General features: G+C 40.7%; 5 protein-coding genes, 2 long non-coding RNA genes, 1 other non-coding gene and 2 pseudogenes across 10 annotated transcripts; 4 read left to right on the forward strand and 6 right to left on the reverse strand.

Moving 5' to 3' along the window:
* Window positions 1–13,563: 13,563 nt before the first annotated feature.
* Window positions 13,564–43,072, reverse strand: LOC122682820 (annotated as a pseudogene).
* Window positions 43,073–51,413: 8,341 nt separating this feature from the next.
* On the reverse strand, window positions 51,414–76,248 carry IL18 (interleukin 18). Of its 2 annotated transcripts, none has more exons than XM_043899223.1 (6): window positions 76,069–76,248; window positions 60,410–60,496; window positions 59,497–59,508; window positions 55,487–55,618; window positions 54,543–54,676; window positions 51,414–51,946 (listed from the first exon to the last, which is right to left on the reverse strand). In XM_043899223.1, the coding sequence occupies exons 2-6, from the start codon at window positions 60,486–60,488 to the stop codon at window positions 51,725–51,727; spliced, it is 579 nt and encodes a 192-aa protein (XP_043755158.1). In that variant the 5' UTR covers window positions 60,489–60,496; window positions 76,069–76,248; the 3' UTR covers window positions 51,414–51,724. The 2 variants fall into 2 exon arrangements, with proteins under 2 accessions (XP_043755158.1, XP_043755150.1); XM_043899215.1 differs by having other exon boundaries at window positions 55,487–55,621; window positions 76,069–76,247.
* Window positions 76,249–79,095: 2,847 nt separating this feature from the next.
* On the forward strand, window positions 79,096–84,045 carry TEX12 (testis expressed 12). Its single transcript, XM_043925390.1, has 5 exons — window positions 79,096–79,433; window positions 81,454–81,532; window positions 82,249–82,360; window positions 82,451–82,502; window positions 83,270–84,045. Exons 2-5 carry the CDS (start codon window positions 81,470–81,472, stop codon window positions 83,412–83,414), a joined length of 372 nt encoding a protein of 123 aa, XP_043781325.1. The 5' UTR covers window positions 79,096–79,433; window positions 81,454–81,469; the 3' UTR covers window positions 83,415–84,045.
* Window positions 84,046–87,694: 3,649 nt separating this feature from the next.
* BCO2 (beta-carotene oxygenase 2) lies at window positions 87,695–159,527 on the forward strand. 2 transcript variants are annotated; one of them, XM_043899229.1, is made up of 12 exons: window positions 87,695–87,850; window positions 100,270–100,474; window positions 134,094–134,305; window positions 134,516–134,631; window positions 135,452–135,554; window positions 141,587–141,715; window positions 142,973–143,133; window positions 144,058–144,225; window positions 156,223–156,360; window positions 156,949–157,131; window positions 158,047–158,157; window positions 159,276–159,527. In XM_043899229.1, the coding sequence occupies exons 1-12, from the start codon at window positions 87,763–87,765 to the stop codon at window positions 159,387–159,389; spliced, it is 1,728 nt and encodes a 575-aa protein (XP_043755164.1). In that variant the 5' UTR covers window positions 87,695–87,762; the 3' UTR covers window positions 159,390–159,527. The 2 variants fall into 2 exon arrangements, with proteins under 2 accessions (XP_043755164.1, XP_043755173.1); XM_043899238.1 differs by having other exon boundaries at window positions 156,949–157,083.
* On the reverse strand, window positions 91,458–93,124 carry LOC122692061 (annotated as a pseudogene).
* TRNAC-GCA lies at window positions 123,145–123,216 on the reverse strand. The gene has a single exon. It is a non-coding gene; the product is annotated as a tRNA-Cys (tRNA).
* Window positions 159,528–164,771: 5,244 nt separating the features above from the next.
* On the forward strand, window positions 164,772–172,473 carry PTS (6-pyruvoyltetrahydropterin synthase). The gene is made up of 6 exons (XM_043899259.1): window positions 164,772–164,916; window positions 167,470–167,549; window positions 168,809–168,831; window positions 169,200–169,256; window positions 171,873–171,943; window positions 172,133–172,473. The coding sequence occupies exons 1-6, from the start codon at window positions 164,834–164,836 to the stop codon at window positions 172,254–172,256; spliced, it is 438 nt and encodes a 145-aa protein (XP_043755194.1). The 5' UTR covers window positions 164,772–164,833; the 3' UTR covers window positions 172,257–172,473.
* A 1,761-nt stretch (window positions 172,474–174,234) lies between these two features.
* Window positions 174,235–175,158, reverse strand: LOC122692073. The gene is made up of 2 exons (XR_006340583.1): window positions 175,074–175,158; window positions 174,235–174,347 (listed from the first exon to the last, which is right to left on the reverse strand). It is a non-coding gene; the product is annotated as an uncharacterized LOC122692073 (long non-coding RNA).
* Window positions 175,159–199,537: 24,379 nt separating this feature from the next.
* Window positions 199,538–211,266, reverse strand: LOC122692076 (placenta-expressed transcript 1 protein-like). Its single transcript, XM_043899271.1, has 5 exons — window positions 211,054–211,266; window positions 206,376–206,577; window positions 202,235–202,296; window positions 199,771–199,953; window positions 199,538–199,698 (listed from the first exon to the last, which is right to left on the reverse strand). The coding sequence occupies exons 1-5, from the start codon at window positions 211,235–211,237 to the stop codon at window positions 199,538–199,540; spliced, it is 792 nt and encodes a 263-aa protein (XP_043755206.1). The 5' UTR covers window positions 211,238–211,266.
* LOC122692086 lies at window positions 199,559–226,231 on the forward strand. Its single transcript, XR_006340595.1, has 6 exons — window positions 199,559–199,642; window positions 206,207–206,299; window positions 206,410–206,549; window positions 221,291–221,554; window positions 225,652–225,887; window positions 225,992–226,231. It is a non-coding gene; the product is annotated as an uncharacterized LOC122692086 (long non-coding RNA).
* The last annotated feature ends 62,127 nt before the right edge of the window (window positions 226,232–288,358 follow it).

A 288,358-nucleotide genomic window follows, 5' to 3' on the forward strand; every position in this document is an offset into this window, starting at 1 on the left:
TCATATATTATGATTATATATACAAATATATGATATATTTAAAGCTTTAGCCTTTAGCTTTAAATTTTAATTTGAGCATGTTAGGCAAACATTATTTTGTTAAATTTTCTACCTTCATGAACTGTAAGAATTCCCTTGAGAAATAGACAAATAATTTTTTCAAATATATGTATATTTTTATTGCACCTACTATATCTAGTGTGTGTATATATATATATATATATATATCTGCTTCATCTTTTTATTTTTAGTGGAGGGTATGCCACAGTTGTAAAGCAATAAAATTTGAGGTAAACACTGAAAATTTTGCTTTTTGCTAAATGGTAGCAGGTTGAACAGCAATCAAAAAATGTAGAAGATTTTAGTTAAAAGTTTTTGCTGCTTTCTCTACTTGAATTAAAAATCAGTTGTCATCTAATACAATTTTATATTCTATATGCAGAAATATGGATGTCTGAAAAAGTCATGACTTTAAACTTCCACCGAGGGGGCAGGTAGGAGATAAAGATCAATTCTGAACTGCTACTAAAAGTATTCCTGTTTTTTTACCATGGGGCAGGGCAGGGAACTGAGGTTACCTGACCTTGTTTGGGGATGTGAGTTGGTTGGTTTGTTTTTAGTTTTACCACTTGTTATCTCTAAGAGATTGGGAGCCAGTGATCCTTTTATTCTGCTACAGTCTTTAAAGAACAAAAAGCAAGGGCTGCCAAAACTTAAATCTTCCTTGATTTCCTATTTTATTCTCTAATGGTTCATGTTTTTAAATATCTATATGTATCTATTCTGTTTCTTGGATAAAAAATTTTACCAAGGATCAAAAGAAGAAACCCTAGAATTTAAATGAGGAGTGCTATATATCACAGTGGATTTCTTCCCAAACTGACAATGTTTAGGTTTGAAGCAAAATAAAGTGCCAGTTAATGTGAAATTCACTCACAAAGACTTGAGATTTTTGCTTTATGAAAACAGAATTAAAATTCTTTTATGCCGTAAATGTGCATTCAGAGTCCATGAAGCATGCTCTGTTTTTATTTAGGGATAGACTGTTCTCCTGTCAGACCCCGTTCTTCGCATTTCTTGGCAGAAGCGTGGTGTGGAGTGCATCTCCTGGCTTCCTGCTAGTGCATGCTACTGCACAGCCCGCTCGCAGTGCCTCCCAGCCCTCTCGAGGGTGTGATTTCTCCTGGTTCTGTTCTACACTTCATATCCTGAGCTTGATGGGAGGATGTGACATGCTGCTCTGATACTATTCAATTAGTGTTTGTCTTTATACCAGTGCCCTTGCTTACCGCATATGTCGCTTACAGCAGAAGTTTAAGGGGCTCTGCAGGGCTAGAGAAACCATGCATTCAGGAGGCCTGTGTGCAGGTGATAACGGACCAGTTACATGCCTTATGAAGGTGGTCAGGAGACAGATCTGTAGGCTTGCTTCTTCACATTCTGATACCATGAACTAATGGGAACAAGGTTTAGGGGGTCTTGGTGTGCTAATGGGCTTCCCAGGTGGCTCAGTGGGTAAAGAAACTGCCTACAGTGCAGGAGATGCCAGAGATATGGGTTCGATTCCTGGGATGGGAAGTTCCCCTGGAGGAGGGCATGGCAACCCACTCCAGTATTCTTGCCTAGAGAATCCCATGGACAGAGGAGCCTGGCGGGCTACAGTCCATAGGTCTCAGAGTCAGACATGACTGAAACAACTGAGTTCAGCACAATATTAGTTTAGTCTTAATTATCCATCTAGTTATAACCTTAAACCATAGTAATAAATTTTGTGCTGTTACAGATAGAAGGTGACTTAAGTGACCATAGAAGGCAGGTGACCTAAGAACTGATGTACATCAGTAAACACTCATGTTACAAGGACATAGGAACATTCTACTAAACACTTTAATTGATGGTCAGTTTATAATGTATAAAAATACTTTGAAGTATTTTTGATTGGTGACCAATGTTTTGTATTCTCTGTCTTACTTAGAAATTGTCCAGGTATCCAAGGATGTTGTACTATTTACCTTAAAGAATTGTTGTTCTGTTGCTATGTTGTGTCTGGCTCTTTGCAACCCCATGGACTGATGCATGCCAGCATCCTCTGTCCTCCACTGTCTCCTGGAATTTGCTCAAATTCATGTCCATTGTGGAGAAGGCAATGGCAACCCACTCCAGTACTCTTGCCTGGAAATTCCCATGGATAGAGGAGCCTGGTAGGCTGCAGTCCATGGGGTCGCGAAGAGTCAGACATGACTGAGCGACTTCACTTTCACTTTTCACTTCCATGCATTGGAGAAGGAAATGGCAACCTACTCCAGTGTTCTTGCCTGGAGAATCCCAGGGACGGCGGAGCCTGGTGGGCTGCCGTCTATGGGGTCGCACAGAGTCGGATATGACTGAAGCGACTCAGCAGCAGCAGCATGTCCATTGAGTCAGTGATGCTATCTAACCATCTCATCCTTTGCCACACCCTTCTCTTTTTGCTTCAGTCTTTCCCAGCATCAGTCTTTTCTGCTGAGTCAGCTCTTTGCATTAGGCGGCCAGGGTATTGGAACTTGAGCTTCAGCATCAGTCCTTCCAATGAATATTCAGGGCTGATTTCTTTAAGGATCGATTGGTTTGATCTCCTTGCTGTCCAAGGGACTCTAAAGAATCTTCTCAAGCACCACAATTTGAAAGCATTAATTCTTTGGCACTCAGCCTTGTTTACGATCCAACTCACACAGTATATGACTACTGAAAAAACCATAACTTGGACTATATGGACTTTTGTTGGCAAAGTGATGTCTCTGCTTTTTAATATGCTGTCTAGGTTTGTCATAGCTTTTCTTTCAAGGAGCAAGCCTCTTTTAATTTCACCATCCACAGTGATTTTGGAGTCCCCCAAAATAAAGTCTGTCACTGTTTCCATTCCCCCCCTCCCCCATCTATTTGCCTTGAAGGGATGGGAACAGATCTTCATTTTTTGAATGTTGAGTTTTAAGCCAGCTTTTTCACTCCTCTTTCACCCTCATCAAGAAGCTCTTTAGTTCCTCTTCACTTTCTGCCATTAGGGTGGTATTATCTGCATATCTGAGGTTGTTGATATTTCTCCTGGCAATCTTGAGTCAGGCTTAAGCTTCATCCAGCCCAGCATTTCGCATGATGTACTCTGAATAGAGATTAAATAAGCAGGGTGACATTATACAGCCTGGACGTACTCCTTTCCCAATTTGAAACCTGGCCATTTTTCCGTATCTGGTTCTAACTGTTGCTTCTTGACCTGCATACAGGTTTCTCAGGAGGCAGGTAAGATGGTCTGGTATTCCCATCTCTTTCAGAATTTTCCACAGTTTGTTGTGATCCACACAGTCAAAGGCATTAGCATAGTCAATGAAGCAGAAGTAGATGTTTTTCTGGAACCCACTTGCTTTTTCTATGATCCATCAGATGTTGGCAATTTGATCTCTGGCTTCTCTGCCTTTTCTGAATCCAGCTTGTACAGCGGGAAGTTCTCCGTTCACCTACTGTTGAAGCCTCGCTTGAAGGATTTTGAGCGTTACATTGCTAGCATGTGAAATGAGGGCAATTGTGCAGTAATTTGAACATTCTTTGGCATTGCCTTTCTTTGGGATTGGAATGAATACTGACCTTTTCCAGTCCTGTGGCCACTGCTGAGTTTTTCAAATTTGCTGACATAATGTGTGCAGCACTTTAACAACATCATCTTTTAGGATGTGAAATAGCTCACCTGGAATTCCATCACCTCCATTAGCTTTGTTCGTCATGATGCTTCCTAAGGCCCACTTGACTTCACATTCCAGGATGTCTGGCTCTAGGTGAGTGATCACACCATTGTGATTATCCAGGTCATTAAGGTCTTTTTTGTATAGTTCTTCTGTGTATTCTTGCCACCTCTTCTTAATATTTTCTGCTTCTGTTAGGTCTATATTGTCTCTATCCTTTATGTGTCCATCTTTGCATGAAATATGCCCTTGGTATCTCTCATTTTCCTGAAGAGATCTCTAGTATTTCCCATTCTGCTTGCTTTCCTCTATTTCTTTGCACTGATCACTGAGGAAGGCTTTCTTATCCCTCCTTGCTTTTCTCTGGAAGTCTGCATTCCGATGGGTGTATCCTCCCTTGCTCCTTTGCCTTTTGCTTCCCTTCTTTTCTCAGCTATTTGTAAGGCCTCCTCAGACAACCATTTTGCCTTTTTTCATTTCCTCTTCTTGGGGATGGTTTTGATCACTGCCTCTTATACAGTGTTACAAACCTCCATCCGTAGTTCTTCAGGCACTCTGTATATCAGATCTAATCCCTTGAATCTATGTCACTTCCACTGAACAATCATAACGGATTTGCTTTAGGTCATACCTGAATGGTCTAGTGGTTTTCCCTACTTTCTTAGATTTGAGACTGAATTTTGCAATAAGGAGCTGATATTATGAGTCACAGTAAGCTTGGTCTTGTTTTTTCTGACTGTGTAGAGCTTCTCCATCTTTGGCTGAAAAGAATATAATCAGTCTGATTTCAGTACTGCTCAGCTGGTGATGTCCATGTGTAGAGTTGTCTCTTGTGTTGTTGGAAGAGAGTGTTTGCTCTGACCAGCACATTCTCTTGGCAAAACTCTTTGCCTTGCTTCATTTTGTAGTCCAAGGTCAAACTTGCCTGTTATTCCAGGTATCTCTTGACTTCTTACTTTTTCATTCCAGTCCCCTCTGATGAAAAGAACATCTTTTTTTGGTGTTACTTCTAGAAGGTCTTGCTGGTCTTCATAGAACCATTCACCTTCATCTTCTGTGGCATCAGTGGTTGGGGCATAGACTTAGATTACTATGATATTGAATGTTTTGCATTGGAAGTGAACCGAGATCATTCTGTCATTTTTGAGACTGCACCCAAGTACTGCATTTTGGACTCTTTTGTTGACTATGAGAGCTACTCCATTTCTTCTAAGGGATTCTTGCCCACAGTAGTAGATATAATGGTCATCTGAATTAAATTTGCCCATTCCTGTCTATTTCAGTTTACTGATTCCTAAAATGTTACTGTTCACTCTTGCCATCTCTGTTTAATGGCACTTCCAATTACCTTGATTCATGGACCGAACATTCCAGGTTCCTATGCAATATTGTTCTTTACAGCATTAGACTTTGCTTTCACCACCAGAAACATCCACAACTGAGCATTGTTTCTGCTTTGGCTCAGCCTTTTCATTCCTTCTGGAGTTTCTCTGCTATTTCTCTGCTCTTCTCAGTAGCATATTGGACATCTACAGACCTGGGGGGTTCATCTTTCAGTGTCATATCTTTTTGACTTTTCTGTTCATGGGGTTTTCAAGGCAAGAATGCTGGCATGGTTTGCCATTCCCTTCTCCAGTGGACCACATGTTGTCAAAACTCTCCACCCTGACCCATCGGTCTTGTTTTTATTTGGCTCATCATTTTTATTTGGAAAATAAAAACTATAAGCCAAAAGTTTTTATTTGGAAATTTGTGTGTATATACATATTTGCCTATTTGGTCTACTCCAAATTTTGGAAAAGACCCTGATGCTGGGAAAGATTGAAGGCAAAATGAGGAGAGGATGACAGCATCAGTTTCAGTTCAGTCACTCAGTCACGTCCGACGCTTTGCAACACCATGAACCGTAGCATGCCAGGCCTCCCTGTCCATCACCAACTCCTGGAGTCCACCCAAACCCATGTCCATTGAGTCGGTGATGCCATCCAACCATCTCATCCTCTGTTGTCCCCTTCTCCTCCTGACCTCAATCTTTCCCAGCATCAGGGTCTTTTCAAATGAGTCAGCTCTTTGCATCAGGTGGCCAAAATATTGGAGTTTCAGGTTCAGCATGAGTCCTTCCAATGAACACCCAGGACTGACTTCCTTTAGGATGGACCGGTTGGATCTCCTCACAGTCCAAGGGACTCTCGAGAGTCTTCTCTAACACCACAGTTCAAAAACATCAATCCTTCTGCACTCAGCTTTCTTTATAGTCCAACTCTCACATCCATACATGACCACTGGAAAAACTATAACCTTGACTAGACGACCCTTTGTTGACAAAGTAGTGTCTTTGCTTTTCAATATGCTGTCTAGGTTGGTCATAACTTTCCTTCCAAGGAGTAAGTGTCTTTTAATTTGGCTGTAATCACCATCCGCAGTGATTCTGGAGCCGAGAAAAATAAAGTCAGCCACTGTTTCCCCATCTATTTGCCATGAAGTGATGGGACCGGATGCCATGATCTTAGTTTTCTGAATGTTGAGCTTTAAGCCAACTTCTTCACTCTCCTCTTTCACATTCATCAAGAGACTCTTTAGTTTTTCTTTACTTTCTGCCATAAGGGTGGTGTCAAGATGGCTAAATAGCATCATTGACTCAATGGACATAAATTTGAGCAAACTCTGGGATATAGTGAAGACAGGGAAGCTGGCATGCTGCAGTCCATGGGATTGCAAAGAGTCAAACACGATTTAGTGACTGAACAACAACAACATGTGCATTCTATTGACAGTGATTAATTGTATATTTTTGTAATGTTTATTATTTTGGCAATGAATATATATTCCAGTTAGAACAATAGCTTAACAAAATAAAACAACAATACATAGGTAGTATGTCCTCTATCATCCTACTGGGGTTTGGCCTCTTCCTATTCTTCATTCTTTGATGAAACTAGATAGTGGTTTCAATAGTGTGTGAACGTAGGCTGATGATCTTAATCTTTTGTTTTTAGGCTAAAGAGTGTTGGTATCTGGAGCCTCCTCCTTTACTCTCCAGAAAGTGTGTTCACTTATTCATTTGAGCACTGGGGATAGACATTGAGACAAATATGTTGGTATTGTGTAAAATTTTTTTTAAGTTATTTATTATCTGTTTATTTTTGGCTGCACTGGGTATTCATTGCTGCATGAGAGCTTGCTCTAGTTGCAGCAAGCAGGGCTACTCTTTGTTGCAGCGTGCAGGCTTCTCATCGTGGTGGCTTCTCATGTTGCAGAGCGCTGGCTCTAGGCTCACGGGCTCAGTAGTTGTGGCGCATGGGCTTAATTGCCCCATGGCATGTGGGATCTTCTGGACCAGGGATTGAACCCATGTCCCCTGCATTGGCAGGCAGATTCTTGACCACTGGACCACCAGGGAAGTTGGTATCATTTGACATTTTAAGTGATGGTGTAATGGAAGAAAAAAAAAAACAGCATTGTATAACCACAACTGAGAACATGGGGCCAACACACAAACAAGTCTTCTGAAAACATTGGTTACATGAAAATCCCTTTTGTTCTGCTGAGCATGTAATAATTGGGAAATATAGATGTTAGCCCAAGTTTGGGAGCAAAGATTGAGGGGAATCAAAAATTGTTCCACAAAATAAAATGAGAATTTGAAGTTTCTAGAACTTATCCAGAAGAGACTTGGGAAAGAGGAGAGACTAGAGGGACAGATGAGAAAAGAGGTGGTGTGAGGCTGGGATCTGGGGACAAGAGGGTTACAGTAGCCAGAGGAAAAAAGAAGTCCTGATTGTGAAGTGACCAGCAGATGGACAAGGTTATCCATGTGCAATGTGCTTTTTTTTTTCATTTGACAGCATGATTCATTCTTTTGTCCCTCACACTTTTTTTTGGTAATATTGATATAGACATAGAGACTATGTCTTGAAAAAATATTAGTGGTTTGTTTTATTTTACTTTGGATATTTTATATCAGAAGTGAATTTCTTTCAGGATCAAAGCAATGTCCTTATTCCAGAGCATATGCTAGATGCCAAGATGATCCACAAACTGTACCAATTCACTGGAAGAAGGCATCTGGAGCCAGAAATGACTGAGAATATAAACCTCCTAGGAATTTGCAGAACGCTTTGGAGTAGATGCAGAGATGTAATATTCTATGCAATGGAATTCCACAATGTGGAATACTAGATCTCAGGAAAACTTCAGGTGACATCTAGGTTACACTATGCAAAACCCCTGTTCAGTGTTTCTTCATGTTTGTGAAATTCAGGTTCAGCCTTATGCATTGAGCTTGCTCATTACTTACAAGGTATGATTTGAATGAGCTCCTAGACCTAGCTTACCTGGACTATCTTCTCTCTGACCTCAAAGCCTTACCTGCAACTTTCTTCACTCTTCTAGTCTAGAAAGCACAAATGAGGCATTGTTTCAGCAAAGTCCTACCTACTTTACAGGATTACCATAAAGATTTTAAAAGATGTGAAAATACTTAGGGTATTTAAAAATGCTATACCAATATGGACATTCATTACTGTGTTATTGTTTTTATTTCTAATAAAGATGATAGTAAACATTAAAAAATTGTACCTATAATTATATACCAGGTACACTATGAATGTTCTCATTTAATACTCATAACATTTCTATGAGTGTCTCTATGAGACAGAAGGTATTATTTTTCTTCTCATTTTAGGGATGACAATAATTACCTAGAGTCAAGAATTGAACACAGTTCTACAGGACTAAAATATTGTCCTTTTAAAGAGCTAAATAACAAATACAGATTAATAACTGGTGTTTTAGAAACTAAATCAGTGATGATACTTCCCTGATGGTCCAATAGCTGAGACTCCATGCTCCCAGTGCTGGGGGCCTGGGTTTGATCTGTGTTCATCGAACTTGATCCCACATTTTAAGCTGCAACTAAAGATACCACATGCTTCAATGAAGATGGAATATCATGCATGCCATGACTAAGTTCCGGCACAGCCAAATAAATAAATTTTTAAAAAAGAAAATAAATCGGTAAGAAATACAAACAACTCTACAAAAAATGAGCAATGGTTAAAGATAGACAAATAGTTTTTAAATATATGAAAATAGCAACACCTTAATAACAAAACCATAATTAAATACCATAGCACTTATGTGATTACCAAAAAAGAGAAAGCTTAATAACAACTGGTGAAGTTCATAGTAGCAGGCAGAAAAGCAGAAAAGGTGAAGGAAACCAATCAGCTTGATGAGGATCTTGTGAGAAAGAGGAGCTAGAGTCATTTCTGTCAGGTTCTGTTTGACATGTAAGTTCACAGAAAAAAAGAGAGATCCTGCCGCCCCAGGGGCTCATAGTCTGGTGGGAGGACACAGATACATAAGTGAAACTGCATGATACAGACTGTAAAAAGAATACGTTCACAAGGTAAGTCTGAGGAGAAAGAATAGAGACTGGGATTCCCACAGCATTTAGTTTTCCCACACGGCATTTTAAAGTTATGGTGTGGGAAAGCATTAAGAGCAAAGCTCCCAGACCAGCCTGCTGAAAGACCCCTCAGGATTTCCTTGGTGGTCCAGGGGCTAGAATGTCTTGCTTCCACTGCAGGGCATGTGGGTTCCATTGTGCTCAGGGAACAAGATTTGACATGCTTTGTGGCCAAAAGTAAATAAATATATAAGTTGTTGTCGTTGCTGTTCAGTTGCTCAGCTGTGTCCGACTCTTTGCTACCCCACGGACTGCAGCATGCCAGGTTTCCCAGTCCTCTACCATCTCCCGGAGCTAGAAGTTAACCCAGCTCTAAAGTTAAGGTTGATCCTATATGAATTTAATTGTACTTATATATATCCTTGGTGGGTAAAAGTTTTGTTATTGGCATGTAATCTAAAGCTTTCCTGACAAAAATGTATATGTTTTTGTATTTTCCCTCTGCTTTTCCAGCCATGCTTCCTAGTTTACAAGGGAAAAAAGTGCGGACTTCCCTGGTGATCCAGTGGTTGGAGAACCCCCTTGCAGTTTCATTCCTTGGTCCAGGAAGATCCCACATACTGCAACCAAGTCTGTGGCCACAACTACTGAGTCTGTGCTCTCTAGGACCCATGGTCCACAACAGAAGAAACCACTGAAGTGAGAAGCCAGCGCACTGCAATGAAGAGTAGCCGCAGCTCTTTGCAGTTAGAGAAAGCCACGTGCAGCAATGAAGACCTAGCACCGCCATAAATAAATAAGTATTAAAAACAGAAAAAATGCAACTATTCTTAAAAGCCAAGTGAAATGCAGTAGAGTCATATTTTCCTTTCAAGAGTGGCAAAACAGAACAATCTCCGCAAGTCTTGAGATTTGACTCAATCTTGCATAGTTTTTTCCTTTTTTTTTTTATTCCCAGAAAATACCTACTAATCAGTTTTCCCTCTTCTGCAAAAATAAGTAAGCACTTTTATTGACTTTAGTATCAGCATTATGTCTGTGAAACAGCTCTCTGGGAGAACCTTAAAAAGGATGTGAAAGCAAAAAAGCTGTCTCTAAGTTAAATTTACATTTTATGACAATTTAGGAATTTTCTGTTCGTGTTTCAATTACCCAGCTGGATTTTGACACTTTTCGGGCTGGGATCACATGTCAGATACCTTTGTATCCCCATTCCTCACTCAGCACACTGCCCAGCACATGCTAAAGTAGTCAGAGAAAAGGTGTGGAATGAATGAACAAGTTGGCTTCTGTAGCTTCTCTCTTCGTTTTAAATCAACAATTGAGCAGTGCACGCCTGTGCGGAAGGAGTTTATAAGCAGAACTCATGCATTGTGTAGCTACTGAATGATCAACAGATGCTCAACAATACTGTGACATTGTAAATATATTTTTTGCAGTGGCAGCTGCTTCTGACAAAAAAAAAAAAAAAAAAACCTAGACATAAAAAAAAAGCTAGATGTGATAGACAAAGAATGCAGGAAATTAAGATAAGTTGTGCCCAGCAGTTAATTTATAAAAACGACTGAGTGAAAACACCAGGTCAAGGCCATTGTAAAAAAAGTTGTCTTCGAAATGAAAGGCATGTCATGCCATGCGTGGCCACAAGGGGCGCACCAGAGTCAGTCTGAAGGAAGAGAAAAGTGTTCTTTGCTCTGTCCTATCTGACTCTTTGTGACCCCATGGACTGTAACCCGCCAGGCTCCTCCCTGTCCATGGAATTCTCCAGGCAAGAATACTGGTGAGGGTAGCCAGCCATTCCCTTCTCAGGGGATCTTCCCCGACCCAGGGATACGAACCCAAGTCTTTTGCGTTGCAGGCAGATTCTTTACCATCTGAGCCACCAGGGAAGCCTGAAGGAAGAGAGGAGGGGAGGCAAAGTGCAGGTCACAGTCTTTGTTATGTTTTCTGTGGGAAAAGCAAGGCAGAGAAAGGCAAACATTCGGATATCTGAGTAATTCCAGCGAACTTTGGGGGACAGGGCTGTCCCTGTTGTCTGGTATCTGATCTTGGGATGATTTAGGGCAGGGGAAATACTGGCTATGTATGTATGTGACTGCTACCTAAAGGAGGTGGTTGATGGTGCGGAGTTTGAATTGGTTGGTTTGTATAGGAAGGCTGGGTTCATCAACCAACATACTGTTTCCTATCTCAGAAATTAGCCAGCCCTAAAGGGCAGTCCCTTCCCCAGCCAGCAAAGCCCCCAAAGATGTCAAAACCTCATAAGATATAGAACATAGGTATAATTAATGCATAAAATCCCAGAGCTTAAATGTTATGACAAGAAGTATATGAATGAGAAATTTTTACCTATACCCGTTAATGTGGTACTGCTTTAGGCGTCTGTTAAATCTGTATGCTAACTTGAAAAGCAATGCCATCTTCACTACAGTTACTCTTCTTGTCCATGAGTATTTCTCTGTTTCAGGGTTCCTTTATTTCTTTTTATTTCTTTTAATAAGTTTTATAAATTTTCTCTGAGTAGCTTTTATTATCTAAGTTATATTATTCCCAATATACTCCTTCTTACTATTATAAATAGGATTAAAAAATAAGAGAAAATTTTTCTTACTTATATCACTTGTATATTGAAGTGAAATTATTTTTTGTGGCTGTATGTATTGTAATATCTTGCAAATTTGCAGAGTTAATTTATTGGGATGGCCAAAATGTTCATTCAGTTTTTCTCTAAGATATCAAAAACCTAAATGAAACTTTAGGCCAAGCCAATATTATCTTTAATAAATCTTTAGTTTAAAAAAAATTTTGCTATTAAAAACTTGAAAATTTATATAAGTACCCATCACCCAGGCTCAACAGTTGCTGAAATGTTACCTTATTTCTTCTATTTCCCCTCTCCCATACATTCAGGTCCTTCAGTTCTGCTTAAGATGCCCAATAACGTCCTGTAATATTTCTCTGGCTCCAGCAGAGTTATTCACATGTCTGGAAAGTTTCTGAATCTCTGTACTTTTTTCCTTTCTCATGTTTGATTGTGCTGTTTTGTTTTTTACTACTTTTCATGCTGACTTTTTGTCTCTGTTCTCAACTTTGAATATAGTTGTATCTATTTAAATTCAGAGTCAACAAAAGAAGGGAGATAATCCTAAAACTGGAGAAGGAAATGGCAGCCCATTCCAGTATTCTTGCCTGGAGAATCTCATGGACAAAAGAGCCTGGTGGGCTATAGTCCATGGGGTTGCGAGAGTCGGACATGGCTTAGCAACTAAACCAAACCAACCCGTGTGAGTGAGGACTTCCTTTTGTTCTGATTTCTGTCCGATGGCATGGTAATGGAATCTTCCTTTAAAATCTGTGTTTAGAGGGAAGATTGATATGACAGCCTCTTTCTCAGTTTCCAGCAACTTTTCACTTAGTATACTCCTGCTCTGTTGAAGTTGCCTCTCTCCCTTACTCCTTTTGCTGGCTCTTCTATGAGTCTCTAGTACATGAGGAGTTGTGGTTTTTAAAAAGTGCTGCCACAGTAAGGTTTTTCCCTGTTTCCTCTTCTAACTCTGAGTCACGTACAGCAAAACAAGAAGCCCCAGCTATAGGTATGATTATTTTTTCTTTTTAGAATTATTTGTTTATTATTGGCTGCACTGGGACTTCGTTGCTGCATGCACGTTTTCTCTTGTCACAGTGCACCAGCTTCTCACTGCAGTGGCTTCTCTCGTGGGGCACGTGCTGTAGGTGCTTCAGTTGCTTTGCAGCATGTGGGAGCTTCCTAGACAAGGGCTCGAACCAATTCCCCTGCATTGACAGGTGGATTCTTAACCCCTGGACCACAGGGAAAACCTGGATTTTTTAGTGGGGGAGGTTGGTGGGGATGTGGAGAATGGTGCTCTTTTAAAAAATTTATTTATTTTAGTTGGATAATAATTACTTTACAATATTGTTAAGGTTTTTGCCATAGTTCAACATGAATCAGCCTCAGGTACATGAGTGCCCCATTCTGAAACCACTCCCACCTCCTTCTTGACCCCATCGCTCTGGGTGGTCCCAGAGTACCTGCTTTGGGTGCCCTGCTTCATGCTTCACTTGCATTGGTCATCTGTTTTACATATGGTAATGTACATGTTTCAATGCTATTCTCTCAAATCATCCCACCTTTGCCTTCTCCCACAGAGTCTAAAAGTCTGTTCTTTTTTTTTTTTTTCAGATCAACATCTTACACCTCATAATACATTCACAAATTTTTCCACAAATTTCATGTTTACAAGTACAAAAAGGCAAAGAACCTCAAAGAATCGAAGTAACTGTATCATCGACTACATTCAGTAGAGTTAGTACTGTTGTCCCCTTTCTTCATCTTCTAAATCCAGATTCTGGGTTGGGCCGGATGGGAGCTGGGTGTCAGGTCTAGTATTTGTGAATCCATCCCCCATGTGGACTCCGCTTTCAGAAGTTGGAGACTGGGTGTAGTTCTGCACACGATTGGGTTTCAACAGAGCTGAACTGAGATGCCATCGTGTTCCAGGCCAGATCGGCCAGAAGAAAGTCATCATTGCTGTCTGAGTTTCATTGCTGGTGAAGAATAAGCTCCCCAAAGTTTTGAAGCCAGAATTCATGGTGTGTGTTTCAGCTCTGTTCAACTGAACTTTGCTTTCCAGGGCAGGCGGGTTTTTAGCAGTGGAGATTCTGTCAGTCTGGGTCTGTGTGTCAGGTGAATCAGTACTCAGGGAAAGCTGGAGTGTTTCAGGATACTTCCCAGTGGCAGATGAGGGCTACGGTCTAAAAAGAAGTTCAGGTCCGTCTGTGTCTGCATGTCAAACATCTCAAGGCCTAAGAAGCTAGAATTTCCCCTACAACTTAGGCCTGGGCAGAAGGGTCTGCAAGGAAGAAGTCAGTTTGGGTTTCTGTGTCCAGCGATTCTAAGACTGGCTGAATGGTCATGGTGCTAAGCTCACTATCCTTGGTTTGCATCTGTATATTTGAGGCTGAAAAGAATGCTTCAATATCAAAATCAATTGCAGGATTCTGGGTTGGGCCAGATGGGAGCTGGGTGTCAGGTCCAGTATTTGTGTCAGACAAAAGACTATGATTGTCCGGCGTCTGACCAGGTAGGTTACTTGACAAGGTGTTTTCTAGATCACTTAATAAATCCATGGTCGGGGTCTGATTATCTGTCATGTTCTGTGACAAAAGCATACTATTTGGTGCACTGAAATGTATAATTGGTGCGGATTTCTCAATACCTGAGTTAAAGTTTTAGGGTGGTTCTGAGATAACAAGTCATAAGTTACAGTCTCTGCTACTAAGCTGCTGCTTATAATATTGTCTGTAGACACACCATATGATGAATGGACATGCTCAAAAATGTCTCCACACATTACAGCTTGGTCCATCTGTACTCGGTCATCTGCTGGACTTTGCATTCTGCTGGTCTGAGTTTCTCTGAAGATGCCACCTGGCTGGAAACTGGCATCTATAAATGCATCAGTCTGAGCAATGATAGATGAGGTTACCTTAGAAGTAGGGCAAAAAAGTCTGACTTTGAACACTAATGGGAAGGGAAACCTGGCAACCAAACGTCAAATCAGTTTGTGAACAGGATGACACAGAGGAGTCTAGACTGGCCCACTGTGCAGGCGGCATGAATTGTGGTCTGGTGTAGGACAGGTCTGTCTGTACATTGATTAAAAAAATGCTGTTTTTCTGACATGTGTTCCCAAGTTCTTGTAATGGGCTATGGATGCATGCATCGCCTCAGTCATGTCCGTCTCTGTGCAACCCCAGGGACAGCAGCCCACCAGGCCCCCCTGTCCACGGGATTCCCCAGGCAAGAACACTGGAGTGGGTTGCCATTTCCTTCTCCAGTAATGGGCTAAATGAACTTTCACCCAGGTTCACTTGAACACCTGTACTAATCGGCTCAACAGCAACAGGATTTACAACTTTTGAAAGAGGGAGGCTCTCCTTGAGACAGCAGGCCTCCGAATCTAGGCTGAGGATCAGGGTTCCAATGGACAAGGGCCGTAAGTACATGGCACCGAGGGCAGAGCCCTGATGGTTGACACCCAGCACCACAGGCTGGGCCGAGGAGTCGGCTGTAGGCATAGAGACAGGCACAGGAGAAAAGTGCATGACGGGTGGTTTAACCAAAGCCACTTCGGGCTTTGGTAAAAGCAACTTCTGAGGGTACCTTGGAGCTGCTGGAAGAGTCTGTTGTTTGGCATTAGAGCTGCAAGAGTCTTCAAAGGAAGCCACCGGCTTTATTTCTGAAGTTTCTAGTTCTGGAGCGTCTGGTCGTGAAATTGGTTGGTTGCTTGGTGATTCAACGGTCTTCCTGGACAGCTTCTGGCTTGCAGGCAGTTTTCCATTTTCCTTTCCTTACTAGGTGGATCCCTGTGTTCTGCAGGGATCTTATGGCCAGTTCGGTAGATGTGGGGCTGTAACGCAGTTCCTGCTGGCATAGGGACAGCCACATGTGCACTGGAAGGTCTTGCCACAATCCTCTGCATGTCTTTTCAAGTCCCACTTGGTGCCATACGAATTGCTGCACTTACTACATTTATGCTTCTTTTCAGCATGCATTTTCAAACAGTGCTGTTTTGCGAGAGAAAATTGAGAAAATGATCTGTCAGGGCCTCCAGGGCACGCTTCAGCTGGACAACAGCAGAATTTTGGTACAGTTTTCAAATCTTTTCTTATTGTTGGATTTACTGTACCATCATGCAGATTACGTCATGCAAAACGCTGGGCTGGATGAATCACAAGTTGGAATCAAGATTGCTGGGAGAAATATCAACAACCCAAGATATGCAGATGATACCACTTTAGTGGCAGAAAGTGAAGAGGAACTAGATGAAGGTGATGAGAAGAATGAAAAAGCTGGCTTAAAACTCAACATTCAAAAAATAAAGATCATGGCATCCAGTCCCATCACTTCGTGGCAAATAGATGGGAAACAATGGCAATAGCATCAGATTTCATTTTCTTGGGCTCCAGAATCACTGAAGATGGTGACTGCAGCCACAAAATTCAAAGACATTTGCTCCTTGGAAGAATAGCTAGGACAAACCTAGACAGTGTATTGAAAAGCAGAGACATCACTTTTCTGACAAAGGTCCATCTAGTCAAAGCTATTGTTTTTCCAGTGGTCATGTAGGGATGTGAGAATTGGTCCATAAAGGAAGCTGAGCACCGAAGAATTGATGCTTTTAAACTGTAGTGTTGGAGAAGACTCTTGAGAGTCCCTTGCACACAAGGAGATCAAACCAGTCAATCCAAAAGGAAATCAATCCTGAATATTCATTGGAAGGGCTGGTGCTGAAGCTGAAGTTCCAGAACTTCAGCCATCTGATGCGAAGAGCCAACTAATTGGAAAAGACTTTGATGCTGGGAAAGATTGAGGGCTAGAGGAGAAGGGGGTGACATAGGATGAGATGGTTGAATGGCATCACTGACTCAGTGGACATGAGTTTGAGCAAACTCAGGAAGGTAAGGAAGGTCAGTGAAGCCTGGAGTGCGGCAGTTCATGGGGTTGCAAAAAGTCAGACACGACAAAGCAACTGAACAACAATTGTATACTATCCAACCAGTCCCGAGAGGTATTGATAAATGGTATCTTTTGCTTAACGGATGCTTCACAAGGTTTGGAGAAATATAGCTCCTGATAGCAGTTCCACAAAAAACAACAATATAAAGTGTTTAAAAGGGCTTGCGAGAATGACGTTCAGGCCAACAACGTTGAGAGCCCTCGGCAGACTGGCCGCTTCCTTTGTGCTTAGAGATTTAATGTCTGCCTTGATAATCAGTGAGGGGATGATCTGAAGGTGAGGGGTGGCTGTTACATAAGCTGCAGGCGGGGGCTCTTGACCGGGTGCATGTGGAGCGCGGGGCTGCTGGGCAGGATCTTGCGGAACACCCGGTGCACGGTGCGCGGCGGGCCGAGCTCCCGGGCGGGCGGCACGGACCCCGCGGGCTGCTGCCTCGCCGCCGTGGCTCGCGGCCGGCTGCCTCTCAGCAGCCCGGGGGACCCCACCGGCCCGAGGAGGCGGCGGCGGCGGCGGCTCCCCTCGCGGCCGCCGGGACGGCCGGGGCGCCCGAGGCGAAAGCCGCGGAATCCGCCGCCGCCGCCCCAGAGGCCTCCGTGGCTCTCGCACCGCGGCCGGATCAGGCTCCAAAAATTGTTCTTTATGTCTGTGTCTCCTTTGCTGCTGGATCTTTGAGAGAGAAACTGTGGACAAGAAATAAGAAGACTGCTCTTTCTAGTAGAAAGAAAGGGATATTTTTTGCTAAGGGACCTGAGATTAGCTTATGTAAATCTTTCCTGACCTATCTCAATATCTTCCAAATATAAAGATTATAAGAGAAAAGCAGCCCTGCACTTAAAAAGAAACTAGGGTATTATGAATAAAGAAGGAAGCGGCACTGTCCTTTGTCCACCAGCTCTCCTGCTTGTGGTCTACATAGTCTTCCACTAAGCAGATGCATGTGGCGGATGGCTGATACTGAATGAATGGTGTCTCCTGAACAATGACTCAACCGTCTAGTGGCTCTGCCAAGTTTGTGACCAGGGCACCTTCTTCTCCTTCCCAAACTATGACCATTACTCATTCTCCCTCAAGGCTGTTACAGCAAAATTAGAGGCTTATTTTGTCACTGATTTATTTTTTCTCTATGACTTAGAAGCTTAGGGAATTCAGTAACTTTTTATTTTTCTTCTTTGTCTTGCCTAATACATTTACTAATTCTAAATATTCTTTTGGCCAGATCAGGGCCTAACCACTACTGATTATCTCTGACTCAGTGTTCGTTTTAACCCAACTATGCTCAACATCTCACTTAAAGACAAGTCAATCTGACCTCTTACCTTTTCCTAAGGTAAGTTGATCCTGACAATATTCTCTTAAAATTTGTCACCCGTTGACTGACCCACATTTTTGTTTTTCCTTATTCATACCCTTCAAGGTAAAAGAAATGCAAACAGAAAATTTTAAACAATCTCCTTTGAGGACATTGCCCAGTTTCCTATTAGGTACAGAACAAGTTTCCTGACTTGGTAGACCCGTGATGTGGAGGTTTGAAGTTTTAGTTCTAGGGTTTCCCTTCTCTCTTAACATCAGTTCATTTTTATTTATTATTGTTCAGTCCCTAAGTCATGTCTGACTCTTTGCGACCCTATCAGCTGCAGCATGCCAGGCTCCTCTGTCCTTCACTGTCTCTTGGAATTTGCTCAAATTCATGTCCACTGAGTCAGTGATGCCACCCAACCATCTTGTCTTCTGTCCTCCCCTTCTCCTCCTGCCTTCAATCTTTCCCAGCATCAGGGTATTTTCCAATGATTCAGCTCTTTGCATCAGGTGGCCAGAAGTTTGGAGCCTCAGCACCAGTCCTTCCAATGAATATTCAGGGTTGATTTCCTTTTGGATCATTTTTATATTTTTGTCATCTAAAGTGCTTTTAGGGACTTCCCTGGGGGTCCTGTGGTTTAGAATCCACCTTCCAACACAGAGGGCATGGGTTCGATCCCTGGAGGGGAAACTAAGATCCCATATGCCGCAGAGGAGCTAAAGCCCATGCACCATAGCTTGAGAGCTGGAGTGTTGCAACTAGACAAGCCCTCGCACTGCAACTCCTGAGACCCCATACTCTGAAGCCTGCAACCCACAACTGGGGCGCCTGAATACTGCAGCAAAGACCCAACACAGCCAAGAAAAAAAAAAAGCTTTTAAAACCTAATGTTCTGTACTTCGTATCTCTTAGATGTTATCTAAAAACATTGATTGGCATTATTACATTAATTTTGCTTTTATATGTATACATCTTCACTTGCTTCCCAGTGTTTGCTTTCACACTTCATTGCTCCTACTGTGAAGATGGGCACATTAGTCTATTGTAGCTTAATGATTGTAAGTCCTTATTCATAGTCATCATTCTGTTTGGGTAGTGCCTTAAATTTGCAGAGAGATTTCACACAAATCATTATTATTCACTTGCTCATATGTAAAAAAACATATGTCAATGTCAACTGTGTACCAGGCAGTGTGCTGGGCCCTGAGATTATAAAGACCAAAGAAACACAGCTCCTGATCTCCAGCAGCTCACAGGCTAAACTGGGAGACAAGTAAGACAATAGACAGGATACTGTAGTCAAAAGTAAACTTCTGATAACGGTTTGGCTTTTAAATAGATCTTTTTAAAACTGAGAAGTGAATATATTGACTAATGGACACTTGGCACTTTTCCCATTCGACAGTTTTATTTTGTGTCTGTGTGTGTGTGTGATAACTGAATACAGTGGCATTTTAGCTTATAAATTAGTCTCTTAAGAGCATGGCCGAAACTTAACCTCTGCTGGGTAACTGGACAAATATAAGGACCTGATCCTTGAATTTGAAGCCTATAATCTGTGACCCTTGGTGATCTATCAAGGCTTACACAAACAGGGGAGCCCAGTCTGGTCAGTCCCCTGTTCCTGCTTTACTTCTCAACATTGGCCAATAACGCCAATAAACAAAAGATTCCTGTAAAAGGTAAAACTTTCTTCTCATTGCTGGCACTTGTGTTGTAACTCACACATAAGGAGTTGAGCCTTTTCCCCTGCTGCTTTGTAACATTGGCATCATTCAAAGTGGAAATGGATTGTGGTGGCGTAAGTGTTATTTCCTGGGCAATAAACATCTTGAATAGAGAAGTGAGTCAGCAGAGCCTGTGAAACTGATGAACAAAGATTAGTCACAAGGGCAGTGGAGCTGCTTCATCTGAATATAACTTTCTCTGCAGATGCCCTTGAGACTGGATGGAAGTCCCCACACCTCTTGCTCAATTCAGCAGCTGCAAGGGAGCGGTAACGCGGCAGTGATAGCTGTAGCTACTTGGATAATCAGTAGTTAATCCATTTTAATTTGAACTTTTTCTTTATAAGCTTTTAAAATTATGAGTTATTAGGAATATTGTAATATCCAATTATGGGCTTCCCAGGTGGTGCTAGTGGTTAAAAAAAAAACCCTTCTTGCCAATGCAGGAGATGTAAGAGAAGCAGGTTTGTCCCTGGGTCAGGAAGATCTCCTGGAGGAGGGCATGGCAACCCACTCCAGTATTCTTGCCTGGAGAATTCATGAGGAACCTGGCAGGCTACAGTCCCTGGGGCTGCAAAGAGTTGGACATGACTGAACAGAGAGCATCCAATTATAAACAGAGATGATGAAGAAAAGGACTCAGAATCATACCAAAAACTAAATGCTGTTTCATTCTAATTTGGGGGTGCTTTGAAATGAAGCAGTCCTGTACTCTCAGAAAAAATATGAGGATCTGATAGGATTCGGCGTGACTGCTTTGAATGTCAGTAGGACTAGTTTGGAATCTGATTACCTATCTCAAGGTCTCAAAAAAGTTAAAAGCTACCTCATTTCTTTTCTTCATTGCAAAGGAAAAGTAAACTTTACTTTCAAACCTGAATTTTTGCACTGGGGACACAGAAATGTTATTTCTCAAGTTCTAAGGGCAGACCTTTGAGATTCTCTGCTGCTTCTGGACTCTAATGGAGGCAGTAAATCACTTACAGCAGAAATTACCCAAAGAAATCACTTGATTGGCCTTTCCTGACTATGGAATTGTGACTTCTTTCTCCATTGCTCAAGGGGGAGAGTATAACAAATCTTCCCTCCCCTCTTCCAATTTCCTTAGTATGCCTGGTTCTGGGGTAGGGGTGGGGTGGAACTCAGGATAAGCACCAAGAGTCCAAATTTTGCCCCAACGTTCAAGGTTAGGGAGTGCAGTGGGAGAGAAACGGCATGGCTGGCTTTAAGACTTGGTGGCCGCTAAGGCCAACATTTCCAGTTCCCTGCTGTAAAATAACCATGATGGCTGGAGACGGAACTAGTGAGCTGGCCTCAGTGCTGGTGGAGTGAGGAGGTGAAGTGCTGGAAACTGGCCTCATCGAGCTTTTCTGGGGGCAGATGTGCCTCCCGGAAAGTAGTTGCCGCAAAACAGCTGTCATCTGGAGAAACTCTGACTGAACTGCACAAGGAGGCATGAGCTTGCCCTCTCTCGAGGAACTCCAGTCTAGACTGCAGCAGCAGATGGAAAGTCCCTCAGGCCTTCTTCACGGCATCAGTGTGACTAGCTCCCAGAGGAACCCTTCCAGAGTCAGCTGATCTGGTGGTGACAGAGGAACCCTTCCGCTGCTAATATCAAGAGAGTTTCGGCCTCTCGTTCCCTTTCTTCGTACACTGTCTTTGCACAGGGTTCCTGAGCCTTATGGGAAGCAGAAGGTGTTGGGGAGACTGAACTAGGCTTGCATTTGGGAGGGCGAGAATTGCATTTTAAGGAGAGGGCATTATTCACTCCAACTGTGCAGCTGGATAGGATTTACACATGTAAGGACAAATAAACATTTTAAATGATGCTTCATTCTCCTTGTGAAAAATAAGGGAAGATATCCCTCCCCTCTTTTCTTAGAGTTAGAAAACTGGTAAGTTCTTTCTCTGTCTCTCTGAAATATATGCAAACACTTTTAAAAGTTACATAAGACTTTTGCCATGTTTATGACCCAGGGGTGTCTTTCTCAAGGGCTCAGGACCATGCCTTTGAAATGTAAACATCCACGTTTACATTTCCCTATTCCAGTTTCTGTGGGCAGTAAGAGCCTGACTTCTGTGGGCACCTACCTCCCAGTTGCAAAACTACATCCTGTCATAAAGAAAGAGGTTTATTTTTCTTTATGTAAAACCAATTAGCTAATATAGATGGTCACCCCAATTATCAGGTGAATTGAAGATGAACTATGTGTAGCAAAGGGTGCTCTCTTTGAGTCCTTTTACTCAAAGACTGGTTATTGCTTATTTTTTAAAAATTATTAACACTATTGCTTATCCTGAGAACATGTATGTGATGGTGAGATTTCTTTCTGTCTTCATAATCTTTTAGCAGATTTCCTAGGGTGTGCATCACATTTTTGTTTAATGCTTATTCAATAATGAAAATATTTTCTTTTTCTTCCTTTGTGGAGAGGTTTTCTGGGTTAGGAGAAAATTCTGTTTTAATTATACTTTGCCAACAAAAACTAATGCCACAACTCAAAGGAACAACAGATGTGAAGAAAGAAAAATTTACATCTTCTGGACTCCCTCTTCCAGAAGGACTGACTTCTAATTAATTCGTCTCAGACTTTACAAGAGAGCTGCTGCCTTATCTTCTTTTCCCACTTTGTCTCTTCTTTTCCCCCTCAGTTTTTTTCACTTTCTTATTTTGCCTGTCTTTCTTTCATCCTGTTAAAAGATAACTTTCAACATAAGGTAAAATTGGGACTTCCCTGGTAGTCCAGGGATTAAGAATCTGCCTTCCAATGCGGGTTTGATCGCTGGTGGGGCAACTAAAAGCCTGTGCACGGGAACTATATAGCCTGCACGTGCTAGACCCGGTACCACAACTAGATAGAAGCCCACACACTGCAGCAAAAGATCCCTCATGTCTCAGGAAAAGTCCTACATGCTTCAGCTAAGACCTGACATGCTTAAATAAATAGCTAAATATTATATGGCTCATGCAGCTATAAAAATGAATACATTATCCTCTTCATTAATCAGGGAGGGAACCAGAAAGAGGTAGCAACTGGCTCAAAGGACAAACCATTTTTATTTTTAAAAAATTTTTAAAAACTTTTTATTTTGTATTGGGGTATAGTTGATTAACCATGTTGTGACAGTTTCAGGTAAAGACCAAAGGGCCTCAGCCATACACAGACGTGTATCCATTCTCCCTCAAACTCCACTCCCAACCAGGCTTCTACGTGACATTGATCAGAGTTCCCTGTGCTGTGTGGTAGCTCCTTCTTGGTTATCCATTTTAAATAGAGCAGTGTGTACATGCCCATCCCAAACTCCCAAACTATCCCTACCCCTCATTTTCCCCCATCCCAACTGACAACCATAGGCCATTTTTAGATCAAGAATATTGAAATAAATGTGCAGGTGGTAGCAAAGTTGGTTTTCTGGAAGGGAGGAGGGAAGTAAATTGCTCTTCCACTAGACAGGACAGAACTTGTGTGTTCAAAGACAAGAATTATTTTGTGTTGCCATCAGTCATGAACAGATGACAAAGCGGCAAAATAGCTCCCATAGAACTGGAATCAGATAACTAGAGATGTCTCCTTAAGGCAATGCAGTTTGCTATGAAAGCAACCTAAGTGTCCATCAGGGGAGGAATGGATAAAGAAGACATGGAAAATATATTACAATGGGATATTATTTGGCCATAAAAAAGAATGAAATCTTGCATTTGGGGCAACATGGATGGACCTTGATGGCATTATGCTAAATTAAGTAAGTCAGACAGGGAAAGACAAATACTGTATGACCTCTTTATATGTGGAGTCTAAAAACAAACAATGAGAAAATCCAAGTTCATAGATACAGGGAACAGATTGGTGGTTGCCAGAGATGGAGGTGGAGTGGGCAAAATAGGTAAAGGGGGTCAAAAGATACAAATGTCCAGTTACAAGCTAAATAACTCATGGGGGTATAATGTATAGCACAGTAACTGTAATTAATAACAACTGTATCACATATTTGAAAGTTGCTAAGAGAAATCTTAAAAGTTCTCACCACAAGAAAAAAATTCTGTAACTCTGTGTGGTGACAGATGTTATGTAGCTTTATTGTGTGATCACTTCTCAATATATACAAGTATTGAATCACTGTGGTTTATATCTGAAACTAATATAATGTTCTATATCAATTAAGCCTCAATAAAACAAGACAGTGCAGTTTTCTACTAAACACAATTTCCCCCCCATGGTCTTATTCTTCTTACTGTAAGAAAATAAAACAAAGCACATGTGATGGCATTTTTGAGAAGCTGACAGTGTGTAACAATTGTTTCCTCTTTTTCTCTACTAAAACAAGTATTTTACTTTAAGTCTAATTAAAAATCATCTATTCCAGGAAGAGCTCTGATTAATCTTACCTAACTTGACTTCCCTGTTTCTGCCATCATCACTGGTAAACATTTGTGTGTGTGTTATTGTACTGTTGTTGCATCTGACACTTACTGTCAGCATAAATATCTGAAACTCTCTAAGAGCATGAATAACAGCAATAGTTATTGACTGATTACCAGCTAAGGTAAAAAAAAAGTGAAACAATTGCTTTTCTTCAGTTTCAAAAAATAGTCTGCCTAATTAAAACAAACAAGCATAACAATTTAAAAAGCTAAATGTACTAAATTAATGAATGATATTGGCTTATTTAGATCCAGTTTATATTGTTTTTACTTCTTTGCTTTTAACATTCTTCAACTATATATATTTCTCTTAGAGACAGGTTTCTTAAAAGCAGGTTCTGTGTCTACTTCCTCTATGTATTCCAAGCACCTAGTACAATGCATGTTGTGGTGCTTATTAATATCCAGCAAATGACTAATTCCCTGACTCAATTTCTTGAGGGCAGAGATCTCACCCGCTTGTCTCTCTGACACGCTCAGTGGAGGCTGACTTGCATTCCCCTACTAATCTCAGTTAATCTCTTTATTTCAGATTTTTTTCTTCTCTCCTTGGGGCCATGGGATGTCCAATAAATAACGTAGTGGTTTATGGGAACAGGTGTGATGACCTCTCAGCTACTTTCTGCTGAATGGGAGCAAAGTCAATTTTTTAGTATTAGAGGAGAAAATGTCATTGATTTTCATTTTAAAGAATTCTTGAGTCCAGGCCTTGCCTTAGTATTCTGTATTATGAAAACAGAACCTTAATCTCTGATTGTTTTGTCACAGCACTTGGACAAACATTTGAAAATTAATACATGTGGCATAGGACAGGGAACTCTGCAACCTTACGTGGCAGCCCGCATGGGCGGGGAGTTTAGGGGAGAGCTGTACCGGTACGTGTTGGGTTGAGTCCCTTTGCTATCCACCTGAACTATCACGACACTGTTAATCCGCTATACTCCAACAGAAAATAAAAAGTTTTTTTTTTTTTTTAAAAGACAAGCTACAAGGATGTATTATGCTATATGGGGAATATAGACAATATTTTGTAACAACTGTAAATGGAACATGACCTTTAAAAATTGTGTAAAAATAAAAATGTTTAAAAAAGAAAATTAGTAGATATACTGCAATGAGGATAATGATGAAAATTTGCCATTGTAATGTTCCTTGAAAGAGACCTCCTGTTCCAGATGGCAACCAGGAAAATAAATTCTTGAGTGGGTTCTCTTTATGTACATTTTGTAACCAAGTAGTCTTTTGAATTATTCTAATCACTTGGGTTTCTACAGGGGTATTAATATATACATAACAGAAACTATTGGCTACTATACATATGTCTTTTGGTTTCATCATTTATTTCTTTTGCTAAAATATAATTTAAAGCAATTTTATTATATAATATTATTCTGGCAAAAAGAAAAAAAAATCTAGTGCCTTCTGCTGGAAGACTACTGCTTGAACTATCTCATTTGTTTTACCATTCCTAAAGAGTTTCACAGTTGTTATAAGAGAAGACCTTGAGACCATAACAATGCATTTGGCAACTGTTTGAAAGTACTGTTTTGAAAATAGGTTGTGGTATCCTTGAGTCTGGTACAGTTCAGAAAATTCAGTTTCTCAGTAATAAAGTATCTGAAACTATGTCCATAATAGCCACTCAGCTCTATTTTGGATGCCTGAACCACAGTTATTCCTTTTTGATTCTAAAAAATACATTTTTTCTTTGATGGTTAAAGCAAATGTACAATGCATGTTTAATAGGCCACAAAACATGCTGTCTGTTTAGCATAAATGTTAAGTTAAATAATGTATAAGCCAAAATGACTTACACATATCTCAATATGTGAAAATTTCCTCTACCGTTTTCCTTTTGATTGCAAATCTTTCAATAGAGAGCACTAATGATCAAAGTAATTGTCCCTCAATGCCAGGGTGGGTGTTACCTGCTTTGGGTCCTTAATGTCTCTTGGTGTTAAGCCTTGTTTTTTGTTTATAAATATTTGCCTAGTCACCTATGTTGGGGGAAATCTAATCCAGACACAGTGAACAAACTCAGAGGTATGCTAGTAGGGAAACATTTTAGAGGCTATATGTTTTATCAGTTATACCAAATTGTGACACAAACACTGTACATATGCTTTTAACAGTAGACTTAAAGTAAGCAGTGATACATGTCATAAGTAGTCAAAGTCTGTAAAAACTTCACTAGAGGATTTTTTTCCACCCTGAACATTGGATAAAAAATTTGGTTAGAAAAAAACTTTTTTTTTGGTTAGAAGTAAGAGGACATGGAACAACAGACTGGTTCCTAATAAGAAAAGGAGTACGTCAAGGCTGTATATTGTCACCCTGCTTATTTAATTTATATGCAGAGTACATCATGAGAAACGCTGGGCTGGAAGAAGCACAAGCTGGAATCAAGATTGCTGGGAGAAATATCAATAACCTCAGATATGCAGATGACACCACCCTTATGGCAGAAAGTGAAGAGGAACTAAAAAGCCTCTTGATGAAAGTGAAAGAGGAGAGTGAAAAAGTTGGCTTAAAGCTTAACATTCAGAAAACTAAGATCATGGCATCTGGTCCCATCACTTCATGGGAAATAGACGGGGAAACAGTGGAAACAGTATCAGATTTTATTTTGGGGGGCTCCAAAATCACTGCCGATGGTGATTGCAGCCATGAAATTAAAAGATGCTTACTCCTTGGAAGGAAAGTTATGACCAACCTAGATAGCATATTAAAAAGCAGAGACATTGCTTTGCCAACAAAGGTCTGTCCAGTCAAGGTTATATTTTTCCAGTAGTCATGTATGGATGTGAGAGTTGGACTGTGAAGAAAGCTGAGCGCTGAAGAATTGATACTTTTGAACTGTGGTGTTGGAGAAGACTCTTGAGAGTCCCTTGGACTGCAAGGAGATCCAACCAGTCCATCCTAAAAGAGATCAGTCCTGGGTGTTCATTGGAAGGACTGATGCTGAAGCTGAAACTCCAATACTTTGGCCACCTCATGTGAAGAACTGACTCCTTGGAAAAGACCTTGATGCTGGGAGGGATTGGGGGCAGGAGGAGAAGGGGACGATAGAGAATGAGATGGCTGGATGGCATCACCAACTCGATGGACATGAGTTTGAGTAAATTTAAATTCCAGGAGTTGGTGATGGATAGGGAGGCCTGGCTTGCTGTGATTCATGGGGTCACAAAGAGTCAGACATGATTGAGCAACTGAACTGAACTGAACTGAAGAGTGCCTGAAGAACTATGGACAGAGGTTCATGACACTGTACAGAAGGCAGTGATCAAGACCATCCCCAAGAAAAAATGCAAAAAGGCAAAATGGTTGTCTGAGCAAGCTTTACAAATAGCTGAGAAAAGAAGAGAAGCTAAAGACAAAGGAGAAAAGGAAAGCTATCCCCATCTGAATGCAGAGTTTCAAAGAACATCAAGGAGAAGTAATAAAGCCTTCCTCAGTGATCATTGCAAAGAAATAGAGGAAAACAATGGAATGGGAAAGACTAGAGATCTCTTCATGAAAATCAGAGATATCAAGTGAACATTTCATGCAAAGATGGGCACAATAACAGAAACAGTATGGACCTAATAGAAGCAGAAGATATTAAGAAGAGGTGGCAAGAATACATAGAAGAACTATACAAAAAAGATCTTCATGACCCAGATAACCATGATGGTGTGATCACTCACCTAGAGCCAGACATTCTGGAGGGCAAAGTCAAGTGGACCTTAGGAATCATCATTACAAACGAAGTTAGTGGAAGTGATGGAATTCAAGTTGAGCTATTTCAAATCCTAAAAGATGATGCTGTAAAAGGGCTGCACTCAATATGCCAGCAAATTTGGAAAACTCAGCAGTGGCCACAGGACTGGAAAAGGTCAGTTTTTATTCCAATCCTGAAGAAAGGCAATGCCAAAGAATGTTCAAACTATTGCACAATTGTACTCATTTCACACGCTGGCAAAGTAATGCTCAAAATTCTCCAAGCCAGGCTTCAACAGTAAGTGAAACGTGAACTTCCAGATGTTCAAGCTGGATTTAGAAAAGGCAGAGGAATCAGAGATCAAATTACCAACATCTGTTGGATCATAGAAAAAGCAAGAGAATTCCAGAAAAACATGTACTTCTGCTTTATTGACTTTGCCAAAGCCTTTGACTGTGTGGATCATGACAAGCTGTGGAAAACTCTGAAAGAGATGGGAATAGCAGACAAACTTACCTGCCTCCTGAGAAACTGTATGCAGGTCAAGAAGCAACAGTTAGAACTGGACATGGAACAACATACTGGTTCCAAACTGGGAAAGGAGTACTTCAAGGCTGTATGTTGTCACCCTGCTTTTTTAACTTATATGCAGATTACATCATGCAAAATGCCAGGCTGGATGAAGCCCAAGCTGAAATCAAGATTGCCAGGAAAAATATCAATAATCTGAGATATACAGATGATACCACCCTAATGGCAGAAAGCGAAGAGGAAAGTGAAAGAGGAGAGTGAAAAAGCTGGCTTAAAACTCAACATTCAAAAAAACAAAGATCATGGCATCCAGTCCCATCACTTCATGGCAAATAGGTGGGGAAACAATGGAAACAGTGACAGACTTTATTTTTTTGGGCTCCAAAATCACTGCAGATTGTGACAGCAACCATGAAACTAAAAGATGCTTGCTCCTTGGAAGAAAAGTTATGACAAACCTAGACAGCATATTAAAAAGTAGAGACATTACTTTCCCGACAAAGGTCCATCTATTCAAAGCTATGGCTGTAGTTTTTCCAGTAGTCATGTATGGATGTGAGAATTGGACCATAAAGATAGCTGAACACCTAAGAATTGATGCTTTTGAACTGGGGTGTTTGAGAAGACTCTTGAGTCCCTTGGACTGCAAGGAGATCAAACCAATCGATCCTAAAGGAAATCAGTCTTGAATATTCATAGGAAGGACTCATGCTGAAGACATGGGGTCACAAACAGTAGGACATGACTCAGTGACTGAACTGAACTGAATACAATAACTTTACATTTTGATAAGGAGATAAAAATTTGGTAAACAATTCATTCAATTGAATTAGTAAGATAGGTCTTACAGGCCTGGTCTGGATTCTTGGGTCAGCTGCCCACATTGCTCTCATCTTCTTCTTGTCCTGATTTGGGTGTAGTTTGAGGTCAGCAGTCCTTTCAATAGACCAGTCCTGTTTAGAAGCCCTTCTTAAGTGGGAAATATGAATTCAAGAGTCAGTTCTCTTCAGTTTTATTGTGTATGAGTTAGTTAAGAGTACCAGACAAGAGTCTTTTCATCTAGGTTGGAGAGAGAGTCTTTTAAATTATGTTTGTTTTCTAGTATGCATGATCCCCTGGTTGCAGGTCATGGGGCATCTGAACTTTATTTGAAGATTACTGTGATCAGCTTCAGAAATAAGCTTAGAACATCATTTTAATAATAATAATTCAGTTAAACTTTACAATGATGTGGTATAGCAACAAAAAATTATCTTGGATATAGACAATAGATAAAAAACCTCAATATATATGAAACTTCAATATCAACAAAAGTATATTATTGAAACATAGCTTTTCTGCTTGAGTTATCCTCATTTTTAACAAGTCTAGCCAAATTAAGACTTATTTGTTTTCAAAATAAGTCTGGTTGCAATAAAGTTGGCCTGATAAGGCTGATGGTAACTTAAAGCATTTCCAATTTCTGGAGGGATCAGGTAGAGACAAAAGATAAATATTTCAATTCTATTTACAAACATATAATTTATCAAGTTTCTATGAACCATAATGAGCTTGAGGGGAACAGTTTCTTCATATCTGGATAATACAATAAAAACTCATAATATTTCAGATAAAAATCTTAAAAATTATAACTATATTCATCAGTTTACTCAGTCCTATGTAACTAATCCTTGACCTTAACCTTTTTTTTTAACAGTAACACAAAATCATTATTGTTTCCATTAGAATTATCTAATTTCTCACCCAGATCTGAAAGTTATCAGAAATCTGTATATGTCAAAAAGCCCTTTCTAGGAATCTTGAAGATGAAGCATTTTCTTTTGCAAAAGCATTGGAGTGAAACAATAACTAGTTATGAATGATAAAAAACTTAAAAGACATGTTTAAAGATTGAATTACAGTTCAATTGATAAAGCTTAACCAAGTTGCTGTGACATGCAACATTTTGAGATAAGTAAAATTATGACTGATAACATTATTCCAGGACATATTCAAATTTTAGAAATTTTATATAATTTCTAGAACTTCTATATTAATGACATTTACTCATACAGCAAAACCTAAGAATGTTTGTCACCATGCATTTGACGTTGCTTCCCACGGAATTTAACATACTAAATAATCCCAATTAATTTAATATTTTTCTCTCTCTCTCTGTGATACTTCAGTGGCCCTGTGAAGCAAACTAGAGTCAACTAGAGGTCAAAAGAACTTAAGAATTTGGTTTGAGGAAGTTGACAAAAAATAAAAAAGGAAAAAACAAAAAAACCCCAAAACCCAAAAAACTGGTCAAATATGATCATAGGTCACTGTGAAATAGTACTTAGTCACTTAACCATAAAGTGACAGTAAAAGATTTTAAAGGTAAATATCAGCATTACCTGATTGGAAAATTTATGACCATATTCTGATTATGAGACTGACACGCTGCCTACTGCGCTAAGAGGGCAGATTATGACCATATTCTATAACCTCTAAAAATATACATTTTTCCCCTCAGTGTGGTACAAAACATGTGTCTAATAAACCCAAACATCTTTAGTATTTTAATAACAATACAGAAGAATGTAAACTTAGGCTTGCCTAGTAAGCAGTGTTATAGTATTTTATCTTAATTTAAAATTATATATACTTCAATGAATTTTCATCATTTAACTTAATTTAGCAAAACTGTAAAGTTTCAAGTTACCAAAAAACTGGAAAAACTAAGCCATAATTATTTCTAAGGTTCACTAAAAAGCTTTTCTCTTGTTTACATTTAATTTTTTGTCATTTGAGTAATTTTTCTTGCTGAAAAATTTGTGACAGATATAAGATTTTATTTGACTTCCAGTAACTTTAGGTACATTAGAAGTATTATACATAATGTTGACGACTCTAAAGACATGTCTATGTTAATTAAACCAACAAGCTTAAACTAACTTTAATATCAGACGTTAATTTAATGCTGAATATTCCCCAGATCATGTGAATCTGAAATTCATTTGGCTTAGTTTCTATTTCTTAGAATTTATGTAAGTGCTTGATTTCCTTTAAGCCAATTGAATAAAGCTCATTTATAAATTGATTTTTAAAGAAAGACACAACTAGAGATCTCATAGCTTTCTTTCCCCCACCTACAATGTGAGGCTTGCAGGATTTCAGTTTCTTGACCAGGGGTTGAACCCAGACCATGGCAGTGAAAGCCCAGAATCCTAACCACTATGCCCTCAGGGAACTTCCTCATAACTTCATTTTTGAAACTTAGTCATGAATCAGGTATTTCAACATAAGACTTATTACTTTATGAATAACAGTTGGAATAAGTTAAATTTACTCACTTGAGTTTAAAAGTTTTCTTCGCCCTATTTCTTTTTTCATTCAGCCTTGTGTGAAAATGTTAGTTGCTCAGTCGTGTCTGATTCTTTGTGACCCATGGACTGTAGCCTGCCAGACACCGCTGCCCATGGAATTCTCCAGGCAAGAATATTCAGTGGGTAGCCATATCCTTCTCCAGGGGATCTTCCCAACTCAGGGACTGAACTCAGGTCTTCTGCATTATAGGTGGATTCTTTATCATCTGAGCCTTCCAAGGCCATAGTCTCAGGAAATGTGGGTTGTGTTTGCATTCCAAGAACATGATAAGACTTTTAACTTCGATTTCTTCGAGGAATACTTTTGTTCTCTTGGGGTCAGAGTTTTGAAAAAATATTTTATCAAGCCATTTTTTCTCTGAAATCTTAAGAATACTGTAGCCACATGGTGTTAAAAGGAAATCATATTCTTTCTTTTCATATGAGTATAGCTGAAAATTTCCCGATTTTGTAAAATACATCCTAGGGGTCTACAAGATGGAATAGAGATCTAATTTCCCATTTGTTTCTTTCATATGGCTTGTATTACCAGAAATAGACCAGAATGAGGCAACCCAATGCACAGTAGCCTTTAAAAGTCACAGTTCCCTAGCATGAGAATGGAGGATTTCCTACCTACTATTTCAGATGGGGTTGCAGGTGAGTTTAGATCTAACAGGGGCTTTCAAAATTACTTCTCAGGTGGTAATGGATGACCAAGAAGCTCCCTGGCACAGAGGGAAAAGTTAAAATGCTGTTCCACTTGGAGATCAGACCCAGATGACTAAGTCTTATGATTTTTCTTCCTCAAAAGGAAAAGTTCCAATCAAGGAAACCCAATAGGGAGAATACTCTAATGTCATCAGATGTGAGGTTCCATCACTTAGCAGAGACATCTTATAAACCAGGAACAGAGCTTTGCTTCCTTCAACCCAAAATTGAAAGTGATATGGGCCAGCAATGCCTGGTTAGAAGCAAGCACTCAGGGCTATCCGTGAGACAAAGTATTCAGGGAGCTGCTGGACAGGATCTGAGAGCTGCCACTGTCCAGACACCTACCTGGGGTGGGAGTCCCTTCATGGCTGCCAAAATTGTTACTTCACTGAACTTGGGTCTGTGCCTAATGCACAGCAATCTACTGACACTGGGTTGTGGTAAAGCAAAGTACAGCATTTATTGCAGGGTGCAAAGCAGTAAGAATGAGCAATTCATGCCCAAGAGACCTAAACTCCCTGATGACTTCTAAGGAAAGGTTTTTCAAGGCAATATTGGGGGTGTCAGTTGCAAAGTGCCTTTTTAGCTTGTGCATAATTCTCTGATTGGTTGATGGTGAGGTCAAAGGGTGAAGTTTTAGGAATCTCATTCATCAACCCTCTGGTTCCAATTGGTTTGGGTTCTGCTGGTGGTCAGCATGCAGTTAACCTCCTTCACCTGGGGGAGATTTTGGTATTTGCAGAACAACTCAAGGATATGGCTCAGGATATAATCTATAGACCTTGAGGAGGAACTAAAGGTCTTTGACTGTTTTATGGCTGAACTATTATTATTTTATTTTGCTTGACTCTTTTCCTTTGTTTCTGTATTTTCTTACTTCTCTGATTAAATTTGCTCTTTGGAACTTAGAAGGTATAGTAGGCTAAAAATTTTCTACAAGTAAGAGGTGAGGGGCAGAGGAGATTTCTCCCTAAGAAGGCCTGAGACCTACTCAGTTTCATTAGCACTTATATAAAATCCACACTCTTTACTTTAGTCCACAAAACCTCTGACCAAGCCCCAATCACCTCTCCCACTCCATCCATGGCCATTCTCCCTTCTGCCAACCCTCTTTCAGCCACAGTAGTCTCTTTCCCTGCCTCACACTCCCCAAGCTGTTCCAACCTCAAGACTTCTGTACTAGCTGTTTCCTTTGCCTAGAATGTACTTCCTCATAATCTTGGCATGGGAACTTCTGTCTTGGTCTACAGACCTTACTTTAATGGTCACTTCTTCATAAATGTTCTTGATTGTTCACATTGCATTTTTCACTATCTGATATTTTTGATTTTTAAAAAAATTGTCTAGTCTCATTTCCCTTCTACTAGAATGTAATCTCCTTGGGAACAGGGATCTGTGTCTCCTATTTGCAGAGTCATTAATACCTATAGAAGAGCTTGGCTTATAGTGGGTGTTCAATAAATATTTGTCAGATGCATGGAATTTAGTCAAATAATTTTTAAGTTGGTCTTCCTTGGTAGGTGGGTGAAACTAACGTGTGAGATTTGGGGATGCAATATATAGCTTCCAGGTACTTCCCTGGTGGCTCAGATGATAAAGAATCTGCCTGTAAAGTGGAAGACCTGGGTTGGATCCCTGGGTTTGGGAAGACCCCCTGGAGAAGGGAATGGCAATCACTTTAGTATTCTTGCCTGGGAAATCCCATGGACAGAGGAGCCTTGCAGGCTACAGTCCATGGGATCGCAAAGAATCAGATACAACTGAGCAACTAACTAACATATGTAGCTTCCAACCTTGATCAGTTGGCTGAAGAGCAATGAGGCAAGGCAGTAAGGAAGCAGAGGAAAGACTGATAGAAGATGGTAACGGACCAGGAAACCGGGCTTATATCTTTATGGAACCAGCAACTGATAAAGCTTTGCCAGGCAGCCCATGCTTGATCATTTTGTAAAGGAGTAGGGGTACTCTGCCCTACTCTTCAATACTTCAGGTTGTTATTGCTTCCTTAAATAATTTGCAAGCATTTGTCATAGACTACATTAGCCTTTGGAGCCTCTGCATTGGGAACTTCATTCATGGATATCTGTATAGTTAAGTGAAATAATACCTAGCATATAATAGGCATTCAATAAGGGGGAACTAACTGGGGTCCTTGAGACTTAAGAGAACTTAGAAGTTTGTGCATTTAATTGACTGACTTGCTCTGTCTGTAAGGAACTATCAAGCCCCAATATTTATATTTTCCCTCCTTTTTAAAAAATATTTTTTGATGTGGATCATTTTTAAAGTCTTTATTGAATTTGTCACAATATCGCTTCTGTTCCATGCTTTGCTTTTTGGCCATGAGGCATGTGAGATCCCATCTCCCTGACCAGGGCTGAACATAAACTTCCTACATTGGAAGGTGAAATCCCAACCACTGGATTGCATGGAAGTCCCTTTATTTTCCCTTCTTATTTAACTCACATATGGAGTGCTTCCTGTGTTTCAGGTTCTGCACTAGGTGCTTGGGATACATTCATGAATAAAATGAACAAAGATCCCTGCCTTCATGGAGCCAGTACTCCATTGAGGAATCTCACAGTAAATAATAGCATAATGTGTAAGTTAATTACATAGTATATTAGAAGGTAATGGGCCTATGATGAAAATTAACTCAGTGTAAGAGGGATCAATAGTGCCTGGAGGTGAGCTGGCTATTAAATTCAGTACTCAGTGTTAGGCTCATCAAAAAAGGAAGATTTCATCAAATCCTTAAAAGAGGTGGGGAATTAGACAATGGACATTTGGGGGCATGGAAAGAATTTTAAGCAGAGAAAATAGGTAGATTCTACCTGTGGAATCATGCTTGGTGTGTTTGAGAAGCAGAAGACCAATGTGGCTGGAGTGGAATGAATGAGGAGGAGAAAAGTAGGAGGCAGACTTGAAAGGTAAGAGGGAACCAGATGATGTAGGACCTTTGTAAGCCATTAGAGGGACCTTGGCTTTCACTCTGATGGAAAGGAGAGTCTGTGCGGAATTCTGAGCAGAAATGTCTCATGATTTGACTTATGTTTCCAAAAGGACCACTGCTGCTGCTATATTGAAAATAGATAATAGGGGAGCCAAGGGCAGGAGCCCAGGGACCAGACTGGAGGTTGTTGTAGTTTCCAACTACAACCCGCTATACTCCAAAACAAAATAAACAAAATAAAAAAGTTAAAAAATAAAATAAAATGTAGAAGGTAAGGTTCCTGGAATTCCCTGGAGTCCAGTGGTTAGGATTTGGCACTTTTGTGCAACAAAATCAAGAATTTAAAATTTGGAAGATAAGCAAACAAAACAAAGTAGGCTTCTATGTCCTGGCATTTTCTCTTTCAGTTATAAAGTACATATGTTGAAAGAAGATAGGGAATATGCAACATATGTCTAAGAGCCAGAAAGAATGGTAGGGAAAACCGTGATGTTTTTATTCCTTTGGAGTGAGCAATGAGTTTATACACTGTAGGAAAAGAACTGACCTAAAGCAAGATGGGGTTATTTCTTTTTCAAATATTTATTTATTCATTTGGTTGCACCAGGTCTTCCTTGAGACATGTGGAATGTTTTTTTTTAATTGTGAATGTGGGATATTTTAGTTGTGGAATATGGGATCTAGTTCCCTGACCAGGGATTGAACCCAGGCCCCCTGCATTGGGTGTGTGGAATCTTAGCCACTGGAGCACCAAAGAAATTCCAGGTTTATCTCTTATAGGAAGAAAAGGCCCTGTTTCTGTCTGAGAGGTGTGTATGTGTGTGTGTGTGTGTGTGTGTGTGTGTGTGGTGTGTATGAGCTCAGGTGGAAGTGGATGGTGAGTACATGGAGAAATGTAAGAAGGGAAATAAAGTTTATTAGCTGTCATGGTCCAGTGCCAGATACTACTGCGAGTATATTATCTTATTTATTCTGTAAACTACCCTGTGAAGAGGGCGTTTCCCGCCATTACCATTTTATATGCGAGGAAACTGAGCCTCAGAGAGATGCGTCCAAAGTACACATCTCCCGTGTACTTTGGTCATGGGACAAGATTCTAAACAAGGTTGCATGTCTCCGAAAGTCAGTCTCCTCATATCATCTCTGCATACTGCCTCTTTAAATATCCACATTTTCGGGAGTCAAATATAAGGAAGTTATACCAAAAGAATTTAGAAAACTAAAGGGCATATTTGAAAGTTGCTAAGAGACTAGATCTTAAAACTTAACATCATAAGAAAAAAATGTTTTGTAACTATGTGTGGTGACAGATGCTAACTAGACTTATTGTGGTGATAATTTCACAATATAAACAAATATCAGATCATTATGCCATACATTTTATTAAGAAGAAATAACAGGTCCCAGATACAGTCACTGCTTTAAGACCCTGTGTCAGCAAAACAAACTTAATACCTAAACTAACTGCAGTGATAGCCTCTCCCAGGAAAGTAACCTTTAACCAGTCAATATGGAATTACCTAATCAGCACTAATCAGATATTCCACCCTTTCCTAAAGGGCCCCTTCTGTTACCTTTAGGAGAACTGTGCCTAAAACAATGCTAATTATTTTGCTTTATAATTTGCTAATAATTTCTTTTTCTTCTGGTCCCTTTCCTTTTCTTCAGCTTGACAGAGCCTCTTTCTATTTTCTAGGTGGGATACTGCCCAATTCATGATTAAATTAATAAAGTCAATTAGATCTTTGTTAGGGAAATTAAATAAATAGTCTTGTTTAGGCTTCAGAGACAAAGCAGAGCAGGCCCCTGACCTAGCTTCTAACCCGCTCTGACTACTTGCTGTGATTGCAAGACTTGCAGCACCATAGATAAGACTGGGGACAAATCCTGAAATTGTTGAGCCCTTGAAGGGTCCCTTGCCAACCAAGGCCCACGCTTAACAACAGTCCAAGTTTTACAAGACAAAACAAATAGTATTAACATGAAACCAGAGCTGCTATTTGCTCACAGATTGATGATGATATCAGTTTGCGTCCTGGGATTATAAATAGGAGCCCCAAACTGCAATCAACTGCAACCTTTGAAGTCTCACCCCTGGAGTAGATCCACCACCTGGGACCTTTTCCCAATTGGGACTCTACACGTGCTATGTCACGGGACTGCCCAGCGCTGCTTGAGTCTGGATGTTGGTCAAAACCCAGTTTGGTGATGTTTCTCCTTCTCTGCTCTTTCTCTGCTGTTTTCTGTTTCTCTGCTGTTTCTCTTTCTCTTTTCTTTTAATGTTAGTATATTGAAATTAAACTAGATAATTCTTTAATAAATACTGCTATTATTAATTTTATAGAACGAATGGCTTATTTTGTTAATAAATCCTTTGAACCTGAGATGAAAGTGAAGACTTTCAGCACAAAAATTTTCAAATTTATTCTGATGAATTTTTTTTGATGAATTTTTATTTATCAAATTTGGGGGCAGCAGTGGGATTAGAAGTGAACTTGACAGCATTTGGGGACAATGAGAAACACAAGACATGTTACTCTTTAATTAACTATCTTTCTTGCCATTCTCAAGGGCCATGAGTAAGTTCTGAGCTCTGCTCTCTTTGCACTGAACTCCTGATTGAATAGGCTTTTCTTCACAGGGCAGATCAGTTTGGTGCCCCGTTGAGCTAGTAGATGGGTCTACCTAAACACCAGCCCCTAACGTTTTAGCCTGCAATTCCCAGCCTTTGATTCTGCCCAAAGATCCATGTGACAGTAGTTGGTGCATTGTGCATTTCCTCATCCATGCAGAGCCCCCAGCCTGCAGTCCTCAATTATTGAGTTCTGCTGGTTCAACCTTTTCCCTTAGTCCAGAGTTCCACGGGAATTGTTGGTAGTTATCAGCTGGAGTTGAACAAGATCCAATTTAAAAACCAGGCTTTGTCTTGGATTGAACTGGATTGGATATGAGTGGACTGGTCCAGTGCTGCAAGATCTTAGGTGAATGAAATTTTGTTTTGAGTGAAAAATGGGATTCTTAAAATCCAAAGAGTTATTTAACTCTTTGCCATCTTTCAGCACATCTGCGTATTTTATGTCTAAGAACTGTGGTTCTGGAAGATACTGAATATCTACAAAACCTTTCAAAACTTGCCTTGTGTTCTGAGAGCTTGGCTTGGTAGCCTTTAGGGTGTATGTGTGTGTGTTAGTTGCTCAGTTGTGTATGACTCTGAGATCCCACGGACTGTAGCCCACCAGGCTCCTCTGTCCATGGAATATATCAGGCAAGAACACTGGAGTGGGTAGCTATTTCCTTCTCCAGGGAATCTTCCCAATCCGGGGATCAAACCCAGGTCTCCCCCACTGCTGGCAGATTCTTTACCATCTGAGCCACCAGGGAAACCTCCAGGGTAGGGACCCCAGAATGTGGCCAGACAGAAATGAGAATTACACTCCATTTGTGGCTAGACATAGCTGGACATAAATGTGGATTGTGAAATAAAATTAATATTTTACAGCAAGACAAGAAAGCCTTAAACAAAAATTTCTCTGCCTTTAGCTTCCTCTGTCCCCACACCATGCATTGTATTTCTACATTATGCATGGACCAAATCTCCCCCCTTGGCAGAAAAAGCTGCTCACCCTGAAGAGTGACAGTTTCCTAGCATCAGCAAGACAACTCCTTAAAAGATAACCTTCCATCTTGATCTTGTCAACTACAAATTGGCACTTGCCGTGGGAACTTTGCCATAGACCTCTACAAGGATGAAATCATGTGCTGCGGCAGCTGCTGATTTTCAACACCCCCTGAATGGAGTTCAGGGTGGAGAGCAGAAATGAGGCACTCTGTGCTCCGGGAAAACTGGCAAGACAGGTCTTCAGAGAGTTAGATATTTTTAGGAGCCAATATTATGAGCCTAGTTCTTGTTTCTCCTCATGTCTAGAAAAATACTAAAATCCTTCATGGTGATGACTATTTCTCGTGACTAGCAAAAACTTCACGAAACTAGCAGAAAGTTTCTGGAGAAATCTGTACTTCATTGCCTGCATTCTCCCTTCACCAAAATCACCGTTCTCCCCCACTGGATTTTTGGAGCAGTTTCTCAGAGCTATCTGAGGTGCTATCTCCTGGGCTGCAGTTCTCATTTTGGCCCCAATAAAATGTAACTTGCAACTCTCACCATGTTGTGCATTTTTTTAAGTCAATGTCAACGGAAAATTGGCACTTGCCAAGAGCATTTGCCAGCGAGTGAAGAACAACAAGGACATTTGCCATCTGCCTGTGCTGCTGAAACTGCTGACCTTGAATACTCTCCGAAGGGAATTCAGATTGGAGAGTGCCGCACTCTGTGCTCTAGGGAAACTGGTGGAACAGGTCTTCAGATACTTAGATATTTTCAGGACCTAATTTCATCCGAATGCTTGCATCTCCTCATATCTAGAAAAGCACTAAATTCCTTCACAGTGACATCAGTTCCTTGTTGACTGGCAAAAACCCTTTTGTAAAATGAGTGCTTTTTTACATTGAACTCCCTCATCACCAAAATCTTATACATTGACCTTCTCCCGTTGCCTCTTTGGAGAAGTCTCTCAGAGCTGAGGTGCTGTCTCCCAGGTTGCAGTCCTCATTTTCCCTCCAAATAAAACTTAACTCACAACTCTCACGTTCTGTGTCTTTTTAGTTGACATCAACAATGTTGTCAGGGGTCACATGCTGCTTAGATTTGAACTATGTAAACTGTCAATAACACATCATTTGATGCATAGTCTCAAAAGACTTACATAACTGTGCCTTGACTTCTAACAGGTGAGACAGTTCTCAGAGCTTTCTGAGGTGCTCGTCCCAGGTTATAATCCTCAAATTTGGCTCTAAAAAAGATTTCCATTTCTTAGATTGACTGATTAATTTTCCATTGACAGGATTAAACTGCTACAGCTAGGGTCCTTCTAAACTGTTGCCAGCACTTGGAAATCACAAACTAGAATTACAGTGGTCATTAGGAGGGACACTCTAATTGGATAAGATCATTTAAAGAAGAGGTTTTGTTGTTTAGTTGCTAAGTTATGTTTGACTCTTGTGTGACCCCATGGACTGTAGCCCACCAGGCTCCGCTGTCCATGCAATTTCCCAGGCAAGAATACTGGAGTGGGTTGCCATTTCCTTCTCCAGGGGATCTTCCTAACCCAGATATTTATTTTAATTGACGTGCTGAAGCTTCCACAAAGCTTCAAAGTTCCAAATTAGTTTCTTTGAAAATTTTGCTGCAAAAGGCTAATGAAAAATTCTAAAATGTACTAGGACTTCCCTGGTGGTACAGTGGATGAAAATCTACCTGCCAATGCAGGGGACATGAGTTCTATCCCTGGTCTGGGAAGATCCCACATGCTGCAGAGCCACTAAACCCGTGTGCACAACACTAAGCCTGTCTTCTAGAGCTTGGGAGCTGCAGCTACTGATCCCACTTGGGCAACTAGTGAAGATCGAACGCCTAGAGTCTGTGCTCCTCAGCAAGAGAAGTCACTACGATGATAGGCCCCTGCTTCAAAACTAAAGAGTAGCCCTTGCTCACTGCAACTAGAGAAAAGCCAGTGCAGTAACAAAGAAGCCCAGTGCAATATAAAATAAATAAATATACAAAAGAATGATGAAAAAAAAGAGCAGTGTCTTAATAAATATGCATATCTTAAAAGGTATGGAAAACAAAAGCCTATAGGACTGATGTAATTCCTATTGTTCCACTTTAGCTTCCTGTATTTGAGTATTAATTCTAGTCATCTTCCATGTAAATTGCCTTTCCACTGTGAAGAGACTGTTAAGTGGTTACCTTTTTAAAAACAAAAGCTTGGTTTGGCTTTCTGCCTGCCTGGGACATGCAGGCTGGCAGTGCTTTCTTTTGGCTATCTTTGGGAGTGACTCTGAATCTTGGGAATGTAGGAACCTTTGAACCTTCTTTGAGAATGAATGCCTTTTGGATCCATGAAGTTATTAAATACTCCCAGGAATATTTACTGTTTGTCCTGCCTGAATCCTGATAAGATACTGGAAGAACATATTGGAGCCTGATAAGAACTTTTTCCTTTTAAGGACTCTTCTTCAAAGATAAAAATGTATGCCTTTGAGATGTACATATTCTACAGACTTCAGGGAGATAATTCTTTTCTTTTTTTTCCATTTATTTTTATTAGTTGGAGGCTAATTACTTTACAATATTGTAGTGGCTTTTGCCATACATTGACATGAATCAGCCATGGATTTACATGTGTTCCCCATCCTGATCCCCCCTCCTGCCTTCCTCCCCATCCCATCCCTCTGGGTCTTCCCAGTGCACCAGCCCTGAGCACTTGTCTCATGCATCCAACCTGGACTGGCGATCTGTTTCACACTTGATAATATACATGTTTCAATGCTATTCTCTCAGATCATCCCACCCTCGCCTTCTCCCACAGAGTCCAAAAGTCTGTTCTATACATCTGTGTCTCTTTTTCTGTCCTGCATGTAGGGTTATCATTACCATCTTTTTAAATTCCATATATATGCATTAGTATACTGTATTGGTGTTTATCTTTCTGGCTTACTTCACTCTGTATAATGGGCTCCAGTTTCATCCATCTCATTAGAACTGATTCAAATGAATTCTTTTTAATGGCTTAGTAATATTCCATTGTGTATATGTACCATAGCTTTCTTATCCATTTGTCTGCTGATGGGCATCTAGGTTGCTTCCGTGTCCTGGCTATTATAAACAGTGCTGTGATGAACATTGGGGTACACGTGTCTCTTTCAGATCTGGTTTCCTCTGTGTGTATGCCCAGGAGTGGGATTGCTGGGTCATATGGCAGTTCTATTTCCAGTTTTTTAAGGAAAGGGAGATAATTCTTATCAGAAGAACAAAATGGTGAAAGGTCATTTGAAATTTGAGTGAATGAAAAATCTTACGTCTTCTCCACAAATATTAGTACAAAAAGATGTAGTCATCTGAGCATAAAAACTTAACTTATTCCAACTGTTTCTTTTGTAACTAGTGAATTTTACATTACATACCTGTCTTATGGTTAAAATTTAAAAACTAAACTATCAGTTTGTGCCTGTCTGTATATTTATGTGTATCTGTACATAGTGTATGTTGTAGCTGTGTGGTATGTTCAAACCTCAGATAATATTACCAAAATTAATCTCTACAAGATCTCTGTTTAATTGGCTTAAACAAATAAGCACTTATATAAATTTATTATTCATAAAAATTCTCAGAAATATAGTGAAAACTAACCCAAGTGCTTTTCAGGTTCACTGTGATCTGGAAAAATATTTGGTACTAAACTTATAACAAGTATCACCAAAGGATAACATGGTGGCGGCCTGAAGAGGCATTGGTGGCCTGGGAGGTGGCTTTGCAAAGATCAACCCAGAGATGAAGGTGGAAGCAGCGTAGTGACAAGCACCCCCAGTTCCCAGGGCGACCGTGGCAGCAGAGAGGTCGGGGTACCAACTGCTCCTGAGCGGCTGATTGGCTCTGAGACTCCTGGGCAGCGGGTGGGTTCCAGGGCGGCCAGTGGCAGTGATGAGGTCGGTGTGCCTCCCATCCTGGGTGTCCTCTAACATCAGCTCCAACTTTCCCCAGACCCTCTTCCCAGCCACTCCAGCAGGGCCTTTGCCTCCATCCCTGGCTACACGTTGACCGACACCCAGTGGCCAGTGAAGGTTCAAATGCTCAAGGAGGAAGAGCAGTGAGACAACCAGGGTGCCCGGCATATCATCCAACTACACTGAACGGCTGAAGGTCATGTCCCTGATAGTTAGAGCCTGACAAAAGGTGGTCCACTGGAGAAGGGAATCGCAAACCACACCATTATTCTTGCCTTGAAAACCCCATGAACAGTATGAAAAGGCAAAAAGATAATGACATTGAAAGATGAATCCCCCAGTTCACTAGGTGTCCAATATACCACTGCAGAAGAGCAGAGAAATAGCTACAGAAAGAACGAAGAGGCTGAGTCAAAGCTGAAACAACACCCAGTTGTGGTTGTATCTGATGGTGAAAGTAAAGTCCCATGCTATAAAGAACAATATTGCGTAAGAATCTGGAATGTTAGGTCCATGAATCAAGGTAAATTAGTGCGGTCAAACAGGAGATGGCAAGAGTGAACATTGGCATTTTAGGAATCAATGAACTAAAATGGATGGGTATGGGTGAATTTAATTCAGGTTACCATTATATCTACCACTGCCGGCAAGAATCTCTTAGAAGAAATGGAGTAGCTCTCGCAGTCAACAAGAGAGTCTGAAATGCAGTACTTGGGTGCAATCTCAAAAATGATTTCAGTTTGTTTCCATGACAAACCATTAAATAAAACCACAGCAATCCAAGTCCATGCCCCAACCACTAATGTTGAAGAAACTGAAGCTGAACGATTCTATGAAGACCTAAAGACCTTCTGGAACTAGCACCAAAAAAAGATGTCCTTTCCATCATAGGGAATTGGAATGCAAAAGTAGGAAGTCAAGAGATACCTGGAGTAACAGGCAAGTTTGGCCTTAGAGTACAAAATGAAGCAGAGCAAAGACTAACAGAGTTTTGCCAAGAGAATACACTAGTCATAGCAAACACTCTCTTCCAACAACACAAGAGACAACTCTACACATGGACATCACCAGATTATCAATACCAAAATCAGATTGATTATATTTGCAGTTGAAGATGGAGAGGCTCTATACAGACAGCAAAAACAACACTGGGAGCTGACTGTGGCTCAGATCATTGGCTTCTTATTGCAAATTCAGGCTCAAATTGAAGAAAGTGTGGAAAACCACTAGGCCATCCAGGTATTGCTTAAATAAAATCCCTTATGATTATACAGTGGAGGTGATGAATAGATTCAAGGGGCTAGATCTGGTAGAGAGAGTGCCTGAATAACTATGGACAGAGGTTCATAACATTGTACAGGAGGTGGTGACCAAAACCATCCCCAACAAAAAGAAATGCAAGAAGGAAAAGTGGTTTCTGAAGAGACCTTACAAATATCTGAGAAAAGAAGAGAGGTGAAAGGCAAAGGAGAAAGAGAAAGATATACCCAACTGAATGCAGAGTTCCAGAGACAAGCAATGAAAGACAAGAAAGCCTTCTTAAGTGAAAAATGCAAAGAAATAGAGGAAAACAATAGAATGGAAAAGACTAGAGATTTCTTTAAGAAAATTGGAGATACCAAGGGAATATTTCATGCAAAGAAAGGCACAATAAAGGATAAAAATGGCAAGGACCTAACAGAAGCAGAAGAGATTGAGAAAAGGTGGCAAGAATACACAGGAGAACTCTACAAAAAAGCTTTTAATGACCCAGATACCCATGATGGTGTGGTCACTCACCTAGAGCCAGACATCCTGGAGTGTGAAGTCAAGTGGGCCTTAGGAAGCATTACTCTAAACAAAGCTAGAGGAGATGATGGAATTCCAGCTGAGTTATTTCAAATCCTCAAAGATGATGTTGTTAAAGTGCTGCACTCATTATGCCAGCAAATTTGAAAAACTCATCAGTGGCCACAGGACTGGAAAAGGTCAGTTTTCATTCCAATCCCAAAGAAAGGCAATGACAAAGAATGCTCAGACTACCACACAATTGCACTCATTTCACATGCCAGCAAGATTATGCTCAAAATCCTTCAAACTAGTCTTCAGCAGTACATGAATCAAGAAATTCCAGATATACAAATTGCATTTAGAAAAGGCAGAGGAATCAGAGATCAAATTGCCAACATCTGTTGGCTCATAGGAAAAGCAAGAGAGTTCCAGAAAAAACATCTAATTCTGCTTCATTGATTATACTGAAGCCTTTGACTGTGTAGATAAAGTAAGGTCACTCAGTTGTGTCCAACTCTTTGTGACCCCATGGACTGTAGCCTACCAGGCTCCTTTGTACATGGGATTTTCCAGGCAAGAGTACTGGAGTGGGTTGCCATTTCCTTCTCCAGGGTATATTCCCGACCCAGGGACTGAACTCGGATCTCCTGCATTGCAGGCAGACGCTTTACCGTCTGAGCCACCAGGGAAGTTTTGACTGTGTTGGATCACAACAAATTGTGGAATATTGTTAATAAGATGGGAATACAAGACCACATAACCTACCTCTTGAGAAACCTGTATGCAGGACAAGAAGCAACAGTTAGAACTGGACATGGAACAATAGACTGGGTCAAAATTGGAAAGTAGTATGTCAAGGCTGTATATTGTCACCCTGCCTTTTTAACTTATATGCAGAGTATATATCATGTGAAATGCCAGGCTGGATGAATCACAAACTGGAATCAAGTTTGCCGGGAGAAATATCAGCAGCTTCAGATATGCAGATGATACCACCCTTATGGCAGAAAGTGAAGAGAAATTAAAGAACCTCTTGATGAAGGTAAAAGAGGAGAGTGAAAAAGCTGTCTTAAAACTCAATTGAAAAAAGGAAAATCATGGTATCTGGTCCTATCACTTCATGGCAAATAAATGGGGAAAATGTGGAAACTGATTTCATTTTCTTGGGCTCCACAATCAATGTGGATGGTGACTGCAGCCAGAAAATTAAAAGAGGCTTGCTCCTTGGAAGAATGCTATGACAAACCTAGTCAGTGTATTAAAAAGCAGAGCCATCACTTTGCAGACAAAGATCTGAATAATCAGAGCTATGGTTTTCCCAGTAGTCATGTGTGGATGTGAGAGTTGGACCACAAAGAAAGCTGAGCACTGAAGAATTGATGCTTTTGAGCTGTGGTGTTGGAGAATACTCTTGAGAGTCCCTTAGACTCAGGAGATCCAACCAGTCAATCCTAAAGGAAATCAGTCCTGAATATTCATTGGAAGGACTCATGCTGAAGCTGAAGCTCCAATACTTTGGCCACCTGAAGCAAAGAAGTGACTCATTGGAAAAGACCCTGATGCTGGGAAAGATTGAAGGCAGGAGGAGAAGGGGACGACAGAGGATGAGATGGTTCGATAGCATCACTGACTCAATGGACATGAGTTTGAGCAAGCTCCAGGAGTTGGTGATGGACAGGGAGGCCTGGAGTGCTGCAGTCCATGGGGTCGCAAAGTCAGGCCTGATTGAGCGACTGAACTGAATATCATATATAGTGATGGAATATTGATCGATTTCTCTCTAAGATTGAGAATAAGGCAAATATGCTGTTTCTCATCACTTCTACTCAACATTTTAGTGAGGTTCTAACCAATACAGTAAAACAAGGAAAAGAAATAATCCAAACAGATTGGAAAGAAAAAGTAAAAAACATCTACTCAAAGGTCCTCTGGTGATTTTTAAAAACTTATTTTTAATTGGCAGATAATTGCTTTACAATGTTCTGTTGGTTTCTTCTGTACAACATCGTGAATCAGCTATGGTGATTTCTTTCTACTTAAGCGTCCCCTTGCTGTGGTACTTGATCCAGTCTGGTGCCCTGCGTCCCATTGCTTCAGCCCACTTCTGATTTCCATAGTAACTGCAGTGGACAGTGCCGTGCTAGTTCACACTAACAATCTTGTCAAGAGTGTGCTGTATGTTTTCACTTTCTGCCACACGTAAATCTGCCTGGCCAAGCACTGCTAATAAGTGTGGGGATTAACATCCCCCGGGGCAACCTTCAATTAATGGGTGTCTGGAGCTTATGGGTATATACCCCTGCCTCCCTCCCTCCAGGGAGGTAATTTTGGGAGGCATTTTGTATGCTTCTCAGGTGGTTCTGGACAAATCAGGCCCATGGGGAGACCCTTGATAACACAGCTTATATTAGCTTGCACCTTCCCTTTCTCATCATCCTAGTTTTCTCATTTTTGCTTCCTGGGATTATATCCCAAATAAATTGCTTGCACACAAGTCCCCTCTTGTAGTAGACTCTGTGTTTTGTGGGAAGGCAGGACACTCAAGCTAGAATTCTCATGGTGCTCTCCCTCTCGGAGCCTCCTCTTTCCTTATGCAGAACCACCCCTTCTGTCCAGACTCAGTTCAGGCTATCCCTTTGTATGTCCAAGATTTCAAGTGAAGCTTTGCAAGATTATTGAAAAGGTATACCAGATTCTGTCTAGATCAAGAGGCAGGGAATTTTTAGTTTTTCAGCTCACATTTTTATAGAGAGGAAAATTAAGGACCTATGCCAAAATGTCAAAAATGGTTGTTTGAATAGCAATGGGCACTTTGAATTTTCTTCTTTCTGTTACACTGCATTTTCTAAAATTTCTGTAACAAATATGTCTTAATTTTATAGTAAGGAAAAAATAATAAAAGTTAACATAAAAATTCAATCAAATGGAGTTTTTAAAAGTAATTTTATTAAGGCATAATTTACATACCATAAATTCACCAAATTTAAGGATACAATTCAAGGATTTTTAGAAAGTTTATTAAGTTGTGCAACCACTACCACATCCAGTTTTAGAACATTTTCTTCTCCCCAGTATGATTTTTCATATCTGTTTACAGTTAATCCCCATTCCCACCCCAACTCTAGGCAAGCATGAACCTACTTTTCTGTCATGACAGATTGGTCTTTTCTGGACATTGTATATAAATAGAATATCATATAATATGAAATCTTCTGTATTTGACTTTTTTAACATAATATTTTAAAAGTTCATTCATGTTGTAGTATTTATCTGTATTTTACACTTTTTTATTAGTATTGGTATTTCAATATGGCCCTAGCAAATTTTATTTATCTCTTTACTAGTTGAGGGACATTTGGGCTCTTTCCACTTTTTGCCTGTTATGAATAATGCTGCTGTGAACATTAATGTATAACTCTTTGTGGAAACTCATGTTTTATTTTCTTGAGTAGATATGTAACAGTGAATTTCTGACCCATATGAAAAAATTATATTTAAACTTATAAGAAATTGCAAAATTGTTTTCCAAAGTGATTCTACTACTTCACATTTCTGTCAGCAGTGTATGAGAATTCCTGTTTCTTCATATTTTTTGTCAACACTTGTTATTGTCTTTTTATTTATTTATTTTTTACTAACTTACGTATTTTGTTGTTCAGTCGCTCAGTCATATCTGACGCTTTGCTACCCTATGGACTACAGCACGCCAGGCTTCCATTAAATACAGTTAATTTAAAATACTTTATTAGCTTCAACTGGGCATATACCCAGAGAAAACCATAGTTCAAAAAGACACATGTACCTCAATGCTTATTGCAGCACTATTTACGATAGCCAGGACACGCTATTGTAACAACCTAGAGTATTGTTATTACACGAGACAACTCAAATGTCCATCAACAGAGTAATGGATAAAGAAGATGGGGTACATATATACAACGGAATATTACTTAGACATAAAAAGGAATGAAATAGGGTCATTTGTAGAGACACCTAAAGACTGTGATGCAGAGCGAAGTAAATAAAAAATAGAACACAAATATCATATATTAATGCATATATGTGAAATCTGAAAAAATAGGTATAGGTGATCTTATTTACAAAACAGAAATAGAGACACAGACATAGAGAACAAATAAGTGTATGGATGCCAAGGGGGAAAGAGGGAGTGAAATGAATTGGGAGATTGGGATTGACATATATATGTTATTGATACTATGTATAAAGTAGATAACCAATGAGAACCTACTGTAGAGCATAGGGAACTCTACTCAATGCTCTGTGGTGACTTAAATGGGAAGGAAATCCAAAAAAAAAGGATATATGTGTACCTCAGCTGACTCAGAAACTGACACATATTGTAAGGCAATTATTCTCTAATCAAAGTTTAAAAGCTAAAAAAAAATACTTTTCAGAGCCCCCGAATATATTATTTTTACATGTACAGCATAGTAATTCAGTATTTTTATAGATTATACTCTATTAAAAGTTATTATGAGATAATGGCTCTTATTCTCTGTTCTATGTAATATTAATATGTCCTTGTTTCTTAACTATTTTATACATAGTGCTTTATATCTCAGCCCCATACCCCTAATTTGCTGCTCCTTTTTCTGTTGTTTTGATCATAGCCATTCTGGTGGATGTGAAGTGGTATTTTATTGGGTCTTAATTTGCATTTTCCTGACAACAAATACACCTTCCCTGGTGGCTAATAATGTTAGGCATCATTTCATGTGCTCATTAGTCATTTGCACCTCTTTGGAGAAATTTCTATTTAAATCTTATGCCCATTTAAAGAATTGGATTGTCTTTTTATTGAGTTGAATATTTCTTTGTATTTTCTGGATACAAATTTTTTTGCCATACATACAAGTGATTTACAAATATTTCCTCTGTGGCTTGCCTTTTTACTTTCTTAATGACATCTTTCAAATAAAAATTTTTTGAAAAAATTTAAAATTTGGAATAATAAAGAGTCACAGACCTTACAAAGATATTATCTAGAGAGGTCCCCTGTACCATTCATCCAGCTGAACTCCCAAATTTTGAATTTTGATAAAGTTCAATTTATTAAATTTTTTCTTTTACAGATCATGCTTCTTGGGTTGTGTCTAAAAAAAACCTTTGCCTAACTCAAAGTTCTTGACATTTTCTCCTGTTTTATTCTAAAAGTTTTACAACTTCAGTTCTTACATTAAAGTCTCTGATTTTGAATCAATTTCTGAATATAATGTAAAGGGTATAGCTAGTCTCTTTGTTCATTTTGCATGTGGATATTCTGTTCAGCATCATTTGTTGAAAACTCTTCGTTTCTATCAAATTGCTTTTGTCAAAAATTAATTGGCCATAAATATAAGGGTTTATTTCTGGACCCTCAAATTTGTTCCATTGATCTATATGTTTACCCTTGTGTCAGTACCAACCTATTCTGATTACTGCAGCTCATATTAAGTTTTAAGATTAGGAAATGAAAGTTATCCAACTTTTTTCTTTTTCAAAACATTTTGACTATTCCATGCTTTTGGATTTCCTGCTTCCCAGGTGGCTCAGTGGGTAAAGAATATGCCTGCAATACAGGAGACACAGGAGACACGGGTTTGATCTCTGAGTTGGGAAAATCTCCTGGAGGAGGAGAAGGCAACCCACTCCAGTATTCTTGCCTGGAGACTCCCATGGACAGAGGGTTCTGGGAGGCTAGTCCATAGGGTCACAGTCAGACACAACTGAAGTGACTTAGCACAGAGCATACACATACATTTTAGGCACAGGTTGTCAACTTCTGCAAAAAAACCTGCTGGAATTTTGGTGGAGATTGAGTTGAATCTAACGAACAACTTGGGGGAGAACTGCCATCTTAACAACATTGAGTCTTCCAAACAGTGAATGTGAAGTGTTTCGTCTCTCCATTTAGAATGTATTTAATTTTTCTCAGCACTGTTTTGAAATTTTCAATGTTTAAAACTTGTACTTCTTTTGCCAACTTTATTTGTATGTTATATTCTTTGTAATATCACTGTAAATGGAACTGCTTTCTTATTTTTGTATTCAGATTGTTCATTCTCATATATAAAAATACAATTCATTTTTGCATACTAATCTTGTATTCTGTGACATCACTGAACTTATTTATTAATTTTAATAGGGGTTTGTGTAAACACATGGGTGTATATTCCTTAGGATCTTCTGCATTTAGAATCATGATGTCTGCAAATAAGGACAGTTTTCCTTCTTCCTTTCTAATCTGGATAGGTTTTATTTCTTTTTCTTGTAATTTTATTGGCTTGAACCTCTAGCATGATGTTAAACAGAATTTGCAACAGCAGAAATTCTTGAATTTTTTTTTTAACCATTAAGGTATGATATTAGCATTAGCTTTTCATAGATGCCATTTATCACACTGAGGAGGTTCCCTTCTCTTTCAAGTTTGTTGAGAACTTTCTACTATGAATTAGATTTTATAAGTGCTTTCCCTGCATTTATTCAGATGATTGTGGGTTTTTATCCTTTATCCTATTAATATGGTATATTACTTGATTTTAAAATATTAAACCATCTTTGCATTCCTGGATTGAATGGTACTTCATCAGATTGCATAATCCTTTTTATGTGTTGCCAGGTTCAGGATCAATCTGACTTAAAGATATCCTGACTTTGAAAGAAATGCAAAAATTAGTCAAGTGAAGTGGTTTCTTTATAAAACCTTTAAGGTTTTAATCACTTATTGAAAACTAGAAAATTCAAGTATCAGTTTTATTCATCATTAGGACCAATAACCCCAAAGTTTCAAAACATTTCTATTGAATATAATATATTTTCCAATTAACACTGTACAATGTGTTTTCAAACTATGCATTCTTTTTACACTATACAGATATTTTATTCACCTAGACAAGAGGAAGTCAATTTAATTTTTCAAAAGCTTATTACTAATTTTTCAGTGACATCTTTGAGAGCATTATTCATTTTATCATTATCATTACAGGTTCAAACTTATAATCTTTTTGAAGGATAAAAACTCAGACAGTTCAAACTATGCCATTTTAATATCTAGTTCTGGTTTTGAACAGTGAACATTACAGATTTATCTCCATTATCATCTTGTTTTTTCAAAATGAGTTTGAAAAGGTCATTCTCTTTTTCACAAGCTAGAAAGTATCCTCTGTACAATGAAGACTCAAACTGTATCTTGTCATCATGTCCTGGAACACTTCTCTGAAAGAATATGATGTCATTTCCTTCATTATCAATGTTATCAGGAGGATTCATTTCCTATAAAGAAAAAAATTGCTTAATTTTTTTAGGACATGACCAATTTGAATATGTGCAGTTTATTTTGAAATATTGCACAGAACTAAAGAAGTTTATATTCTCAAGAATAAAGAAAAAAAATCTCTGAAAGTAGGAATACTGATCTCCTCTCCCTCTTAATCTCTAATCTTCCATTCTTCTTGACCATTTTGGCTTTCCCCACTATGTCGTGCACATTTAGGTCCAGGCCTCTGTTTTTCCCGATATATCCATCAGATGATTTCCTTCTCTCCTTTCCCATTCAGTAGAGTCCATTATCTGCTCAAGATGAAGTAGAGTTCCAGCAAAGACCACAGCCTTTTTAGGTTAATATCAGTTCCTGTCTTCTTCAACCATTCACAACTGTAGACACTGATGATCTTCAGCCATAAGCCTAGCGTAGCTCCAGTTTGTGAACCAACTGTGAGAGAGACAGGAAGGAGCAGGAATCCCAGCTGCTTCCTTCAGTGGAGCCAAGAACTGAAAAGAGCTATAAATAGACCTGTTACTTGTTTCAGGGCTTGGTCAGCAACTTTTGGTGCTTCCCTGCCAAGCATTTCATTTCCATAGTAGTCCTGAATTTCTGTCCGGAAAGTAGTCTGTCTCTTGGCTGGACCCTGCCCTGGGAGGTCAGGTGCAGATTCCTTCGTCTCAGTGACAGAATGGGGTTTTCCAAAAAATGGCTAGATCCCTTGAAACTATAACCCTGCTGGTCACCTAACTGACGCTACTGCCTATGCTCTTCCCATTAGCGCATCATGCCTGCTTTTCAGGATGGACTAGAAAATGTGAGGACCTCTTCAGGTTCTTTCCATGTTAATCCCAGAACCAGCAGAATATTTGAACTTTATTTTCACCCTCTGGTAGCAAAGATCTTCATGATCCTAACCAAGGACTGACAAAGAGACCTCCAGAGCCAAAAGAGCATCCCAGTATCCTCCATAGATGCCTGAAAGGACCTGGATTTTCCCCCAAAACTTCTCAACTGGAATTTATAAAGCCATAACTCTTGACCTTTGTCCTTTATCAACAAGTGTGAATCTGATTTGATGACACTATAAACTAGTTCTCCCATTCTACTATTTCCCAAGCATTATTTTCATCTTCCTGACACTGTCCCCAATCTCTCAGTTAGAGTCTACTTATATGTGAAAGTGAAGAGTTAGTTGCTCAGTCATGTCCAACTCTTTGTGACCCCATGAACTGTAGCCCACCAGGCTCCTCTGTCCATGGGACTTCCCAGGCAAGAATACTAGAGTGGGTAGCCATTCCCTTCTCCAGGGAATCTTCCCAACCCAGGGATTGAACCTGGGACTCCTGCATTCCAGGCAGATTCTTGACTATCTGAGCCACCAGGGAAGCCCCCGCTTACATACAGATCAGGCTTTTCCCAGTTTCTGATCCTATCTCACAGCTGAATTAGTTTTCCTCTATCCCACATGGCTTGAGCTTGGCCATCTCCCTCCTTCCCTTCTGATTTTGTGGCTAAGTAACAACATGCTTAATCCTCTCCACCCTGCCTGTCCACCTCCAGGCCTCTAAAGCCATTACAGTAACTGAGCTTCCTGACTGTCAGATCAGAGAACAAGGATTCCAAATTGTCACTTGAAGGGGTGGTACTTTGCTTGGAAGGGAATGGCTAAGGGTTTTTCTTTTCTTTTTTTTTGGAAGCTCTATTTGTTACAGATGCACTGATCTTACTTGGATTATATTTTAGAGTGGCTTTTCCCTCTGTCCCAAGTTGCTCCTTTGCATGTCTGTGAAGGTCTTACTCTAACTTTCAGTGCAAACTGGGTGATCTTTATTGTAGTTCTTTATTGGCAAATCTCCACTCAGAAAGTCTTCATGACATGAGATTCACTTTTGAAATACTGCCAATATGTGAGCATCCCCTGGCTGCTCTCATTGGGAGGAAAGTTTTCTGAGTTAACCCATATCTATAGTTGGTTGTTTATCTAATAATAATGGAAAAAATAGAGAAAAATAATGATGGAGAATAGAGAAACAAGCAGTGGCCAAAAAGAATTTACATCTGGCTTTGAGATACATCATACCATTGCTTTACAACTGATCCTATTAATTTTGTTCACTTAGATTAACATTGAAAATAACATATATCAACTGAATGTTATGTTGCAAGGTTGTAGCAAGACTTAGGCTAAGAAGCAGGAACAAAATGATTAGGGGTTAAAATATTATCATCATAATTTACACAGTAGAGGGTTTACAGAAGAACTATTAACTTCATTCCTTATAGCAGGACTTACTCTGGAAAGCCACATGCAGTTCTTAAAATAAAATAATTCATAAATTATTCTGTGTTATTGTTTATCTATAGGTTGATTATTCAGAAGACCTGGATTATGAAACAAGTGTTGAAAACCCTCTCTCTATGGCAAGATCCAAAAAACCATGATGTTATTACAGTAGATTAAAGAGTTTAACAATTTTCAGTAACTATGTTAATGGTTCTCTACTTCTTGCTATTCTTGTCCAGACAAAAGGCTGGACTGGGGATATTTGGGTTTTCTAATTTTGCACATAAATATGACTAAAACAAATTAAGGCTCAGTCTTACCTTAAAGGAAAGAATTTTGTTCTCACAGGAGAGAGTAGACATTTTCTTACACTGCACAGAGATGGTTACGGCCAGACCTCTAGTGAGGCTGTCTTTGTACATATATATGATAAATATGGTCTGGGGTGCATTATCTGAAACAAACATTAATAAATGAGAACATTAGTTAGAAGAATTTTTGCAAGTAAGTATTTAGGGGAGTTAGCCAAAAGACAGTCCTTAATAGGCCCATTTCCAATCCCACACTCTGAGATTCAGCCACTTAGCAGATGGAGACTATGTACAGTGATTCATACATTCTTTAAAACATATTTGAGTATGTATTATAATACAAATACAACAGCTTTTTAAGTGTTAGAAATATTCTGAATTCTAAAAGACTTTCTTTAACTTTTAAACACTAAATAGAATATTAAAGCTCTATCTGTTAAGATAAAAATTGAGCATTTTTCGAGAGTACACCATTCACTTTTCCAACTCTGCCTAAACTCTCATATTTGAAATTCATACCCTGGAAGTCACAGTAAACGTATACATTTTCTAAGGCACTCTAAATTTCTGGTGGAAGATAGACGTATTTGAAGTGCTTATATATTTATATTTAATCGTGAGTTTTGAAAATGTTATCAGCAATTTCAGCTATCACCAGCAGGTATTAAGGATCCAACTCAATGGAGATCACATAGAGTTAATGTTGTTACAATGAAGGGATTAATGATCCAAGGATAAGTTCAAACAGCATGACCCCTAGCATTATCTTTATTGCATCATTTTTTCAGCCCAACTAAAAAATATGGATTCCCTATGAAGTTTCTTGTCAGTGAAATTCCACCACTATGACTGTTCATGTAAGCTACTGTCTATCACAGAAAATGTAAGCAGTTAAATGGAATAAGAAGAAGTAGCTTGTTATTTCCATATTTACAAACGTATATTAACAATACCTGAACAGTCAGAATCAGGCATATCCTCAAAGACAGGTTGATTTCCCTGGTTAATGAAGAGAACTTGGTCGTTCAAATTTCGTATGATTGAGAGCTTAGGTTCAAGCTTGCCAAAGTAATCTGATTCCAGGTCTTCTAAAATGCACATGAAGTCTCATTAAAAAAATATTTTTTCCAAATTTACAAATAGGCATACTACACATTCCATTTTCAATAACAATCACAATTTTCTGTACTAGAAGCTAAGGTAAAATTGTACAGTGTTTTTAAATGGACTTCCAGGGGGCACCTTGATTCTTGTTATCACTCAGAACCACTCTATTTTTTAAATCTTCAAATATCCTGCTTTTGACCACAATCTCCTATCTTTTTAGTCTCAATACTTTTCTTTCACTTTATCTGATTCTTGATTTTCATCCTGTCTTCCCTTCCTTCTCTATGCAGCCTGGACTTCATGATTCATCATTTATACCCTTTTGCCACTGGCTTAAATCCCAAACTCATTTGTCTTTCCACTGCGGAACTCTAAACCTGGCTGCTGAATGCACTGCTGGTAACCAATCATACAAATGTACAAATTGGTGCTCTAACAAACCTTCTTTTCCAGTTCAGTATTCTCTTCCATAGGCCACAGCTGCAGTTTCAAGCCTTATTCATTCTCCTCAGGATCTCTACACTATCATCTCTGCTTCACTTTCAGCAAATGATTTCCTGCTACTTCACTTACAAACTTCACAATGGCATCACCTCTTACTTCCTCTACCCTTCTCATCCCAAGGGAAATGTGAAAAAGGGGGCCTCTTCTGGTATCTAAGGCTAAACTCATCTGTGTGTAACATGTACTTTCAACGAGTCAGTCATTCCCTCTCTTCTATCAACTCAGCAATTTTACTTCCTGGATTTTATCCTGAGGAGATAGCAGACAAATGTGTAAATATTTCTCTACAAGAATGTTTATAGGATGACATTAATAATAAAAACAAGCTGGACACAACTTAAATGTTCATCAGCTGGGAATTGATTAAATAGATTTTGATATTTCCTTACTATGAATTATCATGAATTTAGTATAATTATGATTTAAAATAATTATTAATTACCATGGAAAGATGTCCATGTATATTAAACTAGAAAAAGAAGCTTAAGTATGGTATTTTATTAATATATATGTATAAAACATCAAAATAATAGCAATGAATATTTTGGGGTTATTTTCATGTTTTAATTTTTCTTTATTTTCTTATCTTCATTGCCTGAATTATTTATAATTAACAAATTATTTTTATAATCAGAACAACATAAAGCTTTTCATTTTGAGATTTAAAGCACCTCCATCAACAGAATCTACTCTAAAGCCTGTCTTGTTTCTTTCCTCCTTGTAGTAGCTGAGCTTCTGGTAAGAATTGAATGCATCATTTCCTTACTTTCCATTCACAATTCTACTCATTGCAAGCTTCTACTCACTGGCTCTATTTTTCCATCAAATTGCTTTCACCAAGATGACCAAATTCCCTGTTGCTAATTATAGCAGATGCCTTCTGGCTCTTGATTTTCAAGGCTGCAAAATTCAACACAGTGCCTATTATCTCCATCTTGAAATGCTCTCCTGGGGTTGTGGCATTCTCTGATTTTCTTCTTCCTCTTTGGCTACTCTGCTCTGTTCCTTATTAGCTTCTCTTTCTACCGAATCCTTAAAATACAGGCATTCCTCAGAGTTTAGTCCTCGACTTTTACTTTCTCACGCTACACATTTCCTCCAATTTGTCCATTACTCTTATAGCTCCAGATGACATTTCTATATATGTCAGTCACATGTGCAGCCCAAATTTTTATCCTGAGTTTAGAACCACATGTCTAAAAATCTACTGGGCATCTCCACTAGGAAGTCATACAGATAAGATCATCAATCACCATCACTAAATCCATCATCTATCTTCCTCTTTGCCTCTCAAACCTCTCCACCTTGCTCTTCCTCCTGTGTTTCCTATTTTGCTAAATAGTACAAATTGCCTATGTGAAAAAACATAGGCATAATCTTTTCTTTCTTTCCATCCCCTTTAAAATCCATGTCCTATTGCTTTTTCCAAGTTTTTTTTTAATCCATTCACAGCTCTTCAATGGCACCCCACTGTGCCTATCTTAATTCATGTCACCATCATTTCTTAAAGGGACTACAATAATAGCCTCTTAATTGGCATCCCCTTTTATTGTCCACACGGCAATTCTTTATACTGAAGCTAGAAGGAATTAAAATTCAATCTAACTAAAGCTAACATTCAGAGAGATGATCATGTTATCTTTCAATTTTAATGAATGACATGGTCACCTTGAATAGAGTTTATATTTTCCATATTTTCCTTGCAGTTTGTGCTATGTGACTAAATTTGAGTCAATGGAATATGAGTGGACTTAATGCTTACAACTTCTAAATAGAGCCTTTCTTTGAAAAGAGTGGACCTGTCTTCCTCTTATTTTGAAGACTTTCTTGCTAGCTGGGATATAGATTCAGAAGGTGTGATGAAGATTTTCAAGTATGTAGATGAGTTCAACAACTAGGGGATGATGGAAGAGGAAAAGAAAAACTTTAGATTCCAATATCATCAGGCTGCATCCAGCCATAATAATACTGAACTGCTGCCTACTTGGATTTATATTCAAGAGAAGTATTTTTTTAAAATCTTGTCCAGTTACTATATTTTGGGATCTCTTTGTTACAGAAAACTAATCTGTATCCTACATCATACATGTTGTGCTTAATGAATCCCCAAAACCCAAACATAAAGTTGAGGTTCCATATATCAGAATAAGAGAAACTTATGGATCTTCATCCTTTTTTTCATTCCTCTCTCATTATTTTCCTACTGCCGCTCTATTCCCATTCTGAATAACTCGAGTCCTTATACATGCCATGCTTTCCTTTACATCTTTTGCATGTGTTCATCTCTCTGCCCAGAATACCTTCTCTTGGCTAACCCCTATTGACTTTTCAATTCTGTCCTCCTTTAAAATGCCCTCCCAGAATCTACTAGGCTAAGTTAGGTGCCCTTCTATGTGCTCCCATAGCATCCCGTGCCTTTGTAACACTCCACGTTCCAATTGCCTTCCTAATGTGCCTGCTTCTCCCATTAGAACTGTGTTTTGCTTACCATTGTATCGGAGTACCTAACACAGTGCCAGAGATACAGATGCCAGTACTTACTGAATCAAGTAAATAGGTGTACAGCAATCTTTCAGAAACATGAGGAGCTATATGACAATAGTATCTCAATAAATCTGGAGAAAGAAACCTGAACGAATAGAATTTTTCAGAAGTTCCTGTTTTCTACTTTTCGTCTACTAGGGATCACGTTAAGAATAGGGAAAGTGCTACTTTTAAGGAAAAGTATGAGAAACTAGTGACCTTTAATAATCTAGGGGTCTGTTAGAGATCATAGGCATTATATGGGTATGAGCCTCTCTGAATGCCAGAGCGACAAGGGTTGGGTACATTCACTTCTTAGGAAGACTTCCTGACTCACCTTCACTGGTCTGTTCGCTCTACCCTCCCCCTTCCCCTCTACTTCCAGAATCCCATGCACCCCGGGAGCCTGCCAGGCTTCTTTCCAGACCATTCTGAGGGGGAGGGTTGAAGAAGGAAGATGTTCCTAATTTTGGACAACAATTCTCATCCTTCAGTACCCTGTTCCTATGTACTCCAGAGAACCCATGACTTTCTGCTAACCTCAGGATGTGTGTAACAGGCAAGGTCTATTTTGGAGATTCTAATAGCTGAGAATTTCCTAAGCTGGGAGAAACATATTTTGTTGGAAATTCTTTTTTGTATCCCTTATAGTTATCTTTATTCCAAGGCAGTGCTAGTGAGTCCACATTCCTTTGAGGGAATATTAGCTTCTCAAATACACTCGTATCAGTTCCTATCAGCTGAGAATGGTATTATGGATGTGTCTGTGGGATGTTTACTCAAGTAGCTATTTATTTTGCAAAGAAAGAGAAATAAAGTTATACTTTACCATCATTTTCAGCTAAAGGGGGGAAAAAAAGAAAGAAAATATGTTAATGCTATATTTCAACTCAGAATGTCCTCTCACAAACCCTTTTATTACTCTTTTCTGCCCCTCTGTATTCTTTAACCCATATCTTACTGCTGATGGCCTTTGCTGGTCTCCATAAAAATATATAATCATCCAAAAGGTCCCATAAAATGAAGCTAATTAGACTTGGTATGTTCTCAGGTATGGTAGGTATAAAACCTAAATCTAGGTTTCATAAATTTAAATTTGTAGCTAAGAAGAAATTTTATAAAGTGATAGATTTTAATCTTAAATTTATTGCTTCAATGTAAAGTCACCGAAGAAACTTTCTATGAAGTTTTCAAGTGAAGCCAAACTGCCCAAGGAAGATTAATCATAAGAATCTGTTTTTATTTGTCAAACATATTTACATAAAATAACTCACAGAACTCTAGATTTAAGATACATATCTCTTATGTAATTTGCCCATTTGCTTTGGGAAATTGTATTGCCCAAATGTATCCAATTTTGTGGGATTTTCATGACATGCACCTGCAGCCACCTTCTGGGTGGGCTGCTATGAACTAAATGCCAGGACAGGTGGCAGGACAAAGTACTGGGACCTTGGACATACTACGACTAATTTCTAGAGGCCCAATGTTTTTTTCCAGAGAAGTGTGTGTATTACAATGGAATTTGGTAACAAAAAACAAGTCACTTAATAGTTTGCCTATAACATCTTTTCTAGTTGAATGGTTGTTGTTCAGTCGCTCAGTTGTGTCTGACTCTTTGTAACTCCATGGACTGCAGCACACCAGGCTTCCCTGTCCTTCACCATCTCCTGGAGCTTGCTCAAACTCTAGTTGAATACATGTATCTAAACCCTGTATTTGGCCCACTATTTTGAACTTACCTACAAAATAAAGTGTATTGTTAATAAATTTCATTTCCACAAAGCTGATGCAATCGTCTTCTACTGGTTCTGCAGCCATCTTTATGCCTAATGAAAGCAAACAGTCATCTGTTAAAAGGTAGTGATTGTTCCTTTTACACAAAAGGAATCTTTTACCACTCACCGCCTTGTTCTACCTCCAATTTCAGAAGTCCAGCATGTTGATGAACACTCTGGACATTTAATAAATGCCAGGAGTCTTCAGTTTATGAATGCATGTGTTCAAATGTTCTCTTGTAAACCATTAGATATTTGAAACCTAGATACTGGAAGTATATTCTCATTAAACAGTGTTATAAAGGGAGGATAAGTAGTCCATTATTGAACTGATTTACTACTCCAGTATTTTGTTGGAAATAAACATATATTATCAGTATAAACCTAGGATGCCAGAAACATTTCTAATCCTGTCCTTTCATTAGGGACTGGTTCCTTCTCAGCCTTACAACCAATGGGATCCTGTGAGTGAGAGACTGAAGACTGTGACTTCACTGTCAAAGTGCTAAAGGTGAGGCAACGCTAAAAATGGTGTTTCTGCCCGGGAGTGGGGGTGGGGCAGAAGGAGGCTGACGGGCTCTGCATCTGATGGCTCCCTCTCTGAGCCAGAGGAGCTTTCGATCGGAGTCTGGACTGGACTATGTTATGCTTTTAGCACAAGTAATACATAAATACAATCTTTCTGTTAAAAAAAAAAATCAAATAATACAGAATTTGAAAATGCTAAGAATTTTTTTGCTTTTTCCCTCTGTTCCACTCCACCCAACCTCACTCCAAAATGGTGTGTATCCTTCCAGACCTTTGTTTATGGAGCAAGGGTTCTAAATCTGGGAAATCTGTGAACTTGGAGAGGGGAAAAAAAAACCTCACAAATATTTTCACCAACTTCTAACTAAAATTTAACAATTCCTTCCATTATGCTGCAGGAAACAAACCACAGTATTATTCACAGTATCTGTGACTATCATAAATAGACATACATATTTTCTACTGTATTATAATTATTGCAGAGATCTTGAAATATGGCTCATTACTACTTTGAAACATATGGAAGTTATTGTTTTCAACATGACATCTTGTATTTAATGTGTTAATAAAGACTCACGTATAAACCTATTAAAATTTGTTAAAAATTTTTTGGTAACTCTTTAATTATGAAAGATTTCCTTTCTAATCCTAAGTATTTAATTTTATGCATATAAAAACATGATTCTGAAAAGGACTCCACAGACTCATCAGACTGGCCATGGAGGGGGGCAGTCCATGTCACAGAAATGATTAAGAAATTCTACTAGACTTCAGAGGTCCATGGCTCCCTGAGGACAGTTATGGTTGGTCCTCCAAGCAAGATGGTTAGGACAAAGCTGTCAATTAGTTTATATGCCTATACTTAGAGGTTGAGAAATGACTCAAATTTTTTCTAGCACAGTTTGCTAGAGGCAAACATATATAGAGGAAGGAGGAAATTAAAACCCAGTTGAAAACAATTTACTCATTTTAAGCTAATATAAACTAATTGTTACCTGGTGGCTACTTTTGTTACTTTTTATTATGGAAAATTTGTACACATTGTGAAATGATCACCACAGTAAATTCAGTAACAATCTGTTACTGCACAGTTGCAAAAATTCTTAAAAAAAATTCTTTTTCTTATGATAAGAATTTCTAAGATAATTTATTAGTAACTTTTGAATTTGTAATAAAATATTATTGACTATAGTGTACATGCTGTACTTTACATCCTATAACTTATTTATAACTTGAAGTTTGCACCTCTTGATCCCCTTCATTCATTTTGCCTGCCCCTTCCCCCTCCCCTCTGTTGACCACTAATCTGTTCTCTCTGAGCTTTATTTTGTTTCATTTTTTTTCGATTTCACATATAAGTGAAATTATACAGTATTTATCTCTCTGTTGGATTTATTTCACTGCTAAGTGAAATAAGTGAGTGTTATGCTATAACACTATTGGATCCATTCATGTTGTTGCAAGATTTCATTATTTTAATGACTAGTATTCCATTATATACACCACATCTTCTTTATCCATTCATCCATTGATGGATACTTATGTTGTTTCCTATTCAGTTCAGTTCAGTCACTCAGTCATATCCAACACTTTGTGACCCCATGGACAGGAGCACACCAGGCTTCCTCCTGGAGCTTGTTCAAACTCATGTCCATTGAGTCGGTGATGCCATCGAACCATCTTATCCTCTGTCGTCCCCTTCTCCTCTGGCCTTAAATGTTTCCTAGTATCAGGGTCTTTTCCAATGAGTCAGTTCTTCACATCAGTTGGCCAAAGTATTGGAGCTTCAGTTTCAGGATCGGTCTTTCCAATGAGTATTCAGGACTGATCTCCTTTAGCATGGACTGGTTAGATCTCCTTGCAGTCCAAGGGACTCTCAAGAGTCTTCTCCAACACCACAGTTCAAAAGCATCAATTCTTTGGCACTCAGCTTTCTGTATGGTCCAACTCTCACACCCATACATGACTACTGGAAAAACCATAGCTTTGACTAGACAGACCTTCATCGGCAAAGTAGTGTCTCTGCTTTTTAATACGCTAAGTTGGTCATAGCTTTTCTTCCAAGGAGCAAGCATCTTTGAATTTCATGGCTGTAGTCACCATCTGCAGTGATTTTGGAGTCCAAGAAAATAAAGTCCTCACTGTTTCCATTGTTTCCCCATCTATTTGCCACGAAGTGATGGGACTGGATGCCATGATCTTTGTTTTCTGAATGTTGAGTTTGAAGCCAGCTTTTTCACTCTCCACTTTCACTTTCATCAAGAGGCTCTTTTGTTCCTCTTCGCTTTCTGCCATAAGGGTGGTGTCATCTGCATATCTGAGGTTATTGATATTTCTCCCGGCAATCTTGATTCCAGCTTGTGCTGCCTCCAGCCCAGCATTTCTCATGAAATACTCTGCATATAAGTTAAATAAGCAGGGTGATAATATACAGGCTTGATGTACTTCTTCCCCAATTTGGAACCAGTTCATTGTTCCAAGTCCGGTTGTAACTGTTGCTTCTTGACCTGCATACAGATTTCTCAGTAGGTAGGTAAGGCGGTCTGGTATTCCCATCTCTTGAAGAATTTTCCACAGTTTGTTGTGATCCACACAGTCAATGGCTTTAGCATAGTCAATGAAGCAGAAGTAGATTTTTCTCTCAAATTCTCTTGCTTTTTCTATGATCCAGTAGATGTTGGCAGTTTGATCTCTGTTTCCTCTGCCTTTTCTAAATCCAGCTTGAACATTTCTGGTAGTTCCTGGTTCACGTACTGTTGAAACCTGCTTGGAGAATTTTGAGCATTACTTTGCTAGCATGTGAGATGAGTGCGATTGTGTGGTAGTTTGAACATTCTTTGGCATTGCCTTTCTTTGGGATTGAAATGAAAACTGACCTTTTCCAGTCCTGTGGCCACTGTTGAGTTTTCCAAATTTGCTGGCATGTTGAGTGCAGCATTTTAACAGCATTATCCTTTAGGATTTTCCATATCTTGCCTATTATGAATAATCCTGCAATGAACATAGGTTTGAATATATCTCTTTGAATTAGTGTTTTTGTTTTCAACAGATACTCAGAAGTAGAATTGCTAGATCATATGATAATTATATTTTTAATTTTTTGCTTTCCATAGTGTCTGCAGAAATTTACATTTCTACCAACAATGCATAGGGTTTCTTTTTCCACACATTTTTGTCAACACTTGCTATTTCTTATTCTTTTGATAATTTTAAGAGATATGTAGATGATAAATCATCTTTTTGATGATTAGTGATACTGAGCATCTTTTTATGTACCTGTTGGTCATTTGTATGTCTTGTTTGGAAAAATGTCTGTTTAGATCCTCTGACAATTTTTAAAGTCAGGTTTTTTTTGTTGTTGCTGTTAGGGTTGTGTGAGTTCTTTATATACTTTGACTATTAATCCCTTATTGGATATGATTTGCAAATATGTTCTCCCATTCAAATGTTGCCTTTTACTTTTGTTGATAGTTTTCTTCACTGTGCACAAGGTTTTTTGTTTGACATAGTCTCATTATTTGGAGTCAGAGCCAAATATATATATATTGCCAGACTGATGTCAAGGAGTTGTCTGCTTATGTGTTCTTCTAGGAGTTTCGTGGTTTCTGGTCTTACATGTAAGTTTTTAATGCACTTTGAGTTAATCTTTCTGTAGAGTGTGAAACAGTGGGCCAGTTCAGTTCTTTTGCATGTGGCACCAGTTTTCCCAATACAATTTATTGAAGAGACTGTCGTTTTCCATTGTATATTCTTGCCTCCTTTTTCATAGATTACCTGGTCATACATGTGTGGGTTTATTTCAGGGCTCTCTGTCTTGTTCCATTAATCTATGTGCCTGTTTTGTGTGTGTGTGTGTGTGTGTGTGTGTGTGCGCGCTAATATCATACTGTTTTGACTACTATAGCTAGCAATGTATTAATAGTTTGAAATTAGGGAGTATAATGCCTCCAGCTTTGTTCTTCTTTCTCAAGATTGCTTCAGTTATTCAAAATCTTTTGTGGTTCCATACAAATTTTAGGATGCATTGTTCTATTTCTGTGAAAAATGCCATTGAATTTTTAATAGGGATTGCATTGAATCTGTATATTGCCTTGGGTAATACAGACATTTAAATCATATTATTTCTTCCAATTCACAAGCATGGAATATTTTTCCATTTATTTGTATCACTTTCATTTCTTTCATCAGTGTCATATAGTTTTCAGCATTATAGGTCTTTCATCTCTTTGACTGTTTATTCCTAGATATTTTATTCTTTTTGATGTAATTGCAAATGGGATTGTTTTCTTAATTTCTCTTTCTTGTTCTTTGTTGTTAGTGTATAATAAAGCAACAATGTTTGTATACTGATTTTGTACTCTGCAATTTTACTGTATTCATTTATTAGTTCTAACTTTTTTTGGGTGGAGTCTTAGGGTTTTCTATGTATAAAATCATGCTTTCTGCAAATAGTGACAGTTCTTCTTCCTTCCCAACTTGGACATCTTTCATTTCTTTTTCATGATGAATTACCCTAGCTAGGAGGGCCCATACTGTGTTGAATAAAACTGGCAATAGTGAGTATACTTATCTTGTTCCTGATCTTAAATAAAAAAATTTCAGCTTTTTGCTGTTGAGTATGATGTTAGCTGTGGGCTTGTCAAATATGGCCTTAATTATGTTGAGGTGAGATCTCTCTATACTCACTTTGTTGAGGATTTTTTGTGTGTGTGTGTGAAAGGGTGTTGAATTTTGTCAAATACTTTCCTGCATTTATTGAGATGATCATAAGATTTTTATCCTTTATTTTGTTAATCTAGTGTATCACATTGATTTGTGGAAGTGAACAATTCTTGCATCCCTGGAATAAATCCTACTTGATCGTGGTATATGATCCTATTAATGTATTGTTGAATTTGGTTTGTTAATATTTTGTTAGAATTTCTGCATCTATACCCATGAAGGATATTAGCCCATACTTTTTTTCTGGGTTTCCTTGTCTGGTTTTGGTACCAAGGTAATGCTAGCCTTATAAAATGAGTTTGGAAGCATTCACTTCTCTTTAGTTTTTTGGAACACTTTCAAAAGGATTGATGTCAATCTTCTTTGAATGTTTGGTAGAATCCATTAGTGAACATTTCCATCCTAGTCTTTTGTTTGCTGGGAGTTTTTTGATAGCTGATTCAGTCCAGTGTTCGAAAACTGAGTATTTCTAGAAATTATCCATTTCTTCTAGCTTGTCTGGTTAGTTGCTGCATAATTGTTTACATAAGTCTTTTATGATCCTTTGTATTTCTTTGTATCAGTTGTAATTTCTGCTCCTTCATTGATAATCTTTTTTGTTTGAGTTCTTTGTCTTTTTTTCTTGTTTCCTTAAGGTGTGTCAATTTCATTTATCTTTTCAGAGAACCAGATCCTAGTTTCATTGATCTTTTCTATTATCTTTTGGGCTTCCCAGGTGCCACAGTGGTGAAGAACCAGTCTGCCAGTGCAGGAGCTGCAGGAGACACAGGTTCGATCGATCCCTGGGTCAGAAAGATCCTCGAGAAGGAAATGGCAACCCACTCCAGTATTCCTGCCTGGGAAATTTCATGGACAGAGGAGCCTGGCTGGTTACAGTCCATGGGGTTGCAAAGAGTTGGACATGACTGAGCACACATGCATGCAGTTGTCCTTTTAGTTTGTATTTCATTTACTTCTGCTCTGATTTTTTATTATTTCCTTCCTTCTGCTGACTTTGGGCTTAATTTGTTCTTTTTTAAGTTCTTTAATTGTAAAGTAGGATCATTTATTTGAGATTTTTCTTGTATCTTGAGGTAGGCCTGTATCACTATAAACTTCCCTCTTAGAACTCCTTTGGCTGTATCCCATAAGTTTTGGCATGTTAATTTTCCATTTTCACTTGTCTCAAGGTAATTTTTAAATTTCTCTCTTGATTTGTTCATTGACCCTTTGGTTGGTCATAGGATGTTTTTTAATCTGCACATATTTGTGATTTTTCCATTTTTAAAATAGTTGATTTCTATTTTCAAACCATTGTGATGAGAAAAGATGCTTGACATGATTTTGATCTTAAATTCATGAAACTTATTTTGTGGCCCAACATACAATCTATTGTGGAGAATGTTCCACATGCACTTGGGTGCACTTAAGAAGAAGGTGTATTCTGCTTCTTTTGGCTGGAATGTTCTGTATATATTCATTAAGTTTGAAACAAGTCTTGTAGGCAGCATATAGATGGTTCTTGATATTTTTATCCATTCAGCTACTCTCTGTCTTTTGACTGAAGAATTTAGTCCCCTTACTTTAAAAAAAATTTATTTTAATTGGAGGATAATTACTTTACAATACTGTGATGGCTTTTGCCGTACATCAACATGAATCGATCATGGGTATACATGTGTACCCCCATCCTGAACCGCCTCTCCACCCTATCCCTCTGGGTTGTCCCAGAGCACTGGCTTTGGGTGCCCTGCTTCAAGCATCGAACTTGCACTGGTCATCTATTCTACATATGGTAATTACATGTTTCAATGCTATTCTCTCAAACTATCTCACCTATAGTCCCCTTACTTTTAAGATAATTATTGATCGCTATGTACTTATTGCCAATTTGTTAATAGTTTTCTGCCTGTCTGCCTGTTTTATCATTCCTTTTTGTTTCATCATTTGATAGCTTCTCTGTTGTTTGATGACTTTCTATAGTGTTATGCTTAGATCCCTTCCTCATTTTTTTGTATGTATCTACTACAGATTTTTGCCTGTTGGTTACCATGAGATTGATATCTAAACAGCTTATATATAAAATATATATTTAAGTTTATAAGAAGTTTGAATGTATTATAAAACTCTACATTTTCATTTATACCTCAAACAGTTTATGTTTTGATGTCACACTTTAAATTTTTTACTTTCTGTATCCCTTAATTATTTTGTAGTTTTTAAAATTACCTTGCTTTTTAATCTTTATACTAATTTTGTAAGTGATTAATCCACTAATTTTATTATATGTTTACCTCTATAATGAGATTTTTACTTTTATCTGTTTCTTGTTTCTAATTAGTGCACTTTCTTTTCAGCTTAAGAAAGTCCCTTTAACATTTTTTGTAAGGCTGGTTTAGTGGAGACGAACTCCTTTAGCTTTTGTTTGTTTGAAAAGTTATTTATTTTTTTCCAGTTTTGAATGGTACCCTTTCCAGGTAGAGTATTCTTGATTGGAAGTTTCTTCCTTTCACCAGTTTGAATATATCATGCTACTCTTTCTGGCCTGCCAACTTTCTGCTGAGAAATCTGCTGATACTCTTATGGGGCTTATTTTGTATGTAATAAATTGTGTTTCCTTTTGTTGTTTTCAAGATTCTCTCTTTAACTTTTGATATTTCAATTATAATGTGCCTTGGTGTCTTTGGATTTTTCTTTTTTTGAAACTCCCTGGACTTCCTGGATCTGGGCGTCTGTTTCACTCCCCAGGTAAGGGAAGTTTTCAGCTATTATTTTTTCAATTAAGTTGTCTGCTCCCCTTTCTCTCTCTTCTCCTTTTGAGAACCCAGTAATGTCAATGCAATTCTGCTTGATACTTGTCCCACCGGTTCCTTAACTTCACTTTTTGAAATTTGTTTTCTATTTTGCTGCTCTGTTCGAGTGAGTTCCACTGCCTTGTGTTCCAGATGACAGATTCTTTCTTTGCTTCATCTCGTCTGCTGTTGAGTCCCTCTAGTGTATTTTTCAGTTTAGTTGTTGTCGTCTTCAGTCTGTGACTTCTGTATGGTACTTTCATCTATATATTGTCTGTTGAGGTTCTTACTGAGTTCATCCATTCTTCTTCTGAGTTTGATGAGTATCTTTATGACCATTACTTTAAAAGCTTTATCAGGTAAATTACTTACCTCCATTTCATCAAGATTTTCTTCTGGGGTTTTATCTTATTCATTCCTTTGGAACATATTCTTCTCATTCCTCATTTTGCTTGACTTTCTGTATTTGTTTTTATATATTAGGCAAAATATTTATTTTGTTATTTATTTGTTATCTCTCCTAGTCTTAAAGGCATGGCCTTGTGTAAAGATGAATCTTATTGTTTAACCTTGCCCTAGTTCTTGGCGGTCACTCAACCTTTGTGGTTGTATATGCAGCCTGATTTATTCTTGATAGGTCCCAAGTGTTGAGGGACCTGTGAGTATTTCAGAGAGAGAGGCCTCAGTGAGCACCTAGCTTCAGGCTGATTAGAAGGCAGACTCCCAGGCAGCAGTTTTTAAGGTATGTAAATATATATTGCCCTGTGGGACTGCAATTGTAAATTCTGCTAGCCTCCAGATCTGGCCATCTGAAGGTGTCCTTTTGACTACAGTTGGCAAAAATCAGGGCTATAGTAGTGTGTGTGAGATCATTTCTCATAGGTGCTAGTGAAAAGCCAAAGAAGAGTGCAGAGATGGTTCCCCCATGGCTTTTAGATGAGATAAACCTGAAGTGTGCTCCTCAGCCTGAAGCTCCAGGACAAGTCATTAGTCCTTTTTAAAGGGACAGTGGAGGTACATTTCAGTCTGCTGTCTGCAGTACCCTGAGGGTGGTAGTCTTCTGAGAACTCCCTGTTTGATTGTTTCAGATTCATGGTACCCAGAAATGCATTCCCTCCAGCCACCAAAATTACGAGGTCTAGGAACACTCCCCCATGTGGGCTGTGTACACCTGCCTGGCCTTGGCAGGGCCAGGAGAGAAATATGGGGGTGCAGTGTGCCCCGTGGTATTAGCAGGTTATAGGGAGAGTGCCAAGATGGCACTCATCTGTGCCAGTGCTAGCAAGATAGAAGGGAAATGCCAAAACAGCACCTGCCAGTGCCTTCATCCAGGTGGAGAGAGTACTAACCAGCTCCTGCACCTTCCTCAGATGCTTTAAGATTAGCAAATGACTCTTCTTTCACATTTGGTCTGGGTGCTTTTCAAACTGCTACTTTTGTGATGGGTCCTATGGTAAATAAATCTGCACACAAGCCCTTTAAAAGCAGAATCTGTTTCCTACAGTCCTGTGGTTCTCCTGGATATAAACTCTACTGATTTGCAAAGCCAGATGCATTGGGGGCTTATCTTTTCAAGGACTGGGGTGCCTGATGTGGGCACTGATTTCTTGCTCCTCAGGAATAGCTCAGTCTCTATTGGGGGTTGTTGCACCATAAGTGGGGTTCTTGGTGAAACCATGTTTCTCCATCCTACCCATCTGGATGTGGCTCTTTTATCCTTTCTTGTGGAGGAGATTTCAGCTAGTTTTTAGGTCTTTTTCAGAGGGAATGGTTTATCTGTAACTGTAGGTCTGTTGTCTTGGCAGGAGGTGAATTCAAGATCTTGTGAGGCCACCATCTTGAACTGACTGTCCATTTGGTGGCTATTTAACAGTATTACCTAGATTCAGTTCATATATAATATATAAGCATACATATATGTACATATACACATATGTATGCTTTTTATTTTACATTTATTTTATTTTTTAGAGAACCACATGATTCTCCATAAACATTGTTTAAATTTAAAAAAAAGACAAGACTTGAGAGAGTATCAGTGAAGTATATGCATCACCATATGTAAAACGGATAGTTGGTGGGAAGTTGATGTGTAACACAAGGAGCTTAGCCTGGTCTCTGTGATGACCTGGAGTGGTGGGATGGGAGTAGGCAGAAGGGAGGCTCAAGGGGGAGGGGATATATATATATAAATAAACTCATGGCTGATTCATGTTGCTGTATGGCAGGAAGCAACACAACATTGTAAAGTAATTATCCTCCAATTAAAGAAAAACACAAGAGAAAGAATGAGCTTTTGGAATATCTAAGTGCCTTGATGAAAGGGGTCAAGGCAAAGTGGGGGTGGGGATATTGAAAATAAATGGCTGAGATTTCCAAAGAAAATTATACCTTCTAGACAATTTCATAAAAATATGGCCTCCAATATTTTAACATGGTTTGTAAATATATCCTTTATTATTTTTTCCCCTGCTAGAATGTAAATTCCCTAAGAGTAGGCATATCATCAGCTTTAGTTTTGTGAACCTGGTGCATAGCAGACATCTGATAAATGCTTGCTGAATGAATGAATACATATCTAAAATTATAATAAAAGTAATGCCACAATAACCTGTTTGTCTCAAGGGCTTCTGAGATGTTTAAAGAATAGCCTCACTTACAATATGCCAACGTGAAAGCAGATATTTTTACCAGGTAGAAAAGACACTTCTATGTGGCAATAGTTCACAACTCACTTGGCCTACCAGCTTTGAAACTGTCATTCTAAATAAACTATTTAATTTGGAGTTCACATATTTCATTTTGCCTATAAAGTGAGATTAATATTTTTATTTTAAATTAGCTTGATTCTGCCTAGTTCAATTCAAATAAATGCAATTTGCAGTGTAGTTAAGTTTGCCAAAAGCTTGAAAAGGAGAGTAGGCTAAAGAACTTGAACTTTTTTTCTGAAAGTACTTATTTCCAATAGAAGAAAGACATGGTGAAATTTATGTTTCAAAGAGCTCTCTCTGGCACCAGTATAGAAAATGGATTTGATGAGATATTAATAAATTTTGACAGAGACCAGAAAACAGCTGCAGGAACAATTTTAACAAGTTAAGAGTTGATGAAGCTACAAACTAAGGCAGTGGCTATAGGCATGATTCAAGAGAGACTAAATGGCATTTTTTAGCTGATTAGTTGCGAGTCAAATGGAAGAAGGAGGAACTGAGGATGACTTCAAAGTTTCTGGCTTGGGCAATTTGTTGAGTGATTACCTCATTAAGAAAACAGAATGAAAGAGAGGCTTGAGGAGAAAATTATTAAGTCAGTTTTGCAAATCTAAGAGATTAGAATCATGGAAGTCAAAAAGAAGGAACTTCAACAAGAAGGAGCTGGCTGGAGTCAGAAGCTGCAGAGTCCATAATTTAGATACAAGCTTAAACTTGTTCATTGAATTTGGCAATTAGAAATTTTTGATAACAGTAGAACAGTTTAGGAAAAGTGAAGGAAGGGAAGGCAAGTGGACAAAGATCTAGAACAGAATGGGATGAAAAAAAAGTAAAGATATTGAATATAAACTGTTCTTTTAGGAAGTTTAACTATAAAGAGAGAGGGTGGCAGTTACTGGGGGATAAATAACTTGCAAATTACAATTTCTGGCTCCAGATCCATAGTCCCAACTGTAGGATGTACTAATGAATTATCTTCTCAAGTATGTCCAAATAACCTGTCCCAAACTGAAACCTGGGCTTCCCAGGTGGCAGAGTGGTAAAGAATCTGCCTACCAATGTAGGAGACACAAGAGATGCGGGTTTAATCCCTGGGTTGAAGATTCCCTGGAGTTGGAAATGGCGACCTGCTCTACTATTCTTGCCTGGAAAATTCTGAGGACAGAGGAGCCTGGGAGGAGTCCATAAGGTTGCAAAGAGTTGGACAGGAACGACCTACCCAACCAAACTGAAATCTGGGAGTTCTTCTCAATTCCTTTGTTTAACCTTCTCCTGTCTCAAAAATACCATAGATTATAACTCAGAAATGTGCCTAGAATTTGGTGTCTCCTCTCCATCTCCACCAGCACTATTTTAAATCTAGCCCTTGTCATTTCTCATATCTTCTATTTTAATTTCCTCTCCTTACTTTTCTTCCTTTCAGACTGTCCCTCATTCCACTGTTTAGCCAGTTATTTCCCCTCAGGCCAAAATTTCCCCTCCCTTTTTTGCCTGCCAAACCCTTCTTCACTGTTTATCCTTTAAATCATAGCTCAAACATTTCCTCCCAGAAAACGGACTCCTCCACACTTAGCTAATCCTTCTCTCATCGGTGCCGACAACCCCCTCCCTGTGTTCATGCTTCTAGAATAGTTCTTATTACCCTGAATTAAGATTACTTTGATTACAAATAGGTCCACCCATCTTCAATCTGAGTTTATTTAAGACCATGAGATGCCTTTTGGGTTTTGACTCTTCAACACCTGGAAAGAGCTTATCACACAGTAGGAGCTCAAAAAATGTTAAATAAATGTTTGCTATGATAAACCTTGTTGCCATGACAACACTGTGTAAAGAGACTGGTAGAAAATTTTTTTCTATCTTAAAACTTTAACTCTGGGACTTCCCTGGTGGTTCAGTGGTTAAGAATCCACCTTGCAATGCAGGGGACATGGGTTTGATCCCTGGTCAGTGAATGAAGATCCCACAGACTGCATAGCAACAAAATCCGCATGCCACAACTGCTGATTCCATGCTTCAGAGCCCCAAGCAACTAAAACCTGACACAGCCAAAAAATAATAATAATAATAATGAAACAAAAAACTTAAACTCCATCCGAAAGCCACTAAGAAAGGGAAAGAACAGGGAAGTCTGAAGACAGATTTTTAAAAATGGAATTTCTCAAATATTCTTCTTCTTTTTTTCTCTAGTATTAATAGTTTTACTTTCTCTTTTATTTCATGCAAGTATTTATTTTAAATTCTTTATTTTCTTAGCATTTTTTTTGTTAGATCTTAAAACATCTAGATTACAAGTATTGTGTTCCTCTTCCTCTCCCACTGCCCCCAACTTTCCTCTTTTCCTTCCTCATCCATGTTCCTTTGCTTTCTTTAATCTATAAAAATTATAGGTCCCATCAGATAAAAATGCTTTGAATATTTCAGGCTAAGATTCCGAGACTATTAACTTTTTCTTTTTAAAGAGTTATAAACTACTCCAGACAGATCCTTTCAGGAATATGCAGGAATAATTAATTCTTTGCATCAATAAGAAGTTTTAGTTATACAAGCCTTGGAAACTAGCCAGAGGCTAGTGAATGGTAGAAAATCATTTATCTATCATAAATGGTGATTAAACCATATATGTTCCAATCTTTTCTGGGGTAAGTCATTTAATTCTGAGGGCCTCAGTTTCCTCATTTGGACAAGAGAGTGTTGAAGGGTCAATATTTGAGTTTTTGTTTTTTCCCCCAGCTCCAGCATTCTATAATTCTAGATTCTAGTTAAGGTGGCAGAGAAAGAGCCATTTATATGTGGCAAGCACCCTAGTAACCACTTCCTCATAATTCAAAGACAATACATACCAATGGAATATTTATTATATAACCAGCTTTATTAAGCCACTGGGAATTTAAAAACATACTATCAGATTAAAAGTCAAAATGTCTTGAAATTGAAAAGCAATAATGATTATGTTCACCTTTGCTGTGGAATTTCAATTCTGTGGAATAGATACGGGATGAAATGAGGAAGCAGGTTACCTAACTAATTCCCTAAAATCAGGTAGGTAATCATCTTGACAGCAACAAGGTCAGAATAGAACTCTTCAGTTCTGTAAGTCATTTTGTCCTTCAAGATTTTGCCATCTTATGAAGGTAAGTATGTAGGCATGGTAGAGGTGGGGAGTGGAAGAAGACTCAGGTAAAAATTTGGGTAGCTATTAAATGATAAAAGGTGTACAGTATATAATCAACTGTTAAATACAGGCTCAAAGCAAGAAGCCAAAATAGAACTGCTGGATTGACCTTGTGTGAAAAGGAGAATTGAATTTAATCCTGATTGCTTGATTGAAGAGATGGAGTACATGGGAAAGCATTTAGGTGATAATTAACACCATACTATGGTGAGAGGTGGGCTGAACGGAGCTATTGTTTTGACTGTAAAAAAGAGCTATTTTTTTGACTGTAGTGAAACAATTCTGCTGTCCTGCACTGAACACAAGGTAGGGTGGGTTAGACTATAGAGGGCTTGGAAAAATCACATAGAACATATTTAATCTCACAGGCAATAGGAAAGCAGATTACTGAGCTGGCAATGACACAACGAAAAAGATTAGAGAGGCTATGAAACTATGATAAGAATTCATGAATGAATTAATGTAAGAATTCATAATATTTACATAGGGATATTATGGACAAGCCAGATTTTAAGAGATATTTTGAAGGAAGATTTAATAGAATTTGAGACAGCTGCATGCAGGCATGGGCTTCCTGGTAGCTCAGATGGTAGAGAATCTGCCTGCAATTTAGGAGACCAGGGTTCGAACCCGGGGCTGAGAAGATCCCCTGGAAAAGAGAATGGCAACCCACTCCAGTATTCTTGCCTGGAGAATTCCAAGGACAGAGGAATTTGGTGGGCTACAGTCTATGGGGTTGCAAAGAGTCTGACACAACTGAGCAACTAACACACACACACACAAATGGCATAAAGAATTTAAGTGTCCTATTTTTTGTTATTCATGCTTCCAAATTAAGATATTACTCATCCTTTTCCTTGCTGTGAAATAAAATTCTCCTGGGGAATGCTATAATATTGTCCAGTGTAGCCCAGCATAAGAGTGCCGATGCAGATTCCGTCAAGATTTCGTATTAATTTTTTGTTTGCTTTTAAAATAGTTGATTCAGACTTGAGACTCCCTTTAAAGAGAAGCTTATTTATTTCAACATTCTACAGCAGCGATTCTTGGGGGTTCATGAGGTCAAAGAAATTTTCATAATAATTCTAAGATGTAATTTGTCATTTTCACTCTCGTAAGTGTACAATAGAGTTTACCAGGGGCTACACTTTGTGTGATATTGCATAGTCTGAATGTAGAAGCAGATGAGAATACGCCTGTTTTTTTTTTAATTAGGCCAGATGTTAAAGAGATTTGTAAAAATGAAAACAATTTCACTCTTCACAGGAGATTTTTTTGCAATATATAGTTATCCATAATTTAAAATGTTATTTGGTTATTTATGCTAATATGTCATATGCCTATTGTTGTCTTCAAATAAACAGGTCATTATTTTTTACCTTTCTCAGTTTTAATTTCTAACATAGCAAATGACAGTAATACAATAAATAACCCAGAGAAACAAAAATTCTTCAGGATCCTCAATAATTTTTAGGAGTATAAAGAGGTCATGGGATCAAGAACATTTCCTCTAAAGTGATACTCTCCAAGAGTGGCTAAAAGAGAGAAAGATTTTCTTCTGACTGTGCTATCTATGTTCCTTATGTTGTTACCAACTAGTCTCCCATCATAGTGATGTGAGAGAAGTTAAATTCCTCTCAATCACTTTTCTATCTTATCACTTACTTCTCATCTCCATGCTTGAGTTTCTAAATAGCAAGTAATGATATTTCTTACCTGTGCTCAATAGCTTCCTAGGAGAAGAAAGGTGATCTGGAAGGTTTGAGGTCCCTTTCTTTTCTTTATAGAAGACGGCAGCCCCGTCAGCAGCCGAAGCAGGCAGCCAGCAGCGCTGAAAGCATCTGGGAGCAGAACTGCCCGTCCGGATCCGACAGCGGTCTGGGAAGGAGGTGGCCTAGCGCTGGGGAGAAAGGAGGAAGAAGGCGGAGGGAGGAGACTGTTCTGGCACGCTTAGGACCCGCCTTCCAACCTGGGCTCTTTCCTAAGGCAGTGAAACCTGAAACAAAGTGTCAGAGAATAAGGGTATGAAATCACTTAATGAAATCATTTCTTCTGTTGCAGTTCTGGCCCTTCAAAGTTTGTACCTCTTTCTGAAGTACACCCAAACACTTAAAAAAAAAAAAAAAAAAAAAGCACCTGCTTGGTCAAATCAGAAGCGTTTTTCTCACATTAATTTTCCTCTTTTGAGACTTTCTATTCAGGCTTCAGCACATTTTCTCATCTAACTGTGCTGAATACCATGGGATGGCAGAAGCGGAACACGACTTAGCAACTGAACAGTGCTGAATAATCAGCCCTACTAGGCTAAGTCCTGAAATGTAATCACCCCACCTAAAATGAAACTGGTAAAGAGCCGAGTGTTACTATCACAGCCTTGAAAATAACTAACAGAAACAAAGTTTCTTAGCTAATTTTCTCTTGAACATCTGCTAAATTGTATTACCTTGCTAGCTAGGGAATTAGCACAGTGATTTTTTTGTTTGTTTTCACTTTTTTTTTTTTTTTTCCCAGTTCAGAGACTGTATGGAAATAGGGGTTCTAGAATTAGGAAACAAAACGTTTATAAAAACAGCTAGTTGAGGTGTTTTTGTTGTTGTTGCTTGTGTGTTTTTTTAATTGTCAACAAGATAGGGTTTTCATATCATAACGTCAAAGAAACATTATGTCCATAGCAGTGATTACAAAGGAAGTCTAAGATAGGATGGTTGATGGTGCTTGGTACAGTGGTTATCTGAAGGGGAAAAAAGCACACTTAAGAAACCAACACAATATTGTAAAGCAGTTATTCTCCAATTAAAAATAAACAATAAAAAAATTGCATGATGGGACTTCGCTGGTGGTTCCGTGGTTAGGAATCTGCCTGCCCATGCAGGAACATGGGTTTAATCCCTGGTCTAGGAAGATTCCACATGCCCTGAGGTAACGAAGCCTGTGCATACAGCTACTGAGGGCAGGCACCAGTGCTGGCAATGAGAAAAGCCACTGCAACGAGAAGCCCATGCACTGCAACTACAGAGGAACCCGCAGTTGCTACAGCTAGAGAAAGCCTGCACGCAGCAACGAAGACTCAGCACAGCCATAAATACATAAATAATCTTTAAAAACTTAAAGTGTATTGCTAAAACTGATGACGAGTTTCAGCCTCTGTGTTGCTCAGTTGGGTCAATTAGCACAAAAGCATTAAGTAGAGTCAAACTGTGATTTAAATAAGCAGAACACCAAGCAAGTTAATTTTAAATGGCCCATTGCCAATTATTTGTCTCCAGTTGTAAAAGTGCATAATGCATAATTTACCCATTTCTTACTTTTGGGACAAACATTTTTTTCTTTTACATAGAGCAACCCAAATGTGTCTATGTCCTACCTACTGCATAGGGTTTTTTGTGAAAATTAAATGAGAGGATGATAGCTCTTTGAATATTTTAAAGTGCTGGACAATTATAACCCTCTGCACCCTCACATTTACTCTCACTTATGTATTTTATATAATGGAAAAAAGAAAATGTCCATGGTATCCTCTTAATCCGATGTAAGCATTTATGTATTAGGTGGAATCATTTTTCTCATCCCAATGTGCTGCATGTAGTTCATGGGGTCACAAAGAGTTGGTCACAATTGAGTGACTGAACAAAAGTACAAAGTTTTCCTGGAAATATTTTAATAAGTACATAACTACCTGTTTGGCTATCATACAATATGAAGGCTGGGAGAGGAATTAGATCAGTATTTCTCAGACTTTTGGATTTAATGGACCATTAAGAATAATAACAACAGTAATGATAATAATGAAAAGATAAACATTGATTGGATAATATTTTACCAAGTCAGGGTATTAAAAATTTTTTAAAATTTTATATTTTTATTTCTTGAGAGGACACTTGAACACCAAAAAATTTAGGACATAGCATCAGAATGACAACGTTTCCCTTAATTTTTATCACAAATATGGAATGTTTCTATATGCATTGCTACCAGGCCTCAGATGGTGATCAGACTCTTTAATAGACTATCAATTGTGTCCAGTTGCACTAACTCTTTTTCAATTCCACCGACTGTAGCCCTCCAGTCTCCTCTGTCCATAGGATTTTCCAGGCAAGAGTACTCCAGTGGATTGCCATTCAGCTGCACATAATCATGTGGTCCAGTTTTATTGAATGACTTACATTTCACAATAATAGCAACTCAAGTTAAACTGAGTCCCTTTTGCCTAGGAGTTGAAACAATCGGCTTTTTCACAAACGATAAATATATACACACAATACTTACAATTCTTTATAACAGCTAACATTTAAAAAGCCAAGGGGGGGGCATTAATAATATGTATATGTCAAGTATAATTTGCTAAGGTGCAAGATTGTTGACCTGGAAGTTACCTGGATTGTTACAGGAAGTGTTACTGACCTTTGTTTTATGAGGTGATATGCTTTTTATTTTCTTTCACAACTGAACATGAAGTGTAGAATGTCTATCTTTTAAATTGCAGGTCCAAGTCACCACATTAAAGCTCCCAATGAGAGTAAATTTCAAATACGTCAGCCACAAGCGTTACAAAATAGTTTTTTGGAAGCTGCCAATTAAGTTGACTAAACTGAACATCAAGAATGGAATTTTCTAAAAAATTATAATCCCCAAAGTTTGCTTGCACCAAAGAAAAGGAGGTGAAGGAACGGATTTCTGGATGCAGAAATCTCGGCTTGCTGAGCCACGGAAACTCAGGTTTACACCGTTCTTGGAAACAGACCATCTGCAACAGGATGTTACTTTTACTTGGAAAGTGGTGGTGGTGTGCCACTGTTGTGTGTTCCCTGTCTGAGGTTTCAAGAGGCTGGTACACACTGCCTTCCTCTGACAGTTCTTCCTTGGTCTTTCTTTTTGAGGAACCATCCTCAGATCTCCCCCTTCTCTAGACAAGCACTGGGAAGCGAGAGTTTCGCTTCTCGGAGACTCGAAGCCGAGAGGCCTGCGGGGAGAAACCCCCTCTCGCTGGAGGCGGCGTGGGCGTGTCACGTGACCTGCGCGCTGCCTGCCGGGAAGGCCAACGCTGCAGCCTCCTCATTCCCGCGCTTCGGCCTAGGAGGAAGGTATGGCCGCCCCACTCATGTTGGAGTTGGGCAGCGGAGGATGAACGCCCAAAGGGTGTGACTGCGTGTGAGGCGAGGCAGTGAGAGGGGGATGCTTACCTCGCAGGGTCTCTAGTGGGGCTGAAACGCTAGTGGGGAGGAAAGGGGAGGTGGGGTGGGAGGTGAGAAGCAAGGTAGGTGTGGTGGCCTGAGGGCCCGGCGGGAAGAAAGAGAGGGTGAGGAGAAAATGATTGCTTGAGGCCGAGAGGTAGTACTTGGTAATGACGATGGCTCCAGCGCATCAGGTTGCACAGCCAGGGTTCGGGGCTGTGAACGGTATTTATTGAAGGCGGAGCCCCAGTCTCTTGACGAGGTTCAGCTGAGGCCTTAAAGTGAAAGTGGTGAAAGTGTTAGTCGCTCAGACTCTTTGCGACCTCATGGACTTTGACCCCCCAGACTCCTCTCTCCATGGGATTCTCCAGGCAAGAATGCTGGAGTCGGTTGCCATTTCCTCCTCCAGCTTATCTTCTTGACCCAGGGATGGAACACAGGTTTCCTGCATCGCAGGCAGATTCTTTATCTTCTGAGCCACCAGGGAAGCCCAAAACTGTGACGGAGGAAGTCATCTGTTTTTTACAGAAGCAGAATTACCTAATTAAAAGAGTTTTGATTTGATATACATGCATGTTCTTTGAATGAGGCGAGAAGAGGTGTAAAAGGAAAAGGGAAGAGAAAGAGGAAGGGAGACGAGAACAAATCTCATGTTGGCTTCCCTGAAACAGTCTCAGACTTCCCAAGGCAGAGCAAGCACTACTGTGCATGTGTTGTATTTTTTTTTTTTTTTTTTTTACAAATTAATGTTATAGCGCTTAAGTTTACATATTAGAAAGATACTGACAGCAATGTAGAAGCACAGTTTGGAGTTTGCCAAACAGACATCTTTATTGTTTGTTGCTGCTGTCTTTCTGTCATATATATGATTCTTAAATATGACTAAGCAAACAAGATTCATTACAATATTCCAGGTCCACATAGTTTCTCAAAGAGCAAGCAAATTGATAACTTGAGTGTTGACAGGAATTCTCATCTATTAAGATGAAGAGATTATATCATTCTAGGTTTCAACATTTTCCAAGTTTAATCTTTCAGGCTCACAGGATAGTTATCTTCAGAATTTTTGGGAAAGCAATTTAAAACTAAAATTTAATGCTATATGAAGGTAAGATAGGACGTAGAAAGAGAAGTATATTTTAGACTAGAAAAGATCTTGGTTCTTCTAGTCTGGCCTAGTTTTACATGTTTGCATTTGGTCAGCTATCTCTGCCTCTGTTTTTTCACATCTGTAAAAATGAGATTGAATTAGGTGAACTATAGGATTTTTTGGGCTTCCCTGGTGGCTCAGTGGTAAAGAATCTGCCTGCCAATGAAAGAGGTGCGAGTTTGATCTGTGGGTCAAAGATCAAACTGTGGGTCCAGAAGATCCCCTGGAGAAGGCAGTGGCAACCCACTCCAGTATTCTTCCCCGGAAATCCCATGGACAGAGGAGCCTGGCTGGCTACGGTCTCAGACACATCGTAAGTTGTAAGTCTCAGACACGAATTAGCGACTAAACATCCAATCAGCAAGATTTGTTTCAACATTAAGATTTTGTGAAGGCAGAAAAATCTTTAATGAATCCTGAAACAAAGTAGAAAGTGCCAAAAGAGACTAGTTTGATTGTAGAGGGAGTAGGGGAAATCACCGGACTGGTAGGCTGGCCGTAGGTGCTCTACCACACAATTTGAACTTTTTCTGGAGCAGTGAATGGTTAAGGAAAGGTTCTTTTGAGTGTAGGAATGCAGTAATCAGAGTTTTGAAAGATTGCCCAAACAGCAATTGGTAGGATGGAACAGTGGAAGGATAATTTGAGTAGTTTAGGTAAGTGTTGAATAATGAGAGCTTAAACTAACAGTGACAGGAGGAGTGGAAAGACAGGGAAGGATTCAAGAGAGCTGTATTGTGGAATTTGCACCTAAAATTGGCATTGCTCTAAACTTTGCAGTTCCTGCCTCCAGAATATGATGGCGAGTCACCTTGTAAAACCTGATACTAGAAATTGCAAGAGACCAAGAGAGTTAGAGGTAATCTTTATGCTTGTGGAGCTTTACTCTTTTATATACTTCTCAAATTTCTTCATTTAAGATAATTCTGTTGATAAGTGGAATTTAATGCCTTCATATTCCCAGAGCTGGTGTTGTCCCAGCAGGAACCATGTTGATTCCAGCAGCCTTTTCACTAAGTATAGGCTTCCAGGAAACTAGTGGGAGGTTTCTTTGTGGTAATTTGTGATCTAGAGACAGAAGTGGGTTCATGCCTTTTGATATGTAGCACTTTAAATAATCATTTCAATATATATTAATAAATAGGATACTTAGGTACTGTACCTACTGATATTTTTTGAAAAAGAGTACTATATCCTGCCACTTTTCACTGCTGCCCCTACCAATTGATCTGTTTACATTTGAGACATTATTTGTTCCCTTAAAGATTATGTTAGCTTGCAAAAATTTGCAAGCATATAGCTATTACCCAAATGAAAGTTTTGCTCGTTTGCTACGGCAGCATCTGCTGGCTCAAGATACAGGAAACTTTTTCATCAGGGAATTAATAGCATTTTCAAAGTCTAATGTAAACTTACAATAAAATGAACAAGTGATTATTGGGCCTAAATTTCCAGCATGCTTGCTTTTTTCTGAAAGAGGTTTTATTTGCCCTTTTTTTTTTTTTTTTTACAAAATGTTTATATCTTAAAGATCTTATTAACTGTTTGCCTATTTCCTTTACTTTCTTCTATTAGCCTCAAATGCCAGATAGTCCACAGCTGTCCTCTCTTGGAAAATCAGATTCTTCTTTGTCTGAAAGCTCTGGACTATTTTATAAAGATGAAGCCCTGGAGAAAGACTTGAATGGTGATGTGTAAAGTGCTTATATTTCTATATGTTGATTTTGTAATGTGGAAGCTATATTATAGTTCATAACTTAGTGATTTTTTTAAACAGATATGAGCAAGGAAATTAATCTAATGCTGTCAACATATGCAAAGATCTTAAGGCAAGTATTTATGGTATATTCTTTTGAGTCTTTATTTTAGATATAGAAGTTTCCTTCTGGAAACTCCATGATGGGAAGTTTAGCTCAGGGTCTAAAAAACCTATCTGGTAATTATTATTTTTAGATTTTTTTATTCTACCTGTTTCTTAGATTAGCTGGTTATTTTCAAAGACTAACTTTTCCACTAAATATCCTTTGTTTTGATACTCTCAGAGCTGAAATGAGGCTGGATATATTTTGTTTTCTGATTAGATGATAAAACACTTAAAATTTTATGAAAAAATTTTCAGAAAAATACCATTTGGTGAAGTTAACCATAATAATAGAGTGATACTGAAGACAAAGCAAATATTTATATTTATGAAATATTAAACATTATCAATATATATTTGAAGGCTGAATTTAAGAATTCTGTTGACCTGAAACTATCGTGTTTTATAAGGTGTTTTTTGGAGAACTACTGGGCAGTCACTGTATTTAAAAGTAATGGTTTGTGTGGCTGTTAAAATAATGTATGTAGTTTAATATTAGAATTATAATGTATAAGATACACATTCTGCTGTGTCAAGGGACTTTGAATAGTCAAAAATATTTGTGGAACTAATTTAACATATTGAGCAGTGTTGGTAAATTAATGAAGCCGACTATTGTACAAAGCCATTTAAATGAAATAGCTAACAAATATAACATAATAAAGCATATCACTTTGTTGGTGTGTTTAGGTATTATGACTATTTGGTTTAACATAAAACCTTTTTTTCCCTTAGTGAGAGAGCAGCAGTAGATGCATCTTATATTGACGAGATAGATGGACTCTTCAAAGAAGCCAATACTATTGAAAACTTTCTAATACAGAAAAGAGAGCTCCTGAGACAGAGGCTTACAGTGATTGCAAACACACTACACAGATAAAATTGTGTACTTAAAATAAGCTGAGAATTTAAGCTCATTATTGGGTTTTTTTCCATTTTTTTTTTCATTATCGTTTTAATGAAAGAATGACATTTGTGCTCAATGTGCTCTAGTTGTTAAAAAAAAAATTACACCTTAAATGTAGAAGGGGAAACCTTTAAAATTTCTTTTCTAGATTTAAAAGCATTAAGATGGACATTAATATGAAGTATGTAGCCTTTCTTTTGAAGTCTGATATTTGGCATATTTTGTAAAAGTGTAAACTTTAAATTTTTTCTTAAACATCCTAGCCTTTCTTAAATTTCTAAAACAAGACCCAGTGGATTAATTTGATAATATTTAACAGTATTCTACTTTTTCTTTTAGAATATTTTGTTTAAACAGTAGATAGAGATTTAAGGTGTCTTTCATGGTTAGCATTGAAAAGAAATTAAAACCCAAAAGTAATCTGTCCAGTTTCTCAATATGTAAACTGTGCTATTGCTATTTAATATTACCATTTGATTATTTTCACTAATATTATTATACAATGTTAATAAAAATTTGTTTTATTATCATGTTGTTTTTATTATCTATGTTGGAGAAGGAAATGGCAACCCACTCCAGTATTCTTGTCTGGAAAATCCGATGGACAGAGGAGCCTGGTGGGCTATAGCTCATGGAGTCACAAAGAGTTGGACACGACTGAGCGACTGAGCACAATAAAAATTTGGCTTCAAATTATTATCTTGTGGTAAAATAAAAACTAGAAATTTCTAACTAGAACTTTATATGAATTGACTTTTTTACACATTAACAGTATCAATGGTGCAGTTAATGAAGTATATTTAGAAGCCTTAGCAAGCTATGTGGTATGGGATAAAGATTAGTGGTCCAAAAGTAAAGAGATTGGTTAAACAAGTCAGCCTTAGTGCATCATTTCAGTCCTGTTATAATTCAGGAATTGAATTTGGACTAGGAAATCTCTAATATTTTTCTAGCAAAAAAATCCTCCGTTTGAGGAGAGTTTGGGGAGAATGGATACATGTATATCTGTGGCTCAGTTCCTTCACTGTTCACCTGAAACTCACATTATTAATCAGCTATACTCCAATACAAAACAAAAAGTGTTTTTTAAAAAAATCTTTACTTTGTTGGAAGGTACTACGACTTTAATGAAAACTTTGAATATGTTATATATAATTTATATAATAACTAAATTGATCAGATTTTAAAAAATCACAACATTCACTGTTCAATCATACAGATAATTCTATTATGTATGTATTTTGCCTATATATGTAATCACAAATTTGCATATATATTTAGACAGTACCACAGGGAATTGGTGTTCCTCAGGTGGACAGCATGTTTGCCCTGCTGCCTTCTAAATGTTAAAATCTCATTTCATCAATTACTACCTTAAGGCATATGTACCATGTAAGATAAATATTCATACAAGAAAGGATTGAAAGGATTGAAAACAGTAATGTAATATTTACTAAGTATATTGGTTACAGTAGAAAACTTACTTGGCTCATAGGCAGATATGTTAATGGCGCAGGATAGGTTGGAGGTCAGTAAAGATTAGAAATAGGATTTTAAAAACTAAATGCAACAGGAAGACTATATTTGAGTTGGTATGACAAATCAGCTGGATTTTGAGTTGTTCTGTTGCCTTACAGAGTTCTTTAATGTTTAACTGTGAAAATGACTGCTAGCTTGGGCAGAAGCTAGCAACATTAAGAAATGTTCTTGAGTTATTTTTTCTTAAATATTTATTATTAATGTAAAAGATAAGGCTAGCATTGTTTCAGAGTAGATTTTGATTTCATATTATATTTGTTATACCTTTTTTTTTTTTTTTTTTTTACTGTGCCATATGGGATCTTAGTTCCCTGACCAGGGATGAAACCATGCCTCCTGCATAGGAAGTACAGAGGCTTAACCACAGGACGGCCTGGGAAGTTCCAATACTTGTTATATCTTAATAGTTTCACCATTGCTCAGTATCTGGTTCTTCCCTATGCAGGTTAAATTTGATCATTTCACTGGGGATGTGTTTAAGACTGGGGAATGACTTTTAGTCATAATGTTATTTACAGGTCAGAACAGACACCTCCTAGGGAAGAAGTTCGTGAAAGTCTAAATCAGGCTTATTTTTTAATCAAACTTGATATCTTTGGTACCATCCACATGAGAATAATTATCTTAACAACTGAAAATATGCTATTGCAGGAGTATATTTGCCCTTTAATTTATACTTATCACTCATTTCAGTAAAATTTTGTAAGTTTATGTTATTTTTCAATAATTACAAATCAAAATATATATTGAATTTCTTTATATCATGATCTGCTAGACACTGTAGGGAGTACAGAACTCTTTGTTCTCCCTTCTGACAAGTTTAACCACTCCTTTCTTTTTTTTTTATTTTAAATTTATTTAATTGGAGGCTAATTACTTGACAATATTGTGGTGGTTTTTGCCATACATTGACATGAATCAGCCATGGGTGTACATGTGTTCCCCATCCTGGACCCCCCTCCCCATCCCATCCCATCCCATCCCATCCCATCCCTCGGGGTCATCCCAGTGCACCAGCCCCGAGCACCTTGTCTCATGTATCAAACCAAGGATGTTGTTTCATGCATCGAGGGAAGGAGTGGCTTGATGAAATTGATACCCTGGGTCAGCTGACTTAATCAGTGGACAGATCTGAAAGTATACAGAGGGAGACCACTACTGGTGGTCCAATTTCAGTATTTCAAGCAGCAACTTATCATAAATAGGGATACTTGTCCTGAAAATGAGACTAAGAGAGATTGTACATGTTTTGAAACCCCACCCCTCAACTGGGCTGGCGATCTGTTTCATATATGATAATATACATGTTTCAATGCTATTCTCTCAAGTCATCCCACCCTTGCCTTTTCCTACAGAGTCCAAAAGACTGTTCCTTACATCTGTGTCTCTTTTGCTGTCTCACATATAGGGTCATTGTTACCATCTTTCTAAATTCCATATATATTCATTAATATACTGTATTGGTATTTTCCTTCTGATTTACTTCACTCTGTATAATAGGCTCCAGTTTCATCCACCTTATTAGAACTGATTCAAATGCATTCTTTTTAATGGCGGTAATCACTCCTTTCTTGAAATACACTTACATGTCTTTGCTAGGAGGACATGTTATATCAATGTTAAAAGTATTTCCTGGAACACCAGGAATTCCCTGGTGTTCCAGTGGATAAGAACCCACCTGCCAATGTAGGAGACATGGGTTCAGTCCCTGGTCCAGGAAGATTCCACATGTCACGGACCAACTAAGCCCATGTGCCACCACTACTGAGCCTACATACAGGCTCTAACTATTGAATCCCATGTGCCTAGAACTTATGTTCCACAACAAGGGAAGTCACCGCAGTGAGAAGCCCGTGCACTGCAGCTAGAGAAAGCCCGTGTGCAACAATGAAGACCCAGTGCAGTCAAATAAATTCTGTGGCACTGCTATTAACTCCTTTTAGTGGGAGTTATTAGAAGGCTTTGGTAAGGGGCTCACAGAGGTAGATTTTTTGAAATGGGTTTTTGAAAAGGAAAGAAGGAGGGTATTTCAGGCAGGGTGAAGTTTGTTTAAAGGCACCGAAGAATAAAAACACTTGGCAAATCATTTTACCGGACCGAGAATTCACAAAAGGGAATAGTGTATCATCTACACTGCTAGAGAGCAGGATAGAATCTGTTCTCAATTTGTAGCACAGTATTAGGTAGATTGGAGCTCAGAAATATTTGTTATATTAATAAAATGATGTATGGTTATTCGTTTTTAAGGGTATACCTTCACAGGGCTTTGTTCATATTAGATTTTTGAGAATGTTTTGTAAATTAAATGACTAGGAAACGAAAGAAGAAATGCTAGAAGGGCAGAGAGACAAAGGATGAAAGGTAGATTGTGGTCAGATTGTAGAGTCTTGTTGACAGATTAAATTTGGACTTTATTCTGTAAAGGAAATCTGAATCATTCAGAGGGAAGGAGTGGCACGATGAAATTGATACCCTGGGTCAGCTGACTTAATCAGTGGACAGATTTGAAAGAGGAAAGTTTAGAGAGGGAGACCACTATTGGTGGTCCAATTTCAGTATTTCAAGCAGCAACTTATCATAAACAGGTTGTAGGGATACTTGTCCTGAGAGTGAAACTGAGAGAGATTGTACATGTTTTGAAGCCCCACCCCTCAATCCCCAACCCCACCCTCTCCTATTCTGTCAGTGAGCCAGGGACAGCCCAGGAAGTGAGTTTTTGACTGCCAGTCAGCGTGAGGATTTGGGAAACACAGGATCTGCTGCTGCAGAACTCAACACAAAAATGTTTTCTCAAATCTTTCTACGTTCTGTCAGCAGCTTTTCTACCATTGCACTTGATTTCCTTTCTAGGATAGTACGCCGGATGCCAGGTAGGGAATTTGCCCCTTCCTTCTCCTCTCTCTGCTTTTCCTGAACTTAGGACTCTGTGCCTCTTTCTTGAAGAATACCAGGGGCTTCTGAAGTTTCTCAGTCTGTGTGGAACAGATTCAGGCAGTAACACTGCAGAGGTGGGAGTTAAAGGAGATTGAGCCAGGATTTGTCTACTTGTTGTCAGGCAAACAGCCTTTCTGATTGTAGATTTTATGCAACATACAGGGGCGAGATTCAGGGTTTAGAAATTCTCTTGGATCTGCAATAGGAAGAGTATTCACTATTTAGAACTTTCTCGACTAAAAATCACTGCTACATGTTCTAATGTAAATGTTTGGTTCTTCTATTTGCATTCTGGTGGACTGCTTTAAAAATTCTATGTATTGTTTTGTAGCTTTCTACTGAAGCTACAACCTGTTACCTGATTTTATTTCTTGAAAATGGCTGATACAGAGCTACTAGAAATCATACTGATATGCACTAAAAACTTTAAAGTTGTTTAATTCAATAATGTAGTGCTTGCTGTATGCAGGGCAGTGTATTAGGTACTGGATTGGGAACAAAAACAAGACTGTGTACTCAGTACAGGGTGTAGAAGTTATAAGGTATATTCATCTTTGTCACATTAGATAGAATAAGGTAAATGCCACACGAGAGCTAAAACAGATGCTGTGTGGTTTCAGACTAAGGAAAATCAGTTCTTACTATAAAATGGGAATATTGTGTTTATGAAGCAGGTGATATGGGCACTACATATTGAAGGATGAGTAGGCACTCCAACTTGAAGGATGCATCACCTCAAGGAAATGAGAAATATTCTAGGTGAGGAAGAGTGTACAATTATAATAAGAAGACCTGAAGAGCGGACCAGTTTGGCTGGAGGGGAAGGTGTTAGTGAGAGGCAGATCTGGACAGGTGGGCTGCTGTAAGCCTGTGCATTGCATCAATGCCTGGCCAAGTAGTTTAGACCCTATTTGGTAGACAGTGAGGAATCATTAGGAAAGGTTTTATGGAGGAATTTATGATATAATCAGATCTGTGCTTAGAGGATTAGTAGCAGTGCTTCCTGCTTTCACATTATAGTACACATAGAAAATGATATTTTTACCTCACACAGGAGTAAACTGGATGGGATCTGGAGCCCCATGAGCTGCTGACAGCTGAAGGTGATTGACTTGGGGCCTGTAGCCATATTAAGGGCTAAGCAGGGCACAAGAGCCCCATAAGCTCTGGCATAGATGTGTATCATGTGTAACAATGTCCCATTGTTCAGGCCCAGTTTGTGTATGGAGGATGATTGGGGGAGGAGAAGGAGGAGGGGGAGGAGGTGCCATTCTATGCAAGCCAGCCAAGAAGTCCTTTGTCATGGTAATGTTTCAACTTAGTGTTAGTAACCTTTTACATAATGTTTTTTGTTCTTTCCCTCTTTCCCCGAAGTTTCAGTAGTAAACATGGTTCACAGACAGAAAGGGCAGCAGTGTCGGAAGGTCTTCTTTTGGAGGCAGGATGAAAGCCCAAGTTTGTTGGCTGATGTTTATGCATAATTCTGCTGGGCCCACACACAAAGGAAGGACTTCATAACCTAAAGAAATGTTAATTAGTTTTTCTTTCTCCCAAGGGTGTGAGGGTTCCAGGGAGGGGGCATATGGGTGGAGTCACTGGTTGATACCTTCTATCTTTTCTCTGTCTATTTTATGACCTGCAAAAAAAGGGGGGTTGGGTAAGTAAGCCCAGTTGAGTCTGATTAATCAGAGCTCGAATGAGGGGAGGCATAGGCTAGCAAGCTGAAAATTGCCAGGAAAATGTATTCAGGACTCCGAGGCATTCCCTGTTGAGAGATCAAATCTTCAGCTTTATTAGTAAGGGTTTTTATTTGTCCCCAAGTGGGGAGATCATAGGTTTGATGCATAGGGTTGAGGCGCTTTCTGGAGATCTTTAGAGCCACATGGCCCCTATTGGAATTTCTTCCTCTTGGGGTTCTTGTTGTTTTGTCTCCATTTTGAATGCTGGGGGCCCCCTTGGGTCGAATTTTCCAAGGAAAAAGTTTGTTGGATCCATCTGGGGAAATGCAAGCATATCCCTTTCCCCGTAAGATTAATTTCCCAGATTTCTATTATTGAACCCATCTTGGTACCAAATGGGCAGAGGAAAAGAAGTGTCCTTCAATTCCTTGAAATGTCTTTCTGCTCTTGTAAACAAATAAAGCTGTATTAACAATAGTTATAGGTTTAGAAAATATCTTATGTTGGAATCTAATAAAGTCTGCTTTAGATAAGGAAGACAGTAGTGTTCCTGTGTATTCCCCCTTCTTTAATTTTTTTATTTGTAACTTTAGTGTGTGATGTGTTCATTCGACTATGTCTTGTGTCTGTGGATTATAAGGAATACCTGTAATAAGTTTAATAGAAAAAGATTATAAAAATTGTTTAAAGTGTCTAGAAATATAGGCAGGGCCATTGTCTGTTTTATTTATTTATTTTTTTTTAACTTTACAAAGATGTTTATTTGTTTCATGGAACTTAAGCTGCTCATTTTGTCAGATTAAAAAATTAGAGGTGAACAATGGCTTACATTTCTAAAATAGATAATCAGTTCTATTCCCCTAGTTCCATAAAAACAAGGTAAATACAAGTGATCTGTACATCTTGCTGGTGAATTCACATAATGCTCTAGTTCCCTGATCCTTTGACTTTCTCTCCTCTAGTTACTCTGTTCTGTTTTGACCACTGGCCACAGGAGTGGAGTGGCGTTGGGGCTTAGATGTGAACGCTATGGCTATTTGGTATGATAATTTATTGCTTGCCCTTTCAGTCCACTCTCATTTCTCCAAACACAGAATCAAAGTTTGAGATTTAAGCCCTTAAACTTGGAGGAATCCCTGCGGGCTTTTTTGCATAGGCATTACTCAGGATCTGAATGGGTAGGGAGGCTGATGAGGAAGGTGGTTAGGAGCCCAAAGCTAACTGTTCCCATAGAGACAGCAACACAGAAGTGCTGGTCCTGCCCTCACAAGGAATTACCTAGCACTGGCGTCTTCATTTTGTTCTACTGTGTCCATGGTCTTTGGAATTAGACCCCAGAAAGACAGTTCCAACTTTAAATGGCTAAAACTTCTTGGCAATGGGCTAATTGCTTTAAAAGGGGAGAAAACATCCCATATACTTTAAAGATCTTGCAACTGGAGACTCTGTCTCATGAAGATACTTTTAAAAGTTAACTGAAATAACTGATTGATGTGGATTACTAAGGTCTAACTGGGAAAATGTCAATAGTCAGAGCTCAGTAAAACCAGGACGATCAGTTTACAGTTGCTTTAGTTTTCTGATTGTCACAAGTGTAGTTAATCAAACCAAAAAACTAAAATAAAATCTGGGAGCCAGAAAGATAAACACAACCCCTCATCCATGGCAGAGGGACAGACTGGTTACACTGGGGTTCCTGGGTTTGGAGCAGGTGCCCTGCAGGAACCTGGCCCGGGGGGGCAGCTGTCAGGGACGCTGAAGCCTACCAGAAGACATTCCCTCTCTGTTGCCTGCTTCTGACTATTCCGCAGAGAAAGTCTCAGTTTGAGTGTGTGTGCTTCGATTTCTATTCTTTTTTTTTTTCGATTTCTATTCTTAAATGTCCCTAACAGAGACTGTGGGGTCTCAGGTCACACCCCCTTTATCTGGTAAACTGGCTCCATCCCTCCCCCACTTGTAATATTACTGTATTATATATTTTGTAGTTGCCTTATTTACAGCAACTGCTAGTAACTTTCCTTTTTAGTGATACAAAATCTTTTTTTATACACATAATTTTAACTCAATTAAAAAACAGAAGTAGCAACTCAGTGTAAACATTGTGACAGTGATTCAGGAATGTCTGAAGTCTGAGACAGGGTGAGTTAGGCCAAGACTGTCTCAGCTTTCCGTATATATGCAGCGGAGCCAACTGATGCCATTACAATTGGGCAAAGTTTCCGTTTTTTACCTAAAGAGACAAATGATTCTGACCTACTTTAATTATGAAATTTGCGAAAAACCAGCGGAGGCAGGCTCTACTTGTCCAGATTTGAAGATGTTTGGGAATCAATGAAACATACCAGAAATACTTGTTTGTTCCTTTTCCCCAAACAAGTGTAATGAATGTCAAAGTGTTGATGCTAACTTAGATCCTGATGACACGTTTGGAAGTCCTCAATTCTGCTCCATTAATTGTAGCACTGGACTCCGTTTTGCATAGTATTGCATATTAAACTGCCGGCAGCCTGACAAGTACGGGAGGAAGGGGAATTTTAAAAATCAGCGTAATGAATCACTACCCTTTAAGAATTTGAGCAAAGAGGAACCCCTGAGGCTCTTGCAGGCAGACCCTCACCAATGGTCTTCTGGAAGGAACATTTCCTGGCTGACAGTTTTGTCTGAGATGACAACTCATTGATGGTGTTCTGCTGACATTTTTTGAGTATGCAGACAAGCCCTGTGATGAATAGCATTACCCAAACTTTAAAGCAGAAAAACTACAATGATTTGAAACCCTGAACTTTTGCTGGCAAAAGTAAATCCTATTCATGAGAATGCAACAATTAGCCCCTGCTACCCACCCACCACAAAACCTACATTCTAAAACCAATCTAGCATGTGTCATTTAAAAGAAATAGGTTTTCAGGCCCACAGTTGAAGAGTTCATCAAGGCTTTGCCGCTGGAGGTTTAAAAATTCCCACTTTCCAAAAGTATCTGACAATCAAGGGCACGGAAACTAAGGTAATACTGATCCTCACGGGTGCGAACAGCTTGTGGATGGCATAGGCCGCCACAAAGGTGCTTGTACCGGCTGCCATTTTCGACTGGACCAGTGACTCTTTAAAGCCGAGTTTAAGCAGGACGGTTGACATGTCCACTCCACTTGAAATAACCATGTAAAACATTCCCAAGGAGATTAATGAGATTCCAATGTGCAGTGACACTCCCACGGCACTATATTCTTGAAAAATCTTTTTCGGCTGCTGCGACTTGCTTAGCTTTTTCTCCTCTGTGCCCTTGATATAGCTGCCTGTGGTGGCAGTGATTTTGCTGGGGTCCTGGTGGCCCTGGTAGTTCCCGCGGGCGGCGGGCGGCGCGCAGCAGCTGGGTGTCCGGCCCTGGCCCGAGCCACGGCAGGAACACCGGCGGGGGGACACAGGGGGCAGCGGCGCCCAGGAGCCAGGTGGCGCGGCACCGAACCCGGGCGCCCACCCGGCCCGCGGGGCTCAGCAGCGCCAGCAGCCCGGCCATGGTGCGCAGAGCCCGGCGCTGCCCTAGCAGCAGACCGCCCCATTGTCTGTTTTAATAGAACTAGGAGTTTATGGTGGAGGTCTTTATATTTTTTTAATACAACAACTGAATATATAGAGTGAGAGACTATATTAATGGGGTAAGGATGTAGGCAAATAACTTGAATAAGAGCATATAATTCATTTTGTTGAGCAGAATGAAATTTAGTATAAAAGACTTTATATTTTTTGAGAGACCAGAATGAAGCTTTGGCGTTTTTAGTCCCATCTATATAAAAGAAATGTGAGAATAAATTCAGTGTTTTTGAAGAAATTCCACAGCTTACCAGAAGGATGATGAAGTGAAATTTCTCCAAAATATTTTAGAAAAGCTAATTGGAAATCGGTAGAAGTTTGTAATGTGTTCTCAAATTGAGATTTATTTGTAATAAAGTATATTAAAGTATAAAGGAGATAGAGAAAGCTTCTGACATAGGCATCAGAAGGGGGCAGAAAGAGTGCCTCCCTGCTAGTCTTTAGCCAGGTGTCATATAACTACTAGCAGTCTGCTAATTAGAGAAAGGAAATGTCTCAAAACTGAAGAGAATAACACCAGGCCCCTCACCCACAACATGCATTTTGAGATAACCTTGGCACCAGGTGAGTAGTCCTAGACCACAAAATGATTGACATGAATCTTGAAGAAAGGCAGGTTTCCAAGCAAATACAGTTTCATCAACATTGCTTAAGAGAACATTTGCAAGAGTAAAACATACCAGTTTGTCAAATTGTTTCTGAGTCTTAGGCAGAACCGACTTAAAGAAAGAATCTAGGGTAAATACATAGTTCATTAATATAGTTTAAGACAAACATTTCCATAAGAAAAATGCATTGGTTAACTCAGGGTTTGAGAATAGTTAACTTCAAGTGAAACCAGGTGTCATTATGGCAACACAGTATTTTAAGAGAAACCTCCTTTTAAATTTGTATAGAAAAGAAAAAAAAAAAAATCACTAGTTTGCTTCCTCCTGCCACTTGAGAGAGAGAAAAATGTCTGACACTTGCAGCCTATTTTCTCCATTTGGAGACCCCTGGCGGTTAAATCAAACTAGATCAGCCAAGTAAAAGACCGAAGGTTTGTGGGGTCAGGGGCCCAAAAAGTCCGGTAGGTATTCTAGAGGGGACTGCTTGAGGGTAAAGGAGAAAGTCATTTAGGGCTGGTATATTAAAGGCAGCACTGTCGGATGTTGAGGGTTTGAGGAAAAAGATGGAATTTGCCCCTGGTTTTTGTTGAAGGGGACCTGGGGTGTCTCCTGCTTGGAGTTTCCCAGAATAGGTCTCCCTTCAATATCAAATTTAGATTTACACTCTTTGGCCCAATGCATTTCTCTACGGTAGCGAAGGCAGATTTTTGGAGGTTTTTTTTTTTTTCTTTAGCTTTCTTAGGGCAGTTCCTTTTAAAATGGTACTTATCTTCACATGTAAAGCATCCTTTATTTTCCTTTTCTTAAGGCAGCAACCATTGTTTCATCTAGTATTTGCATCTTTTGAGTTTCTGATCCTATATTGTGACAAACCTTCAAATAATAGAAAATAGTCCCTGTCTCACGAATTGGGGCTATAGCCCTTTAACATTCCTAATTTGCATTATCATAAGCAAGTAATTTCTCTAGTCGCCTTTTAGCTTCTTCTCCAATTACCGTAGGGAAATAGCAGTTTCTAATCTAGCTAAGAAATCAACATACGTTTCATTAGGTCGCTGCAATATTTTAATGTAGCTACCTGTAGGCTCCCCTTGAGTAATTTGATCCCAAGCTTCAAGGGCCACTGTTTTTAATTGATCATACAACAAAGGAGGGCATCATATTTGAGCTTCTATGGCATCAAATTGTCCAGTGCCAGTTAACATTTCAAAAGTAATTTGGTTTTGGGGAGCGCCAGCTCGAGCATTTTTGTTAGCATGATCTCTGGCTATATCTTGAAACCACATTGTCCATTGAAGATACTCTCTCTTGGTTTAAGGAGAGCTTTTATTAAAATTCACCAATCATAGGGAATAAAGATTCCAATAGAAGATGCCATAGCGTTTAGAATCTCTCTAGTAAAGGCTAATGTGGGCCGTACAAAGTTATGGCCTTTTTCACTTGTTGCATGTGAAAAAGGTTAACACCTTCATATTGAGGTGTTATTTGCCCTTGAGCATCAACATTTCTTAAAACTAGAAAGGCGGAGAAACCTTCAGCTTCAGAGACCTGTGATTGCAAAGCCAGCAACTCAGAGAGCCTCTGTTGCAAAGGGGGTAGATTATTTTTATTCAGAAAGGTGTTATCGGTTTTAATGTTAAAAGGTGTCTTAAGGGAGTCATTGTCAGAATCATTAGGTTCTCTCGAGGAAGAGACTTTGGGTTATGTGCCCTCCGGCAGGGGAGGAGCGCTTGGAGCAACCGGGGCAGGGTTGGTAGGAAAATCCTGAAATATCTTATGTTGTTCTAATTGGGCCTTTCGTAAGGTAGCATCGTCTAACTCATATTCATGTAACGAGTGTTCTCCCTGTTGCCGAATATCAGGAGGGCAGAATTCTGTAATGGCAGAATCACAGCTTCAGTGAGAGCCCACAGGGGCCAGAAATCTATCGGAATATGTTTTCCCTGTCTGACGGCTCGTTCAACATTCTTTTTGATGTGATGCCAAATTTCTAAATCAAAACTACCTTCATCAGGGAACCAAGGGTTACATTCAACCACTGTCTGAAGGCAAGCCTCTATTCACTGGCGTGAAACCAAAAATCCCTGAACTTTAAATAAGTGATAAACTAAAGTAGAAAAGTGATGGGGCTTTCCAGCTGTTTGACCCATGTCTTAATACTTACTAGCCTCAACAGGCCCTCTGGGGTCACTCTGTCCGAACCTTGCCACGTGTACCAGAGTCCCTGTTTCTGGGAGCCACTTGTTGGTCGTTTAATGGACCGGAACCTGGTGGTCTGGAGTCGACGATAAGAAAGTAAGAGAGAGAAAGAGGCTGATATCCCCTGGTTTACGTGGAGAGCCAATAAAACTCTGTTCTTAGAGCTTGCGCTGCTGCACGTAGGCACCAGGCGCCCTCTTGAAGGGGTGAAGGCACAGTGCGCCTTCTCCAGAGGGTCTTAGAAGCCCGGGCAAGAAAGTGAACTCAGTGGGCCTCCGCGCTCCAAGGAATTAGCCTGAAAGAGAGAGAGAAGGAAAGAAAGAAAGAAAGACATGGGGACCCAAGCTCTGATGGAGCAAAGGTGTTTTAATCAACATGGTGTGGACATATATACTGTCTTACAGGTAGTTATTCTCAGCAAAGATAAAGATTAAAATTCCAGACTTACAAAACATAAGGCGATCCCTATCAAAGACAGAGAGTTGTAAACAATCACTTTTTACCCTATGGTTCATAAAAAGGGAAGAGGGTACTTATCACCGTAATGAGAAATGCCTGGATTCCTCAGCCCCAGGAAAGGCATGCCTCTCCTCTTAATTCCTGAATATTCAGGAATTAATAAGGACCAGAGGATTCCTGACAGATCCAAAACAGCACACAGGAAGCCTCCTGTTAAATGCTTCCTGACGTATGGGATCGCAAAGAGTTAGACATGACTGAGTGCATATACATGCACACAGACAAGATTACCAAAGGAGAGTGTTAAGATGAAAGGAGTCAATAAAGGGATTTATTCTGAAATTATCTACTATTACTATATTTAATTATGATAATAGACATGAGCAGGAAGGAACATGAACATGGGAAGTTTTACCCACCTTTTATACTCATTATCCCCATTTTATCATTGAAAAATCTGAGGCACAGAGTGATTAGTAGCTTGGCCATGGTTTTCAGCTAATAAGTAGGATGTTGGTATAAAGCAAACAAAGAAGGGGCAGAAAAGTTAGAAAAGTGCAATGTCTCAGAAGCTAAGAAAGAAAGAACATTAAAAAATGTTGATTACAACATCAAACACTAAGGGAAATATGAAGAGTGTATAAGAAACTGCCACCTGCATGCTGTGGAGTATGGAACATACAAACATATAAACATGTAACTACTTCCTAAAGCGTTTTAAGTTGATGAATCTCTATTCAGACAAATGCCTGGTCAAGGTATTCATTTTACTTAAGTAAGAGGAGTAAAATACCCAACGTCAGGGAATTTATTGTAACCTAAGAAGGAGAATAAGGTAAATATGCATATAATAATAAAAGTAGTAAGATAAATACCAGAGGGCTTCCTTTTCTAAGTTTCAAAGCATCCTCTTGATACCTCTAATCTTGTGGCTCTCAAATTTTAGTATACATAAGATTACCTGCTTCTCCTACCTCAGAGATTCAGGGTCTTTTCCAATGAGTCAGCTCTTCGCATCAGGTGGCCAAAGTACTGGAGTTTCAACTTCAACATCAGTCCTTCTAATGAACACCCAGGACTGATCTCCTTTAGGATGGACTGGTTGGATCTCCTTGCAGTCCAAGGAACTCTCAAGTCTTCTCCAACACCACAGTTCAAAAGCATCAATTCTTCTGTGCTCAGCTTTCTTTACAGTCCAACTCTCACATCCGTACATGACCACTGGAAAAACCATAGCCTTGACTAGATGGACCTTTGTTGGCAAAGTAATGTCTCTGCTTTTTAATATGCTGTCTAGGTTGGTCATAACTTTCCTTCTAAGGAGTAAGTGTCTTTTAATTTCATGGCTGCAGTCGCCATCTGCAGTGATTTTGGAGCCACCCAAAATAAAGTCAGCCACTGTTTCCCCATCTATTTGCCATGAGGTGATGGGACCAGATGCCATGATTTTAGTTTTCTGAATGTTGAGCTTTCAGCCAACTTTTTCATTCTCCTCTTTCACTTTCATCAAGAGGCCCTTTAGTTCTTCTTCATGTTCTGCCATAAGAATGGTGTTATCTGCATATCTGAGGTTATCACTATTTCTCCTGGCAGTCTTGATTCCAGCTTGTGCTTCCTCCAGCCCAGCGTTTCTCATGATGTACTCTGCATATAAGTTAAACAAGCAGGGTGACAATATACAGCCTTGACATACTCCTTTTCCTATTTGGAACCAGTCTGTTGTTCCATGTCCAGTTCTAACTGTTGCTTCCTGACCTGCATACAGGTTTCTCAAGAGGCAGGTCAGGTGGTCTGGTATTCCCATCTCTTTCAGAATTTTCCACAGTTTGTTGTGACCCACACAGTCAAAGGCTTTGGCATAGTCAATAAAGCAGAAATTGATGTTTTTCTGGAACTCTCTTGCTTTTTTGATGATCCAGTTGATGTTGGCAATTTGATCTCTGGTTCCTCTGCCTTTTCTAAAACCAGCTTGAACATCTGGACGTTCACGGTTCACGTATTGCTGAAGCCTGGCTTGGAGAATTTTGAGCATTACTTTACTAGCATGTGAGATGAGTACAATTGTGCGGTAGTTTGAGCATTCTTTGGCATTGCCTTTCTTTCGGAATGAAAACTGACCTTTTCCAGTCCTGTGGCTGAGTTTTCCAAATTTGCTAGCATATTGAGTGCAGCCCTGTGTTCTAAAAGACTTACATAACCCAACTCGTTTATTATTTGGAGCCTTGGGAGCAATAAGGTTTATTATTATCCATCTTAGAAAGAGGAAGCAGCCCAGAGAGATGGTTTTCTTCAAGATTAGTTATTTGGAAAATGACAGACCAAGATTTGAAACCAAGGATTCTTAAGCCAGTAAGAGTCTAGGTTCACACTTCTAAGTATTATACCGTGCTGCCTCTTAAAGGGAGTAGCATTTAGATAGACTTTGAACAACAGATAAAACTTCTTTAGGAAAAAAAAAAAAAACTTCTTTAGGGATAGACTAGTGGGAAGGACATTTAGAGTGAAAGTGAATTTTCTTTGGGAAATAAGGAAATAGTTGGATTTGACAGAATTGGTTACTTATGGTGCTTCCCAGATGGCGCTAATGACAAAGAACCCGCCTGCCAATGCAGAAGACATAAGAGGCGTGGGGTTTTACCCCTGGGTTGGGAAGGTCCCCTGGAGTAGGAAATGGCAACCCACTCCAGTGTTCTTGCCTGGAGAATCCCGTGGACAAAGGAGCCTGGCAGGCTACAGTCTATAGGGTCGCAAACAGTTGGACACAACTTAGTACGCATGTGCTTTGAACCTACATCTCTGAGAAGGTCTCAAGTGCTCTAAACTGAATTTTTGAAAGATTTTAAAGAAGTGGGATAATAGATACAATATTGTGAAATATTTTGCTAAGAGGCTAGTATTCCTATGTTTTAGTTTGGTTTTCTAGTTTAGACTTCTATATCACTGTTAGTTTTATGATTTAAAATAAAAGATTATCTTATAGTATCCAATTAGTTATGTCCTTGACCACCCCTCTGTGTTAGGCAATATTGCCTGTGAACACTGAATGCATATGAAATAATAGGGACAATTTTCAGCTCTCTATTTTAAAATAATTTTTTTTTGGTGGCTTTTGAATTTGAGTTAATTTCAGAACAGGTATCAGTGCATTATTTAATTTATAACACCTCTTTCCTAGGAAATGCCATGTACGTTCATGTGTATACCATTAAAATAGAAGAAATTAAATTGCAGATCCTATTAAATTCACATAAATCCTGTGAAACCTTTAGAATCACATTCTAGTGTGTCTAAAGTACTGAGATTAATGTAATTGTGATAATATCAAATGGTGGTTATTTATATTTCTTTAATTTTTTAAGCTGTGTGGCATGTGGAGATCTTAGTTCTCCCCCCAGGGATCAAACCCATGCCCTTGCAGAGAAAGCTCAAAGTCTTCATTAACCACTGGACTGCCAGGGAAGTCCTGGGCATTTTTTATTAAACACTGAGGTGTAGCTATTAGCACATCTGTGGTTAACATGTAGATTCAGTCTTGTGAAAAGGCCAGCATTACTCAACCATGAGAGATGGTAGCAATGGTAATTAAAGTCCTGAGTTAATTAAGCAGATTTGTACCACAGAAACATAAAAAGGATTGTTGTGGTTCAAAAAGGGAGAACTGAAGAGTTGATGGTCTGAGAATAAGGAAGGAGATGAATTTGGAGACTGTATTTGGTGTTAGGTTTACATTTCTCTTACCAGTAGATGAGACTGTCTATGGAGAAACAGGCATGTTTATGGAAGACTGGGAAAATTTTTGTGCTTTTGATCTCCTCTTCACAGTTTTGAAGAAGTACATGGAAAATACTCATCAGAAAACAGTGATCTGTGCTCAGGGGAAGACTCTTCCATGCATTGCACCGCTTCTAACCACCGTGGAAGAGACTCCGCAAGTCATCTCAGCTCGAGTCCAGGGACATCTTCCTGAGTGGCTCAATGGCTATCTACTTCGTACTGGACCTGGGAAATTCGAGTTTGGGAAGGATAAGTAAGCCTTGATTTTGGAGAACAGTTTAATTTTCTTAGCATGGGCTCTTTCTATGTAATGTGCATAATATCTGCTTCCTCTCAGAGGCTAACATTGCTACACAATCCCTTTGATCACAGCTAAGGAAACTATAGCCTACAGGAAAAAAAAAATGGAGATTTTAATTCTTTTTCAAAAGTCCTGACTTCTGCTTTGCAGACTATTATAAATTTTAAGTCATCTGAAAGTTTGTGCTAAAAGAGAAGTGTCAGAAACTATGACTACTGAGCTCCGTTTCATCACAAGTTCCTGGAGGAAGGGGCAATGTCTTCACTTCATACCACTCTCTCACCCAGTACTCCCCAAACACAGTGGCTCTTTCAGTTCCTCAAACCAGGAATGTTTATTTTTGCTCAGGGCCTTGGCGTTGGCTGGTTCATCTCTCTTTCCAAGTCTGATTCTTGTCATTCAGATATCAGCTCAAATTTCACATCCTTTGAGCTTTCCCTGATCTCCCAATCTAAAGGTGCTGTTTTTTATATTATTTATTTTAATTCTCTGCATTATCAATAGCTAGTATATTTTTGCTTGTTTACTTATTTATTAGCTGTTTTTCTCATTAGATGGCAGTTTCATAATGTCAGGGACCTTTTCTTGATCAACCTATATCCCCAGTATCTAGGATAGTGCTCTGTAGTTAAATAGCACCCAATACTTATATGTAAGTAAATGAGAAGCCCAGCAACTCATTGGTGTATCATTTCTCTGTGTGACTACTAGGGACATGAAGTGATGTGCAGAAACCATTGTGGTCAGAAAGAAATCTACTTTGCTTTAAACATTTAAAAATTTTAGAAACTTTTTTTTTATTGTGAAAGTTTTTACCTGTATTAAACTTTTTGAAATATAGAACCAAGTGAGGGAAAAGTGTGTACCACATCCTCTGTTAGCACTTTGACATATTTCCTGCTGATCTTTCCCCCGTCTCTATAGATTTGTTTTAAATAATTACAATCATATGAAAAAAATTTTTAGTGAGGTATAATTGACATATTAGTTTCAGGTGTACAACATAATGATTCAATATTTGTATATATTGTGAAATTATCATCACAAGTCTAGTTAACATTCATAACCATACATGTTAACAAAAATTTGTTTTTCTTATGATGAGAAGTTTTAAGATTTACTGTTGTACATGCTGCGTGCTAAGTTGTTTCAATTGTGTCTGACTTTTTGTGACCCTATGGACTGCAGCCTACAAGGCTCCTCTGTCCATGGGATTCTCCAGGCAAGAATACTGGAGTGGGTTGGCATGCCCTCCTCCAGGGGATCTTCCTGACCCAGGGATCGAACCTGCTTCTCTTATGTCTCCTCTATTGGCAGGGAGGTTCTTTACCACTAGAGCCACCTGGGAAACCACAGTTTTACTGTTAGCAACTTTCAAATATGCAATACAGTTTTATTAACTATAATCTGACTCTGTACTTTACATCCCTTATTTATTTCATAACTGGAAATAAATTTTCATCCCATTTACCTCTTGCAATAACCAATCTCTTGCAACCACCAACTTATTCTCTGTGTCTGTGAGCTTGTTTGTCTTTCTTTCTTTTTAATCTTTATGATTTAATCTTTAAGATTCTGAAAGGTTGTTGTTGACCCACGAAAAGACGCCGGGATTCTTGGCCTCCGGAGGAGAAGAATTCAATCTGGGGCCAGAGACGAGGCTGGATCGCTCAGAGCTTTTGTGTAATAAAGTTTTATTAAAGTATAAAGGAGATAGAGAAAGCTTCTGACATAGGCATCAGAGGGGGGCAAAAGAGTTCCCCCCTGCTAGTCTTCAGCTGGATGTTATATAGTCACTGGCAGTCTGTTAATGAAAGAAAGGAATGTCTTAAAACTCAGAATGGCACCAGGCCCCTCATCCATAAGATGTATTTTGGGATAATCTTGGCACCAGATGATTCATCCCGGGCCATAAAACAATTGACTTGAATCTTGTAGAAGGGCAGATTACCATACAAATAGTTTCATTTACATAGATTAGGGGAACAATGTCTGAGTATAACATACTGATTTGTCAAGTAGGTTCTGAGCCATTAGGCGAACCGACTTGAAGACGGAGTCTGGGGTAAATGCATAGTACATTAACATAGCTTAAGACAAACATTTCCATAAGAAAAATGCATTGATTAACTCAAGGTTTGAGAATAGTTAACTTCAGGTGAAACCAGGTGTCATTATGGCAACACAGTATTTTAAGAGAAACCTCCTTTTAAATTTGTATAGAGAAGGAAAAATATATCAATAGTTTTTTTCCTCCTGCCGCTTAAGAGAGATAAAAATGTCTGACACTTGCAGCCTATTTCCTCTGTTTGGAGACCCCTGGCCTTCCTGCCTGTCACCCTCTCAGTTCTACATATAAGTGAAATCATATGGTATTTGTCTTTCTCTGTCTGACTTATTTCACTTAGGATAATGCCCTCAAACTCTACTCATGTTGCAAATGGCAACATTTCCTTCTTTTTTATGGTTGAGTAGTATTCCATTGTGTGTGTGTATTTATATATATATATAACATCTTCTTTATCCATTCATCCATTTTTGGGCACTTAGGCTGTTTCCATATCTCAGCTATTATAAATAATGCTGCAGTAAACATGAGGATGCATGCATCTTTTATGAGCTAGTGTTTTCTATTTCTTTGGACTAATATCCGGTGGATCATATGGTAGTTCTGTTTTTAATTTTATGAGGATCCTCTATTTTTTGTGGTTTTGGTAGTGGCTATACTAATTCATGTTTTCACCAACAATACGTGAGTGTTCTCTTTTCTCCACATCCTCCCCAACACTTGTTATTTCTTGTCTTTTTGATAGTAACCATTTTAACAGGTGTGATGTGGTATGTCACTGTAGTTTTGATTTTCATTTCCCTGATGATTAGTGATGTTGAGCATCTCTTCGTATACCTGTTGACCATCTGTATGTCTTTTTTGTAAAATGTCCATTTAGATCTTTGGTCCATTTTAAAAACAGGTTTATGTGTGTTTTTGCTATTGAGTTGTATGAGTTTTTAAAAAAATATATTTTAGATATTAACTGAATTTTTTGTCTTTATTTTAAAAATTTCATACTGTCTTAAGGCTTTTTATCTGTGTTGCTACAAAATCTGAATGATTTACTTTTTTGGTGACTATCTAAATTTAACCTTTATTTAAAAACTTCCTTGTATTTAAGTTTAATTTTTTATTTTTAAAATTATGAACATATTATAACACATTTATAAGAGACTTGGAAAATACAGAACAAAGTTACATATAGTTCCACTATATATTACAATTATTTTTTTTAATAGACAAATTAAGATTTTTAGTTGGAGTTTCATATCAAGCCCTCAAAAATTAATAGAATGAATAGACAGAAAAGGGAAGATATAGTAGACCTGAAAAGCACTATGAATAAGTTCAGCATAATTAAGATTTGTATAATTTTCACACAGTAGCAGGATACAAATTCTATTCAAGTTTCCATGGACTATGAACCAGGAGACACTGGAACATATCCAGGGACATAAAACAAGACACAAAAATTTCATGGTCTAAAGGTACTGAAATCATATAGAGTCTGTTCTTTTATCACTGTGGAATTATGTTGGAAATCAATATCAAAAGATATTTGAAAATAACCCACATATTTTCAAGTGCAATGTGACATTTCATGAATCTTTAACTTAGTCACTGAAAGTCTTAATAAAGCTAAAAGACTGAATAAACACAGAGGGTGACTGAAGCAAAGAAAACATTTAAATGAGAAATTAATATAAAAATGAGAAATTGAAATCAAAGACACTTTAAAAATGCCATGTATTTGGAAATTATCTGTCCACTTTTAAATGATGGATGTGAATGACTTACTTTTAATGGCTGGGTGATATTCCAGGTAACTTTTTAAAAAATGTGGTAAAATATACATAACATTTACCATCTAAAATTTGCCAACTATTTTTTGATTGTACAGTTCAGTAGCATTAAGGATATCCACACTGATGTGCCACCATCCATCTACTTTTCATTTGCAAAACTGAAACCCTGTATCCGTTAAACAGTAACTCCTCATTCTCCCTTTCCCCAAGCTTGGCAGCCACCTGTTCTGCCTTCCATTAGTTATATTCCTGTGGGCCTGGTGGGAATCTGGTCATGGCCATACTGTGCTTTTCCACCTGTTGTTAGAGACAAATCAAGAATTAGGGCATGTTTAAGATATATTTCTTAATAACTCAGATACTTTAATTTTCTGAATCTGTTGCATCTTGTCTTCACTGAGTATTAGACTTATGAAATGACAGTGCTAGAAGGAAACAAAATGCAATGTTCTTCTACCACCCTATCCCTCCCCAATCAGCTGCTGCAAGAAGCCCTTGAGAAATTATTTTAAATACTTAGGGCAATGGTTCTGGGACTGGGAGGGTAGAGAGCTGATTTGGAGGTAGAGAGAAAGAAAATTACTGGTCTATGGATCGCCCCCGCCCCCTTTAGCCCTAACAGAGAAGTTCTTCTTTTCCCTATTTTATCTGGATTTCATGAAATTTATAATTTGAAAAAGAGATCACGAAGCATAAAGGAGGAGGAAGAGGAAAAAGAAAAATAAAAGTACTAGTCCACCTCCCAGAGGGTCACAGCCTCTTACAAAAAGCACGTGGCATTTCATTTGCTGCAGAAGTGGCTCTAGTCAGTTGTAAACCAAACAGCAGAAAGATCTTTGTGGGGGAAGGAAAGTGGATGATGTGGTTGGTTGGTCCTTGTAAGTGTCTACTTTGCCTTCAAATCAATATTTTCCAGAGCCAGCATTAGGCATGTATAACAAGAACAAGATCTTGCCTGACCCCTGGGTGAGAAGTACAGATATCTTCAAATTAAAGAGGCAGAAAACTGAGGCTTAGTTTAGTGACTGGTTCTCAACTTTGATTGATTGATTGATTTTCATAGGAGAATGTTTCCTGTTTTTATTTATAAAAGGCATCATCAGTTATCATAATACACAGCTTTCTCTTTTGTGGATCCCCAAGTCTTTTTCATATATTTCTCTTTAATAGAATTTACTTGCAAATATTTGGGGGGCATTTCTTTGTTTTTAGAATTTTTATTTTATATTGGAGTACAGTTGATTGACAATATTGTGATAGTTTCAGATGTACAGCAAAGTGATTCAATTATATATATATACATGGTATATAGTCACTAAGTGGTTGTGTTTACTCACTAAGTCATGTCCAGTTCTTTGCAACCCCGTGGACTATAGTCCACCAGGCTCCTCTGTCCATGGGATTTCCCAGGCAGGAATAATGGAGTGGATGGCCATTTCCTACTCAAGGGGATCTTCCTGACCCAGGGACTGAACCCAGATCTCTTGCATCTCCTGCATTGCAGGCGTATTCTTTACCACTGAGCCACCAGGGAAGCCTCCATGCATGTGTATGTTCTTTCCAAATTCTTTTTCCATTTAGGTTGTTACATAATACTGAGCAGAGTTCCCTGTGCTGTACAGTAGGTCCTTGTTGGTTATCCATTTTAAACATAGCATTTTGTACTTGTCAACCTCAAACTCCCTAACTATCCTTCCCACCCACACTTACCCTGGGTAACCATGAGTTCCTTCTTTAAATCTGTGAATCTGTTTCTGCCTTGAAATAAGTTGATTTGTACAATTTCTTTTTAGATTCCATATATAAATGATACATAGATATTTCTGAGTTAATTCATTCAGTATGACAATCTCTGTGTCATCCATATTGCTACAGATGGCATTATTTCATTCTTTTTAATGGCTGAGTAATATTTCACTGTATATATGTGCCACATCTTCTTAATCCATTCACTTATTGATGGACATTTAGGTTACTTCCTAATATCTTGGCTACTGTAAACAGTGCTACAATGAACATTGGGGTGCAAGTATCTTTTTGGACCATGTTTTTCTCTGGACATATGCCCAGAAAGGATTGCTGGGTCATATGGTAGCTGTATTTTTAGCTTTTTAGGGAACCTCCATACTGTTTTCCATAGTGGCTCTATCAATTTATATTTCCACCAACAGTATAGGAGGGCTCCCTTTTCTCCACACTCTATCTAGAATTTCTTGTTTGTAGTCTTTTTGATGATGGCCATTCTGACTGGTGTGAGAGGGTATCTCATTGTGGCTTTTATTTGTATTTCTCTAACAATTAGTGATGTTGAATATCTTTTCATGTGCTTCTTGGCCATCTGTTTGTCTTCTTTGGAGAAATGTCTATTTATGTATTCTGCTCAATTTTTGATTTGGTTGTTTGTTTTGATGATATTAAGCTACATGAGTTGTTTGTAAATTTTGGAGACTAATCCCATGCTGGTCACATAATTTACAAATATTTTCTCTGAATCTGTGGGTTGTCTTTTCATGTTATTTATGGTTTCATTTGCTGTGCAAAAACATTTAATGTGGTCTCATTTGTTTATTTTTGTTTTTATTTCCATGACTCTGGAGATGGATTGAAAAAAATATTGATATAATTTATGTCAGAGAGTGTTCTGCCTATATTTTCCTCTAAGAGTTTTATAGGCTCTGATCTCACATTTAGATCTTTAACCCATTTTGAGCTTATTTTTGTGTATGGTGTTAAAGAATGTTCTAATTTCATTTTTTTACATGTAGCTGTCCAGTTTTCCCAGCACCATTTATTGAAGAGACTATCTTTCCACCATTGTATAGTCTTGCCTCCTTTGCTGTAGATTAACTGACCAGAGGTGAGTGGATCTATTTCTGGGCTTTCTGTCCTGTTCCATTGATCATATTTCTGTTTTTGTGCCAGTACTATACAGTTTTGATGACTATAGCTTTGAAGTATAATCTGAAACCAGGGAGCCCGATTCCTCCAGCTTTATTTTTCTTTCCCAAGGTTGCTTTGGTGGCTGCTGCTGCTTAGTCACTTCAGTCGTGTCCAACTCTGTGTGACCCCATAGATGGCAGCCCACCAGGCTCCCCCGTCCCTGGGATTCTCCAGGCAAGAACACTGGAGTGGGTTGCCATTTCCTTCTCCAATGCATGAAAGTGAAAAGTGGAAGTGAAGTCGCTCAGTCATGTCTGACTCTTTGCGACCCCATGGACTGCAGCCTACCAGGCTCCTCTGTCCATGGGATTTTCCAGGCGAGAGTACTGGAGTGGGTTGCCATTGCCTTCTCCATTGCTTTGGCTATTTGAGGTCTTTTGTGTCTCCAAACTAATTTTAATATTTTTTATACTAGTTCTATAAAAATGTCATTGATAATTTGATAAGGATTGCATTGAATCTGTAGGTTGTCTTAAGTAGTATAGTCATTTTGGTAATACTAATTCTTCCGATTCAAGGTCATGACATATCTACATCTGTTTGTATCATTTTCGATTTCTTTCATCAGTGTCTTATAGTTTCAGATGACAGGTCTTTTGTCTCCTTAAGTAAGTTTATTCCTAGACACTTTATTCTTTTTTTTTTTAACTTTACAATATTGTATTGGTTTTGCCATACATTGAGTTGAATCCACCATGGGTGTACATGTGTTCCCCATCCTGAACCCCCTCCTACCTCCCTCCCCATCCCATCCCTGCATCGAACCTGGACTGGTAATTTGTTTCACATATGATAATTTACATGTTTCAATGCCATTCTCCCAAATCATTCTGCCCTCGCCCTCTCCCACAGAGTCCAAAAGACTGTTCAATACATCTGTGTCTCTTTTGCTGTTTTGCCTACAGGGTTATCGTTACCATATTCTTTTTAATGCATTAGTAAATGGGATTGTTTCCTTAATTTCTCTTTCTGGTCTTTTGTTTTTAGTGTATAGAAATGCAACAGATTTCTGTGTGTTAATTTTGTAACCTGCAACTTTACAAAATTCACTGATGAGCTCTAGTCGTTTTCTAGTAGCATCTTTAGGGCCTTCTATGTATGGTATCATGTCATCTGCAAACAGTGACAGTTTAACCTCTTCTTCTGCAATTTGGATTACTTTTATTTCTTTTTCTTCTCTGATTGCCATAGCTAGGATTTCCAAAACTATGTTCAATGAGAGTGGTAAGCATGGACATCCTTGTCTTGTTCCTGATCTTAGAGGAAATGCCTTCTGCTGTTCACTGTGGATTATGATGTTAGCTGTAGGTTTGTTATATATGGCTTTTATTATGTTGCGGTAGGTTCCTTGTATGCCCACTTTCTGGAGAATTTTTACCATAAATCAGTGCTGAATTTTGTCAAAAACTTTTCTGCATCTATTGAGATGACCATATATATATATTTTTTAATTTTTGAATTTTTTATTGATGTATAGTTGATTTACAAAGTTTTATTACTTTTAGGTATACAACATAGTGATTCAATATTTTTATAGATTACACTCCATTTAAAGTTTTTATAAAAGACTGACAATATTCCCCGTGCTATCCATTATATCCCTGTATTGTATTCATTTTATACCTAGTAGTCTGTACCTCTTTTTATTTATTTATTTATTTTAATTGGAGGATAATTACTATATTGTCGCTAAGAGTCGGACACGACTGAGTGTCTTCACTTTCACTTTTCACTTTCATTCATGGGAGAAGGAAATGGCAACCCACTCCAGTGTTCTTGCCTGGAGAATCCCAGGGACAGGAAAGCCTGGTGGGCTGCCGTCTATGGGGTCGCACAGAGTCAGACATGACTGAAGTGATTTAGCAGCAGCAACAGCATCTCTTCTCTTGTGATTTGATGACCATTTTTAGTGTTGTGTTTGGGTTGCTTTTTCTGAGTGTGAATCTATTGCAGTTTTTAGGTTTGCTATTCCCATGAGGTTTTGATATAGCAATCTATATGTGACAAAGTTGCTTTAAGTTGCTGATCTCTTCCCTGCCTAGAGGAGTTCTTTAGCATTTGTTGCAAAGCTGGTCCTTCAGCATTTGTTGCAAAGCTGAAGCAATTAGGTAAGCAATTGCTCTTAGGTAACAGAGGCCTTCAAGAGGGCTCATGCCAATGAGCACTTCCCAGAACTGCTGCTGCCAGTGTCTTTGTCCCCACAGTTGCCTGCTCCGCCACCTCTGCAGGAGACCCTCCAGTACTAGCAGATAGGTCTGGCCCAGTCTCTTGTGGGATCACTGCTTTTTTCCCATGGGACCTGGTGCACTCAAGAATTTGCATGTGCCCTTCAAGAGTAGAGTTTCTGTTTCCTCCAGTCCTGTGGTAGTCCAACAATCAAATCCCACTGGCTTTCAAAGCTGGACTCTCTGGTGACTTCTCTTCCCGTTGCTGGACTCAGGGCTCAGAACCTGCCCTCCAGTGGGAGAACTTCTGTGGTATGACTATTTTCCAGTTCGTGGGTCCCACACCCTGTGGGCATGAGATTGAGTCTATTAAGTTGTGCCCTCCCTAGTGCTTCCCTTTGGCTTCTCCTTTGTCTTTGTGTGGAGGGTATCTTTTTTGGTAGCTTCCAGCATTTTTCTACTGATGGTTGCTTACAAGTCAGTTGTGATTCTGGTGCTCTCACAATAAGGGGTGAATGAATGTCCTTCTACTCCACCATCTTGAGATCCCAACTTAGATTTAAAGGGAGTGGTGGAGACCTGAAGCAAACACAACTCTTAACCTGTGAACAAGAATAGCTCTGCTTGGTTGTTCAGGCCATATCTGAAGCTTATTCCACAGAATTGCCTACCCCTGAAACCTTGAACTCTGAAACTCTACTCTCTTCTTAAAACCCCAATTTCCACACCCCTCCATTCCTGTGAAACTTACCTTTAATTGCTTCATGTTCTCATCTTACTCTTCTCCATCTTTTCGGTTTATCAACTTTCCTTTAGTTTCTTCTCCCTGGTGTAGATTCCACAATCTATAGATTTCTATAGATTCCTTCACATACACCCTTACTGCCACCATCCTCTCTACCTTTGCCCTGGTGAGCTACCTGCCTCTGACCATTTCTGGTCCTACATCAACCTATTTCTGGCTTCCTCTTCTCAGCGTCCAGGCCTGCTAAGCATTTCTAGAGGAAATCACATGACCTAACAGATTGATTCAATGACAGAATTATGATTTCCAGCCCCATCTGAGTCTTTGGTGCTGCCAGGAAGTCTTTAGCTCTTTCCAGCTTCCCACAGGGTCCCTTTCCTGAAACTTCCTTCATTCTCCCTGTGTCTTTGACTGTCAACAGACAGACCTGCCCACTTCATTATGGATAGAGGGGCAATGGAATTTGAGCTCCTTCAACTTCCCTCTTCCTCACCTCCCTATTTCTGCAGAGAGTTACTCCTGCCTGTCATCATCGGAGCAGGAAGAGGCTTCTCGCCCTCCTCTGAAACCTCACCGCATCATTCCTGCCCTCCCTTTGTATCTGTTCTCCTTCACTAATCCCTCGTCTCAGCCTGCAAGTGTCTTCTCATCCTGAAATCCCCTCATTCCTTTGCACCTTCTTCTCTAACTAGTACCCCCTCTCCTCCCCTCACCGTTTCTGTTTTCCTGCTTCCTGAGGTCTTCTCAGTTCACTTCCATCTAACTTTTCACCCCTCCATGCTACAGTGCGTGCATGTGTGCTAAGTTGCTTCAGTCATGTCTGACTCTTTGTGACCCTATGGACTGTAGCCCACCAGGCTCCTCTGTCCATAGGATTCTCCAGGTAAGATTACTGGAGTGTTTTTTCATGCCCTCCTCCAAGGGATCTTCCTGACCCAGGAATCAAACCTGCATGTCCTGCAGTTCCTACCTTGCAGGCGGATTCTTTTACTGCTGAGCCACCAGGGAAGTGGTATCAGTTCTCAAAAAGGTCACCAAAGCCTTTTAAGTGTTAAATGAAATGGGTTTTCCAGTCCTCGGTCTACTTTTCTACAACATTTGACCTTCTTGTCAATGTCCTAACATTTTCTGGTCCTGGATTCCCACATAACACTTTCCTGATTCTTCTCCTGTCCCTCTGATTGTATGTTCTAAAATAATTTTTTTGCTGTTCACTTTACTTCACTTTCCTTTCAGTGTTGATGTACCCCAGCCTCTGACCTGAGTATTCCTTCCTTTTCTCTCATTATGTGCTTTTTTGCTATAGTAGAAATAGTATATTCTTTAGAGTAAGATGGAGTGGGTTCAGATTCCATGTTCACCACTTTTCAGCACTATAATCTTGAGCAAGTTTTCCCATATGAAAAATGAGACTAATAATACTGATTTTAATGACTGAGTATGAGGATTAAAGGAGATAATGCCTATAAAGGGCTTCACTCAGTGGCTGACAGGAATGAACACTTAGTGCATTTTCTTTCTCTTCTTTCCCTTCAATGCCCTCTTTCCCCATTCCTCTTCCTGATAAGTAACTTCTAGTTCACCTTACTTTTGTAGATTCCAGGATGTGGAGTCAGCACTGGGCTGAGATCCTTGTTCTGCCATGTGCCTGTCCTATGACCTTGATTTGTTGTTGCTGTGAACCTTGGTTTCGACATCTATACTATGGTGATAGTAGTTCCACATCTGTAATCAATGTTGGGTCAGGGGAATAAATATTTATATATATGACCCTTGAACAACACAGGGGTTAGGCGTGCCAAACCTCTGCACAGTGGAAAACTGTCTATAACTTATAGTCAGCCTTTTGTTCCCATGGTTCTGTCACATCTGTGGGTTTTTATCAACCAACTGCAGATTGTATAGTTTACTACAGTATTTCAGTCCAGTTCAGTTTAGTAATTCTGTCGTGTCTGACTCTTTGTGACTTCATGAACTGCAGCTTGCCAGGCTTCCCTGTTCATCACCAACTCCCAGGGCTTCCTCAAACTCATGTTAATCGAGTCGGTGATGCCACCCAACCATCTCATCCTCTGTCGTCCCCTTCTCCTCCTGCCTTCAATCTTTCCCAGCATCAGGGTCTCTTCCAATGAGTCAGCTCTTCACATCCGGTGGCCAAAGTATTGGAGTTTCAGCTTAAGCATCAGTCCTTCCAATGAATATTCAGGATTGATTTCCTTTAGGATTGACTGGTTTGATCTCCTTGCAGTCCAAGGGACTCTCAAGAACTTTCTCCAACACCACAGTTCAAAAGCATCAATTCTTCGGTGCTCAGCTTTCTTTATGGTCCAACTCTCACATCCATACAACCCTACTGGAAAAACTATAGCTTTGACTATACAGACCTTTGTCAGCAAAAATCTGTGTATAACTGGATCCATACAAAACAAACTTATGTTGTTCAAGGGTCAACTGTATACACACACACATTATATATATGTATATATACATATTTATCTTTTCATAAGTATTATTGTTGTTCAGTTGCTCAGTCGTGTCCAACTTTTGTGACCCAGTGGACTGCAGCATGCCAGGCTTCCCTGTCCTTCACCATCTCCGGGAGCAATGAGTCAGTGATGCCATCCAACCATCTCATCCTCGGTCGTCCCCTTCTCCTCCTGCCTTCAATGTTTCCCACACCAGGGTCTTTTCAAATGAGTCGGCTTTTTGCACTAGGTGGCCAAAGTATTGGAGCTTCAGCTTCGGCATCCACCCTTCCAATGAATATTCAGGGTTGATTTCCTTTAGAATGGACTGGTTTTATTTCCTTGCAGTCCAAGGGACTCTCAAGAGTCTTCAGCACCACAGTTCAAAAGCATCAATTCTTCAGTGCTCAGTTTTCCTTATGGTCCAACTTTCACATCCATACATGACTGGAAAAAACTATAGCTATGACTAGATGAACCTCTGTTGGCAAAACAATTCTCTGCTTTCCAATATGCTGTCTAGGTTGGTCATAGCTTTTCTTCTAAGGGTCAAGCATCTTTTAATTTCATGGCTATAGTCACCATCTGCAGTGATTTTGGAGCCCAAGAAAATGAAGTCTGTCCCTGTTTCCATTGTTTCCCCATCTATTTGCCATGAAGTGATGGGACAGGATGCCATGATCTTTGTTTTTTGAATATTGAGTTTTAAGCCAGGCTTTTCACTCTCCTCTTTCACTTTCATCAAGAGGCTTTTAGTTCCTCTTCACTTTCTACCATGAGGGTGGTGTCATTTGCGTATCTGAGGTTATTGATATTTCTCCAGGCAATCTTGATTCCAGCTTGTGCTTATCCAGGCCAGCATTTCGCATGATGTACTCTGAATATAAGTTAAGTAAGCAGGGTGACAATATACAGCCTTGATGTACTCCTTTCCCAATTTTGAACCAGTCTGTTGTTCCATGTCCAGTTCTAACTGTTGCTTCTTGACCTGTATACAGGTTTCTCAGAAGGCAGGCAGGGTGGTCTGGTATTCCCATTGCTTCAAGAATTTTCTGCAGTTTGTTGTGAACCACACAGTCAAAGGATTTAGAATAGTCAATGAAGTAGAGTAGATGTTTTCCTGGAATTCTCTTGCTTTTCCTATGATTCAACAGATGGCAATTTGACCTCTGTTTCCTCTGCCTCTTCTAAATCCAGCTTGAACATCTCGAAGTTCTTGATTCATGTACTGTTGAAGCCTAGCTTGGAAAATTTTGAGCATTACTTTGCTAGCATGTGAAATGAATACATTTGTTCAGTATTTGAACATTCTTTGGCATTGGAATGAAAACTGACCTTTTCCAGTCTGGTAGCCACTGCTGAGTTTTCCAAATTTGCTGGCATATTGAGTGCCGCACTTTTTTTAGGATTTGAAATAGCTCAGCTGGAATTTTATCACCTCCACTAGCTTTGTTCGTAGTGATGCCTCCTAAGACCCACTTGACTTCACTCTCCAAATGTTTGGTTCTAAGTGAGTGATCACACCATTGTGGTTATCTGGGTCATTAAGATCTTTTTTGTACAGTTCTTCTATGTATCCTTGCCACTTCTTAATGTCTTCTGTTTCTGTTAGGTCCATACCACTTCTGTCTTTTATTATGCCCATCTTTATATGAAATATTCCCTTGAAGTGAACTGAAGTGAAGTGAAAGTCACTCAGTTGTGTCCAATTCTTTGGGACCCCATGGACTATAGAGTCCATGGAATTCTCCAGGCCAGAATACTGGAGTGGGTATCCTTTCCCTTCTCCAGGGGATCTTCCCAACCCAGGGATCAAACCCAGGTCTCCCACATTGCAGGCAGATTCTTTACCATCTGAGCCACAAGGGAAGCCCATATTCCTCTGGTATCTCTAATTTTCCTGAAGAGATTACTAGTCTTTAACACTTTGTTGTTTTCCTCCACTTCTTTGCATTGATCGCTGAGGAAGGCTTTCTTATCTCTCCTTGCTATTCTTTGGAACTCTGCATTCAGATGGGTATATCTTTCCTTTTCTCCTTTACCTTTTGTTTCTCTTATTTTCTCAGCTGTTTGTAAAGCCTTCTCAGACAATCATTTTGCCTTTTTGCATTTCTTTCTTTTTTTTTTTTTGAGGATGGTTTTTGATCACTGCCTCTTTACAATGTCACAAACCTCCATCCATAGTTCTTCAGGCACTCTATCAGATCTAATCCCTTGAATCCATTTGTTACTACCACTATATAATAAGGGATTTGATTTAGGTTATACCTTAGGGACTGGTGGTTTTCCCTGCTTTCTTCAACTTAAGCCTGAATTTTGCAATAAGGAGTTCTTGATCTGAGACACATTCAGCTCCAGGTCTTGTTTTGCTGACTGTATAGAGCTTCTCCATCTTTGACTGCAAAGAATATAATCAGTCTGATTTTGGTGTTGACCATCTGGTGATGTCCATGTGTAGAGTCATCTCTTCTGTTGTTGGAGGAGGGTGTTTGCTATGATCAGTGTGTTCTCTTGGCAAAAGTCTGTTAGTTTTTGCCATGCTTCATGTTGTACTCCAAGGCCCAATTTGCCTGTCACTCCAGGTATCTCTTGACTTCTTACTTTTGCATTCCAGTCTCCTGTGATGGAAAGGACATCTTTTTTCTGGTGTTAGTTCTAGAAGGTCTTGTAGATCCTCATAGAACCATTCAGTTTCTGCTTCTTCAGCATTAGTGGTTGGGGTATAGACTTGGATTACTCTGATATTAAATGGTTTGCCTTGGAATTGAATTGAGATCTTTCTGTCGTTTTTGAGATTGCACCCAATTACTGCATTTTGGATTCTTTGGTTGACTATGAGGGCTACTCCATCTGTTCTAAGGGATTCTTGCCCACAGTAGCAGATACAATGGTCATCTGAATTAAATTTGCCCATTCTGGTCCATTTTAAATCACATATTCCTAAAATGTCGATGTTCACTCTTGCCATCTCCTGTTTGACCACTTCCAATTTATCTTGATTCATGGACCTAACATTCCAGGTTTCTATGCAATATTTTTCTTTACAGCATCAGACCTTACTTTCACCACCAGACACACCCACAGCTGGGTGTTGTTTCCGCTTTCACTCAGCTTCTTCATTCCTTTTGGAGCTATTTCTCCGCTCTTCTCCAGTAATATATTGGGCACCTGCCAACATGAGGAGTTCATCTTTCTGTGTCATATCTTTTGCCTTTGCCTACTGTACATGAGGTTCTCAAGACAAGAATGCTGAAGTGGTTTGCTGTTCCCTTCTACTGTGAACATGTTTTGCAAAACTCTCCATCAAGACACATCTGTCTTGGGTTGCCCTCCATTCAGTTCAGTTCAGTTCAGTAGCTCACTCTTTGTGACCCCGTGGACTGCAGCATGCCAGGCTCCCTGTCTATCACCAACTCCCGGAGCCTACTCAAACTCATGTCCACTGAGTCGGTGATGCCATCAACCATCTCATCCTCAGTCATCCTCTTCTCCTCCCAACTTCAATCTTTCCCAGCATCAGGGTCTTTTCAAATGAGTCAGGTTTCACATTAGGTGGCCAAAGAATTAGAGTTTCAGCTTCAACATCAATCTTTCCAATGAATATTCAGAATTGAATATTTCCGTTAAGATGGACTGGTTGGATCTCCTTGCAGTCCAAGGGACTCTCAAGAGTCTTCTCCAACACCACAGTTCAAAAGCATCAATTCTTCGGCACTCAGCTTTCTTCATAGTCCTACTGTCATATCCTTACATGACTATAGGAAAAACTATAGCTTTGACTAGATGGACCTTTGTTGGCAAAGTAATGTCTCTGCTTTTTAATAAGCTGTCTAGGTTGGTCATAACTTTTCTTCCAAGGAGCAAGTGTCTTTTAATTTCATGGCTGCAGTCACCATCTGCAGTGATATTGGAGCCTAAGAAAATAAAGTCTGTCAGTTTCCATTGTTTCCCCATCTATTTGCCATAAAGTGATGGGACCAGAAGCCATGATCTTAGTTTTCTGAATGCTGAGTTTTAAACCAACTTTTTCACTCTCCTCTTTCACTTTCATCAAGAGGCTCTTTAGTTCTTCTTTGCTTTCTGCCATAAGGGTGGTGTCATCTGCATATCTGAGGTTACTGATATTTCTCCCAGCAACCTTGATTTCAGCTTGTGCTTCATCCAGCCTGGCATTTTCATATGATGTACTCTGCATAGAAGTTAAATAAGCAGGGGGCAAAAATATAGCCTTGACATATATGGCGTGGCTCATAGTTTCATGAGTTAGACAATGTTGTGACCCATGTGAACAGTTTGGTTAGTTGTCTGTAATTTTGACTTTCATTCTGTCTGCCTTCTGATGGATGAGGATAAGAGGCTGGTGGAATCTTCCTGATGGGAGGGACTAGATGTGGTTCTTGCTCTGGTAGGCAGGGCAATGCTCAGTAAATTTTTAATCCAATTTTCTGCTGATGGGTGGGGCTGTGTTCCCTCCCTGTAGTTTGGCCTGAGGCCAAACTGTGGTAAGGGTAAAGGCAGTAATGGGGACCCCTTTCAAAAAGACATATGTCAGCATGCAGTTGCTCCCAGGACTGTTGTATTCAATGCCCCTGACCCCACAGCAGGTCGCTGTGAACCCACACCTCCACCAAAGACTCACAGACACTCACGAGCAATTCTGGCTCACTCCCTTTTGGGGTCACTGCTCCTTTCTCCTGGGTCCTGGCGCACACAAGGTTTTGTTGTGCCCTCCAAGAGTCTGTTTTCCTGGGGGTTTTCAGTTCTTTCGTCGGATCCCCAAGTTGGGAAATCTGTTTTGGGTCCTAGAACTTTTGCAACAGTGCGAGAACTTCTTTGGTATAATTGTTCTCCAGGTTGTGTGTCATCTGCTCAGTAGCTCTAAGTGGGGCTAATGGTGACTTCCTCTGTGAGGACTTATGCCCCTCGCTGCGCCTCCCAGGTCCCCGCGGCAGGTCACTGCTGATCCGTGCCTCCACAGGAGACCCTGAAACACTCATAGGCAGGTCTGGCTCAGTCTCTTATGGGGGCCACTGTTCCTTTCCTTTTATCCTGGTGCCCACAAGGTTTTGTTTGTACCCTCGGATTGTCTCTGTCGGGTCTGATATTTGATTTCACAAGTATATATTTCATAAATATACATATTTTATATAAAATTATGTTGTTCAAGGATCAACTGTATATACACATTATGTACATACATATCTTTTCCTAAATATATATTTTTATATCCTGGTGACATGCCCAGCACAGTTTCCGACACACAGTAAGTCCTCAGCAGATGGTGTTGTTATCCCAGAGCCATCCCTATTCGTGTCACACACAGACACTTCCAAACATCTCTTTTCCACAGCACACCCATCTCTTGTATCCTAGACCTGTGTCTTGCCAGCTGGCTGTGACACATCTCTACTCTGATGATTTGCAAATGGCTCAGCCTCTTGTTCAAAACTGAACTGCTTGCTTTTCTCCCAATATTTGCTCTTCCTGTATTTTCCATGTCAGTTAAAGAGTCGTCATCCATTCAGGGGTGATTTTTTGGATTCTCTCTCTTTGTTACTGCCTACCTCATGACAGTCATCTCTGACTTATTTCTGCAGTTTGTCCTTTTCTCATTGTACTGTTTCATTTTAAGCTTTCATCTCCTCTCACTTGAATTATTACCTGGTTGTTCGTCTTTTTGTTCCATATTCTAGTGTGTTCAGAGTGACCTTTCTAAGACACAGGTTTCACTCTTTCACTTTCCTGTTCCTAAACTCCACACTTTCCTGTTGAAGCTGACCTATTTCTCTGGCATGATTGCCTGCCACTAATGGCTAATACTAATTTGTTAACTGGCTGCTTCTTCAAGATACCATATACCTTCAGGTTCTTCCTTTTTTTTTTTTTCCTTCTAATCACCTAATCCTAAGATGCCTTTTTACTCTTCTCCACCTGGCAAACATCCTTAAAGAATCATGTTCTTCCCTCTTGACTTTTCCCTGATGTCCACATCCTTCCAATCTGTTGTTCCTCCTGTGCATAGACAGTTTAAAAAAAAACAAAAAAACAAGAAACCAACACTTTTCCATTAGTGCAGTAATCATTGTGTACTTCCCAGGTGGTGTTAGTGGTGAAGAATCTGACTGCCAATCCAGGAGACTCACAAGATGTGGGTCTATCCCTGGGTTGGGAAGATCCCCTGAAGTAAGAAATGGCAACCTACTCCAGTATTCTTGCCTGGGAAATCCCAAGAACAGAAGAGCCTGGAGGGCTACAGCCCATGGAGTTGCAAAGAATCAGATGTGACTGAAAACACACACACACATCATGATAGTTATTTATACACCTATAATTTCTGGCCTTGGACAATGCCTCTCAGATAGCAGAGACTCAAGAAATGTTGGTTGATTTGACTAAATAAATACTTAGAATGATAGAGTCAAGAAGGATCTTGTGAGAAGGAATCTAACAAGTTAATTATCTAAAAGTAATTTGGGTCAAGAAAGTCAGTTATTACAAGAATGAGCATGGAAGAGATTGGCTTAATAGGAGAACGTGCCAAAAATTAGGGGTTTGCTCGACAGCTCAGTATGAGTCAACATGAGATGGTAACAAAGAAAAATAAGAAGGAAAGAAAAAAATATGAATAAATGAGGAAGCTGAGTGTCTGAGTTTACACCCAGAGTATAGGTTTGGCTCTATGTATCATGATTTTATTGGGATTTAGACTGGAATAACAATAAAACTATTTTGTTTTTAATGTTTTTTGAAAAAAATTACCAAAATATGGTGAGAAACTGCTAGCTGATATCAAGGATAAAAGGGCGAAAGCCCAAATGCACAAAATAAGAAATGACAATGAAGGAATTCTCTGGCAGTCCAGTGGTTAGACTCCGTGCTTCCACTGCAGGAGGCACCAGTGTGATCCCTGGTCAGGGAACTAAGATCCCACAAGTTGTATGTTGCAGGCAAAAAAAAAAAAAGAAAGAAATGACAATTAAAAAGAAGTCATTGAATAGATAAAAAATTATAAAAGACTTTGTGGGCCTCTATGCAAATACTCTTGGAAACCTCAAGGAAATGAATAATTTCCTGGGGGAAATACAGATTAACAAAATTGACAGAGTAGAAAGTTTAAAGACACCAGTTTTGTAGAAGTAAACAAGAAACTTATTGAATAACTGCCCCCTTAAAAAAGCACTAAACCTCAATTATTTCACAGAGAAATTCTACCAGACTTTTGAATATCAGATAGTTCCAGTGCTTTATAGATTATTTTTGTTCAGTTGCTCAGTCATGTCCAACTCTTTGCAACCCCATGGACTGCAGCATGCCAGGCCTCCCTGTCCTTCACCCATCACCCATCACCCATACTCAAACTCATGTCCATTGAGTCAGTGATGCAATCCAACCATCTCATCCTCTGTCATCACCTTCTTCTCCTGCCTTCAATCTTTTCCAGCATCAGGGTCTTTTCTAATGAGTCAGCTCTTTGCATAAGAAGGCCGAATTATTGGAGTTTCAGCTTCAGCATCAATCCTTCCAATTAATATTCAGGATTGATTTCCTTTAGGATTGACTGGTTTGATCTCCTTGCAGTCCATGGGACTCCCAAGAGCTTTCTCCAACACCACAATTCAAATGCATCAATTCTTCGTCGCTCAGCTTTCTTTATGACCAACTCTCATATCCATACATGACTACTGGGAAAATCATAGCTTTGATTATACAGACCTTGTTGGTGAAGTAATATCTCTGCTTTTTATTATGCTGTCTAGGTTTGTCATAGCTTTTCTTCCAAGGAGCAAGTGCCTTTTAATTTCATGGCTGCAGTCACCATTTGCAGTGATTTTGGAGCCCAAGACAATAAAGTCTCTCACTGTTTCCATTGTTCCCCCATCTATTTAACATGAAGGGATGGGACCAGATGCCATAATCCTAGTTTTTTGAATGCTGAGTTTTAAGCTAGTTTTTCATTCTCCTCGTTCACCTTCATCAAGAGGCTTAGTTCCTCTTTGCTTTCTGTCATAAGGGTGGTGTCATCTGCATGTCTGAGGTTATTGATATTTTTCCTGGCAATCTTGATTCCAGCTTGTGCTTTATCCAGCCTGGCATTTTGCATGATGTATTCTGCATAGAAGTTAAATAATCATGGTGACAATATATAGCCTTGAAGCACTCCTTTCCCAGTTTTGAACCAGTCTGTTGTTCCATGTCTGTTTCTAACTTTTGCTTCTTGGGCTACACAGATTTCCCAGGAGACAGATAGGATGGTCTGGTATTCCCATCTCTTCAAGAATTTTTCAGTTTGTTGTGGTCCACACAGTCAAAGGGTTTAGAATAGTCAGTGAAGCAGAAGTAGATGTTTTTCTTGAATTCTCTTGCTTTTTCTGTGATCCAACAGTTGTTGGCAATTTGATCTCTGTTTCCTCTGCCTTTGCTAAATCCAGCTTCAACATCTGGAAGTTCTCAGTTAATGTACTGTTGGAGAATTTTGAGCATTCCTTTGCTAGCGTGTGAAATGGTTTTGATCACCACCTCCTGTACAATGTTACGAACCTGTGTCCCTAGTTCTTCAGGCACTGTCTATCAAATCTAATCCCTTGAATCTATTTGTCACTTCCACTGTATAATCATAAGGGATTTGATTTAGGTCATATCTGAATGACCTAGTCGTTTTCTCTACTTTCTTCAATTTAAGTCTGAATTTTACAATAAGGAGTTAATGATCTGAGCCATTGTCAGCTACCAATCTTGTTTTTGCTGACTGTATAGAGCTTCTTCATGTTCAACTGCAAAGAATATAGTCAGTCTGCTTTCGGTATTGACAATCTGGTGATGTCCTTATGTAGAGTTGTCTCTTGTGTTGCTGGAGAGAGAGTTTCCAATGACCAGTGCATTCTCTTGGCAAAGTCTGTTAGTTTTGCCCTGCTTCAGTTTGTACTCCAAGGCCAAATTTGCCTGTCACTCCAGGTATCTCTTGACTTCTTACTTTTGCATTCCAGTCCCCTGTGATGGAAAGGACATCTTTTTTTTTTTTTATTTTTGTATAAGTTCTAGAAGGTCTTGTAGGTCCTCATAGAACCGTTCAACTTCAGCTTCTTCAGCATTAGTGGTTGGGGCATAGACTTGGATTACTGTGCTATTGATTGGTTTGCCTTGGAAAAGAACAGAGATCATGCTGTTGTTTTTAAGTCCTTTTGCTGACTCCCCAGGTTGGGAACTCTGTTTTGGGCCCTAGAACTTGCTACAGTGCGAGAACTTCTTTGGTATAACTATTCTCCAGTTTGTGTGTCATCTGCTCAGTGGCTCTATGGTGGGGCTAATGGCGACCTCCTCCAAGAGGACTTATGCCACATGCCACACCTCCCAGGTCTGCTGCAGCTAGAGCCACTGTCCCCGTGGCACGTCACTGCTGACCAGGGCCTTCACAGGAGACTCTCAAACCCTCAAAGGCAGGTCTGGCTCAGTCTCTTGCGGGGATCACTGCCCCTTTCCCTTTATCCTGGTGTGCACAAGGTTTTGTTTTTCCTCTCTGATTTTCTCTGGCAGATCTGAGATTTCATTTTAAACGTGATTGTGCCTCTCCTACTGTTTTATTGGGGCTTCGCCTTTGCCCTTGGATGTGGGGTATCTTTTTTTGTTGAGATCCAACATTCTCCTGTCAATGGTTGTTCAGCAGCTAGTTGTGATTTTGGTGTTTTCACAGGAGAAGATGAGTGTACATCCCTCTACTCTGCCATCTTACTTACAGCAGATGTAAGATTAATTTAGAGGCTTGAAAATGGAGGGAAGTTTCCCAATTCTTTTTATGAAGCAAGTCTAATATTGGTATCAACACATGACAAAGTTTGTACAAAAAAGAAAACAATTATTCCTATTATTTATGAATATCCATGAAAAAGTACAAAATATATAGTACTACTAGAATGCTAATAAGTATTTTCTTAGGAAACAGAATCCAACACTACATTAAAAGCATAATTCACTATCATCAGGTAGGATTAATTCCAAGAATGCATGAGAGGTTCATAATTTGGAAATCTATCTTGTCATTCACCATATTAATAGGTTGGTGGAAAAATAATCATGTGTATGCATGCTCAGTCATATCTGACTCTTTGTGACCCCGAGGACTGTAGCCCGCCAGGCTCTTCTGTCTGTGGGATTCTATAGGCAAGACTATTGGAGTAAGGTGCCATTTCCTACTCCAGAGGATCTTCTTTACCCAGGGATTGAACCCACATCTCCTGCATTGGCAGGCAGATTCTTTACCACTGTGCAACCTGGGAAGCCACACACACATATATTATATACAGATATGTATATACATGAAGTGAAGTGAAGTTGCTCAGTCATGTCCTACTGTTTGCGACCCCGTGGACTGTATAGCCTACCAGGCTCCTCCATCCATAGGATTCTCCAGGCAAGAATACTGGAGTGGGTTGCCATTTCCTTCTCCAGGGGATCTTCCCAACCCAGGGATCGAACCCGGGTCTCCTGCATTGCAGGCAGATGCTTTAACCTCTGAGCCACCAGGGACGCCCCATGTATATACATATATACACACACACACATAAATTGATATATTTTCATCTTAGTACTAAAGCCAGTACTACTAATTGGGAAGCACTACAAGTGTTTTGTTTTTTTTTTTTAAATTTATTTATTTATTGAAGGATAATTGCTTTACAGTGTTTTGTCATTTTCTGTCAAACCTCAATATGAATCAGCCATAGGTAAACATATATCCACTCCCTTTTGAAACTCCCTCCCATCCTTTGCCCCATCCCACCCCTCTAGATTGATACAGAGCCCTTGTTTGCTGTATGGCTCAGAGTTTCCTGAGCCATACAGCAAATTCCCGTTGGCTATCTATTTTACACATGGTAATGTAAGTTTCCATGTTACTCTTTCCACACATTTCACCCTCTTCTCCACTCTCGCTGTATCCATAAGTCTATTCTCTATGTCTGTTTCTCCGTTGCTGCCCTGCAAAGAAATTCTTCAGTACCATTTTTCTAGATTCTGTATATATGTGTTAGAATATGATATTTATGTTTCTCTTTCTGACTCACTTCACTCTGTATATAGGTACTAGGTTCATCCACCTCATCAGAACTGACTCAAATGCATTCCTTTTTATGGCTGAGTAATATTCCATTGTGTATATGTACCACAACTTCTTTATCCATTCATCTGTCGATGGACATCAGGTTGCTTCCATGTTCTAGCTATTGTAAATAGTGCTGCAATGAAAACTGGAATACATGTGTCGTTTTCAATTTTGGTTTCTTCAGGGTATATGCCTAGGAGTGGGATTGCTGGATCATATGGTGGTTTTATTCCTAGTTTTTTAAGGACTCTCTCTCCATACCAACATCCATAGTGGCTGCATCAATTTACACTCCCACCAACAGTGCCAGAGTGTTCCCTTTTCTCCACACCCTTTCCAGCATTTATTGTTTGTAGACTTTCTGATCATGGCCATTCTGACTGGTATGAGGTGATGTTGCATTGTAGTTTTGATTTGCATTTCTCTAATAATGAGCGATGTTGGGTACCCTTTCAGGTGTTTGTTAGCCATATGTATGTCTTCTTTGGAGAAATGTCTGTTTAGGTCTTTTTCCCACTTTTTGATTGGGTTGTTTGTTTTTCTGACTTTGAGTTATGTGAGTTGCTTGTATATTTTGGAAATTAATCCTTTGTCAGTTGTTTCACTTGCTATTATATTCTCCCATTCTGAGGATTGTCTTTTCACCTTGCTTATAGTTTCCTTTGCTATGTAAAAGCTTTTAAGTTTAATCAGGTCCCACTTGTTTACTTTTGTTTTTATTTCCATTACTGTAGGAGGTGGGTCATAGAGGATCTTTCTTTGATTTATGTCATCGAGTGTTCTGCCTATGTTTTCCTCTAAGAGTTTTATAGTTTCTGGTCTTACATTTAGGTCTTTAATCAATTTTGAGTTTATCTTTGTGTATGGTGTTAGGAAGTATTCTAATTTCATTCTTTTACATGTAGCTGTCCTGTTTCCCCAGCACCATTTATTGAAGAGGCTGTCTTTGCCCCATTGTATATTCTTGTCTCCTTTGTCAAAAATAAGGAACCCATAGGTGCATGGGTTTATTTCTGGGCTTTCTATCTTGTTCCATTGGCCTATATTTCTGTTTTTGTGCCAGTACCATACTGTCTTGATGACTGTAGCTTTGCAGTATAATCTGAAGTCAGGAAAGTTGATTCTTCCAGCTCCATTCTTCTTTCTCAAGAGTGCTTTGGCTATTTGGGATATTCTGTGTTTCCATATGAATTGTGCAATTTTTTGTTCTAGTTCTGTGAAAAATGCCATCGGTAATTTGATAGGGATTGCACTGAATCTGTAGATTGCATTTGGTAATAGTCATTTTCACAATATTGATTCTTCCTTTTGTTTACTTTGGTAAGTTTATTCCTAGATATTTAATTCTTTTTGTTACAGTGGTGAATGGGATTGATTCCTTAATTTCTCCTTCTGATTTTTCATTGTTAGTATATAGAAATTCAAGTGATTTCTGTGTGTTGATTTTGTATCCTGCAACTTTGCTAAATTCACTGATTGGCTCTAGTAACTTTTTGATAATATTTTTAGGATTTTCTATGTACAGTATCATGTGATCTGCAAACAGTGAGAGCTTTACTTGTTCTTTTCTGATCTGGATTCCTTTTATTTCTTTTTCTTCTCTGATTGCTGTAGCTAGGACTTCCAGAACTATGCTGAATAACAGTGGTGAAAGTGGACATCCTTGTCTTGTTCCTGATCTTAGGGGGAAGGCTTTCAGTTTTTCTACCATTGAGAATAATGTTTGCTGTAGGTTTAAAAATAATGTAGGCTTATCATATATGGCCTTTACTATGTTGAGGTAGGTTCCTTCCATGCCCATTTTTTGAAGCGTTTTAATCATAAATGGGTGCTGAATTTTGTCAAAAGCTTTTTTCTGCATCTATTGAGATGATCATATGGTTTTTATCTTTCAATTTGTTAATATGGTGTATCACATTGATTGTTTTGCATATATGGAAGAATCCTTGCATTCCTGGAATAAACCCAACTTGATCATGGTGAGCTTTTTGATGTGTTGCTGAATTCTGTTTGCTAAAATTTTGTTGAGGATTTTTGCATCTATCTTCATTAGTGATGTTGGCCTGTAGTTTCTTTTTTTGTGTTGTCTTTGTCTGGTTTTGGTATCACGATGATGGTGGCCTCGTAGAATGAGTTTGGAAGTGTTCCTTCCTCTGAAATTTTTTGAAAGAGTTTTAGAAGGATAGGCATTAGCTCTTCTCTAAATGTTTGATAGAATTCTCCTGTGAAGACTAGGCTTTTGTTTTTGGGGAGATTTTAGATCACAGCTTCAATTTCAGTGCTTGTAATTGGGTTGTTTATAATTTCTGTTTCTTCCTGGTTCAGTCCTGGAAGATTGGACGTTTCTGAGAATCTGTCCATTTCTTCCAAGTTATCCATTTTATGCCATATAGTTGTTCATAATAGTCTCTTATAATCCTTTGTATTTCTACATTGTCTGTTGTAACCTCTCCTTTTTCATTTCTAATTTTGTTGATATGATTCTTCTCTCTTTTTCTCTTGATGAGTCTGGCTAAAGGTTCGTCAATTTTGTTTATCTTCTCAAAGAACCAGCTTTTAGTTTTGTTAATTTTTACTGTTGTTTTCTTTCATTTCTTTTTTTTTTTTTTTTTGCAGAAATGCCCCAAATGTGATTTATTCTTTTTTTTTTTTTTTTTTTTATTAGTTGGAGGCTAATTACTTCACAACATTTCAGTGGGCTTTGTCATACATTGATATGAATCAGCCATAGAGTTACACGTATTCCCCATCCCGATCCCCCCTCCCACCTCCCTCTCCACCCGATTCCTCTGGGTCTTCCCAGTGCACCAGGCCCGAGCACTTGTCTCATGCATCCCACCTGGGCTGGTGATCTGTTTCACCATAGATAATATACATGCTGTTCTTTCAAAACATCCCACCCTCACCTTCTCCCACAGAGTTCAAAAGTCTGTTCTGTATTTCTGTGTCTCTTTTTCTGTTTACTTTTTTTTTCATTTTTTCATTTTTTTCATTTCTTTTTCACTTATTTCTGCTCTGATCTTTGTGATTTCTTTCCTTCTACTAATTTTGGGTCTTTTTATTCTTCTTTTTCCAGTTGTTTTAGGTGTAAAGTTTGGTTGTTTTTTCTAAACAAAGTTTAGATGTTTTTCTTGTAAAGTTTCAATGTTTTTCTTGTTTCTTGAGGTAGGATCATGTTGCTATAAACTTCCCTCTTAGAACTCCTTTTGCTGCATACCATAGATTTTGAGTTGTCATTGAGTGTTTTCATTGTCATTTGTTTCTAGAAAGTTTTCAATTTCCCTTTTGATTTCTTCAGTAACCTGTTGGTTGTTTAGAAATGTGTTGTTTAATCTCCACGTGTTTGTGTTTCTTAGTTTTTTTTCTTGTAGTTGATATCTAGTCTTATAACATTGTGGTCGAAGAAGATGTGCTAGATATGATTTCAATTTTCTTAAATTTACTGAGGTTTGATATGTGACCCAAGATGTGGTGTATCCTGGATAATGTTCCATGTGCCTTTAGAAGAAGATATATTCTTCTGCATTTGGAAGGAGAATGTCCTGAAGATATCAATGAGATCCATCTCATCTAATATATCATTTAGGGCTTGTATTTCCTTATTAATTTTCTGTTTTGATTATCTGTCCGTTGGTGTGAGTGGGGTGTTAGAGTCTCCTACTATTACTGTGTTACTGTGAATTTCTCCTTTTATGTCTGTTAATGTTTGTCTTATGTACTGAGGTGCTCCTATGTTGGGTGCATAGATATTTACAATTGTTATGTCTTCTTCTTGGATTGATCCCTTGATCATTATGTAGTGTTCTTCCTTATCTCTTGTAATCTTCTTTATTTTAAGGTCTATTTTGTCTGATATGAGGATTGCTACTCCAGCTTTCTTTTGCTTCCCGTTTGCATGGAATATTTTTCCATCCTCTCACTTTCTGTCCATATGTGTCTTGAGGTCTGAGGTGGGTTTCTTGTAGACAGCATATATATGGGTCTTGTTTTTGTATCCATTCAGCCAGTCTGTGTCTTTTGGTTGGAGCATTTAATCTGTTTACATTTAAGGTAATTATTGATATATATGTTCCTATTGCCATTTTCTTAATTGTTTGGGGTTGATTTTGTAGATTTTTTTCTTGTATTTTTTCACTGTGTAAGTCCCTGTAACATTTGTTGTAAAGCTGGTTTGGTGGTACTGAATTCTCTTAACTTTTGCTTGTCTGAGAAGCTTTTTATTTCTCCATCAATTTTAAATGAGATCCTTGCCGGCTACAGTAATCTTGGTTGTAGATTTTTCCCTTTCACTACTTTAAATATATCCTGCCACTCCCTTCTGGCCTGCAGAGCTTCTGCTGAAACATCAGGTGTTAAGTGTATGGGGTTTCCCTGTATTTACTTCTCCCTTGCTGCTTTTAATATTTGTTCTTTGTGTTTAGTCTTTGGTAGTTTGATTAGTGTGTGTCTTGGTGTGTTTCTCCTTGGGTTTATCCTATATGGGACTCTTTGTGCCTCTTGGACTTGACTGACTATTTCCCTTTCCATGTTGGGGAAATTTTCAACTATAATCTCTTCAAAAATTTTCTCATACCCTTTCTTTTTCTCTTCTTCTTCTTCTGGGACCCCTATAATTCAAATGTTGGTGCATTTGATATTGTCCCAGAGGTCTCTGAGACTATCCTCAGTTCTTTTCATTCCTTCTACTTTATTCTGCTCTTCAGAAGTTATTTCCACCACTTTATCTTCCAGCTCACTGATTCATTCTTTTGCTTCAAATGTTCTGCTATTGATTCTTTCCAGAGTATTTTTAATTTCAGTAATTGTGTTGTTTGTCTCTGTATGTTTATTCTTTAATTCTTCTGGGTCTTTGTTGATTCTTAGATTTTCTCCATTTTGTTTTCAAGGATTTTGGTCATCTTTACTATCATTATTCTGCATTCTTTTTCAGGTAGTTTGCCTGTTTCCTCTTCATTTATTTGGACTTTTGTGTTTCTAGTTTGTCCCTTCATTTGTGTAGTATTTCTCTGCCTCTTCATTATTATTTTTTTAACTTATTGTGTTTGAGATCTCCTTTCCCCAGGATTCAAGGTTGAATTCTTTCTTCCTTTTGGTTTCTGCCCTCCTAAGGTTGGTCCAGTGGTTTCTGTAAGCTTCCTGTGGGGTGAGATTTGTGCTGAGTTTTTGTTTGTTTGTTTGTTTTTCCTCTGATGGGCAAGGCTGAGTGAGGTGGTAATCCTGTCTGCTGATGATTGGGTCTATATTTGTTTTGTTAGTTGTTTATATGAGGCATCCTGCACAGGGTGCTACTGGGGGTTGTGTGATGCCCGGTCTTGTATTCACTTGGTTTCCTTCATATGATTTCTCACTATTTGACACTCCCTAGGGTTAGTTCTCTGGTAGTCTAGGGCTTTGGAGTTAGTGCTCCCACTCCAAAGGCTCAGGGCTTAGTCTCTGGTCAGGAACGAAGATTCCACAAGTGGTTTTTTATGGCATTAAGTGAGAGTAAAACAAATATCCAAAAATGAGAAGCCAAAGATGAACCCCAGACAAATGGCAGTTACAAAACCAGGCAAATAATAATTAAATAATGCAGTATACACATATACATATACACCTATGAGCAAAGTCAAAACAGTCCAAGAAAAATAAAGTATAGTAGATTGACCTGGCAAACAAAGGAAATAAAAAATTTTATTTACCATTTAAGAACAAAACTAACTAAAGTGCAAACTGAAAACAAAACTAAAGCAAGATGCCAAGTGGGGAATAAAGCAATGAAAACTAAACTAAGAAACATGTTGAGAGGAAAGGGAAGAAAGAAAGAATAGATATGCAAAGTTAAATAGAGGTAGATGAAGACTTATATATGTTAAAGTTTAACTTCAAGGGGAAAAGAACAGTAGGAAAGGCAAACAAAGGAATAAATGTACAAAAAATATAACAGGTTTAAAAAAGTTAAAATCATAAAATTAAAATTATATTTTAAAATTAAAACATATTATATTTATATTATATTACATTTTATAGTTAAATATAATAGGTTTAAAAATTAAAATTATAAAATCAAAATATATTATATTATATATTATATTATAATTGTATATTATATTTATATTTAAAATAAAAATATATTTAAAAATAAAATTATAAAAAAGAGAAAGGAAAAAAAAACAGAAGAAGAAAGAAAAAAGGAAAAAAAATGGAAAACTCCACAGAACTGCAAAAGCCCAACATAGAGCCAGAGGTTTATAACAACAATAAAAAGTGTGACTGAATATACACATATTCATATACACCCATAAGCAAAATCAAGCAGTCCTACAAAAGTAAAGTACAGTGGATTGACTCAGTGAACAAAGGAAACCAAAAATTACATCTACCAGAACAAAACTAACCGAAGCACAAACTGGAAAGCAAAACTAAAGAAGGCACCAATTGGGGAATAAAGCAATGAAAAAATACTAGCAAATATGTTGAGAGGAAAGGAAAGAAAGAAAAGAAAGAAAGAATAGATATGCAAAGTTAAATAGAAGTAGATAAAGAAGATTTATATACATTAAGGATTAACTGCATGGGGAAAAGAATAGTAGGAAAAGCAAACAAAGGAATAAATGTAAAAAAAAAATAATAGGTTTAAAAAAATTAAAATTAAAGAGGAAAAAAAGGGAAACGCCACAGAACTGCAGAAGCCCAACATAGAGGCAGTGGTTTATAACAATAAAAAATGTGACTGAGGGGGGAAATAAAAATCTCAAAAGCTTAATTAGATTTCATAGTGCCAATAAAATTGACAACTACAACATAGGGGGAAAAAAAGACAAAAAAGAAAAAATCCAAAAGAATCTACAGAACAAATCAAAACTTAAGAATAATAATGTTTTTCTTGAGTCACTGCTGTCCTTTCCCTCGCTGGGAGTCACAGTCCATCTCACCTCCCTAGGATGCCCCCCAACACGGTGCTGATCTCTGGACCTGCTGTGGGGGCAGCTCAGATCCTAATCTTGTCCTACTCCTGTGCGTTCTTGCCTCCAATGTCCACAGCTATCAGAACTAGTGCGTTTTCTTTTGTGGGAGCTCTCAATGACCTTTTTTATATTCCATAGACACAGAGTCTGGTTAGTTGGTTGTGTGGATTTAATCTGCAGTGTGTACAGCTGGTGGGAAGGTTTTGGGTCTTCTTCCTTAGCCACACTGCCCCTGGTTTCAATTGTGATTTTATTTCCACCTCTGCATGTGGGTCATCCACTGGGGTTTGCTCCTGAGGCTGTCCTGGAGGACTTGGGTGAGGGCCAGGTGTGGAGGTGGTGCAGCTGCTTGGGTCGCAGGGGTTCTGGCAGCACCAGGTACTCAGGGGAGTTGGCAGCTACAGCAGCAGAAATATAGTGCTCTAGAAGGGTGTGGCAACCAGTGTTGGCCAATATGCTCCAGTATTCTTGCCGGGAGAAACTCCATCCCTGACAGAGAAGCCTGGCAGGCCACAGTCTGCAGGGTTGCAAAGAGTCAGACACTACCAAAGTGACCCTGTGCCCATAGACACAGGACATGTTTTGCCTGTGGCAGCTCTGCCCCAGTGAGAGTTGAGTGTGAAGGTGGCGCAGCTGCTTGGCTTGTGGGGACCCTGGCAGCGCCAAGTATGCAGGGACAGGCTGCCTCTGCCACAGCAGTTATGGTCCTCTCAGAGTCTTTATTCCAGCCTCTTGTAGCTGGCGATTGAAGGCCTCTTTGGCCAGTCTTTCTCCATAGCTCCGCCCGTTCAGGCACTTAGAGGGCTCCCTTGCCTGGGGTCCTTCTCTGCTGTTCAGCGTGTCAGGCACATAGAAGGGCCCTTCTGGGGGGTCCTACTCTGTAGATCAGCACGTCAGGCACTTATAGGGGAGCGCTGGCTGGGGTCCTACTCTGTAGATCAGCATGTCAGGCACTTAAAGGGGTGCCCTGGCTGGGGTCTTACTCTGTAGATCTGCACATCCGTCACTTAAAGGAGCATCCTGGGTGGAGTCCTGCTCTGTAGTTCAGTCCCTCAGATGTTTGATGGGCCAGCCTCTCTATTGTTCAGCTGCCAATGCTGGTGTGTGGGGGGAGAGAGGCTATGGTGATGGCTCCACCCCCTACGCCTGACTTAGCAGTATCGCCTTGCTTCCATGGCTTCCTGGCTTTCCTCCACAGCCCTTTCCCACCACAACCTCCTTCCTCACATCCCCTCAATGCGCTTCTCTGCAATCAGCAGCAGCCCTTGCCCTGGGATTGCTCCACAGTCCCCAAATTCCAGCTCCCAGCCACTGCACCTTCCAGGGGACCTGCATCCCTGTCCTGGGGATGGCTGCAGCAAGGACTGTCTGATTCTCATTCCATTTAGGCTGCCACAGGTCAGCTGTTTCACTCTCAGCCTTAAATGTTTCTCCTCTGACTCAGATAATCACCCTGATGTGGGGATTGGACCCCTGCTTCAGCTCCCCCACCCACCGAGGGCAGAAAACACTCCTGTTTTCCCCCTTGTTCCTTGTCCTGCTGAGTTCTGTGTGGTTCTATATATTCTTTACCTCTGGTCAGGTACTCCTCTCTGCTCTCCGCTGGTGTTCTGCATGCACTTCTGTGTCTGAAGGTGTATTCCTGATGTTCCATGGAGAGAGATATACTCCGTGTCCACCTACTCCTCCACCATCTTGTTCTCTTGGATCCTCTGTTCTTTGAGTAGGATGGATGATTCAATATCACAAAGATGTCAGTTCTCCCTGAGTCAATTTTTAAGTTTAATACAACCTTAATAAAAATTCTAGTTTTTAAAGGAAATTAGATGAATGAATACTAAAGATCATGTGGAAAGATAAATACACAAGAGTAGTCAAGAAAACACTGAAAAAGAAAATTGTCTGAGCGGTGGAAACTAGCCTTGTTGTTGTTGTCTTGTTGCTCAGTCATGTCTGACACTTTGCAACCCCATGGACTGGAGACTAGCCTTATCAGATGTTAAAATATAATTTTATATTATTTTAATTAAATATGAAAATATAATTAAAATGTTATGATATCAATGTATTAATGGACAAATAGGCAAGTTATATAGAATAGAAAACCCAGAAGTGGACCCAAGAACTTACAGAAATTTAGTTTATGATAAAGATGGCATCTGAAATCAATATGTAAAGAAGGTCTTTTATAAAAACTTTCTTATTTCTCACAGTTTAACACAATTGTGATGAAAAATAAAATTTACCATTTCAGCCATATTTAAATATACAGGTTAGTCTTGTGAAATAGATCTTCAGAACTTTTTCATCTTGAAAAACTGAAACTCTATACTCATTAAACAATAGATCCCTATTTCTCCCTCTGCTGAGCCCCTGATAACCACCATTCTACTTCATGTTTCTATGAGTTTGATTACTTTAGATACCTCATGTGAGTGCTATTGTATAGTATTTGTCTTTTTGTGACTGGCTTATTTCACCATGTTATAGCATGTGACAGAATTTCTCTCCTTTTGAAGGCTGAATAATATTCCACTATATGTTAAATTTTGTTTATCCCATTCTTCAGCTGATGGATGCTTAGGTTGTTTCTACCTTTTCGTTATTGTAAATAATGCTGCTATAAGATGGGTATACACATATCTACTTGCATCCCTGCTTTAAGACAGTAAGTAACCTTTTAAGACAAGCCTTTAAGATAAGACCAAGCATTTTTGCTTTCTTTTCCATGCTGAAGACATTAAACATTCAATCTGTCAAGCATATGAGAGAAAAGACTAATGATAAACCCTTCAAAAAATAAAGTGAAAAATTTTCCTTACAGTGTTTTAATGTTCCATCATTTAGATACATAATTTCTAGTGTGATAATATGGACAAAAATGATTATCCATTAAGGACAGTCATCTTATTTGCTTACTTTAGCATAGTTTTGATAAATTTGACAAAAATTTAAATAAACAGAAAATGTAATACATAAAATATATGAAGGTAACTATGTCTAAAAATTTTGGAATCCATTTTAATTTGAGAAATATCAAGCATTCCATATGCTATTATCTTGGCTATAGGGTAAAGATACAATTATCTTAGAAGTCAGCAGCTTAGGGTCTTCCTTTAGCCCTCTGATGTATGAGGTTTTGATAAGGGGTTAGGATCAAGAGAACATAAGTTGGTCTTTCATTGTTGTACTCCAGTATATACTCAAAATCTGTCATCCCTTAATTTCAAGTTTTTTGACTAATCAGGTTGTGCTAGGAACCCATCCCATTCCCTTATCTCTGTATTTGAAATCTCTCCTTTTGACCCCATGTTTTTCTTCCTAATACTTATTTTTCTATTTTTGCTCCTACCAAGGTACAATCACTGGTTTGATGGAATGGCTTTACTTCACCAGTTCAAGATGGAGAAGGGCACAGTGACATATAGGAGCAAATTTCTACAGAGTGATACATATAAAGCCAACAGTGCTCATGATCGAATTGTGATCTCAGAATTTGGCACATTGGCTCTCCCTGACCCATGCAAGAATGTTTTTGAACGTTTCATGTCAAAATTTGAAAAGCCTGGTAAGCACCCTTTATTATGCCCAGAATTTTCAGGTAACAGTGATGATTCTTTAAATTATTATGACATATGTCAATCTTTATAAATATGGATCTTGATGTTTATTTATTTTGATATGAGAGGATGTTTCAACTGCTTTCTCCCTTGATTGTGTGCTTAGGATCTGCTATAGTAAGTTGTGGTGTTTAAATAACTTTGGGATTTGGTTTCAGCAATTACTGACAACACCAGTGTCAACTATGTGCAATACAAGGGTGATTACTACCTTAGTACAGAAACCAACTTTATGAATAAAGTGGACATTGAGACCCTGGAAAAAACAGAAAAGGTAAAATATAGGTTAAAAATATAATAGAGCCTAAAATTTCTCTCCAAATACTCTCAAATACTTTTTAGAGTAGTTATTATCAGAAGAAAAAATTGGATTCTTAAACAAAATCAAAGTTACCCACTGATTCAGGTTATTATGTACCCTCTGTCTTCATTAGAATGGTCCGTGATATTGGTTGTCCTTAAAGATAATTCTAGATTTCTTCTTTAGTCCAGCTGTCTGAAGGTTAGGGCAAAAGAGGCATAGCATAGTAAAGATTTATTTCTGTCATTTCATTTTATGCTTAGCTATGGGTAGAATTGGACTGGAGATTATCTAGACCCATACTGCCCTGGAGAAGGAAATGTCAACCCACTCCAGTATTCTTGCCTGGAAAATTCCATGGACAGAGGAATCTGGTGGGCTACAGTCCATGGGGTCACAAAGAGTTAGACACGACTGAGCAACTAACATATATTGCCTTCATGTTACACATTAATTTGAAGCAAAATAAAATTTGGGGCCAGAATTTTAATCCTTATTCTTTTGAGCTTTCTTGTGATCTTGAGCAAAAAAATTTCTTACTGGATAATCATTTTTGTCCATTTCTTGGTGGTGGTGATGGTGGGAGGGATTTTGTTTGGTTTTCTTGTTTGTTCTTAGTGTCTTTTTCTTCAGTAGGAAAAATAATTTTGATTTCACAAAGGTGAGACATCAGGACTTAAACTATAGTTTTTGTATCTTATTTTAAAAGTATTTGCTACATCCCTACTGTCTATGCATCTAAATAGAGACCTAGCTATGTAATTTAAGTCTCTGAATGGTCTTAAAATTTCAGGTTGACTGGAGGAAATTTATCGCTGTGAATGGAACAACTGCACATCCTCATTACGATCCAGATGGAACAACGTACAACATGGGGAACTCCTATGGGAAACATGGTAACATTGGGGTGGGAGTCTTTGAAAAAATAATTGGGAGTTAACTGTCTCCCCAGAGTTCCATTACGGCTAAGATGTTAACTTATATGAAACTCATTTGAAAATTTCAGAAAGAAATCTCTGAAATTACATTTCTGAACTCAAAATATGTCATTTATTGTTATGTTCTGTGGTCTTTTTGTGTATATACTTAGAAGCTGATTTTCTATTTGGTCTTTTCATCATGACTCACATTTTTATGTTTCATTATGCTTTTTGGCTCACATGCATTGTAGGGATTTTCAGTATATATTTCTCAAACTTGAATTTTTATGAGGTACCATACTATAAGAAATTTAGAATGGTACAGCAAAGAGATAAAGAGAAGGTACACTGTATGTTACATAGAGAGGAATTTATTTTTACCATGGGAGTAACACACTACAAAGTAAGTTGAGGTTAAAGTTTGGTTGCATTTGCTGCTACTTGTATCACATCCCTTTCCTGTTCATCTGTATGCTTTCCTAGCTGTTAGTCTGTTCCAGAAAGTTCTAATGGCTAATAATGATAGCTGACATTTATAGAGTAACTAGTATGTGCTGGTGTTAACCATTTTTTCCTATATAGTTTCTCATTTAATCCTATATCAAATCTCTGAGAAAGGTACAATTATTTTTATTTTTTAAATTGAGGTATAGTTGATTTACAATGTTGTGTTAGTTTCCCATATTCTTTTCCATTATGGTTTACTGCAAGTTATTGAATATAGTTCCCTGCACTATACAGCAGGACCTTGTTGTTTATCTGTTTTATAGACAGCAGTTTGCATTTGCTAATCCCATACTACTAATTTATTCCCCACCCATTTCCCCTTTGGCGACCATACATTTGTTTTCAATGTCTGAGTCTATTTCTGTTTTGTAAATAAGTTCATTTGTATCATATTTTAGATTCCCATACAAATGATATCATATGATATTTGTCTTTCTCTGTCTTACTTCACTTAATTGATAATCTCTAGGTCCATCGATGGCATTAAGAAAGGTATTATTACCCCCGTTTTATAGATGAAGGCAGTGAACCTTGAGAAGATTTAAGATGCTTGCTTAAGCAAGCCTCAAGTGTCTAATACCAGGCTTGGAACCAAGCCTGAATAACACAGAAAAAGCTTGCTATTTGTCATTCTTTTAGACCATCTTAATAATTATTTATCACTGAGTACAGAGGATTCTCTCAGGGCATGCAAATTCATTATCATATACCCGAATATACATCTCTCTCTGTTTGGAAAGGAATGTGTAACTACAAGTATTAGAAGTTTCTGACTGTCTATCTTAGCTGTCAATCTATCATCTATAACCTATGAATCCTTTGTATAGGTTAACTTTTGAATAGGTTAATGTATACCTCTGGTAAGGAATTGGCTTTTTGGGTTGTTCATCTCTACCTCTCCATATTTCCACATATGAGTATATATGAAAGTGAAGACTTCAGATTTGTTTTTTTACTGGCTCAAGAAAAGATAGGGTACCCTGGAAACTTCATCACCCAGCCCTCTCTGCCCTTTGTTACCTGACCTCAGGTAAGAATGTATTCTTCACATCTGTTATAGGAAACATCAAACATCTTTTTAGGTAAAGTCTTTAAGCAAGTGGGTAAACTGACTCAGCGTATTTTTTTTTTGTCCATTCATTTTTTTTTAATCATTAAAAATTCATTCTTCACATCTGTTATAGGAAACATCAAACATCTTTTTAGGTAAAGTCTTTAAGCAAGTGGGTAAACTGACTCAGCGTGTTTTTTTTTTTTTTTTGTCCATTCATTTTTTTTTAATCATTAAAAATTCATTCTTCACATCTGTTATAGGAAACATCAAACATCTTTTTAGGTAAAGTCTTTAAGCAAGTGGGTAAACTGACTCAGCGTGTTTTTTTTTTTTGTCCATTCATTTTTTTTTAACATTAAAAATTCATTTCTTAATAAATTAACTCTATTAACCAAGTGAGGCTTCCCTGGTGGCTCAGATGGTAAAGAATCTGCCTGCAATGCAGGAGACCCAGGTTCAGTCCCTGGGTTGGGAAGATCCCCTGGAGAAGAGAATGGCTACCCATTCCATTCATCAGGTACAGATGTGAGAGTTGGACCATAAAGAAGGCTGAGTGCCAAAGAATTGATGCTTTCGAATTTTGGAACTGGAGAAGACTCTTGAGAGTCTTGGGCAGCGGGAGATCAAATCAGTCACTCCTAAAGGAAATAAATCCTATTCATTTGAATGACTGATGCTGAAGATGAAGCTCCAGAACTTTGGCCACCTGATGCAAACAGCTGACTCATTGGAAAAGACCCTGATCTTGGGAAAGATTGAGAGCAGGAGGAGAAGGGGGCAACAGAGGGTGAAAGGATTGGATGGCATCACTGACTCAATTGACATGAGTTTGAGCAAACTTCAGGAGATAGTGAAGGACAAGGAAGCCTGATGTGCTGTAGTCCATGTAGCAAAGAGTTGGACACGACTTAGTGACTGAGCAACAATAACAGCCCACTCCAGTATTCTTACCTGAAGAATTCCATGGACAGAGAGGAGCCTGGTGGGCTCTAGTCTATGAAGTTGCAAAGAGTTGTAGATAACTTTGTATATAGTCCATAATATAAGAAATACTGTTTAACCATTTTAATTTATTTTTCTAAAATAAATCCTCACTAGGTCAGTGATTCTCAGACTTCCCTGGTGGCTCAGACAGTGAAGCATGTGCCTACAAGGTGGGAGACCTGGGTTCAATCCCTGGGTTGGGAAGATCTCCTGGAGAAGGAAATGGCAACCCACTCCAGTATTCTTGCCTGGAAAATCCCATAGATGAAGGAGACTGGTAGGCTACAGTTCATGGGGTCGCAAAGAGTTGGACACGACTGAGCGACTTCACTTTCACTTTCAAAGCCATTGGCATGCTTCCTAGCAATGTAAGATCAGTGGGCTTCATCTTCAGATATTCTGGTTCAGTAGACTTGAAAAGGGGCTAAGCATCTGCATTGTAATCAATCTTTCACTCCTTATCTTGATGCGTTTTAACAAGATCTCCAGGTGATTTTGGTGCAAGTGGCCCATGAATCTCTGAGAAATCTTGCACCAGTCATTATAAGTTGTACTTGCTATTTTGCCTCAATTTGATGTTTATGCAAAGTCCTAAGGCATCTCCCAGAGTTAGACACAAGTATTGAGCAAATCATTTCTCTGGACATGCAGTCCTCTGCTGTGTGTTTCCTGGGTGTCTGCCTGCCTTGTACATGCTTTCAAGACTTACAACCAGGACAGTCCATCAACTAGTAGTGTTCAAATTTAGTAAATTGAGTAATCGTCATTTAATCCAATTGCTGAGATAGGAAATTCTTCTCTTGATACTCTAATCTCAAGCAAAACTGGATTTACTTCTTTTTTCTTACTTGATTATTTGGTTCAGTGAGTAATTTTTGAACTAGAGCACAAATGTATATGTAGCTGCAGAGAGCTCAACTGAACAGTATGTGTTTGGGGGACAGTTAGTGATTTTTTTTTGGTAAATAATGTGCTTGCTAGTAATTTCTACTTTTACAAAATAAAAAGCTTTTAATTGTTTTCACTTTTCCAGATATTTTTAAAATGAACAGAAATCCTCTAAACATTTAATCTAGCTAGTTTTAAGTACTAATTTAAAATAATGTAATCTCTTAGTAATATTGGAACTGTAGAGTTTATCTTTTGTTTCTTTTATAACTCATCACTGTATAAAGCATGATGTTTTATTTATAATTGTTTCTCAAAACATATAGTATCCTAACCTAGACCTCCCCACTAGTTGCTTACTCAGTGTTTTTACTAGGATGTCTAATAGAGGTTACAAAATTAATTTTTTAAAACCAAACTTTTGGTCTTTCTCCCTAAATTTCTCTGCTTAAAATTTTCCCCATCTCAGTTTAGGGTAACTCTATCATTCTGCTTGCTTAAGATGATAACCTTGGAATCATGTTTGATACCTCTCTCACATCCACATCTAATGGGTCAAAAAGTAATTTCAGCAATGCCTTCAAAATATATCAAAAATCCAGCTATGTCATATCACCTCCCCTGTCCCCACTCTGGTCTGGGCCACCATTCTTTCTCATTTGAATTCTTAATCAGTCTCCTTGCTTCTCGCCTTACCCTACTTTACTTTATTCTCAGTATATCAGCCAGTTATCTCTTTAGCCTCCCCCGCCTCATCTAGAATTTTCTGTCTGCTTCCTACGGGCAGGGCCACACTGCCCTCACTGCTGTTATTTGAACGTTCCAAACTTATTCTTGGCTGAGAATCTTTGCATTTGCTCTTCTCCCCTCATAGCTCAGTTGGTAAAGAATCTGCCTGCAATGCAGGAGACCCTGGTTTGATTCCTGGGTTGGGAAAATACCCTGGAGAAGGGAAAGGATACCCATTTCTGTATTCTGGCCCGGAGAATTCCATGGACGGTATAGTCATGGGATCGCAAAGAGTTGGACATGACTGAGCGACTTCCACTTTCATCACCTGAAATGCATTTCTCCCAGATATCCTCAAGGCTCTCTTCCTCACTCCCTTCAGGTCTTGACTCAAATGCCACCTTCTTAGTGAAGCCTTCCCAGACCACCATAATTTAAATTGCAAATAGTAGCAGCCCACATCCTTATACACTCACTTCTAATTTTCATTCCCTGGTTTATTTCTCATTATAGTTCTCATCTGGTGCATTATGTTTTTACTTATTGTATGATTTTTTAAAATTTGAGTTTTATAAAAGAAGAGCCTTTTGTCTATTTTGTACATTATTTTGCTGTACACAAGTGTCTATAATATGGTGCTTAGGACTCTTAGAGAAGAGTGCCTGGAATATAGTTGACACTAAGTGGCGCTAGCAGTAAAGAACCTTCCTGCCAATGCAGGAGACTTAAGAGATGTGGATTGGATCCCTGGGTCAGGAAGATCCCCTGGAGGAGGAAATGGCAACCCACCCCAGTGTTCTTGCCTAGAAAATCCCATGGACAGAGTAACCTGGTGGGCTATGGTTCATAGGGTTGCAAAGAGTCGGACATGACTGAAGTGACTTAGCTTTCAAGGAGCTGCTAATAAATGAACAGGGAAATGGATGGTTATCCTGTTCCAAAAGAGGTGAAGAGATTGTGAAATTCTATAAGTTACAGGTTCTTCAGGACCTACATTGGCACTTCTAACACCAGAAAGATAATTCAATATGATCTCAGTATTTGTTCATTCATTGAGTTATTTAACAAACATATGTTCTTAGTCAATCCATCAGTAGTTTTTTATAGTTCACCTACAGGTCAATGTTTGGTACTAAGGATTCAAAGATGTGTTAGTTTTAGTTCCTGCTCTGGAAGAGCATAGTCTGCTAGGAAACTGATAAATACACAGAAAATTATAGTAAATTAGATAAGTACGATGACAGTGTAGAATATAATCAGAGCATAAAGGAGGGGCAACAAATGTCTTTGGATGGGAAAGGCTGCTTAAGGAGTGGGTACCTAAGTTGATTGTTGAGGAAGTAATAATAATCAGATGAATAATTGCATGAGTGAATGTTGATAAAATGGGAGGAGAGGGGACCCAAAGTGACCCCAAGGATCTAGAAGACTGAAAGGAAGAAGTTGGACATAAGTACAAACGGAGACTGTAGTTTTTGGAACTGGGGAGTGGGGAGAAAGACAAATAGAACTTGAAGATATTCCTGGCTGCTATTGTATCTTATCCTATGAAGCTGGGATTGAGTTCATCTTCAGAGAGCTAGAAGGGAACCATTTGTGAATATTAAAATACAATAGCTGTTGGTTGGTTACTTTGTATATGATGTTTCAAAACCTTAGCTAATACTGTTTCTAAAGTTAATATATTTTTGTATCCAAGTCTTTGAAATAACCCTTTATGAAATATATGTATCATGCATATTGCATAAATCTCTTAATTGCTTTTGCCTAGTCCACAAATGCAAGGGTTATCTTTTATTCTTCAAATGTATGTAAAACAGTTAAGACAGGACTTTCCATTTTCCAGGTTCCTGCTATAATGTTATTCGGGTTCCTCCAGAAAAATCTGACCTTGGGGAGACAATCCATGGAGCCCAGGTGATATGTTCTATTGCTCCTGAGGAGCGGATGAGACCTTCTTACTACCACAGCTTTGGTGAGCCCGAAATAAGGCAAAATTTAATAGGACCTGCCTTAATGTCACTGTTGCAGGGGGACTAGTTTTGGAAAGTACTATGTTAATATAGTTTATTAGAGTATGATGATAAGAGACCAAGGTTGCACTTTAATGTGAATTAAGTTCATTCTGTTTAGTCATGTATAGCTTATCCTAGCCAAATGACTGATGGAAAAGATATTTTAATACAAGCAATTATGAAAAAATTGTTAACAAGTTTTTCATTAATTGACTGCTCTAGGAAACAGCTGTCAGTTTAGGAAGTTATCAGTTTCTTCTCAGCACCCTGAGTCAGGGAGAAATAGGCTGAGATTTAGTCACCCAACCGTAATTCCACTTAAGTTCTCTATGGAGAACAGCCTTTCCCTCCAGCCCCCTGCTCCAGGATGAAACAGTCAATAACCCCTAGTCATAGAAATCAGTTTCTTTGGTTTGTTTTGTATTGTGTTGTCTGCTGTCATTGAATAAATACAAAGGAAAAATATACAGTTTTGCGTGTTTCCACAATAGAAGCTATGGGCTTTGGATGATTATGATGTGTCAATATAGATGCATCAGCTATAATAAATGGACCACTCTGGTGGAGGAAATTGATAAACTGGGGGCTGAGAGTGTATGGGGATGGGGGTATATGGGAAATCTCTGTACTTTCCCCTTGGTTTTGTTTTGAGCCTAAAATTGCTCCAAAAAATAAAGTCTTAATAAAAAAAAAAATTTGACTGTAAAAAATTGACAGAATTCAGTATTTTAGGTGATTTTAAAGACCACAAATAATAATCATACTAATATTTTTGGAGGAAAATTCATATTCCGCATAGATTGCTTCAGCTGTTTTTCAGAATATTTATTTTCTGTATCCTAAACTTTTATAGCCTATCTGCTCCTGGATCCTTACCTCTAATGTAGATAGCAAAAGGATTAGGGAATAAAGCTCCAGATCATAAATGACACTTTAATATAATGCTTCCTAAACCAAAACAATTTGAAAAGGAAGAAAAAAAAGATTAAAAAATGCAAGTTGAGGGCATTTAACCCAAGCTATTCTAAGAAGTTCCTGTTTTTATGTAGGAACAGAAAATATATATAGCAAAGCTGAGAACTGATGAAGAATTATTTCTGATTGGCATTTGTTTAGGTCAGCAGTAATATGTCCAACTATTCTGACAAGTCCCCATAACTGTTGCATTTCAGACATTTTGCCAAATAACATTTTATTGTTTACTTGAACCATTTTAGGAATGACAAGGAACTACATCATCTTCATTGAACAGCCTCTAAAGATGAATTTGTGGAAAATCATCTCTTCTAAAATTCGAGGAAAGCCCTTTACAGATGGAATAAGCTGGGAACCCCAGTATAATACACGGTTTCATGTGGTGGATAAGCATACTGGTCAGGTAGAGAATTTTGACTGTGAATGGTTGGCCATGAAAGCAAATTTCCATATCACTGATTTTTGCCTTGTTGGGTATTTCTTGCATAGGCCACTCTTAATTAAAGGATATTGCCTTCTTCCATAAGGAGAGCTAGCTATTTATTAATTAATACAGTGAATTTTGCATATCAGAAAATTGTAGGAAACGGTTTTATCCTTTAAATTATCTGATTCAATTACAAAATGAATTGACAACAAAAATGACATCTAGGAAATCCTCTTAGCATGTTAGCACGGATTTTTCTGTATAATAATATTTGCTAAAGAGAATACTGTTTATGCAGAGGTCTTCTGTAACTTTTGCAATTATATTTTTATTAGTTGTTTTTATGACATTTTGGTATACAAGTGTGATAATACTACCAAAGGCCAAAGCATATTGGTTAAATATCTTTCTATAGATGCCTGATAAATAGCATTATTATATTTGTCTACTTTTTAACCACTTAAAGAAATAGTATCCTAAATTTACTGTAGTCCCACATATAATTTCATTATGGAAAAATCCCATTTTAGTAATGAGAGCATTTTCCAGAGGATTAGTCACTTAATTTATCATAAACTTTTTAATAGAAGTATTTTCTATTTAACCATGTACTAAAGAGTTTAGAATTTATTTATTCTTCAAAATATTGGGCCATATTTCATGAGAACTTTGAAGTTAGTTAAATCAGTTGATTGGTCTATATCAAATAGCCCCAGCTTATTGATTAATATGAGATGAGATGATTTTAAATCAAAACATATTTGCTTCTACATTCCAAATTCTGGTTTTTATAACTGCCAGTCCTATTACTTAAAGGGGGAGAAATCTTAACTTGAGCTTTGTCGATCTGTACCTTAAAGGAAATAAAATCTCTCTTTCTCATTGTCTGTGTTCCTACAGCTTCTTCCAGGGATGTACTACAGTAAACCTTCTTTTACTTTTCACCAAATCAATGCCTATGAGGACCAGGGCTGTGTTGTCATTGATTTGTGCTGTTATGATGATGGAAGAATTTTAGAAGTCTACCAACTACAGAATCTTAGGAAAACTGGGAAAGAGCTTGACCAGGTAGAATTCTCTGATTTGTCAAGAGTAGTCAAAATCATTTTGCTCTAGCCAAGTTCTCGCTTTGGGCTTGGAATTTGCAGTTTCTTTCGCCTCTTTGGCAAATAAAGAGGGAGAATGGTTTTAAAGCATTGAAAACACAAGTTTGTAATTTATTTATTTAATACTTCAAAATAATTCAAAATATGTACTTAATGCCTAATAAATAAAAATTGTATTAAAGAAAACCAAGAAATATATTTTGAAACACTTGTGATTAGTTCCTTATTACCCTTGAGGAACACTAAACATACTTACATTTCTTAGAAGGGATAGTAAAATGGTAAATAAAGCAAAACTATAATATTAATTCTTCGATAAAAGAAAATGTCTTAGTTCCTCAGCTTGAAGGGATTCATTTTTTCCTGATAATCAATCTAAGGCAAAATTTTTCCTTGGATTATGTAATGAAAATTGTTTTCTGCTGTAGTTTTATTTTTAAATTTTTAAAAAACATTACTTTCAAAGTTTACTTACATTTACTTAGCTTACTTATGTTATTATATCTGTATGGTAGGTCTTGATATCTTGGTATTTACATTATAAGTCCTTTAGCTCCTTTCTATTTAAAGATTGCCTCAGTTTTTGTTGTTTTGTTATTTCCATAAGTTTTAGAATCAACTTATTAGTTTTTGTAAAAGCAAACAAGCAAACAAACAAACAAAAAACCATGGTTGGGATCATATTGTATGATCTGTATAGATTAATTTGGGCATAACTGACATCTTTATAATAATGAGAAATATTGAGTCTTCCAACTCATGAACAGGGACTATCCATTTATTATACCTCTCCATTTATTTTACTCTTTTAAAATTTCTTTTTGAAAAGTTACCTTTACATTAACAAAATTTATTCTTTCTATTTATTTGGCTGTGCTGGATCTTCTGGGCTTTCTCTAATTGTGGTGAGCAGGGGCTACTCTTCACTGGGGGGCCCTGGCTTCTCACTGCAGTGGCTTCTCTTGTTGCAGGGCATGGGTTCTGGGCGCATAGGCTTCAGTAGCCATGGCACATGGGCTCAGTAATCATGGCTCGCAGGCCCTAGAGAACTCAGGCTTTAGTAGCTGTGGTGCGCTGGCTTTAGTGGCTTCTCAGCATGTGGAATCTTCCTGGGTCAGGGATTGAAACTGTATCCCCTGCAGTGGCAGGCAGATACTTGCCCATTGTACCACTAGGAAAGTCCTGACTCTTTTAAAATTTCTTGAAGTAATGTTCATAGTTTTCAGTGTGAGGATATTACATGTCTTTGGTTAAATTTATCATTAGGCAGTTAGAATGTTTTGAAACTGTTGTAAATGGTATCTTTAAAACTTTCATTTTGTTTTTGATGGTATGTAGACATGAAGTTGATTTTGTATATTGATCTCATATTTAGAGATCTTGCTAAATTCACTTATTAGTTTGATCTGTAAATTACTTTGGATTTTCTATGTATACACTCATATTATCTGAAAATGATGACAGTTTTATTTCTTTCTCTCCAGTTCTTATGCATTTTCTTTTTTTCTTCTTTTCTTACTGTACTAGTTAAGGCTTTAAGTTGAAAAGAAGTGCTGATAGCAGTAATTATTTTCCCACCTCATTTGGAAAATGTTTAATAAATCACCACTAAGTATGAAATTGCTGCAGGTATTTTTATAGATACCTTTATCAGATTATCTTAATGGTACCTTTAGATAAACAGACGTGGTCCAGTATATCAGCATTTTCCTTTATGACTAATACATTGTGAATCCTGTTTTGGACATCTTCCTATGCCAAGGTCATATAAATATTTTATGTTACCTTCTAGAAGAATTTTTAATTCTAAAAATTAAGTATCTATATATATTTATATTCTGTTTCTGGACTTCATTTTTTAGCATATCATAATTAGCTATTTATTCCATTTTCTTTCTCTCTCTCTCTCCTTTACACCTGAACTTTCTTTTGGCTGAAAGGCACGGTAAGCTGTTATCATGCTCAGTGGAAAAAATCAGTTTTTTTTTTACATATAATCTATGCTTTTTCAAATCTTTTCCCATTTAGGTTATTAAGCAATATTGAGCAGAGTTCCCTATGCTATACAGTAGGTCCTTGTTGGTTATCTATTTTAAATATGGTAATCTGTATATGTTGATCTCAAACTCCCAGTTTATCCTCTCTTTCCCCTTTGTAAACCATATATGCTAATTGCTTCAGTCACGTCTGACTCTGCAACCCCATGGACTATAGACCGCCAGGCTCCTCTGTCCATGAACACTGGAGTAGGTTGGCATGCCCTCCTCCAGGGGATCTTCTGGACCCAGGGACCAAACCTGCATCTCTTACGTCTCCTGCATTGACTGGCGGGTTCTCTACCACTAGTGCCACTTGGCAGGCCCCTTGTAAACCATAAGTTTGTTTTCTGGGTCTGCAAGTCTGGTTCTGTTTTGTAAATAAGTTCATTTGTATCATATTTTTTAGATTCCACACATAAGTATTATCTTGTGATATTTGCTTTATCTGATTTACTTCATTTAGTATGATAATCTCTATCCATGTTGCTGCAAATGGTATTATTTCATTCTTTTTAATGGCTGAATAATATTCCATTGCATATATGTTACACATCTTCTTTATCCATTCTTCTTTTGATGGACATTTAGGTTGCTTCCATATCTTGGCTGGGGCTTCTCTGGTGGCTCAGATGGAAGAGAATCTGCCTTCAGTGCAGGAGACCCAGGTTTGATCTCTGGGTCGGGAATATCCCCTGGAGAAGGGAATGGCTACTGACTGCAGTATTCTTGCCTGGAGAATTCCTTTACAGAGGAGCCTGGCAGGCTACAGTCCATAGGATTGCAAAGAGTCAGACACAACTGAGTGACTAATGCCTTCACACTTCATGTCTTGACTTTAATTTGTATTGTAAGCAGTGCTGCAATGAACATTGGAATGCATGTATCCTTTTGGACTGTTTTTTTTTTTTTTTTCCCCTTCTGGATATATTCCCAGGGATTGCAAGATCATATGGTAGCTCTTTTTGGTTTTTTAAGGAACTTCCATACCGTTCTCCATAGTGGCTATACCAATTTACATTCCCACCAACAGTGTAGGAGGGTTCCCTTTTCTCCACACCCTGTCCAGAATTTCTTGTTTATAGTTTTTTGATAATGGCCGTTTAGAGTGGTGTGAGGTGATATCTCATTGTAGTTTTAGTTTGTATTTCTCTAATAATTTGTGATGTTGAGCATTGTTTCATGTATCTCTTGGTCATCTGTGTATCTTCTTTCTTTTTTTATTTTTTAAGTTATGAAAGTATGACAACACATTTACAAGGGACTTGGAAAATACAGAACAAAGTTACAATATACTCCCACTATATATTACAATTATCTTTTAAAGTAGATAAATTTTTAGTTGGAGTTTCAATATCAAACTCTCAAAAATTAATAGAATGACTAGAGAGAAAAGTGGGATGATATAGTAGACCTGAAAAGCAGTATGAACCAATTCAACATAATTAAGATTTTCACACAACAGTAGGAGACAAATTCTATTCTATTCAAGTACCCATAGACTATAAACCAGGAGACACTGGAACATATCCAGGGACATAAAACAAGGTGCAAAAATTTTGTCATCTAAAGTTATTGAAATCATACAGAATCTGTTCTCTTATCACTGTTATACTGGAAATCAATATCAAAAGATATTTGAAGATAACCTATATATTTTCAAGTGCAATGTGACATTTCCCAAGAGAGAACTTTGACTTAGTCATTGAAAGTCTCAATAAAATTAAAAGACTGAAAAACACAGAGGGTGACTGTAGAGAAGAAAGTATTTAAATGAGAAATTAATATCAAAATGACAGATCAATATCAAAGATACTTTAAAATTGACATGTATTTGGAATTAAATATCTACTTTTAAATGATGGGTGTATCTAAGAAGTCATAACAAGGAAAATTAGAAAATATTTGTAACAGCATAAAAATGAAAAGAGAATTTATCAGAATTTGTTGAATGCAGTTGAAGCTGCTCAGTGCAATTAAATACAGTATGGAGTCTTGAGTAAGGTATAAAAAAAAAAATGGACACTAGCATAAAATTTTGTGAAATTTGAACAAAATTTGTACTTCAGTTAATAACTATGGTTGTTCAATTGCTAAGCTGTGTCCAACTCTTTGTGACCCCATGGACTGCAGCATGTCAGGCTTCTCTTGTCCTTCACTATCTCCTGGAGTTTGCTCAAATCCATGTTGATTGAGTCGGTGTTGCTATCTAACCATCTCATCCCCTGCTTCCCGTTCCTCCTTTTGCTTTCAATATTTCCAGTATTGAGGCCTTTTCCCGTGAGTTGGCTTTTCTCATTAGGTGGTCAAAGCATTGGAGCTTAGTTTCAGCACCAGTCCTTCCAATGAATATTTAGAGTTGATTTCCTTTAGGATTGACTGGTTTGATCTCCTCGCAGTCTAAAGGACTCTCAAGAGTTTTCTTCAGTATCACAATTCAAAAACATCAGTTCTGTGCTCAGCCTTCTTTATGGTCCAACTCTCACATTTGTACATGACTACTGGAAAACCCATAGCTTTGACTATTTGGACCTTTGTCAGCAAAGTGATATCTTTGCTTTTTAATACACTGTCTAGATTTGTCATAGCTTTCCTTCCAAGGAGCAAATTTTTTAAAATTTCAGACTACAGTCACCATCATCAATGATTTTGGATCCCAAGAAAATAAAAGCTGTTACTGTTTGCACTTTTCCCTCTTCTATGTGCCAAGAAGTAATGCAATGATCTTAGTTCTTTGAATGTTGAGTCCTAAGCCAGCTTTTTCACTCTCCTCTTTCACCCTCATCAAGAAGCTCTTTAGTTCCTCTTCACTTGCTGCTGTTAAGAGTGGTATCATCTGCATAACTGAGGTTGTTGATATTTCTCCCAGCAATCTTGATTCCAGCTTTTAATTCATTCAGTCTGGTATTTCGCATGATGTGCTCTGTATAGATGTTAAATGAACAGGGTGACGATACACAATCCTGACATACTCCTTTACCAATTTTGAACGAGTCCATTGTCCCATGTCCAATTTTAGCTGTTACTTCTTGACCCACAGACATATTTCTCAGGAGACAGGTAAGGTGATCTGGTATTCACATCTGTTAAGAATTTTCCACAGTTTGTCCTGATCCATACAGTCAAAGGCTTCTGCATAGTTGATGAAGCAGATGTTTTCTGGAATTCCCTTACTTTCTTTATGATCCAACAAACATTGTCAATTTGCTATCTATCATATGTTAATCTCCTGTTTTTTTTTTCCGACATAGTATTTCTTAATTTTCTCAGAATTGCATTCGAAGTTTCAAGCCTCATTCAAAAGTTTTTTAAATCACTAAGATAATAAGTTTTCTAGACTTTTAGCAGTAATACCAGATTCCAGAATGAATGGAACTATATCAAAGTACTGAACAAATATAAATGATAAATCTAGCATTCTATTCATACTTAGTCAAGCAGGTGGCATCAAGATGTCATAAATTTTTTAGCTAGACCAAAATTCATGTTTTCTAATATATATATATTATATTATACATATATATGTGTATATATATACATATATATACACACACAAAACCTTTATAAATATATGTGTATATATATGTATATATGTATACAAAAGCTTTTATACTGCACTTGATGAAGTTTGAAAAAGAACAACAAAAGGAGAGAGATGGAGAAGTAGGAAAACATAAACTAAATGAAATGGGAGCACTGAATATGAAATAGAAAAGTGAAACAAACTAGATAAAAGTAAAAGATCATCATATAGTCCAGTTGTTTTTAAACATGGCTGCTCATTAGAATCATATCTGGAGCTTTGGAGAGAGAAACAACACCTGGGTATTTGTATTTTTCAAAAAATTCCAAGATTTTGTATCTGGATATGCATCTGGATTTTAAAAAGTGATTATAGGTTTTTCTATTAAATGGTAGTTTCAGTAATACAGAATTCTATTATTTTCTGTTGACCAATCATGATACAATGGTACTAAATAATAGTTACATAATGGAAAAGATGTTATCACAAACAATAGCCAGACCAAAAAAAAAGGATAATTATAATTGCAAGCCATAATGTAAATATGATTAACCTAACAATGTAAAATAATTACATACAATTTGAGGGGTTAACTAGAGTGATGTGGTAAGTGGAAGTGAATACATGCGCATGTTTTCATCTGCCCAGCCAGTCTATGTCTTTTGGTTGGTGCATGTAATCCATTTACATTTAAGATACTTATTGATGTACATGCTCCTATTACCAATTTCTTAGTTGTTTGGGTTTATTTTTTGTAGGCCTTTTCCTTCTCTTGTGTTTCCTGCCGAGAGAAGTTCCTATAGCATTTGTTGTAAAGTTGGTTTGGTGGTGCTGAATTCTCTCACCTTTTGCTTGTCTGGAAACTTTTCATTTCTACATCAAATCTGAATGAGAGTCTTGTTGGGTAGAGTATACGTGGTTGTAGGTTCTTCGCTTTCATCACTCTAAATGTATCATGCCATCTCCTTCTGGCTTGTAGAGCTTTTTTCTACAAGCCAGATTTGAGAAATCAGTTGATAACCTGATGGGAGTGCCCTTGTATGTTATTTGTCGTTCTTCCCTTGTTGCCTTTGATATTTTATCTTTGTCTTTAAGTTTTGTCAGTTCAGTTCAGTTCAGTCGCTCAGTCATGTCCGACTCTTTGCGACCCCATGAACCTCAGCACGTCAGGCCTCCCTGTCCATCACCAACTCCCAGAGTCCACCCAAACCCATGTCCATTGAGTCGGTGATGCCATCCAACCATCTTGTCCTCTGTCGTCCCCTTCTCTTCCTGCCCTCAAGCTTTCCCAGCATCAGGGTCTTTTCCAATTTGTCAGTTCAATTACTATGTGTCTCAGTGTATTCCTTCCAGGGTTTATCCTGCCTGGAACTCTCTGTACTTCCTGGACTTGGTTGACTATTTCCTTTCCCATGTAAGGGAAGTTTTCAACTTTTATCTCTTCAAATATTTTCTTGAGTCCTTTCTCTCTCTCTTCTCCTTCTGGTGCCCCTCTAGCTCAAATGTTGGGGCATTTAATGTTGTCCTAGAGGTCTTTTAGGCTGTCTTCTTTTTTTTCATTCTTTTTTCTATATTCTGTTTTGTGGCAGTGATTTCCACCATTCTGTATTCCAGGTCACTTATCTGTTTTTCTGTTTCAGTTATTCTGCTATCGATTTCTTCTAGTGTGTTGTTCATCTCTGTTTGTTTGTTCTTTAGTTCTTCTACGTCTTTGGTAAACATTTCTTGCATCTTCTCCGTTCTTTTTCTGAGATCCTGTATCATTTTCACTAGCATTATTCTGAATTCTTTTTCTGAAAGTTTGCCCATCTCCACTTCATTTAGTTATTTCTCTGGGGTTTATCTTGTCCATTCATCTGGGACATAACCCTCTGCTTTTTCATTTTGATTAACTTTCTGTAATGTGGTTTTCATTCTAGCTGCTGTGGGATTGTGGTTCTTCTTGCTTCTTCTCTGTGCCCTCTGGTGTGAGGTGATATCTCATTGTAGTTTTGATTTTCATTTCTCTAATAATGAGCAATGTTGAACATCTTTTCATGTATTTATTCGCCATCTGTTTGCTTTTGAGAAATGCCTGTTTAGGTCTTTTGCCCACTTTTTGATTGAGTTGTTTGTTTTTCTGGTATTGAGTTGCATGAACTGCTTGTATATTTTGGAGATTAATCCTTTGTTAGTTGTATCATTTGCTATTATTTTCCCCCATTCTGAGGGTTGTCTTTTGACCTTGTGTATAGTTTTCTTTGCTGATTTAGCACAATATATTATATTGATAAAGTAGTTCTTTTAATTCTTTCCAGACAATGCAGGGAGTCTGGAACACTTTAACTCCATTTATTATATTCCTGATTTATATGCCACTGTTCATTATATATTTTAATTCTCTCTTTATATTAACCCCTGTAAAGCATTATTATCAATGTTGTTTTATGTAAACATAATTACCCATACTACCCATTTACCTACATCAGTACCTTCTCTTGCTCTTAATTCCTTCTTGCCTCTCTGAGCGTCCATGTAGTATCATTGTCTTTCTGACTGAAGAACATCTTTTACTATCTTCTTTAGTTCAGATATGCTGATATGGTGATGAAATCTCTATTTTTGTTTGTCAGAAAAATCTCTTTATTATACCTTCTTTCTTGAAAGATGTTTGCATTAGATAAAGAATCTAGGTTTTTGTTTTCTTTCAACACTGTAAAGATATCATTTTATTGTCTTCTTCTGAGAAATCAGTTGTCAGTTAAAGCTTTGCTCCTTTGAAGTTGATCCATTACCCCCCAAAGATTTTCTCTGATTTTCTGAAGTTAGTACTATGATATTTTTCAATATGATTTCTTTTTGATTTATTTTCTTTTTTTCTTAAGGATTTTTGAATCTATGGTTTGCTGTCTTTCATTAGCTTTGAAAAATTTAACCCATTATTTTTTCAAATATTGCATCTAATAAATCTTTTCTCGCTTTTCTTTTTGGGACTAGAATACACATATGATACCCCTTTTCACTATAGGTCTCTGTTGCTTATGTTCTTTTTTAGTATCTTCCATCCTTTGCTCTCTCTAAGTATCTTGCTTTGGATATTTTCTTCTTATCTTACCATTCAAACTTTCTTTCTTCAGCTGTATGTATCCTGCTCTTAAATCTAGGCACTATGGTCTTAAACTCATTGCTTTTTTCAGTTCTAGAATTTTGATTACCTTCTCTTTTATAATTTGTGATTCTCTGCTATAACCCCAATTTAAAATAATTTCCTCCAATGTATTCAGAATAGTTAAAGTTTGATAACTCTATTATCTGGATCCCTTGTGGTTCAGTTTCTATCATCTATTGCTTTTTTTTTCTTTAAATTATACTTTGCTGTCTTCTTAAGTGCTGACTAAGTTTTACTCTACACAGAATATTGTGTTTGAAAAATTTTAGGAGGAATATTTGGAGACTCTGTTGTCTTCCTTCAGAAAAGATTTTCATTTGTTTCTGGCAGATTTGAGGACATTCTTAATCTAGTTATAAAGACTGAGATAATTTGAAACATGACACAGTTGCTGCAAGAGCCGGACTGTTTTTGTTTATTCTTACTCCAAGGGTACAGCCTAAGGGGTCCTGACCGAAAGAGCTAGAGGTTTATCAAGACTTTCCCTTCTTGAAGACTTTGAACTACAACTTTTGTCCCTCTAGCTTTTCAAAACTATCAAAATCTCTTCTCATTAGGGTCAAGTGATGAGGGAGTTGATGTGGCAATATCTTCATAAAAGCGTAACATGAAGGATCCTGGTAGTGATGGAACTGTTCTGTATCTTGAGTGTGGTGGTGATCATATATGTTTACATATGATAAAATTGCATAAAACACACACACACACAAAACACACATAAATGAATGCATGTTAAATGGATAAAACCTGAATAATGCTGGTGGATTATATCCACGTACGTTTCCCGGTTGTGATATTGTAGTGTAGTTATGTAAGAGGTCATCATTGTTGAGACTTCATGAAGGATATGTGAGACCTCTCTTCATTGTTTCTTTTTTGTGTGGTAAAATACACATAACACAAAATTTACCATTTAACAATTTTATGTGTATAATTCAGTGACATTAAATATAGTAACAATGTTGTGCAACCAGCATCACTGTTCATTTTCAGAACTTTTTCTTGATCCTAGATAGAGGCTCTGTACCCATTAAATAACAGCTCCCTATAATCTTCCACTCCCAAGGTTGTGGTAGCCTTTATCCTACTTTCTGTTTCTATAAATTTGTCTATTTTATGTACCTCATATAAATGGAATCATACAATATTTCTTCTTTTGTGTCTGGCTTACATCTTTTCATGGGTCACTCATGCTGTAACATGTATCAGAATCTCATTCCTTTAAAAGGTTTAATAATATCCCTTGTGTGTAGGTACTCATTTTGTTTATTCATCTGTTCAGTAACATGTGGGTTGTTTTCAGCTTTTGGCTATTATGAATAATGCTGTTATGAACATTGGTGTACAAATATCTGTGTGAGTCCTTGTTTTCATTTCTTTTTGGCGTATACCTAGAAGGGAATTGCTGGATCATATAATTCTATATCTAACTGTTTGAGGAACCGCCAAATTGTTGTTAACAGCAAATGCACCATTTTACATTCCCACCAGCAATATACAAAGGCTATACTTTCTTTACATTCTCAAACCATAAACACTTGTGGTTTCTGTTTTTTTCTTGATAATAGCCATCCTAATGAATGTGAAGTATTATCTCATTGTTATTTTGATTTGCATTTCCCAATGACTAATAATGTTCAGCATCTTTTCCTATATTTATTCACCATTTGCATATCTTGGTGAAATGTCCTTTGCCCATTTTAAAATCAATTGTTTTTTCTGTATTGTTTCTTACAGCTGCATATGGGTCTGCAATAATCTCAAAATGAAAAAGTTTAATAAAATATGTTTCTGTTTTCTTAGCCTTTCAACTGCTTCTTAAAAGTAGCTGATGTCCTTAGTGGAAGTTTGCCCCCAATATGTAGTTTCTATCTGTGGGTTTCCTTTTCTTTCCAAATCTATGCTCTATCGTTCTTTGTTGGCTTTTTAGCTCACCAGTGCCTTCAAACAGTTGTTTTAAACATTTTGTCCAGCTTTTCTATCTGTTATCAATGAAATGGTTGAAATTCACCACTATTGGAACTCTCTTTTTGTTCACCTTTGGTTTTGCAAAAGACCAAACATGTTTAAATAAATTTAAAAGTAAATTTTTAAAAGCTAATTCTTTTAAAAAATGATTTATTTATTTTTCTGCACTAGGTCTTAGCTGTGGCATGTGGGATCTTTGATCTTCGTTGTAGCATGCATGATCTTTAGTTGTGGCATGTGAACTCTTAGTGAGGCATGTGGGCTCTAGTTCCCTGACCAGGGGTCAAACCTGGAACTCTTGCTTTGGGAGCGTGGATTATTAGCCACTGGACCGCCAGAGGAATCCTCAAAGCTAATTCTTTATGGAGCTTAAAAACAACACTAAATCTTTACTTAGTAGGAGTATTGAAAACATTTCTGCATGTTACAGAGATAATATGGACTAGGTATATAGGATAAAATGATACAGTTAGAGTATTTCCAGAAAGGAAGATGTGCTTAAACCATTCTTACTGTCAGAAAAGACACTTATTTTATTATGGTCTCCTGCTTAAACATCATCTCTGCAGAGCGGCTGTGTTGAGGGGCCCCCAAAACTGTTCTTTGTTTTGATGATTCACTAGGAGGGCTCATAGGTCCCAGAAAAATCAACAGAAAGGAAAGATATATGGGATGAAGTTTAGAGGAAACCAGGGGCGTGCTTCCAAGAGCCCTCTCCTAGGACTTGCCTAATTGCTCCAGCAACTGATTGTGATATGTGTGAAATGCTGCCTGCCAGGGAAGACCACCCAAGCTGGTTGCCCAGAGTGTTTGTTTGGGATCAGCACATAAGCACAAGCCCCTACATGAGTAATTTCAATCACTGAAGTTCCAGAGCCCCATAGAGAAAGACCAAACCTGAGGAAGGAAGCACCCATTTTACACTGTAGTCCCACACCCTTCAGTGTGTTTCTTAATGGCACTTATCACTATCTGACTTGAGTGTATAATCATTATTTATTTGATACTACTTAAGTGGCATATATTTTATTTCTTATCTATTACCATTCTTCCTCCACTAGAATATAAGGCCTGAAACTGTTTTGTATTCCCAGTGTCTAAAACAATGCTTGGTCTAGAGAAGGTACTCAACTGATGTTCGATGAGTAAATGAATGAATGAAAATGATTGTTTATGCAGTTACTTAGAAATGCCAATAATGTTGACTGGATCTCAATGATTGGGCTGTGCTGTTATTCTATGCATGACAGTTTTCTCATCTGTTTACTTCTCTCTCCTAAACAGGTCTATAATTCAGTAGCCAGATCTTTCCCTCGACGGTTTGTTTTGCCCTTACATATCGATTTGAATGCCCCTGAGGGAGAGAACCTCAGCCCGTTGTCCTATTCTTCAGCCAGTGCTGTGAAACAGGCTGATGGAAAGGTATGCTATGAATGGACGTTAGCCTAAGACTTTGACCCTCAGCAGTGTTTCTTTATCCACCAGTAAAGTAGTGTGACTATGTAGTGTGGCTGTTCTCCGCAGTGTTTGGTGCCCAGCAAGTTTCATGACATTCAGCTGAGCAGGGTAGGATCATGGAGCATGGCTTGCAAAAGAGTTGCAGAATTCTAGGTGGGAGTGAGCACTGTATTTACCTATCCCTTTTGTGTCTTGAAACAGGTTTATACAGCTTTCAAATTGTCATGACATGTCTAAGTATTTAAGATTGGCACTGACCATCCCCACCTTTTAGATGGTTTGTGCTTACATATCACTATATAGCTATCAGTGTCTCAGCTCTAGTAAAATAAAAACCCATGTCCACCTCCTATGCCATTTGACAACTTAATCACAAAACCCAATAATCTTTTATGTGTTCTTACGCATGATGAAAAGAGAAACAATATTTTAAAAAATGATGTAGAACCTCAATTCTCAAGCCCTGTCACAAACTTTTATATGGTGTTAGCCCCCATACTGACCTAAAGAAAGTATGAATTAAGCAATCAGTTCTTTTGTGCCCTCTTTTAGATTTGGTGCTCTTATGAAAATCTATATCCTGGGGACCTAGAAGAGGAAGGAGGTATTGAATTTCCCCAGATCAACTATGGCCAATTCAGTGGCAAAAAGTATCAGTTCTTCTATGGCTGTGGCTTCCGGCATCTGGTGGGTGATTCTCTGATCAAGGTTGACGTGATGAACAAGACGCTGATGGTAATGAAATTCCGTTTCCTTTTCTGAACTCTTTAAAGACATGTTCTGCCCTTTGAATTAATTCCTGTTTTGTTTAAGGTAGATCTTGAGATTTGAAAGCAGCTACTTACCTTTTTTTTTTTTTAAAGACTTTTTATTTTATATTGGAATACAGCCCATTAACAATGTTGTGAGTTTTAGGTGGACAGCAAGGGCACTCAGCCATACATATACATGTATCCATTCTCTCTCAAGTTCCCCTCCCATCCAGGCTGCCACCTAATATTGAGCAGAATTTCTTGTACTAACATTAGGACCTTGTTGGTTGTCCATTTTAATTATAGCAGTGTGCACATGTCGATCCCAAACACCCTAACTCTCCCTTTCCCCTGTTCTTTCCCCAACAATCATGTTTGTTCTGTAAGTCTGTGAGTCTGTTTCTGTTTCATAAATAAGTCCATTTGTTTAATTTCTTTTTGGATTCCACATACAAGGAATGTCAAATGATATTTCCCCTCTCTCTGACTTACTTCACTCAGGATGACAATCTCTAGGTTCGTCCATGTTGCTCAAATGGCAGCCACTTACTTCTATTAAATCTGAGGACCATGGAATTAGGGGTATGTTCCCTCTAGGGAATCTAAATGAACCACAAGCCCAGAAAAATAATTCTATGCTTGATGGTATTTTGAGGGAAATTATGGGACACCTCTATTTCCGGTTGATGGGAAATTATAATTATACAACTTGTGTTTGATGATGATGGAATTTGCCACTGCAAAGGCTCCCTCTCCTATATTCAATTCAGTAAGCCTGATTCTTCCACTGTTGGACTGTTGTATTGGAAGCCAGATTCATTCTGGGACTGACAAAAGCTATAGAACACTTCCAGTTCATAACCAGTCTTCTATCAAACACTTTTTTGGGGACTTGCAGGTTTGGAGAGAAGATGGCTTTTATCCCTCCGAACCTGTTTTTGTTCCGGTACCAGGAACCAATAAAGAAGATGATGGGGTCATTCTTTCTGTGGTGATCACCCCGAACCAGGTAAATGTATTTCCACCACTAGTCAGAAAGAAAAGTAGCACTGGGCCCTTTGAGGGTTATATTTATTGATGCTGTTGATGGTTTATTTTGATTCCAGTTTGACACCTTCTCCCTTTTGTTTCTCTCTTTATTATTTAGATACCCTTTTATCCTAGTAAGTACCTTATTACAGTTTTAAAGTTCTACTTGTAGAATCATAATAATTTACATTTGGATAGGAATTTATTTATAAACTACTTTCATACGTATTATCTTATTTAGTCATCAAAACAGCTTTGTGGGTATCATTTTACACATGTTGAATTTGTAACCTAAGGAAGTTGAAAGAGACTTGCATCAGATCTTATAGTTGTAAAGCCAGTATTTAAATCCCAGTCTTCTGAATTCTAGTCTAATATTTTATACCACCATCTGTGCTGCCAATTTTAATTGAGAGACCAAAAAATCTAATGTGATAGCCTCCGAGCTAGTGTCTCAATAATCTTGATATCTAATTTCTTGTCGAGGGAAGCCTTGTGGCTGATAGATTCACTTTGAGTTTCAACTTTGATCATTTATAAGTAGCTGCCTAGGTATAGGATTCTGACGCTTTTTAAGGTTTTGGTGAGAAAAGTGTAATCAGTTAGTAATGTCTGCCATGGGCTTGGGACTTAGTCCTTATACAATGTGTTTGCCACTCCTGTAATTAGACCAGGGCAAATCTCAATCTGCCTTGCAATGCTACCTTTTGAAAAGCTCCAGAACAACACAAAATGGAGGCATTTTTTTTGGAAGAAAGAATTTTTATATCTCTTAGGAGATGGAAAGGTGGCAGGTAGGAAGATCCTTAAACCCAAAGAGATTCTATGAAGATGATAAATATAAATGTAATTTCTTTGCTCTAGGTATCAACTTCTTCAGCCATAATTTCCTTTTTTTTTTTGTTTTGTTTTGTTTTGTTCAGTTCATCATTCTGCAAACACTTAGTGAATGAATCAGCAAGGCACTGTGCCCAGTGCTGGGAATGGATATGAAGATGAGAAAGATAGTCTCTCCCTTAGGAATTTTACAGCCCACTAGAGGAAACAGATTTCTGATAGAAACAAAGAGAATTTTCAGCATTGTCCTTCCTTTTCTAGAATGAAAGAAATTTTCTCCTTGTCTTGGATGCCAAGAACTTTGAAGAACTGGGCCGAGCCGAAGTGCCTGTGCAAATGCCGTATGGGTTCCATGGCACCTTCGTGAACATCTGATGGAACAGCCACAAGCTCTGATAACTAGGTTTGAATGAATGTGCTCTCTACATAAGAGAGAGCAAAAGTGTACCTTACCTTCCAAACAGTAGACATCTGCTTTTAAAATTTCTATTAAAAATTGAATTCATGAGATAATTATGGTGTTATATTTTCTTAGGGATCTTCTTTGAAAACCTTAAGCATTGATACAACTTTTAAAGAGAGTTTTAAATTTATATTTACTGGAAATATCTTATGGGCAATAAAGATACATGAAAGAAAAACTAGACCTGGATCAAAAACTAAAAATTGTCACCACCAGATAGATGGGTAACAGAGGTTCTCATACTTGGAAGAAGAAATAAAAATAAATCTAGCTAGTAGAATATGAATATAGGTCTGAAAAAGCCCCCCTTTTTTTCCCATCACAGCCTACCTGTTGCTTCTAAGTACTCACAGAGGATGTTAAAACGGCTACTTTTCTGCTGTCCAAGCAGATGCCACTGCAGTTGAACCACCCACTACCACCTCCTATCCTGCCCCCAGCTCAGGCTTAGGAGGCTGTTGTTTTGAGGGATGTTGTTAAAATCAGGCATTTTTCCTAATCTTCAGGTGTCTGGTTCCTCAGAGATTCATGAAAAGTTGGTATTAGGTTGGTACAAAAGTAATCACAGTTTCAGATCATAAATTTTAAATCATTATAAGTAGGCTCAACACATCTTTATTAATCAAAATAGGAACCATTACAATCAACACATTTTTGCCAATGAGAAATAAGTGTAAAAACCCATGCTTCAGGATTCAATGAACTCTTGGAAAACATTTTCTGCCTCCTGCTGGTTGTGGAAGCATTTTCTCTGCAAAAAGTTGTTGAAATGCTTGAAGAAGTGGCAGTCAGTTGGCAAGAGGGCAGATGAATATGGTGGATGAGGCAAAACTTTGAAGCCCAATTCATTCAACTTTTGAAGCATTGGTTGTGTGACCTGCGGTCCAGGATTGTCATGGAGAATTTGGCCCTTTCTGTTGACCGATACTGACTGCAGACCTTGCAGTTTTTAGTGCATCTCACTGATTTGCTGAGAATACTCTCAGATATAATGGTTTCACTGGGATTCAGAAAACTGTAGTGGATCAGACAGGCAGCAGACTACCAAACAGTGACCATGACCTTTTTTGGTGCAAGTTTGGCTTTGGGAAGTGCTTTGGAGCTTCTTCTTGTGCCAACCACTGAGCTGGTCTGATTGAGAAATGGCTTGTTGTTATTGCATAGAATAAGAGAAGACTATACTTCAAAATAACAATTTTTTTTTTTTTTTTGATTTCTGGTCAGCTCATGAGGCACCCACTTATTGAACTTTTTCACCTTTCCAATTTGCTTCGAATGCCAAACAACTGTAGAATGGTTAACACTGAGTTCTTAAACAACTTCTTGTGTAGTTTTAAGAGGATCAACTTTGATGATTGCTCTCAATTTGTAATTGTCAACTTCTGATGGCCAGCTACTATGCTCCTCATCTTTGAGGCTCTTGTCTCCTTTGCAAAACTTCTTGAACCACCACTGCACTGTATGTTCATTAGCAGTTCCAGGGCCAAATGTGTTGTTGATGTTGCAAGTTGTCTCTGCTGCTTTACTGCCCATTTTGGACTTGAATAAAAAATCCATTTGAATTTACTTTTTGTCTAACCTCATTTCCCTAGTCTAAAATAAATAGAAAATAAACAAGTAATAAGTCATAGCAAAAAAAAATAAAGCAAGAAATGTGTATTAAAATGATGTATAACATAACCACATTTATTCAAGAATGTATTCCAATATCAAAAGACAAAGTTCAGCAGTGCAGAACCACAATTACTTTTGAACCAACCTAGTATTTCTTCATTTAGTTGGGCAACAGGTGGCACTAGAGACCATATAATCTTTGCATTTCTAAAACCTATCAGTTTTTACCAACAGCCCAGATCAGGCTAGATCTGTCACTTAAACCATATGCCCAAATACGTTGTTCTCTTTTCCTTCAGTTATACTCCAAGCCCAGGCCAGTTACACTTTGCACGCTCCTTGTGCACATTGAATGTTGCTGGAGGAACCCCGCGCTTCCCCCGCAAACATGTAGTTTGGGGCAATGTGAACTTGTTAGGCTCACTGTACAGTCCTGGACCAACATAGTTTCTTCTCAGTTTTCCTTGAGGGTTATTATAAACATCACAAACCCTATTCACCTTAGCAGAGAGTTGCATACATACAAATGCCACATGTTGGGGTTTGCACTGTGGCAAGGAAATAAAAGTTCTATGTTTCATGTCTGGGTTGGTGAGATACAGAACAACTGCAGTAGGTACAAGAAGATGCCTAAACAGAACTTAATACAACAGACGTGGGAGCTTAGAGGCTGAGATAACCATGAGAACATAAACCCCTTGATATTCACAGGAGTCTTTGAAAAGGCATTGTATTCCCCCAGACAAAACATGGAAGTTTTATCCAGATCTTATTTGGATCTGAAGGGTGAAGAAGACTACAGTTGACATCTGGGAGGTAGATAGATGTATCTGATCATGTCTTTCTTCTCTTTATAAATCTTTACTCTGTCCTACTACACAATGAGTGAATCTCAAACGTATGAAGATTAGCAGTATAAAAATAAGATTTTGGTCCAAAAATGCCTGGATTCTGCCTTGGCCCTGCCATCAACACAGTTCTCGAAGGAGAAGACAAAACAGGATCAACAACATTTTATAATCTAAGTGTGTATGGCTGGTAAACCAGTGCACAAAGTTCTGGAAATTGAATGAGCATATGACTTAGGCTTGGGGCTTTCCTGGTAGCTCAGCTGGTAAAGCATCCACCTGCAAGGCAGGAGACCCCGGTTTGATCCCTGGGTCAGGATGATCCCCTGGAGAAGGCATAGGCTACCCACTCCAGTATTCTTGGGTTTCCCTGGGTTGGGAAGATCCTCTGGAGGAGGGCATGGCAACCCACTCCAGTATTCTTGCCTGGAAAATCCCATGGACAGAGGAGCCTGGTGGGCTACAGTCCGTGGCGTTGCAAACAGTCAGACAGACCAAGTGACTAAGCACAGGAGAGCATGACTGAGGCTCAAACCCTATGGAGGGCCTCTTCCTTTCTGTAAGTTCAACTCATAACTAGCCAGTGTCCAAAGACTCAGGGAAAGAAGTATGTGGTATACAAGTGAAGGGAAAAGGGACTAGGGTGCACCCTAGTGACCTTATTACTTCTGCAGACTATTTTCAAAAAAGCTATATTCTGAGGTACTGAGGGTTGAGACGTCAACACCTTTAACTTTGAGGAGGACACAATTCAATTTGTAACAGGATGAATGCAAATTCATTATTGTATTTGAATACAATAGAAACTCACCACAGGGGCTTGTGCCCCAGTGAATTTGAGGGTGAATTTGGTGAGTGTCTTCGTATAGAATTAGCTTCAATAAAATAAAGCAAGAACCCTGCAAATACTGTGACATATTTTACTAAAGCAAATAAGTAAAGCAACTTCTCAGAAATTCTTTCTACCATTTTACCTTTTGTTTTGATTCCTTAAACTGTATTCAGAACAAGGGCAGTGTTAGAGGTTAGAGTGTTTATTTCCCATGCAGTCAACACCTGAGAAACATTTATCTTATAAGTGATCTTGGATAAATAATTCACTTATCTGGGTCTGTGTTTTCTTATCTCTAAAGTGAGAGGACTGAACTAGAGTGTGAATCTCTAGCTCAAAAATCTCTGGTTTATAATTATTTAAAGTTATTTTATTTCCAACCCAATGGGGGAAAGGAGAAAAATATTTGAAAATGTGTGAGGAATATTTGCTGCATATTAATAATTTATATGCAGAACAAAGAGCATATATAGCTGGAGTCATGAGGCATTTGAGAGAAACCATCACTGGGTCTTTAATTTTTGCCACACTCATGGTTTTATCTATCCTTTCCAGTGCCTAGGACAGTGCCAGTCACAGTAGATAACTATTTAATAGGTAACTATTTAAAGAAAGAATGAATTGAGGAAAGACATGACCTGGTATACACTGGGAACTGTAAGTAGTTTGAGTAGATGCACGAAAACAAGATCTTTTCACTCTGGAGATGTCTACAATGGACAGAGAATTGCTAATGTCTGTGTGTTTCTCAAGTGAATGTGCTTGCATTGTGGCAATCTAGAGTGATAAATGGCTCCATGCATGCATGTGGACGATAAAGACAGCTTGAGCGGTCTCCTTAGTGTCACGCGAGTGTATGTTCCTCGGCTCTTTGTCTCATCACAACAAAAATTTGGAGTGACGGACATTAAAGCCCCTTGGCGGGTCACAGCTCTCGGAGGACAGACCGTGTTATAGCTCTCAGGTCTCGAACGGACCGTGTTATAGCTCTTAAATAAATCAGTATTACAGCTCAGTGTTACAGCTCTATTTATTTAGATAATAGCAGGAAAATCCATCTTTGAGGCATGAGGGCACGTCGATCCAGAGACGCAAGGAGAAGATGGCCCCATCGCGCGGGGGAGATATAACAAAAGGAGAGAAGAGGGCTTTGGCTCCTCTTTTTATATGTTTCTGTCCCTGGGCCTGTCTTATGTAAATTGGGCCGGCCAGGAGTGTTGTTGGTTTTACCTGAGGTTCTCACTCGGGTTCTCGGACCTTCCTTTGTTCTATTTTCGCGGGCTTTCCCTTCCAGGTCTTTTAGCCACCGCCATTTTGGACTCTTTTCCCCTATTCTAACTACCTAACATAAGTATGACTCATTACAAATAGTCCAAAGGTAGTATTTCTGAAAGCTGCGTGATACCCCACGTGCCCTCAAATTTTGCTCCCTTTAAACTATATTTAGGCTGGTCCTGGGACTCATCTCAGAATAAGCAGCAACTGGCGGTTTCTGTAACCCAGGGCTTTCTAGAAGAGAGTGGGAAGGACCTCGTTGAGCAGAGGCAACAGTGAGGGACACTAAGCCCCCAACCACCTTATTCTATCGCTCTGAGGCACACCCACCTCTGAGTGCTTGCTATTCCAAGAGATGAGGATGGTAAGGGACTTCGGTTAGGGCTTCCCAGGTGGCGCTAGTGGTAAAATGGTAAAGAACCCACTTGTCAATGCAGGAGACATAAAAGAGGCCGGTTTGATCCCTGAGTGGGGAAGATGCCCTGGAGGAGAGCATGGCAACCCACTCCAGTATCCTCGCCTGGAGAATCCCATGGACAGAGGAGCCTGGCAAGCTAAGGTCCACAGTGTCGCAGAGAGTCGGACCAGACTGAAGCGACTAGGCACGCACAAGGGACGGCTATTAACGGCCTCCGGCCGGCAGAGGGAGCCCAGCCGCAGCGAGAGGCAGAGAGCGTCTGCTGGGCGCCCGCCGCGTTGCGCCGCCGCGAAGCGGGGCTCCGCCCATCCCAGGCTGGCGGCGGGCCGAGGGGTGGGGACGCCGGCCGGGCCGGGGGCTTGCAGAGCCATGAACGGGGCAGGGTCGGGCCCTCACCGGCGGGCGCGAGTGTCCCGCCTCGTCTCCTTCAGCGCGACCCACCGCCTGCACAGGTGGGGTGCGCCCTCCACAGGTGGTGGGGACAGGGCCGTGGAGCCCCGGGGCGAGGGCCGGGGTGTGGGAGGAGCGGGGCTGCGGCGGATGAAAGGCTGGGTGCGCGCCGCGGCCTCCTTTGGCCGCCAGGCTTTCTTGTTGGCCTCACAGCAGTGGCCACTGGAGTTGACCCGGTTATCGGGGTCCTTGTGATGTTGAAGGGAGTTGAATTCGCCCAGGTTACTCAGTGCCAGGCACATCGTAAACGGGCAGAGCGTGCTAAGTCGCTTCCGTCGTGTCTGAGTCTGCGACCCCATGGACTAGAGCACGCCAGACTCCTCTGTACATGGGGATTCTCCAGGCAAGAGTACTGGAGTGGGTGGCGATGCTCGTCTCCAGGGGATCTTCCCGACCCAGGGCTCGAACCTGGGTCTCCTGCATTTGCAGGAGGTTCTTTACCACTAGTACCACCTGGGAAGCCCGAAACACTCAATACGTGTTAGCTACTATAATGTATCAAAAGCGTCATCTTCCCTCGCTAATGTCGCTACAGCAGGACGAGTTTTGTCCACTTGTTACTGAACAGAAAATGAACCTGGATGTTCACTTTCCCGAGATTAGAAGCACAGTTGGGGTTCTGAACGCAGAGTACTCAGACTGCTTGATTGCAGTGAAGAGCTGATTTTGAGGAGGGTGTTGCCACTCACTAGCAAGCTCTGCTGTCCGAGCGTGTGTTTCTTGGTCTATAAAATGAAGATAATAATTTCTACCTAACAGGATTCACCCATCCATTCATTCACTGGACCGGTATTTGTTATTAGATCTCGGTGCTAGGCAACAGGGATGCAGCAGTGATCAAGACCTGTCACAGTTTTCTGTCTGAAATGTACAAACTGGTCCGTTTTGTGGCAGGTACAGTGAGATAATTTTGTGCAAAAACTTTGTCAACAGTAGCACTCTAAATGTAAGAAGTAGGTGAGCAGGAGAAAGGAAAGTAACAGAATCTCAAAAAGAAAGGGGTTATTTATTAGGAAGCTTAAATGTATGAGAGCGGTAAGGCCTCATTGAAGGTGCACGGTTGACTGGACAGGTATAGGCGCAAAAATCTATTAAGAAAATGGTTCTCTGCCTGGAACAATAACTGAGTATTGTAATTTTAAAGTTTACCCGGGTTTGAATACCCCTCAGTGGATTGGTGGGGTTATCAGGTAGGCAATAGGTGAGGAGAAATAAAGCAAGAATTTAAAGAGATGTACTAGGTCATGTAATTATTTTTTAGGAGGAATGAGTTTTTTATTCAGATTTTTGAAAAACTCATTTTCTGTTGGGGTATAGTCAATTAACAATGTTGTAGTTTCAGGTGAAGAGTGAAGGGATTCAGCCATACATACATGTATATCCGTTCGCCCCCAAACCAGGAGGAATAAGATTTCAAGCTACTTGAGGTTAACCATCTTCTTTTTTATTTAAGTTACCGTGTACCACTGCTTCATTCAGCCCATGCCTAGTATGTAGTAGGTGCAGTCAGTCCCCACTGTACAAACCTTCAGGTTGTGTACTTCTTAAAGATGCGGACACACGGCTGGTTCCAGCAAGGAACCAGAACCTGTGCCATCAGTGTCAGGCGTGCGTGAAGGTGCAGCCTGCTCTTTGTCTCCTGTTGACGACGATCCTTCAGCTCTACCATTTTCCACCTCCTCGAAGGAAATCAGTCCTGAATATTCATTGGAAGGACTGATGCTGAAGCTGAAACTCCAATGCTTTGGCCACCTGTTGCGAGGAACTAACTCATTTGAAAAGACCCTGATGCTGGGAAAGATTGAAGGCGGGAGGAGAAGGGGACGACAGAGGATGAGGTGGTTGGATGGCATCACCGACTCAATGGACATGAGTTTGAGTAAACTCGGAGAGTTGGTGAGGGACAGGGAGGCCTGGTGTGCTGCATGCAGTCCTTGGGTTCGCAAACAGTGGGACACGACTGAGCCACTGAACTGAACTCCCTCCTGTAGTCACTAGCTCTTTTTGCCTGTTCACTTGACGCTGGACCCTTTACGCTAGCTGTTGTACTATACTACTGTACTTTTCAAGGTATTGTACTGTAAGATTACAAATGTTTTATGTTTTTGTGTTTGTTTTTATGTATTCTTTGTATGAAAAGTCTTCTAAACCTATTACAGTACAGAACTATATAGCTGATTATGTTAGTTGGGTACCTTAGCAAACTTTGGGCTTAAGAACACACTCTCAGAATGGTACTCTTCATATGTGGGGGACTTACTGTGTTCAGTAAATGTTGAGTTGAAAAATGGAAGGGTCTTCAGCAGATCAGTTTTTTATGTGGAACAAGGATGTTGAATTAATGTATGCTGATTTGTATGGTAGTCTAATTAGGGGACACATTGTGGTTCCTGACATAAAATTAAGTAGTGAAATCAAATGGATTTATGACTGTTTGATGAGCTAAAGAATAGTAAGTTGTGAAGTTTTTCAAAGGCTAGAGAAAACAGTAAGTGTAGGGAACAGAGAAGGTATCAGAACTTGTGTCATGTTGTTGTTTTTTTTTTTTTTGTCAGCAAATCTCTTAGTAATGAAGAAAACTTGAAATTATTTGGGAAGTGCAACAACCCAAATGGCCATGGGCACAATTATAAAGGTGAGAGAAAAACTGGTGGAATTTTAGCCCTTTCAATGATGATGAATGACTGTTCAGCAACTATGGTCTTAGTGAGTAAGAAACCATGGACAGAGCGTGAATGCCTTGAGTCGTGAATGAGAAAGTAAGTGAAAGTTCAAAATGAAAAGATCTGTCGCCTTAGTTGGATGTATCTTAAGTTATAGTTCAAAACAGAATGGTTTAAATAATTTTTTCCTTGGCCTTCCAGTACATGACATTCTTTTGGCACCATGTTTGCTTCTAATTAGGTATTGCCGAGGTCAATGTTAAAATTAGATTGTATTCACTGTGTAAGTAATGACTGAGAAAAGAGAATGTTGGCTCAAGATATGCTGTATGACAGTAAAATAAGTTGGGTCTAAAACTTTGACAGCAGTGTTCTAAGGAGGTAATTAATTTATGCAAGGACAAGAGACTTGTTTATTGAGATACAGATGATATAAAAAAGATAGCTGTGTAAGCCATAGAGTATCACAGCAAATGATATGGTGGAGTAAAAAGACCAGAAAAGATGTCAGAATATTGGGCTTTCACGTGTAGTTACTGTCTCTTACTTGATCTGTATCTCTCATTCTGTCTGCTCACTTATCACATTACCTAATGGTGTTTCTATGAAGCTGAAAGAAATATGTAAAAGTCATTAATTCGCAAAGCACTCTGATCATCAAGATCTTTCAGAAGTTTCACTTTTTAAAAATTAATTAATTTTAATGGGAGAAGAGTTACTTCACAGCGGTATGATGGTTTTTGCCGTACATTGATATGAATTGGCCACAGGTACACATTTTTTCAGAAGTACTTGTTAATCTACAAATCATTGCTATAGACTGTGTTTACAGTTTTATGAGATAAGGGATAAGCGTTTTAGGCCCAGGAGTAGTTTGCTTGCTCAGGAAGGTAGGAGCAGCGCAGCGTGTAGTTGGATGTCTTCCTGTACATTTTCTACTTCTATAGGCAGTGATTAAGCGGCATCTTGAAGTAGCGATTCCTTCCAAGTACATCATAAGCAAAATTTATACCCTTTTTAGCCCTGGCCAGGCACTCTTAAGTTCCTCTGCTGTGGCCGAATTGCATTAGTTGATAAAAAGATCTTAACCGAAAGAACAGACATTGTGGGAGGGAATACAGCTTTGTAGAGCTGGGCTCTAACACCTAATTTATGTTGCTAACTTGTGTTTGGATGTTAACCTGTTGAAAGTCACGCTGGTTTTTTGGTTGTTTTGTTTTCTTCCCCATAGTTGTGGTGACAGTACATGGAGAGGTACGTGCCGAACTTGTCTGTGTTTTGTGCAGATTGCTGGGCCCTCTTTCAGCCAAAGCGATGGATTCTGTGTTGAAAACTTCTGTTCAGATTCGTTGTTGCTTCGTTGTTGGTCTTTGTGTACGGTGAGCTGCTGCCATTTCAGGCCTGTCTTCTCCCAAAGCATCGTCCATTGTGTGCTGTATGTGGACAGGTAGAAGGGCGGTGCAGTGGAAAGGGAGCCTCGAGGATTTGGTGTTTCCATGCTGAGATGGATTGTCGCGGGGACGAAGGCAGTGTGGGACCAGGTTCCGCACATGTTGCAGTCTTACAGAGGTTAAAATCTGAAGAGCATACTGTAGTAATACTCACCTTTGTTTCTTCTTTAGATTGATCCTGTTACAGGAATGGTCATGAATTTGACGGACCTCAAGGAGTGTATGGAGGTAATGGCATGCTGGATGCTGTTTTGTGCTGTCTTCTGAGTATAATATTTGATGGCCCCCTTTTCACTTCCCCAGCCAAGTATCGTCAGAGGTCCTGCGACCTTTCAGGTGGAATTGGGTGTGGGAATGGGGGAGTATTAATAGTTGGAGGAACTTCTTTCAGTGTCCTCTAAAGGTGTTGGGATGGCTGAATGGGAATTAGTCATGGTTGTATTACAGTGACAGGAATGATATGTAGTGAGCTCATCTTGTCTTCTTTGTTGACATATCCTGATTTCCTCTGTTTAACAAATTCTTCCCTTCTTTCAGGACACTTTATCCTTGAAGCTTTCTATTTCTGAAATTGGTGAATTTTCCTTACATCTTTAATCACAGATTTTAATACTATCCTGTTTTATTCACTCTAGCTTTACTTTAAACTCACTGGGGCAGTTGATGATAGGGATAACAAAAAAGAAGGTTTTCATTAAAAGACGTACTGCTTATATCATTACAGAATTCTTGGATTGTGAGAGACTGCAGAGGTTATCTATGCCAGTTTCTTCCTTCCTTTGACTGAGAGTGAGAGACACTGAATAGTTAACGTCCCCTACTTGCCCTCAGTCGTGTAATTGATCCTTTGCAAAGTCGGGAAGTAGATTTCCTTCCATCCAGCTTTGTTTTTATATGCCATCATTTTACCTGTTTGTTGTGCTTCAGCTTTGCTCCTTACTTTTGTTTTAAAATTTGACATTTAAATAACATTAAAAATGTTATTATGAATAATCATTACTTCTTTCATGTTGCTTATCTTCCATATATTTAACAAGTTTGCCTGCTTTGCATCAGTCTTTGAGCTGAGCACTAGGAATCCAATGATGAATGAGACATAACTCTTCGCCACAGCATGCTCACATGACTTTATAGCAGGTGAAGAACACCAAGTGTTAAATAAGTGTTGGTTGAATAAATGAATAGGAGAATGAGTGAACGAACAGTGTTGTGCTCAGAGTACTTTAGGAAAGCTATAAAGACAAAGTTCTTGCAAACACTAGTGATATAAAATAAATATATATACATTCAAGTTTATAAGAAACACCCCAGACAGGCATACAGTGAAATACCAGAGGAGAAATGCTCTGCACTTTTTTCCCATCTTTGCGTACCTGAAGGACACTTCATACCACATACTTTACCTTTACATTAGTAAAAGTGGCTTATGACATACAGAGACAAATTAGAAAGAGCCCTGTAGGAGAGGTCTCAATGGAAAAGTTGGGATCCGAACAGGAGTTTTCAGTTAAAACAAAGATTAAACAAGGGTTTATTTTCTTGATATCCATGTGGATATCATTATTTTAAAATTTGTTTGGCTTAGGACTTACTCTTTTTATATGATTCTGATTTTTCTCAGATAATGATTGTTATTGTTATTATTAATGTACCCTTCTTAGAACCATACCATATGGAAACTTAGATTGTTCCACAAATTCTTTTTTTTTAATTGAAGTATAGTTGATGTATAATATTATATGTTATGGGTGTACAGTATAGTGATTGACATTTTTTATAGGTTATACTCCATTTATAGTTTATAAAATATTGGCTGTGTTCCTCATGTTGTAGAGTATGTCCTTATAGCTTATTTTATATGTAATAGTTCATACCTCTTAATCCTCTGTGCTTTTATACCCTTCCTCCCTTCTCGCTCCCCACTGGTAACCACTAGTTTTCTTCATCTGTGAGTCTATTTCTTTTTTGTTATGTTCACTAGTTTATTAATTTTTTAAGATTGCTTAGGTTTTTTCAATAGCTAAAAGTAAAAGTTTACAAAAAGTGAAATGAAAGGAGTTGCTCAGTCGTGTCCAACTCTTTGTGACCCCACAGACTGTAGCCTAACAGGCTCCTCCATCCATGGAATTTTCTAGGCAAGAGTACTGGAGTGGGTTGCCATTTGCTTCTCCAGGAGATCTTCCCAACCCAGGGATCGAACCCAGGTCCTCCCGCATTGCAAGCAGACACTTTTACCATCTGAGCCACCAGGGAAAGTTTATAAAGAATAAGGCAATTACAATTCTTGCCATTGACAAAGAAAATGCTGTGTATTAAGAAGCCAGTCTTTACATGTTTTTAGTTTTCTTTCTAAGAGCCCAGGGTCATTGTTAAATTACTCCTATGGCAGAAACTCAGAACACCTTACATAATTTCAGTCTTAATCTGCTTTATAAAATGTAGTACTCATTGAATGTGTGAACTAACTATATTGTGGCATTGTGCTGATGGTGAGACTGTTAGAGAAAAGTACTTGTGGTATCATTTTGGACAGAATTCAAGAAGTGTTAAACTAAATTTTGAATCACGAAGGCTTGTTATGAGAAAGAACCAGTGAATTCTCTATTTTTTGGTTTCTTACCTCTCTGCATTCAGTAATGAGGATATCCAGCCGTTATGGAGAGCTAGGCCTTTTTTTATTTTACAAATTCAAACTTTCTGAGATTGTTTTGTAAGACACAAAGTTCTTGCAAGTACTGAGTTAGTGACGAGATGATAAGGTAAGATTTAGAGGCGAAGGTTGGACACTTTGAAATATGATTCATAAATGGAATCAGTGATATTTTTCCTTTGTTTTGTCTGTAGGAGGCGATTATGAAGCCCCTTGATCATAAGAATCTGGATCTAGATGTGCCGTATTTTGCAGACATTGTAAGGTGAGTGACTGTTTTACTTTATATAAATAGTAAGAAAAAAGAATTTATTTTAACATTTTACTTGATTATTGTGTGAGTTTTTTTTTAGTGTAATGATATCTTTTGAAACTAGAATTTTTATTCTCTGTAAATATTAAACATGAAGTTTCACTTATTTGTCTTTTGACCTTCTTTCCTTTTCTTCTCCAGCACAACAGAAAATGTAGCCGTATATATCTGGGAAAACCTCCAGAAATTTCTTCCTGTGGGAGTTCTTTATAAAGTAAAAGTATATGAAACTGACAATAATATTGTAGTCTATAAAGGAGAATAACTCTTAGAGATTAATTTCCATCCATATTTGAAGATCTTTATCCCCTTGAACAATTAAGAAGTCATCACCTAACTGTTGCACTTCCACATTGTGTTCTGGAATCACTGTGAGTGAGTCCTGTTCTAGACTCAAATCTAATTTAAAACCAAGTTTGTAATGTATTCTGAGTATCATTTAAAGAGTTGTTCATCTGTAGATTAAAATCACTTCAGCAAAATGTTCTGGTGTAGAATTATTTGGAAGCAAAAGAAATCTGTTTTTTTTCCCCCCATTATCTCATTTTTAGTATTCATTTTTTTCTTGGTATAATATAAATGGCAAAAATGTTTATAAGACTGACAGTAGGTGAATCTTATAAAAAATACCAGTGACCACAAAGTCTGGAAATAGAGACTACATAGTATTTCTAGTAGATTGAGCTCCCTTGATTACTACTTCTAGGATATGCTAAACGTGTTCCATTGGAAAATGGAATGACAAACCACTTCAGCATTCTTGCCTTGAGAACCCCATGAACAGTATGAAAAGGCAAAAAGATATGGCACAGAAAGATGAAATCCCCAGGTTGGTAGGTGCCCAATATGCTCCTGGAGAAGAGTGGAGAAATGGCTCCAGAAGGAATGAAGAGGCTGAGCCAAAACAGAAACAATGCCCAGCTGTGGATGTGTCTGGTGGTGAAAGTAAAGTCTGATGCTGTAAAGAACAGTATTGCATAGGAACCTGGAATGTTAGGTCCATGAATCAAGGTAAATTGGAAGTGGTCAAACAGGAGATGGCAAGAGTGAACATCGCATTTTAGGAATCAGTGAACAAAAATGGACTGTAGTGGGCTAATTTAATTCAGACGACCATTATATCTACTACTGTGGACAAGAATCCCTTAGAAGAAATGAAGTAGCTCTCTCAGTCAACAAAAGAGCCCAAAATACAGTACTTGGGTGCAGTCTCAAAAATGACAAAATGATCTCTGTTCGTTTCCAAGGCAAACCATTCAATATCAAAATTCATTACAATATCAGTAATCCAAATCTACACCCCAACCACTAATGCTGAAGAAGCTGAAGTTGAATGGTTCCATGAAGACATATAAGACCTTCTAAAACTGACACCAAAAAAAGATGTCCTTTTCATCATAGGGGACTGGAATGCAAAAGTAGGAGGTTACGAGGTACCGGGAGTAATTGACAAGTTAGGCTTTGGAGTACGAAATGAAGCAGGTCAAAGGCTAACAGAGTTTTGCCAGGAGAATGCACTGGTTATAGTGAACACCATTTTCCAACAACACAAGAGTTGACCCTACACATGAATAGGGCCAGATGGTCAATACTGAAATTAGATTGATTATATTTTTTTCAGGCAAAGGTGGAGAAGCTCTATACGGTCAGCAAAAACAAGACCAGGAGCTGACTGTGGCTCAGATCATGAACTCCTTATTGCAAAATTCAGACTTAAAGAAAGTAGGGAAAACCACTAGGCCATCCAGGTATGACTGAAATCAAATCCCTTTTGATTATACAGTGGCAGTGACAAATAGATTTGATGGATTTGATCTGATAGAGTGCCTGAAGAACTAGGGACAGAGGTTCGTGACATCGTACAGGAGGTGATAATCAAGACCATCTCCAAGGAAAAGAAATGCAAGAAGGCGAAATGGTGGTCTGAGGAGGCCTTACAAATAGCTGAGAAAAGAAGAGAAGCAAAAGGCAAAGGAGAAAAGGTGCACGCTTATTCAGTGAGGATTAGACCTGAATCGTCTGGGACAGTGCGTTATAAGTGAAAGTACGGGGACTGACGGGGTGCCTTTTGGTAGTGCACGCTGTTCACTGCAGATTTGCTCACTGAACCGGGAACTGCTAGTGAGAAACACTGAACATATCACAGAAGAGGAGTAAACTGCTCATGTGTATTTGTTTTCAGACCTTATGGCTACCTGAAACATTTAAACTCAGAAGACTGAAAAATAATCACATGTATTAAACCTTGTTAAGAAAATCAGCATGAAAAGGATATGTTACTCTGTACAGCATCTGTTTATGGAAGTTTTTCCTTGTTAACATAATCATGAAAAGGATATGTTACTCTGTACAGCATCTCTCTTTTTTTTTTTTTTATTAGTTGGAGGCTAATTACTTCACAACATTTCAGTGGGTTTTGTCATACATTGATATGAATCAGCCATAGATTTACACGTATTCCCCATCTCGATCCCCCCTCCCACCTCCCTCTCCACCCAATTCCTCTGGGTCTTCCCAGTGCACCAGGCCCGAGCACTTGTCTCATGCATCCCACCTGGGCTGGTGATCTGTTTCACCATAGATAGTATACATGCTGTTCTTTTGAAATATCCCACCCTCACATTCTCCCACAAAGTTCAAAAGTCTGTTCTGTATTTCTGTGTCTCTTTTTCTGTTTTGCATATAGGGTTATCGTTACCATCTTTCTAAATTCCATATATATGTGTTAGTATGCTGTAATGTTCTTTATCTTTCTGGCTTACTTCACTCTGTATAAGGGGCTCCAGTTTCATCCATCTCATTAGGACTGGTTCAAATGGATTCTTTTTAACAGCTGAGTAATATTCCACGGTGTATATGTACCACAGCTTCCTTATCCATTCATCTGCTGATGGGCATCTAGGTTGCTTCCATGTCCTGGCTATTATAAACAGTGCTGCGATGAACATTGGGGTGCACGTGTCTCTTTCAGATCTGGTTTCCTCAGTGTGTATGCCCAGAAGTGGGATTGCTGGGTCATATGGCAGGTCTATTTCCAGTTTTTTAAGAAATCTCCACACTGTTTTCCATAGCGGCTGTGTACAGCATCTCTTTATGGAAGTTTTTCCTAGTTAATCTTGTTTTGTTCTGATCACTAAATCACCTGCTTCAAGTTGAGCTGCTTTTGTGGCATTCATCTCTGGTATCTTTCTTCATGCCAAAGTCTACAAGAATACATTTGCTTTCTTCCCACAAAGAACAGTTCTCACTTGTGTTCTCATTTGTATTTTAAAACCAAGTTCCTTAAACATAGGGTTCATTTTTCTCTTCACATAGCAACTAGTACATGATGGATTCTTAGAATGTTGCTGCCTGAAAAGAGTAAAAGGACTTGTGCCATGATTAGTACACTAAAAAAATTTTCAAAGGAGTATACTTTTATTTTGGAGAGTTTAACTGCATGTATTTTACAATAAATTTTGACAGTAATGTGATGCCCACTTGATCAAATTTGAATGTCTTTTAGTTATCAGCACAATTTTTATGTTACTTACATATATTTTGTATAGATTACTTGATAGGCAGGATAACAATAATTTGGTAAGGCAATTTATGTTTTAATTCTTAAAAATTCCATTCAAGGTGAGCATTATTTCCATTTTACAGATGAGAAAATTGAGACTGAGTTGAGTTTTAAGCTACTTGCCTAAACTAACTCAGCAAAATAAGTAGTAAACTGAGTGTTTGATGCTCAGTCTGACTCCCAAGCACAGACTAAAAAAAAGAGATAGTTTATACATTTCAATACTTTTTTGATACCACATTATGCAGATTTGATATCATGTTAAAAAAACATTTTTTTGTGGTAACAGTCACTCCAGGTGTTTGTGTTCATGAGTTGCTTCTAGAGAACATTTTTCTCCTACTTGCTCTTCTTAGGAAAGTGAGAATTCTATTTATCTACTGTTTATCTATCTATCTAGTAAATGAGTGAGTGAGTAGATGAGTGAATGTTCAAGGATAGGATATAGATTTTTTTAAATCTCCCTAGAACTGCTGTCAGAGACCTTATCAAAGTATATTGTACTTATTGCTTTGTTGTCTAGTTACTAAGCCATGTCCGACTCTTTGCGACCCCATAGCTGTAGCTCTCCAGGCTCCTCTGTCCATGGGATTTCCCAGGAAAAGATACTGGAGTGGGTTGCCACTTGCTTCTCCAGGGGGTCTTCCCAATCTACGGCTCAAGCCTGTGTCTCCGTCTCCTGCATTGCAGGTGTGTTCTGGGAAGCTTTACTGTTTTGTTTTTTCACTACCCTGATAACTTGTGGGCAAAATTAAGCAGAATATCTGGTAATAGTATGCAATAATTTTCGTTGATTAAATGAATGGTGTTTGGTAGAAACTGCTGAGATTTTACAGTATCTTATACATAGTGGTAAATATTTTTAGAATTGAGTAACATGAAAACGTTGAGCCTTGAGTCCTAGTCTGAGTGCTGTTACCAAATAGCTTTGTCCCTTTCACCTCAGAGCCTTAGTTTTCCAAAATGAATGTTGGACAGATGTTTTCTGAAGTTGCTTCTGCCTGATCCTAGATTTTATATCTCAATGATTTTAAATACCAAATGGGTATTAATTTAGAAATGGGAAAAGATTATTGTGGGGTGGTGAGTTTCGGAAAAGCTTAGTGGAGGAGGTTAGTCCTGAATGGTGCTTAAAGTGATGGGACAGGGAGGTGGAATAGTTTAGAATTGAGGAGAAAAGGGGAAAAACTGAAAGGGTAAAATTTTGTAAGTGAGGTAAAATTTTGTGAGTGAGATCACCAGTGTGATCATGTGCTAAGTGTATTTGGTATATAGTGAATAGATTAATAAGTATTTTTACAAATTTTAAAATTAAAAATTTTTATTTTTAATTGGAGGAAAATTGTTTTACAATATTGTGTTGGCTTCTGCCATACATCAACATGAATCAGCCGTAGGTACACATATATCCCCTCCCTCTTGAACCTCCCTCCCACATCCCACCTCTCTAGGTTGTCACAGAACACCGAATTTGAGCTCCCTGTGTCATCCAGCAAATTCCCACTGGCTGTCTAATTTTATATATAGTAATGTGTACATTTCAATGCTGCTCTCTCAATTTGTCACACCTTTTCCTTCCCCCACTGTGTCACCAAGTCTGTTCTCTATGTATGCTTCTCCACTTCTGCCCTGTAAATAGGTTCATTAGTACCATCTTTCTAGATTCCATATATATGTGTTAATATACAATGTTTGTTTTTGTCTTTCTGACTTATTTCACTCTGTATAATAGTCTCTAGGCTCATCTACCTCATTAGAACTGGCTCAGATTTGTTTCTTTTTATGTTGTTCAGTTCAGTAAGTCATGTCTGACTCATTGTGACCCCATGGACTGCAGCACACCAGGCTTCCCTTTCCTTCAGTATCTCTTAGAGTTTGCTCAAATGCATGTCCTTTGAGTTTGTGATGCCATCCAACCATCTCATCCTCGGTCGCCCCCTTCTCCTCCTGCTCTCTAGCTCCTAGCATCAGCGTCTTTTCCAGTGAGTCGGTTCTTTGCATCAGATGACCAAAGCATTCCTTTTTATGGCAGAGTAATATTACATTGTATATAGGTACCACAACTTTATCCATTCATCTGTCAATGGACATCTAGGTTGCTTCCATGTCCTAGCTATTGTAAATAGTACTGCAATGAACATTGGGGTACACGTGTCTTTTTCAGTTATGGTTTCCTCAGGGTATATGCCCAGTAATGGGATTATTGGGTCATATGGTAGTCTTACTCCTAGTTTTTTAAGGAATCTCCATACTCTTCTCCATAGTGGCTTTATCAATTTGCATTCCCACCAACAGTGTAGGAGGGTTCCCTTTCCTCTATGTCCTCTTCAACATTTACTGTTTGTGAGTTTTTTCATGATGGCCATTCTGATCGGTGTAAGGTGATACCTCATTGCAGTTTTGGTTTGCATTTCTCTAATAATGAGTGATATTGAGCCTCTTTTCATGTGTTTATTAGCCATCTGTATGTCTTTTCTGGAGAGATGTCTGTTTAGGTCTTATGCCCACCTTTTGATTGGATTGTTTGTTTTTCTGGTATTGAGCTGCATGAGCTGCTTGTTTGTATATTTTGGAGATTAACCTTTTGTCAGTTGTTTCATTTGCTATTATTTTCTCCCATTCTGAGGGTGTCTTTTCACCTTGTTTATAGTTTCCTTTGCTGTGCAAAAGCTTTTAAGTTTCATAAGGTCCAGTTTGTTTATTTTTGTTTTTATTTCCATTACTCTAGGGGTTGGGTCATAGAGGATCTTGTGATTATGTCAAAGAGTGTTCTGTCTGTGTTTTCCTCTAAGATCATTATAGTTTCTGATCTTCAATTTAGGTCTTTAATGAGTTGAGTTTATTTTTGTGTATGGTGTTAGGAAATATTCTAATCTCATTCTTTTACTCATACCTGCAAAGTTTTCCCATCACTACTTATTGAAGAGACTGTCTTTTCTCCATTGTATATTCTTGCCTCCTGTGTCAAAGATAAGGTGCCCATAGGTGTGTGGATTTATCACTGGGCTTTCTATCTCGTTCCACTGGCCTGTATTTCTGTTTTTGTGTCAGTACCATGCTGTCTTGATGACTGTAGCTTTGTATCATCATCTGAAGTCAGGAAGGTTGATTGTTCCAGCTCCATTCTTCCTTCTCAAGATTAGTTTGGCTATTTTGCGTCTTTTGTGTTTCCATACAGATTGTGAATTGTTGTTGTTGTTGTTGTTCTAGTTCTGTGAAAAATATCATTGTATTTGATAGGGATTGCACTGAATATGTAGATTGCTTTGGGTAGTATAGTCACTTTCGTATTATTGATTCTTCTAATCCAAGAACATGATATATCTCTTCTTCTGTTTATGTCATCTTTGAATTCTTTCATCAGTGTCTTATAGTTTTTTATATACAACTCTTTTGTCTCCTTAGGTAGGATTATTCCCAAGTATTTTATTTTTGTTGCAATGGTAAATGAGATTGATTCTTTAATATAGCTTTCTGGTTTTTCATTGTTAGTGTATAAGAGTACAGGGGATTTTTGTGAATCAATTTTATATCCTGTGACTTTATTCATTGATTAGCTCTAGTGATTTTCTGGTGGCATCTTTAGGGTTTTCTATGTGTAGTACATCATCAGCAAACAGAGTTTTACTTCTTCTTTTCCTATCTGGATTCCTTTTATTTCTTTTTCTTCTCTGGTTGCTGTGGCTAGGACTTCCAAAACTGTGTTGAATAATAGTGGTAAGAGTGGGCATCCTTGTCTTGTTCTTGATGTTAGAGAAAATGCTTTCAGTTTTTCAGAGTTGAGAATAGTGTTTGATGTGAGTTTGTCATATATGGCCTTATGCCTACTTTCTGGAGAGTTTTTATCATTAATGGATGTTGCATTTTTTTCAGAAACTCTCTACTTCTATTGAGAAGATCATATGATTTTTATCTTTCAATATGTTAATATGGTGTATCACATTGATTGATTTGCATATATTGAAGAATCCTTGCATCCCTGGGATTAAGCCCACTTGATTATGATGTATGACCCTTTTAATATGTTGTCGGATTCTGTTTGCTAGAATTTTTTTGAAGATTTTTGCATCTGTGTTTATCAGTGATGCTGCTGCTGCTGCTAAATTGCTTCAGTCATGTCTGACTCTGTGCAACCCCATGGACAGCAGCCCACCAGGCTCCTCTGTCCACAGGATTCTCCAGGAAAGAATACTGGAGAGGGTTGCCATTTTATTCTCCATCAGTGATATTGGCATGTAATTTTCTTTTTTTGTGGCATCTTTGTCTGGTTTTGGTATCAGGGTGATGATAGCCACATAGAATGCATTTGGGAGTTTTCCTTCCCCTGCACTTTTCTGAAAGAGTTTGAGTAAGATTGGTGTTAGCTCTTCTCTAAACTTTTGGTAAAATTTGCCTGTGAAGCCGTCTGGCCCTGGGCTTTTGTTTGTTGGGAGATTTTTTATTGCAGTGTTGATTACTGTGCTTGTGATTGGTTTGTTCATTTACTTTATTGTTTTCCACTTGTTTTTGTAGGCCTTTTTGTTCTCTTGTGTTTCTTGTCTAGAGAATTTCCTTTACTATTTGTTGTAAAGCTGGTTTAGTAGTGCTGAATTCTCTTTAACTTTGCTTGCCTGTAAAGCTTTTAATTTTTCCTTTAAATCTGAATGAGAATCTTGCTGGATGGAGTAATCTTGGTTGTGGGTTTTTTCCTTTGTCCTTTAAATTATATCCTGTAGGGGGTGGTCCTAAGATGGCAGAGGAATAGGACAGGGAGACCACTTTCTCCCCCACAAATTCATCTCAAGAACATTTGAACGCTGAGCAAATTCCACAAAACAACTTCTGAATGCTGGCAGAGGACATTAGGCACCCATAAAGGCAGCCCATTGTCTTTGAAAGGAGGGAGGACAAAATATAAAAGATAAAAAGAGAGACAAAAGAGGTAGGGATGGAGATCCATCCTGGGAAGGGAGTCTTAAAAAAGAGAGAAGCTTCCACACCAGGAGTCAATCTCACCAGCAGGTCTGTTGCGAGTCTTGGGATCTCAGAGGGCAACATAACCGGGAGGAAAAATAAATAAGTAAATAATTAAAACCTACAGATTATGTGCCTTCTCAAAGTGGAGAAGCAGCCCAGACGCTCGCATCCGCCACTAGCAAGCAGGGGCTGGACAGGGAGGTGTGGGCTGCATTGCTTAGGGTAAGGACCAGGCCTGAATGCCCCGAGGGCAATCTGGGGGAACTAACTAATCTGAGGGAATCTGAGGGGCAATCTGAGGGTTTCTAGACTGGGATAGCCAGAGAGAGAGAGAAAAGAGAGAACTATCCTGCGAAAAGCCCTAACCCAAGACACTGCCAGGCCCGCTCACAGAACAAAGGACTGAGCAGAGCTAGCTGGCTGCGGACAGACCCATCCTCCGCCAGAGACAGGCAGGCGGGGGCAGCCAGAGCCGGAAGGGGGCAGTCGCGGCCCCAGAGAGGCATTCTCTACCAAACTGCAAGCAGACTTTGTTGCTAACCAAGACTTGGGATTCTGGATGAGTGACATCCGCTGGGAGGGTCGCAGCCAGAGGTCAGCTCCCCAGAAGAGACACACGGCACACCTGAGAAGGCGCGCCCTTTGTTCACCCAGAAAACCGAGCGGCTGGGGTGGGGGAGGTGATAAGACTCACTGCCCACCTGGGGGCGACTGCACTCGCCAAGCACCTGGTCTCCTGAGCTGCTGGGACGGGGGAAGGGCACAAAATTCAGGCCCAACCAAGTCTGCGCCTCTGTGGAGTACCCGAGAACCTGAACCTGGGTGACTTAGACCTGGGAAGTGCACGCAACCCAGGGCCCGCCTCTGATAGTTCCCCCAGAGCAACCTGGAGCCTGAGCAGTGTAGACCATGAAAGCACACACGCCCTGAGCGGGGGCAAACCCAGTGCAGCTGAAACACTGCGCGCACTCCCCACACACGCCAGGGATATTTGGTTGCAGTGTTCCCCGCTCCCCACAGCACGACTGAACAAGTGAGCCTAAATAAGTGACCACCATCGCCCCCTTGTGTCAGGGTGGAAATTAGACACTGAAGAGACCAGCAAACAGAAGAAGCTAGAATAAAGAGAGGGAACCACTTTGGAAGTGACAGGTGCACTAGATTAAAACCCTGCAGTTAGCACCAACTACATAGGAAGGGGCCTGTAGATCTTGAGAAGTACAAGCCGGATCAAGGTACTATCTGAAAATGAACTGACCTCACACTGTCCGCAACAGCTCCAGGGAAATTCCTAGATAATATTTTCACTATTATCATTTTTTAAATTAAAAAGAAATTTTTATTTTTAAGTCCTCTATTACTCCTTTAATTTTCATTTTTATAACATACTATTGCCTTGCAACCCCCCCCACTTTTAAAGCAAACTTCATATATATATTTTATAATTTTTGTGACTTTTTAAAATATATTGTATTATTGAGAATCTAACCTCTCTACTCTAGATTTTTAATCTTTCCTTTTTGGTATTTGTTATCAATTTTGTACCTTTAAGACCCCAATCTTCATTACCCATTTTCACTTGGGAGTGAGATTACTGGCTTGATTGCTCTCTCCCCCTTTTGACTCTCCTTTTTCTCCACCAGGTCTCCTCTATCTGCTCCCTCCCTCTTCTCTTCTCTACTCAACCCTGTGAATCTCTTTGTGTGTTCTGGGCTGTGGAGAACACTCAGGGAACTGATTACTGGCTGGATCTGTCTCTCTCCTTTTGATTCCACCTTTTCTTCCCCTTTTCTCTCTGTTCATTTCCAAGGCAAACCATTCAATATCACAGTAATCCAAGCCTATGCCCCAACCAATAATGCTGAAGAAGCTGAAGTTGAATGGTTCTATGAAGACCTACAAGACCTTTTAGAACTAACACCCAAAAAAGATGTCCTTTTCGTTATACGCTACTGGAATGCAAAAGTAGGAAGTCAAGAAACACCTGGAGTAACAGGCAAATTTGGCCTTGGAGTACAGAATAAAGCAGGGCAAAGGCTGATAGAGTTTTGCCAAGAGAACACACTGGTCATAGCAAACACCCTCTTCCAACAACACAACAGAAGACTCTACACATGGACATCACCAGATGGTCAACACTGAAATCAGATTGATTATATACTTTGCGGCCAAAGATGGAGAAGCTCTATACAGTCAGCAAGAACAAGACTGGGAACTGACTGTGACTCAGATCATGAACTCCTTATTACCAGATTTAGACTTAAACTGAAGAAAGTAGGGGAAACTACTAGACCATTCAGGTATGACCTAAATCAAATCCCTCATGATTATACAGTGGAAGTGAGAAATAGATTCAAGGGACTAGATCTGATAGAGTGCCTGATGAACTATGGACAGAGGTTCGTGACATTGTACAGGAGACAGGGATCAAGACCACCCCCATGGAAAAGAAATGCAAAAAGCAAAATGGCTGTCTGAGGAGGCCTTACAAATAGCTGTGAAAAGAAGAGAAGCAAAAAGCAAAGGAGAAAAGGAAAGATATTCCCATTTGAATGCAGAGTTCCAAAGAATAGCAAGGAGGGATAAGAAAGCCTTCCTCAGCGATCAATGCAAAGAAATAGAGGAAAACAACAGAATGGAAAAGACTAGAGATCTCTTCAAGAAAATTAGAGATACCAAGGGAACATTTCAGGCAAAGATGGGTTCGATAAAGGACAGAAATGGTATGGACCTAACAGAAGCAGAAGATATTAAGAAGAGGTAGGCAAGAATACACAGAAGAACTGTACAAAAAAGACCTTAATGACCCAGATAACCATGATGGTGTGATCACTCACCTAGAGCCAGACATCCTGGAATGTGAAGTCAAGTGGGCCTTAGAAAGCATCACTACAAACAAAGCCAGTGGAGGTGATGGAATTCCAGTTGAGCTATTTCAAATCCTGAAAGATGATGCTGTGAAAGTGCTGCACTCAATATGCCAGCAAATTTGGAAAACTCAGCAGTGGCCACAGGACTGGAAAAGGTCTGTTTTCATTTCAATCCCAAAGAATGCTCAAACTACTGAAGCCAGGCTTCAGCAATACGTGAACTGTGATCTTCCAGATGTTCAAGCTGGATTTAGAAAAGGCAGAGGAAACAGAGATCAAATTGCAAACATCTGCTGGATCATCGAAAAAGCAAGAGAGTTCCAGAAAAACATCAATTTCTGCTTTATTGACTATGCCAAAGCCTTTGAATGTGTGGCTCACAATAAACTGTGGAAAATTCTGAAAGAGATGGGAATACCAGACCACCTGACCTGTCTCTTGAGAAACCTATATGCAGGTCAGGAAGCAACAGTTCGAACTGGACTTGGAACAACAGACTGGTTCCAAATAGGAAAAGGAGTATGTCAAGGCTGTATATTGTCACCCTGCTTATTTAACTTATATGCAGAGTACATCATGAGACACGCTGGGCTGGAAGAAGCACAAGCTGGAATCAAGATTGCCGGGAGAAATATCAATAACCTCAGATATGCAGATGACACCACCCTTATTGCAGAAAGTGAAGAGGAACTAAAAAGCCTCTTGATGAACGTGAAAGAGGAGAGTGAAAAAGTTGACTTAAAGCTCAACATTCAGAAAACTAAGTTCATGGCATCTGGTCCCATCACCTCATGGGAAATAGATGGGGAAACAGTGGAAACAGTGTCAGACTTTATTTTTTTGGGCTCCAAAATCACTGCAGATGGTGATTGCAGGCATGAAATTAAAAGACACTTACTCCTTGGAAGGAAAGTTATGACCCACCTAGATAGCATATTAAAAAGCAGAGACATTACTTTGCCAACAAAGGTCCGTCTAGTCAAGGCTATGGTTTTTCCAGTGGTCATGTATGGATGTGAGAGTTGGACTGTGAAGAAAGCTGAGCACTGAAAAATTGATGCTTTTGAACTGTGGTGTTGGAGAAGACTCTTGAGAGTCCCTTGGACTGCAAAGAGATCCAACCAGTCCATCCTAAAGGAGATCAGTCCTGGGTGTTCATTGGAAGGACTGATGCTAAAGCTGAGAATCCAGTACTTTGGTCACCTGATGCGAAGAGTTGACTCATTGGAAAAGACCCTGATGCTGGGAGGGATTGGGGGCAGGAGGAGAAGGGGATGACAGAGGATGAGATGGTTGGATGGCATCACCGACTCGATGGACATGAGTTTGAGTAAACTCCGGGAGTTGGTGATGGACAGGGAGGCCTGGCGTTCTGCGATTCATGGGGTCTCAGTGTCAGACACGACTGAGCGACTGAACTGAACTGAACTGAAAGCCGCCATGGCTTGTATTGGAACTTCCTCTTTCTGGGAATTCCACATTTTCCTCTTTATCTTGAACGCCAGTGGTTCCCCAGGGGGCGGATCCTCTGAAGAGGGAGCCAATTGACTCCGTAGGATCCATCTGGAGAAATACAAGTATACCCCTTTCCCTGTAAGATTAATTTCCTAGACTTCCATTGTTTGATTAGCCTGTTTTGATACCAAATGGGCAGAGGAAGAGAGGCATCCTGTGATCCCTTGAAATGTTCTGCTCTTGTTAAGATATTTCCTTGTGGTAAATTAAAAAAATTTAAAACAAATAAAGCTGTATTAACAATAGTTGTAGGTTTATAGAATAGCTTATGTTGGAATCTAGTAAAGTCTGTTTTAGATAAGGAAGATAGTAGTGTTCCTGTGTATTCTCCCTTTTTAAATTTTTTTTGTTGTAGTTTTAGTGTGTGATGTGGTCGTTTGACTGTATCTTGTGTTTGTGGGTTATAAGGAATACCTGTAATATGTTTACTAGAAAATGATTGTAAAAATTGTTTGAAGTGTTTAGAAATATAGACAGGGCCATTGTCTGTTTTTATAGAATTAGAAGTTTTCATTATAGCAAAACAAGTTAATAAATGAGTTACAACGTGTTGTATAGTTAGACCTCAAAGAGGTATGGCCCAGATAAAAGAAGAGTTTGTGTCGATATAGACATGTAAGAAAGATGGAGAGAGTTCAGGGCAATGAGTCATATCCATTTGTCATAATTCATTAGGCTGTAATCTTCGAGGATTGGTATCTTGTGTAATGGGTTGAAGGTGTAAGGGTTTACAAGTAGAGCAATTATTAATGATTTTTTTTATCTTAGTGGTATGGAATTTTTCATATATGGTGTAAGGAGCCAGCATTATTGTGTAAAAAGCATGTTGTTTTTCAGGAGTAGCAAAAGAAACAAGTTTATCAGCTTGTTCATTATTACGAGTCATAGACCTGGGAAGGCAAGAATGTGTTTGGATATGAGTAATACAAATGGGAGAAGTGCATTTTCTAATAATAGATTGTAGTTCTAAAAAAAGTTGCTGAATAACAGGTTGATTGGAGTTTAGCGGAGGTTTTTATATTTTTTAATACAAAAACTGAATATAAGGAATCAGAGATTATATTAATGGGGTAAGGATGTAGGTGGATAACTTGAATAAGAGCATATAATTTATTTTGTTGAGCAGAGTGAAATTTAGTATGAAAGACTTTACATTCTTTAATAGACTAGAATGAGGCTTTGGTGTTTTTAGTCTCATCTATATAGAAAACATCAGCTTGAGGTATAGGCTGTGAGCTGACGATGTGGGAGATAATAAATTCAGTATTTTTGAAGAAATTCTAGAGCTTGTTAGAAGGATAATGAAATGAAAATTTTCTAAAATATTCCAGAAAAGCTATTTGGAAATCAGTAGAAGTTTGTAATGTGTTTTTGAATTGAGATTTATTAATAGGTACAACAATTTTATGAGGGTCAGAGCCAATTAATGTTAGTTTTATTTCTTTCATTGATAACAATTAGAGCGATTAAATCAAGATAGGGTGTAAGTGATTTTGTCCCTCTAAAATGGGTATAGATCCATTCTATTGGGTGTTTTAGTTGGGCAAGAAGTCTTGTGGGGGAATGAAGAGAGTCAAGTATAAATAATTTTAGAGGTAAATCAAGTCTAATACGTGTAAGAAATTGCTTTTGCAATTTCTACTTGTGTTCTACTTGAGTTCTACTTGTGTCTCTCGTGAAAGTGAACAAGGGCTATTTAAATTGGGATCTCCTTTTAAAGAATTAAATAGATTAGTCAGTTGATAATTAGCAATGTCTAAGGAGGATCTAATCCAATTTATATCATCTAAAAGTTTTTGAAAATTATTTAAGGTTGATAATTTATCAGTATGAATCTGTATTAGTTGAGGAGTAATGTGTTGTCTATTAATAACTAACCCTAAGTAATGGAAAGTTATAGAGGTTTAGATTCTTTCAGGGGCAATAATTAATCCAGAATCTTTCAAGCATTGTTGAGCTATGTTAAACATGTGTTGAGTTTTTAAAACAGATGGAGCTGAAAACAATACATCATCTATGTAATGAATAACAAGAAAGTCAGGAAATTGTTTTCTTATAGGTTTAAGGGCCTTGGCTACATAATATTGACATATGGTAGGAGAATTCATCATTCCTTGAGGTAGTATAGTTCATTGGTATCGTTTATGAGGTCCAGTGTGATTAAGATAAGGAAGAGAGAAAGCAAATTTCTCTCAGTCTAGAGGGTGTAAAGGTATACTAAAAAAGCAATCCCATAAATCTATAATAATAATATGCCAGTTTGGAGGAATAGTGGTAGGTGATGGAATTCCTGGTTGCAATGCATTTATAGGTTTCATAGATGCATTAACTTTTTTAAGATCTGTTAAGAGATGTCATTTGTTAGATTTCTTTTTTATAACAAAAATGGGAGCGTTCCAAGGGAAATAAGATTCCTCAATATGTTTTAATTTCAATTGTGTTGTTATGAGTTTCTTAGTAGTCTCCAATTTCTCTTTTGTAAGGGGTCATTGCTCTGTCCAAATAGGCTTGTCATTTTTCCAAGTTATTTTAATAATTGTATTGTTTGGTAAATGAGCAGTGGCCCTTAGGAAAAATGTGGAATGTATATTTGAGTTTGTCATAGCATAAGTAAATCTTTTTTTTATTAGATTAAGGGGTGCATTTATCACATAAGGTTGTAATGTTGCAGGCTGGCCTTCACAAGGATAAATTTGAATGTTTTGATAGACTTCTTGTATTTTGGTTTGAGAAATTTCTGTAATTTGGTAAGAAATTTTCTGTATAGGCCAAGATTTAGGCCATAAGTGTTTGGAAATAATAGTGATATTGGATCTAGTATCGAGGAGACCAGAAAATCTTTTATCATTAATTTTGATATTTATATTTTGTCAGGCATATTTAGATATCAATGATACCCATAAGGATTGTTTTTGATTTGTATTTTTTAATTCATTTGTCTGTATATCATTAGAGGAGTTAATAGAAACATAAGGTAAAAGAAATAATTGGGCAATTTTGTCTCTTTTTTTTTTTTGAATTGTCATAGTATCTGAGATGACATCATAATTTAAATTTTTAAAAAAAAATAATCTAAATCAATTATTTTAGAGTGAACAGTAATTTTTTTAGAAGTCAAGCTAGATCGGTCAAGTAAAAGGCCGAAGATTTGTGGAGGTAGGGGTCTAAAAAGTCTGGTAGGTATTTTAGAAGGGACTGTTTGAGGAAAAAGAAGAAAATCATTTAGGGCTGGTATATGGATGGCAGCACTGCTGGATGTTGAGGGTTTGAGGGAAAAGATGGAGTTTGTCTCTGGTTTTTGTTGATGGGGACCCGGGGAGTCCCCAGCTTGGAGTTTTTTGAAATAGGTGTTTTTTTAACATCATATGTATTTTGATATTTTTTGGTCCAATATATCTGTTTATGGCAATGAGGGCAGATTTTTGGAGGTTTTTTAATAGTTTTAATTTTTTTTTTTAAGTAGTAGCCATTGTTTTAGTTAACATTTGTATTTTTTGAGGTTTTTTTTTGTTTGTTTGTTTGTTTTATCCTAAATGGTGATAAGCCTTCAAATAATCAATAATAGTCCCAGTCTCATGAATTGAAGCGATAGGTCTTTGACATTCCTGATTTGTATTTTCATAAGTAAGCAGTTTTTTGTATTTTGGACTCTTTTTTGATAACATTATAGGAAATAGCAGTTTCTAGTCTAGCTAAAAAATCAGCATAGGCTTCATTAGGCCCTTTCTCAAGACATATATTTTGAGATAATTTTGGCACAAGATTAGCCAGGGAGAACAGGTTCCAGACAATGTCTCTGGGCAAGATATACTGTTGCTGTGTAATCAGGGGTACAAGGGGTGCCTGAGGCTGGTGCACTGGGATGACCCAGAGGGATGGGATGGGATGGGGAGGGAGGTGGAATGGATTCAGGATGGGGAACACATGCACACCCATGGTGGATTCATGTCAATGTATGGCAAAACCACTATACTATTGTAAAGTAATTAGCCTCCAATTAAAATAAATAAATTTATATTAAGAAATAAATTATATCCTGTCACTTCCTTCTGGCCTAAAGAGTTTCTTTTGAAAGATTAGCTGTTAGCCTTATGGACATCCCCTTGTATCTCATTTGTTGCTTTCCCCTTGCTGCTTTTAATATTTGCTCTTTTGTTTAATTTTCATTAGTTTGATTAATATGTGCCTTGGTGTGCTTCTCCTTGGGTTTATCTTATATGGGATTCTCTGGGTTTCCTGGATTTAGGTGGCTATTCCTTTCCCTTGCTAGGGAAGTTTTAGACTATAATGCCTCAAATATTTTTTCATACCTTTTTTTTTCTTCTCCTTCTGGGACTCCTATAATTCAAATGTTGGTATTATTCCAGAGGTCTCTGAGACTGTCCTCATTTCTTTTTATTCTTTTTTCCTTTTTCTGCTCTGCTTCAGTTATTTCCAGCATTCTATTTTCCAGCTCATTTATCTGCTCTTCTGCCTCAGTTATTCTGCTATTGGTTCCCTCTAGTGTATTTTTAATCTCAGTTATTGTGTTGTTCATTGCTGATTGTTTAGTCTTTAATTCATTTAGGTTCTTGTTAAACATTTCTTGTATCTTCTCAATCCCTGCCTCCAGTCTATTTATCTGTGCCTCTGTTGTATTTCCAGGACTTTGGATCATCTCTACTATTACTCTGAATCTACTACTCTGAATTCTTTTTCAGGTAGAAGAATTTCCTCTTCATTTGTTTTATCTTATGGATTTTTACTATGTTCCTTCATCTGATGCATGTTTGTCTGTTTTTTCATTTTGTTTAATTTACTGTATCTGGTGTCTCCCTTCTGCAGGCTGGAAGGTTTCAGTTCCTCTCAATCATGGAGTCTGCCCCCCATGAGTGGGCTTGGACCAATGCCTTGTGAAAATTTCCTTGTTTGGGGGACTCGTACCTGTGGTTTGATGAATGGAGTTGGATGTATCTCTCTGAAGGGCAGTGCTGTATCCAGCAGTATGTTTTGGGTTTTCTGGACTTGATGAGGCTTTGGGCAGCTTTTCTGTTAATGGGCAGAGTTGGGTTACTGTTTTGCTAAAGATTTGGCATGAGACATCCAGCCGTGGGGCTTGTTGGCCTTTGGGTGGGGCTTGGTCTTAGTGTTGAAATGGAGGCCTTTGGGAGAGCTGTCTCCCAATGGGGTTGGGACTTCTCTGGTGGTCCAAAGTCCTGGACTTGGGTCTCTTACCTCGGGGTTCAGGCCTGACCCCTTACTGTAGCACCAAGACTTCACAGGCCACACAGCACAGAAGAAAAAACTCCAAGATTGATGGAGAGAGCAACAGCCAACAGCCAAGAACAAACTCACACTCTTATAAAGAAAAGAAGAGAGAAAAAAGAGGGAAAAAAAGAATAAAAACAGGAGTCAAAAAAGAAGAGAGGAATCAAGTCAATAAACAAATCCCTAAGTGAAAGTGAATACTAAAAACTAGACTAGCAAATATACAAAATCAAAACATTAAAAAAAATGCAATATAACTAAGTGGTACTGTAAAAGTAGGAAAAAATGAATTTAAAAAGAAGATGCTTTAAAAATGGGAAAAGTAGGTTATGAAAAATAAAGGAATAATATAGAGAGAATAAAATGAGAATATGAAAAAGAAAAAAGAAGAAATAGGAATATATATAGATAGAGTGGTAGTGAAATAATGACCTTGTGATTCTTTCATTTTCCTCTCCACACAGTTTTCTCGAGTCCCTCTGCCCACTCAGAAAGTCCTCCAATATTTCTAGGAAGGTCTCTGGTCCTGTTGTTGGCAGTGTGGAATCAGCTCAGACTCAGATCTTGCCTTACCCCAGCTTGTGGTGGTGGTGATCTTTACTCTCTAAGTTGTGTCGACTCTTTGTGACCCCATGGACTGTAGCCCACCAGGGTCCTCTGTCCATGGGATTTTCCAGGCAAGAATACTGGAGTGGGTTGCCATTTCCTCCTCTGGGGGATCTTCCCAACCTAGGGATCTTCCGAAACCCAGAGTCTCCGGCATTGGCAGGCAGAGTCTTTACCCCTGAGCCACCAGGGAAGCCCCCACGCCAGCTTGTTCTTGCTCCTAAGGTCCACAGTTGCCCCTGAAGCCCACAGTCTCAGGCTGATCCTGGGCATATCATCCCCTGCACCCGTGGCTGCAGGGGCGCTTTCCCCTTCTCTCTTTGGCTCACGCTGCCCCTGCTGTTCAGTTTTAGTTTGGGGTCCGCCTCTGCCTGTAGGTGGCCCTCAAGACACAGTTAGGGTGTGTGGGGAGTGTCGCGGGCCGGGCCCTGCGGGAGGTCGTCCCAGGCAGAGGCAGATGTGCACTTCCCCAGGGCGGTGGTGTCGGGCTGTGGGCTTCTGGGCAGTGCCAGGCTGCTCAGGAAGCTGTGGGCAGTGACCCCTGTGCCCGCTCACAGCTCGGTGGTGGAGACCGTAGGGTCCTCCTGGCCTCTGGCACTGGCGGCGGCTTTTCTACCTCTGGAGCTACAGGCTGCAGCCGGCTTGTCCCCCGATGGCTCTTCCGAGGGCAAGGGTCCTGCGTCCTGCAACCCCGCAGAGCTAGAGTGTTCCCACAGAAGTGACGCATGTGCCTCTCTGGGAGGCCCGGGCTTTCCCCTGGACTCCCCCAGCTGTGTCGTACCAGCCCTTTGAGAGGATCTTCACGGCAGCCAACCCTGGCCCTCTCCCGGGGGTCCGACCCCTGGAGCCCGAGCCTGAGTACCCAGGCCCTACTCTCTGCGCGAGGCCGTGTCAGCCGCTTCTCAGCTGGGACGGGCTGCTCAGCAGCGGTCTCTGGGCCGAATTCTCTCCGTTCTGCCTGCTGAGCACCTGTCGTTGCGCTCCCCTCTGAGGCGCTGAAGCTCCCTCTCCCCTGTCCCTGCCTGGGAGGGAGTTCCCGAGTCTGCAGAAACTTCCCCCTTCAGGTCTCCCTCCCCAAGGCACAGGTCCCCATCCCGAAATCCTTTCTCTCTCTCTCTTTTTAATCTTTATCTTTTGCCCCACTTCATTTTGGGGAGATTGGATTGCCTTTTTGGAAGTCTGGGATCTTCTGTCAGTGTTCAGGTGGTGTTCTGTAGAAGCTGTTCCACATGCTGAGGAATTCTTGATGTATGTGTGGAGGGGAAGTTGCTCTCCCCATCTTACTCCTCTGCTATCTTAAGTTTGTCTCCAAATAGGTTAATCTTGATAGAAGGTGATGCAGTGTGAGAGGGTCATGGGAAGTCAGCTTGGAGATACAGAATGGGTACAACAGGAGGAGCCTTGAATATCAGTTCGATTTTTATTCTTTAAGGGTGTTGATGAAAATAATCAATAGACAATCTGTAATAGGAATATGAAAAAGTTTCATTTGAGCCAAACTGAGGACCATAGTCCAGAAGACTGCCTCTAGATAACTCTGAGAAACTGTTCCAGAGAAGCACGGTTTTCAGCACAGTTTTATGTCTTGTCAGAATAAAAAACATCAAACAAGCCAGGGGTACATTCCTTCAAGGTTTCAAAAAAGCCAGATCAGCACATACACAGTGAGTCAGTATGACCTTGGCACCTGGGAAGGGATCTTATCATTGAAGGAGGATCACCACGGGTGTCCCAGGAAGGGAGGTATTTAATCTTTATTTTTAATATGGATATTCTTGTGATCACTACACCCTTTTCTTTAATAATTAAAGCAGAGGTACAATATATATTTGAGAAGCCACAAACAGGCTATTTTGGTTATGAGCTGACAGTGTCATGAGGGTGACTGTGGCAGTGGAAACAGAGTGGCTGGAGAAGTTTGGAACTGACGTTGTGTGCGCTTACTGTGGTGTCAGGCATTGTGCTAACGCTTCTTACATGACCTCTGTTTCCCCTTATTTCCACCCTGCGGGGTGGCCATACTAGTTATCAACTGCTGCGTAACACATTACTCCAAACATCGGAGCTTACCAGCACACATTTATTATCTCACATTGTTCACGTGCCAGAAACCTGGATGTGGCTTAGCTAGGACCCCTGGCTCAGAGTCACTCATAAGGCTGCAGGCATTTCAAAGCTTGACTGGGAAAGATCAGCCTCCTTGCTCACTCACGTATTGTTGGCAGGATTCAGTTCCTTTGGACTCAGGTCTCCATTCCTCCCTCCCTTTCTTGCCCTGTAGGCTTCTATAGAGCACCTTGCTTCATCAGGGTGAGCAAGTGAGAAGGCAAGGGAGAGTGAGAAGAGGGGGTGAGGAGCGAATCAGGGATGGAGCCAAGTGGGGTGTGTGTGTGTGTGTGTGTGTGAGAGAGTGAGCACCAGCGGGATGGAAGCCAGCGTCTTGTAACCTAATCACTTTTATGTGTTTTTGTTCCTTAGAAGCAAGTCCCCAGATCCATGTCACACTCGTGGGGAGGGGGGGATTAAACATCATCTAGTGTGTAATGTGTTACCAAGACTAGCAGGAGGTGAGGCTGGGCAGGTCGGCAGGGAGTGTGTAGCATGCCTTGTTTGATCCCAGGGGAGCAAAGTATATTTCACTTTGCAAGAGTGAAAAAAGATCTGTGATAAGTGTCCTTTTTATTTTTTAAACCGCAAACTTTTACATTCTTCCTGGAAATGGAATTGTCTTAAAGATGGGGAGCAGACTGTGCTCATTTTGCTTTTGTTATGTCTGGGATATTCCTAGTCTCCCTTGCATATAGAAAAATCCTTGTTAGTTCCACAAGATTCTGTTGCAAGACAGACATTTTGGAAAGTGCCCCACATAAACACTTATCTCTCCCGAGAGAACTGCTTTTACCACAAAAGTCAGGTAGAGTGATTCTTGCATTGGAAGATTTTTCAAAGCAGCAGTTATGCTTTCATCAGTTGCTTTTGCTTCCTTCAAAATCCACCCACTTGCTGCTCCCAATATTCTGTCATCATCTAGACAGAAGTATTAATCATTAGAAAAGAGAATTAGAATTACTTTCCCCTTCTTCTTCCTTTCCTGGTTGTTGGCTAAAGAAATGACATCTCAGGCATGTATTCTGATTTTTTTTTTTTACCACTTTATTTTTTTAATTGAAGGATAATTGCTTTACAGAATTTTGTGGTTTTCTGTCAAATATTAACAAGAATCAGTCAGGCATGTATTCTCAAAGACACTCAAAAAACAAGTCCTCAGTACTGAAGCCCAAGTTCACCCTCATACAAACATTTACTAGTCAATGAAAATTCCCAATTTTGTATGATAATAAGTATGGAGATTTCCCTGGTGGTCCAATGGTTAGTCTCTACGCTTCCACTGCAGTGGACACAGGTTTGATCCCTGTTCAGGTAACTAAGGTCCTATAGGCTGTGCAGTGCAGGCCAAAAAAAAAAAAAAAAAAAAAAGAAGAATTAAATTTAAAAACCCCTTTTCACTTTTCACAAATGTCTTAATAAATGTGAGCACTGTCCTGGGGACAGCATGATGAAATAGAGCTAGTGTGGGCTTTTACTTTTTAAAGTTTTTATTTCCACAGATAGAACCACATATGGATAGTTGGATGTCTTTTGGACATCTCAAACTTACATTTCCAAAAGTGAATTTTAAATTTCTCCTTCAGAATCCCCTCTCTTCCTCTAAACTTGTTTATAGGGCTAACTTTGTCTTCCTGGGGATTTTCCATTTCCATTTGTGGGTTAACATTTGTTTTAGTCCTCAGCTACTGATTTAAGTACAGAGAAGCTAGAATTCTGAATCAAGGGTCTTTTAGTAAATTGCTTAGCACCCCTCACTCAGGGGATCACTAGGGTATTCACTTTATGGTAGGATAGACAGTGAAGATTGGTGGGTAGTTATCATCCTGGCTAGTGTAGAGTGGGCTTACTGTAGGCAGTGGGGCCTCAGCTGGTTTTGCAAAGAATGCCTTTTATGTTTCATCTGTTTAGCCCCTAGGAACAGGGTTCCTTTGGAGTACAAAGCTGACAGATCCGTGGCAACCCTGAGGCAATATGTGTTTTTCGGCAAACGGGCTCAATTTGTTGCTATAATAACTTTCAGTAATTCCCCAAAATCAGTACTGGGGGAACATCAAGGTTCCTCTCCTGAAGGAGAAAACTATGTTTAGAAAAGGAAAAATGCAACCTAACCAGATTGTGGGGTATGACATCATCCATCCATTCATTTGAGGTTGTTGTTGGTGTCTGTGTGGTTAACTGACAGGTTTTTTGTGTTGATTGATTTATTGTGAATTAGCATTATGTCAGCCACAATGTGTCCAGTGTCTCACTCATCAGGCCCTTTAACGTAGGAGTCAGCCCCAGTTTACTGTGAGGAATCTGATTGAGTCTTGTTCAAAGTGACTTAGTAAGTAGAAGAGCTGGGATTTGAACCTAGATTGGTTTGGATTGAAAAAAAAAAAGGAAAAACTGATTCAATGACTTTCAAAAAGAATCCCAAACTCTTTACATGTGCTTTATCTACACATTTTATTTTAGCCAAAGACTTTTTGAGTTTGTTGGACTCAAGCATCTGAATCTAAAGTTATTTTTACATATAGGTTATATATGTATGCATCGATAAATATGCAGCTATTTTTGCAAATGTTAAATTACTTCCCAGTTATATCAGGTATATACATTTAACTTTATCTATATATATGGATATAACTTACATAAAAGCAGGGTGGGGGGTGGTCCTTATGTCCTGATTTCACTGCTGTGCCATATTTAAACAAACAGTCCAGCAATCAGAAGTAAAATATTTCTGATTTTCACTTGTATCTCTTGAAGGACATTACTAGAACCAGTTTGTAACCAAGAGTGATGCCAGGGACATAACCCCTAGCCTCTACTTTCAGTCCATAGAGGCTCCAGAGCTTTCTGTCTCAGGCCTTACAAATTGCTTGACCCAAACTTTGCCTTTGCTTTCTCTTCCCCCACCCTCTCCTTTGATCCAGATCTCTATTATTTAGGATAATTTAACTCCTTTAGCCATTATTTGGATTCCTTACAAGAAGAGAGAGCCTAGGAGCTGATCCAGAAAGCTAGAAGACATTCTACTTAGAAGCCTGGGGGGTGGAGGTGAAGGTGAGGCTGGAGGAAGAAAGATGGTGAAAAGTCAGACATTAGCCATTTCTTTTAACAGTTACAAATTAGAGATTTTAGTCCTTGTTATGGGCACCATTTTCACATATTATATTGTTATAATACTTGGCTTTCTTGTACATCAATGTGCAATTTGTGATGCCCTTTGTGGCCTTAAATAATTACATAGTACTTGCTTTGTGCCAGATGCTATTCTGGGTGCTTTATATATATTAACTGATTTAATCTCTATAACAACCAGTAGGTAGCTACTATTTTTCTCTCTATTTTAGAAATGAAGAAACCAAGGTACAGAAAATTAACTTATATGACATGCCACAACTAATAAGTGGTAAAATGAAATTGAGCCATGCAGTCTGGCTTCAGAATTTATCCTTTAAGGCAATTGCCAAAACAACCTCTCTTATGAAATAATATAATTTTACTTAATAATATTTTCAACATTTACTTTAAAAAATAATGTGGGGGTTGATAGGCAATAAGATACTGTCTAAATGTCCTCACTGTTCTAATCTTTTTCTTGCTTGATGGTTGATACTATAGTTGGACTGTTGACTAGATCTGGAACTTTCTCATGTGTGAAGGTCTCAGAGGTAATGGGATTTGAAAGACATTAATTTTCTTTCCTGGGCTTCCCAGATGGTAAAGAATCCACCGCCAGTGCAGGAGATGCAAGAGATGCAGGTTCGATCCCTAGTCCAGAAAGATCCCCTGGAGTAGGGAATGGCAACCCACACCAGTATTCTTGCCTGGAAAATTCCGTGGATGGAGAAGCCTGGCAGGCTGAAGTCCATAGGGTTGCGAAGAGTCAGACATGACCTAGCACAGCACAGCACAATTTTCTTTCTACTACTTTCTCAGAATGAATGATCACTTCCCTTAAGTGGGGAGGCAGTCAGTTTCTGACACAGGGTGAGAATGCATTGAATTTACAGAACATGAAGCTGCAACCAGAGCACACACGTGGAAGGGCAAGGTTGGGCCAGGGCGTGTGGCAGCAATACACTGTCCATCTCTTTCTGTGCATTAAGTGCGGACTCTGGGCTTCCCTGTCATTGCCTGTGTTTTTTTTTTTTTTTCTTTTTCTTTTTGGTGTATCACTTTCCCATTAGTGAGGATCAGGAGTAGCTATTCCTGAGACCGTGAGTGTACATATTCCTTTACTCTTCTGCTGCTCGTGACGTGCTTGCCACTTATGGATTCACTTAAGGAGTGACCAAGAATGGCAAATATTTGGAGCCTGTTCTGCTTCAATTCCTGCCTCCTGAGCCCCAGGAAGATATCACAAGTTGAATATGAAGAATTTTTGATCCTAGATTTTGCTTTGGAATCCTCAACAGTGTCCTCAGCAGCCTCTGCCAATCAGTCAGGTATCACATAAGGTACACCTACTTGGCATCTCTGACTAGACCCTTAGGACTAGTCTGGGTGTGACCAAGAAATCAAAATTTACACTTGGAGGAGGACTGAGATACCACCTGCGGGCCAGCCTTGTATCTAACCGATAAAAAATCTGAGGCAGAAGAAGGTAAAGTGATTTCTTTAAGATCACCTTTCTACTTAGCAGCAGAAGTGGAAATTAATAGATTTCTTGCCTCCTAATCCAGTGCTCAGAAATGTCTGTACTGCTTGTCTGAATTCATCTACACCAGATTTCTTTGAGTCTAAACATTTTCCAGTTTCAGATAGTGTCTTTGCTGAGGCTCCAGTATTCGTCACCCTCCACATTGAATCTGAGCTGAGGCATCAGGTTGGGCGATGAATGACAAATATGAAATTCATTCCTAGCTTGTTGGGTTAGGACTCACTCACTGCAACTTATCTTGGAGGTGGTGGCAGAGAAGTGGAGGCTGGAGGCGCACTGCTGGAGCATGCAGCCTGCTTGTTGTGATAGCGAGGCACACCCATACCCTCTCCTTGTCATTTGACCCAGGGAAGCTGGTTATTCTGGGGGATCCCAGGTGATGAAGGAGCTGCTCAGGGAGCCCTTAGGGTGTTTAGGTAAAGGTGTAGGCTCTGAAGTGGTGTAGCCCGCTCTTCAAAACCCAGCTTCACTACCTGTTCACTGAGTGACTTTGGGCAAGTTGTTTCTCTCTCTCTCTGCCTGAGTGTCCTCCTCTGTAAAATGGCTATATCTTATAGGGTTGTTGTGAGGGTTAAGAGAGATGATGCCACATAAAGTGCATAGTACAGTGCCTGGCAGATACTCATAGTGGCTACCAAGTGATGTCATGGGAAATGGTAGAATAAGGACCTCAAAGAATTGGTCTCTCCACTGAGAGACCTCCCTTAAGCGAGCAAAATCTGTCAGGGTCAGCTTGTTCTGAACTCCAGTTGTTAGGGGAATGCTTAATGAGGAAAGAGGCTGCTAGATTTTGACATACATGAAAATCTGTCAGGTCACTGGCTGGCCACTGAGATAACAGAAAAGAGACTTCAGTGACCACATTCAATAGGAACATAGTCTTTTCAAAACCAGTTTAGAAAAGTTACTAGACAAATGGATAATTACAGCCCTTAACAACATTACCTGATGGGAAGGCAGAATCTGGTTTCCAGAGTTACCACATTATAATATTCAAAATCTTGTTTTTAACAAAAATTAAAGACATACAAAATAGGAAAGTATGGCCTATTCACAGGGAAAAAGATTGACAAAAGCTGTTCCTGAGGAAGGCCAGCTGGAAGTTGGCACCCAGCCACTGAATGTTGGCATCCTGGAATTTAGCATAACTTTTAAAAGAAAATGTGGTTGCTTTTAATTGGAAATGCCATGCTTTCTTTTGGCTTTATATTACATTATGAGTATTATAAATATTTTGCCCTTTTGTCTTAGTGGAAATTACCATGAGGGGAAAAATGACCAATTTGCACCTGAGAAAAATTAAAATTTTACTCTTATATCTGGCCTTAAAAACACACTCTCACCATTCCACTGTTTTTTTAGAAAATTTTTTATTGTAGTATAGCTGATTTAAAATGTGTTAGTTTCAGGTGTATGAGAAAGTGAATCAGTTTTACATACACATGTATCCACTCTTTTTAGATTCTTTTCCCGTATAGGTCACTATGGAATATTGAGTAGAGCTACCTGTGCTATACAATTGGTATTTATTAGTTATCTATTTTAAATCCATTGATTTCTTTTTAATGCTCACATAAATGAATAAAATTAGATAACATTTTCTGTATTTTCAGTTAATCACTCATTAAAGACATATTTGAATTTAACACATTCATTATTCTTGTTTGAGGTGCAGTCTATTAGGTATGAGAGAAAATAATGCCTTTCTACTATCCTTGGCTACTCAGACACGGTACATTGTTACTTTCCTGCCCTTCAGATGCTACTGGTGTCGCATCTAAATAGAAGTTTAGATTGGCTAGGGAACTGGCTGCCAGCATGTTCAATTAGGAGCCACAATTTCAAGTTACACCTAGATCAGGTCTAGGTGACCCTCGGGTCTCTATTTGGATCTGAAGCAGTGGCAGTACTTTTACATCTGAGAGCGCAAATCATTCACAGAGGTCATTCACACAGGTCAGAGCCCTGGCTTGGGACTGAACGTAGAAGGATGCAGCGGAGCCAGGAGCAGTCATTCCCTCCATTTCCTTCTAGAAGAGGAGTGTGCTGGTGAGAAAGATGAGCAGGATCTGGATGGCCTCTCTCACGGGGCTGAGGAAGGCTCTGTTGGCTGAGTTTTTGGTGGTGTGTTTGTGGTGGGTTGTGGTTGGTTTCTCCTGGGTCATGGTTGGTGTCGGGTGGGGCGTGGTTGGTTTCCGGTGGGATGTGGTTGGTGTTGGGTGGGGCGTGGTTGGTGTCGTGTGGGGCGTGGTTGGTGTCGGATGGGGCGTGGTTGGTGTCGGGTGGGGCGTGGTTGGTGTCGGGTGGGATGTGGTTGGTTTCGGGGGATCTGGGGTTGGTTTCGGGGGAGCTGGGGTTGGTTTCCGGGGAGCTGGGGTTGGTCTGTGGCCTGGGGATGTTATGCTCCTGACTGGGAAATGCTTGGTGTTCTCAGCTGAGGGTGCCCCTGGGGAAAAAACAACAATAGTGGCATCAGAAACTCTTTTCAGTGGTGAGTGGGCACTAGAGAAAGGAGGCTAATGTGAGAGAATGCTGGGACCAGAGTTCATAGGCACAATTCAATGGTCACTTCTCAAGGGTTGAGTGTGTGTAGAGGACAGGGAAGCCAGGGGGTTCAGAATGCCAAGGATCAAAAAATAAACACTCTGACCTTAAGGTCTATGGAAGAAGGAATTTATACTGAACTTATATAACTACTGAATTTATACTGAACTTATATAACTACTGAATTTATACTGAACTTATATAACTACTGAATTTATACTAAACTTATATAACTACTGAATTGGCTATTGGGAAAGTAGTCTGCCCTCAAATGTCCTCATGTCCTTAATATTACATTTGATCAATCAGTACAAATGTTTAATTTTTGCTGATTTCAAGGGTTAAAGAGCTAGACACCATCCAGACCTGAGGATGGCTAACTCTGCTTTTAAGGAAGTGTAAATAAGCCCTGTCCAAACCCATGAATCCATTTTCGTGGTGTCTGAGTCATTCTCATGGTGATCTGATCACATGTTGGTTCTTTGAGGTTGCCTTGCAAAGAAGCAGAGAAATCTAGGCCTATATCCTTGGGAGGCTGTCTGCTCCTGGAAAGCTGGAGCTTGGCAATGACACCTCCAACAGTCTGAGTGAACCACAGAAGGGACTATAAAGAAGGAGGAAAATGCCCAGTAATTTGCTCAGACCTGTATGCACTCTGCCCACCTGCCAGTGCCTTCCAGCTTTGTGGCATTGTCTATCTCATTTAGCATTTCCTCAGGGCAAATGTTTCTCTAGTACACCACTGAGCCAAAAGTCTGAACACAAATGCTTTCTTTTCCTTATTTTTTTAAAATCTTGATTTTATTAGTGTGGAGCTAAGGAGTCCTGGGGGGCTTTCCAGGTGGCTCAGTGATAATAAGCCTGCCAATTCAGGAGACTCATGAGACATGGGTTCGATCCCTGGGTCAGGAAGATCCCCTGGAGTAGGAAATGGCAACCCACTCCAGTATTCTTGCCTGAAAAATTCCATGCACAGAGGAGCCTGGTGTGCTATAGTCCATAAGGTCATAAAGAGTTGGACATGACTGAGGAACTGAGCACCAAGGGGTTCTGACCAGAAACAAACTTTTTTTTCTTTTCCTTGCATTTATATGAGTGTTCATTTTGAAAATGTCCTAGAAAGATAATAATATCCCAATCTTTTCACAAAGGGAAGCCACCAAAGAAACAGTTAATGCTTTTGAAAAATATTTTGATTTGGCATGATCACTTTAACATCTGTTGTGGAAAATAGATATGTCTTTGACCACATTTGCAATGCTTGACTGACAGGAAAATGGGCAGCACATTTCGTCTATCATATATAAAATTCGCAAAGATGGAAGAGCAATTAGGATTAGGATAATAGCCGGTAAGATTGTATTTCAGTGTCCGGGGGCTCATGAGGAAGACCTGTTATCTGGGCAATGAGAAAGACGAATGTTTCCTGTTCTTGGCTAAAGCTTGTATTTTAAACTTACTTTAAAAAAAGATTGTATTTATAGTTTTAATGTAAGTTCAAGAAAAGTGGAAAGAAGTATAAGATGTGGAATTTGGGTCCTAGTTTTGTCGTTAGTTTCTGTGTGGCCTTTGGCAAGCTACCTATCTTTTCTGAACCTGTTTCTTGAATTCGTTTTAGCTTCCCAGAGAGAGATAAGAGAGAAGGAAGGGGGCAGAGAAAGGAGAGAAAGGGGGCAAGGAGCCTCACGATGGTTTCAAGTTGAGGACGACAGCCTGGTAAAAGTGAGTGGGAATTCCTGGTTGTGTTGGAGGCCAGAGGCCACCTTGAGAACTAGTGGCATTATTGGTTTTCATTGTTATCAGCCCTTCTTTGTACAAATCCCTCTTCCCTTCCCTTAAACTCTTCAGTAAGGTCTGCTATACCTATGAAGGCTTTGTGCGAGGTGGGATTATTATGGAAATTGAGGAAGGAACATATCCCTGCAGATATGGAAAGAGCTCCTGAGGAAGCTGCAGTCTGGAGCCAAGTGACCATGAGAATCAAAGACCGGCTGGAAGTGGCTTTCGTTTTCCACAGGGCACAGGGTTGAGCTTATCTTATGAGAACTCAAGGTGCTGAAAGACTCAGCTGGTATCTGGATAACGCACAAGTAGACTCTTTTTTTCTAGGGCACCCACAAGATTATTTTCCAGGTTGATGGATTTCACTGCCAGATATGTAAATAGGCTGCAGAGAAACTTACCAACTCTCGACAGTATTAGGACAGCAAGTTCAGCATGTCTCAGGAAAGTGGTACAGTAGATGCTGTGGAGGGCAAATAGAGGAGAGTTGATGGTGAGGAATTCACAAGTTCAGCTCCAATGGCTGCCTTCCCAGGGGAACCCAACCTCTTAGTTCCTTTTGTGCTTACATACTTTATAAGCATATCACTTTATTTACATCACTTTGCCAACAAAGGTCTGTCTAGTCAAAGCTATGGTTTTTCCAGTAGTCATATATGGATGTGAGAGTTGGGCCATAAAGAAAGCTGAGCACTGACAAATTGACGCTTTTGAACCATGGTGTTGGAGAAGACTGTTGAGAGTCCCTTGAACAGCAAGAAGATCAAGCCAGTCAATCCTAAAAGAGATCATCCCTGAATATTCTTTGGAGGGACTGGTGCTAAAGCTGAAACTCCAATACTCTGGCCACCTGATGCAAAGAACTGACTCATTGGAAAAGACCCTGATGCTTGGGAAGATTAAGAGCAAGAGGAGAAGGGGGTGACAGAGGATGGGATGGTTGGATAACATCACTGACTCAATGGACATGAGTTTGAGCAAACTCAGGGAGATGGTGAAGGACAGGGAAGCCTGGCATGCTGTAATTCATGGGGTTGCAAAGAGTCATACAGGACTTAACGACTGAACAACTTTATAGCACATCTAGCAGATCATTCAGTAGTGATCTTCTCTATACTGGCTTGACTAAGATCCTCCACGATCTTACTCCAGACGAGCTCATATCCACTCCTCTCCCCCATCTACTCCCCCACCCTGTACTCCTCACAGGCTGGTATACAGTGCAGGTCTTCGTTCAGGCCAGTCTTCTGCTTGTAATACCAGTCCCAGGCACATCTGCCCACAGAGTCAACAGTAGCCTCTCTGACATTGCTTTTCCCTGTTGTCATGAACCCAGATAGGTCTGCATCAGGGAGATGAGCCTCTCTACTGCACAGCCTAGCTGTGTGCCTCTCCTCACACGGGAGGGCGAGCTCCTCAAGGGCCAGTTCTGTCATCGACAGCGGCTGACACTTAGCATCATGGTGCTCAGTGTTTATTAAAGGATCTGTGCAGCCTGGTCTGTTTAATATCAGTGGGTCTGTTATTGTATCAGGCTCTTGTCCATGAGATGGTTGGAGAGTATCACCAACTCGATGGACACGAGTTTGAGAAAATTCGGTGAGATAGTGAAGGACAGGGAAGTCTGGCGTGCTGCAGTGCATGGGGTCACAAAGAGTGAGACACGACTTAGCGACTGAACAACAACAAACTTGTTCAGACATTAACAGTTAGAGTGCACTACATGCCCACCCCTATGCTCGGTGCTGTGGGGACCATGGTGAACAGTGCAAGCCTGGTTCTTACCCTGGTGGCACTTCAAGTCCCTGCAGAGAGAAAGATTTGAAACAAATAATCGACTGATGAGTAATTGGTCACAGTTCATCCACGTGTTTGGATGAAGCAGTGGCAGTGATAAGAGTGAGTAAACTGGGAGCGGGACTTGATGCGGAGCTTCGGGGAATGCTTTCTGAGGAAGTGCTCTATAAGCTCAGTCATCACTTGCAAGGCGCTTCCTCCCCAGTCCTCGCTGTAACATTCTGGGCAGGACCCTCCTCCTGTTCCCCTCTGTGCCCTACCCAGCACGGGGGGCTTCCCCCAGCCCAGGTGCTGCCTCCCTTCGCTCGTCAGCCTCGCTGCAGCAAGGCATTGTCAGACAACGCCACGTGTGCACTTCGTAAACTGTCTACTGTTTCAGGAAGTGTGGAGGACTTGAGGAGGGGAGACGAAGGTCATCGCCCTCATTGGTCCTGGCTGGCTTCTAAAAGGCTGTTGTCATTGTGAGGCTGGGTGGTAGCAGCTTCCCTTGAATTCTACCCTTGCAAGTCACTCTGTGGACATAACAGTACCCCCTCCACAGCTCCAGAGACAGCTAGGTTTGACCAGGCCCAGGGTGTGGCAGGAGAGGGTGGAGTGGCCTGATAGCATGACCATCACCACTGTCCACAAACACCTGGACATAGTGGACATGGCCTGATGGGCAGATCTGCCCTTTCAGTACAAAAGGGCAGTCTGAAAGTATAAGGACCTCGCAACATTTGGTCCTTGATGAGAACCTGTAAACAAATCCCCAACTGGGAGTGAGAGGAATTTTCTCTTAAACTGTAATACGAGTCCCCAGTGGCCTCACCTTAGAATCTGTGTCCATTTTGCGGGACACTAGGAAGCCAATTTTATTGTATAGTCATCACATGTTCTGCTAGCAAGCTGTTTCCAAAATGCATCTATGTTTTAAAAAAGGATTCTCTGTGTAGTGGTGAAACTGAGTCCCCCTAAAACTGAGATCCCCTGCTGAGTTTATGACTAACCTCTCTATCCAAAACTTTATTCTCTTTCTTATGCTGACCGTTCTCCCTATTCCTATTCCCCTTAGGGTTGAGGAGTATCAAAGAAAAGGGGAGAGACTAAACCCAAACAGGACCCTGGAGGCCCACTCTGGTACAAAAGCCCCTCCATACTCCCCCATTTCTTGTTTGTTGAAAAAGGTTTTAGTTTCCTAGACCCTCCTTGAGTTCCAAAGAGCAGACCCATCAGTTACTAATTAGGGAAGTGGGGAAAGGCAGAAACAAGGGAAAGACAGTCAAGAAACCATACTTCAGTGATAGAACAGAGTCCTAGTTCTCCTCAAGGGATATACATAATAATATCACACATATCTTTGCGTTGTTCTTCAGACTCTAAGGCCACCACCTGCCCAGGTGGAGGATGCTGACTACATGTGGACCACAGGCACACAGACCCCAGACTGTCTGGAATCAGAAGGCTGATGATTAGGACTCCTGAAACATCACTCTTACCTCACCACCACCAGTGAATCAGAAGAAAGTCATGCCCCTTGCAAACTTCACCCCAAACATGGCCTTTGAAGGACCTTCCCTGAGGGCCATCAGACCAGGTCTTTTGTGTCTGAGCCACCCATTTTCCTTCCTTGGTGCCTACAGTAAACACTATCCTTTCTTCCATCACAACCCAGTGTCAGTACAGCGGCTGCGTTTTGCAGCAGGCAAGTGGAGGGTTTGGTTCAGTAACAGTAGGGGCTAAGAGCACCCGTCCTGCAGGCTCTTGGCTACAGGCAGCTTCTCTGTGCCCTCAGTTTAGCAAGTCCCCTGAAGGACTGCACAGGGCTTGGCAGAGAGGCCAGTGCCAAGGTAGCCAGATGATTTCAGGACGAGTGTCTTTATTTTTAACTGTTTGCAACTGCCTCCCCCAACCCTCCCTGGCTCTGGAGTTCTGTCATCCCGACTAATAGTAGTGAATTGGGTGGAAGTAGCAGGGGAATAGAGAGAATTTGAAGCAAATTGGGTGCCAATGACATGGGTTCTTTCTCAATCCAAGCTTTAGTCAGGTTCTAGAACCTTCTCCTACCCATCTGTGCACTTCCTTGTAAAATCCAACTTTAGCCAGACTCCTCATAAGTCAATTTAGCAAGAACCTCCCACCCTTGATATCTGGTCACCCTTATTATCTGATTGAATTCCTCATCCTCTGCTCTCCTCAGGTGATATCTGATCACCTTGGCCTGCCTTCAGCAGGAATCTTGTTAGGTCAGTTTAGCCAGAATCCCTCTTACAGGTTTTGATGTTTCCTCTTAGTGATTTTCGATCCGCTCACCCCCTTCCCTGTTCCTTAGCTATAAATTCACACTTGCCCATGTTGTATTCAGAACTGAGACTTGTTCTATACTGAGTTCTCTTTTCTCTTATTGCAATAGTCCCAAATAAAATCTGTTTGTCCATTCATTCATTCATTCATTCATTTTGCTTTAACTACTCTCCAGCTCTGGGTTTTTCTTTAACACCAATTTTTTTCTGTTTATGTTGAACATACCTTGTGTGTGTGTGTATATGTGTGTGTGTGTGTGTGTGTGTGTGTGTGTGATGTATAAACTTTTGCAGATAAAAGATAGGACAAAGAATGGTGAGGCAGAAAAGGAGTGCAGCTACTGAATTCTTCACATCATATCTGAATTGTATTTTGAATCCTCCAAGGTCAGTATAAAAATGTACAAACCCAATATGAAATTGTAAAAGCCCCAGAGCAAATCATTTATGGATAATTTCTTACTATATCATGACTGAGGATATGTTCATGGATTTAGGAGACATCCATTTTGCCTCGAAGAGTGTCCTGATTTGACCCTTCAAGTTGTACTCAGCACGGCCTTCACAAGATTGACTGGGGTTTTGCCAGGAGCCAATGACTGAGTTGTTCTGGTCCCGTGCTTCCAAGATCACAGAGGTAATATTGGGCTCCACAATGAGTGACACTAGGAGGAAATAAGGAAACAGTCAGCTGTCTGTGCAGTGAGACGTGAGATGGGGTCATAAAATCAAAATTAAGTATGAAAAAAGAAAGTTACGAGTGGTATGTAAATAAGGTATGGTCCCATTTTTATAAAATATAAAATAACTTGAAAAAAACCTGGAAGGAAATACATCAATATTAGCTATGAGGGTTTCCTGATTGTGCAATTATAGATGATTTTTATTTTCTTCCTAGTTCTTTTTTTCTGTTTTCCAAGTTTTCTGCAGGAAAAGGTGGACAAAGGAAGACCTGTGCTCCGGTCCTGGCTTTGCTACGTACCAGGGATGAGATCCTGGCTGACTTTTAACCTCTTGAGTCCTGTTCCTATCTGCCAGATGAGAGTTCTGTCCTTTGTGGGTGGGTGGGTGGCATGATAGTGAAGTGGGGGGATTGAAGCTGTAGATGTATGTGAAGAGCTCAAGTGGGCCTCCTGGGAAGTGCTTCAGGAAATAAGGGTCTGTTACTGCCTAGTCAAACAAAACCTATTTCCTGGTTCCAGAAATGCTGATGTTCTTGGTCTCTGTTGTGGAGGGTGAGGGAAGGGAGGGGGGCTCTGAGACCCAGAGGCCCTAATCCAAGCACCTAGTATCAAATAACCACTTAGGGTTCCCTGATCCCCTCCACTCAGTGAATCTTACCTGTTGACTTAGCCCAGTGTGTGCCCACAGTGGCATGGGCCACTGTTACTTGTGAATTCCACATGCTGTTTTCAGCTTTCCAAAGTGTATTAGGGAGGGAATTTCAAGAGAATATTTCAGTTTGTCCATTTCCTCCCTTAGAAGATCCCTTCTGAAAAAGTTTCTCAATCTTAAGGGTATTATTCTCTAGGGCCCTCCCAATCACCCCAAATTTCTTCAACAGCTTCTCCTTTACAAAATAAAGAAAACTGATCATGTAGCATGATAAGAGCAGACAGTCCTGGATCTAAATCCTAGCCCTAGCATTTAAGACCAAGTCACTTCACCTCTGATCCTTGGTTTCTTTTCTGTCCATCATTCACTCCACAAATATTTATGCTTTGCATTAGGCTTAGTTCTAGGTAGAGGACAATGACATTATCTCTCATTGCATGGAGATTATGATACTTTAGGCTTGGTTCTAGGTATGAGGACAATGACATTATCTGTCATTGCACGGAGATCATGATACTTTATCTTGAAAGGTTCTTGGGATAGTGAAGAGAGGAATGTAAAAACTTTAGTACTGGTGGGTGTTGAATAAGTTGTCATCGTTATTCTTAGCACAAAACAGTCCTCTGTTCTGTTTGTTTTTGCCAGTCAAGGTTGCTGAGCCAGATCCCCTGGCCCCGACTTGCTCAGCTAGAACCTGATATTTGTCCTTAACACCTGTGCATGGTGGTGGGGTGGATGCTAATGAGCAACAGTGTCATCCAGTCATCATCAAGCCTGTCATGGTCCTGTTGTGGAGGGTGAGGGAAGGGAGGGGGGCTCTGAGCTTGCCGTTGTCCTTCTGCTTTCTCTCTCTCTCTGGATTATATCCTCCTTTCATCCCTCCTAGTTATCTGTATTATTCAGATTCCTGACCTCCATGGCCCCCTCCCTTCAGACTGCCACCTGAGGACCCACACCTATTCAAAATCTTCAAAGTGCTTTTCTTTCTAGAGCCTCTAAACATTTTTGGTTTTGTATTTCTGCTTCTGTTCTGTTGATCCCAACACCCAGCACACAGCTCTTGTGACTGTCATAACCCCACTCACTCTGCTGTTTGTACCCCTGCTCTAGGATAGTGAAGCTTCCTCTGTTCTGCAGATGCACCTGGCTTGCCTGCTGCTCACCCTTGTTCATATCTGGTGCCTGCCTGGCATCTTCCTTCTCATCTCACATCTCACCCCCACTTACTCTCCAAGATTCTGCTCTCTTTTCCTCTCACTCCTGAATCATGTACGCTTTTAACTATAGAGCAGAGGACTTAATTGCATTCTGGCTTGTACTGTACACTGTAGTTTCACCTGTGGATCTGGGCAATCCAGTGCTGGGTACCTGGAAACTACTAAGTAGCTGCTCATTGATTTTTTAAAAGTTGTGCATCCAGTGTTGCATAGTACCTTAAATCCAAAGGTTCAGGAAAAAAGAAAAGCAAGTTAAATTTCTCTTGCCCGTCAAAGTAAAAACGGAGGCAGATGCTTACCCTGCACGTTATAATGTATTATAAATGCTACTGCCTTACGAGTTTCTTTGACTGATATTAAGGCAGACCCAGGGAACCTGCTCTATGATGTTGCCTGAGCTGCACCTGAATCTTGAAACCTGCCAAACCATTTATACATGTCTCACCAATGTTAACACAAACCCTGAAATTTAAAAAAAAAATCAATATTAAAATAAGGAGAAGCAGTTGGCCTGTGTGGACATTTACTTGGTCTTCCCAAAAGTCCCAGGAATCCCAGTGAGGTCCTGAAATGACGCAAGGAAATCATGGAGCCTGTTGTGTAATTCCAGGTGTGGAATCTGATACATCACATATCCAAAGGCATAGGATTTTGACTCTCAACTTAAATCATTCCTACAATGAGTCAGTTTATCACAAAGCTTTAACACATTTCTGTTCTGAGAGGAAATCAGATGAAGTTTGGAGAAGTGCGTGACACATAGCAGATGTCCAATGAGTCTTTGTTTCTGCTTCTGGACCTGATGCCTCGGTAAATGCTGTCACGTCCATCTCATCGGGCACATTCCCTTATGAATCGTCTTATGGATCATCTTTTGATTCTTCTTTCTCCTGCGTTCCTACTTTCAGAAGGTTTCTCTGCCACCCCCACCTCTAACTGCCCCGCCCACACCCTTTGAGTCTTCACAAGATAGGTTTCTTTCTCTTCCATTTCAACAGCAAAATTCCTCACCTCATGATGTGTTATCTTAAGTCAGAGGTCTGAGATCTCTGACCACCCAGATACTTCCCTGTATGCAAGCTCCCACTCTTCCCTGTACACAAGCCCACACCTCCTGGGTCTCATCTTGAATCACAAGATCATCCTCCCTGCCCTGGTTAGAACAAGATCCACTGCCTGAGGGAGTCAGACATAGGGAGCCTCGCCACAGCTGAGGCACTTAGTGACCGTCTCCAAGGGAAAAAAAAAACAACAGGAAAAAGGACTAGCCAGAATGAGTGTGTGAAGGCAGGCGGCAGTCATTCTCCTGCTCGAGCCTGGAATCTGTCGACCGTGGGTGTGGGCATCACTCCAGTGTTCTCTGCAAAATGTGGTGAGAGTTTTAAGAGAGGCAGGATGACATGGCTGATGAGGAGGCGGGCTCTGAAGCTGGACCGCCTGACTGGACAAAGCTGGGCAACTCCTGGCTATTATTTAGGTTCAAATATTAGCGGTACGATCTACTAGTGACCTTGGGTGAAACTTTAACTCCCCTGTGCCTCAGTTCTCATCTGTAAAGTGCAGATGATACTAGCGTTTCCCCTCAGATCAGCACTCAGAACACAGGGAGATATCTTAGCTGTCACTCCTGTAATTGAGAGGTATATAGTGTTGTGATTAAGAGAAGGGTCTCTGAAGCTAGAAAGCTCAAGTTCAGATCCCAGGTCCATCATTTCAGTGGCTCTGTGACCTGAGCGATTGGCATCTCTGCCTGTTTTCAAATTTACAAACAGGGGTTGACAGCAGCATTTACCCAGCAGGTCGTTGTGAGGGCTAAATGTATCGGTACACATAAACAACCATATTCAATTTATTGCTATTATGAAAGTTGTATTAGAGAGCACTTGCCTTGACTTGTAGGTCTGACTGATCCCCAAAGGGATGTGTATATAATAGTTCTAGGCACATCAAGGAAAAGCACTGAATTCAGAATGAAAAGACTAAGACTCAAGAGGCAGTTCTGCCACTTACTAGCTGTGAGACCCTGAGCAAGTCATTTAACTTCTCTCAGCTTCAGACTCCTCATTTGTCGGGTGGGGCAGTAACGCTTTCCCTGGCTAACTCACTAGATGTTCCGCCCATAGCCTGAGTGTGAACAGTGTTTCCTGCAGTTCCACGGTATACAATCATCCATGGTGGCATTGTTTTAGCAAGTGGATGGGAAAAGACTACAAACTGAGGTGCAGTTATTGCTTCCTAAAAGAATAAAAATGCCTCCCCCTCCCAAAGACAGACAGTTTAAGTCCAGTTTATTTCAGTGAGAGAACTTGCTGCAAGTTGTGCTCTTGCTGCGACTAGCTTAACCTGAGTGTCGGGGCATCCTGGCTCTCACAGCTCAGGTTCACAGAGGGGTCGGGCAGGAAGCATCCCACCCACTCCACCCGCTCCCACATTCTCGTTCTCCCTTCTTCTGTAGTCGACGTCCCAGCCCGGTCAAAGACACATGCTGTGGGCATCACTGAGAGCAGGGATGGGGGGCTATGTCCTGCAGTTCTGGCTTGATCGCCCTTCAGAGAACAAAGGACAGCAGAGAGAAGGGCTTCTACTCACCCGTGTAGAGTTTGTTGCTCTCATAGCCCCGTGGGTAGATGTCGATATATGAGGGTCGTTTGTTGGTGACCGAACAGATGGGCTTGCATTTGGCAGTGGGGTTTGTGCAGCTGGCCGGAGAACACAGAAGCCAGAGGCACAGAAGCAACCCCAGTGGCAGAAGCGGGGGCCTGAGGATTGCCATGCTTCAATCCGCTTGCAAACTGCTGAGCCTGGAACTGGGCAAAAGCGACAACTCACCTGTTTATATGCTCTGGAGCTGGATCTTCTGGGCGAGGTCATGCATGCAAATGTCCTGCCCACTTCTCCCTTGGGCTTCTGGAATTCGGCCCAAGATATCACCAGGAATGAATCTCTCCTAGTTTCTGTGACCCTTCACCAGTTCCAGTTTTGCTCAAGAAGGGGAATGTACTGATCATGATGTATTTTGCATCTCATTCACCTCAACTTCTGATATTTGAAGGAAGCTATTGGAAGGAGTTAATACCGGCAAAGTGAGATTTGGAGTTGAGTAATCATAACCTACCTGACCCGTGTAGAAACTACACTCTTCTCTGTGTAGGAAACTCAGGCATTAAAGCACTTTTTTTTTTTTTTTAAATCGAATATTACATACCCTTTCCAATACTCCTTAATCGAACACATCCTCCTGTCCCAGTTCATTTTGTGACTATCACAGAACTGGAAAGACTGTACTTCTGGATTTATATTTGTTTCTTTGGAAAGAAACAGCTTTCTCCTACCTAACACTTTCCTCTATAAACAAGGAAACTACTGAAAAAAATCAGAAAATGTGTTTTTTCATATCTCTTTTCTGATTTTAATTCACTTGCTGAAGGAGAAAAGAGGAAAGATGTATTTTCTATTGTGTGAACAGAAGGAAAACAAAAGATGTAGACTTGAATCAAAGAGATATTTATACATGTTTCTTCGAGAGAAGCACTTACAAAACGGTAGAGCAAGGACCTCTGAAAAACCCCCTCCTCCAGAAAAGTGATAAACAAAAACAAAGTCAACTTTTTCAGAACTCTGGAAATCACCAAAACTTGCAGCAATTTGAGGAGCATTTGTTTAAGAAAAATGGCTAAGTCTCATTAAGCACAGTGAGCATTGTGACATTTTAATTTGCCCTGTTCCCATCCCTCTCACCCCACCTCTTTAGATAGCCTTAGAAACCAACAATCTTGCAACTGAGATAGCCATGAAGACTAGCAAACTAGGTCAAGAGGGAGGGGAAAGAATGGGTTTGGAGGGCTCCAAAAAGCTTCATTTTCAGAGAGATGTCACTATGTGACCTATTTGCAAATTGTCTATAAAGATGAATTCTCAGAGCTTTCAGAACTTTCTCTGTGCAAACAACCTTATTGTTAGGATATTTGTTGAAAATAGTCAGTGGAAAGGTGTTTTTTTTTTTTTTTAGAAATTAATAATTATTATTAATACAATTTAATTATGATGCTATGAATTTTTAAAGTATTTTATGACTTCCCAGGCATTTTCTATGTGTCATTTTATTCTCATCAAAGAGTGATGAGTAAATGATGATCCTGTATATTTACTAAGTAATATAATCAGGTTGAAAAAAACATATTTTCTGAAATCCAATCTGACCATCTTTCAGCTATATTTCTGTTACATAAATTTTGGTGTTTTGCACATTAAGAAAATCATTGCTTATATTTGGAACTTCATTTATTTAAATCAGATATTTCTATACTCTCTTTAACATAGACTTTATCTAAGTATTACAGAGTTTCCAAAATGGTGAACATTAGTCTGAACTAAACCTGGAAATGTCCTTTGTTCTGTGCACTGTTTATTATTTTAAAATAGGAAACAAAATCTAGATTCCTAGCTTCTTTTGAAAAGAGGGAATATTGAGCAAAAAAGTTTCATTAAATAGTGCTAAAGAGTTGCTGTCCCCTTGACATAAGATATTCTATTTTCAGTAACCCAGTAAACTCAGTAAAATCCTTTGTGTCTTCCTGACACAGTGTCACATGCAGAACTAAGAACAAAATATGTTGACATTATATTACCAAAAATTTTTTTTTTCATGAGCTCAGTTTTCTCTTTTGTGTTACGAGTCCTGACCACTTTAGGCTATTGATTTGTGACCTTTATTGAGTCGCTTAATTCCTACTTTTATGGGCTTCCAAGGCGGCACAGTGGTGAAGAATCTGCCTGCCAGTGAGGGAGACACGAGTTCAACCCCTGGGTCAGAAAGATCCCCTGGGAAAGGAAATGGCAACCCACTCCAGTATTCTTGCCTGGAAAATTCCGTGGATAGAGGAGTCTGGTGGGCTACAGTCCCTGGGGTCACAAAGAGTTGGACACGACTGGGTGACATGCACGACAATGCCTACTTTTGGGTTGTTTACTTTGAGTTCTTATTTAAAATTCTTTATCATTGGAAAGTTCTTAACATTGCAGCTGCCTGAGGTAGTGGTTGCAACTAACAAGGAGCTGAGAAAAATGTAAAAGAAAAAACTGGAGAATGAGATTTTGACCAGGGGCCTTGGCAAGCTCTGACAAATTCCTGGGAATCTAAAAGGCCACCTGCATGAACAGAGCTATGCACAGGCCCAGAAAAGATCTGAGAAAGCCCTTATCTCTCATCTGTGGCTGACCTTGAGGATCTATACAAGTAAGAAAAATGCAGCTAAGGCCAAGTCGTAAAATGTTTATTTGACCAGTGAATTCATGCTTTAAAATGCATACAGAGAGGAAGCCTGCAAAGGTTGAGTGACTTATTGGTTCAAGATGTTTAGGAAATCTCTGTCTATTCATTAACTGACCACTAAGCTAACTGAGAACTTCCCCTGTGGCTCAGTAATAAAGAATCTGCCTGCAAAGTAGGAGACCCAGTTTCGATCCCTGGGTTGGGAAAATCCCCTGGAGAAGGAAATGACGACTCACTCCAGTATTCTTGCCTGTGAAATCCCATGGATGGAAGAACCTGGTGGGACAGAGTCTATGGGGTTGCAAAGAGTTGGATTTAGCAACTAAACAACAACAAGCTAACTGAGCAGAGACTTCAGTGGCCACACATAATAAGGAATATTGACTTTGCAGAATGAATTCAGAAAAGTTGCTAAACAAACAGCAGCAGCAACAACAAATAATAACCAACAGGAACTACAACAAACCCTAGGAAGGAGGGGAATTGGGTGTACAGAATGGTCAATGGTCACATTATATTTTTTAAATGTTCAATTTTCAACAAAAAATTATGAAACATACAAATGAACAAAAAAGTATGTTCTGTTTATAGAAAAAAAATTCCCAGCCAATAGAAACTGTTCTTGAAGAAGTCCAGATGTTGGATTTACTAGACAGAAATATTAATTCAATTATTATAAATATGTTCAAAGAACTAATGGAAGCCATGTTTAAAGAATAAAAGAAAAGTGTAAGAATGATGTCTCAACAAAAAAGGAATATTAATAAAGAGATAGAAATGATAAAAAGAACCAAACAGAAAATTTGTAGTTGAAAAGTAAAACTGAAAGGAAAAATTCACTAGAAGGACTTAAGAACAGATTTTAACTGGCAGAAGAAAGTATCAATAAACTTGAAGATATTCAGTAAAGATATTCAATACATTTAAGAAAAGAAATGCAAGATTATATACTGAAAACTACAACAAGGAACTCATAAAAGCCAAAATGATCTTGAAACAATAACAACAATAAAGTTGGAGAACTCACACTTACCAATTTCAAAACTATGAAGGTAGTGTAATCAAGACAGTGTGGAAAGATGGTGGAGTAGAAGGACAATAAGCTTACCTCTTCTCATGGGCACACAAAACTGCAACTATTGATGAGAAAGACTGGTTTTTACCAGAAAAGATCTACAAGTAAAGACATAGAGAAGAAACCACAAGGAGACAAGTAGGAGGTGAGGAGTTGTCAGGACCCATACCCCCTGAGAAAATAATGACAATTTCAGAGGTTCTCCCCAAGAAATAAGGGATCTGAGCCCCACATCGAGCTCACCAGCCTGGGGGTCTTGCACTGGAAAAACAAGCCCTTAGATTGTTTGGCCTTGAAGGCCAGCAGAGCTTACTTTTGGGAGACCTACAGGGCTGGGGGAAATAGAGCTTCCACTCTTAAAGGGTGCATACAAGATCAGACCCACCTGCTGATCTTAGAGAGTCTCCTGGAGAGGCAAGAGGAAACTGGGGCTCATCCCAGGGCTATAAACACTGGCAGCAGCCATTCCTGGGAGCTCGATCTACCACAGGACGCTGGTGCTCCAAGTGTCATCTTCTGATCCTTCCTCTAGCTTATTAGTGCCAGGACTCAGCCATACCCACCAGGCTTTTGACACCAATAATGGGACACCTCAGGCCGAGCAACTACCTGGGGTGGGGCATAGCACCACCTACCAGCAGACAGGCTGCCTTAATACCCCTGGAGCCCAGAGCCACTACTAGACAAGGCCCTTCCACTAGAAAGCCCAGGACTTGTCCCCACACTCCAGGGTACAGGCACTAGACTTGGAACCCCCAGAGGTCCCAGGGTCCAAGGGAGGACCCAAATCAATAAAATCAGATAAAAAGCAGAATTTAAACCAACACCACAGAAATACAAAGGTGCCTAAGAGACTACTAAAATAGCTGTAATAAAATGGACTACCTAGAAGCAATAGACAAATTCCTAGAAATGTGCAATCTCCCAAGCCTGAACCAAGAAGAAACAGGAAATATGAACAGACCTATTATAGGTAATGGTATTGAATCAGTAATAAAATACAACTCCCAACAAACTAAAGTCCAGGACTAGAGAGGTTCACAGGTGAATTCTACCAAACATTTAGAAAAGACTTACTTATCCTTCTTAAACTATTTCAAAAAATTTCAAGACAACTGCACTGAACTCATTCGAAAAGCCAGCATCACCTTGATACTGAAACCTGATAAAGATATCACAGAAAAAGAAAATTATAGGCAAATATCATGGATGAGAGCTTCCCAGGTGGTGCTAGTGGCCAAGAACATGCCTGCCAATGCAGGAGATATAAGAGATGTGTTTCGATCCCTGGGTTGGGAAGATCCCCTGGGGGAGGGTATGGGAACCCACTTCAGTATTCTTGCCTGGAGAATCCCATGGACAGAGGAGGCTGGCAGGTTACGGTCCATAGGGTCACAAAGATTGAAGTGACTTAGCACGCACACACACATCATGGATGATCATAGACGCAAAAATCCTCAACAAAATGTTAGGAAATCAAATCATTACATTAACAATATTAAAAGGATCATACACCTTGGTCAAGTGGGATTTATCCCAGGGAGGCAAGAATAATTTAATATCTGCACATCAGTCAATGTGATACACCACATTAAAAAATTGAAGAATAGGGGCTGGTGGCTCAGTGGTAAAGAATCTGCCTGCCAATGCATGAGACACGGGTTTGATCCCTGGTCTGGGAAGATCTCACATGCTGCCGAGCAGCTAAGCCTGTGTGCCACAACTATTGAACCTGTGCTCTAGAGCCCAGGAGCCACAACTGCTAAGCCCTCACCCCACAACTACTGAAGCCCCCGTGCCCTAGGGCCCATGCTCCACAACAGGAGAAGCCACCACAATGAGAAGCTTGTGCTCTGCAACTCGAGAGTAGCCCCCACTCACTCTAACTAGAGAAAAGCCCACGTGGCAGTGAAGACCCTGCATAGCCAATAAATAAATACATTTTAAAAAGACTTTAAAAGGTCAGAGAATAAAAATCATATAATCATCTCAATAGATACAGAAAAAGATTTTGACAAACTTCAACACTCAATTAATCTATGACTTTTGGTCAGTTAATCTATGACAAAGTAGGCAATAATATACAATGGGAAAGGACAGTCTCTTCAAGAAGTGGTGCTGGAAAAAAATCAGCTACATGTAAAAGAATGAGATTAGAATATTTTCTCACGCTGAATACGACCATAAACTCAAAATAAATTAAAGACCACAGTGTAAACCTTGAAAAGTCCTACAAGAAAACATAGGCAAAACACTCTTTGACATAAATTGTAGCAATATTTTTTGGAATCTTTCTTTTAAGGAAAAGGAAACAAACCAAAATGTACACACACACACAATATATGTGCATAATGCCCTACTACTCCAACATAAAAGGGAATAAAATTCTGTCATTTCCAACAATATGTATGGACCTAGAGATTATTATGTTTAGTGAAGTAAGTCATACAGAGAAAGACAAACACTGTATGTTGTCATCTATATGTGAAATCTGAAATATAAAACAAATGAGCACAAATAATAAAAAGAAACACACCCACAGATACAGAGAATAAACTAGTCGTTATCAGTGAAGAGACCCATAGAGATAGAAAGTGGCTGTTAGGGGCCTGGCAGACGAGGAGAATGGAGTGATTGCTAGTTGCTTTGTGGTTTCTCTTTGGGATGATGGAAATGTTCTGGAATTAGATAATGGGGATCGTCTCAAAATCTGTGAATATACGAAAAAACCACTGAATTGAATTTTATGGTATCTGAATTATGTTTCAGTAAACTCTTTTCTTTACATACTATTCTGTGTAGGCAAGTTGGGGTAGAGTAGAAAGAATGAGACTGAACTTTATTTTTTATTTACTCATCTTTTTAACAAGAGAAAAGTATACAAACTTATTTGTTGGAAGTGACATGGGAGTCTTCACAGGGAAATGAAGATATGAAGACATGAGCAAACCCAAGTGATTTTTTTCAGCTATATTGAGATATAATTGACATGTAATATTGGGCAAGTGTGACGTGTACAACAGGCACGTCCCTGGTAGCTCAGCGGGTAGGAATCTGTCTGCCAATGCAGGGGACGCAGGCTTGTTCTCTGGTGCGGAAAGATTCCACATGTCGCAGAGCAACTAAACCTATGAGCCACGACTACTGAACCTGTGTGCCCCAACTACTGAAGCCCATGCCCAGCAACTAGAGAGGCCACCGCAATTAGAAGCCTGAGCACCGCAATGAAGAGCCGCCCCTCTTGCTGCAACTAGAGAACGCCCATGCAAAAGCAACAAAGACCCAGAGCAGCCAAAAATAAATAAATGTTTAAAAAATTAAGTGTACAGAATACTGATAACACTTTTATCTTGCTATATGACTACTAAGAACAGTGTTAGCTAACACCTCCAGTAACAGGGAGACTTCTAAAAAAAATAATTTTATTTATTTTGTAGTTTGGCGGTGGTGGGTTTTCACTGCTGCGCATGTGGGCCTACTCTAGCTGTGGTGCGTGGTGCAGTGGGGCGGCTTCTCATGTTGTGGAGCACAGACTCTAGGACACACGGCCTTCAGTAGTTGTGAAATGTGGGCTCACTAGTTACGGCTCCCAGGCTCTAGAGTACAAGCTCAATAGTCGTGGCCCATGGACTCGGTTGCCCCGCGGCACGTAGGAGCCTCCTGGACCAGGGGTCAAACCTCTATCTCATGCTCTCGCACTTGGAAGGTGGAGTCTTTACCATGAGCCACCAGGGAAGCCCGGGAGATGTTGCCTAAGGGTATCAACCTGAGTGTTTTTATGGAAAGACTGAAAATTCATGGAAAGGTGTCATAAGAAAAAGGTGAGCAAGTGCAGTAAACGGGAAGGGGAGAGATGTGATTAGCAAGGCCAGTTCATCCAGATGCCTCTCAAGACAGAATGTTAGTGCTAGGAGAATTTTAACGGATCTGAACTTTAGTCTCCACTGCTGAAAATGGAGACATTAATATCAATTTTATGTATTTTTATGCATATTAAGTGAGAACTATATGTAAACCACTTAGGGGGGTGAGATGGGTCTGACTCACAGTAGGTGTATAACACATGTTAATTTGTTTTCTTCCTTCTTTCCTTCCTCTCTCCCTCCCTCCCTCCTTCTCTGTTTTCCTCCCTTCCTTCCCTCCATTACTAGGGACCACAAGAAAACTAGTTTTTAAAATAATACATTTCTTTGGGCTTCCCTCTCCTCCACCCTTTTCTTTGGAATTTTGGACCTTAGTTCCTGGACATGCACACATTTAATAAGCTCCATAGGTGATTCTAAAACAGTGTTTTTTTTTAAACTTTAACATTCATTCATGTCACATGGAACATTTTACTAACGTGCAGTTTTGTGATTCATGGGTCTGGTGTGGAGCCTGAGACCTCTCATTTCTAACAGGCTCCCATATAAGGCCAAACTGTTGATTATGGACCACATCTTGAACAGCACAGGTTTAGCAGCTGATCTGCATAAAACAGATTGAATGTTAAACTAATTGTTCAAGTTGAAAAAGCTAGGTTCTATGTCTACTGTGCACCTCAAACTAGTCAACTTGCCTAGAGTTTATCTGCTGAAACGCTTCATGGTGTGGAAGGTGGGCACTTCAACACCTGGCTGGTCTCTCTGGAAAGGAGCACTGTCAGAAAGGAGAGGGCAGCTGCTCTTCTAAGCTCAAGGCTGACGGGAGGGTCCCTGAAATTCCCCAGAAGCGAGCACTGGTGACTGCAGGCTGCAGGGATTATCAGGCTGAATTTCTCGGGGTTTTGATCCAGTGTCCTGGGTGTGTCAAAGGTGTCTGAGATGCAGTTTGGCCACCATGGGGGGGACAAGCACAGATGAGTCAGAGGGGCCTCAGACCTCTCTGTAGCCTCGGACTGTACTTATGAAAAAGAACTATCTAAGCCACAGTTCTCTTATTCATATAGTGGAAAAAATAATACCAGCCTTGCAGGATTGTGCCAAGGTTTAAGAAATAATGCAGGTGACTGCCTGCCATGGCCAATGCTCTTTAAGTGGGGGTTCTTAGCCACTGATGGCAGATCACAGTCAAATCTAAGAAAAGGGGCCCCGGGGGAGGGAGGGGACCCGAGAATGTTTACTCTTGTCTGTCTCCTCAAGGTGGGTGCTTCAGTCAACATGGGTTGATTCAGGGACTGATTGGCTTATACCCTTTGGCTCTTTGGTTTAGGGTGGTGGATGTCATGGTTTTGAGCCTCCCATAGCGTGGGTTCTTTTGGTTTAGGATAATCTAGTGGTCAGCTGCTCAGAAGATGTATACTATCCTTCTCATTCCCTGAAGCTGACACATTTCCAGAGAGATGACAAACTATTGTACACGCCATTGAGAATTTTCAAGCTGGACTGGCCCTAATCATTTTAATCAAGCTCCCTCATTTATGTCTGAGAAAACTGAACATAGATTAAACTTGCCTAAGGCTATAGACCCACTTGGCGGCAAAGCTGGGCCTAGAACACCATTCCACCCCACCCTACCAGCTCCTGGCGGGGTGTTTCTACTCTGTTCTGTTGTAGTGCCTAGTTACTACCTGCTTGTTCCTACTTGGCATTTTAGATTCAGATGGGACCAAGTCAAGGTGTAGAATGTTTTAATTTTAATGTGCCGGGTGTGTACATCCAGGACTCTTGCTCCGCCTGTTTTCGTTTTATAGAATTTGGAGAAAAGGTTGCTATTGCAATGGTTCATTATTCTATCTTTGCTCGAGACTTTTTATTGGTCACATCTGTGGCTTTAATCCTGAACTGTGTGTCCAGAGAACAGTTGGAATGGCACAGTACTTTGGCCACATGGCCTCATTTGCATCTTCAGTAGCTGGGGTCAGGGTTGGGGGCATCAAACAAGCTGCTCAAGGTCACCCAGCTTTCGGGAAAAGTGATACCTGTCTTATACTCAGTTGTCGCCAAATTCCAGGCTGATGACAGTCTTGATCCACACACACTTGTCAAAGGAATGAGAGAAATTGAGAGTAAAATGATGAGACTTTAAAAAGAGAACACAAAAATTTATTTACAGGCCTGCTTTTTATTCTAATTTTATGGCATTTTGACATTTTATAATTAAAACGTCTTTTTAAAATGAAAGTATGGTCCTTATAGATTATAGATAGTTGATCCCTCTCCCACTCATCTGTTTACTTTTTACAATGTTTTTATTTGGCAAAATGAGAAAAAATTGGTCCTCTCTGGAAAAATTAGCATTCTATCTAGGTCCCTGAAATCCAAAATCTGGATACTGGGGGTCTATGAAGACTTTGCATCATAACTTTCCAAAATGCCTTGTGTTACCGTGGCAAGGAGCCGAGATTGCTGGCATTTAAGTAGGAGTCGGAAAATTGTCTCAGGGTGTGTTCAAAGATCTCTTTCTCATTGGGAGGGAGGCTGAACCTTTTAAGTTCCTCCTTTCAACATTAGAATCCATGGCTCCCCCCAGTTGAAAATTGATTTCATTCATTTTTTTAGGCAGAAATAAAAGCATTGAGGGCACTTCGTGGTCTGGGTTGGTGGGTGAAGGACTGAAATGAGACAAGAATAGAAGTCTGCGCTCACTACTCCCCAGCCCCCGACAAAAAAGGAACTTGAAACTGCACCCCCAACAGGGGGAGGAGGAAGCTTTGGACATCCTTCTCATGTGACCAGCTAGCAAGGCTTTGAAACCATGCCCCACAGCGTTAACAGAAACTGGTGACTATCAGAAATTCTTGAGCTTATCTTACAGAACAGCAGGTAAGGGAAAAGCTTCTTAAAACTTCCTTCTGCTTATAGCCTGCCCTACTTGAGCAAGTGCAAGCTCGCCCTTAATGACTTCATTGCCGATTGCGTATCCTCATAGATTCACATAGCCTAGGAATTTGGAATCAGCTCTTGCCCAGTTTGAACCAGCTGAGACTATTTGGGACCATTGACTCTAAAACTGGACCTGGGTAGAACACCGATTACCTGACCTTTTCCCTGCCTCCACTCATTTCTCTGAATGCCTAAGACCACTCTGCTTCTTTAACCCGTAAATATTTCAAGCCCCTTGACTTTGACAAAGCAGATCTCAGAGTTCCTCTCCCATCTCCTCATTTGGCTACTTCATGAATAAACCGTTTCTCTGTTGCAAACCTGATGATCTCAGCATTTACCTTGCTGAGCATCATACAAAGGAACCTGGTTCGGTAACTGGTTTCTCCTTTGAGAGGCAAGAACTCTGCCTGAGAGCAGGTGCGTTGCAAGGTGCTTGGGGAGAGTTTAGGAAGCCCTGGTCAATTACCTCTGGAAAAAGTTGGCTCTCTGTTTAGTTTCTGTTATTGTTGTTGTTTAACTGCTAAGTCATGTCCGACTCTTTTGACCCCATGGACTGTAGCCCGCCAGGCTCCTCTGTCCATAGGATTTCCCAGGCAAGAATACCCGAGTGGGTTGCCATTTCCTTCTTGAGGGGATCTTCCTGACCCAGGAATCAAACCCTTGTCTTCTGTATTTCAGGTGGATTCTTTACCACTGAGCCACCAGGGAAGCCCTTAATTTCTGTTAATTAGACTTTAAAATTACTTTGGAGGATGAAGCACTTATCAAGAAATTCAAATGCTTGTTCCTACTATTTAACTGGACAGCTTAATAGTGAAAAGATATAGGATGGTTTAGTCAGTGAGGCATGCCTTGGAACTCCCAGGATGAGCCATGGATCAGTGTGGTGGTCTAATGAGAAAGTGATGGAGACAACTCTCCAGAGGTAAAATCAAAAAAAGATGCCACATATGAGAATTCCCTTACAGCCTGTTCTTTCAAAGTGTATTGATTTTCTAGGGACTTCCCTGGTGGTTCAGGGGTTAAGAATCCGTCTTTCAAGGCAGGGGATGAGGGATTGATCCCTGGTCAGGGAACTAAGATCCCACATGCCTTGGGGCAACTAAGCCCTCACACTACTGAGCCCGCATGCCATGACTAGAGAAGCCCATGTGCTTCAACAAAGACCCAGCACAGTCAAAAAAAAGAAAGAAAGAAAGAAAGAAAATAGGTATATTGATTTTTTAAAATCCTACTTTATTCATGTGGGTTTAAGGTAGCTAACAGAAATATAAGATTTAAAAAGCAAAAAGTTAAGGCTATAAGGATAATAAGAGGAGAAGGAATAAGATGATTAAGAGGAAGGTGAGGCTCATTATTCAGAAATTCTGGGTGACTGTCTCTCTGAGTTCGGTACTATAGAGGGCACTGAGGAAATAAGACAAATCCCTACTCCAATGGAGTTTATGATGTGTTCATGTAATGTACAACAACTCTGTTGAAATGCAAACCTGAATCCAGCCCAGGGAAACCTTTCCCTCTCCAATATCATTCCATTGGTTGAGTCCCAGGGACATCCTTTAATTCATATAATTCTCTTAGACACTACTGACTTCTGCCATTAATTGTGAACTGTGATTTTTTTTTCCCTTTTGTACTGATTTGATACAATGTGGCAACATTTTAAATACTATTACTGCATACTGTAGCTTCTTATCTTTCTTAAAAACAAAACAAATAACAGTATCTATTTTCCTGATAACATAGAGGCTCTATTTCTAGCCTTGTGTACAAACACATCTTTGTCACATGCAATTTGTTAATGATAAAGTAATTTCATATTATTTGTAGCACTGTTTCCTGAAACTTTGAGAATCATCACCTGAAGAAGTTAAAGTCTTATTTGAACATATCTTTCAGTTAAGAATGACCAATTCAAAAAAAAAAAAAAAAAAAGAATGACCAATTCAAAGATGCTTTGTAAATAACATCTAGAGCCTCCCTGGTTGTCCAGTGGTTAAGAATCTGTCTTGCAATGCAAGGGATACCAGTTCAGTCCCTGGCCTGGGAAAATCCCACATGCTGCAGGCGACTGAGGTGATGAGCTGCAGTGACAGCCTGTTCGCCTGGAGCCTGTGCTCTGCAATGAGAAGCCACTGCACTGAGAAGCCTGCACGCTGCAACTAGAGACTAGGTCCCGCTCTCTGCAACTAGAGAAAGCCCCTGTATAGCAACAAAGACCCAACACAGCTGGTAAAATAAAGAAAGAAATATTAAAAAATAAAAATAACATATAAAATATATTTAAACTGTTAAACATATAGATTTTTAAATAAAATTTATTTTAAAGTTTTTATTGGAGAATAGTTGACTTACAATGTTGTTTAGTTTCAGTTATATGGCATAGTGGTTGTTATATATACAGGCTTTCCTGGTGGCTCAGATGGTAAGGAATCTGCCTGCAATGCAGGAGACCTGGGTTCAAGCCCTAGGTCAGGAAGATGCCCTGGAGAAGGGAATGCCAATATTCTTGCCTTGAGAATTCCATGGACAGAGGGGCCTGGAAGGCTGAAGTCCATGGGGTCACAGAGTCAGGCATGACTGAGCGACTTTCATTTTCCACTTTCTTTTCCATATATATATATATATACACACACACACACATATATACACACACACACATATAAATAATTCTTTCCCCACAAAAGTTATTACAAAGTATTGAGTAGGGTTTCCCATGCTATACAGTAGGTCCTTGCTGGCTATCTATTTTATATATAGTAGTGAAAGTCACTTAGTTGTGTCCAACTCTTTTGTGACCCCCACGGACTGCAGCCTGCCAGGCTCCTTTGTTCATGGGATTTCCCAAGCAAGAATACTGGAGTGGGTAGCCGTTCCCTTCTCCAGGGATCTTCCCAAACCAGGGATTAAACCCAGGTCTCTCACATTGCAGGCAGATTCTTTACTGTCTGAGCCACCAGAGAAACCCACATATGGAAGTGAAAGTCTTAGTTGCTCAGTTGTGTCCAACTCTGTGCGACCCCATGAACTGTAGTCCACCGGCTCCTCTGTTCATGGGATTCTCCAGGCTAGAATACTGGAGTGGGTCACCATTCCCTTCTCCAGGTGATCTTCCTGACCCAGAGATTGAACCCTGGTCTCCTGCATTGCAGGCAGATTCTTTACCATCTAAGCCACCTGGGAAGCCCATATATAGTAGTATGTATATGTTAATCCCAAGCTCCTAATTTATCTATCCTCCCCCAACTATAAAGGTTATTTTTAAAAATGATCCTTGAAATTAAAACATGGAATCTAAAAATGCTGATGAAACACATGGATCCTAAACATAAAATAGATGTGGAAAAGAGAATGGCAACCCACTCTGGTATTCTTGCCTGGGAAATCCCATGGACGGAGGAGCCTGACAAATTACAGCTATGGCGTCACAAAAGAGTTAGAGATGACTGAGCAACTAAATGACAATAATGATGCTCTGAAGAGCTGGTGACAAGTGAGGACAGGGAAAGGAGTGACTATTTTGAAGCCCTCTTGAGGCAGACCTTGGTAGATAGTTGCTTTCCATCTATTTTATTTAATCATCACAACAATCCCATGAGCTAGGAACCATCAACTCCCATCTTACAGGAATTGAGACCCAGTGATAGTGAGTTGACCAGAAGCTAGTAAGTGAAGGAGCTGAGATTTACAAACATTTATGTCTACTTCATCTTGTTACAAAAATTGATTTGGGACTACAAGCTGAGATTTGAAACCAGGCCTTTCCTTTTTTGGTTACGGGTTCCCATAGTTTGACATCCCATTACAGAAGATTCTACCAGCGGAAAATGACTTGGTTCAGGCATAACAGAAACATTATCTTGATCTTCTGAAATTGGTGCTCTGGGGCTGTTATTTAATAAGCACTTCTGAGGAGCTCTCACATTTATTAACTATGAGTAATAAGAATGCTGTTTTATTGTAGGTGGAAATAAGCTTTCTTGCAGTTTTACGCTGAGAGAATAAATGCCATCATCTTTATATACTTATTTTAGAGCAATAGTTTCCAACTGGGAGTGATTTTGCCACCCGGAGGATATTTGGCAATGTCTGGAGGCATTTTTGTTGCTACAACTAGTGAAGAGGGTGCTCCTGGTGAGCAGTCGAAGCCAGGCTGCTGCAAAATGTTCTACAACACACAGCATGGCCCCCACGACAAACAGTTGTCCAGCCCCAAATGTCAACAGTGCTGAGGTTGTGAAACCCTGCTCTAGAGGAAAGGAATTACCAGGTATGTGAAATATTTGTGGCTTCCAATAAATGCCAGTTATTAAACATTCATGGTGGGCTTCGCTGGTGGTCCAGTGGTTAAGAATCCACCACCTGCCAACATAGGAGCACAGGTTCCGTCCTTGGTCTGAGAAGATCCCATATGACATGGGGCAGCTTAGCCCGCGCACCACAGCTTACTGAAGCCCGCAGGCCTAGAGCGTGAGAGCTGCCCCTACTGAAGCCCACGCATCCTTGAGCCTGTGCTCTGCAACAAGAGAAGCCACCGCAGTGAGAAGAGCGTGCATCACAACAAAGCGGAGCCGCTGCTTGCCACAACCAGAGCAAGTCTGTGTGCAGCAACAAAGGCCCAGAGGAGCCACTGACAAATAAATAACTAAACAAACAAACAAAAACAACAAAAGTCCGTGGTGTCTGAACGTGTCAATTGATCAGTCAATACTTATGTTCCTGGTATCACTTCCAAAGGTCCAAAAACTGATTTTCATATATGGGAAACTGTAACGGGAAACCAGGAAGTTCTGAAAATTTGAGCAGCTACCAAGGGGAAAATCATAATCTGTCCATACAATGAAAAAGAGCTATACATAGGGGCAAGGAAGACGGTCCCTTTAATGTGGGTGGTTAAGATCAGGATTTCTGAAGTGGGGAAGAGAGATCTTTTTTTGTCTGCCTGATTTGCCGTTTGCCATCCAGGTGACCTCAGAATAATATATTGAATTGCTCTAATAATTTGTCCTCCATAAAATGGGGATAATGGTAGCACCCAGGTCATAAGGTGGCTGGGAGCTTTTTAATGAGATAATATGTGTGGCACACAATGCCTGGCACAGAGAGGCACTCAGTAAAGTCTTGCTTCCCTATTTGTTATTACTCTTGGAGAGAGTCCACCGAGGTGGGGCCTGGGAGCTGCCCACACTTTCTCCAGAGGGGAGCTCCTCCTTGAAGGACTACAGTTGAGTCGGAGCCGTGGGTGCTACACTCGGGCTCCAGGACACAGCCTATCCAGCTAGTCATGAGCTGTTTATCACTGCAGCTGAGCTGGGGTGGAACTGAACTGGGCTTGATTGACTGCGGGGTGGAGGGCGGGGGACGGAGGGCGGAGGAAGCAGGAAAGAGGATGGAGAGCAAGTTCCTTTTTCCTGCGAAACTTCCTACACTGAGCACCTTCATCTCGGTCTGCAGAGCAGAAGCATCATGCGGAGTGGAGTGTGAAAGTCTCCATCTGTGCATGATACATACGGGTTAGAGCTGGGGCTGCCCCAGACTCCTTCCCCAGACAGGATGCAAGCTCTCTAGAACCCTCCAGGGCAGGTGATAGGCTGGCTTGGCCCCCAGGCATTCGGGTGAGGACAGAGGGCGGGGGTGTTCTTGCCCTGGATACCTGCCAGGTTCTCGCCGATGAGGTCATTTGGGCTCTTCGCCTTTGTCTGACGTGGGTTCTACCGGGGAAGGGCACTCTGTCTTCATCCATTGTTATCCACACCCTTTGCTGCCTTTTCCTGTGTTTTGTAAACAGAGATATTTTTAGTTTTCTTTCTCTGGTATTATTCCAGCCCCATGCCCTTCTGACTTCCTGGTCCAGGGCAGTCATCACGCAGTGTCCAGGAGGGCCGTATTCTGACTGTGCAGGTGTGGGGCCTTTAGCTGTATCTAACAGCCCCCCGTGTTGACTGCTGTCTCGGAATATTGCCTTCGTTCTGTGCGGTCATGGGCTTGAGCTCTCCTCAGCTTCTATCAGCCTCTGCCACTTGACTCCTTTGGTGGTGACCTTCCGCTTTGGCATGGGTGTTGGCTGCTGGAAAGTGGTGTGGAGAGATGGCGAGCTCCCTTAGAGAGGGCGAGGGACATGGCAGCTCTTGTTTGCACAGGCCCACTTTTATTTATCTTCTCATAATGTTTGCATATTCCCTTTTTTCTTAAAAAGTGTATTTATTTATTTGTGGCAGGTCTTAGTTGAGGCAGGCCGGATCGTTAGTAGCGGCATGTGAACATCTTAGTTGCAGCCTGTGGGATCTAGTTCCCTGACCAGAGTTTGAACCTGGGCCACCAGCATTGGGAGCATGGAGACTTAAGCCACTGGACCACCAGGGAAGTCCCTGGATATTCTGTCTTGTTCTACACTAGGAACTTCCTGGAGGAAGTTCTTGTGTCCAAGCAAGGGGCAAGTGCAGGACCCAGAAGATGGCCGTGAAGCACACAGACTTGAGTGTTGGTGGGGACACTGGCTGCCTTAGGCCCAGCATCTGGATTTATCTACCTGGCAACTCAGACAGTTTATCACATCGGGGTTCTCCTTAGAACCAGCAACCCCAGGGTCTTAGGACTATATGCTTCTGCCCACAGAATTGTGCCCACCTTCCCTAGTTTCCTCCCATTCACATCACTCCTAGGCTGGTACCCTGACCCACCATTCTCATCTCCATCTCCACACTTAGCTTATGGTTTTCAGGTTGTGCTTGAAGGAGCACAGGCCTTAGAGCTGGTTTCAACTTGCTGCTCTCCCACCTGCTAGTAGTATGTGGCTTGCTATTCGAGTCGGAGTATTTTTGTTTGTACCAGGCTCATTGCCCTGCTGTGACAATCAATTCAGTAATTGTTATTTGAGTGCCCAGTGTGTGTCAGACACTGTGCGCAGTATGGGGGGCACAAAGACCAGTACCCAGAACTCGATTCCTGATCTTTTTTTAAAGATGCATATGTTAAAAAAAAAAATCTATTTATTTATTTGACTGCACCAGGTCTCAGTTGCAGCATGCGGGATCTTTAGTTGTGGCATGTGGGATCCTGATCCCTGACCAGGGAACAAACCCAGGCCCGCTGCTTTGGGAGCATGGAATCTCAGCCACTGGACCATCAGGCAAGTCCTTCAATCCCTCATTTTGAATTTGGTTTAGCATTGGGAGGTAAGGGCCAAAAACAGATAACTTCAAAATAATGGGTAAATGCTGACAGAGGTAAGCACGGGATGATTTAGGAGTACAAGTGAAAGGCAAAAAAGCCTTTTGGAGTAAACAGTGGATGAGTTTTTAAGAAAGGTGGGATATGACCCAGGCAAGTGGGTGAAATTGAGGTACATGCTCCTGGAAGACAGAAGTGTGGAGGATGAAGCGACATGATGAGAGCAGGGGGTTACTAAAAGTTAATGTTCAAGACGAAGATTGATGCTGATGCTGGAGAGTGAATAGTGGCTAAGTAATGGGAGGCCTTGTAGGTCACACCAAGAATTTAGAACTCCATCCTATAGGCAAGGCATCTTAAAGCAGGAGAGTGACATGGCCAGATCTGGGTTTGGACCAGTCACTTTAGCGATTATGTTGGGAACGGATGTGAGAGTGAAAAATCTGGAATTAGGAATCCAGGTAGGAGGCTGTTGTAATAGTCCAGGTGAGTGATGATAAATTACCACACAATTCATCATCAGCAGGTGCAGGGTGTAGAGGAGAGGTGTCAGATGTTAAAAATCAGGACAATAAAAAGAGCAGATCCTAGAGGCAGATGGCTGAGGGGAGGGTGAGGTTAAGGATAACTCTGGGTGTCTGGCTTACCTGAGATGGGTGGAGGATGTGCCATTGACCAATGAGGGTCACAGGAGGAGCCAGTTTGGGGTAAGAGTGGAGATGATGAGTTCAGCTTTCCACAGGTCTAGTTTGAGGTGCCTGTGAAATGTCCCAAAGGAGATGCTTAGCACAGAGTGTATACACAAATCTGATTTCGGAAAGGAAATCCAGGCTGGGGTATAGATTTGTGAGTTGCCTGAACATAGATGATAGTGAAAACTTCCACAGTGGATGCTATTGTCCAAGAGGACTGTGTGGAATGGGAAAAGTACTAGTTCAAGGGCTGACTGACAGGGAACTTCAGTGATTAAGTGGTGGGTGGAGAAAGGGTCCAAAGTGGAAACTCATACCTACGTGGAGAGGATGGTGTTACAGTCATGAGGGAGTAGATGGTTTCAAGAAAGAGAGAATGAGTAATAGAGTCAAGTGCATCAATAATAAAAGTGTAGAAAACTTGCCAGTGAATTTGGCAATAGGAAGGTGTTGATGATTTTCGACCGAGGAATGAACTAGGGGATCAAAGGCTGCAGTGAATTGAACTGGGGAGGGGAGGAAGGTGGGAAGAGCAGTACAGGTTTCAATAAAGAAGGAATAAGGAAGACAAAGCGGGGCTGAGAGACCCAAGTGAAGGAAGGTTTTTGTTTGCTTTTATTTTATTTTTTTATTATGTCTACAATCCCCATTTTATATATTAACTTTTTATTTTGTATTGGAGTATAGCTGATTAAAAATGTTGTGGTAGTTTCAGGTGGACAGCAAAGGGACCCAACCATACATATACATGTATCCTTTCTCCCCCAAACTCCCTTTCCCTTCAGGCTGCCCCGTAACACTGAGCAGAGTTCCCTGTGCTGGCCAGTAGGTCCTTGTTGGTGATCCATTTTAGGTATAGCAATGTGTAATGTCCATTCCCAGCTCCCTAACTATCCCTTCCTCCCATCCTCCCCTCATCCCCAGCAACCATATGTTCATTCTCTTTTAAAATGTTGCAAAATTTCAGCGTATTTATAGTATCAGAGGCAGGAAAATATTAGAGAAGGGGAGGCTGAAAGACAGGGAGTCAATATAACCATATCAGACCAGCCTGATATCTGTGACATGAAACTCCAACAAGTTCAGACAAGCAGCCTGCCTTCTGCAAGTCATTTTTCACAATTAAACTGTAAGCCTTCCCTCTTCACCCAGCAGCAACAGAGTCCACTAGTCTTTGTGTCTCAGTCTGCACCAGCTCAAATTCCAGCTTTCTATGCGGACCCAAGTCATTATTCAATCATCCAACGTGAACAGTTGGCTCCGCCATACTTGACTAAGCAACAAGGCTTCCAACCAGGTTTTTCTCAGCCTACTTCAGTTCAGCTGATTCCAGCACTTACTTATGCACCCCTGCCTCCAGCCCTACTGTCTGGGTGCCAGACCTGCTGTTTCCCAGGCTCAGGAATTATTTAGTTTTCACTTCAACCATAGAGATCTCAGCCAACCTTTATGCATAGCAGCCTATCCCCACCATCTGTGGTCCTTCCTGGTACTGCCATCCACAACTTTCCAGCTATCCAACACCAGGAACCTGCCAGTTGGGTTTTGCCTTTCAACAAACTTCAAATATGCAGACTATTCCTGTATTGTATGAGCATCAGCTGAGTCTGGCAACAGGACTCGAAGTCTCCCAACTGATTGACACACATCTTCTCCAGGCTACAGCAGATCTTACCAGACTTCACATCTTTATTCTGGACAAGTACAATAGCCTGGTCAGACAAATTTTTATAACACTGCCCAGGCATTGAGGGCTCTCTGGCAGATTACATTACCTTTATCAGCATCCCAGCTTTTTTTTTTTTTTTTGCCTAATTTTGGATCTAAAGGGTAGCCTTTAATTGCTCTGCCTCAGACTCTTCAGATGCTACTTGGCATCTCCTTTCTTCCATGAAACTCTCCCCATTCAGACATGACAGATTTGGTAAAATATTAGTTAGGCTGAGGCTTGCTTGCCTCCACTCAGTCATCTTTGTATGAATCCAATGGTTGTTTTCTGTGGTTTTCTAAATGGATTTTAGCTGACGTTCGCGAAGAGCAGTGAGTACCTATAACTGTGCTGCTCAAGGAAGGAGATCCTATCCGAGAAGGTGCATTTCTGTGCCAGGGCCGTGTCACAGCCATCCTTTGGGTCCTCTGCTGGACAAGCAGAATCAAGTCTCAAATAATGCATTTAAGAATTATATCCTCTGGTTTTATAAATGTGGGACAGTACCGTATCCCGGGCTTCCCCAATGGCTCAGTGGGTAAAATGTCTACCTGCGATGGAGGAACCACAGGAGATGTGAGTTCAATCCCTGGGTCAGGAAGATCCCTTGAAGTAGGAAATGGCAACCCACCCCAGTATTCTTGCCTGGAGAATCCCATGGACAGAGGAGCCTGGCGGGCTACAGTCCACGGGGTCACAAAGAGTAGGACACGACTGAGTGACTGAGCGTGCCTGCACTGTATCCTACCTATGTGAATGTAAAATATCTTGTACCTTTGTAGCAGTGACTGTGCTTTATCAGAGCTGTTAATTAATATTTATTTGGCTGTGTGGCTTGAGGGATCTTAGTTCCCTGACCAGACCATGGATTGAACCCAGGCCCCTGGAAGTGGAAGCATGGAGTCCTAATCACTGGACCGCCAGGGAAGTCTCAGAGCTGTTTTTTTTTTTTTTTTTTTTAATCTCTCTCTCTTTTAAAGATAATTTTTACAACTGTATTTTATTTTATTTTATAATTTTATTTATTAATCTATTTATTTTTGGCTGTGCTATGTCTTTGTGGCTGTGCAAGCATGAGCTTTTCTCTATTTGCAGTGAGCAGGAAAGCCCACATCCTTGCGATGTGCAGGCTTCTCATTGCAGTGACTTCTCTTGTTGTGGAGCAGGGGCTCCAGGGTATGTGGGCTATAGTAGTTGCAACTCCTGGGCTCTGGAGCACAGGATCATTAGTTCTGGTGCATGGGCTTAGTTACCCCAAGGCATGTGGAATCTTCTTGGACCAGATAAGATCTGTATTGGCAGGTGGATTCTTTACCACTGAGCCACCAGGAAAGTCCCTCCCCAACACCCCTACTCCAGCTGCTTTTAATGAGGTTATTCTATTCTAGAGTGTTTTCTTTCTAGATGATGATTGAGAAGCTAATAAAAAAAATAATGCAGGATACTACAACAATAATAGAACTTGGCTGTTTTCTGGGGTTTTGTCTTATTTATTTATTTATTGATGGAGGAAAGTCTCATTTGTTTCCCTAGGATCTCTTGGTTTTGGCATTGTTTTTCCAGTATGCTTCTTTAAAAATTAAAAAAAAAATTTTAACTGGAGGATAATTACTTTACTATATTGTGATGGGTTCTGCCATACATCAACATGAATCACCATAGGTATACACATGTCCTCTCCCTCTTAAGCTTCCCTCCCACCTCCCACCCCATCCCACCCTTCTAGGTTGTCAGAGAGACCAGCTTTGGATTCCTTTGTCATACAGTAAATTCCCATTGGCTATCTACCTTACGTATGGTAATGTATATGTTTCAGTGCTACTCTCTCAAATCATCCCGCTTTTTCTCTCCCTCACTGTGTCCAAAAGTCTATTCTCACTGCTGTCTTATAGATAGGTTCATCAGTACCATCTTCCTAGATTTCATATATATGCTTTAATATACAATGTTTGTTTTTTTCTTTCTGAACTACTTCACTCTGTATAATAGGCTCTAGGTTGGCCCACCTCGTTAGAACTGACTCACATGCATTCCTTTTTTTTTTCTCTTACATGCATTCCTTTTTATGGTTGAATAATATTCCAATGTGGATATGTATCACAACATCTTTGTCCACTCATCTATTGATGGACATCTATGTTGCTTCCATGTCCTAGCTATTGTAAATAGTGCTGCAATGAACATTGGGGTACATGTGTCTTTTTCAATTATGGTTTGCTCAGGGTATATTCCCAGTAGTAGGATTATTGGGTCATATGGTAGTTTTTTTCATGGCAAACATATGAGAAAACAATGGAAACAGTGAAATAATTTATTTTTTTGGGGCTCCAAAATCACTACAAATGGTGACTGCAGCCAGGAAATTAAAAGATGCTTGCTCCTTGAAAGAAAAGCTAGGACAAATCTAGACAGAGTATTAAAAAGCAGAGACATTAGTTTGCTGACAAAGGTCCATCTAGTCAAAGCTATGGTTTTTCCAGTAGTCATGTATGCATGTGAGTGTTGGGCTATAAGGAAAGCTAAGGGCCAAAGAATTGATGCTTTTGAACTGTGGTGTTTAAGAAGACTCTTAAGAGTCCCTTGGACTGCAAGGAGATCAAACCAGTCAATCCTAAAGGAAATCAGTCCTGAATATTTATTGAAAGGACTGATGCTGAAGCTGAAGCTCTTACTTTAGCCACCTGATGTGAAGAACTGACTCATTGGAAAAGACCCTGATGCTGGAAAAGATTGAAAGCGGGAGGAGAAGGGGACGACAGAGGATGAGATGGTTGGATGGCATCACTGACTTGATGGACATGAGTCTGAGCAAGTCTGGGAGCTGGTGATGGACAGGGAAGCCAGGAGTGATGCAGTCCATGGGGTCGCAAAGAGTTGGGCATGACTGAGTGACTGAAATGATACAGATGGTAGCTTTATTCCTAGTTTTTAAAAGAATCTCCATAATTCTCTCCATAGCCTTTTAAAAAATTATTATTATTATTTTTAAATGGATATGACTGCAAAACCCAAAAAAGCTGTTACTGCTATTAATGCATAATATATTGATATGTTCTCTCTCTCTTTGCATATAAACTCATATCTTATATACAATAAGTCCCCTACATACAAACAAGTTCCATTCTGAGAGCGTGTTCGTAAGTCCAACTTGTTCTTCCAATAAAGTTATCCTAGGTACCCAGCTTTTGTAGATAACACCAGACACATGAACTAACTTATGTGATTGGATGTGTGAATGCATGTTCCTAATGTTTGTAAGTTCTCAACTTGGAGGTTCATATGTAGGGGCCCTACTGTGTATAAAATTTGAAGTTTTGGAAACATTAGTGGTGCTCCCAGCTTTGGAAACAGTATCCCAGTTGTACTATATTTGGTTGGCGTTGTACAGAAATTAACAGCCTCCTGGTCTAGATCCACTGAACATTTTTTTTTCCCATTTGTAGGAAATGGCAACCCACTCCAGTACCCTTGCCTAGAAAATTCCATGGATGGAGGAGCCTGGTGGGCTACAGTCCATGGGGTCGCAAAGAGTCGGACACAACTGAGCGACTTCACTTTCACTTTCTTTCAACAGCTATCTAGGTTGATCATCACTTTCCTTCCAAGGAGTAAGTGTCTTTTAATTTCATGGCTGCAATCACCATCTGCAGTGATTTTGGAGCCCAAAAAATTAAAGTCTGACACTGTTTCTACTGTCTCCCCATCTATTTCCCATGAAGTGATGGGACCAGATGCCATGATCTTAGTTTTCTGAATGTTAAGCTTTAAGCCAACTTTTTCATTCTCCTCTTTCACTTTCATCAAGAGGCTTTTTAGTTCCTCTTCACTTTCTGCCATCAGGGTGGTGTCATCTGCATATCTGAGGTTACTGATATTTCTCCCGGCAATCTTGATTCCAGCTTGTGCTTCTTCCAGACCAGCGTGTCTCATGATGTACTCTGCATATAAGTTAAATAAGCAGGGTGACAATATACAGCCTTGACATACTCCTTTTCCTATTTGGAACCAGTCTGTTGTTCCAAGTCCAGTTTTAACTGTTGCTTCCTGACCTGCATACAGGTTTCTCAAGAGGAAACAGTGTCAGACTTTATTTTTTTGGGCTCCAAAATCACTGCAGATGGTGATTGCAGCCATGAAATTAAAAGACGCTTACTCCTTGGAAGGAAAGTTATGACCAACCTAGATAGCATATTAAAAAGCAGAGACATTACTTTGCCAACAAAGGTCCGTCTAGTCAAGGCTATGATTTTTCCAGTGGTCATGTATGGATGTGAGAGTTGGACTGTGAAGAAAGCTGAGCACTGAAAAATTGATGCTTTTGAACTGTGGTGTTGGAGAAGACTCTTGAGAGTCCCTTGGACTGCAAGGAGATCCAACCAGTCCATCCTTAAGGAGATCAGTCCTGGGTGTTCATTGGAAGGACTGATGCTGAAGCTGAGACTCCAGTACTTTGGCCACCTCATGTCAAGAGTTGACTCATTGGAAAAGACCCTGATGCTGGGAGGGATTGGGGGCAGGAGGAGAAGGGGACGACAGAGGATGAGATGGTTGGATGGCACCATTGACCCGATGGATGTGGGTTTGAGTAAACTCCGGGAGTTGGTGCTGGACAGGGAGGCCTGGCGTGCTGCGATTCATGGGGTCACAAAGAGTTGGACATGACTGAGCGACTGAACTGAACTGAACTGAACACATTGTATAAACATGTAAGGTCTTATCTACATAGGTTTGACTACGGAAGTTAACAAAGTATTCTCCAAATAAAAACAAAGAAGATAAGGAGTGAAAATTGATAAAGACAAGTTCTAAAGGTAGAGAATGCGGGTGGAGGGACTGGCCTAGGGTAGGAAGAAGAACTCTCACACCGGCAGGAGAGGGGAAAGGAAAAGTGAAGATGGATAAGGGTGTGGATGAGGGCTGGAAAGTTAATGAAGCTCTCATCTTAGTGCTTCCATTTTCTCATTAAGATCGGAAGCGCTGTTGTCTGCTGAGATGGAGGAGCTTTGGGGTTGGGTGGGGGTGGCTTGAAGAGGGCTGTGGAGGCCGGAACAATTTCTGAGGCGAATGGGAGAGATCACCTGCAAAGCACAAGGGAAAGGATCCTTGATCTGTGACACTCAGAACCCAGTTGATATTGGAGTTCCTGGTGCCGTGATGGAATTATGTGCTTTCCTTCAAAGACAGAGGAGTGTTGAGGCAGGTCATGGCATGCGTTAGGCATCCTCAGGAGAATGAGGTGGAAGGTACATGCTTGTGAGAGATGGGTTCAGGTCAACTGTAAGGTCTAGGCTGGGTGGGCAGAAAATGAAGGACTCGAGGGAGGTGTCTGTGAGGCTGAGGGGCAGACATAGTGTGAGAACAGGAGAGAAGTGCCTGGCGAGAGGGTTGCTGTTTGAGACTGGGCTACTGGAGCTTGAGATTTCTGATACGTGGCAATTCTGACGAGGTTCCTGGATGTGGGGGAACTGAAGGGAGTGGAAACGAAGCCACGGGATTGGGGAGGTTTGTGCAGCGTCTGTGAGCTACGGACATCCAAGTTTCCCAGCAAGATGGTGGACACGGAGGAGAGCGAAGAGGTGTTGGTCTTGAGTGCGAGGTTAGATGTTGAACGGGATGGCAGAGGCCCATGGAACCTCAGGGCAGAGGCTTTTTTTTCAGGAAAAGGAAGAGCAAAGGTTTGGAAGTGGCCCTGGGGAGTGAGGAGGAGAACACCCCCTCTTCCGGATCTTGGGTCCAGTGGGAGTGGGGAGTTGAGCGATCCCCATGAAGGGCTACAGGGAAGCAGTCAGACTGGAGTCTGTCCAAGGAGGGGAGGGAGTGAAACCATTGATCACACTTTGAGTCCTCAGGGGCTGGACTGCCTAGGGGATACTTTTAACCGATGTGACCTTCTAAACCAGAGGAGCCAACCTTCTAATTTGCCCAAGGTTCAGAAGGGCTACCAGTGGCCTTAGGGAGTGGTGTCCTCAGCAGAGAGCTGGGTTTCATCAGAGGTCGCAGAGTGTAGAGAATGGATCAAAGATGTCATGGAGTTTACCAGGCAGTCTGGGCTTCAAATGGCCAGAGGGAAGGTTGGTGAGAGGAATGTCGAGATGGGGAGGAGAGGGTGGCAGCCAGAGGTTGGAGCAGCCCTGACGTGTCCTGTGGAGGAGGGGTAACTGGAGGGGCTTTCCCCAGGGTGGAGGGGCTCAAGCATAAACAGGCTGGCTGATTCCAAGGGTCCAAAAAAAAAAAAAAAAAAAAAAAAGCCACTAGCCTCCCAGGGCCAGGCTGGAGCTCCAGAATGATCCCATTTGGATATACCACCATAGTCCTTGGACATCTACACTGGCGTCAGTATGCTTATTAAAAATGCATGCTTCTGGACCCCACCCAAGATGTGAAGACGTGACACCTTGGTGTGCCATTATGCTTTGCTCCAAGGTGATTTTTAAGCATGTCAAAGTTTGAGAACCTCTGCCTGGGAGTCTCGGTGGTCCTGGTGCATAGCGCCTAGTGGTATTCAGTGGGGTAATATAGATCCAGCCCCTGGTGCAGGGCGTGTCTGAACAATGACAGGTTTTACACACAACCCGTGGTTGTATTGGTGACATGGGAGGGACATAGGAACCCATGGAGAGTTTAGTGTTAGCTGATACACATGGCATCCAGGGGATGGGCAGAAAATTGCTTCACTTTTCCCTTCACAACACCTCTCAGTCACACCTCTGGGGATCCCCCTTCTTGCTCTCATCTCCCCCTTTTTCTCTTCCACAGGCTCTTGGTCTTTTCTATCCACAGCTGCTCTCACGGCTCTGCTGCAAGTAGGGGCCCCGGGTCATTCCTGAGGCTGATGTGTGGACCATGAGCAGGGCAGGTATACTGATGGCCTCCCCTCACTTCTTTCAATACTGTGCCTCGCTAACAATTTACCTCTTTTCTCTGTCTTACTGAAGGCTCCTCAGAAGTGGGGGCGGGGGAAGGAAAGAATGGGGTGCAAGGACCCCTGCCCACCTTGTTACCTGAATCTTACACTTTATGTGGGTTCCAGTCCTGCCTTGGCAGCCAGTCCTCTCCAACACCTCCAGCCCACAACTGAACTGGAACTCTCTTGAAATTCTAAACAGAATTTGAATTAATTCAGTTCTAATTCAACATCAAAATTTGAGTAAAGCAAATGTCTATCTAGTTGGGAAGCTTTGGGCTTCCCAGGTGGCTCAGGGGTTAAGAATCCACCTGCCCACACAGGAGATGCAAGAGGTGTGGGTTCAATCCCTGGGCTGGGAAGATCCCCTGGAGTAGAAAATGGCAACCCACTCCAGTATTCCTGCCTGGAAAATTCCATCGGTAAAAGGAGCCTGGTGTGTTACAGTCTATGGGGTCACAGAGAGTCAGGCATGACTGAGCACATGCGCAAGTGCAAGCTAGATGCTTTGGCAATACAGATGATACACATCAGTGAATGGTAGAGGGAAACTCTTGTGCCCTAGGGAACAGAGAAAGGCGACCTGGCAGGGCTGGGTTTGAAACTGCTGAAAGCGGGGAAAAGGGATGGGCAGGACATAGCGCAGCAGGTGAAAGGGTGAAAAACAAGCTAACAGGGCTTGTGAAATGAAGTTTGCTCAGCTTAGGCGTAGAGGGGCTGATTTCTTGAGTCAGATGGTCAGGAGGTGATCACGTGGTCTATGGGACCTGCGGACATCAATAAGGTGTGAGAAGGTGAAAAACGAGCAAGCAAGCGTGCAAACAAATCCCAGACCCTTGAACCCCCCTACGTGTGCAGGGGGAAATCTTAGGATCTGGTGGTAGAAGAGAGTGTGGCAGTTAATTATTCAAACCGACCATGTCATTCTGGTTGGTTTGGTTTCATGCTAATTTAATGAATATTGCTACACCCTTGTAGATCAGTGCTTGCCTGTGCTTCGGAGGTTCTCAGATATAACTGGACTAATGGGGATGGGGGTGGGCTGAGGGTAGAGGACATGGCAACCTGCCACTATTTTACAACAATGAATACTGAATTGTGTAGGGATTATGAAATCGTTCACAGTTATGATGTGACAAGAGTGTGAGTAAGACCCCATCCCAGCTTCTGGGGCTTCAGGCGATCCAGGAAGAGGATCATATGGACATGTAGCAAGAGGTTAAGATGAATCCTTCAAAGACCTGTTGGATGTAGAAAGACAGTTCCACGAAAAAACAGGAAAGGGAAGAATTAAATTCAGAATGCCTTCGTGTATGTTGCTTTTCCCCCTCCCCAACAAGACTGCAAGTTCTCAGAAGGTAAATATTGTCCAAGTCCCCTACATGCGAATGAGCTCTGTTCTGAGATTGTGTTCATAAGTCCAATTTGTTCGTTTAAGTCCAACCCAGTTAGCCAAGGTACCCAACTAACACAGTCAGCTATACAGAACTGTGTGGTAATAGGTTTATAATACTTTTCACATAAATAATGCATCAAAACAAACACAAAAAATAAAGAAAACATTTAAATCTTACAGTGAAGTACCTTGGCAGGTGTGGTCATACAGGACAATGGCTGGCACACAGGGATTGGCATCCAGTGAACAGGCAAGAAGAGTTACTGCCTGGAGGAGAGAAAGGAGAGGGGAGATGGTGGAGTTGGAGGAAGGTCCGCAATAGGAGACGGAGGGCGAGCTGCAGGGTCACTCGTGCCTGACGCTGATGGATCGCATGTTCCCGTCTTTGAAAGTCCACAGCTTGAAGGTTTGTGTGTAGGGGGCTTACTGTGCCTCCCTTAGTGCCTCCCATGATTCTCTGCATGCCTGGGATTGAGCACAGAGCAGATGCTCAATATTTGCTCCCTCTTATCCATTTCAGTGACTTTAGGGCTTACACCATGATCTGCATATGTTAGGTACTTGGTTTTCTTAAATGAATAAAATTAATTTTCCCCATCTTTCATCTCATCCCTTCATTTCTCCCGTGTCTTCCAAGGATTTATACAATAAACCATTATTAAGATGAATCATGAAGTGGTCAATGATATTAAAGTTCAGCTTCATTGACCAGAAGTTTCACTTAAAACATCAGCAGAAATGAATAAAAGTAATTCCCAACATTAATGAGGCCGCAGGTAAATGAAACTTCTATAAATGGTTAATGGGGGGATACTTGTTCAGTTTTTTTGAGAAGGCAAACTGATGCTCTGTCGATAGCCTTAAGATGCACATATCTCTACATATTTACCCTAAGGAGAAAAATTACTGTGGAGTGGAGAAAGATAAACAGCATTCTTCATGCTAGTGAAAGTGGAAAACATCTTAGGACTGTGTGATTAGCATCTTCAAGCAACCTATAATAATATGGTAGAAATATATTTGAAAAAATGGGAGCATATTAAAGATGGATTAAATTTTTTAAAAAACAAAAAGCACCAGCTTAGAAAGCAAGAGCGAAAGGCATTCTGGAATTCTGGTTGGTTCCTTACTGGCTGTGTGGCCTCTGGAAGGTTACCTGACCTCTTCTGCCCTTCAATTTTCTCTTCTCTAAAATGGAGCTTTGCAGAGTTGCTGTAAGGACTGTTGGTGTGTACATAGAACACTTGGTTCTGAGACTGATGTGTATTGGGTGCTCAATCAATAGTGGCTTTTATTACCCAATTTCTGCTTTATAAAAAGATATGTATTTGCACATGTGAAAGAAAGACCAGTAGAACTTACAGCAAGATGTTAGCAGTGTTATCTCTGACTGGTGATACTGTAGTGATTTTTCCTTCCTTCCTTGGGTTTTTCTCTTTTATCAAATTTTCTACAGTGAACATTGTAGAAATGATATTAATATTATAATCAGAAACAAAGTACTTAGAAAAGAAGCAGTCCTGGACTTATTCTAAAACATGAAAGAAATAGAGATGAGCTAGTGATTCATCTATGCTAGGTTATAAGAGACCTTAGGGATCATTTGTTTAATTTCATTGTACAGCTGAGGAAACTGAGGCACCAGGAGAGAAATGTATAAGGTTAAATATGAATTAGTAGTGAGTGTCATATTTCCTGGGCCAGAACTTTTTCTTGTTTTCCTTTTCTGTTTCTATTGGAGTATAATTGCTTTACAGAGTTGTGTTCGTTTCTGCCGTACAATGAAGTGAATCAGCCATGTCTATGCATATATCCCCTTCTTCTTAAGCCTCCCTCCCACCACCCCCTTCCCAGCCCTCTCGGTTATCACAGAGTACTGCGCTGAGTGCTTTGTGCTATATTAGCTGGTTCCCACTAACTAGCTATTTTACACAGTGTATTTTATATCTAGGGCTTCCTTGATGGCTCAGTGGCAAAGAATCCACCTACCAGTGCAGGAGATGTGAGTTCAATCTCTGGGTCAGGAAGATCCCTGGAGAAGGAAATGGCAACCCCCTCCAGTATTCTTGCCTGGGAAACCCCACAGACAGAGGAGCCTGGGGAGCTACAAGTCCATGGAGTTGCAAAAGGGTAGACATGACTTAGTGATTAAACAACAAATGCTTATGTGTCAATCCCAACCTCCCAATTCCTCCCCCCCCGCCACTGTGTCCCTCACCCAGTGCTTTTTCAACTATACTCATCTGTCTTTGAGGATCTGGGGTGCAAGAAAAGGGCGACTTTAGCCCTGGATATTCCCCAAGTCTCTGGAGTCACCAGTAGAATCTCTAATCTCTAGAATCTTCTGAATCTCCTGGGGGAGAGACTTCTGTGTCCTTTTCTCTCTCCAGGAAGAGCAGTGTCAGGTAAGGTCCATAACTGGAATCTGCTACTTTCTACCGTCCAAGTGTGAGCAAGTTCCTTATCCAATTTTTAAAAAAATTCATTTAAATGGAGACAGCAATGTCACTGGAAATCTTTGGCATGATTGCTGGGCCAGGCCTCTCTCCCGGGAGGGCAGAGTTGATCAGCATGTGCATGTTCTGAGAGCACATCCAACCTTCGTGTCTAAGATGGACTTGTTATCTTACCTCCTGAGCCTGTTTCTCCTCCTGTAGTCCACCTTGGAAAACGGCAGCCCCAGAATCCATGGTGTCATCCTCCACATCGCCTTTCCCTTTTTTTTTTTTTTTAAATTATTTAACTTTACTTATATTGGAGTATAGTTGATTTACAACGTTGTATTAGTTTCAGGTGTACAACAAAGTGATTCTTGTTATACATACACATGTATTCATTAAGATTTTTAAAGATTCTTTTCTCACATAGGTTATCACAGAATATTGAGTTGAGTTCCCTGTGCTATACAGCAGGTCCTTGTTAGTTACTTATCTTGTGTATGGTCTTATGTGTATGTTCACTCCAAGCTCCTGACCTGTCCTTCCCTTCCCTGCCACTTTTCCCCTTTGGTAACCAGAAGTTTATTTTCAATATCTGTAAGTCTGTTTCTGTTTTGCAAATAAGCTCACTTGTATCTTTAAAAAAAAATTAGATTCCACACATGAGTGATATTGTATGCTATTTATCTCTCTCTGCCTGACTTTACTCAGTATGACAATCTGTAGATTCACCCATGTTGCTGAAAATGGCATTGTTTCATTCTTTTTTATGGCTGAATAATATTCCATTGTATATATGTACCACATCTTCTTTATCCATGCTTCTGTCAATGGATGTCTAGGTTGCTTCCGTGTCTTGGCTACTGTAAACAGTTTCACAATGAACACTGGCGTGCATGTATCTTCTTGAATCAAGGTTTTCTCTGGATATATGCCCAGGAGAGGGATTGCTAGATCACATCTTCTGATCCCTTATTGATTCGTTGCTAAGTCTTGCTGAGTAGCCTATAAACAACTCACATTCATGCAGTCAGTATTGATTAGCACAAGGCACTCTCCATCTGAAAAGTGGGAGGGTAGGAGGAAACACGAGAATGAACCAAACTGTCCTGGAGGAGCTTATCCTTGGGAGAGGGTTTCAGGGACATAAATAGCAGTAAAATCAGTAGAGAGGGACAGTCACCATAAGCAAAGGACAGCTAGTGAGACGTGGGGCTTGAGATGAAGGGGAGATTAGTTCTAGTGGGGTTTGGTGGAGGAGAAGAGCACTCACTTGACCTGGACCTTGAGGGCAGTGTAAGGAGTTGGACGTGCATGAAGGTTTCGGGAGGGAAGGCCCAGGGATGATGAGGGAGGAGGAGAGCCTCATGGGTGAGGGGAGGAGGAGGGTGATAGTGGGGAGCAGGTGAGGACAGCAGGGCTGGTGAGTGGAAGGCCTTGACCTCACATTCAAGCTTCCTAACCGTAGAGCTGATGGTCTGAGTGACCAGGAAGAGAAGATTCCAAGGACATCATTGTGACTCCTCGGGGATGCTGGTACTATATATTTAATTCATTCTATTAGATTCACTGAGTCCTACTCTGTGACAAGTACCAGGCTAGGTGGTGAGCAAGACATCACTGGCCCCATGGACCGTACAGTTTAGTGGTACAGACAGGCAATTAAGAAGCAAACACATTAATTGCAAACTATGATGTACGTCAGCAGAAGCAGATTTACCCAAAGCTAATGGATTTTACCCTTCAAGGTCTCTACCTTGCACGTGGGCCTAGCTGTTTTGAATTTGTGATTTTGTCACCTTCTTCTTTTTAAAATTATTTATTTTCCTGCATTGGGTCTTAGTTGCAGTGAGTAGGATCTAGTTCCCTGACCAGGGATCGAACCCGCACCCCCTGCACTGGGAGTGTGGTGTCTCAGCTGCTGGACCACCAGGCAAGTCCCTGTAACCTTCCTCTTAGAGTCAGCCTTCAGCAGGGCATGAGCTTCAGGTCCCATAGAACCTGGAGGTACCGGGCGCTCTGGATGGAGACCCAGGAGGCAGGAAGGAAGCCTGCTCAGATGGTCATGTCACCAAGAATCTCAGCGCAGGCGGCTCTCACAGGCTGGCCTGTGTCACCTTTTTATATCCTGCCCTGGGACATCGCATGCCTCCCTCTTCCTCCCGTGGCTGTGCTTCGGCTGCAGGATCATCTCTGTCCCTCTAAGACTTTCCTCAGCTCAAGGTCTTTCACAAGCTTCCACCTAGAAGTCTTTCCCTCAATTCCTTGCACTGAAGGCTCCTTCTTGATTTTGTTTCAGGTCTCCGGGTTAAACATCACAGTGTCAATAGTGATGGGAGGTGCTCCACAGCCTTGCTAATATTTGATAATGTTTTGCAAACTCGGTGTGAAGCAGTATCTCATTGTTTGAAGGAATATTTCCTTTATAGAATAGTTATAGTGTGGCCCTTTTGGCTTTCTCTTTGCTCATTTCTCTATTTGGTTGCTTGCCATTTTCTCATTGGTTTGTAGGAGTTCTTTACAATACCGGGGACTGAACATTTTTGGTTATATGTATTATATTGCCCCTCAAAATATGGGCTTGTCATTTACCTTTCTTTGTGGTGTGTTTTGTTAAGCACACATTTTTTATTTTAACATAATCACATTTATGGGGTTTCCCTGGTGGCTCAGCGGTAAAGAATCTGCCTGCAATGCAGGAGATGTAGGAGATGTGGGTTCAATCCCTGGGTTGGGAAGATCCCCTAGAGGAGGAAATGGTAACCCACTCTAGTGTTCTTGCCTGGAGAATCCCATGGACAGAGGAGCCTGGCGGACTAACGTCCATGGGGTCGCAAAGAGTTGGGAGATGACTCTGCGATTGAGCATGCATACACTTTTATAATCTTTTATGGGCAGTTTTTTTTTTTTTTTGAGTCTTTTGAAAAGAGCCTTCTCCTTTGATGAAGTATTAAAAAGATATCCTTCTTTTAAGTATTAAAAAGATATATTTTCTTCTGAAGTTGGGAAGATTTACATGTCACCTTTGGGTCTTGAATTTACCATAGAACTATTTTTGTGGCTAGAGGAGATAAGAATAGAATGTTCCCCCATGTAGCTAACCAGTTACATCAAAAGCATTCCATCTCCATGGATCTGTAATGTCATCCATGATGGCACTGAGTGATGAGTGTGGGGTGGGGTATTTAGATAGAAAGATACAGAAGCCCTCTTTGATAAGGGACCTTTTGAGCTTAGCAGAGGGAAAAACAAACCCAGAGGCCCTGGGGTGAGGCACCCTAAGTGTCGGAGCTGTGGCCAGGAGTCAGTGTCCTCGTCAGGAGGCTGGGATGGCATGCTTACCACAGGCCGGGTCATGAAGGAACTTGAAGGTCACAGTAAAGGCTTCAGGCTTTGGCAGCCGCTGGAGGGCTTTAAGCAGGGAATGATGTGATCAGATTTACATCTTGTGATGACCACATTGGCTGCTGCAGGAAGATAACACTGTCTTGGGGCTAGACATTAGTTAAGAAGCAAGAGATCATGGCAGTAGGAACAGGAGGGTGGGAATTCAAATTCGGGGCGTATCTTGAAAGGTGAAGGAAGAGAACCTGCTGGTGGATTGGATGTGGGGGTGAGAGAAAGAGGATCAAGACCTTGTCACTATTCTTTTCACCCTCTTCTTCTGAAACTCCTAATTGAATGTTTGCTAGATCCTCTTGGTCCATCTGCTATCTTAGCTCATCTGTATACCTTTCATTTCTTTGTGCTCTGGATGCATTCTTGGTAAATTCTAAGGTGCCTTCTTTCAAATACTAATTCTGGCTCTGACTGTGACTAGTGCAGAGATTCTTGTGACTGCTGAATTCTAAATTCGATGACTATATTTTTCATTTCCAAGGTGAAGAAAATTTATATCTGTCTGTTTTGGTTTCATAATTTTTTGGTTCTCTTTGAAGTAGACATTGAGGTAAAAAGGTGTCTATGGGAGACAAGACTGTGGGAGCTAAGAATAGAATATTTTCCCATGTCGATAACCAGTTATAGCAAAAGCATTCCATCTCCACAGATCTATAATGCCAGTGATGAGTGTGGGGTGGGGACTGATCCCCCACAGATGGGCTTCCTAGAAATGGAGTTGATGTCCTGCGGGAATCCTGGGGAGCTGTCTCACTTGCTTCCTGGGTACCAGCCCTCCATCTTCACTCCCTCATCATGCTTGGAGAAGGGGGGCTTGTTCTTCCCCAGCCATGAATCCACAGCACTAAGGTGCTAAGTCATTGAGCTACAACCATTAGGCTTGGACGAGTCTCAGTCACAAGGGATTGGGTTGGTACTTCTTCCCAGCAGGAACACTGAGCCCAGATTCTGTCACACTGTACTGCTCTTACATCCCAGACTCTGATTATGTCTGACTCTTTGTGATCCCATGGACTGCAACACACCAGACTCCTCTGTCCCCCACTATCTCCCAGAGTTTGCTCGAATTCATGCTCACTGAGCCAGTGATGCTATCTAACCATCTCATCCTCTGCCACCCCCTTCTCCTTTTGTCTTCAATCTTTCCCAACAACAGGGACTTTTCTAATGAGTTGGCTCTCCACCTCAGGTGGCCAAAGTATTGGAGCTTCAGCTTCAGCATCAGTTCTTCCAATGAATATTCAGGGTTGATCTCCTTTAGGATGGACTGGTTTGATCTCCTTGCTGTCCAAGGGACTCTCAAGAGTCTTTTCTAGCACCACAATTTGAAAGCTACAATTCTTCAGCATTCAGCCTTCTTTATGGTCCAACTCTGACATCCATACACGACTACAGGAAAAAACATAGCTTTCACTAGATGGACCTTTGTCGGCAAAGTGATGTCTCTGATTTTTAATACACTGTCTAGGTTGGTCATAGCTTTTCTTCCAAGGAGCAAGCATCTTTGAATTTCATAGCTGCCGTCACCGTCTGCAGTGATTTTGGAGCCTGAGAAAAGAAAATCTGGGACTGCTTCCACTTTCCCCCTTCTATTTACCACGCAGGCTTCTCTAGTCCCCAGCTCTAGCGTGGTCAGGCTGAGCGGCAGGGTCCCTCTCCCACAGTCTCAGGTCTCACTGTGTGGGACTTCCCGGTGCTGCCCTAAGAGCACAAGACTCGAGGCCTGCTTCTCTCTGTGGTTCACCCAGTGGGTGTGGCCCCAGCAGCCAGGGCCTGGGCTCCTTGGTTCTTGCTTTTATTTGCCCGGTGGACATTATACCTTCATTTATCTCTCAAATTTCCTCAACACACTTCCAAATGTCTATTATGCTGCTTCCTAAAACTGACTTCATTCGGATGGGGTCACGTGTAGATTATTGATGTGTTTGGCTCTTACTCTTAGCATTCGACTTCTACATGGGTTTCATAATTTTTGATATGCAGGCTCATTTGGAATTGGAAGCTTTGGGATTTTTTTTTTCTTTCTCTTCCTTTGTGTCCAGCCCTACCTGTTTCAAGCTGTTGCGGTTGGTCCCTCACTGCCCCCTGGAGCTCTGGTCTGGGAACAGGCTTTATGCTGCTGGCTGGTGGTTGAGGTGGGGGGGCACGGTAGGCTCTCTTAACTCCGTTCCTGGAAGAAAGGCTTGGTCCTCCAGCTTGCTGGGCCGACAGCTTCCGTCACCCTGGGCTGCCCTGGGCTGCAGGTTTTTCAGCTTCCTTTCTGGATTACGGGTGACCCCACCCAAAGTCGACTCTAAGCAGTGGAGCACTGTTAGTCCTTCTTTTTCTGTTGTTAGAGTTGAGGCCCCTGACGTTGCCAGCTTGCAGACCTAAAACCCAGGAGCCGAGAGCTTCATCTTTGTTCACTTCTCATCCAAAGAGATTTAGTGTTACTTTTTTCAGTCCAACTAGGCCTTTTGGTTTTTCCCTTTTTATATTTTGCAACGTGTTTGGGGCAGTACGGTGAAGCACAACTGGACTCGGTGTGACATCCTGACCCAGAAGGTGGTCTTTTATCCACGGTGGCCGTGCTCCATGGTGACGGCTCTGAAAACCTCGGTGGGATGGCTTCTCCCCACGCAGCCACGCCCGCTGATGGCATGTGGTGATAAGACTGGCAGATAGCCACTCAGAGGGCAGGGGGGTGGAGGGGACACTCAAGTCATTTTCTCCTTCCTCTGCACAGTACAGATGTCCCCTCTACACTACATCCAGAGATGGGCAAGGTCAGCGGGATTAGCTCCCTGTCCAGAACCACCTGCATTTGCACAGCTTTGTCTTCAGGGAGGGAGCCCTTCGGGTATCGAGCATCTTAGTTTCTTGTGTAGCTCTCAGCCAGAAGTTTCATCTGCAGCTCTGAGTAGGTGTGCCCCTTCCGATCTCCCCTCAGCTGTCTGGGGGCAGCAGTAGACTTTTTTCCCCTGGCTCCCTCATTCAACCTCCTCTGCTGTGCCCAGCGTGTTTTTTTTCACTCTGCAGGAACTCGGGGTTATCACATGGATGTTGTAAAACACGGGCTTGTCCTGACCAAGGAGGAGAGACAGACCGTTTAGCTCCTGAGAAGGTGGTGCCCACTGATGTCTCTAAAAGAAGATGGGTAATGGGTTTCCTCGCATCTGGTCTCAGCTCAGTGGCACTGGCGGTAAGGAACCCACCTGCCAGTGCAGGAGACATAAAAGACACAGGTTCGATCCCTGAGTGGGGAAGAGCCCCTGGAGGAGGAAACGGCAACCCACGCCAGTGCTCTTGCCTGACGAGTCCCAAGGACAGAGGAACCTGGTGGGCTATAGTTTGCTGTTGCTGCTGCTGCTAAGTTGCTTCAGTCGTGTCTGAGTCTGTGTGACCCCATAGATGGCAGCCCACCAGGCTTCCCCGTCCCTGGGATTCTCTAGGCAAGAACACTGGAGTGGGTTGCCATTTCCTTCTCCAATGCATGAAAGTGTAAAGCGAAAGTGAAGCCGCTCAGTCGTGTCCGACTCTTATCGAGCCCAAGGAATGCAGCCCACCAGGCTCCTCCGTCCATGGGATTTTCCAGGCAAGAGTACGGGAGTGGGGTGCCATTGCCTTCTCCGGGGCTACAGTTTAAGGGGTCACAAAGAGACATGACTGAAGCGACTTAGCGTGCACACAAGCATGGTCTTTGGTAGGCAGCTAGCTAAGATTTGTTTCACAAGGAAGCACCTCCCTCTAGTGGCTACCAAGGTGTATCTCATGATGCTTTCTTCGCTGTTTGGTCTATGAAGACTCCCTTACAGGGTTAAGAAGATCCACTGAGCTGTGGGTGGGAAAGTTGATTGCAAAGACCCCATCTGACATTCTGACTAAAATGAACTGATTTTTCAGTGGTGACCTGTGTGAGAGAGAGAGAGAGAGAGAGAGAAAGAAAGAGGGAGGGAGAGGATGTGGGAGGGAGGAAGAGAGAGAGAGAGAGAGAGAGAGAGAGAGAGAGAGAGAGAGAGAGACTCTGAACTTAGCTTCAGTTTCCAGGTTTCTCATAATTTCCTGAAACCAAAATTTGCAAATTGTTATATTCCTTGGTGGCCCAGAAGTTGGAAAAGATGTTAAAAGGACGGGGGAGCATCAGAGGAGAAGAGATGTCCACAGAGCCTGCCTTTTGGACCTAAGGTCATACCAGGGCAGGATTTCCCGGGATTTTGCCCTGTCTAGTTCTCCCCGATAAGGTGACTTATCTCCTGTCCGTTTTCTGCTTGCTTGAATTCGCCCTTGCCTTTTCTCTGCATCCTAGCTTCTGCTTATTCAAAATTTTGGTTTACCCTGAGCTTGTTGTGGTCCCTCTGGCATCTCTCCTGTCCCTCCACCTTGTGAGACTCCAGCCTCAGCGCTTACCACCAACTGACTTATTTCCTTGGCATTTTCTAGTTCTGTTTCTTGAGACAGAAATCTAATTGATGTCACCACCTTTTTAGGGGGTACTAAAAAGGGGTACATCAAAAATCTCTGGCCAGCCAGTGAATTGGCCATTTGGGGCTCTGCTTCCCATTGCAATCATCTGGGCAGGGGAGGGTGTGATACAAAATAGAAGCACCTGAGGATGTCTTCGCAGAAGGGCCCAAGGCCAGGCAGTTTCTTCCAGAAGGGCATGTGGGCGTGGCACCTCGTAGGGCTCTCCCATCTGGAGGCGTGTCCCGTCTTGGGGGGATTCATCTCCTCCATTTGTCCTGTGGTGTTTCCCATCCTCTCTGTGTGGTCAGTGTTGAGGAGCACAAAGAAGAGCTTGTGTGACCCTAAGGTGGAAACAACCAGGACTTTCCTTGTGGGCAGGTTGATTAGTTGGCTGATGAGGGACAACGTCACACTGGGGCAGGGGAGACATGCAGTGGGGCTGGCAGTCAGCTGCTAATTGATAGAGCAAATTTCTTTGCATTTCAAAAAAGGCACCTCTTCCTTAAGACCCTTCGCTGACATCCTCCAGGAAACTGCTGTAGAGACCAAACAAATCTGTGAGGACCACAGGGTGAAAGAGGCTGTCAGGATTTAAGCAGAGTCTTTGGGGGAGGTAGTGTTGGGGGGATGCTAAGCCTGCTATCTCCCCAGATGGCTGGCATTCTGCTTAAAGTCACCTTTCCTTTGCTACCAACATTTGTGAGCTGTTCATTTCATAAATTTCAACATTTGCTGATTTTGTAAGTGGCGAGCAGTGGATCCGATTCATTTGATAACAAGGAGCTGTGTGTTCAGCACTGGCCCTGCTGTCTGCACCGCCTGCCGGGGCCACACTGAGTACCACATGCGTCTCAGCCAGCCGTGCCTCTACAGGGTCCTCGCAAGGATCTCACGCGGCAATGGAACAGGAGTCCTTCCTGTTCAGCGGACACAAGTGCATAGATTTGCCATATAGAAAATATTGGGGGGGAGTGGGAGAAGACAAGCAGTTATTGAGCATTTTCTATATGCTAGGTGTGGTTCATTGTTCATATTGTTGCATCAGATCTGTTGGATCTATGATGAGCCTCATTTTACAGCTACAGAAACTGGGCTGAGGGCTTCCCCACGGCTGCTGCAAGGTGTCTCTTTTCATTGTTCCAAGAGATGCTCTTCACTTTGTAACTGAAGCCGTACGGTGGTTAGAGGTGGGGCCAATGTCACTTGCTCAAGTCTCACGATGAGGCAGGGTTAGAGCTGGGATTCAAACCCAGGCCTGAATGACTTCACAGCTCATGCCCCTTCTGCGGTACCAGTCTCTTGGAGAGCCCATAGGAGTGTGTGCTAAGTTGTCTCAGTCGTGTTGGACTCTGGGACCCTATGGACTGTAGCCCACCAGGCTCCTCTGTCCAGGGCATTCCCCAGGCAAGAATCCTGGGGTGGGTTGCTGTGCCCTCCTCCAGGGGATCTTCCCGACCCAGGGATCCAACGCAAGTCTCTTGCCTCTCCTGCATTGGCAGGCGGGTTCTTTACCACTAGCGCCACCTGGGATGAGCTCCAACCCCCCTCCCCCCCATAGGAATAAGCAACTGAATTTAGTTTTATTCCCTCTAGAAAGTTTCATTCACATATTCTGAAATTAACTGCAGGACATATAGAATTTTATCCAAGATTACAGCAACCTCTCAGAAAGAAAAACGAGCATGTACTTACTATGTATCACTCACGTCTTAGGTGTTGGGCTGTTAAGAAGACCCAAATCCCCACTGGAGGCTGTGCTGGACTGGACTGTGAGCCGAATGATGTGCCTCTAGGGTATGACAAAGTCAACCTGAAAACTGGATTTAGTTCCAAGTTGGAGGTTTTCTACCCACAGATAGGTGGTTTTAACTGGTTTGGCATTGACTCAGCGTCTCAGTTCTCTAAAGCTCCCTGAATGATTCTACGGCAAGCCAAAGCTAAGGAGCACTGATCTAGTCCAGCCCTTTAACACAGAGTAGGTCGGGAAAGGAGCCCAGGGGCCAGTGACTTGCTCAAGACCACTCACTGGGGAGTGTTGCTACTGAGTGTGTGCTCCTACTGGATCCTTTGCATGCTGGGAAGGGACAGGGACGGGATGGGTCACCTGTTAGAAGAGACAGGCCATCCGTAGTGCAGGGGAGGCATTTAGTCTTGCCCAGTACCTGCTCTAACCATTGCATCGTGTGAAATTGATCCTTAGAGGGCACGATCACTATTGTGAGCTGGAATCAGGTGAGACTCATGACAGGAAATAGCCTGCTGTCATTAGTTAGGATGAAATGAAAAGCCATTGTAAGAAAAACACCCAAGAATACAGTGGCTTCAAGAACTAGTTTATTTCTAGTTTATTTCTCTCTCATTCCACAGTCTACGGTGAATAGATGAGTGCGTTTATTCCACAAGGGCAGTCAGGAAGCCAGCACCATCCCCAGAGCATTAGGACTGCTGCCTAAGCTGGCTTGCAGGCACTTCTGGGTTCCAGAAAGAAGCATGTGGGATGTGTCTTTTTTTTTTGACCATACCACACGGCATGTGGAATCCCCTAGTTCCCTGACCAGGGATCAAACCCGTGTCCCCTGAATTGGAAGCTTGGAGTCTCAGCCACTGAACTGCTAGGGAAGTCCGCAGGTGGATGTATTTTAAGTGACACATATCACTTTTGCTCATTTTTCCAATGGTGAGAATTTAGTCCCCTGGAAGCAAGGGGCATTGGGTAAAGTATTCCTTTCCTGTAGCCAGTGTCCAACTACCATTCTAGTCCTCTAATAAAAGGAGAAAGATTTTAGTAACCAATGAGTGTCTACACAGTAGCCCTCAAGGGAATTTACACCTGGTGTCTTCCTTCAATCACTCTTCCATTTAAGAAACACTTTCTATGACTGGTGCAGAGAAGGCAATGGCACCCCACTCCCGTACTCTTGCCTGGAAAATCCCATGGAAGGAGGAGCCTGGTGGGCTGCAGTCCATGGGGTCACTAGGAGTCGGACACGACTGAGTGACTTCACTTTCACTTTTCACTTCCATGCATTGGAGAAGGAAATGGCAACCCACTCCAGTGTTCTTGCCTGGAGAATCCCAGGGACGGGGGAGCCTGGTGGGCTGCCGTCTATGGGGTCACACAGAGTCGGACACGACTGAAGCGGCTTAGCAGCAGCATCAGCATGAATGGTACAGAGCAGGGGAAACTCGGTTGGATGTTTTAAGTCCAAGAACATTCCCTAGAGGCAGCAGTGTTTGGACTGAGTTTTGAGGATGAGTAAGAACTGCAAAGAAGAGTATGCCAGGCAGAAGATTCAGCTGTACCAAGGTCTGGACGTGGATGGAAGTGGGTGGGAGAAGGGAAGGTTTGAATGCAGCAGAGTGGCTGGAGGTGGGCTAGAGAGAACTTTGCAAAGTCAGACCATGTGGACTCTCATTTGGTAAGCCAGAGCACAGAGTAACCTTATCTTCTTTCTTTCTTCCTTTCTCTGTCTTCCTCTTTCCCTCCCCCACTCCCTCTCTTCCTCTCTCACCCTCTCTCTCTCCCCTCCTTTTGTTGACTGAAATAAAAATGCACAATGAGTTTCGAGTTTATGTAGGAACTTACTGAGGCCTAGGGCTGGGGAGATGGGGCTTCTCTGGTGGATCAGACAGTAAGGAAACTATGTGCAATGTCGGAGACCCAGGTTCAGTCCCTGGGTGGGGAAGATCCCCTGGAGGAGGAAATGGCAACTCACTCTAGTATTCTGGCCTAGAGAAGGCTGTGGACAGAGGAACCTGGCGGGCTACAGTCCATGGGGCCGCAAAGAGTCGGACATGACTAACACTTTCAGTTCACTTTTTCACTTTCGGAGATGGGGAGACAGCCTCTCAGATAGTTCTGAGGAGCTGCTCCAGACAGGATGGGGGTGAGAAGGTCAGTAGATACGTGATTTTGGAGAAGGGTTACGTGCCATCAGGCACACATCTTGGTAGAAGGTTACTGTTAGTCACCAGGCACAGGTATCTCAGTGCTTTTCTAAGTGTGGGAAGATGCAAGAATCTGGATTCATGAAATTTTCTCCTGAAACGTCTCACTATCTGAGGGCCTGTTCTGCTTGTTTTCTCACGGCACAGAGTATGTCATTCCTGATCTTTGCCCTGAATTCCTTTCTGGGTTTATTGTAGGTAGAACTGGATGGTGGGCAGCATGTGTTTTATCCTTTCTATTCTCCCTTCCTCCCTTCTTTTTTTTAAAATTTATTTTGTATTGGGGTATAGCTGATTAATAATATTGTGATAGCTTCAGGTGAGCAGCAAAGGGACTCAGCCACATGTATACTGATGGATGTACATGCATCCATTCTCCCCCAAATTTCACTCCTGTCCAGCCTGCCACATAACACTGAGCAGAGTTCCATGTGCTAAGGTCCCTGTTGGTTATCCATTTTAAACAGTGTGTAAACGTGTTTAAACATGTACAGCAGTGTGTACACGTCCAGTATTCATTACAGCACTGTTTACAATAGCCAAGACACGGGAACAACCTAAATGTCCATAGGCAGAGGAATGGATAAAGAAGGCAGTACATATATATACAATGGATGATTACTCAACCATTAAAAAGAATGAAACAGTGCCATTTGCAGCAACACAAATAGACCTAGAGACTGTTATACTGAGTGAAGTAAGTTGACAGAGAAGGGGAAATATCATATGACATCCCTTGTGTGTGGAATCTGAAAAGAAATGATACAAATGAACTTACAAAACAGAAGGAGACTTACAGACAAACTTATGGTTGCCGGGGGAAGGGGGAGGGGAAGGGATAGTTAGGGAGTTTGGAATGGACATGGATACACTTTCTTCCTTTTTACAATACACCTCCTGTATTTATTTATCTTATAACTGGAAGTTTGGAAGTTTCTACCTTTTGGCCATCTTCGCCCATTCCAGCTCCCTCCTCCCATAACTTCAGGCAACCATCAAACTGTTCTCTGTATCTATGACTTATTTTGTGTGCCTGTCTGTCCATTTATTTATTTATTTTTAGATTCCACACATAAGTGAGATCATACAGTATTTGTCTTTCTCTATGTAGTCATGTATGGATGTGAGAGTTGGACTATAAAGAAAGCTGAAAGCCAAAGAATTGATGCTTTTGAACTGTGGTGTTGGAGAAGACTCTTGAGAGTCCCTCATACCGCAAGGAGATCCAAACAGTCCATCCTAAAGGAGATCAGTCCTGGGTGTTCATTGGAAGGACTGATGCTGAAGCTGAAACTCCAATATTTTGGCCACCTCGTGTGAAGAGTTGACTCCTTGGAAAAGACCTTGATGCTGGGAGGGATTGGGGGCAGGAGGAGAAGGGGATGACAGAGAATGAGATGGCTGGATGGCATCACTGACTCGATGGACATGAGTTTGAGCAAGCTCTGGGAGTTGGTGATGGACAGGGAAGCCCGACGTGCTGCAGTTCACGGGGTTGCAAAGAGTCGGACATGACTGAGCGACTGAACTGAACTGATGTGACTTATTTCAGCTTTCCTTGGTGGCTCAGTGGTAAAGAATCCACCTGCTAATGAAGGAGATGTGGGTTTGACCCCTGGGTTGGGAAGACCCCCTGGAGTAGAAAATGGCAACCCACCCCACTATTCTTGCCTGGAGAATTTCATGAATAGAGGAGCCTGGTGGGCTACAGTCCATGGAGTCACAAAGAGTCTGACTTGACTGAAGCGACCAAAGAACAAAAACATGTGACTATTTCACGCAACATAATGCCCTCAGGTTTCATCCATATTGTCACCAATTGCAGGAGTTACTTCTTTTATGGCTGAATAATATTCCATTATATATATACATATATAAACAAATTTTCCTTATCTGTTCATCTGTCAACGGACACAGTTTATTTCCATATCTTAGATAGTGTAAATAATGCTGCAATGAACGTAGAGGCATGGATGTCTTTCTGAGGTAGTGATTTTTTCTCTGTATGTATCTCCAAAAGTGGGATTGTTGGATCATACAATAGTTCTAGAACCTCTATCAGTTTAATTTAGTTCAGTTGCTCAGTCATGTCCAACTCTTTGTGACCCCATGGACTATATCATGCCAGGCTTCCCTTGTCCATCACCAACTTCTGGAGCTTGCTCAAACTCATGTCCATTGAGTCAGTGATGCCATCCAACCATCTCATCCTCTGTTGTCCCCTTCTCCTCCTGCTTTCAATCTTTCCCAGCATCAGGGTCATTTAGCCAAAGTATTGGGGTTTCAGCTTCAGCATTTGTCCTTCCAATGAACATTCAGGACTGATTTCCTTTAGGATTGACTGGGTGGATCTCCTTGCTGTCCAAGGGACTCTCAAGAGTCTTCTCCAACATCACAGTTTAAAAGCATCGATTCTTTGGTGCTCAGTTTTCTTTATGGTCCAACTCTCACATCCATACATGACTACTGGAAAAACCATAGCTTTGACTGGCCCTTTGTTGGCAAAGTAATGTCTCTGCTTTTTAATATGCTGTCTAGATTTGTCATAGCTTTTCTTCCAAGGAGCAAGCGTCTTTTAATTTTAACAGAACCTCCATACTGTTTTTCGTAACTGCACCAATTTACATTCCTCCCAACAGTACACCAGTTTCACCACATCCTTATCGCACATGTTTCTGTCTTTTTGCTAATAGTCATTCTAACAGGTGTGAAGTGATAAGTTGTCACTGTTTTGATTTGCATTTCCTTGGTGATTTGCAAACTTTCAATTGACAGTTTTGAGGAGGAAATTCACTGGTATATACATGGGAGAGGGAACTTTGGGGGGATCTGAACTTTAACTTTCAGGAGACTATAAAGAAGCTGAGCTGAGCTTTTGAAACACCCTCCCTCAAATTTGAGGTTATTTTAAGAATCAGCCAGGTGTTGGGAAATGTACTGTGGTCTGACATAAGATGGCCTTGCCCCAGCCTATCTGGACTACAGGGGGTGCAGGGGGTGGGGAATGGTGTGCCCTGGAAGGGATGGGGTGTGAAAGGGGACTGTCCAGGGCACAGAGTGGTTTCAGGAGGAGGCCTTAGATTGGGGTGAGGCAACATCTCTTGGACTCAGACTCCAGAGTGGGGTGCCTGGCAAGTTTCTGGTGGTGGGTGAGAGGTGAACAACACCAGGCCTGTGAAGTTGGGTGGGCTGGAGGGAGATGGGAGGGAGGTGGATAAGGCGCCTACGTATATCCTGCTGTACTTCCAGGCCTCTGAGAGATTCGTGATAAACGTAGCTCGTCTACGGCGCGCTATGCGGTGGATCCCAGGGTAAGGGCTGAGAAGCAGTGTTCTGAGCCAGGCCCTTTCCCAAGCGGCCAGCCGAGTGGCGCCCCGGTGGAGGCCTGTTGTTCCCGCAGATCCACGAGCTCCCTGGTGCCCTGGGGCTCCCGGATGCCCAGGCGGAGCCGTGAACCGCTGACAGGTGGGTTGCTGGGGGCGTGGAACCTCAGCCTCAGGGGATCACAGTTTAGGAACTGAGAGAAAATGTGCTCTGGCTTCGAGCTTCCAGGGATGAGGCCCAGAACATTCTGGTTATGCTTTCATGTTCCACTCCCAGCTCTCAGGAGGAGAGATCCTGCTCCCGGGAATCTCACTGATCCTGAAAACTCATCCCTTTAAAACATCCTCTTTTCAGTTCTTGGCTTCTGCTTTCCAGTCTGTGTCTGTGTGTTTCCTCCTCTCTCCTGCTCCGTCTCTCATTTCTCCCCACAAGCATGCCCGGTCAGCAGACAGCTGGTCACCTCACGTTTCCTAAATGTTTCTTCTCTTTCCTGCCTCTCCTAGTCCTGCGGCAGGGAAGCCGCTGTTTCTCCGTGGGCGGCGGGGAGACGGTATGCGGTTCTCCTGAGCGGAGCTGTTTTCTCCCATCACTGGCCTCAAGCGGGCCCTGCGGGCTCCCACACCAGGCCGGCTCAAGATGAAAGGGGCAGGGGGCCTGTGCGGGTCAGAAACGTAGCCGCGGGGCCGATCCTGAAGACTGAAGCCGAAGCCGGATCCGCAGGTCTCCAGGTGCGGGCTTCCAGGCAGGCCCTTGCAAACTTTGCTGTTAGGAGTCATCTCCTTTGTTCTTACAGGTTTCTTCTTTCTCTCTCTTTTTAAAAAGCTTTATTATTTATTTTTGGCGGTGCTGGGCTTTCTTGCCAGAGCTTTTCTGTAGTTGTGGTGGAGGCGGGGGGGGGGGGCATTCTTGATTTGCGGGGCGCAGGCTTCTCATTGCAGTGGCTTCTCTTGTGGAGCACGGGCCCTCGGGCATCTGGGCTCGGTACTTGAGGCCTCCTGGGCGCTAGAGCACAGTCTCAATAGTTGTGGTGCTTGATCTTAGTTGCTGCAATGCACGTGGGATCTTCCCGGATCAGGAATTGAAGGCATGTCTCTAGCATTGGCAAGGGAGCACCAGAGAAGCCCTCTGCTTTCATTTTACCCAGTCTCGTGTTAATTGCTTTTCTGATGATTTTTCTGGCAGGCTGTTTTTGCTGTCAGGGATGGCTGCTGTGGGTGGAGGTAATGCTACAAGCCCAAGAGGGAGCAATCACAGTGACCTCCTGCATGGCGGGGGTCCCTGCTCCCTGACCCAGGGTAGATTACAGAGTTGGTCATCAACAGTCAGGGATGCAGGCTCAGAGCCTTAAGATCTGACAGGAGCCTGTGGCCAAGCCTTTCCCAGGGTGCCGTTCTCTTGCCGTTTGTGGTTTTTGAGGGCCGCCCTACCAGTGCAGGGACCTCGGGGCATAGGTGCCCGTGTGCTGGGCTGGATGACCCCTGGGGTCATCCAGATCCTACAAATGCTGGCAGCAAAGAGATTAGAACTGGGGTGATCAGATCTTCCCAACCAAGGGTCAGAACATCTGGGAATTCAGTAACTCGTCCATCACAAATATTTACTCCTAAACTCCTACTCTGTGCCAGGCATGGTGCTAAGGGCTGGAAATGCAACAGTGAATAAGTGTTCAATTTGATGGGGGAGACAGACCTGCACACACGGGTAATTACAACGCAGTGAAAGGATCCCATCCTGGGGCTTCCCAGGTGGCTCAATGGTAAAGAGTCTGCTTGCTGATGCAGGAGATGCAGATTCAGCCCCTGTGTTGGGAAGATCCCCTGGAGGAGGAAATGGCATCCCACTCCAGTGTTCTTGCCTGGGGAATCCCATGGACAAAGGAGCCTGGCAGGTTACAGTCCAGGGTTGCAGAGTTGGACACCACTTAGTGGCTGAGCACATGTACACGCACATGGTCAGGATCAGGAGCCAGTCATATGTGGCGTTTTTGAGCACAGAGGAGAGCTACCTGGCCTAGTGGGGGCTCAAGAAGGCTCCTGGAGGAGGGACCAAGGGGACTGAGCCTGAAAAAGGAAGCAGGAGCTGGCCAGGCAAAGGGGAGTATAATGGAGAGGAGAGGAAAGGTGAATTGTCCTGCGTGAACCACACTGTCTAATAGGAACATGTTGACAGCGAGGCAAGTGAGGAAGAGAGAATGACAAAGCCCAGGTCTCTTGCTTTTACAGACCAGATTTTAATCTCCTTTGTACGAGGGTCTCAAACTCAATGTCCAACCACCCAGTGTCTGCCCTGTGAGTGCCCTCACAGTTCCTTGGCGGGGGTGAGGGAGGAACACAATCTAAAACGCCCTGCAGGGAGTGCAGATGAGTGTGTCTGGATACACCTTGCTTCACTCAGGGACTGTCTGAATGGCGGGCTCCCAGGGCGCCCAGTGTGGTGCAGAGGGTGCAGCTGGTGCCCGTCAAATCCTTAACCACAGCAGTGTGTTGGCCCCCCGACTGTCAGGGTGAGCAACAGGAATCTGGTAGTTAGAGGCAGCCACCAGTTACACGAGTCATTAGGTTTACAATGGAACATGGACCAGGCAGAGAGAAGGCTGCCTGGGTGTCCCTGAGTGCTGGCAGGAGGATCGGAGAGGCAGGACCTTCCCAGGGAGGGATACCCGTGGCGGTCTCTACTGGAGACAGGGGCTGGAGCCTCTGGATAGCAAACTCCAACCTGAGCCGGTTTCTCTTCTAAGGACTCTAGGGATAACCCCCCAGGTTCCTTTTCCTGATTGCTGCTGGCCTTAGCTCTTCTGGGCAGATAAGAGAAAGTCCATGGAGGCATGTGATTTTAGGAAAAGCAGCCCTGGAATCAGCTGACCCTGAATTTGAATCTTAGCTCTAACACATTAGCTGTGCAGCCTTGAATACTTTTCGCTTCTCTGAATCTTGATTTTATCATCTATAAAGTGGGGTTCATCATATTTATTTTTAAATAGCTCTTATGAAGATCAAAAGAGACAGCACAGGTAAAGCACATTTTTCATGCCTTTGCCTCTCCCAGCAGGGTGAGGTGGTTTCATTCATTCAGTAAACAGTTACTGATTGTCTGCTTTTTGTTGGGCTTCCCTGGTGGCTCAGATGGTAAAGAATTTGCCTGCAATGCAGGAGACCCAGATTTGATCCCTGGGTTGGGAAGATCCCGTGAAGAAGGAAATGGCAACCCACTCTAGTATTCTTTCCTGGAGAATTCCATGGACAGAGGAGCCTGGCAGGCTACAGTCCATGGGGTCACACAAGAGTCGGACGTTACCGAGTGACTAACACTTTCACTTTTTTCCCGCTTATTGTTAAGCCTTGTTCTGGGTCTGGGAAAACAGTAATGAATAAAACCCTCACAAAGCTCGTATTCTGATGGGGAAGCTAGAAAATAAGTAAGGAAACCATTAAGTAAATAAACAGGATACATTCAGATTGTGATAAGAGCTACAAAGACAAGGAAAGAGACTCACAGAAGTTGCAGAGAGTGATTTAATAGGAGGCCCGAGGAGTCTTTGGGTTGTCCAGTGATATTTGAACTGAGACCTGAAGGCTGAGAGGGCATCTGCCTTGCCAGGACCTGTGGCAGGAAGAGCATTCAAAGCAGAGAAAACAGCATGGAGGCGAGACATGTGCTGAGTGTAAGTGCCCAGCCCATGCAAGGGAAGAAACAAGGTCCTTGTAGTTCGAGCACCATGGACCCCGGGGCGTGCGGTGTGAGAGGAGCTGGTGAGCAGGAGCAGAGTCCAGACCGGCTCGCACATGCTGCGCCGGGGTGTCTGGAGGACCGCAGGGAACTCACAGGGCTCTGTGGGAAGTTCGGTGTTTAAGAGAACCCTCAGCATCTGTTGGACTCCATGCAGACTACTAACTGGCCCAGGATAGCTTGCAGTTTCATCATGAGACTTCCCTCCGTGCTTTTTGATGGCGTCGCTTTGTGAAGCTGGCTTTTCACTGGTTGCTGTGATAAAAAGCAAGCACCGTGGGAAAACTGATGGAGAACAGGAAATGAGGGTGGCAGTGTCTCATCAGATTCCGGGTTTTGAGAGGCTGTGCCCTGCCCCACCGGGACTCCACACACGTGCCGCTAGTAAGCCGTTGTGGTTATTTAAGGATGAAACAAACAATATCGTTCTTTCCCAATTTGCATGCATTCTTTTCTCTTTTAATATGTATTTGTTTGACTCCCCTGGTCTTAGTTGTGGCATGCAGAATCTTCTCTCTTTCTTGCTTCAGTCTTCCTTGTGGCACGTGGGATCGAGTTCCCTGACCAGGGATGGAACACAGGCCCCCTGCACTGGGGGGTGGGGGGCAGAGTCCTAGCCACTGGACCACCAGGAAAGTCCTTGTATTATTTTTTTGAATAGCTACTCAGTTATTAGGACATAAAAACTTATTACACTCTTTGGGCCTACCTACCTTATTTATTTATTTTGTCTGGGCTTGTAGGATCTCAGTTCATCCACCAGAGATTGAACCCCAAGTCCCAGCAGTTGAGAGTGCTGAGTCCTAGCCACTGGACTGCCAGGGAATTCCTGGTCCTAAATGTTAGGTTGGTGAAAAAGTAATTGTGATTTTGGACTGTGAGTTTTAAATCATTATAACTAGGCTCAAACACATCTTTGTCAATCAAAATAAGAACCATTATAATCAACACATTTTTGCCAAAGACAAATAAGTTTGTTTATTCTTGTAGCATAAAAATCCATGCTTCGGGATTCCATGAACTCTTAGAAAGCATTTGCTATGTCCTGCTGGTTGTGGAAGCATTTTCCCCACAAAAACTTGTTGAGATGCCTGAAGACATGATAGTCAGTTGGCGAGAGGTCAGGTAATATGGCAAATGAGGCAAAACTTTATAGTTCAATTCATTCAACTTTTGAAGCACTGGTTATGTGATATGCATTGGGTATTGTCATGGAGAAGAATTGGGCCCTTTCTGTTGACCAATGCTGCCTGTAGGCATTAAGAGGTTTTGGTACATATCATCGATTTGCTGAGCATACTTTTCAGATGTAATGATTTTGCTAGGATTCAGAAAGCTGTAATGGATCAGACAGGCAGCAGACTGCCAAAGAGTGACCCTGACCTTTTTTTGGTGCAAGTTTGGCTTTGGGAAGTGCTTTGGAGCTTCTTCTCCATCCAATCACTGAGCTGGTCATCACTGGTTACCTTATAAAATCCACTTTTCATGCTTATCACAATCTGATTGAGAAGTGGTTCGTTATTGTTGCATAGAATAAAAGAAGAGGACACTTCAGAATGATGATTTTTAAAAATTTTTCGTCAGCTTTTTTCACCTTTCCAATTTGTTTCAAATGCTGAATGACCATAGAATGGTTGACACAGTTCTTTGGCAACTTCTCGTGTTAAGTTGTAGAAGATCAGCTTCAATAATGGCTCTCAATTATCGCTGCCAACTTCTGATGGCTAGCCACTCTGCTCCTCATCTTCAACGCTCTTGTCTCCTTGGCAAAACTTCTTGAAACACCACTGCACTGTATGTTTGTTAGCAGTTCCTGGGCCAATTGCATTGTTGATATTTCGAGTTGTCTCTGTTGCTTTATGACCCATTTTGAACTCAAATAAGAAAATTGCTTGAATTTGCTTTTTGTCTAACATCATTTCCCTAGTCTAAAATAAATATAAAATAAGCAGCAAGTAATATCATTAGCAAAAAAAAAAAAAATAGATCAAGCAATATGCATTAAAATGATGTATAATGCAACCACATTTAATTAAGAATGTATTCCAATACCAAACAGCAAATTTCAACAGTGCAAGACCACAGTTATTTTTGTACCAACCCGAATACTTCATGAAAAGAATCCTTAGGTATTTGTTTTGGCCTCAGAGGGCTGTGAAAAAAATTACCAAGCCTCTGTGAGCACTATCAACAGAGAAGGTTGGAACCCCACTCCTGGGCTAGGTGAGGCTGTTGTTCAGTCGCTCAGTTGTATCTGACTCTTTGTGACCCCATGGACTGCAGAACACCAGATTTCTCTGTCCTCCACTATCTCCCAGAGTTTTCTCAAACTCATGTCCATTGAGTCGGTGGTGCCATCCAGCCATCTCACTCTCTGTCATCCCCTTCTCCTCCTGCCTTCAATCTTTCCCAGCATCAGGGTCTTTTCCAATGAGTCAGCTCTTCGCATCAGGTGGCCAAAGTATTGGAGCTTCAGCTTCAATATCAGCCCTTCCAGTGAATACCCAGGACTGATCTCCTTTAGGATTGACTAGTTGGATCTCCTTGCTGTCCAAGGGACTCTCAAGAGTCTTCTCCAAAACCACAGTTCAAAAGCATCAATTCTTCAGTGCTCAGCCTGTTTTATTGTCCACCTCTCACATCCACATATGACTACTGGAAAAATCATAGCTTTGACTGTTTGCACCTTTGTAGGCAAAGTAATGTCCCTGCTCTTGAATATGCTGTCTAGGTTGGTCATAACTTTTCTTCCAGGAGCAAGTGTCTTTTAATTTCATGGCTGCAGTCATCATCCACAGTGACTTTGGAGCCCAAGAAAATAAAGTCTGTCACTGTTTCTCCATTGTTTCCCCATCTATCTGCCATGAAGTGATGGGACTAGATGCCATGATCTTCGTTTTTTCAATGTTGAGTTTTAAGCCATCTTTTTCACTCTCTTCTTACACCTTCATCAAGAGGCTCTTTAGTTCTTCATTGCTTTCTGCCATAAGCGTGGTGTCATCTGTGTATCTGAGGTTATTGATATTTCTCCCGGCAATCTTGATTCCAGCTTGTGCTTCATCCAGCCTGACATTTCACATGATGTACTCTGCATATAAGTTAAATTGGCAGGGTGACAATATATAGCTTTGGTGTATTCCTTTCCCAATTTGGAACCAGTCCATTGTTTCATGTCTGGGTCTAACTGTTGCTTCTTGACCTACACATAGGTTTCTCAGGAGGCAGGTAAAGTGGTCTGGTATTCCCATCTCTTTAAGAATTTCCCACAGTTTGTTGTGATCTACACTGTCAAAGGCTTTAGTATAGTCAATGAAGCAGAAGTAGACATTTTTATGGAATTCTCTAGCTTTTTTGATGATCCAATGGGTGTTGGCAATTTGATCTCTGGTTCCTCCGCCTTTTCCAGATCCAGCTTGTACATTTGGAAGTTCTTGGTTCACATACTATTGAAGCTTATCTTGGGGAATTTTGAGCACTACTTTGCTAGCATATGAAGTGAGTGCAATTGTGTGATAGTTTGAACATTCTTTGGCATTGCCTTTCTTCGGGATTGGAATGAAAACTGACCTTTCCATTCCTGTGGCCACTGATGAGTTTTTCAAATTTGCTGGCATATCGAGTGCAGCTGTATAAGGGATTTGATTTAGGTCATACCTGAATGGTCTAGTGGTTTTCCCTACTTTCTTCAATTTAATTCTGAATTTGGCAATAAGGAGTTCATGATCTGAGGCACAGTCAGTTCCCGGTCTAGTTTTTGCTGACTGTATAGAGCTTCTCCATCTTTGGCTGCAAAGAATATAATCCATCTGATTTCATATTGATCATCTGGTGATGTCCATGTGTAGAGTCTTCTCTTGTGTTGTTGGAAGAGGGTGTTTGCTATGACCAGTGCTTGGCAAAACTCTATTAGCCTTTGCTCTGCCTCATTCTGTACTCCAAGGCCAAATTTGCCTGTTACTCCAGGAGTTTCTTGACTTCCTACTTTTGCATTCTAGTCACCTATAATGAAAAAGACAACTTTTTTGGGTGTTAGTTCTAGAAGGTCTTGTAGGTCTTCATAGAACCGTTCAACTTCAGCTTCTTTAGCATTACTGGTCAGGGCATAGACTTGGATTACTGTGATATTGAATGGTTTGCCTTGGAAATGAACAGAGATCATTCTGTCATTTTTGAGACTGCATAAAAGTACTGCATATCAGACTCTTTGGTTGACTATGATGGCTACTCCATTTCTTCTAAGGAATTCTTACCCAAAGTAGTAGATATAATGGTCATCTGAGTGAAATTCACCCATTCCAGTCCATTTGAGAAATCTACATGCAGGTCAGAAAGCAACAGTTAGAACTGGACATGGAACACCAGACTGGTTCGAAATTGGGAAAGGAGTATGTCAAGGCTATATACTGTCACCCTGCTTATTTAGCTTATATGCAGAGTACATCATGCAAAATGCCAGGTTGAAAGAAGCACAAGCTGGAATCACGACTGCCAGGAGAAATATCAATAACCTCAGATACACAGATGACGCCACCCTTATGGCAGAAAGCAAAGAAGAACTAAAGAGCTGCTTGATGAAACTGAAAGAGGAGAGTGAAAAAGTTGGCTTAAAACTCAGCATTCAGAAAACGAAGATCATGGCATCTGGTCCTATCACTTCACTGCAAATAGATGGGGAAACAGTGGAAACAGTGACAGGCTTTATTTTTTTTGGACTCCAAAATTACTGCAGATGGTGACTGCAGCCATGAAATTAAATAGCTCAGTTGGTAAATCATCTGCCTGCAATGCAGGAGACCCGGGTTCGATTCCTGACTCCAGAAGATCCCCTGGAGAAAGAAATGACAACACACTCCAGTATTCTTGCCTGGAGAATTCCATGGACAGAGGAGCCTGACAGGCTATAGCCCACGGGATCACAAGAGTTGGACAGGACTTAGCAACTAAACCACTTTCTTGGAAGAAAAGTTATGACCGACCTAAGCATATTAAAAAGCAGAGATATTACTTTGCCAACAAAGATCTGTCTAGTGAAAGCTATGGTTTTTCTAGTAGTCATGTATGGATGTGAGAGTTTGACTATAAACAAAGCTGAGCACCAAAGAATTGATGCTTTTGAACTGTGGTTTTGGAGAAGACTCTTGAGAGTCCCTTGGACTGCAGGGAGATACAACCAGTCAATCCTAAAGGAGATCAGTCCTGAATATTTATTGGAAGGACTGACGGTGAAGCTGAAGCTCCAATACTTTGGCTACCTGATGCAAAGAACTGACTCATTGGAAAAGACCCTGACACTGGGAATGATTGAAGGCAGGAGAAGAAGGGGATGACAGAGGATGAGACAGTTGGATGGCATCACCAACTCAATGGACATGAGTTTGAGTAAACTCTGGCAGTTGGTGATGGACAGGGAGGCCTGGTGTGCTGCAGTCCATAGAGTCACAAAGAGTTGGACATGACTGAGTGACCAAACTGAATGCAACACTTTCACAGCATCTTTTAGGATTTGAAATAGATCAGCTGGAATTCCATCAACTCCACTAGCTTTATTTGTAGTAATAATTTCCTTTACTTCACATTCCAGGATGTCTGGCTCTAGGTGAGTGATCTCACCATCGTGGTTATCCGGGTTTAAGATCTTTTTTGTATAGTTCTTCTGTGTATTCTTGCCACCTCGTAATATCTTCTTCTTCTGTTAGGTCCATACTATTTCTGTCCCTTATTGTGCCTATCTTTGCATGAAATGTTCCCTTGGTATCTCTAATTTCTTGACGAGATCGCTAGTCTTTTCCATTTTATTGTTTTCCTCTATTTCTTTACATTGTTCACTTAAAAAGACTTCGTCTCTCCTTGCTATTTTTTGGAACTCTGCATTCAGATGGATATATCTTTCCTTTTCTCTTTTGCCTTTCGCTTTTCTTCTTTTCTCAGCTTTTCTTCTTGTCTCCTCAGACAACCATTTTGCCTTTTGCATTTGATGTGAGGATGCCCTCAAACCCTTTTCTTTTCAAGCCCTGCGCCTGATATTGGGTGCTTGTCTCTTGACAGCTTGTGAGTGAGTGAGTATGCATACTAGCAGGTACTGGGGAAAGGTCAGGTAGATTTTCTAATTGGGTGGGTCCCCAGCCTGCCTCACCATTTGGATCACTGGAGAACCTTGCAAAAATAGTTTCCTGTTCTCCTTCCTGGAGATTCGAATTCAGTGGGTCTGAATAGGGAATCTAAGTTTTAAAACCTGTGCTCCCACCCGCTTTCTTTCAGACAGCCAGGAGGGCCCAGGTTTGGGGGGTGAATCTGGTGGTTTTCCGGCCAAACTGTGGCCCAGGGAAACGAGGTGGCGTTTCTGATCTCCAGGCGGGGAAGGGGCGTGGGCACCAGCCCCAGAACCGTGGGGCAGGTGGTTGCTGGCCGCGCTCATTCGAACACCCGTTTCTGGTGCGCCGCTGGGGTGGTCTGAAAGGAAGCCGCCCCTGCGGGGAAGGTCATCCCCCTCCCAGGCCCAGTGATCACGGCCTTCCCCGGCCCAGACGCCTGGGGAGGGTTTTGGGGCGGGTTGCCAGGTGGGAGAGGGAGAGGGCTGAGCGCGGCTGCGAGAGAAGGTGGCCGAGAGGTGGCAGCATCAGCCCGCCCGCCGTCTCCAAACCTCCGGACCGGGCGGGGGTCACGGAGACTCGGGCGGCTCGGAGACGCTCGAGTGGCCGGGGACGGGGGCGCCAAGGCTGGCCGGGCTGACCCCGGGGCTGGCGGGGAAGGAACCACGGAAGCAGCCGCGAGGTGCCCCCAGCGGTGGCTCGATGTCTCACGGAGTCTGGGAGCTGGGGTTCGACCAGTCTGGTTACACCCTGGTTGAGTCTCTCTCCGCAGGATTTGCAGGAGTGCAATACATTGAGTTCAAGGGACACGGAAACGAGCCAAGGGCCCTGGGTGTACAGTTGAGGAACCGCTGTCTCAGTATACTGTGATGTGAAGGATTTTTTTAAGGGGTGGCTGGCAGTAAATCCTTTGTTGGTGTCTAAAATTCCACTATCAGAGATGCATTCTCTTAAGTATTGTTCCCTCCTCAAGGCTCTGGGAAGCAGCAATGCATTGAAATTTAAACTCTTTAGAGTAAATCAATGACTCCATCTAAACTTAATTCCTGGCAAGAGAAAGGTTAGCCCAGAATACTGAAGAAACAAAGAAGCCTGAAGGCTCATTAATTGGTCCTGGCTAATCAGGCCCCAGGGACCAGGGCACTTCCTGGGAAGGTCTCAGAACCAGTTATGCGGGAGAAAAAGGAGCCCTATACCCACTTCCTGAATGTTTGAGAGAGGAATAATGAGGTGCCAGCCCAGGGGGATTGGTTCAGTGCTTTGCCTTATTATTACTGTTTTTGTAAAAGAGGAAGCACCTGTACTAAGACTGTCCTAAATTATAAAATGAATCTCTTCCTCTCTTTCCTTCTACCTTCTCTGCTTGAATTAGGGAAATGCTGTGGTGTGGTATGATGAAACTTTTACACCAGAAATTCCTGGCTTGGAGATCTGCCTCTGCCCGCTCAGCTGGAAAACATCTTGTGAATGGATGTACTGATTCGGGCCTGAGTGAGGTGTGTGTCAGAACAGTCACTGTGAGGGGCTTCCTTGTGGTCTGAGTTTTCTATCTTGTTCAGTGACAACAGCGATGCTGTTGAACAAGGCTGTCCAGCTTAAGGACTGTCACAACTTACACTGACATGGGCGGTGGTCTGTGAGTGATCACTGTGAATGAGAACTGTAAAGAAGAACTCTACACCCTTATATACTGGATTTTAGGAATCTTTTACTAGAAGGAATAGAAAATATTGGTACGCAGTAAAGTCTAATCATTGTTTGAAGACTGGCTCTCCATAGATTTCTTCCAGGAATTTCACATGTGTTTATTCTTGTGACAAACTAAAATATCTCCTCTATATTGACTAGAGGTCTTTGGACTAAAGACCTTGAGGCAGAGGTTGAAGTTTAATCTATCCTTGCAAGGACAGCCCCCCTACTCTCCTATGCAGTATGTTCTAAATATGTGTGTGAACACCAGTTGGTATTTCTCCCGGTGATAAAATTAAGGGTAAAATGGTATTTTTAGGTTCACAACTGTGGAGGCTAAGTATCTTTTTCTTTCCCTCTGTTCCTCCTTCTTATCTGAAAGTTCATTAAATATGGGTTTGTAATTTGGGTTGTTATTAAATTACTTTTGATGTTGTGTGTGTCCTGGATTTAGATTTTTGACACATATTTCTGACACATATTCCGTCTTGTAACTGTATTTAAATAATTATCTTAGACTTGTCTTTTTGTGTGGTTGGCTTCAGTGCTCACTGCTAGTCCTTTTATGTTTTGATTTTCCCATTCTTGAGGTCCTAATTTTAAGTTGTCACTTGAGAAGTTGGAATATATTTCAAAGTGACTTAAACAGTATATGAGTGGCAGACACTTTGAGCTCTTATGAATGTCTCTTTTGTTTTCTCGTCTCAAAAGTAAAACTTATCTGTGAGTAGAACAGCTGAGTCTAAATTTTTTACCATGTCAAAACTCTATAGGCATCTATCATTGCAGAAGCGAAGGACAAGGTCAGCATGATTTTTATTCCTTTATAGATATTTTTATGTTCATTTTTGGGTCTGGATATGTAGATAGACAAAAAACATGTTTTATATTTTAATTTAAATAACTGTCAGGATATTTTTGGACATGAGCCTGTGTTAGTTACTTTTCCCTGGAACCTGGTGAGTGTTTCCTTCTCCCCACTCCTCTTTTGGAAAGTTTTCTTTCGCTATATCTTCAGTGATTGTTTCTTCTTTGATTGTTATAGAGCCTTCCTCAGAAACATTAAGTCTTGGGCTGAATCTTTATTCCTGGTCTTCAATAGCTATCATCTTCTTCTTTAATTACTGTATCAATATTTTATCAGTTGTAAGAAGTACTTGTATTTTATGTACTATTAAGGAAGAAAAGATGCTGCCAGTTAAACTATGACATAATGCCATAATTACAGTCCTGTGAAACTGGTGAGTTGATCATACCAGCTTCTTTCTTGTGAAGTATTTCATCTATCTTGAGGTATTTGACAGTTTCTCCTGCCTTTAATTGCATTGTTTGGCATGTGACAGGCAATCTCTTTTGCGTGTATCTTAGTTACAAAACATAACAATTTCTAAGCTTCTACTTAAGGATAACTTCTTTTCCCTTTCTTGGATCCTGTAAAGAACTTGGCTTTTTTAAAACAGGAATTTCAGTCATTGCTCCTAAAACAGATATTTGCTTCAGTAATATCAAATTACACCCTGCTGCTCTAATTCCACGCCTTTCTGCATACACAATAACTTCTTGTTTTAGTGCCAAATCATAGTGTAATCTTTTAAAAGACATTTTAAATGGCAATTAAGCTCACATGTGATTGCAACAATGTGCATAACTCAATTAAGGTGCTTAGAACATGAATAGCTGAGACCACAGTTAGGCCATGCCCAGGACCTGACAACAGTCTCATTGTGACAGCTCCCAGGTCCACAGTGATTGTACGATGCCACTGATCATAAGACTTAACTGATTTCTGAATTGTTGTGAAAAGATGGACATCTTAGAATCAGTGAAGTAAGATAATATTAATTCTTTGTTCTCTTTCTCTGCAATTTGGAAGTGTTTCTCAAGTTTGTCATCCATAATACTTGATTTTCTGCCATGTTAATTGCACTCATTTACTGCTTCCTATGTTGTTCAGTCTGTGACCCCATGAACTGTAGCAATCCAGGCTTCCTTGTCCACTGCTTCCTATATGTGGTTTTTAACTATTGTTTAACAATTTCATTTTCTTGGAGATAGTGCTCTTTATCAGAACTAGCTTCCTTTCTATCTGTTCTTGGATACCATTGGTCAGATTCTCATTTCTAGGTTGAAGCCCCTGGATATTTACCATACAACTGAGCTCTATTGAATTCAAATGATGTGTGTGACTTATAGAACTTCCCCATAAGAGCATTCGTTAAGCTCTTCTCTATGCTCATTTTCCCTCATTCCAGCCGAGTGCCAGAAGATGACAGTAAGAACCCATGAGGCCACATGATGAAAATGGTGGCACTTTTGTTATCCTGGGTGCCCAAGGATGGAGGTCTTGCTGACTTGAAACTTTTGCCTTAGACTGTTTTCTAAGTGACAAGTCAACTTTTATTATATTTCATCCAATATACAAATATTGGGTGTATTTGTACAGCAGCTGAATTTACTCTAATAATACATATTCTGAAATCACCATGTACCTTTTCTAAAAGATTTTCATGAAATTCTTACAAAGTTTCAGTGAGAATTGCCTTGAATTTGGCTTTCTTAATTACTGTTGCTGCTAAGAAAAGAGAGTAACTTGGACAGTGAAACTATAGCAAATGAGGTAATGAAGTAATTACTAGATTTTAACATTCCCATCATTTATGCCAAAAGAAAAAAATGTTTCAGAATACCATCTTTCCCCAGTGAGTACATGGAGTTCTGAATTGCTCAGACATTTGATAAAAGAAGAAAATAAGAACTCTTGCAAGCAAGTGACTGAAACCTGGATGGGTAATAACTGGACATTGTCTAATGCTATTTTGGATGAAATATTTTTTTAGAAAACTCTGCTCTTTTAGCTGTTGTCTCTTATTATAAAAGTTCTGTTATTGTTTATTTAAAAGATTCACAATTACCCTTTGCATAAACAAAGGAGCTTACCCCCATCACATTTTTGTAAGACCTATCATGTCATTTCAGGTGGTAGTCTTTGAGCCTTATCCTCAGTTCAACTCAGTTCAGTTGCTCAGTTGTGTCTGACTCTTTGCGACCCCATAGACTGCAGCACATCAGGCTTCCCTGTCCATCACCAACTCCCAGAGTTGCTTAAATTCATATCCATCAAGTCGGTGGTGCCATCCAGCCATCTCACTCTCTGTCGTCCTCTTCTCCTGCCTTCAATCTTTCCCAGCAACAGGGTCTTACCCAATAAGTCAGTTCTTCACATCAGGTGGCCAAAGTATTGGAGTTTCAGCTTCAGCATCAGTCCTTCCAATGAATATTCAGGACTGATTTCCTTTAGGATGGACTGGTTGGATCTCCTTGCAGTCCAAGGGACTCTCAAGAGTCTTCTCCAACACCACAGGTCCAAAGCATCAATTCTTTGGTGCTTAGCTTTGTTTATAGTCCAACTCTCACATCCATACATGACTACTGGAAAAACTGTAGCTTTGACTGGATGGACCTTTGTTGGCAAAGTAATGTCTCTGCTTTTTAATATGCTGTCTAGGTTGGTCATAGCTTTTCTTCCAAGGAGCAAATGTCTTTTAATTTTATGGCTGCAGTCACCATCTGCAGTGATTTTTGAGCCCAAGAAAATAAAGTCTGTCACTGTGTCCAGGTTTATCCTGGTATCAATTTTATCTCAGCTTGCTTTCCATATGGTTTTCAGTTTCATCCTCAAAGGGCCATGTTATATTTTTCATATTATAGATGACAGTTTCCTAAAATTTTCTTCTGGTTTCTATAGTAAATCATCTTCAGAAGTGTGCTCTTTTTCTTAGTCTTCTGGGTGATTCTCTTTTTTTCTCATATGTGGCATTGTTTTCCAGTAGGTCCAATTCTCCTCCCCCAACCCCTGAGCCCTCTTCATTTTACAATAAGGCAATAGAACTCTGTGGAGATTTGGAGCTTGCTAACAGAGGAAGTGTGGCTTGTCCTTGGCTTTGCTCACTGGGCTGTTCTTCAGATGTGTAGATGGAGGGCCAGTTGAGGTGCATAGCTGCTCAGCAGTTCCCAGATTCATCTTGATGGGATTCAGCTGTTCAGCCCTGCTGAACTGCTGTGAGATCTCCTTCTCCTTTGGCCTGTTCTCTAACCTTCAGAACTGATGAGTATGTCAAAGTCTTACTCTCCAGCACAAACTGTCTTTGTCCTGCCTACACAGCATCATGTGTGGGCAAAATACCTTCCACAGTGTGATGCGCCATCGCTACTCATCCTCGTCTACTTCCTGCTTCCTGGTTTCCCAGGAACTCCATTCTGTCAATGGATGTGGTTAGTTTGGGGGAGATAGAACAGTTCTCTGGGGCCATCCAAAGAGTAATACCCATAGTAGAGAGCCAGGTGTTGGTTTGGTCCTGGATCTCTGAATTAGGGGTAGAAAGTAGGAGAAAGGCAAAGTATTCCTGTCACTTTTCAGGTGGGTAGGTCTACTCTGTTTTACAAGGTGAAACAAGGATTGTTTCAGTGCAACTTAGCTTCATTAGCTTTATTTAGGTAACAGAAATTCTTTTCAGATTCTGGTAACAGCTTGGTGATTCATCTTCATTTTTTAAAAAATTAATTATATATTTATTTTTTGGCTGTGCTGTGTCCTCATTGCTGCACCAGGGATTTCTCTAGTTGAAGCGAGTGGGGGCTACTCTTCATTGCTGCATGTGAGCTTCTCGTTGTGGTGGCTTCTTTTGTTGAAGCCTGTGTGCTTCAGTAAGCTGTGGTACCCAGGCTTGGTTACCCCACGTCATGTGGGATCTTACTGGACCAGGGATTAAATCTGTGTACCCTGTATTGACAAAGAGGATTCTTAAGCACTGGACCACCAGAGAAGTCCTTCCCTTGTGGCTCAGCTGGTAAAGAATCTGTCTGCAATGTGGGAGACCTGGGATTGATCCCTGCATTAGGACAATCCCCTGGAGAAGGGAAAGGCTACCCACTCCAGTATTCTGGCCTGGAGAATTCCATGGACTGTATAGTCTATGGGGTCGCAAAGAGTTGGACATGACTGAGCGACTTTCACTTTCACAAGTCAACTTCAGTTTTGAAGTTGTTGAGAATATTTATCTTTTTCTGTTTTGTAAGTAATTTAGACAGAAGTTTAGAGACACTTCATTGGGTGTGTCAAGCCAAGTGGCATTTAAACCCTAAGGGAACCTGATTTTATTTTATTAAAAAAAATAGGTCTAGGCATTAATTCAGTTTACTTTCTCATCATGTTCTGTTTACCCTAAATCAGTTCATGAAGCATCTAGTAGTCCAAAGTTGTCTTCAGATGCTTCTCTAAATTTCCTCCAAAGGAGGGCCTTTGGGGTACTGGGGAAATGGACACATTTTCAATAGGTTTCCCATATTTTTCTACATTTGCTTCTTTTTGTCCCCCTTCTCTACAAGGATGGTGTTTTAAAAAATTAATGCACATTTAATTTTCTTAAAAGTTGGAGGAAGTAGGGGTATGACTTCTTTTGGTAGCAGGTAGCCATGTAAAACAGTCATCGAATGGAGGGTAATTTCTCTGACCTAGGGTCCTTTCAATGTATTTTTGATTGTTAATAATAGAAACCAATTACAGCTAGTGAAGGTGGTGGTGGTCGGGGGAGATGGAGAAAGAGAGAAAGAAAAGAAAAATGAAAAAAAAAAAATTTTGGGATACTGGAGAACCTCAGGAATCCAAGGACAGTTGGGACTAGAAGCTCCAAGACTGTTAGGAACCCAGACCCTGCATTCACTCTTCCCTGCTTTCCTTTGAAAGAAACCTTAATTGTAAACAAAGGCCTGTTCAGAATGTAATGTGACTTTGTCTGCTTCTCATATGCAAGTAAAATGTATGCTTGAGAGCGCCTGCATTTTCTCCATTCAAGTAATTCATCTCAGACTGACTGATGGCTCTTCTTGGTTGTTGTTGTTCAGATGCTAAGCTGTATTTAGCTCTTTGTGGCTGCGTGGACCATTGACTGTAGCCTGCCAGGCTTCTCTGTCCTCCACTATTTCCCAGAGTTCATCTCATCCTCTGCCGCCCCCTTCTCCTTTTGCCTTCAGTCTTTCCCAACATCAGGGTCTTTTCCAATGAGCCCACTCTTCCCATCAGGTGGCCAAAGTTGATGGAGCTTCAGCCACAGTCCTTTCAACAAATATTCAGGGTTGATTTCCTTTAGGATTGACTAGTTTGATCTCCTTGCAGTCCAAGGGACTCTCAGGAGTCTTCTCCAGTACCACAATTTGAAAGCATCAGTTCTTTAGTGCTCAACCTTCTTTATGGTCCAGCTCTCACATCCATATATGACTACTGGAAAAACCATAGCTTTGACTACATGCACCTTTGTTGGCAAAGTGATGTCTCTGCTTTTTAATACTCTATCTAGGTTTGTTGTAGTTTTCTTTCCAAAGAGCAAGTGCCTTTTAATTTCATGGCTGAGGTCACCATCTGCAGTGATTTTGGAGCCCCTAAAAAGAAAATCTGTCACTGCTTTCACTTTTTCCCCTTCTATTTTCCATGAAATGATGGGACCAGATGCCATGATCTTCATTTTTTGAATATTGTTTTCAGCCAGCTTTTTCAATCTCCTCTTTTATCCTCATCAAGAGGCTCTTTAGTTCATCTTCACTTTCTGCCATTAAAGTGGTATCATCTGCATATTTGAGGTTGTTGATATTTCTCCTGGCAATCTTGATTCCAGCTTGTGATTCATCCAGCCTGGTATTTTGAATGATGTACTTTGCATAGAAGTGAAATAAGCAGGGTGACAATATACAGCCTTCTTGTACTCCCTTCCCAATTTTCATACCAATGAGTTGTTCCATGTCTGATTCCAACTGTTGCTTCTTGACATGCATACAGGTTTCTCAGGAGACAGGTAAGGTGGTCTGGTAGTCCCATCTTTTTAAGAATTTTCCACAGTTTGTTGTGATCCACACAGTCAAAGTCTGTGTGGATCCACAGTCTCCAAAGTCCACACAGTCTCACGGGTGAGACTTCAAACTGCAGTTTTGGGGGTTCCCACTTATAATCCCAGGCCACAAACTGGTATCATCACTGGTTTATGGACAAAAATGCAGATTTGATTTTACTTCAACCTCTAAAAACACTGTTTATTTCACCTTGTGAGTCATAGGATTTTGTTAGACCCCAAGGGGTTGGCCAGACCCTCAGGGGCTCAAGAATATCAAGACCCATTCCCTTTCTCATCTAAAGTCCCACCTGACTAGCTGCGCTTGTGGGCAGGCATGGAATTCAGGCAGTGTGCAGGCAGGTCAGAGGCCTGCTCTCCTGCTTTTGAAGCCTGAGCAAGACTTCCTCTATTTTAATTACCCTAAGAACTAGCTGTTAGCATAACTGCTGGCTCCAACTCAGGGCTGGGATCGGGGGCAGTTCTCAGGGAGAGGCTCACTGTGCGCTGGTCAGACTGTCTGAAGGTGACTATCACTGTTGGCTTTGGGAAGAAAGCCCATTAGGTCCTATCCAGAGGGGAACGGGGGCGCCTGACCATGACCCTTCTCTCAGGCCTATGGGTTACTTGGGTGGACGAGAGCACCAGTCTTCCCATTGAGCTCTGGGTCTTGGGGGAAACCCTTGTGAAGAGCTGCGGAGGTAATTTGTAAGTCTGCACACCTGTGTCTCCAGCTGTAGCCCATTACACTTTCCTTGGTGTTGTTCCCACATCTGTCCAATCAGAAATGCTCTTTAGTATGAAGCCCACATTTTGCAACTTTCTAGCAGTGACTTTATTTGGAAATTGACCTCTCCTTTCACTTCTCAAGCAGGACCAGTCGCAACTGGACAGGGCGCACCTCCACCAGTGCCTTTCTCTATGGAGGTAGAAATGGAACGTGCTTCTCATGGATACATTTGGTGGAACGCAGCTGGAGCTAGCAGTGTGCCAGAGCACTGGCATGGACGTCAAAAGTCCTGGGTTTTATTCTCCACATTAGCCTTCACATAAAACTTCAACAGTTTGAGTAGATTTATCGGTGGACCCAAATTCCAGTTTTTAAATTTATAAAGTGGAGATAATATACTTTGTTTACCATCTATCATGTGCTTTAAATAAAATCAAATATCTGTAAATGTAAGCCATTCTTTGTTAATTGACATCAGAAGGACTATTCATAACATTGTAACAATATTCCAGTGGTTAATAGAGATTTGTGCAACACCAGGAGGACAGGTAGGAACTGAGGGTTGTGAGACAATTCATCCAGTGGCACAGGTAGATCAGAGGGAAAGCTGGATGAAGCATGAAATTCTGAATATCCCCCATCTGAAGGCTCTCATGTGAGCCCAGGTCTCCATGCACCTGCTTTTCCTGGCAGGACCTCCTGTCTTAGTCTGCAGTTGACTCGTTCTGATCTGACCAAAAGACAGAGGCTGTGCTGAGACTGAAGTAGCATGCTTGAGCCTCCATCCATGTGACAAGTACATTCGTGTGGATCCTGGACAAGACTCCAGAGCTAACGGTGCTGACTGGGTTGTCATACCCTAAGGACTGGGAACTCAGACATGGTTGTTCTTTTTCCCATTCCTTCAGTGTATCATGTGCCCCAGGGTGTTGAGAGAGAGATGAGAAAAATTGGGGTAGGTGGGAAACTCAGGATTTGTTGTTGTTGTTGTTTCATTGCTACGTTGCATCTGACTCTTTTGTGACCTCATGGACTGTAGGCCTGCCAAGCTCCTCTGTCCATGAAATTTCCCAGGCAAGAATACTGGAGTGGGTTGCCATTTCCTTCTCCAGGGAATCTTACTGATCCAGGGATGGAACCTGAGTCTCCTGCATCTTCTGCATTGGCAGGCAGATTCTTTACTACTGAGCCACCTGGGAAGCCAGGAAACTCAAGTTTAAGTGAGGCAAATCCAGAGGATGGTTTCCCCATCTTGTACCTTCTTGGGACTTTGTGTGTGTGGGGGGTGGGGTGGGGTAGGGTAGGTGAATTAGGGTTAAATTAAATGGTAAAATCCAAAGGAACAAGGTCTCACTTCCTTTGGTTTTGAGCTGCTGTGACATAAGAAGCAAAAAGAGTAGGTGCTGCCTTTCTGCCATGAGTTTGCAAGGGTCCTTTTGGTTCCTGGGTCACAAATGCTTACAACCGTATGGGCTGGATAATGTCATTATGCAGATGAGGATTCTGGACATGAGCTGACATGCCCAAGGTGATGCCATCAGTACATAGAGTCAATTTGAACCTCACTCTAGAAGTTTTCCTCGTAGCAATCACTAATTACCCACTGGGGAGTTTTAAAACACTGATACCCAATTCTGATTTAAGTGATCTGGGGTTGGCCCTGGGCATTGAGACTTTCTAAAGTTCTCCAGGTGGTTCAATATCCAGCCCAGCTTGAGAACCACTGCTCTATGATTTCCCTAGTTTAGTGACTAGGGTCCAGCCGCCTGCTGATGCAGTGGCTCTCAAACACAAATGTACATAAGAAACACCTGTGAATATTGTTCAGTGTGGGATTCTGATTCAGGTGGTCTGGGAGGGCCTGGGGTTCTGTGTTTCTAACAGTCTTCCAGGAGATGCTGCTGGTCCTGAAACCACACTTTGAATAGCAAGGTAATCTGACCAGCATACCTCCCACGTGGTGCTGAGTGTCCTTTGACCCAGACTCCCCCACTGTGCTCAGACGGCCAGATGGACTCACTGCCCATCCTGCCCCTCTGACCAAGCTGGTGTGTGACTCCATCCGTTTGTGTGATGTTTCTTCAAGCTGAGTGCTCCTTCCCTTCCTTCCATCCCTGGGGTTGCTGCTGTGGATCTTGGACTGGACTTCCTTCCTGCCGCTGCTTCTGGTTCCAGAACCTGGAGTCTCCCAGCCGCCCCCTTTTTGATGTCAGCCCTGTCCTGATGTGTGGCAAAGCAGGCTGAGCCCAGGTGGTGAAGACCAGAAAGACTTGCGTTTGGGATCAGAAGGAGAGTCCCGGCTCTCCCACTTCCTGCCTGGATGACCTTGCGCAACTTACTTGACCTCTGTTAAATGATGAAGATGGTTGCCTTGTAGGTTTACGGTGAGATTACATGAGATGATTTAGGTGATGTGCCCACCCCAGAGACTGGTATGCTTCATTAACAATAATTGTATTATTAAGGAGGTTGAAACTAAACATTTCCTGACTGTCCGGGGTGTGCCATACCCTGCACTAGATGATTAGTAGACATTACCTCGTTTGAGCCTCAGAACAACCTTGCAAGTGATCATACTTACTTCCTCTCTTGTACAGCTGAGGTCATCGAAATCCAAAAGGTCGTGACTCAGACAAGGATGCACAGCTAGCAAGCTCTAGGGCTGGAGCTTGCATCCCTGTTTGTCTGACTTTGAAGGCTTCTGCAGATCTCTTCTGACAGTTGTGCTTACCTGGCAGACGGGAGGGTTCCATAAACACTTGTTGACTTGGCTGTTTGGGGAGAGGAGACCAGCACCCAGAGGCTGGGAAATAGCCTTCTGCTCTCCAGTTGCCGCCAGAGAATGGGCAGGTGGGCAGGAACATGGGTAAGGGTCAGAAAGGGACTTTGCTGGGCGGATGCTAATAAGCACAGCCTGCCTGGTCCCTGGCCCTGTGAACCAGGCAATGTGGGTCTGGAGGAACTGTAGGTTTCTATGCCTTCCTTAAGAACAGGTGTGCCTGTGTGTGTGTGTGTGTGTGTGTGTGTGTGTGTGTGTGTGTGTGTGTGTGTGTGTGTGTGTGTGTGTGTGGGTGTGTGTGTGTGTGCGCGCGCGCTCGCGCGCCCTCTAGAGGGTTGAGAATGAGCTGACAGCAGCAGGTGTGAGTACTGAGGGTGGGGAATGAATGAGACCTTCGTATGTCTGGGGTGGGATGGGGCACCCCTACAGGTTCCCACCCCAGTCTCTGTGAAGAAAGGCTCAATGGGGCCCAAGCCCACCAGGCTCCTGTCTCCTGCCAGACCCAGGCACCTGCCTGCCGGGCGTTTCTGCCTTTGCCACAGGTGGCACCAGGCTGTTGATGTAAAGTGTAAACTGCATCTCTGACATGGCAACCTGGCAGCAGGCTGATGAGAGAGAGAGAGTGAGCAGGAGAGGACTCGGGAGGACTCGGGAGGATGTGGCGAGCTTCAGCTCAAATGGCATGACAGGGGAGCTGAGTGGGGGGCTGGTCCTGTCCCTCTGCAGAGGACCCTTGCCCGTCCCTGGTCTTGGAGGCGTGGAGACGGAGGCCGGGGACTGCACATTCAGCGGCCCCAGAGTGAAAGCTGCTGTGCCCCCAGACCAGGCAAGCCAGGGTGGCCCGGCTGCTCACCCAGCAACACGGCCTCCCGCTGCTCTGAAGGGGGACTGGGACCCTCGGTTTGCACTGCCCTTTCATACCTCTTAGCAAGGCCACCAAGATGGATTGTTTATTGGAGGAGGAGACGGAGCTAAGAGAAACTCAGGGAAAGTGCCCAGGCCTCCAGGAGGTGGTGGCTGCTTCTCCCAGGGAACAGAGCCTCTCCGCCTCACTTCACACCTGGTCTTCTAGCCTCAAAGCTCATGTTGTCCATCTTGATGAAAAATGTGCAGATTTTACACAGTTACAGGAAAAAAGAGACCCCATATGGTATGCTTCATTATTTATATACCTGGTTTCATATAGTTTTGATTACACTATTATATTTTCAAGTTATCAAAACTCTTTTTCCCCTTACAATTGCTAGATTGAGATCTTTTAATTCACTTAACATTTTATTTTTTCGTTTTGAATTCATCTCAGACTTAAGAAAAAGTTGCAAAAACTGTATGAGAAATTCCCCTCACCTAGACTCCCCCAAAAGTCAACATCTTATATAACCTAGAGGACAATAATCAAAACTATTAGCATTGATACATACTATTATCTAGTCTGTGAACTTAACTCAGATTTTGCCAGTTTTTCCCCTAGGCCCTTTCTCATTTCCAGGATCCCATCCAGGATCACACTTTACATGTGATGGTCCTGCCTGCTTTCATCTGAAACAGTTCTTTGGTTTTAAAATGTCTCTGATGACCTTTTCATGTTTGAAAAGTGATGGCCAGCTATCTTTTTGCCTTTTCATACTGTTAATGGGGTTCTCAAGGCAAGAATACTGAAGTTATTTGTCATTCCCTTCTCCAGTAATGGCCCTAACAGAAGCAGACGATATTAAGAAGAGGTGGCAAGAATACACAGAAGAATTACACAAAAAAGATCTTAAAGACTGAGATAACCATGATGGTGTGATTATTCAACTAGAGCCAGACATCCTGGAATGTGAAGTCAAGTAGGCCTTAGGAAGCATCACTACAAACAAAGCTAGTGAAGGTGATGGAATTCCAGTTGAGAAATTTCCAATCCTAAAAGATGATGCCGTGAAAGTGCTGCCCTCAATGTACCAGCAAATTTGGAAAACTCAGCAGTGGCCACAGGACTGAAAAAGGTCAGTTTTCATTCCAATCCCAAAGAAAGGCAATGCCAAAGAATATTCAAACTACCATACAATTGCACTCATCTCACATGCTAGCCAAGAAATGCTCAAAATTCTCCAAGCAAGGCTTTAACAGTGCATGAACCGAGAACTTCCAGATGTTCAAGCTGGATTTAGAAAAAGTAGAGGAACCAGAGATCAAATTGCCAGCATCTGTTGGATCATAGAAAAAGCAAGAGAGTTCCAGAAAAACATCTACTTCTGCTTTACTAACTATGTCAAAGTGTAGTGAATACTGTGTGGATCACAACAAACTGTGGAAAATTCTTCAAGAGTTGGGAATACCAGACCACCTTACCTGCCTCCTGAGAAATGTGCATGCAGGTCAAGAAGCAACAGTTAGAACCAGACATGGAACAATGGACTGGTTCCAAATTGGGACAGGAGTGTGTCAAGGCAGTATATTGTCACCCTGCTTATTTAACTTATTTGCAGAGTACATCATGCAAAATGCCGGGCTGGATTAAGCACAAGCTGGAATCAAGATTGCTGGGAGAAATATCAATAACCTCAGATATGCAGATGACACCACCCTTATGGCAGAAAGTGAAGAAGAATTAAAGAGTCTCTTGATGAAGGTGAAAGAGGAGAGTGAAAAAGATGGCTTAAAGCTCAACATTCAGAAAACTAAGATCATGGCATCTGGTCCCATCACTTCATGGCAAATAGATGGGGAAACAATGGAAACAGTGACAGACTTTATTTTTTTGGACTCCAAAATCACTGCTGATGGTGACTGAAGCCATGAAATTAAAAGATGCTTGTTCCTTGGAAGAAAAGCTATGACAAACATAGACAGCATATTTAAAAGCAGAGACATTACTTTTCCAACAAAGGTCCATCTAGTCAAAGCTGTGGTTTTTCCAGTAGTTATGTATGGATCTGACAGTTGGACCATCAAGAAAGCTGAGCACCTAAAAAATGATGCTTTCGAACTGTGGTATTGGAGAACTCTTCAGAGTCCCTTGGACAGCAAGGAGATCAAACCAGTCAATTCTAAAGGAAATCAGTCCTGAATATTCACTGGAAGGATTGATGCTGAAGTTGAAGCTCCAATACTTTGGTCACCTGATGTGAAGAACTGACTCATTGGACAAGACCCTGATGCTGGGAAAGACTGAAGGTAGGAGGAGAAGGGGATGACAGAAAATGAGATGGTTGAATGGCATCACTGACTCAATGGAAATGAGTTTGAGCGAACTCCAGGAGTTGGTGATGGACAGAGAAGCCTGGCGTGCTGCAGTCCATGGGGTTTCAAAGAGTCAGATACGGCTGAGTGACTGAACTGAACTGGCCAGTTATCTTCTAGGGTGTTCTTAATTTAGGTTTATGTGATGTCTCGTTGTGACTTACATCCAGGCTATTCATTTTTGGCAAAAGCAGCACAGAAGTGATGTTGTATCCTTCTCAGAGCATCCTATCAGGAGCCGCGTGGCCTCTCTTTGTTCTGGTACCTGTGGTGTTAACTTTGAGCTTTTATTTAAGGTGGCGGCTGCCAGGTGTCTGCCCTGTACACGAACTGCTTTTACTTTTGCAGTAAATGTTTGGTGAGGAGACACTTTATAAAAATGTCCTGTTTCTTCTTACAATTTGCCTACTGATTTTAGGGTTCAGTCATTCATTCATGTGTTCTTACTGGGTAGTTTAATTCACTTATAAATGCAAACACAAGACACTTATAAAGCAAAAATAAGAGAATCTTATATGCCTGTGGGCAGGGTTGTATCCCTTTTTACACTTTTAATCTGTTTGCTAGGTTGTCTTCATAGTTTGTCCCATTTAGTACAGTGTAGTCAGTGGTTAAGTCCATAAAAGTTTGAATGTCACATCTACTCTGCTTTCACTATGTTTGCTTTTAGTTATTACACTATTTTAATGATGTTTCATCCTTCTGGCTGATTCATTCTTGTCTCTCAGAGCACACAGTGTCTTTGGAGCTCAGAACTACTTTCTAAATTTAATCTGAACTTAAGCTCCATCTCCCTCTATTTAGACTGAAGATATGTGGTCTTATTCTGCGTGTCCCAGTGATTCTAATTTCTACTCAGGACCAGTCTTTTCTTGGTGAATGACTCAGCATTTTACAATCTGACATTTTTAAGAGAACCACTTTGCTATTAAACTGAAGTCATATATTAAAGTGAAACCTGAAGCCAGCATGGGTCCAACAAAGGTTAGACAAAGATAAGACAATTTGTCACACCTACCAGCCTGCAAAGTGCATGGCAGAAATGAAATGAGATTCCAGAACCGGAGCAGGCCGGGCCCTTTGACTACAAATTTGGATGCAGAGACACCCTTGTCAGAGAAGGCTGGGGCCCTGGCTTCCCAAGAACCCTCTCTTGGCCGTGTTTATGGACTAGGTGCAGAGAGTCTGTGCTCAGGAACTAAGGCCCAAGTTAGGACAACATGTTTAAAGGAGGCTTAAAAGTTGAACCTCCAAATTGGGAAAGTTGTAAATTTGAAGTGAGCTGTTATTGATTTTTGCTTTGTACCAAAGAAGAATTGATGAAATAGAAAGAAAGCCTTCCTGTCCATGCATCTCATAGCTGCTGTCAGCCCGGTGATTGTACTTCCTTCATTGTTTTCAGGTCACACAGATATACACATAGACACATACACTGCTTGAGTCTGCTGTTTGGAATGCAGGCCTTCTCTGCCCACAGAAGTGCTGGCCAGGAAGCCGGCTGAATGCAGCAACAGGGCTATTTTGGTAGAGCCCTTTTCTGTCTGTGATCTACTGACACAATTGAAGCCGAATCTGGCCTCTGTACCCTGACACCGAATTAATTCTTGGAGACAGAGTTTTGAATAAAGGAGGAAAGAACAGCTTTATTGCCTTACCAGGCACTAATGCCCTTCAAAACTGTGTGTCCCAACCTGGAGGGGTGGAGATAGTGTGGAGTTTAATAGTAATGGTTCAAAGGGGAGGGCATGACCAGCTTGTGGACATTCTTCTGATTGATTGGTGGTAAGCTAAGTGGGAGTCAGCATCCTTAACCTTCTGGTTCTAACTGGTCTTGTGTCTACTTGCTTGTGGGCAGCATATGGTTAATTTCTCCCATGTAGTGGGGGTTTCAGCATCAGCAAAATAGCTCAAAGATATTGTTAAGTATTTATATCCTGCTCCTCCCTTGTTTGACCTCCCTTCTCTTCCTTAATAACAACTGTTGGAACCTGCCCATTGGAACTCAGGGAAGGTGATGGAAGCTGAATGAAGCCTGTCTCCTGTAATCAAGAAATGGGGGTCACAGAAAGGGTTTTGTGCCCAGGAGCCCCACAGGGTCTGATTTGGTATCAATAGCGGTAACACAAGGCTTTTCTTTTAGCCATTTTTAAAATCATGCTCTTTGTGAGTGTGGGAGGGGCGAAAGGAGTACCTAGATGGAGAAAGCAAGAGAGAAGACAGGGATACAGATAGGAGGAAGGCGAAACTGAATCCTCCTAAAGCCGAGTTCCCCTGCTGAGTCTGTGATTAACCTCTCTACTCAAAACTTTATTCCCTTTCTTGTCCTCAGGATTGAGGAGCATCAAAGAAAAGGGGGGGACTGAAACGGAGCAGGAAGCTGCAAGGCTTCCTGAGTACAAGCCTCCCCCTGTCCCCGCTTCCTGTTTGACCCTCTGCTGAGTTCCAAACAGCAGACTCAAGCAGTGTGTGTGTGTGTGTGTGTAGTGTGTGTGCAACAAAATGCTCCCAGGAATGACTGTCTGACTGCATAATCCCTCCAGGGCAGGCCTGGGCCGCTGCTGCCTTGTTGCCTCTTTGGATCACGTGCCTGGTGGGGTGTTGGATCTCATAAGCTCATGGCCTGATGCTCTTCCTGCTTCACCATGGCTCCAATCCAAGCAAAGTAAGACTAGGGAAGGGAGAGTATAGTCCACGTCCCCTGTGATAGGGAGGCAGCAACAACCAGTCAGAGTGAAGGCAAAATTAATTTTGTACCTTTGTCCTTGGGAAATGAAAATGAATGGGCCTTGGGAGACTCTTCTGCCCTGGCTCCTTAGCATAGTGAGGGAGCAATTAGCTCCAAGGTTTTTCATTTCCGCATAATCCTAGAAAAATCTAGTTTCAAGGATTCAGAGCTGCTTCTTTAAGCCGAAAAGATGCCCCACACCCTTGAGTCCACAAATGACTCCAAAGCCAGAGGGACTGTCAGCAACTCTGACATCAGAAGACCCAGAGCCTGGTCTGGAAAAGTGCCCAGCCATGACATTAAGTGGAATTTATTTTCATCATGTTAGGTTTCTTATTGTACCACACACTCCTTCCCCACCTGCAAATGCAGTCATTTTTTTAGGATACAACTCTGAGGGTTGTAGGGCTGTCTGAGAAGTAATGGCTTACGTGCCATCACTGTATAGATGTGCCCTTTCCAAATATACGCAACAGGAAGGTGACCTGCCGATCCAGGGAAGGCAATAAACCACACATTCAATTAGAATGACATACATTTAATCACAATTGTCTAATGGTATTTGAGATTTCTTATTTAATCAGTAATGAGGCGACCCAGCAATTAATGTTTCTGGAATTGCAGCTGCCCTCACCAGTGCAGTGTTGATTTTAAACTAATCTTTCTATTTTATATCCCCCTTTTTATTTCTGGAGTTAATAAAGGTGCTCTAATGAGTTGTATTAAAACATCAATTTCTCCTTTTGTTGCATCCACAAGTTTATCATGGTTTTTAATCAAAATATTGAGTGAATATGTAGGAAGGAGCTTTGGATGGCAAAATCTGCCTGGATGGAGAAGCTGGGGTGGGAGATGGCTCATTTCTCTCTGACACTCTCTCTGAGAAGCTGTTTTTCCCCTTGGGAGGAGGTCTGAGATCAGGGACCATTTCACGGGTGTGTGATTTGTGTGGTTACACCGGTACCAGGCTCAGAAGGACGGGTGCTTGATGTCATGCTCTGTTGCCAGTGTCTTGGGTCCTAATGCCTTTTGAAAAAGAGATCTCATATTTTCCTTAAGCACTGGGCCCTGCAAACTGTGTAGCCAGCCTGTTTGAGGATCTGGCAGAATCAGCCCCTCCTCGAGTTGGTGCAGGTGTAGAGTGGGCAAGAAGTGGATGGGGAGGCAGGTGGGGTGAAATCTTAGAAATATATATATATATATGCACACATCCATATATATACATGTCCCTTGTTTCCATTTAAATCAATTATACATGTGTTATACATGCATTGTTCTGGATCTTCATTTCTTCACCTCATCCTATATCTTGGAGATAATTTCATAGCAACTATAGATTTGTCTGATTGAAAGTTTTGCAAAGATTTAAACAGGCATCCGTGTGGACTAGAACAAGGGGAATGGAGGGAGACCAATTGAGAGGCTCTTTCAATATTCCATTTATTTTTATTCATACATCAAATATTTATTTACATCTTTGCTGTGTTCTGTGATATCAAGTCACATAAGAAATTATCCTTGCCTTCAAAGAGCTCAAGGGAGCTAAGACAAGTAAACAAATAAATCATAATGCAATGTGCCCAAGTGTTGTAACCAGAGTGAAGTGACAAGTATCTGGACTGGGATGTCTCCAAGAGATTATAAAAAAAAACAAAAACAAAAACAGGAGGTGGCTGGAATACTTTTTCTTTGGAAAAAGTGTCAACAGGTGCAGTCTGATAAAGGGTAACAGGCACTTTGGAAGGGACAGACTGACACGTCTTTCATTTATTTTGTACTCTCCTGTCTCCCCATCCCCATGCCCACACTGACATGGTGTCTGATGCCGAGGAGTGTTACCTGACAGACAGAGAACAAGGCTAAGGAGAGGCTGGAGACAGATCAGTGAGTTCTCAGCCTTTGCCTATGGCTTCGCCAGCTCCTGCCTGACTGCAGTGGAAACAGTGAGCGAATTCTTGATTATGCAGGGAGATGAGCCTCCGATTCATTTTTGATGTTCAACGATATGAGGCAAGCTCCCCAGCCATCTGTTCAAAGGAGGGATGTGTTACATATTTTGATTAATTTATTTTTATCTTAATCAAGTGGCAACTTTCCGTCTTGGTGCATCTTAACCTGAGCAGTTGTGGCTGGAGGGCGACGGGCTTGACGGACTGATGAGGGAGGGGGACAGTGGGCCACCCGGTGCGATGCTAGTGTCAGAGGCAGGAGCAGAGTCTCCCCTGGACTGCCCTTTCACCTCCCTAATTAGGGAAGAAATCACAAGCCCTCCAGTGGGCACTGAAATGCTTCGAGTGCCAACTTCCTGGGGCTCATTATACAGATGGGGTCAGAAAACCAAAAAACAGCCAAGATCTGCTGCTTATGGCCAGCAGGCCACAGGAAACCCAGGCTGGGGATGAGAAGCATGAACAGCTTCCTGAAATGGTTACGTACAAGTGAGATAACGGGGAGGAGGCTGCAGTGACCTCACTAGAAACGGCCAAAACCTCTTAGCCGGTTTCCTGACACTAAGAGATTTATGTTTTTCCATCCATTGGCATTAGGTGGAAATGTGCAGTTCTGTTTCAGGCACTGGCTCTAGGACCTCACAGAATGAGTGCGATGGAGTAGAGAGTAATAGTAGTCTAGCCATTTGTCTTCAGCGTGGGTTTCCCCAAACTGAGGAGCCTGAAAAAAGGATTGGGGAGCAGTTTCTGTTCAGCAGAGATCCAAGGGAAAGGGGTGAGGGAAACGGACAAGGAGGAAGAGTCACAGAGAGCTGGTACCACATGGGCAACTGGGCTCAGTTCTGGTGGGGACCTGTCAGAATCGTCCCTCTGCAGGGGGAGTCAGGTGGTGTTATTGACCGACTTGCAATGCCGTCGGTTGAGGGTTTGCCCTCGCAGGTGTTAATTACCTTCGGACTGCTCTTAACACCTGGGATGTGGAGGAAGAAAGCCCTAGGGCAGACAAGCAGAGACTGGGAGGGTGCTTGAGTTGGTCCCTTGGACCAGGCATGGGGACTAGCAGTCTCAGCGGCAGCTGAAGTCACGGTGTAGGGCACAGACAGCACGCCTGCCTGTCCTGTGGGCAGGGAGCGGGAGGAGGAGATGAACTACCGCTTAGTCATCAACGGTGACCAGCGTGTGAGTTTCATTGGCATGGCAGGCGCCAGTCTCAGGTGGGCGGGAAATCTCTGTGCATGTGTGTGGGGAAAGAGCAAGTTAGCCAAGATGGTGTGGTCACGCTCTCTCGCCTCGCTCCTGCCCCACATTTTGTAAAGAGTGACCGTGTAACAGCTGAGATCACTTCTAGCTCTGTGCAGATGCGCCATGAGGTCCTCGCTTGGTCACGGGTTACTCTGTGCAGTGTACCTGTATGGGCTTCACCATGAAAGCCCTGGCTGCGGCTGCTATATTGGAGTTACATCATGGTTATGTTATATGAGGTTGTGTTTTGGCGACGTTATGGTTATGTTATGGCCATTGCTATGGCTGCA

The sequence above is a fragment of the Cervus elaphus genome, chromosome 1, assembly GCF_910594005.1.
Source record: "Cervus elaphus chromosome 1, mCerEla1.1, whole genome shotgun sequence".
In the NCBI taxonomy this organism is placed as follows: domain Eukaryota; kingdom Metazoa; phylum Chordata; class Mammalia; order Artiodactyla; family Cervidae; genus Cervus; species Cervus elaphus.

Coding starts and splice junctions, on each gene's coding strand:
- TEX12 (XM_043925390.1), top strand. CDS start 81,470: ATGATGGCGAGTCACCTTGTAAAACCTGATACTAGAAATTGCAAGAGA. Junction 81,533..82,248: donor AGAGACCAAGAGAGTTAGAG/GTAATCTTTATG, acceptor TTCTTCTATTAG/CCTCAAATGCCAGATAGTCC. Junction 82,503..83,269: donor ACATATGCAAAGATCTTAAG/GCAAGTATTTAT, acceptor TTTTTCCCTTAG/TGAGAGAGCAGCAGTAGATG.
- PTS (XM_043899259.1), top strand. CDS start 164,834: ATGAACGGGGCAGGGTCGGGCCCTCACCGGCGGGCGCGAGTGTCCCGC. Junction 164,917..167,469: donor GCGACCCACCGCCTGCACAG/GTGGGGTGCGCC, acceptor TTTTTTTGTCAG/CAAATCTCTTAGTAATGAAG. Junction 168,832..169,199: donor TGGTGACAGTACATGGAGAG/GTACGTGCCGAA, acceptor TTTCTTCTTTAG/ATTGATCCTGTTACAGGAAT.
- BCO2 (XM_043899229.1), top strand. CDS start 87,763: ATGTTTTCTCAAATCTTTCTACGTTCTGTCAGCAGCTTTTCTACCATT. Junction 135,555..141,586: donor GAACTCCTATGGGAAACATG/GTAACATTGGGG, acceptor TCCATTTTCCAG/GTTCCTGCTATAATGTTATT. Junction 156,361..156,948: donor TGAAACAGGCTGATGGAAAG/GTATGCTATGAA, acceptor GCCCTCTTTTAG/ATTTGGTGCTCTTATGAAAA.
- IL18 (XM_043899215.1), bottom strand. CDS start 60,488: ATGGCTGCAGAACCAGTAGAAGACGATTGCATCAGCTTTGTGGAAATG. Junction 54,677..55,486: donor GCCTGATTCTGACTGTTCAG/GTATTGTTAATA, acceptor TGTTTGTTTCAG/ATAATGCACCCCAGACCATA. Junction 51,947..54,542: donor ACAAAATTCTTTCCTTTAAG/GTAAGACTGAGC, acceptor TTTTCTTTATAG/GAAATGAATCCTCCTGATAA.
- LOC122692076 (XM_043899271.1), bottom strand. CDS start 211,237: ATGGCAATCCTCAGGCCCCCGCTTCTGCCACTGGGGTTGCTTCTGTGC. Junction 202,297..206,375: donor ATATCCTCAGTCATGATATA/GTAAGAAATTAT, acceptor TGCCCTCCACAG/CATCTACTGTACCACTTTCC. Junction 199,699..199,770: donor CCCGACACCAACCACGCCCC/ATCCGACACCAA, acceptor CCCACCGGAAAC/CAACCACGCCCCACCCGACA.